The sequence below is a fragment of the Phoenix dactylifera genome, unplaced genomic scaffold, assembly GCF_009389715.1.
Source record: "Phoenix dactylifera cultivar Barhee BC4 unplaced genomic scaffold, palm_55x_up_171113_PBpolish2nd_filt_p 000119F, whole genome shotgun sequence".
Taxonomy (NCBI): domain Eukaryota; kingdom Viridiplantae; phylum Streptophyta; class Magnoliopsida; order Arecales; family Arecaceae; genus Phoenix; species Phoenix dactylifera.
In genome coordinates this window covers 240,478-526,394 of record NW_024067687.1, presented here as the reverse complement: position 1 = coordinate 526,394, position 285,917 = coordinate 240,478, and the positions used below count along the sequence as shown (strand labels likewise).

At 39.9% G+C, this 285,917-nt stretch overlaps 6 protein-coding genes, 2 non-coding genes and 1 pseudogene across 11 annotated transcripts; 6 read left to right on the top strand and 3 right to left on the bottom strand.

The window, feature by feature from the left end:
• The first annotated feature begins 39,989 nt into the window (after nt 1-39,989).
• Nucleotides 39,990-40,898, top strand: LOC120104829. Its single transcript, XM_039116666.1, has one exon. It carries the CDS (start codon nt 39,990-39,992, stop codon nt 40,896-40,898), a length of 909 nt encoding a protein of 302 aa, XP_038972594.1.
• Nucleotides 40,899-51,473: 10,575 nt separating this feature from the next.
• Nucleotides 51,474-64,611, top strand: LOC120104828. Its single transcript, XM_039116665.1, has 5 exons — nt 51,474-51,759; nt 51,853-52,361; nt 63,141-63,425; nt 63,822-63,923; nt 64,099-64,611. The coding sequence occupies exons 1-5, from the start codon at nt 51,474-51,476 to the stop codon at nt 64,609-64,611; spliced, it is 1,695 nt and encodes a 564-aa protein (XP_038972593.1).
• A 22,251-nt stretch (nt 64,612-86,862) lies between these two features.
• On the top strand, nt 86,863-100,898 carry LOC120104833 (cysteine-rich PDZ-binding protein). The gene is made up of 4 exons (XM_039116671.1): nt 86,863-87,069; nt 87,180-87,297; nt 99,974-100,065; nt 100,506-100,898. The coding sequence occupies exons 1-4, from the start codon at nt 87,054-87,056 to the stop codon at nt 100,568-100,570; spliced, it is 291 nt and encodes a 96-aa protein (XP_038972599.1). The 5' UTR covers nt 86,863-87,053; the 3' UTR covers nt 100,571-100,898.
• Nucleotides 100,899-104,097: 3,199 nt separating this feature from the next.
• LOC103724163 lies at nt 104,098-160,488 on the top strand. The gene is made up of 6 exons (XM_039116670.1): nt 104,098-104,287; nt 114,305-114,432; nt 125,855-126,024; nt 143,572-143,649; nt 158,835-158,979; nt 159,877-160,488. The coding sequence occupies exons 1-6, from the start codon at nt 104,176-104,178 to the stop codon at nt 160,285-160,287; spliced, it is 1,044 nt and encodes a 347-aa protein (XP_038972598.1). The 5' UTR covers nt 104,098-104,175; the 3' UTR covers nt 160,288-160,488.
• Nucleotides 160,489-177,311: 16,823 nt separating this feature from the next.
• On the bottom strand, nt 177,312-219,055 carry LOC103724162 (NADH dehydrogenase [ubiquinone] 1 alpha subcomplex assembly factor 2). Of its 4 annotated transcripts, none has more exons than XM_026800394.2 (8): nt 218,799-219,051; nt 211,782-211,838; nt 211,530-211,582; nt 200,196-200,247; nt 194,662-194,763; nt 186,979-187,050; nt 186,501-186,549; nt 177,312-177,810 (listed from the first exon to the last, which is right to left on the bottom strand). In XM_026800394.2, exons 1-8 carry the CDS (start codon nt 218,908-218,910, stop codon nt 177,747-177,749), a joined length of 561 nt encoding a protein of 186 aa, XP_026656195.2. In that variant the 5' UTR covers nt 218,911-219,051; the 3' UTR covers nt 177,312-177,746. The 4 variants fall into 4 exon arrangements, with proteins under 4 accessions (XP_026656195.2, XP_008813556.2, XP_038972596.1 ...); XM_008815334.3 differs by having other exon boundaries at nt 194,662-194,730; nt 218,799-219,048; XM_039116668.1 differs by lacking the exon at nt 194,662-194,763 and having other exon boundaries at nt 218,799-219,050.
• A 33,597-nt stretch (nt 219,056-252,652) lies between these two features.
• Nucleotides 252,653-253,606, bottom strand: LOC120104827. Its single transcript, XM_039116664.1, has 4 exons — nt 253,513-253,606; nt 253,158-253,351; nt 252,879-253,000; nt 252,653-252,788 (listed from the first exon to the last, which is right to left on the bottom strand). Exons 1-4 carry the CDS (start codon nt 253,568-253,570, stop codon nt 252,653-252,655), a joined length of 510 nt encoding a protein of 169 aa, XP_038972592.1. The 5' UTR covers nt 253,571-253,606.
• An 8,398-nt stretch (nt 253,607-262,004) lies between these two features.
• LOC120104837 lies at nt 262,005-262,110 on the top strand. The gene has a single exon (XR_005507194.1). It is a non-coding gene; the product is annotated as a small nucleolar RNA R71 (small nucleolar RNA).
• A 16,427-nt stretch (nt 262,111-278,537) lies between these two features.
• LOC120104836 lies at nt 278,538-278,646 on the bottom strand. Its single transcript, XR_005507193.1, has one exon. It is a non-coding gene; the product is annotated as a small nucleolar RNA R71 (small nucleolar RNA).
• A 1,030-nt stretch (nt 278,647-279,676) lies between these two features.
• Nucleotides 279,677-283,354, top strand: LOC120104830 (annotated as a pseudogene).
• The last annotated feature ends 2,563 nt before the right edge of the window (nt 283,355-285,917 follow it).

The following is a 285,917-nucleotide window of genomic DNA, read 5'->3' as shown; positions in this document are numbered from 1 at the left end:
AGGCTGTGGAGGTCGACAGAAGGTCACGATATATCTCTGAGGTGGTGAGGTGGAGATCGATTTGCTTGGATGGCGATGGCTCCAACACCAATTGTTCTTGGAAAGGTCCTTGGATCGTGCTCGGGCCTTTGCTCCGACGATGGATCTAACTTGAAATAAAAAGGATGAAGAAGCGGTAGGGAACCCTACAATGTCTAAGTCAAATATTCTTAGGGAATAGTGGAGATGTTGTGAGAGTAATAGAGCAAGCTTTGATTGGTCGATCTACCACGTCGGTTGTAGTCGCATCCGAGGCATATCAATATCCATAAGTGTATTTCAAAAATATCATACTTCAACTCATCAGCCATTCTATGACCATATCTATAAGATTAAAAATAGTCAAAGCGCCAATATATAACCTCCACTGGTAGGGTATCGATGTGCCAACATATAACCTTTACTGACAGATTATCGATGTGCTAACATATAACTTTCTGTGGTAGGGTCTCAATGTGCCAATGTATAACTCCTACTAGCAGGGTACGATGTACCAACGTCTACTACCAAGGTATTAATATTCTAATATATAACCTTCACTAGCAGAGTATTGATGACATAGTCAAGTTGCGAGTTCAAATCTAAAATGTATTAAGGATCTATCTACAAAATAAGATGTCATATTCTAGTCAAAATAGGTGTTCTATAAGATCAATAAATGACGCCTGATTATCAATAAACAATATGCATAATACTTTGTAACAAAGACATTTACGAATTAGAAATTTTATTTGTCATTCAAAACACACCAAAAAATTCATAAATTATATACAAAGCGACTCATAATTTATTTAATATCAAAAACTTGTATTAATTAATTGAAATATTTAGAAAAGGTGGATCATTGTATACCTTATGCAAACAACCAATGGACGAATCCAATATCCAAAACCTAATATCCAAAATTGTATTTTATAAAAATATTGCTATGGAAAATATAAAATAAAATCCTTAGTCTTGACATCCACTTTATACGAGTAAGGCTAATAACTAGAGAATATTGTAATGGAAATTCGGAATATCATGAATCATGAGGAAAACGTATAAGAAGAATAGAGCTTATTTGGTGACAGCATTCGATGGCATGGGTTGATCCGATCGGGGTTACCCTACTAGTCAAATCTGGAATAAGAATCAGTCTAAGACATAGATAACTGGTGCAACCTATAATCGATTACTACAGATGTAGATTGATTTTATAATAATTAATTATGATGCGATTGATTGAACACTTCAAGAAATACTTATCATCCCAAAAGATCATCATAGACGTATGCGAACGCAAAGCAGAACACGATAGATATCTTATTAATGAAGCCTAATCAATAAAATATAACTAGTGCAACAAACAGAAAATAACCATAACAGAACAATAAAACAAATACTACCAATAAACTCGGATTTCAAGGGTGTGATAGATGGCAATGATGGTAATAATGATGGATGGAGATAATGATTGATGGACGAAGAAATGAGGGCTAGGCAAAAGATGGTGATTGAACTAGTCGGATAATTACCTCTGCAAGTTTGGTCCCTTCAATTTAATAAGAGTCTTTAGGCTGCGCTCCACCAAGGTATCGAGGTGAAGGATGACGGGATTAAGAAGGTGGCTCCAAGAAGAAATAGGTCAAGAAACAGGATGAAAGTGGAAGAAAAAAGGTCTCTTAGGGCTTCGCCCATGGTGGCACTCACCTTTGTACGGTTTCTTCTTTTCTTCTTTTTTTTAGATGTTGTCCTCCCTTTTTATAGGCCGAGTCCGTGAATAGTAACCCAGTCGGGTTACTCTTCTGTGAATAGTAACGAATCAGGTTACTATTTCGTGAACAGTAGCGAGTCGGGTTACTGTTCACGTGAATAGTATTTTTTTCTTTTCTTTTTTTTTCTTTGTGCTGTTTTTTGCAGATTTCTGCGTATTTCTGCAGACTTATGTTGTATCTTTTTTTTTTCTCTTCTAACTTTCTTGCCCCCTTCTTCCATACATTCAACATGCACAATTCCATTCCAAGACTATCATTCATCCTACTATGTTCCTAGAGATGGGTGATGCCCGTGGGCATTGAAGAAAGGCCAAGGCTTAAGCAATTAAGTGTAGTGGTTTAGGGTTGGGTTAGGCTTCCTATCACACCTAGGTAGACCCTTTGTACTTGGTAGTCCTAGTACATGACTCGATTGAAAATCCAAGCTTAAACATGGTTTTGGATGGAAAATACAAAAACAACACAAACATAAACTATGTTCAAGATGGAGCTCTGAGACTACATCAGTGCCCACCAACTAGGAAGAACTTGACTCCTGACGAGTAGGCCTCCTGTATGTGCTGCAACAAATCTGGTCTCTGGCGCCTCAACTCGTCCTCGCTGATCCATGAACTGTTTGACATAGGTCTTCCTTACCAGCGCAAAAAGAATTTGCGGTACTGCCCATGCCTAATGTCTACTGCTCGCACGTCAAGAATATCCTTAATACCCTCATGGAAACTGGACTCTGAGCTGGTGCTGGGTAGATCTAGAATTGCAACCGCCTCTGGTGGATCTCCATGGAACTGGTATAGGTTAGCGATGTTGAAAATTGAAGAAGTGTGGATGTTGTCTAGAAGCTCCAATAAATAGGCATTCTTCTCCAGCTTTCGGCGTATGCGGAATGGACTATACTTTCGTGGGCTGAGCTTGCTATAACCGCCCAATAAAAATCTCTCTCTTCTGGAATAGGCCATCACCAGATCGTCCTCCGCAAAGTGAACCTCCCTGCGATGACGGTCAGCATTGTCCTTATACCGGCACTGGAGTCAAGCAAGCACTGATGGACTTCTTGTTGGATGTGACAGACCTGCTCAATATTGTCCTCTATTTCGGCACTTATCCGACCATGACAGGGAATGGAAGCATGATCAAGTATGTGTGGAATAGAAAAACCATAGATGATTTCAAATAGAGACTTACCAGCAGTATGATTTATAGAACTGTTTTATGCAAATTTAGCCGGTGCTAATATCAAATTCCATTGAGTAGGATGCTCACTAACCAAACATCTAAGCATGTTACCGATTGTACGGTTCACTACCTCTGTCTGACCATCTGTTTGGGAGTGATAAGCACTGCTGAAGTTTAGTTTTGTTCCTAATTTCCTCCAAAGAGTTTTCCAAAAATAACTAGTGAATTTTGTGTCCCTATCAGATGCGAATGATCTTGGAATACCACATGCAGTCTAACAATTTTTTTAAAAAATAAATTTGCTATATGAGATGCACTAGATATTTTTCTACATGGAATGAAAAGTGTCATTTTTTAAAATCGGTCGACACAACAATAATCGAATCAACCTTCCTAGCGGTCATGGGTAGTCCTACAATGAAGTCCATGGTGACATCCTCCCAAGGGCAACTAGGGATAGGCAACGGGAGGTGTACAAGCCTGTATTCAGGACCTTTCCCTTTTCATGCTGACAATGTTGACATTTTTGCACGTATCTAATGATGTCATTTCTCATTTTAGGCTAGAAATACCTCTCAACTAGGAGTCCTAAGTGCGACTCTGTCCATCATGAGCAGCTAACCGTCCATGAAATTTTTGAATCAAACTCTTGCGCAATTCATCTCCACATATGCACAAGCATGATCCTCTAAATAGCTTTTCATTTGATATCATCTAGACTATTATTGAGACTGAATTTGACCTTTTTTTTTTAATATCATTGGGGGGCTCCAGCCGACTCGAGTAAAACCCGAGTCGACTCGCGCTCGAGTCGTCTTGCGCAAACAAGCGAGACGTTTTGGGGACGGATCGATGGCTTTTTAACCTAGCCAAGTTGTCTCCTATTTCACTATTTCAACTATTTCAAAAACCCTAGCTCCTTCTCTCACTTCCATTTTCACTCCATTCGAGTCTTTCCCCAAGTTCTTGACCTGCATTGGGTATTCATGGCCTCTAGGAGAGTCTCCACCTTTCGTGGGAAGCGACCTCTCGTCGCAAGCGGATCGGAACGAAGGTCTAAGGCGAGGAATGAGCCGGCTTGTGAAGAGCCGGTTGCTCCTCCTCCTCGGCCTATCATCTCCATTTCTTGTGCGGGGAGAACCGTAACCACAGGGAGAAAGGTGGATTTTCCCTTCCAAGAGAGAGAGGGGGATTTTCTATAGGAGAAAAATTGAAAGCCCTAGGTTGGGAGAAATTTTGCTCTTTAGACTTTGCCTACCTACTCGAGCTTGATGAGGGAATTCTTTAGTTCGGTTGGTAGAGGTTCAGGTGGATTAGTTAGCACTGTTAGGAATGTTAGAATAACCCTAGCAGAAGAATATTTGGGCAACCTACTAGGTCTCCCTAAAGAGGGACAAGCCCCTACTACCCATTCTGATAGAGAGGGAGCCCTCAGACTTATTTTAGGTAGGGACATAGTAAACCCCTTGGAAGAAGTCTATGCAAACCAATTATCAGTAGAAATGAGACTTCTCCTAAGCATAATAAGTAGGGTCCTCTTCCCAAAAAGTGGTAGATTCGATTTTATTTCGGAGAGGAACTTAGTTCTAATGCATAGTGTTATCGAGTGTATTCCACTTAACTTGTCTAGGATGATGATGTCCTACATAGGAGAAGCTGCTACTAAGTCTAAGTTAAGTTTGCCTTATGGGATGGTCTTCACCCTGATTTTTAGAGAGTTCGGTGTACCCATTTCTGAAGAAGAACCACCTAGATATCTTAGGCGCACCGACTACTACAGTGACAAAAACTTACTTAGAATGGGCTTTCATAAGGTAGATGGTTAGCGGGTCAAGAAGTCTGACCATGGAGAGGAGACCTCACCCACTAGAGCCCCACCTTCTTCTCCTCCTACCCATGCACCCACTATATCCCCGCAGAGCCATCCTCACTACCCTTCTCTATACCAGCTCCATCTTCTACTGTTCAGCCCACTCCACCTGTCCTGACCGACGACCAGGTGCAGAGGATAGCCTCTGCACTGGCCGATGAGTTAGCCTCTCAAGGCCAATCAAGTGGAGTGAGTCGCAAGGAGATATCTAGATTGAGCTCCTCGATCGACGACCTCTCCGTCTGACTGCTGATCTTGGAGCGCAGTCTGGCTCGACAGCTTCGACCCCTGGTGGCTGGCGATGATAGCAGAGCAGCTTTCAGTGGTGGAGGTCTCGGGCCTAGCAGACATATCATCCTTCGCTTGAGAGGCTGCCTCACTCAAGGGGAGGATAGAGATGACCGCCACCTATCTCTAGGCGTCCTTGAACGACTTCTACCGGTTTTAAGGACGACACTATCTGGACATAGTAGCCTCCCTGGAGCGCGTGATCAGGAGGATGGATGAGCGGCATAGCATAGCTACTCAATCATCGGCACGACCCTCCACATCTAGATCTGCTTGACATTCTGAGCATTGTTTTTGATGTATCTTTCTCTATATGATTTTGTATATAATGTACTCACTTGTGTACTCCTTTTGTACTTCGATACTCACTTTTGTACTCACTCTTATATAACAAATGCAATCAACTTTTTGATGAAATGAAATGAAAACATTTCTATTTTCTATGCAATTATTGTGTATATTGATTTGGAATGAAAATTACTCCCTGACTGCTCAATAACTTACTTTTTGCTAATGACAAAAAGGGGGAGAAGAATAAAGAATATAGCAAAGTAAAAGCAAACAAGACGTACTTGAAAATTTCTAAAGAAAAGAACATAACAAAGTAAAAGCAAAACAATTGAAGAAAAGAAATGTTATACAATTCCAAATGAAAGCGGGAGTTTAAAGAATAAAAGCTTATTGAGTACACCTTTCATAAATCAAATGCATAAATTTTAATTATGAACATTTCTATCTGATTTTGTTTTGTCATCTATGAATTCTGAACTACTACTTTGTATGTGCAAATTTACTTGCATATACTCAGTATTTTGTCATCATCAAAAAGGAAGAGATTGTTGATCAATTGTGTTTGATCCTCTATTTAATTTTGATGAGCCCAAAACACTTGAGTATATTTCTTATTGTACTAATGTTCTTAAATGAGTGTTTTAGGAGAAATTACAAAAAAACTTAAGAAGAATTCATTAGAAAAAGGTTCAAAGGAATTAAGATAAGTTGAACACTTAAAATGAACATTAGCTGCCATTGAATAGTCCACGAGACATCTCTCACTGTGGATGAGACGTCTCTGGCACTTAGAAAATGAACAGGCACATCCTCGAGTCGACTCATGACTGAGATGAGTCGACTCCCACTATAGAACAGAAGACTGTATCAAACATGCCAATAAGCGAGACGTCTCCAGTTGAGCACGAGTCGTCTTGCGAAGTGAAAAACGTGCCAATATGCGAGTCGACTCCAGTCTGTTACGAGCCGACTCCCCATAGAAAGACAGAAACCCAGTGTCACGACTCCTCGAATCGGGGCTGGACCGGACGCGGATCAAGGTATAAACCAGATCGGGTCACTGGATGGGTTCAAGGTCTGACCGTGCTCTCTGGAGATTTGAACAACTTGGAGACCAAATCTGGGCCCTAGGATCACCTAGGGAAACGTGTGCAAGATCTAGGAGGAATACCCAAGAGCATGGGGCCGTGGGCGCGTGCTCCAAGGCGTGTATTGGCAAGAATACATGGTGGTTCATCATTAGGAGGAAAGCTGCTGCAACGAGGCTGATTCAGTGTTGTGGGCTTATCTCGAACATGGATTGAATCTGAAAAATTGGGATACATGAAAATGTGTGCCACTGATGGAGAAACGTTTTAACACATTTTCATAACTGAAAGACGTATGGTTAGAAAACATGGATGTAACGTTGTTTTCACGCGTTCTCAAGTTGAGGGGCATTTCGGAAACTCTACAGAAGTCCGTTCAAAGTGGGATAGGTGTCATCTGGAATGATTTTTCGTCCAAAATCTAACTAATCCAGTTTCGTGGTAATCTGAGTTCGGTTGGGGCACGAACTTGGCCGTTTCATCTGATTGCACAGAATCCTGTGGGAATGGAGGTTTTCCTATCTTATTTAGGATTCATCCTTATTTTGTACATGGGAAGTGGAGTTCGTGAGGGACTTGTACTTGGAGGTTGCTCCTCCTCTATAAGAGGACCCTCAAAGGGGAGGGGTTGGTATCGGATAGAGCTCGAGAGACCAGGAGAGCTTATTGTAATCAGTTGAGTGGTTATTCGAAAAAGTTCTCTTTCCCTGTATTTCTTCCTCTCGACTTCAAAATGAGACAAGCCAATGGTTCGATTGATGGAGCTATTGTAGGCAAATTCGGCGTTTGGCAAAATCAGATCCCATGATGTCACATGATCACGAACCAAGCAGTGAAGTAGATTTTCAAGGCTTCGATTCACCACTTCGGTTTGAGGGTGGTCAGTACTGGAATAGGAGAGACATGTGCCAAGCTTTTCCCGCAATGTCTTTCAAAAGTAATGACAAACTTGACATCACGATCTAAAACTATTGTCTTGGGTAGCCCATGCAAACAAACTACCTCCCTCAAGAATAAAGCAGCCACTCAAGATGCATCATAGGTTTTCGAACAAGGCACAAAGTGCGCCATCTTGGAAAACCTATCGACAATAACAAAGATAGAGTCATGGCCGCATATTGTCATTGGAAGCCCTAACACGAAGTCCATGCTAAGATCCACCCATGGAGAACTCGGAAGGGGCAGAGGAGAGTAGAGCTGGCGTTGGTTTTCGATCCTTTGGCCAACTGACAGGTACGATAAAGTTTGATGACGCAGGCGACATCCTTGCATAGGGTCGCCAGAAGAAGCGGTCCTCCACCATGGCAATTGTTTTGTCACGTCCAAAGTGACCAGCAAGCCCTCCTCCATGGATCTCTCTGATGATGTGATCGCGAAGAAAGGTTTTAGGGACACAAAGCCTTGTGCCTCAAAACAAATAACTGTCATGTAGCGAATAATCTAAGTGCTGCCGCTGCTACCAATTTTCTGCAGAAAATTCTGAGAAGATAGTCTGAAAATATGGATTTGAATCATACAACATTTTGAGCTCTTCAAACCCCATAACCTCTGCATTCAAATGGGTTAGAAGATGGGCTTTTCGGCTTAATGCATCGGCCGCAGGATTCTCCACACCGGATTGATGTTTCAGTACAAAAGAAAATATATGCAGCACATCAACCCATCGTGCATGTCTTGCGTTGAGCTTCTCTTGTGAATTAATGTATTTCAGCGAATCATGGTTGGTGTCGAGGACAAACTCTCGACGAAGAAGATAGTGCTTCCAATGCTTGGAGTTTGAATAACAGCATAAAACTCAATGTCATAAATATGGTTCCTCTTTTTGGCGTCATTGAGTTTCTCGCTGAAAAATGCAACTGGATGTCCTTCTTGACTTAGAACACCCCCAATGCCGATGTGGGAGGCATCACATGCGTGCGACCTCGAAGGGCTGATCAAAGTTGGGAAGACGAAGAATAGGGGCTTGAGTCAATCTTTCCTTGATCTCTTCAAATGCCTTGGTAGCTACAGGTGACCAATGAAACAAACCAGCCTTCATGCAGTTGGTGATTGGGGCCATGATGCTGCTGAAATTTCTGATGAAGCACCTATAGAAAGTTGACTTTCTCTGACAATTTCCTTTTGCACCAGCTCATCCACTTGCCTTTGGATTTCCTTTGTTTCTTCGGGATTAGCTCTATATGCAGGTCTGTTTGGAATGGTAGAACCGGGCAAGAAGTCTATTTGATGCTCAATGCCTCTTAAGGGTGGTAGTCCATTAGGAATCTCTTTTGGAAATACGTCCTCAAATTCCTGCAATAAAGTCACAACAACACTAGGCAAGGAGGGGTTAAGGTCGTTAGTAGAAAGATAAACATCCTTGTACATAAGTACAAGTAGTTGCTGTCTTGAGAACATAACACTCTTAACCTCATTTTTTTCCAGCAAACACACTCATTTTTTTACTTTTCTTTTTTTTTTTGAATACTTTTCTCTCTGCTCTCAATCTCACTCCTTTCATTTGCATTTTTCCTCTCGGACTCACCTTCTCTCTTTTTACACTCTCTCGCTATCCGAATCTGATCTTCATAAGCTTGCAAAGGTTTGAGAGGGGTTAGGACTATAGTGCGGTTGTTCATCACAAAAGAATAATGGTTTTTGTATCCATTGTGTGTAACCTTCCTATCAAACTGCCATGGTCATCCAAGAAAAAGAATCTCATATGTGTATTTGCCAATTGAAAATGAAACGAGCACTTGCTTGTTTACCCTCACTTCTCCACATTCATTTAACCATTGCAACTTGTATGGATTAGGATGCTTCATGGTGGGTAACTCCAGCTTATCTACTAACAAAGTACTAGCAACATTAGTGCAGCTTCCACTATCAATAATCATGGTACATACCTTTCCCTTCACATGACATCCAGTATGGAAAATATGTTCACGTTGCTCCTTATCACCATCATCCTTAGGCTGGATGCTTAGTGCTCTTCTTGTCACCAACATATCTCCATGTACAGGTTCTTCAATGTCAATATCACTATAATTTTCTAAGGGTGGCATCTCATCCTCACTTGAACTAGCACTTTCAATGTCACCGTTCTCCAACATAATCATAATCCTCTTGTTTGGGCATTGGGAAGCAATATGCCCAAATCCTTGGCACCTAAAACACTTAACATTTCGTGATTTAGAAGAAGTATTAGTTTCGGTTTTACCTTTTGAAATAGCAACCGAATCCTTTGGCTTTGCATCTTCTTTTGTTTTTGAGGCAGATTTGTTATCCTTCCAATTAGACTTCCATGTGGAACTAGAAGCCAAACCCGATTTGGATTCTTTGGACTTGATTTGCTTTTCTATTTTGATGGCCTTGTGCAACAGCTCCTCCATCTCCACATAGTGTTGCAATTCAACTACATCAGCAACCTCTTTGTTTAAGCCTCCAATAAATCTTGCCATGGTAGCCTCTCAATACCAAATGACAAGAACCCACCAGGAGACCTGCCCTAGGAACCCTTGAATCAATTTGCTATACTTGCCCTGAGATCGCTAGAAAACAAGTTGTAGGAGATCAGATTAGAACTCTAAGGCAACTAAGTCCTTAAAACCCTAATCCTTGAAGACGCCACAAAGGTTGATCACTCCCTTTGATAAGTCAGAATTTTGTATTCTAATCCAAGAACACAAGAGAGCATAGCAAAGCTTGCCAACACTTTAATTCATTCATGATCATCCTCTATATTAGCTTTAATCATTGCCATCTCCATTTCTTTGTAATAGTCTTCCACACTCATGGAGCCTTGAACCAGCCCTTGTAACTTTCTATGTAAATCTCTATAGTAGTGGCGAGGTACGAATCTCTTGCGCATCACCAATTTCATTTCTTCCCATGACCGAATTGGCCTTTCTCCAATCCTTCGCCGACTAATCATCAATTGATCCCACCATATGCTTGCATAATCTGTGAACTCAACTGCTGCCAATTTCACCTTTTTCTCATTTGAATAGTTGTGACAATCAAACACATGTTCAACTTTTCTCTCCCATTCCAAGTAAAGTTCGGGATCATTCTTTTCTTGAAAGATAGGAATCTTCATCTTGATGCTGCCCAGATTATTATCTTTTGAATCATCGGCCTTCTTCCCCCTTCTAGAGTTAGATTCATAATCTAAATCTTCTTCATCATCTTCAAACATCCGCCCCCTCAAAGGTTTGATTCTGCTTGGTGATTCCAAATCATCCATTCGTGCACCAAGCTTAGTAAGTTGATCAGCAATGGCTTTCATCCATAACTTCATATCAACATCTGGTTGTTCACTACCTCCACTACTTATCTTTGTATGCTGCAATCAAAAGATTAGTATAAATAGAATAGGTCCTCACACACTCCTCTCTCGGGTGGACACTCTTTTATGGCTTTTTCTTGATGATGATCTCACCCAAGAGCCTTTTACCACTCAAGCCAGCCCTCTTTATGTTCTTAAAAGAATCAAAATCAACAAATCACAAAGAGCGATCAGATGGATGGTGGCAAATCTCCAAAAAATCAGAATTTAAAGGACTTAGATGAGGCAAATGGTACTCACAAGAAAAATTGTCTTAAAGGATCAAGAACATAAGAAGACTTCAAAAGGAAGTAAAGGATATGTAATAGAAACAACTAGAAAGCAAGGAGAAATAAGAACAAGCTAAGCAGCCTTGTAATACGTAAAACGGTCTTGTAACAAGTGAAACAACCTTGCAACAAGGGGTCTTCAGCTTTGTAACAAGTGAAACAACCTTGTAATTAATGCCCCTTAATCAATAACCTTCTTTCTCTTTTTTTTTTACGTTTTTTTTTTCGTTTTTTTTTGGAATCAAACTAAGTAACAGAAGATTAAAGAACAAAACAGATTAGAGGAAACAAGAAACACAAGGAACTGAAAAGAACAGAAATAAGAGAACGAACAAAGAAACTTAAAAAAATAAAATAAGAACAAAGGAACAAAGATGATAAAGGATAAGTAACCTGATTTCTAAAACCAAAGCTCTGATACCAAATGACAAGAACCCACCAGGAGACCTGCCCTAGGAACCCTTGAATCAATTTGCTATACTTGCCCCGAGATCGCTAGAAAACAAGTTGTAGGAGATCAGATTAGAACTCTAAGGCAACTAAGTCCTTAAAACCCTAATCCTTGAAGACGCCACAAAGGTTGATCACTCCCTTTGATAAGTCAGAATTTTGTATTCTAATCCAAGAACACAAGAGAGCATAGCAAAGCTTGCCAACACTTAATTCATTCATGATCATCCTTTGGTTACATATGGCAGCCTTTATATAGGCTTCAAACTAAGGTATTGGAAAGGACATCATCCCCTTTCCAAGACAATAAGTAAAAAACGTTTTCCAAGTCACAACTTCCAAGTTACAACTTCAAATAATAAATGACACAACTTTCAAGGTTCCTAACTACAAAGTACATGAATAACTTAGGAAAAACGAGTTGACAAGTCAAAACTTCATGTACAAGTACAAGTAATTAGGAACACAACAAGACTCAAGCCCAAAAGTACCCATGAAATGGGCCTAAATAGCATCTCCACCTGGATCAGCCTTGTTTAATGGCTCCAAGCTTTGTTCTTCAGCGTTTACTATGTAAAGATAAGTGATCAATCTTGGTGAAGCCTTAGAGTCTTCTAGAGCAGCCTCCTTCTCTTGAATTTTCATGACTAGTCCATATAAAGCTTCTTTCATTTGTTTTGCCCTTGCTCTAGTCATTGGACCTCCAATTCCTTGTAATGGATCTTTGGAATTAGCTTGAACCATTCGGCCAGCCCCTTGATCTCTATCATTCCCTCCCTCGAAAGGATTCGTCCTCGAATCACCTACATCAAATAAGGATAAATCAGCAACATTAAAAGTAGCACTAATATTTGATATGATCCAGCTCAAGAACTTTGACAAGGACAAAGAAGATGCTCAAGATGATGTGGAGATTCCAATTGGGCCAATCACAAGAGCTCGGGCCAAGAAACTTCAAGAAGCTGTCCAAACTTTATTAACTCAAGCCCAAGAAGAAGGTTCTAGTCCACATGAAGATTTGGACTTGAAGATGGTTAATATGTGGCAAGTCCATTTCGACAATATCCAGCCCAATTAATTATTTAAACATGGAAAAGAAGAGTCTAATCCTTTCAAATTCGGACTCCTCTTTATGGTGCATTTATCATAGGCTTTTGGAAGGCTGAAGGACATTTTTGAGGCTTGCAAATAAAGGATGAACCTAGTCAAAATGGTTGGGAGTTTTGCTGCAACTTTCCAAGGTTAATTAATTGCTGCCAAGACTTTAAGTAGTATTCCTTTCATCTTCACCAACTTTCATTTAATGTTTTTCTAGTTGGTTCAATGCACCCAAGGCTTGTTTTGCCTATAAATACTTGGTGTTTTTACTTGTAATCAAGAAATTCCGAAATATAATCTTTTTGTGAGAATTTTCTCTCTATTGTTCTTGTGTAGAACTTACGGTAGTTTCAAGTACAACCACTTGAACATCCAACCCTTGATAATATTGGTTTCTGACTCTCTATAGTCACGGAATTAATATTCCTAATCCTTTGATAATATAGGTTTCTTGCTCTTTATAGCAACGGGGTCTATATTTCTTTCCTTTTAATCTTTTTTGGACGATCTGGGAATTGATTTTCCAAACTATTGTTGTTGGGTCTCACGACAGGTTCGTTGAGGTTTGCATTATTTGATATCAGAACCAAGGTTTCCAATCAGGTTACCTATCCCTTATTTGCTTTTATATTCTATCATTTATATTTTTTTCATCCTTTTGCATCGTTTGATATCATTTCATCCATAACTATTTCATTTCTATTCTCTACCATTTCTTTTTGTGCTTCATCTTTGTTGATATTGCTGTTGGTTCTATTATTGAAAGGAAAACATAAAAAGAGGAGACTGAGGTTGTAAAACACAAAAAAAAAAGAAAGAAAAAAAAAGACAAAAAAAAGGAGATCAAAAGGAGTTAGAAGGTTAAATGTTTTGAAAGAAGAGAAGGAGGAGAAGTTTGCCTTTTATTATCATCTATTTCTCATATTTCATCTCTATATATCCATCATTCAACTTTTCATATCCATTTGCTTTCTTTTCATATTCTTTGCTTTTCTTTTCATATCCATATCTTCTCATCATTTATGTTCTTAACCTCTTCACACTTGTTGCTTCCATATTGACTCCACTCAAAAATCTGTATTTTTAAGTGTGTTGGTTTTTCATTTGCTTTGCTTCGAAATTTACCTTAGTTTTCTCAAGAACTTTTAAGAGAAAATTGAGTGGTAAAAGGCAAGAGTGTGTGAGATCATTAGAGGGAAAAAACCAAATCATTGTGTGCAAATATGAGTGATTGAGTGAAATATATTTGAGTGAAACACGTGAGGGAGTGGTCAGGTTCTTTTCATTTTTACAACATGTCTCAAGGCGAAAGTGAGGAAGCACCAATAGACACCAAATTGAACATTCAAGCTCTGCAACAACAATTCCAGCGGATGAATGCCCAACTTGAAGAAATCCGAGAACGATTAGATCATAATGACCAACAAGTGAATCAAATACAGCAAGGCACTATGCCACGAGGGAGAAGGCAAAACAGACGTCCCTCCATTCCTCCAGCTGATCATGTTGATACTTATGAAGGTGAAAATGAAGAATTTGATGATGAAACTTCCCTAGCTTCCATACGAAGACAAAGAGATCATAAACCAAGACGACATCGCCAGCACATGCATCAAAATAGAGATGTTGTCGATCGCAACACAGGTTGTTTGATTAAACTTTCTCTCCCACTTTTTCAAGGTAAAAATGATCCTGATGCTTACATTGAATGGGAAAGAAAAGTGAAACTTGTTTTCGATTGTCATAACTATTCGGAGGAAAAGAAAGTTAAGCTTGCAGCTATTTTTTTACTAACTATGCAATTGTTTGGTGGGACCAATTGGTTCTAAGTCAAAAAAGAAACCGAGAGATTCCAATTGACAATTAGGATGACATGAAAGCTGCCATGAGGAGAAGGTTTATTCCTTCACACTATTATAGAGACTTACATTTGAAGTTGCAAAGTCTTAAACAGGGAACAAAATCTATTAAAGAATACCATAAGGAGATGGAAATAACCATGATTCGTGCCAATGTTGAAGAAGATAGAGAGGCAACAATGGCTAGATTCATTTGTGGTCTCAACCGTGAGATTGCGAATGTTATGGAACTACAACATTATGTGAAAATTGAAGATGTGGTCCACATGGCTATAAAAGTTGAGAGGCAACTTAAAAGAGGAGGAAGATCATCATCCAAGCATGAAGCTGCTGGTTCATCTAATTGTAAGTCCAAATGGAGTTCTACTCCAAAACAAGAAGAAAAGCCTACTTCTAGGCCTAAAGAAGAAAAAACTATACAATCTGAAAAAGGTACTTCTTCCAACCAAACTTAAAAAAATCATGATATTAAATGCTTCCGATGTCAAGGCTTTGGTCATATTTCTTCTCAATGCCCAAACAAGAGAACCATGATCTTGCTAGATAATGGGGATATTGTTTCTGAAGAAGAAAATGATAAAGAGTCTATGCCACAACTTGAAGATGCTAGTGATATAGAACAGGTTGTTGTTGGTCAAGCCTTAGTTGTTCTTAGAGCCCTCCATGTTCAAGCTCAAACAGACAATGATGAACAACAACGTGAGAATATCTTTTACACTTGCTGCCATGTCAAATAAAGAGTTTGTGGTTTGATAATTGATGGTGGAAGTTGTGTGAATGTGGCAAGCAAGCTGATGGTGGACAAGCTAGGGTTGAAGACTCAAAAGCACCCTCATCCATATCGACTTCAATGGCTTAATGATAATGGAGAATTAAAAGTCACAAAACAGGTACTTCTATCTTTTTTCCATTGGAAGATATTCTGATGAAGTCCTTTGTGATGTGGTTCCAATGCAAGCAAGTCACATATTGCTTGGAAGACCTTGGCAATTTGATAGGCATATCCTCCATGATGGTTACAAAAATAAGTACAGCTTTACCAAGAATGGCAGAAACATCACTTTGGCTCCTTTACCCCCTCATCAAGTTCTTGAAGAGCAAAATCAAATCAAGAAATCTGCAGCAACCAGTGCTAAACAAAGTAAGGATGAAAATGAGAATTCAAAAGAAATTGTGAGTAAAGAATCTGATAAGAAAAGTGAGAAAAAGAAAGAGAAAAAAAAGTGAATATATACAAAAGAAAGAGAGATTAAGATAGCTATGGTTTCACATAAGCCAATGATGTTGATCTTGTATAAGGAAGCTTACCTCTCAACAACTAACCTTGATGATTCTTTGCCTAGTACTGCCATATCTCTTTTACAGAAATTTCAAAATATTTTTCCAGAAGAGATGCCACCAGGATTGCCACCAATTAGAGGCATTGAACATCAAATTGACCTAGTTCCGGGTGCCCAAATTCCAAATAGACCAGCTTATAGATGCAGCCCCGAAGAAGCAAAAGAATTGCAAAGACAAGTTGAAGAGCTGATGAACAAAGGTCATGTTAGAGAGAGCATGAGCCCATGTGCTGTTCCAGTTTTGCTAGTTCCCAAGAAAGATGGAACTTGGAGAATGTGCATTGATTGCCATACTATCAACAAAATAATGGTAAAGTATCGTTATCCTATTCCCCGTCTTGATGACATGCTTGATGAACTCCATGGTTCCACTATCTTTTCTAAAATTGATTTGAAATCTGGATATCATCAAATTCGAATGAAAGAGGGAGATGAGTGGAAAACTGCTTTTAAAACAAAACATGGACTTTATGAGTGGTTAGTTATGCCCTTTGGATTAACTAATGCACCCAGCACTTTTATGTGCTTAATGAATCATGTCTTGCGTAAGTTTATTGAAAAATTTGTAGTTGTCTACTTTGATGACATATTGATTTACAACAAGAACTTGCATGAACACTTAGGGCATTTAAAGAATATTTTACTTGAGCTAAGAAAAGAGCAATTGTATGCTAACTTTAAGAAGTGTACATTTTGTTTGGACAAAGTTGTGTTTCCTGGCTTTGTTGTAAGTACTAGAGGTGTAGAAGTTGATGAAGAGAAGGTAAAGGCGATCAAAGAATGGCCTACACCAACTACCATCACCGAAGTTAGAAGCTTCCATGGCTTGGCGGGATTCTACCGAAGGTTTGTTCCAAACTTTAGCACTATAGCTGCTCCATTGACGGAAATCATCAAGAAAAGTGTTGAATTCAAATGGGGTGAAGCACAAGAGAAAGCATTCAACACCTTGAAAGAAAAGCTAAGTTCTGCCCCTTTATTACTTTTACCAGATTTCTCTAAAACTTTTGAAATTGAATGTGATGCTTCTGGTATTGGTATAGGTGCTGTCCTAATACAAGATAAGAGACCCTTGGCTTACTTTAGTGAGAAGTTGAGTGGAGCTGCCTTGAACTACTCCACCTATGATAAAGAACTCTATGTATTGGTGAGAGCATTAGAGACGTGGCAACACTACCTATGGTCAAAGGAGTTTGTTATTCACACCGATCATGAATCTTTGAAGCATTTGAAGAGCCAAGGTAAGCTTAATCGAAGGCATGCTCGTTGGGTTGAGTTTATATGTTCCCATATGTTGTCCAATGCAAGCAAGGTAATAATAATATTGTTGTTGATGCTTTATCAAGAAGGTATATTCTTCTATCTACTCTTTCAGCAAAGTTTTTGGGGTTTGAACATATCAAGGAGTTGTACCCACAAGATTCTGAGTTTTCAACAGTTTTTGAAGCTTGTGAAACAAAACCTTTTGAAAAATTTTACAAGCAAGATGGGTACTTATTTTAGGAAAATAAACTTTGCATTCCGAAGTGTTCTTTACGTGAGCTTCGAAGTGTTCTTTACGTGAGCTTCTTGTCAGGGAGTCTCATGAGGGAGGATTAATGGGACATTTTGGTATTTTTAAAACTCTGGAAATTTTGAAAGAACATTTCTTTTGGCCTCACATGAAAAGAGATGTTGACAGAATTTGCAACAGATGTGTCACTTGCAAAAAGGCCAAATCAAGAGTGAAACCTCATGGATTATATAAAGCTTTACCTATTCCTAGTCACCCTTGGACTGATGTTTTTATGGATTTTGTTTTAGGTTTACCTAGAACTAGAAGGGGAAAAGTTTCAATTTTTGTTGTTGTAGACCGATTTTCTAAAATGGCACATTTTATCCCTTGTCATAAAACTGATGATGCCGTTCATATTGCTGAATTGTTTTTTAGGGAAGTTGTTCGTCTTCATGGACTCCCTAAGACAATTGTTAGTGATAGGGATGTTAAGTTTCTTAGTCATTTCTGATGAGTTTTGTGGGGTAAGTTGGGAACAACTTTGTTATTTTCTACTACTTGTCACCCTCAAACAGATGGTCAAACAGAGGTTGTGAATCGGACTTTAGGTACTTTGTTGCGTGCTATAATTAAAAAGAATTTGAAGACTTGGGAAGATTGCATTCCTTTTATTGAATTTGCTTATAATAGAACTGTGCATTCTTCTACTTCTTATTCACCATTTGAAGTTGTTTATGGTTTTAACCCATTAACTCCATTGGATTTACTTCCTTTACCTGTTAACAAGATTACCAGTTTAGATGGGAAGAAGAAAGCTGAAAAGGTGAAGAAAATCCATGAAGAAGCATGCCAAAATATCCTTAAACGAAATGAGCAAGCTGCTGCCCATGCCAATAAAGGAAGAAAGGAAGTCATTTTTCAACCAGGAGACTTGGTTTAGGTACATTTTCGCAAAGAGAGATTCCCTAGCCAACGAAAATCAAAGCTCAATCCACATGGGAATGGTCCTTATGAAGTACTGGAAAAGATCAATGACAATGCTTACAAGATTGATCTTAAAGGTGAGTTTGATATTAGTTCTACCTTTAATGTTTCTGATCTTTCTCCCTTTTATGCAGATCTTGATTCGAGGACGAATCCTTTTCAAGAAGGGGGGAATATGATCCAGCTCAAGGACTTTGAAAAGGACAAAGAAGATGCTCAAGATGATGTGGAGATTCCAATTGGGCCAATCACAAGAGCTCGGGCCAAGAAACTTCAAGAAGCTGTCCAAACTTTATTAACTCAAGCCCAAGGAGAAGGTTCTAGTCCACATGAAGATTTGGACTTGAAAATGGTTAATATTAATTATTTAAACATGGAAAAGAAGAGTCTAATCCTTTCAAATTCGGACTGCTCTTTATGGTGCATTTATCATAGGCTTTTGGAAGGCTGAAGGACATTTTTGAGGCTTGCAAATGAAGGATGAACCTAGTCAAAATGGTTGGGAGTTTTGCTGCAACTTCCCAAGGTTAATTAATTGCTGCCAAGACTTTAAGTAGTATTCCTTTCATCTTCACCAATTTTCATTTAATATTTTTCTAGTTGGTTCAATGCACCCAAGGCTTGTTTTGCCCATAAATATTTGGTGTTTTCACTTGTAATTAAGGAATTCCGAAATATAATCTTTTTGTGAGAATTTTCTCTCTATTGTTCTTGTGTAGAACTTACGGTAGTTTCAAGTACAACCACTTGAACCTCCAACCCTTGATAATATTGGTTTCTGACTCTCTATAGTCACGGGGTCAATATTCCTAATCCTTTGATAATATAGGTTTCTTACTCTTTATAGCAACGGGGTCTATATTCCTTTCCTTTTAACCTTTTTTGGACGATCTGGGAATTGATTTTCCAAACTATTGTTGTTGGATCTCACGGCAGGTTCGTTGAGGTATGCATCAATATTACTATAGTTGCTTGGCAAATCCAGCTTGTAGGCATTGTCATTGATCCTCTCTAAGACTTGAAAAGTTCCATCTCCTCTAGGCTGTAGTTTGGATTTTCATTGTGTTGGAAACCGTTCTTTCCTCATATGCACCTAGACCCAATCACCAGGTTCAAAAACAATCTTTACACGTCCTTTGTTGGCTTGCTTAGCATATTGCTCATTCTTCTTTTCAATGTTAGCCCGAACCTTGGCATGTAAATCCTTCACAAATTCTGCCTTTTGCTTTCCATCAAGATTAGCACGTTCTTTAGTAGGCAAAGATAGAATATCCAAGGGAGTTAAGGGATTAAAGCCATATACAACTTCAAAAGGTGAAAATGAAGTAGAAGAATGAACAGTTCTGTTGTATGCGAACTCAATGTGCGGTAAACATTTTTCCCATTGCCTTAAGTTCTTTTGAATGATAGTACGTAACAAAGTAGTGAGTGTCCTATTAACTACTTCAGTTTGTTCATCCATTTGAGGATGTGCAATAGTAGAAAATAAGAGTTTAATTTCTAATTTATTCCACAAGGTGCGCCAAAAATGACTTAGGAACTTCACATCTCTATCACTAACAATTGTCTTAGGCAAACCATGCAAACGAACTATGTCTTTAAAGAACAAGTCAGCAATATGTGTTTCATCATTGGTTTTAGAACATGCAATGAAATGAGCCATTTTGCTAAATCTATCAACAACAACAAATATGCTGTCCTTTCCACTTTGAGACCTTGGTAATCCTAAAACAAAATCCATAGAAATATCAATCCAAGGTTGGTTAGGCACGGGTAAAGGTGTATACATGCCATGTGGTAAAACATTAGATTTCGCTTGTCTACATGTAATGCATTTATCATAAATAGCTTGCACATCATACTTCATGTTAGGCCAATAAAAATGCTCATGCAAGATATCTAAAGTCTTTTGCACACCAAAATGTCCCATCAAACCACCCCCATGAGTTTCTCTGACAAGCAATTCACGAATAGAACAAATAGGCACACACAACTGATTTTTCTTAAATAGAAATTCATGCCTATAATACTTACCAGATGCACTCTTTTCGCATGTATTCCATGTTTGGCAGAAATCAGAATCATTGGCATACAAGTCCTTAATCAATTCAAAACCAAGTAACTTAGTTTGCAAGGTAGTAAGTAAAGCATACCTTCGAGACAACGCGTCAGCAACGATATTTTCTTTTCCATGTTTGTACTTGATAAAATAAGGAAATGTTTCTATGAACTCCAGCCACTTAGCATGTCTCTTATTAAGCTTACCCTGGGATTTCAAGAACTTCAAGCTCTCATGATCAGAATGAATGATGAATTCCCTCGGCCACAAGTAATGCTGCCATGTTTGAAGAGTTCTCACTAATGCATAAAGCTCTTTGTCATATGTTGGATAATTCAAGGCTGCCCCACTTAGCTTTTCACTAAAATAAGCAATTGGTTTGGAATCTTGCATCAAAACAGCTCCTATTCCAATTCCGGATGCATCAGATTCAACTTCAAAAGCTTTATCAAAGTTATGCAAACTTAACAAAGGTGCATTAGTTAGCTTATCTTTCAAATCAGTGAAAGCTTGTTCACGCTGATCATTCCACTTAAAAACAACATTCTTTTTAACAAGTTCATTTAAAGGTGCAGCAATAGAACTGAAATGTTTAACAAACTTTCGATAAAAACTTGCTAAACCATGAAAACTTCTTGCCTCGTTCGCATTCTTAGGTGTAGGCCAGTCCCTGATTGCCTTCACCTTCTCCTCATCCATGCTAATACCTTGAGAACTAACAACAAAACTAAGAAATATAACAGATTCCATGCAAAATGTACACTTCTTAAGATTAGCATATAATTGGTGTTCTCAATTTGCTAAAAACAGCATGCAAATGCTGTTCATGTTCATCCAAGTTCTTACTATAGACTAAAATATCATCAAAGTAAACTACCACAAATTGACCTATGAAAGCATGCAAAACATGATTCATCAGTCTCATGAAAGTACTAGGTGCATTAGTTAAACCAAAAGGCATCACTAACCACTCATACAATCCATATTTAGTTTTGAATGCTGTCTTCCATTCATCTCCCTCTTTCATACGAATTTGATATATTCCGTTCTGCTGGGTTGCCACTACATACTGCTAGGTGTCACTGGTGGATTGTGAGACTCACGGACATTTATCTGATGATTGATAAATCCTGATGAGTAGAATTAAAATCATTTCAGTCTACTGAAAGGAGTTTCAGTGATATTAAGATGGGGATCTCAATATATCTCACTACCAGACAGAATAGAACCTACGGAATCACACACATTAGAGAATTTGATTAGTCAGATTGTCGTAATTGTGATTTAGAATATCTTTTGGTGTCAATTATCAATATGATTGGTGATTGAATTAACCCAGTAAGTGTTAGTGAGTTAAAGGAAGAAGAATTGAGTGGAATTGATTGCAATTGGATTGCAATTGGGCTGATTTGATGAGCCAAATCAAATTGTGTTCGACCCAAATTGAGTTGGGCTCATGATTGGGTCAACCTTGATTAGATAAAGGTATATTTTTGGAAATATACCTTAAGTCGTGTTCACACCATGCTGACTCTAAAGTCTATATGGCATTATAGGATAAAGATGCCTTAAGTCGTGTTCACACCATGCGGACTCCAAAGTCCACATGGCGCAGGATCATGCATGGCACCTCCCCTCCTTCTCCTAATTCGATTAAGATTTGGCCATGGGACACATGGCATGCATCCAAGGGTGGGCGACATGAAGAGAATTCTAATCCTCTTGATCAAGGCACCATGGACACTTGGCATTAATCCAAGGATGGACTAATCCCTAAACATTTAGTATAAGTAGGAGGGAGGGGAGGCGGGTGAAGGATGATTGGAGTTCTTCCTCTCCACGCCTGAGGCCTCTTCCTCTCTTTCTTCCTCTCCCATGGCAGCAAGGAAATTTCCTTTCCTCCTCCTCTTCCAACGCAAGCAAGCAAGGTAGAAGAAGAAATAGTTTCATCTTCAAGGAGCAAGGATTGGTTGTTGTTCTTCTTCCTTTCTTCTAGGACAATCAAGAGAGATCTCTGCAAGGAGCTAGCACCTCGGTGAGATCCTATTCTCTGATTTTCAGATTCTCGTGTGGATACTTATAGAGGCTATACACGTGTGCGGCTACAAGGAGAACCTATACAACAATCATCAGATTGCGGCGAGCTTCTACCCGCACAAAGGTGAAGATGAGATCTTTACTTCTGATTTTTGTTTTTGATTTTTGTGATCAAGTTTTAATCTTAATCTCCTCTCCCCTATGGATTCAAAGAGATCTTCTGGATTACTAAATCCAGAATTTTCTTTGAATTCAACGACCCGTGGCAAGATTATGTGATGAACGACGCCCCGTGCTGATGATGGATGCAAGGAAGATGTAAGAAAGATAACTACATCTTCTTTGAAAGAGTCTCACCTTCGCTCAAGAACTCGTGTTGGCATGAAGGAGAAGGAGTCTCATGATGTGACTCATCAAGAGGAACAAGCTGACTCAAGTATATCAAGTGATCCTTTGCACATTCCAAGTGGGTCTATTACAAGGTCCCAGGCTAAAAGACTTAGAGAAGCTCTGATTGGACTTGTTCAAAACATATGGGTTAGGCAAGCTTCGAGTGGATCTACAGATATAAAGCTAGGCTTGAGCAATTCACAAGAAGTCATCAATATCATTCAAGTAGAATATGGAAGCTGTTGATGACACTTGGGCCAAATCTACCGTAAATGAAGAAGTCTTGCTGAATTTCATACATGGCTGATTCATTTGAACCTGGACTTCATTAATTTGAGCTCAACATGGTGTTTTTATCTTCATATAGGCTGCATGAATTTATAAAGACTTTTCATCATTTGAAAGTTCTCATTAGTTGCTTTGTCTTTTCCATAATTGGAGGGATGTTCCAAGGTAGTTAATTAATACTTTGTGTTTTGCATGCTTGGAAGGGTGTTCCAAGGTAGTTAATTAATGTTTTGTGTTTTCCATGCTTGGAGGGGTGTTCCAAGACTAGTATTTATATTTGAGGTCATGTAGAGAATGAAAAACGATGAGTTTGTTCTAAATTTTAGATTTGAGAGAAGCTTTCTCTTATGTTCTTCATTGAACTGCCTAAACCTATCAAGGATTGATCAACTTTGTGGCGTTTCAGCACTTTGGGTCCTTGTTTCATCAAATTCAAGGGTACTAGGGGATCATCCAAAAATCTGGTTTTTGCTTTCTTGGGGTTAGAATACCATCTTGTTCGTGGGTTCTAAGGATCGAATCCTTATGGGTTTGCATCATTTGGTATTAGAACTTCGGCCCTAAAATCAGGTTACTATACTATATTTTCATCTGTTCATCATACTCTTTCGTCTATTTTCTTCTTAAACATCAAGTGAGTCAATTTCTGTTTTCTCATTTGAATTCCTGAGCGTCTGGCATAAAAAAAAGTATATATATCCAGATTCAAAAAAAAATAAAGGAATTTGCCATTGTAATCGCAAGCACAAGTGATATTGAATTTGATTGTTCCTTTGGGGATCGATTGCCTTCTGATTAAAGTTCTTGATTTTGTCCCTTAAAGTAAAGTGTTAAATTGAATTTTGCAAGGTTGAATAAATCTTTGTTTGAGTTGAACAGTTCCTTAAAGAGCTACAAGAGAAAGCTAAGAGTGGAGAGATATCTTTTGAGGGTAACTACGTGAGGGAGTGTTTAAGGTTTATTTTTGCTAACATTTTCTTGCAGCTTTAACAATATCTCATGGGGATGAAGCCACATCTACCCAGGGAGATACACAAAATATGGCATTTATGATAAATGCTATGCAACAACAATTTGAATGTTTAAATATGGTTTTCAGTGAATTTAGGGACAGGATGGGCAAGACATGGTGATTGCAAATTTACAAGGAGGGCAGCCTAATAAAAATCCTAAACCTAGAAGACCTGCAAGGTGAGAACCTGTACTTGTGGATGAATTTGATGATGAAGCAGGAAGTGGGAATGAGGAGGATTATGAGTCTGATTTTGAATTGGGTAGAAATAAGCCTAGAGGAGCCAGGCATGGAAGGGTTTATAGAAGAAATGGCCCCATGGGTAGAGATGAGGTAGACAGGAACCTTGGGAGCATCAAAATGAAGATACCTTCTTTTCAAGGTAGGAATGACCCTGAAGCTTATTTGGAGTGGGAGAAAAAGGTGGAATTGATTTTTGATTGTCATAACTACTCAGAAGAAAAGAAGGTGAAATTGGCAGAATTGAGCTTACTAATTATGCAGTCATATTGTCACGGCACCTCGAATCGGGGCTGTACCTGACGTGGATCAAGGTCTGACCAAGTTTTTTGGAGATTTGGGCAACTTGGAGACCAAATCTTGGCCCTAGAATCACCTAGGAAAACGTGTGCAAGATCTAGGAGGAATACCCAAGAGCATGAGGCCGGAGGCACATGCTCCAAGGCGTGTATTGGCAAGATTACATGCTGGTTCATTATTAGGAGGAAAGCTGCTGCAACGAGTCTGATTCAATGTTGAAGGCTTATCTCGAAGCATGGACTGAATCCAGGAAATTGGGATGCATAGAAATGTGTGCCACTGATGGAGGTACGTGGCATAAGTCTCTAGAAGGCAAGGGACACGTTTTAACATGTTTTCATAACTGAAAGATGGTTGGTTAGAAAACATGGTTGTAACGATGTTTCCACGCATTCTCATGTTGAGGGGCATTTCGAAAACTCTACACAAGTCCGTTTAAAGTGGGAAAGGTGCCATCTGGAAGAAATTTTCGTTCTGAATCCAACGAATCCAGTTTTGTTGTAATTCGAGTTCGGTTGGGGCACAAACTTGGCAGTTTCATCTAATTGCGTAGAATCCTATGGGAATGGGGGTTTTCCTATCTTATCTAGGATTCATCCTTATCTTGTACCTGGGAAGTTGAGTTCGCGAGAGACTTGTAATTGGAGGTTGCTCCTCTATAAGAGGACCCTCAAAGGAGAGGGATTGGCATCGGGTAGAGCTCGAGAGACTAGAAAGATCAGGAGAGCTTATTGTAATCGGTTGAGTGGTTATTCAATAAAGTTCTCTTTCCCTGTATTTCTCTCTCCCCTTTGTGGTATTTTCTAGTGTTGTGCTTCGCTGCATTATTGTTGTTAGTCGTAACCTAAGTCATAGAGACTAGGTTCCCACGCCAGGTGGCTGATCGGTTATCTTCGATAGACCGAGCCAAACGTTGTTGGGATCCGCTCTGTAATCCCTTCATACATGACACTTGGTATCAGAGCCATACCAGAAACGAAGGAGACAACCTCTACAGTAACTTCAATGGTGGGAATGGCGAACGCATCATCCTCGACCGTGGATCCCAATCCAGCCTCAGGAGGAGGTACGGCGATGGGTGGAGCACATCTAGTTGATGATTCCCTACATGGGTTACGTATTGCATCTCCAGTTATCTCTGCCGACAATCAATTACGGAGGTGCGAGGCCCAAATAGTTGAGGTTGAAGGGCGGATGAAGGACCTTGAGGGCAGGGACGCAACCCTCCAAGGTGAGATCGCTGCTCAGCTAAACCAGATTTCCTTCGATATGGAGCGGCACTATAAGGAAGTGCTGCGGCATAACGAGGAGTTGGAGATCATGGTGAAGGCTCTCCAAAATCACGTGGTTGATCTTTTAAAGGAGAGTACCACCACAGGCATATCCTCTTATCTATTGACAATGGAGGTCGCAAGAGAGGCTACGCGCCCCCTGCACAAGCTTGATGTTCCCAAGCCACAAGAGTTCTGTGGACGACGGTCCGCGAAGGAGGTGGATAACTTCCTTTTCACCGTGTAACAATACCTGCAGGTTACCGGCGTGAGGGAGGAAGCCATGAAGGTGAGCATGGCGGCCATGTTCTTGAGGGACATGGCGATGTTCAAGGGACATGGCGATGCTTTGGTGGCGGCATCGGGCTGATGATGTGAAGTGAGGGACTGTTCCGATCACCACTTGGGCATAGTTCCAAACTGAACTTTGGAAGCAATTCTTCCCCGCGTTCGCTAAGGATGATGCTCGAGCACGACTACAGCAACTCACGCAAAAGGGTGATGTACGTGAGTATGTGCGAGAGTTCAGCGAATTGTTGTTGGAGGTACCAGACCTCAGCAATGATGACTCTCTCTTCACCTTCCTTGACGGGCTCAAACCGCTGGCCAAGATGGAATTATAGCAAAGAGGAGTCCAGAGTTTGAACGAGGCGATAGCTCAAGCGGAGGCTCTTATCAAGTTCAAGACTCAACCTACAGCTCCCAAAGCCCAAGCATTGAAACAGGGCAAAGGTGGGGGAGAGAAATCAGGTTACAAGGGACGTGCAAAAGGCTCGAATCGGGGCTCCTCGAGTGGAGGGGCTTCCCAAGCAAAGGGCAAAGGGGTGGCGCAAGGTACCAGCACTATCTCATGCTCTATTTGCAATGGACCGCACAAGGTGAAGGACTGTCCATTGAGGGGCAAGATAGCATCTATGGCGGTGGAGGAGAAGCAAGAGACCGACCAAAGGATGGGCTCACTCAGTCTCAACGCCCTGAAGGCCAAGGGCCCACGAGGCCTGCTCTATTCACCTATCAGCATTGGTGGTCACATCTTCCAGGCACTCATTGATACGGATGCCACTGACTTCTTCGTGAACTTAGCTACGGCAAAGAGGCTCAATCTAAAGATTGAACCTGATGAACACACATTCAAGGCGGTCAACTCCGTAGAGGTAGCTACAAGCGGAACGTCGAAGGATGTTGAGATCCAATTCGGCGCATGGACCGGATGGGTGATAGCAGTGGCTGCCCCGATCGACGACTATGAGGTGGTCATCGGTATGTCATTGTGACACGTACGAAGGGATTTCAAAGCGAATCCCAACAACGTGCAGCTCGGTCTATCGAAGATAACCGATCAGCCTTCCTGGCGTGGGTACCTAGTCTCTATGACTTAGGTCATGCCTAACAACAATAATGCAGCGAAACACAACACCAGAAAATACCACGAAGGAGAAGGAGAAATATAGGGGAAGAGAACTTTATTGAATAACCACTCAACTGATTACAATAATCTCTCCTGGCCTCTCCAGCTCTACCGGATCCCAATCCCTCCCCTTTGAGGGTCCTCTTATAGAGGAGCAACCTCCATTTACAAGTCCCTCACGAACTCAACTTCCCATGCACAAGATAAGGATGAATTCTAGATAAGATAGGAAATCCCTGATTCCCGCAGGGTTCTGTGCAATCAGATAAAACAGCCAAATTCGTGCCTCAAATGAACTTGGATTACTATGAAACTAGATTTGTTGGATTCGGAATGAAAAACCCTTCTAGATGGCACCTTTTTCACTTTGAACAGACTTCTGTAGAGTTCCCAAAATGCCCCTCAAAGTGAAAGCGCGTGGAAACAGCGTTACAGCTAACCATACACGTTTTCAGTTATAAAAACGTGTTAAAACGTTTCCCTTGCCTTCTGGAGACTTATGCCATGTTCCTCCATCAGTGGCACACATTTCCATGCATCCCAATTTTCCGAATTCAGTCCATGCTTCGAGATAAGCATACAACGCTGAATCAGTCTCGTTGTAGCAGCTTTCCTCCTAATGATGAACCAGCATGTATTCTCAACAATACATGCCTTAGAGCACGTGCCCACGGCCCCATGCTCTTGGGTATTCCTCCTACATCTTGCACACATTTCCGTAGGTGATCATAGGGCCCAGATTTAGTCTCCAAGTTGCCCAAATCTCTGGAGAGCACCGTCAGACCTCAAACCCGTCCAGCGACCTGATCTGGTTTATACATTGATCCGCGTCCGGTCCAGCCCCGATTCGAGGAGCCGTGACACCCTCCCCCACCTAAGCCGAAGTCGCCCCTGACGACGCTAGGCGGTACTCATTGATGATGTCCTCGAACTGCCATAGTTCGTCACCATATTCCCAGCTTGCTTCTGAATCTGATAGTCCTTTCCATCGGACTAAGTATTGCACACGGTTACCCTTTTTCCTGTTTGCCTTGATTTCAGAAACCTTCTTGGTGTAATGAACTCGTACAGCTACTGGAGCTCGCCTGCTTTGAGCCTGAGAAGGGTCAGTTGTGTCCTCTTTGAACGGTTTCAACAGGGACACGTGGAACACCGGGTGCACTTTAAGCTTGGAAGGCAGCGACAATCGGTATGCTGTCTCTCCAATTCGATGTGTGATGATGAAGGAACCTTCATACCTCCTCACAAGTACTTTGTGGTAGCCCGACTTCAATTTCATGTGATGGTAAAGCTTCACCAATACCCGATCACCAACCTGAAATTCAGCTGCCCGCCGCTTTATGTCAGCCGACTTCTTCATCCTTTTGGTCGCCTTCCAAAAGGATACCTGAACAAAATCTGTATCCTCCTTCAGATCCCTCACGAACCTGTAGGCGGTCGGACTACGTCCCATGTAGTCCGCTACGATACTTTCCGGAGTATCTGGTGAAAGCCCTGTAATCACCTCGAATGGTGATTTACCTGTCGACTCCGATCGCTGTAAGTTGTAGCTGAATTGGGCTTGGTCCAAGAGTCGCACCCAATCCCGCTGGTTGGCACTCACATAGTGCCTCAAATACATCTCCAATAATGCATTGGCTCACTCTGTTTGGCCATCGGTCTGAGGGTGGAAGGCCGTGGACATCTTCAGCTCCGTTCAGAAATAACTCCGTCCAGAACCTCCTTGTGAAGCGAGCATCGCGATCAGAAATGATACTCCGCGGTATCCCCCAATATTTCACCACATATGTGAAGAACAACCACGCCACGTCCTCCGCATGACAAGTAGTAGGTGCTGCAATGAAGACTCCGTACTTTGAGAAGCGATCCACCACTACCAAGATAGAGTTATTCCCATCCACCAGAGGTAGCCCGATGATGAAGTCCATGGAGACACACTCCCACGGACGCTCTGGTATAGGTAATGGCTCCAACAACCCCGCAGGCCGTCGATGTTCAACCTTGTCTTGTTGGCATAGCAGACAAGTGCGAACATACTCCTCGATGTCATCCCGCATCTTCGGCCAATAGTAGTTATGTTCTATGAGAGCTTAGGTCCGATGCACCTCCTGATGTCCCGCCCACATAGAATCATGGTGTTCTCGCAACACCTCGCACCTCAGCCCTCCACCTGAAGGCACATAGACACGTCGCCCTCGTGTCAAAATCAGCCCTCCTTCGATCCAAGAACGGCGCGCCTTGCCGTCTTTGATGAGTTCACCCATGGAAGTGGCCCATTGATCCTTCTCCATCTCGATCTTGACCCTCTCCATTAGGTTACTTGCTGGTCCGGAAAAGGAAGAGACTGCAGCCAGCTGTGTCTTCCTACTCAAAGCATCAGGGACTGAATTAGTTCGGCCCGGCTTGTACTCGATGTCGAAATCGAATTCAGCCAGAAACTGCTGCCATCTCACCTGCTTGGGGGTGAGTTTTGGTTGGGTCTGAAAGTAGCTTGTGGCCACGTTATCCGTGCGCACCACAAACTTAGATCCGAGGAGGTAATGACGCCAGGTTCGAAGACAGTGCACAATCGCTGTCATCTCCTTTTCATGAGCCGTATACCTGCGCTCGGTGTCGTTCAACTTCCGACTCTCGTAGGCCACTGGGTGCCCTTCCTGCATGAGCACCCCTCCAATGGCAAAATCTGATGCATCGGTGTGGACTTCAAAAGAAATAGAAAAGTCCGGTAGCACGAGGACCGGCTCCACTGTGACCGCCTGCTTGTGACGATCAAATGCCTCCTGACATTAGTTTGACCATCGCCATGGTCGATCCTTCTTTAACAAATCCGTCAGTGAGGCGCATAACTTCGAATATCCGGTGATGAACCTCCTATAGTAATTTGCCAAGCCAAGAAAAGAGCATGTAGGTACCTCCCACTCGGCTATGGCTGAAATTTTTGAGGGATCCATCATGAGCCTGCCATCCCCAATGATGTGCCCGAGGAACGGTACCCTCTGCTGCGCAAACACACACTTCCCCCTCTTCAGAAAGAGTTGGTGCTGCCGTAGGATAGAGAAGACTTGAAGTTCCAAGTATATTACCACGAGAGTCCGGCTGTACACAACAATGTCATCCAAGTATATTACCACGAATTTATCGATGAAGTCATGGAGTGCACGCTACATCAAAGCACAGAAAGTTGCTGGTGCGTTGGTGAGGCTGAAAGGCATGACAAGGTACTTGAAGTTCCCGTACCTTGTCACACATGCAGTCTTCTCAATGTCCTCCTCCGCCACGCGAACCTGATAGTACCCGCTATGAAGATCCAACTTGGAAATCCATCGTGCCTTGCCAAGTTGATCGAACAAATCATCAATCCGAGGAATGGAGTACTTGTTCTTCACCGTGAGCTTGTTGAGGGCCCTGTAGTCGATGCAGAGTCTCAACGAACCATCGTGCTTCTTCTGAAAAAATACCGGTGCTCCATACGGACTCTTCGAAGGTCGAATGAACCCGCTGTCCACCAACTCCGTTAGCTGCCTCCTCAGCTCCTGGAGTTCAGGTGGGGCCATCCTATATGGTGCTTGAGCTGGTAGACGTGCTCCATGCACCAAATCAATCCGATGATTGATTTTTGGCGGCAATTGCTTGGGTAACTCGGGGGGCATCACATCCCCGAATTCAGTGAGAACACCCTCGATGGGCGCTGGAATCTCCTCTCCTTCCAGTAGTTCTTCCTCCTGAAGGGACGCAATATATGTTGGAAGTCGCCTTCTTAGCCCCTTAGCAAGTTGCATCGCTGATAGGACTCGCTGCAGAGTCCCTTTAACTCGCTTTCTTGGAACTACGCAAGCTCCACTCGGATTCAAGACCACCACCACATCTGAATCCGGCTTTATCATGGCTTGTAGCTGGATAAGCAAAGACATGCCGATGACCACCCGTAGTCGTCGATCGGGGCGACCACCGCTGTCACCCGTCTGGTCCATGCGCCGAATTGGATCTCAACATCCTTCAACGTTCCGCTGGTAGCCACTTCTGCGGAGTTGACCGCCTTGAACGTGTGTTCATCATGTTCAATCTTTAGATTTAACCTCTTTGCCGTAGCTAGGTCCACGAAGAAGTCAGTGGCACCCGTATCACTGAGTGCCTGGAAGATGTGACCACCAATGCAGATAGGTGCATAGAGCAGATCTCGTGGCCCCTTGGCCTTCAGGGCATTGAGACTGAGCGAGCCCATCCTTTGGTCGGTCTCCTGCTTCTCCTCCACCGCCATAGATGCTATCTTGCCCCTCAATGGACAATCCTTCACCTTGTGCGGTCCATTGCAAATATAGCATGAGATAGTGCTGGTACCTTGCGCCACCCCTTTGCCCTTCGCTTGGGAAGCCCCTCCACTCGAGGAGCTCGGATTCGAGCCTTTTGTACCTCCTTTGTGACCTAATTTTGCTCCCCCACCTTTGCCCTGTTTCGATGCTTGGGCTTTGGAAGCTGTGGGTTGAGTCTTGAACTCGATGAGAGCCTCCGCTTGAGCTATTGCCTCGTTCAAACTCTAGACTCCTCTTCGCTGCAATTCCATCTTGGCCCACGGTTTGAGCCCGTCAAGGAAAGTGAAGAGAGAGTCCTCGTTGCTAAGGTCTGGTGCCTCCAATAACAATTCGCTGAACTCTCGCACATACTCACACACATCGCCCTTTTGCGTGAGTCGCCGTAGTCATGCTCGAGCATCATCCTTAGCGAACGCGGGAAAGAATTCCTTTCGAAGTTCAGTTTGGAACTGTACCCAAGTGGTGATTGGAACAGCCCCTTGATTCTGCGCAACCAGATAAAACAGCCAAGTTCATGCCTCAAACGAATTCGGATTACCATAAAACTGGATTCGTTGGATTCGAGACGAAAAACCTTTCCAGATAGCACCTTTTCTACTTTAAACGGACTTCTGTAGAGTTTCCGAAATGCCCCTCAAAGTGAAAGTGCGTGGAAACAGCGTTACAGCCACGTCTTCTAACCATACACGTTTTCAGTTATAAAAATGTGTTAAAACGTGTCCCTTGCCTTCTGAAGACTTATGCCATGTTCCTCCATCAGTGGCACACATTTCCATGCATCCCAATTTTCCGAATTCAGTCCATGCTTCGAGATAAGCCCACAACGCTGAATCTGTCTCGTTGCAGCAGCTTACCTCCTAATGATGAACCAGCATGTATTCTCAACAATACATTTCTTGGAGCATGTGCCTACGGCCCCATGCTCTTGGGTATTCCTCCTACATCTTACACACATTTCCCTAGGTGATCCAAGGGCCCAAATTTGGTCTCCAAGTTGCCCAAATCTCTAGAGAGCACCGTCAGACCTCGAACCCGTCTAGCAACCTGATCTGGTTTATACCTTGATCCGCGTCCAGTCCAGCCCCGATTTGAGGAGCCGTGACATTTGCTTACCCAGCTACAAGCCATGGTAAAAATGGATTCAGATGTGGTGGTGGTCTTGAATTCGAGTGGAGCTTGCGTAGTTCCGGGGAAGCGAATTAAAGGGACTCCGCAGCGAGTCCTATCGGCGATGCAACTTGCTAAGGTGCTGAGAAGGGGACTTCCAACATATATTGTGTCCCTTCAGGGGGAAGACCTACCGAAAGGAGAGGAGATTCCAGCACCCATCAAGGGTGTTCTCATTGAATTCGAGGATGTGATGCCCCTCGAGTTACCCAAGCAATTGCCGCCAAAAAGAGAAATCGATCATCGGATTGATTTGGTGCATGGAGCACGTCCACCAGCTCAAGCACCATATAGAATGGCCCCACCTGAACTGCAGGAGCTGAGGAGGCAACTAACGGAGTTGGTGGACAGCAGGTTCATTTGACCTTCGAAGAGTCCGTATGGAGCACCGGTACTTTTTCAGAAGAAGCATGATAGTTCGTTGAGACTCTGCATCGACTACAGGGCCCTCAACAAGCTCACGGTGAAGAACAAGTACCCCATTCCACGGATTGATGATTTGTTCAATCAACTTGGTACGACAAAATGGATTTCCAAGTTGGATCTTTGCAATGGATACTATCAGGTCCGCGTGGCGGAGGAGGACATTGAGAAGACTGCATGCGTGACAAGGTACAGGAGCTTCGAGTACCTTGTCATGCCTTTTGGCCTCACCAACGCACCAGCAACTTTCTATGCTTTGATGCAGCGTGTACTTCACGACTTCATTGATAAATTCGTGGTAGTATGCTTGGATGATATTGTTGTGTACGGTCGGACATTGGATGAGCATGTGACGCACCTGAGGCAAGTCTTCTCCACCTTACGGCAGCACCAGCTCTTTGTGAAAAGGGAGAATTGTGTGTTTGTGCAACGGAGGGTGCCGTTCCTCGGGCACATCATTGGGGATGGAAGGCTCATGTGGATCCCTCGAAAATTTCAGCCATAGCCGAGCGGGAGGTACCTACACGAGTTGCATACTTACGCTCTTCTCTTGGCTTGGCAAATTACTATAGGAGGTTCATCACCGGATATTTGAAGTTATGCTCCCCACTGACGGATTTGTTAAAGAAGGATCGACCATGGTGGTGGTCAAATCAATGTCAAGAGGCGTTTGATCGTCTCAAGCAGGCGGTCATGGTGGAGCCGGTCCTCATGCTACCAGACTTTTCCATTTCTTTTGAAGTCCACACTGACGCATCGAATTTTGCCATTGGAGGGGTGCTCATGCAGGAAGGGCACCCATTGGCCTACGAGAGTCAGAAGTTGAGCGACACCGAGCGCAGGTATACAGTTCATGAAAAAGAGATGACAGCGATTGTGCACTTTCTTCGAACCTGGCGTCATTACCTACTCGGATCTAAGTTTGTGGTGCGCATGGATAACGTGGCTATAAGCTACTTTCAGACCCAGCCAAAGCTCAACCCCCAAGCAGGCGAGATGGCAGCAATTTCTCGCTGAATTCGATTTCGACATCGAGTACAAGCCAGGCCAAACTAATTCGGTCCCTGATGCCTTGAGTAGGAAGGTACAGTTGGCTGTGGTTTCTTCCTTTTCGGATCAGCAAGTAACCTAATGGAGAGGGTCAAGACCGAGATGGAGAAGGATCCATGGGCCACTTCCATGGGTGAACTCATCAAAGATGTCAAGGCGCGCCGCTTCTGGACCGAAGGAGGGCTGATTTTGACATGAGGGCAACGTGTCTATGTGCCTTCAGGTGGAGGGCTTAGGTGTGAGGTGTTGCGAGAACACCATGATTCTATGTGGGCGGGACACCAGGGGGTACATCGGACCCAAGCTCTCATAGAACATAACTACTATTGGCCGAAGATGCGGGATGACATCGAGGAGTATGTTCGCACTTGTCTACTATGCCAGCAAGACAAGGTTGAACATCGACGGCCTACGGGGTTGTTGGAACCATTACCTATACCAGAGCATCCGTGGGAGAGTGTCTCCATGGACTTCATCATCGGACTACCTTCGGTGGATGGGAACAGCTCTATCATGGTCGTGATAGATCGCTTCTCGAAGTACGGGATCTTCATTCCAGCACCTACTACTTGTCATACGGAGGACGTGGCGCGGTTGTTCTTCACATATGTGGTGAAATATTGGGGGATACCGCGGAGTATCGTTTCTGATCGCGATGCTCGCTTCACGGGGAGGTTCTAGATGGAGTTATTTCGGATACTCGGAACGGAGCTGAAGATATCCACGGCTTTCCACCCTCAGACCGACGGCCAAACAGAGCGAACCAATGCATTATTGGAGATGTATTTGAGGCACTATGTGAGTGCCAACCAGCGGGATTGGGTGTGACTCTTGGACCAAGCCCAATTCAGCTACAACTTACAATGATCGAAGTCGACGGGTAAATCACCGTTTGAGGTGATTACAGGGCTGCAACCAGACACTCCGGGAAGTATCGTAGTGGACTACATGGGACGTAATCCAACCGCCTACAGGTTCGTGAGGGATCTGAAGGAGGATACAGTTTGGTTCAGGTCTCCTTATTGAAGGTGATCAAACGGATGAAGAAGTGGGCTGACATAAAGCGGCGGGCAACTGAATTTCAGGTTGGTGGTCGGGTATTGGTGAAGCTTTACCATCACATGAAATTGAAGTCGGGCTACAACAAAGCAGTATGAAGGTCCCTTCATCATCACATATCGAATTGGAGAGACAGCGTACCGATTGTCGCTGCCTTCCAAGCTGAAAGTGCACCCGGCATTCCACGTGTTCCTGTTGAAATCATTCAAAGTGGACACAACTGACGCTTCTCGGGCGCAAAGCGGGCGAGCTCCAGTGGCCGTACGAGTTCATTCCACCAAGAAGGTTTCTGAAATCAAGGTGGACAAGAAAAAAGGTAACCGTGTGCAATACTTAGTCCGATGGAAAGGACTATCAGATTCAGAAGCAAGCTGGGAGTACGGTGACGAACTATGGCAGTTCGAGGACATCATCAATGAGTACCGCCAAGCCTCGTCAGGGGCGACTTCGGCTTAGGTGGGGGAGGGTGTCACGGCACCTCGAATCGGGGCTGGACCAGATGCGGATCAAGGTATAAACCAGATCGGGTCACTGGACGGGTTCAAGGTCTGACCGTGCTTTCTGGAGATTTGGGCAACTTGGAGATCAAATCTTGGCCCTAGGATCACCAGGGAAATGTGTGCAAGATCTAGGAGGAATACCCAAGAGCATGGGGCTAGGGGCACGTGCTCCATGGCGTGTATTGGCAAGAAGGGTTAAGGTATGGAAGAAGGTCGGGTTAAGGTGCTACCACCTCCTAGCATTGTTGAAGAAGGGTGTGAGGTATGGAAGGCTACTCTCATTGGCTACTTTGTTGGAAATAAGCTCCCATTTCCAATTGTGAATTCGATTGCTCATAAGATATGGGGTAGTTCGGGATTGAAAGAGGTTCTAGCTTCTGAAAGTGGCTTCTTCTTCTTCAAGTTTGATAGCGTTGAGCATGCATGCAACATCCTAGACAAGGCTCCTTGGCATATGGCGAATAGGCCGCTAGTGCTTAAAAGGTGGCAACCTAACTTGAAGTTGGCCAAAGAAGATATGCGGAATAACCCGGTGTGGGTTCGGCTTTACAAAGTGCCACTTGAATATTGGACTGTTCAAGGCTTAAGCTTTGTGGGTAGCACTGTTGGGATTCCTTTGCATGCGGATTACATCACCCTTGCAAGGAAGCTGACTTAGTTTTGTTCGGATTTATGTGGAGATTGATGCTTCTGAGGATCTCATTAAGGAATTTGATTTGCAATGCCCTAATGGGGAGCAAATATGTGTTGTTGTTGACTTTGAGTGGCTGCCTCATAAATGTGGACATTGTGGAGTGTTTAGCCATTCGAATGGCACTTGCCCTAAGGTGGCCAAGAAGAAAACAAAGCAAGTTTTCTATTCTTTGTTCTCGTAACGGCACCTCTTCCCCTTTATATCATCATAGAAAGCAGTTTGCGTTGAAATTCATCCTACTTTTTGTTCTCAAAGGCGGGCGCTTAGGGTACAGCTGCGTGAAAACTTCTAATCTTCGCCCATCAATTTAGACCGGCCAGGTTCCTAAGATCGCTGGTGGTGACAAAGTGGTGCCTAAGGCCCACTACTAGTGAAGGTGACTGGCAAGAAGTTACAAGGCGTAAAAAAAGAAAGTCACCGGTGGAATGTGGGGTACCTTCAACTTCTCATTGTGAGAATAAAGGGTTGACAGCACCTTGTGGGCATGAATTGGAAGCAACACCATCTAATGCAATTGTTTTACATTCACCTAGCTCGGAGAGGATGGATGAGAAGTCCACGCTTCCATTCATTGCTTTTGAGGACCTTCAGGATAATGTGGAATTTGAAGAGGGAGAGTGTTATTTTTCTGAAAATGATGTTGAAGAGCATACACCCAAAATGGATGAAGCTACTCCACAACCGCTAGCTATTTGTGCTGATGGTGCTACTACTCCTATGGCTAATCAATATTAAGGCAAAGGACTCGCTTGAAAAAAAGAAGATGAAAGGATCAGGTGGCAAGGACAAGAAAGGGTGGAAATACTACTCCCCGAGGGGGGGTAAATGGAGGTAATCCTTTATGGAGCTTGATTTCTCTCTCTTTTCTTAGTTTTAATGATTATTGGCTGTTGGAATGTTAGGGGTTTGAATGACCCTTTCAAGCATTTAGAAGTGCAGCAACTTATTCGAAAGGAAAGACTGTCACTTTGTGGTTTGGTGGAAACTAAAGTTAAAGAGAGAAAAAAGAAAAGGTGGCGAACACCATCTTTCGAAATTGGGGTTTACTGTGCAACTATAATGCTTCTTCTCATGGACGGATTTGGATTGGTTGGAATCCTCAGAAGATGGATGTGGTTCTTATAAATTCATCCGACCAAGGGATGCATGTGCATGTTAGGGATCTTGCTAAGGATTCCTCTTTCATTGTCTCGATTGTGTATGGTGATAATTGCCCTATTAAGCGGAGTGAATTGTGGGCTGATTTAGTTTCTCGCAGTGTGGGATGGGAATCTTCTCCATGGGTGTTCATGGGGGACTTCAATGCTATAAAGTCACAAGAGGAGATGGTTGGGGGCTCTCGTAGTTGGCCTTCTTGGCAGAATAACCTTGCTACTTGTTTATTACAATCTGGCCTAAGTGATTTATGACAGAATGGCTGTCTCTTCACGTGGTCTAATCGGCAGGACAAGGCTCCTATTATGAAGAAGCTAGATCGGGTCCTTGCCAATTTGACATGGGAGCGTGACTTTTCAGGCTCTGAAGCTTACTTTCTTCCCTCCGGTGTTTCGGATCATTCTCCAATGGCTTGCTGCCTTACCTTCGTGAAAAACACCATTTAATTTCTTTGATCTTTGGGCTGAGCATCCGCAATTTGGGCTATAGATGTAAAAGGAAGTCCGATGTATCAACTATGCCATAAGTTGAAGCATTTGAAAGGGTAGTTGAAAAAGTTCAATAAGGAGTTCTTTGCAAATTTTCCTCGGCGAGTCGTGCGAGCTAAAGAGGCTTTGGAGGAGGTACAACGTATGATTCAGCGTCATCCCCTTGACTTGACTTTTCACACCGAGGAGTCAAGGCTCATTAAGGATTATTTGGAGTTGAGCAGAGCGGAAGAAACTTTTTTGAAGCAAAAGGCTGGGGTTCAGTGGCTAAATTTGGGAGACAAGAATTCGAGGTTCTTCTTCCAATCTATGAAGCTTTTTCAGAGTCGTAGCAAGATCACATCTATTTCTAATGATGATGGGGCTCAGGTGGGGACTCCGGGTGAGGTCAGTGACACCATTGTGCAGTTCTTTCAGAATCTTCTAGGTTCTCATGAGGTTGCGGGTGTTGATGAGGACATGCTTCAGCGAGTCCTTCCAAAGCGGCTCACTGAGATTCAGAGGGTGGATTTAGATCGATCTGTTTCGGATGACGAAATAAAGATGGTGATGTTCTGTTTGAAGGACAACAAGGCTCCCGGCCCGGATGGTTTTAGTGCTGGCTTCTTTAAGAAGGCTTGGAATATAGTTGGGGCTGATGTCATAGTGGCTATCCAATTTTTTTTTTCTCCTCCGGGCATCTTCTGAAACAAGTAAATGCTACAACACTTTCTTTGATTCCTAAGGTTCAAAACCAAGGTAAAGGACTTTAGACCAATTTCTTGTTGTAACACTGTTTACAACTGTATTGCAAAGCTCATAGTAAATAGGGTGAAGGTGGTACTTCCGGGATTGGTGGGACCATTCCAAAAGGCCTTTGTTGCGTGTCGACGTATTAGTGATAATATTATCCTCTGCCAAGAGTTAATGCGGAACTATCATCGCTCTGATGGCTCTTCTTGATGTGCTCGTAAGGTGGATCTAATGAAGGCATATGACTCCGTTCGGTGGGATTTTTTACTGGCTGTATTACGTGTTATGGGGTTTTCGGATAGAGTTGATAGATGGATTGCGGAGTGTATCTCCACTACTCGCTTCTCCATCTCTGTTAATGGCGAACTTCATGGATTCTTCCCTGGGGGTCGGGGCTTGCGACAAGGGGATCCTATGTCACCTTATCTTTTTGTCCTAGCCATGGAAGTCTTTTCGGGTCTGATGGCTAATATGGTAAGGGACTGTGGTTTCAAGTATCATTGGCGTTGTGAAAAGAAAAAGATCTCTCACTTGTGCTTTGCAGATGATCTTATGATTTTCTATAAAGTGGATTTGGCTTCTGTGTCTTTGATCGGTGGTTGTCTTCAACAATTTCGAGACTTCTCTGGACTTGTACCAAATCCAGATAAGAGCAGCATGTTCATTTGTGGAGTGCCTTTCAAGCTTCGAGTGCAGCTTTTGGATATCCTCGAGTATAATGAAGGAGTGCTTCCTTATTGGTCCACTTATAATGACTAAGTTAAAGGCTAGTGATTGTAAGGTGTTGGTAGACCGGATTATTGCCAAAACCAAGAGTTGGACTTGCCGTGCTCTCTCCTTTGCAAATAGATTACAACTCATCAAATCTATTTTGTTTTCCATCCAAGTTTATTGGTCCTCCTTATTCATCTTGCCCAAATCAATTATTAAGAAGGTGGAATCCACTTTACGCTCTTTCCTTTAGAAGGGTTGTGAGTTTAGCACTAGAGGTGCGAAGGTAGCATGGGACAATATTTGTTTGCCTAAGGAGGAAGGGGGTTTGGGCAATAAGAACATGGTGACTTGGAATAGGGCAGCCATGACCAAACACTTATGGGCTCTCTGTAATGATGACGGTAACTCTCTTTGGTCTTCTTGGGTTCGCTCTTATCTTTTGCGAGGCAGAAGTATTTGGGAGATCAAATGCCCCAGGGATTGCTCTTGGAGTTGGCGGAAGATTCTTAGTCTTCGCAGCCTTGTCCGATGGAAGATGAGATATCGAGTGGGTTATGGGAGTAGTATTTTACTTTGGTTTGACCATTGGCATCCCCTTGGTCTTCTTATTGAGGTGTTTGGGGAAAGGTTTATCTATGATTCTAGCCTTAGGCAGAATGCCAAGGTGGAGGCTATTATTGACGACCAGGAGTGGCACTGGCTTATCTCTCGCTCCCCTGCATGGCTTGAGCTCATTAGTAGTACTCCTACTTCATTCTGGCCAGATGGCAGAAGGCCGAATGTCTTGCAGTGGATTGATGCTCCGAAGGGTTCCTTCTCTGTTCGTGGTGTTTGGGAGTCGTTGCGCCCGCGTCATAGAAGAGTAGACTGGTGGAAGCTTGTTTGGCATAGCCAAGCTATTCCAAGGATGTCCTTTATTCTTTGGTTAGCCATCCTGGATGCCTTGTATACTCAAGCTAAGCTTATACGCTTTGGCATTATTCAGGTCGCTCAATGTGTTTTGTGTGGGGGTGGGCATAAGGATGTGGATCATATATTTTTTGAGTGCCCATTCTCTCAGCGCATCTGGTCCATTCTTTGTGCCAAGTGTAGTATTCCGTGGGCCTCGCATAGATGGATGGATACGATCTCTTGGTTTTCTCACATGGATGATCGTTCACTCTTGGGTCGAACTACAAAGGTTATGGTGGCAGCTGCGGACTACTACATTTGGAGGGAACGTAATACTCGTTTGCATGGTGATGGCCCTACAAAGCTTGTAAGAACAAAATGATGAGAGTGTCAAAAGATATCATCAGAGAATCCCCATGAACTGTGAAGCCATCTATTAGCAGGAGATGGAATCACACCCCGTGTAGTTAGTTATTGTGGCTAGAGGGGTATGCCCTCCTAGCCTTTGATTTCTGGGGTATGCCCCTGTGCATTTGTACGTCATTTCTTCAATTTGGATATATACACACACGTACCTTTATCCAAAAAAGAAGATAGAGAAGCTACAATTGCTCGGTTTCTGGTCGGGTTAAACAGAGATATATATAGCCAATGTAGTGGAGTTTCAGCATTATGTGGAGTTAGAAGATATGGTGCATATGGCAATAAAGGTGGAAGGGCAGTTAAAACGCAAGGGGGCAGCAAAGTATACTTCGGGTTCTGGTTCATCTTGGAGGTCGAATTGGAAGAAGGATGACAGAGTTGTTCCTACGGAAATACTCAAGGGTACAAATGATGCTTCCACCAAAAACAAAGGTAAATCTGACTCCCAACCCTCTTGAAATAGAGAAATAAAATGTTTCAAGTGCTTGGGAACATGACATATTGTTTCACAATGTCCCAACAAAAGGACCATGCACATGTATGACAATGGGGACGTGCTGACCGGCAGTGAGAGTGATGAATTAATCCCTTCACTTGAGGATGCTAGTGATGATGGGGTTGAATATCCAGTGGAGGGAGAGTCACTTGTGGCCAGACGTGCCTTGAATTCCCAAGTTAAAAAAGATGACATGGAGCAGCAAAGGGAGAACATCTTCCATACTCGTTGTCACATAAACAATAAAGTATGCAGTATGATTATAGATGGGAGAAGTTGCACAAATGTTGCAAGCACTACATTAATTGAGAAATTACACTTGTCTACCATTAAAGACCCTAGACCTCACAAGTTGTGGTGGTTGAATGAATGCGGGGAAGTTAAGGTTAACAAGCAAGTTTTGATTGTCTTTTCAATTGGTAGATATAGTGATGAAGTGCTGTGTGATGTAGTTCCTATGCATGCTGGTCATATACTTTTGGGGAGACCTTGGCAATTTGATAGAAAGGTGATACATGATAGGTTTAAGAATAGGTACTCATTTGTAAAAGATAACCAAAAGGTTACTCTTGTACCATTAACTCCAAAACAGGTCTATGAAGACCAATTGAAGTTGAAGAGAGAAAGTGAGGTAGAGAGTTCAAAACGAAAAGAGAGTGAAAATGCTAGCAAGGCTGAGAATTCAAAAAGAACAGAACGAAGTGGCGCAAAAAAAAGAAAGACCACAAGAGAGAAAAAAAAAAGAAAGAGAGGAGAGAAAAAAAAAGGAAAAGGTGGGTTTTTATGCAAAAGCGAGTGATGTGAAAGTTGCTTGTCTTGCTAAACAGCCTTTGTTTGTACTTGTGTACAAAGAGGCTTGTTTTGTTGCTAATGACCTTAACTCTTCTCTTTCTAGTGTTGCTGTTTCTTTGTTGCAGGAATTTGAGGATGTGTTTCCTGAGGATGTTCCTAATAGGTTACCTCCCATTAGAGGCATAGAACATCAGATTGATCTCATTCCTGGAGCTGCTATTCCGAACCGTCCAGCCTATAGAAGTAATCCGGAGGAGACAAAGGAACTTCCGAGGCAAGTTGAAGAGCTCATGGCTAAGGAATATGTTAGAGAGAGTTTGAGTCCTTGCGCAGTTTCTGTACTTCTTGTTCCTAAAAAAGATGGTTCATGGGGGATGTGCATTGATTGCAGAGCTGTGAATAACATAACAGTAAAGTGTCGCCATCCTATACCTAGGTTAGATGATATGCTAGATGAGTTGCATGGATCTAGTATGTTCACTAAAATCGATTTGAAGTCTGGATATCATCAAATTAGGATGAGGGAAGGAGATGAGTGGAAAACTGCATTCAAAACTAAGCATGGACTTTATGAATGGTTAGTAATGCCGTTTGGACTCACTAATGCACCGAGCACTTTTATGAGGTTAATGAATCATGTTTTGCATGCATTCATTGGAAAGTTTGTTGTGGTATACTTTGATGAAATTTTAGTATACAATAGAGATTTTGGTGAACATATACGTCATTTACGATGTGACTTGATGTGCTAAGGAAAGAAAAACTGTGTGCTAACCATAAAAAGTGTAGTTTTTGCATGGACAAGGTTATTTTTCTTGGTTTTGTTGTAAGTGCACGAGGAATAGAGGTTGATGACGAGAAGGGAAGGGCAATTAAAGAGTGGCCAACACCTAAGAGCATAACCGAGGTAAGAAGTTTTCATGGTTTAGCTAGTTTTTATAGGCGTTTTGTCAAGGATTTTAGCACACTTGCTGCACCTCTCACTAAAGTCATTAAAAAATCTGTTCGTTTTAAATGGGGCAATGAACAGGAGCATGCATTTATTGTTATTAAAGATCCGTTCTGCATCTGTGTTAGCGTTACCTAACTTTGATAAAATTTTTGAAATTGAGTGTGATGCCTCGGGAGTTGGTATAGGAACTGTTTTGATGCAGGAGATGTGGCCTATTGCTTATTTCAGTGAAAAGCTAAACGGGGCAGCCTTGAACTATCCAACATACGACAAGGAGCTTTTTGCACTTGTGAGGGCGTTAGAGACTTGGCAACACTATCTTTGGCCAAAAATAATTTGTCATTCACACAGATCATGAATCTTTGAAGCATCTTAAGGGTTAAGGAAAGTTGAACAAAAGGCATGCTCGACGGCTGGAATTTATTGAAACCTTTCTGTACTTCATCAAATACAAGCAAGGTAAGGAGAATATAGTTGCAGACGCCTTATCCCAAAGGTATGTTCTTTTTACTTCTCTAAATGCAAGGTTGCATGGTTTTGAGTATGTCAAGGAATTGTATACCAACGATCATGACTTTGCTGATGTGTTTGTTGCTTGTGAAAAGGAAGAAATTGGTAAATTTTATAGAGTTGTGTGTGCCTCAATGCTCTATGCGTGAATTGCTTGTCAAAGAATCACATGGGGGATGGTTAATGGGGCACTTTGGCGTCAAAAAGACCTTAGCAGTCTTGCTTGAACATTTCTTTTGGCCTAGGATGCGACGTGATGTAGAATGAATCTGTGACAGATGTCTCACTTGTAAGAAGGCTAAATTCAGGATCTTACCCTATGGGCTTTATACGCCTTTGCCTGTACCTAGTGAACCATGGGTAGACATCTCAATGGACTACACTCTGGGGCTGCCTAGATCAAAGACAGGTAAGGATTCAATATTTGTGGTAGTTGATAGGTTTTCAAAAATGGCTCATTTTATTTCTTGCCATAAAACTGATGATGCCACCTATATTGCTGATTTGTTCTTCTAGGAAATTATGAGACTTCACGGTGTCCCTAAAAGTATTGTTTCTGATAGGGATGTAAAGTTTCTTAGTTACTTTTGGAAGGTCTTGTGGGGAAAGCTTGGTACTAAGTTGTTATTTTCTATAGCTTATCATCCACAGACTGATGGTCAAACTGAGGTCATTAATCGAATTTTAACTCAATTGCTGCAGACTGTTATTCAAAAGAATTTGAAGAGTTGGAAAGATTTTGTTTGCCTTTCATCTACTGTATATTCACCTTTTGAGATAGTTTATGGTTTTAATCCACTAACTCCTTTGGATTTGCTATCTTTGCCTATTGATGCAAGAGTTAGCCTTGATGGGAAGAAGAAAGCTCAATGGTGAAGCAACTTCATGAACGTGTTAAGCAGCACATTGAGAAGAAAAATGAGCAATATGAATCTAAGGCTAACAAAGGATGAAAGCAGGTTATTTTTGAGCCAGGTGATTGGGTGTGGGTGCATATGAGAAAGGAGAGGTTTCTAGCACAAAGTGCAAACTGAATCCCAGAGGGGATGGTCTATTTCAAGTTCTTGAGAAGATCGATGACAATGCTTACAAGATAGATCTCCTAGGTGAGTATAACATTAGTGCTACATTCAATGTTGCTGATCTTTCTCCCTTTGATATAGGTGATGATTTGAGGACGAATCCTTTTGAGGAAAATGGGAATGATGCGACTCATCAAGAGAAACAAGCTGAGTCAAGTATATCAAGTGATCCTTTGCACATTCTAAGTGGGCCTATTACAAGGTCCCAGGCTAAAAGACTTAGAGAAGCTCTGATTGGGCTTGTTCTAAACATATAGGCTAGGCAAGCTTCGAGTGGATCTATAGATATAAAGCTAGGCTTGAACAATTCACAAGAGGCCATCAATGTCATTCAAGTAGAAGATTGGAGCTCTTGATGACACTTGGGCCAAATCTACCGTAAATGAAGAAGTCTTGCTGAATTTCATATATGGGTGGATTCATTTGAATCCGGACTTCATTAATTTGAGCTCAACATGGTGTTTTTATCTTCATTTAATGGGCTGCATGAATTTATGAAGACTTCTCATCATTTGAAACTTCTCATTAGTTGCTTTGTCTTTTCCATGCTTGGAGGGATGTTTCAAGGTAGTTAATTAATGTTTTGTGTTTTTCATGCTTGGAGGGGTGTTCCAAGGTAGTTAATTAATGCTTTATTTTTTCCATGCTTGGAGGGGTGTTCCAAGACTAGTATTTATATTTGAGGTCATGTAGAGAATGAAAAACGATGAGTTTGTTCTGAATTTCATATTTGAGAGAAGTTTTCTCTTATTTTCTTCATTAAACAGCCTAAACTTATCAAGGATTGATCAACCTTGTGGCGTTCCGGCACTTTGGGTCCTTATTTCATTATATTCAAGGGTTCTAGTGGATCATCCAAAAATCTGGTTTTTTTTTCTTGGGGTTAGAATACCATCTTGTTCGTGGGTTCTAAGGATCTAATCCTTGTGGGTTCGCATCATCTCACCTTTCCAGCTTCTACCGATAAAGAACCTCGGCATCTCACCAAGGGTTTCCTAGGCGTCTCACCTAGGAAGAAGGAAACTTTGGAGTCTAACCAAAGAAGGAAGAAGAAGCCTCTCAATCTCCAGAGCAATTGAAAACCAAAATTAATACTCTAATTTTATTCTTCAACCTCCCCTTTATATAGAGTAAGAGATTGGCAAAGTAAGGACTCTTACAGCTAGAATTTTAGGACTCCAACTAAACATTGACTCTTTTAAATTAAATCAATTATTTGACGAAATCAACTAACGAAATCAACTGACGAAATCAGCTGACGAAATCAGCTGACCAAATCTACTAAACCAGCTAAGACTCCCAAATAACTAGGATTCTTTAAAGATACATGGACTAAGAGTCCAAATCAGCTAGGACTCTTTCAAAGGACATATGGACTCTGAACAAAACTCCAAATAATCTAGGACTCCTCATGATGCATGGAAGAGAGTCCAAATCAACTAGAACTCTTCTCAAAACGCCACATGGGTCAAATAGACAACTCCTAATCACTCAAGGATTCCTCAGCGCCATGGGCTCAATGTGGTTTTATGGTTTTGGGACCCAAACTCCAATTGACACAACATAACCAAACCGGAGGACTCAATATCTATATGACTTGACATGGCCAAACACACAAAAAGGACACAATGCAATTGGATGTTGAAACACTCGAACCCCATATAACTAGGCGTTGAAAATATTAGACCCACTGTAATTTGGACACACCCAAGCAACAATCCAAACTCGACGTACATCCATCATGACTCGGGCTCGTGCTCCTGCATCAATTCTTTCCGGCTGAAAAGAACTCAACTCTATCGAGTTGGGCCTGAAAAGCTCATGCAAATCAAGTGGTCGAGGAAGACTCCTAGGCAGACGATAAGTGAAACAAAGTTGTATGGAAAAGCTCCGTGTGTGCTGATCCACTGTGCACCCTAATGTGGTTGCATGCGCACAGCTGGTGCACGCGAGGCTAATGTGGACGGACTGATGTGGACTACCAACTGAAGGGGCATGCTTATATGAGCTAATGCGTACCGTAATCTAAAACTCCTTTGATCGAAAAACCTGAAGATCTTATTGAAGATGCCGCTAATGCTCCTTTCGGCTTTTACTAAAAATCAGATTATTCACCTCAAAATCTGATGGCATCTCTTCTGAAATTTGAAAACAAGCGAACACGGTTCCATCTTCATGTTTGATCTTCGCTGAACTTTTCGAACTATCTTTCTTGGGCAATTCTTTTGGAGTTACATCAGAAAAATCAACAAAAGTAGGCTCAAATTCAGCTAGTTTCACCTTTGAAAATTGTTCTTCCGCGTTGTATTTCGCCTTGTCCTCAACCTCAGTGGGCTTAGGAGAGACTTTAGGCGAAGAGGAAGGGATCTCAATGGTAGGGATATCATCAGACGATGATTCTGAATTTTCAAGACTAGCACCAAGATCTTCATCGAAATTCTGCCGATCTTTAGTGGGACAAATGTCAGCGAGGTACCCTCGGCCATCGCACTTGGAGCAATCGATTTTGCCTCTTCTTTGCGGCATGCAGCTCAATGTTTTATCACTGAATTTTATTATTCCTCGCTCCAGATATGCACTCTTATTTGCAAAAAATTTAGCTCTTATGGATGGAGAAATACCATGAGAAGGAGTGCCTTTGTTGCGGCTTTCTGAAGGTCGTCGCCCAACTTGTGGTTTGACATGGCTACGGCATCGTAGTTCTGCCTCTACAACATCCATCTTCCATGCTAGGGCAGCCATTTGATTTTGAACTTCATCTATCAGATCATCTTGTTGTCGTTCGATGTTGTAGGGATAGTATTGATTGTCATAGTCGGAATTATCATAGCAGGCATCATAATAGTAGGAATGGCCTCGTCTTGTACTCATGTGGATTGATTTGCTCTGATACCAACTGATGCAGTCGGAGGTGGGATGGTAGCTCTGATACCAATTTACGCAGAACGGAGGTGGGATGGTTGCTCTGATACCAATTGACATAGTCGGGAATGGGGTTTAATGGTGGACTAGGCCGGAAGGGCTGATCTTTGCTCTCTCTTTTTATTTTTCTCAAGTGGCGGTTAGGGTCTTCATTGATGGAAGAATGAAGGAAGAAGAAGATGATGATGATGAAGAGATTGAATTTCTATGGATGGCAGCCAAGTTAAGGAAATGGCAAATAATTGGACTAGGACTAGAGTTAGGGCGTGCTGATGATGGATGCAAGGAAGATGTAAGGAAGATAACTAGGTCTTGATTGAAAGAGTCTCACCTTTGCTCAAGAACCCGTGTTGGAATGGAGGAGGAGTCTCACCTTTCCAGTTTTTACCGATGAAGAACCTCGGGGTCTCACCAAGGGTTTCCAAGGTGTCTCACCTAGGAAGAAGGAACCTTTGGAGTCTCACCAAAGAAGAAAGAAGAAGCCTCTCAATCTCAAGAGTAATTGAAAATCAAAATTAATTCTCCAATTTTGTTCGTCAACCTCCGCTTTATATAGAGTAAGAGATTGGGAATGTGAGGACTCTTACAACTAGAATTTTAGGACTCTAACTAAACATAGACTCTTTTAAATCAAATCAATCATTTGACAAAATCAACTAACGAAATCGGTTGACAAAATCAACGGACGAAATCAACTGACCAAATCTACTAAACCAACTAAGACTCCCAAATAACTGGGACTCTTGAAAGACATATGCACTAAGAGTCCAAATCAGCTAGGACTCCTTCAAACGACACATGAACTCAATGAACAAAACTCCAAATAATCTAGGACTCCTCATAACGCATGGAAGAGAGTCCAAATCAACTAGGACTCTTTCCCAAACGCCACATGGACCACATAAACAACTCGTAATAACTCAAGGACACGTCAACGTCGTGGACTCAATGTGATTTTATGGCGTTGGGACCCAAACTCCAATTGACTCAACATAACCAAACTGAAGAACTCAATCTCAATATGACTCAACACGTTCAAACAAACAAAAAGGACACAATGCAATTCGACGTTGAAACACTCAAACCCAATGTAACTAGGTGCTAAAAATATTAGAGCTAGTGTTATTCGGGCACACCCAAGCAAGGATCCAAACTCGACGTAAGTCCATCATGACTTGGGCTCGTGCTCCTACATCAATTCTTTTCTGCTAAGAAGAATCCGACTCGATGGAGTTGGGGCTGAAAAGCTCATGCAAATCAAGCAGTCGAGGAGGACCCCTAGGCAGTCGATAAGTGAAACAAAGCAGCATAGAAAAGCTCCATGTGTGCTGATCCACTGCGCACCCTGATGTGGGTTCATGCGCACGGTTGGTGCATGCAATGCAGATGTGGACGGACTGATGCAGGCTGCCAACTGAAGGTGTATGCTAATATGAGCTAATGCGTACCGTAATATAAAACTGCTCTGATCAAAGAACCTGAAGATCTTGTTGAAGATCTTGATGATGAAGAGATTGGGTTCTATGGATGGCAGCCAAGTTAAGGAAATGGCAAATAATTGGACTAGGACTAGAGTTAGGGCGTGCTGATGATGGATGCAAGGAAGATATAAGGAAGATAACTAGGTCTTGATTGAAAGAGTTTCACCTTCGCTCAAGAACCCATGTTGGCATGAAGGAGAAGGAGTCTCACCTTTCTAGCTTCTATCGATGAAGAATCTCGGCGTCTCACCAAGGGTTTGTAAGGCGTATCACCTGGGAAGAAGGAACCTCTAGGGTCTCACCAAAGAAGGAAGAAGAAGTGATGCGACTCATCAAGAGGAACAAGCTGAGTCAAGTATACCAAGTGATCCTTTGCACATTCTAAGTGGGCCTATTACAAGGTCCCAGGCTAAAAGACTTAGAGAAGCTCTGATTGGGCTTGTTCTAAACATATGGGTAGGCAAGCTTCGAGTGGATCTACAAATATAAAGTTGGGCATGAGCAATTCACAAGAAGATTCACAACAAGTCATCAATGTCATTCAAGTAGAAGATGGGAGTTGTTGATGACACTTGGGCCAAATCTACCATAAATGAAGAAGTCTTGCTGAATATCATACATGGGCTGATTCATTTGAACCTGGACTTTATTAATTTGAGCTCAACTTTGTGTTTTTATCTTCATTTAGTTGCTTTATCTTTTCCATGCTTGGAGGGATGTTCCAAGGTAGTTAATTAATGCTTTGTGTTTCCCATACTTGGAGGGATGTTCCAAGGTAGTTAATTAATGCTTTGTGTTTTCCATGCTTTGAGGGTGTTCCAAGACTAGTATCTATATTTGAGGTCATGTAGAGAATGAAAAGACAATGAGTTTGTTCTGAATTTCAGATTTGAGAGAAGCTTTCTCTTATGTTCTTTATTGAACTGCCTAAACTTGTCAAGGATTGATCAACCTTGTGGCGTTTCAGCACTTTGGGTCCTTGTTTCATCATATTCAAGGGTTCTAGTGGATCATCCAAATCTGATTTTAGCTTTCTTGAGGTTGTTAGAATACCATCTTGTTCGTGGGTTCTAAGGATCTAATCCTTGTGGGTTCGCATCATTTGGTATCAAAGCTTCGGCCCTAAAATCAGGTTACTATCCTTTATTTTCATCTGTTCATCATACTCTTTCGTGTATTTTCTTCTTAAACATCAAGTGAGTAAATTCATCTTGCTTCTATATTTATCCATCTGCTCCAATTTTTGTTTTTTCATTTGAATTCCTAAGCATCTGGCAAAAAAAAAAAAAGTATATATATCCAGATTCAAAAAAAAGAAAAAAAAAGAAAGGAATTTGCCATTGTAATCGCAGGCCCAAGTGATATTGAATTTGATTGTTCCTTTGGGGATCGATTGCTTCCTGATTAAAGTTCTTGATTTTGTCCCTTAAAGTTAAGTGTTGAATTGAATTTTGCAAGGTTGAGTAAATCTTTGTTTGAGTTGATCAGTTCCTTAAAGAGCTACAAGAGAAAACTAAGAGTGGAGAGATATCTTTTGAGGGTAACTACTTGAGGGAGTGTCTAAAGTTTATTTTCACTAACATTTTCTTGCAGCTTTAACAATGTCTCATGGGGATGAAGCCACATCTAATCAGGGAGATACACAAAATATGGCATTGATGATAAATGCCATGCAACAACAGTTTGAACGTTTACATGTGGTTTTCGGTGAATTCAGGGATAGGATGGATAGGCAAGACATGGTGATTGCAAATTTACAAGGAGGGCAGCCTAATAAAAATCCTAATCCTAGAAGACCTGCAAGGCGAGAACCTATACCTGTGGATGAATTTGATGATGAATATGAAGCAGGAAGTAGAATGAGGAGGATTATGAGTCTGATTGTGAAATGGGTAGAAACTGGCCTAGAGGAGCTAGGCATGGAAGGGGTTATAGAAGAAATGGCCCTAAGGGCAGAGATGAGGTAGACAGGGACCTTGGGAGCATCAAAATGAAGATACCTTCTTTCCAAGGAAGAAATGACCCTGAAGCTCATTTGGAGTGGGAGGAAAAGGTGGAATTGATTTTTGATTGTCATAACTACTCAGAAGAAAAGAAGGTGAAGTTGGCAGCAATTGAGTTTACTAATTATGCAATCATATGGTGGGATCAATTGGTGTCAAATCGGAGGAGGAATCATGAGTGACCTGTAGAAACTTAGAGGGAAATGAAGGCCTTAATGAGGAAAAGGTTTATACCTAGTCATTATTACAGGGACATTTATCAAAAATTATAGAGCTTTACACAAGGTTCAAAAAGTATGGAGGATTACCATAAAGAAATGGAGGTTGCTATGATAAGGGCTAATATCGAAGAAGATAGAGAAGCTACGATGGCTCGGTTTCTGGCTGGGTTAAACAGGGATATAGCCAATGTAGTGGAGCTTCAGCACTATGTGGAGTTAGAAGATATGGTGCATATGGCAACGAAGGTGGAAAGGCAGTTAAAATGCAAGGGGGCAGCAAAGTATACTTCGGGTTCTGGTTCATCTTGGAAGTCGAATTGGAAGAAGGATGACAAAGTTGTTCCTACGGAAACACTCAAGGGTACAAATGATGCTTCCACCAAAAACAAAAGTAAATCTGACTCCCAACCCTCTAGAAATAGAGATATAAAATGTTTCTAGTGCTTCGGAATAGGACATATTGCTTCACAATGTCCAAACAAAAGGACCATGCACACGTATGACAATGGGGACGTGCTGACCGACAGTGAGAGTGATGAATTAATGCCTTCACTTGAGGATGCTAGTGATGATGGGGTTGAATATCCAGTGGAGGGAGAGTCACTTGTGGCCAGACGTGCCTTGAATTCCCAAGTTAAAGGAGATGACATGGAGCAGCAAAGGGAGAACATCTTCCATACTCGTTGTCATATAAACAATAAGGTATCCAACATGATTATAGATGGGGGAAGTTGCACAAACGTTGCAAGCACCACATTAGTTGAGAAATTACACTTGTCTACCATTAAACACCCTAGACCTTACAAGTTGCAGTGGTTGAATGAATGTGGGGAAGTTAAGGTTAACAAGCAAGTTTTGATTGCTTTTTCAATTGGTAGATATAGTGATGAAGTGCTGTGTGATGTAGTCCCATTGCATGCTGGTCATATACTTTTGGGGAGACCTTGGGAATGTGATAGAAAGGTGATACATGATGGGTTTAAGAATAGGTACTCATTTTGTTGCCCAAGGTGACAAGCCAAGAGGGGGGGGGGGGTGAATTGGTTTCTTCTAAATTTTGGTGTTTTAAAAGTTTTCTTAATTAAGTGCGGTGGATGCCTTCTTAAATTATTTGAATGAGTTAAACTAGAACAAAGATGGAAGATATTGCAAGAATAAACGTAAGCACATGCACAACACAAACACAACAATATATAGTGGTTCGGTGCTCTCCTTAGCACCTACGTCCACTCCCCAAGCGACCCCTTGGGAATTCACTATAATCCCGCGGATTACAGTTGGATTGTTTTCCGGGCTCACAATCCAAAACCTTTGTTGGTTTTACGGGCTCACCAACGAACCTTTACACTTTGGTTTTCCGGGCTCACCAACGAACCTTTGTTGGTTTTACGGGCTCACCAACGAACCTTTATACTTTGGTTTTTCGGGCTCACCAAAAACCTATCCCGTTGGTTTTGCGGGCTAACCAACCAACCTTTACAAATAGTTTGACAAACAAAAAGAAAGATTCAAACTCCTAAATGAGCAAATGTAACAATATTAACTACAAAGAAGAGTTAGAAAATATTTATCGCTTTGAAGTGGCTTCTCTCTTCTTTGTCAAGGATGCTTCACTCTTCAAGGGAGGATGGAGCTCTTGATGACTCTTTGAATCTGCTCAACCTCTTTCTTTGATTCTTGAATGAAGCTCTTGAATGAAGAAGATTAGAGCACTTTTGTTTTCTTGTGTACTCTTTGATATTCCTTGTAAAAGTTATTCTATCTGATGAATAGTGCCCCTTTAAATAGCTTCCCACATCCTTTGGACAAGCCCCAATGGTCAGAGTTCAAAAACTAGCCGTTACTCACCTTGGGAAGGACAAAAAGTACATCTGCAGAACTAGCCGTTATGCTTCAGCCCGTGTTTGGGTCGGCTCAACCTGTCCTTGGGTCGACCCAACTTTCACTTGGGTCGACTCAAACATTCCTTGGGTCGACCCTCTCAGAAAACACAGAAACTTGAAATTCAGCCTTCCTTCCCTTGGGTCGACCCAACCTTTCTTTGGGTCGACTCAAACCTTGGGTCAGCTCAAACTTTTCTTGGGTCGACTCAAACCTTGGGTCAGCTCAAATTTTTCTTGGGTCGACCCAACTTTCAGAAAATTCAGAATCTTGAATTTCAGCCTTTCTTCACTTGGGTCGACTCAACCTTTCTTTGGGTCAACTCAAGGTTTACTTGGGTCGACTCAACTTCTTCTTGGGTCGACCCTCTCAGTAAATCCAGAGAACCATTTTCTGAGTTGTTTGAGGATCTTGATGTTTGGGTCGACTCATGCTTTCCTTGGGTCGACCCAACTCACTGTTCATCTGTGCCATTTTTGCAGAAGTGTGCCAAATGATTTCTTGATGTGCCGGGGTCGACCTAATCATCCTTTGGGTCGACTCAATCCACACTTTGCTGCATCTCAAGGTTAGATTCATTCATATAAACAATGAAATGTATCTATATCAATTTATACAAATATACTGAGAGTAATGAACTTATAAATGAAGTATCGATTTAACTTATAACATACTCTTGTTAAATGCTTGTTAATCATCAAAATAACACTATCATTCTCAATCTCCCCCTTTTTGATGATTACAAAATAAAGAGTATGAGCCTATTGATACTTATCTTAAAATCAGTTTTTGAAAAGGGCTTAACTTGCTGAATTTCAGCTTTTCATATATAAGAGTGAAGTCTCCCCCTATATTATTTAAATGTTGCCAATTTGACTTTTTGAGTTACTCCCCCTTTCATTTATAATTCATTAAAGATGAAACTCCAAAAATTTGAGATAAAACATGAGTTTCAGATTATGTATCGAGGTGTGAAAGGTGCGTGCCAAATTCTGAAATTATGTGTGCCAAATTCTGAAATTTGATATAAATTTTTGAGTTGATCATTTTCATTGTTGCAAATTGCTCCCCCTTGGATGTATATGCTTTCCTATATGATTTTCAATTTGTTTTACAAATTATTTCTCTTTCTTTCTTTACTTCTCCTCTTATTACTCTTTCTTTACTTCTCCCCCTTTTTGTTACTCTATTTACTCTAAAGATATCTTTACTTCTCCCCTATTACTCTTTCTTTACTTCTCCCCCTTTTTGTTATCATCAAATAGGTACATGGGAAAAGATGCAATAAATACCAAACTTCAAACTTCATTGATCAAAATAGGAACATTTTAGTATATCAAAAGCAAAAGCAAATACAATATTCCTCAATCAAAGTTTAAAGATGCATGATAACCACCAAATACATATGAGAACTAGATACATATCCTAGTCTCTAAACAAGATTGTGAGACTCTCTCGGATCGCTTGGCTACGGCTCTCTCGGGTCCCATTTCTCCAAGATCTTGAAGTAATCTACTGTTTGGAGATGATTGGAGAAGATTTGAGAGTGGAAAATAGGGTTTTCGGAAGAGGACAAAGGGTAAACAGTGCCCTAGATAGCTCACGGGTCCCCCTTTTAACAGTGGGATCCCGACGTTGGGTCGACTCAAGAAACTTCTTGGGTCGACTCAACGTTGGGTCGACCCTATTCTGGGTTGGGTTGACCCAAGTGCAGAATTTTTCTTTTCTCTTCCTTTTTGCTTCTAAAAATTTTTCTTGCTTCCAATCCTTATAAATTCTTTCTGGAACAATGATACATGAGTAAGGAATCTATAGATAACAAGTTTGACTCATGTTTCATGGATTTTTAGAAATTGGAGGAATGTATCATGAAACTACTTGCTCCCTTTTATATTTCTTCAATAAAAAGGATCACATATACCTAATTCTCTCCTTAGCGTGCAGAATCTATCTTCACTCAAGGGTTTTGTGAATATGTCGGCTAATTGTTTTTCAGTGCATATATGCTCAATACATATGTTTCCATTTTGCACATGATCCCTAATAAAATCATATCTTATTTCTATGTGTTTGGCTTTAGGAATGAGATATTTAGGATATAAGCCAGAAGTGATCTCTAAATGTAGATTCCAAAGATAGTTTTGAAATCAAGTGTAGATGGAATCTTTTTCAAGTTATTTCAAGGAGTATCAAGAATAATATTCAAAGAAAGGCACGGATGAAAATCCAACATTTTTTTTTAATATATTAAGTATATAGCAAAATGAGAGCAATCTAATTAATTTTCAGAGTATAGTATAAGATCAAATAAAGATCAAACCTTATATACTTGAAAAACATAAGATTATGTTGAATCCTTAATTCTTAATGACTTTAAAGTTCTTTCATGATATAAAAGTATTGGGGCATAGATACCAAAACATGAATTTATGCAGTGTAGGATACATAAAATTCAAGGCTTTGAAAGTTTTTTTAGAGCTCTCTTAAGGACTTTCTTTTACTCCTTTAAAGATCATAACATCAAAATCAATTAAAATGAATTGGCTCAGGATTGAAACACTAAGGTGCAAGCCAATAAGAACTCATAAGTAGATTCCAAGATAAATTTTTGATACTAGGACAGACGGAATCCTTGTCAATTAATTTTCAGAAATAAATGATTTACCGATGAATACAGATGGAAATCCAACTTTCAAAAGATATTCAATGAAGCACAAAGTTTAATACCACTTTACATTTAGTATTCTTTGTCTCATCTTTAGATGCGAATTTATACGATTAAGTTCTATATGATCTCTCCCTCTGAAATTTTCTTTCTCCCCCTTAATTAATCATTCCATTTGATAGTTTTAGAATTTGAAGATAATGTTCAATAAAATTGTCAATCTCGAAAATATATTTTCTATAAGTTTCAGCTTATTTTCATAAGACTCAAGGTTTGAGATAAGACAACCTTTATAGAGCTCATCTCAAGGTATAAACTTGTTATATAATTAAAGCAAGTCTTGCAATATAAGGAGGTTCATCAAAATCAATCCATAAAATTCAAGGTATGCATCAAATTAAAGTAACTTTAGGATAAGATACTGAATATCTAAAGCTCTCCCTTAAAAGATGCATTCTTCTTTAATTATTCTTATCTTTTGTTGAATTTCAGATTTTAATGATAAACGTGAATAAAACTGAAACTTTATGATATCAAGAATGTAGAGTGATCTAGAATTATTCAAAATTTATAGCAACTACTCTTTTTAATCTTTTAAGAACAAGTTATGCTTCCTCTTAATCTTTGAGAAAATGTACTGAAATATTAATCAGAAAATAATTCATTTGAAGCTCAAATTCTTTCAAAAGCATTTACATTTTTTTTTCTTTTAAGAATCATTTGAGTGAGCTGAAATATTTCTAAACTTAAGATCATTCACTCTTTTAATAAAATATATATACATATATATTTTGATAGAAGTCTTTAATAATGTAGGAGAAGAAAAAAAAACATATAGATGATCATTGAAGTATATATATTTATAGAACTCAATTTCTTAATCAAAGTTTTTCAGCAATGTATATATGAAGCACAATAAATCTTTTCAATATCAAAATAAAATCACATATTTAAAAATATTTGTTTGCAATCAAGATCATCGAAAGACACATCATTCAGACCAATATTAGTACACTTTGAAGATAAGAAATGATATGTTTCAGATGCGTATCGGGGCAAGCAATCAAGGCATCAGAATTATTCTATTTTTCTTAAGCTGTAGTTTTATCTAGAAATTCATATTGAGTTTAAGCTTTTATACAAAATCAGATTCTGAATTTCATAAAGATTCTCAAGGAGGCTTTCAAGGTTGTAATTTGAGATATGTATCTTCTCATTTGTTGCTCATCTTAAACTATTAAGATTGAAAACACATATTTCAAAAATATTAGAGCACATCCAGAATCTTTGTAATTCATATTGAATTTTGGTACAAATTGGAGGACATTATGTACTAATGTTAGGCAAGTTGAAAGATAAATTATAATCAATTCATTCTGCCTAATTTGCAAATTCAGATTATCCTTTTTTTTTGGAAGATATTCATTAAAATAAAAGTATCCTTTTCTTCTTCTTTTTATAAATATATTCAACTTTCAGATTTCAAAGGTGATCATGAACGACAAATCTAAAATTTCTTTCAAAAATATTTTTAGAAAAATTCTTTATGTAATTTTTCAAACATTCAAGCATTGGAACCGATTTAATAAGAAATTTTATTTTTGATCAAGAGAGTACAAGAGAAATCCAACATATCATTGATGAGTATAGAATACAAGTAAAAACAATTTTCATTAGGCTTTGAGGCACAAGTTATTTCGAAGTCAAAGGTGAAGCAAAAACTTGTATACAAAGTTAAAGCCTATTCCAAATTATGAGTGTCATAAAAAAAAATAAATTTGCTATTGGTAGAAACATGTTTCAATCAAATTATTCAAGCATGAAGCATTTCAAACTGAACATTGAAAACATATAATTCAAGGTATGCAAAACATAACAAGCATGTCATGGATCAAAATCAATTCTTTTCAAATAAAATTTCCTTTATTTAAATACAATTTAGCACTGATTTTATCTTTAAGGTGTGTTTTCAAGTGATTGAAACTTCATTTGATTTTTCACAACCTTCTTATATATTTTTATTTATTTATCATTCATTCCCCAAATTTTTTAATTTCTTTCTTTAACCATTCAATGAACATTTTGATTATCTTCATTTATTTTTCGGTTTTACTTTTCTATGCTCTATATTCTATTTGCTCCCTATCCGGTGGAGTTGGAAGGGGCACGAGGTACTACCACTAGCCTCCCTCTTGTGCCGTCCCTAATATGCCCTACACCGAATAGTTGGGTCAAATAGTGCCGGGTACTACCACTAGCCTCCCCATTGGCACCATCCCTATAATGAGCAATGTAGAAATGTTAAACTGTTCTCTTTAGCAACAAGATATTCACTCCAAACTCTCTCTATTTAAATATAATTAATTACGGATTTTATCCCTTCCAAAAGAATGTTCACACAAGTCTCACAAATATGCTGAATATATTATGCTTGCGCTGCTTTTACTTAAGATTGGAGTATTTACTTAGCTTTTACTTCTTCTGAGCAATGTTCATTTTCTTTTTCCTTTATCTCTCTCTCTTTTTGTTATTTTCAAGTAGTTACATGAAAGAGCAGAATAAAGAATTAATCTAATATGCTGCATATAAATATATATCATGCAAACAGCATTTTCATTATGCCCAATGATTCATAGCTTATCACAAGTTATTTTGAATTAGAAACTTGAGGCATAAACTTGTGTATTTCATGGTTATGCATTATACAGGCAAAAGTGAACTTCAATTTAATCATACCATGAAACAATTATCATTAGCATGAGAATGAAGCATGATATCAAGAAGATTAGCAATTAAATGTTTAATCATGCTACCATATAATTTCAGACTATTAATTTTGCTCAACTAACTCACAAGAGAAGGGTTTAGATTACCAATGCATTTAGCATTCTTCAAGCCAAATATCTTTTAGATTCTTTACATCCTTGGCTGAAGAAAATCTCTCTTTTTTTTGTTTGCAAGGGGATGTTTATTGTATCTTTCATCGAGGTGTCCTTCAAGTTGAAATTTCTTGCTCATAAATCCTGTATCATTAGCTAAATCTTTTTCTTTTCTTGAAGGCAATTCATTAGGTTCTCTAGGATACAAAAATATTCATACAACATATTTCTTAACTAGATGACTCAACATGAGACATGATAATAATTGAATTTGAGTCACTTTACTCAACAGATTGCCTAAATATAAGCAAGCACAAGTCACTTGAACTAAAGAGATAACTTCATTAAGTAAAATGGTTCAAGAACAAGCATATGAGGCAATAGAAGGATTCATCAAGGTCAAATCAAATTTTTTTTTTTTATTTTCAGAATTAATTTAGCTTAGATTCTATTTGCTTAAGATAATTATCAATAAGATATACAAGTTGAGTTTTAATCAAATTATCTTAAACAGTTGTTTCTATCAAAAATTTTGATTATGATTTAGTTTTCAACACTAATAATCATGTTTCAGGGAGTTGAGCAATCTTCTTTTAGAGCAATTAGGATTTTATTTTGACTTATGAGTGATAGTTTAAAAGAATTAATATTCATGCTTTAAAAGATTTTTATGATCAAGTTAAGCATGACATGTTACAATTAATCAGTAGAATTTGAGATAATTTTAGAGAAAGATATTAATCATGGATACAATGATTATGCTCAATGAAGTTTTAACATGAAGGCATGAAATCAGCATCAATCATTTATACTAGAGAGAAAATTTAGATTTTGAAAACTTGAAGGAGAAAGTTATACATATTCATTCATTGTTTTCTTATCATCATGCAAGCACTAGAAAATTTCATGCTAAGATCGTGTAGATAAGATTTGTCATACATACAAGGCATTTAATAAATATTCAATAGCCTAACTGAATTTATAAAGTTAAGCATATCAAGACATAAAATGACAATTTAAATTACATTCACAAATGATGAAATAAAATTTATTTATAAGTCACGTGCCATGGCACCCAATTAAGAGTTTCACATGAGTTTCAAGGGCTGCTTTGACACATTTGCAAGATAATCTCATTTTTCATTTTAGGTACCCAAGCTTGCTTGGGTCTTTGGGAGTTAGTGCATATAGTTCCTTTTGGAATCCAAATCTGTTTAATTGTAATAATTTTATCATTTGATTTGCTTGTATTGAAACAATAGGTAAAGTTTTTATGCCTATTCTTTTCATATTTGAAACAAGTTATCTTATTTGATGGTTTGCTTGGTGAATTAATTACCTTTTTATTTAGGGGTTTATTGTTAAGTAAAGAAGTCCAGTCAAGTTTTGATTTATCAAAATCAGCATGTTGGCTTTCAAACATTGTTTTTAATCTTTCTGAACTTACAGTGAATTTGTTAATAAAAGATTTCAGTTGGTTAACCTTTTTACTTAAGTTTTGATTTTCTTTAATTAAATTCTGTTTTTTCTGAATTAATTCTTCTGAATTTAACCTTAAATGTTCATTCTCAAAATTTAATTTGTCTTTCATTTCAACGGTAGAATTTCTTTCTTCTGACATTTTCAGATTTAGCTTTTTATTCTTTAAACTAAGCTTCTTATTCTTTAAATTAAGCTTCTTGTATTCTAAGTATAAATCAGAAAAAGCATCATGAAGTTCATCAAATGTAAAATCAGATTGAGCTTCAGTATGTACTTGATTTTTGAATGAGAAATCACTTTGTGTTCGAGTACATACCTCATCTTCATATGCTACAAAGCTTAGATTTTCAGTTTCAGTTTGATACTCTTCTTCTTCGGAACTAGTTTCAAATTCACTAGAAACGTTAGTGCATTCATATTTAACTTCAAGCATATTCCATATTTCCTTAGCAGTTATGCAAAAAGATATGCTATTAAGTTCACTATCATCCAATGCACAATATAGAATATTCATGGCTTTTGCATTTTGCTGAGCCATTTTCTTATCATGATTAGCATTTGTATGTAGCCCATTGACTATGATACACCATAAATCGTAGTCATGTGCTTGAATGAAAATACGCATGCGTGCTTTCCAATGTGTGTAGTTTATACCATTAAATAGTGGAGGTCTATCAATTAATTGTCCCTCACTCATAGAATATCCCACTTGGGTTGTCATGATCTTTAACTCTTGATTGTGAGATCAATGAGTACTATTAGAGCACCTTGCTCTGATACCACTTGTTGCCCAAGGTGACAAGCCAAGAGGGGGGGGGGGGGTGAATTGGTTTCTTCTAAATTTTGGTGTTTTAAAAGTTTTCTTAATTAAATGCGGTGGATGCCTTCTTAAATTATTTGAATGAGTTAAACTAGAACAAAGATGGAAGATATTGCAAGAATAAATGCAAGCACATGCACAACACAAACACAACAATATATAGTGGTTCGGTGCTCTCCTTAGCACCTACGTCCACTCCCCAAGCGACCCCTTGGGAATTCACTATAATCCCGCGGATTACAGTTGGATTGTTTTCCGGGCTCACAATCCAAAAACCTTTGTTGGTTTTACGGGCTCACCAACGAACCTTTACACTTTGGTTTTCCGGGTTCACCAAAAACCTTTGTTGGTTTTACGGGCTCACCAACGAACCTTTGTTGGTTTTACGGGCTCACCAACGAACCTTTACACTTTGGTTTTCCGGGCTCACCAAAAACCTATCCCGTTGGTTTTGCGGGCTAACCAACCAACCTTTACAAATAGTTTGACAAACAAAAAGAAAGATTCAAACTCCTAAATGAGCAAATGTAACAATATTAACTACAAAGAAGAGTTAGAAAATATTTATCGCTTTGAAGTGGCTTCTCTCTTCTTTGTCAAGGATGCTTCACTCTTCAAGGGAGGATGGAGCTCTTGATGACTCTTTGAATCTGCTCAACCTCTTTCTTTGATTCTTGAATGAAGCTCTTGAATGAAGAAGATTAGGGCACTTTTGTTTTCTTGTGTACTCTTTGATATTCCTTGCAAAAGTTATTCTATCTGATGAATAGTGCCCCTTTAAATAGCTTCCCACATCCTTTGGACAAGCCCCAATGGTCAGAGTTCAAAAACTAGCCGTTACTCACCTTAGAAAGGACAAAAAGTACATCTGCAGAACTAGCCGTTATGCTTCAGCCCGTGTTTGGGTCGGCTCAACCTGTCCTTGGGTCGACCCAACTTTCACTTGGGTCGACTCAAACATTCCTTAGGTCGACCCTCTCAGAAAACACAGAAACTTGAAATTCAGCCTTCCTTCCCTTGGGTCGACCCAACCTTTCTTTGGGTCGACTCAAACCTTGGGTCAGCTCAAACTTTTCTTGGGTCGACTCAAACCTTGGGTCAGCTCAAATTTTTCTTGGGTCGACCCAACTTTCAGAAAATTCAGAATCTTGAATTTCAGCCTTTCTTCACTTGGGTCGACTCAACCTTTCTTTGGGTCAACTCAAGGTTTACTTGGGTCGACTCAACTTCTTCTTGGGTCGACCCTCTCAGTAAATCCAGAGAACCATTTTCTGAGTTGTTTGAGGATCTTGATGTTTGGGTCGACTCATGCTTTCCTTGGGTCGACCCAACTCACTGTTCATCTGTGCCATTTTTGCAGAAGTGTGCCAAATGATTTCTTGATGTGCCGGGGTCGACCTAATCATCCTTTGGGTCGACTCAATCCACACTTTGCTGCATCTCAAGGTTAGATTCATTCATATAAACAATGAAATGTATCTATATCAATTTATACAAATATACTGAGAGTAATGAACTTATAAATGAAGTATCGATTTAACTTATAACATACTCTTGTTAAATGCTTGTTAATCATCAAAATAACACTATCATTCTCACATTTGTAAAAGATAACCAAAAGATTACTCTTGTACAATTAACTCCAATACAGGTCTATGAAGACCAATTGAAGTTGAAGAGAGAAAGTGAGGTAGAGAGTTCAAAAAGGAAAGAGAGTGAAAATACTAGTAAGACTGAGAATTCAAAAAAAGAAATTCAAAAAGAAAAGAACGAAGTGGCCGAAAAAAAAAGAAAGGCCACAAGAGAGAAAAGAAAAAGAAAGAGAGGAGAGAAAAGAAAGAGAAAAAGAGGAGAGAAAATAAAAGGGAAAGGTGAGTTTTTATGCAAAAGAGAGTGATGTGAAAGTTGCTTATCTTGCTAAACAGCCTTTGTTTGTACTTGTGTACAAAGAGGCTTGTTTTGTTGCTAATGACCTTAATCCTTCTCTTCCTAGTGTTGTTGCTTCTTTGTTGCAGGGATTTGAGGATGTGTTTCCTGAGGATGTTTCTAGAGGGTTACCTCCCATTAGAGGCATAGAACATCAGATTGATCTCATTCCTGGAGCTGCCATTCCGAACCATCCGGCCTATAGAAGTAATTTGGAGGAGACAAAGGAACTTCAGAGGCAAGTTGAAGAGCTCATGGCAAAGGGATATGTTAAAGAGAGTTTGAGTTCTTGCATAGTTCCTGTACTTTTTGTTCCTAAAAAAGATGGTTCATGGAGGATGTGCATTGATTGCAGAGCTGTGAACAACATAACGGTAAAGTATTGCCATCCTATTCCTAGGTTAGATGATATGCTAGATAAGTTGCATGGATCTAGTATGTTCACTAAAATCGATTTTAAGTCTGGATATCATCAAATTAGGATGAGGGAAGGAGATGAGTGGAAAACTGCATTCAAAACTAAGCATGGACTTTATGAATGGTTAGTAATCCTGTTTGGACTCACTAATGCACCAAGCACTTTTATGAGGTTAATGAATCATGTTTTGCGTGCATTCTTTGGAAAGTTTGTTGTGGTATACTTTGATGACATTTTTGTATACAGTAGAGATCTTGATGAATATATACATCATTTACGATGTGTACTTGATGTGCTAAGGAAAGAAAAACTGTATGCTAACCATACAAAGTGTAGTTTTTGCATGGACAAGGTTATTTTTCTTGGTTTTGTTGTAAGTGCACGAGGAATAGGGGTTGATGACGAGAAGGTAAGGGCAATTAAAGAGTGGCCAACACCTAAGAGCATAACTGAGGTAAGAAGTTTTCATGGTTTAGCTAGTTTTTATAGGCATTTTGTCAAGGATTTTAACACACTTGCTGCACCTCTCACTGAAGTCATTAAAAAATCTGTTTGTTTTAAATGGGGCAATGAATAGGAGCATGCATTTAATGTTATTAAAGATAGGTTATGTTCTGCATCTGTATTAGCGTTACCTTAACTTTGATAAAATTTTTGAAATTGAGTGTGGTGCCTCGGGAGTTGGTATAGGAGCTGTTTTGATGCAGGAGATGCGGCCTATTGCTTATTTCAGTGAAAAGTTAAACGGGGCAGCCTTGAACTACCTAACATACGACAAGGAGCTTTATGCACTTGTGAGGGCGTTAGAGACTTGGCAATACTATCTTTGGCCCAAAGAATTTTTCATTCACACAGATCATGAATCTTTGAAGCATCTTAAGGGTCAAGAAAAGTTGAACAAAAGACATGCTCGATGGCTGGAATTTATTGAAACCTTTCCGTACGTCTTCAAATACAAGCAAGGTAAGGAGAATATAGTTGCAGAAGCCTTATCCCGAAGGTATGTTCTTCTTACTTCTCTAAATGCAAGGTTGCTTGGTTTTGAGTATGTCAAGGAATTGTATGCCAATGATCATAACTTTACTGATGTGTTTGTTGCTTGTGAAAAGGGAGCATTTGGTAAATTTTATAGAGTTGAATAGGTATTTGTTCAAGAAAAATAAGTTGTTTGTGCTTCAATGCTCTATGCATGAATTGCTTGTCAAAGAATCACATGGGGGAGGGTTAATGGGGCACTTTGGTGTCAAAAAGACCTTAGCAGTCTTGCTTGAACATTTCTTTTGGCCTAAGATACGACATGATGTAGAACGAATCTGTGATAGATGTATTACTTGTAAGAAGGCTAAATCGAGGGTCTTACCACATAGGCTTTAACCATGGGTAGACATCTCAATGGACTTCATTCTAGGGCTGCCTAGATCAAAGAAAGGTAAGGATTCAATATTTGTGGTAGTTGATAGATTTTCTAAAATGGCTCATTTTATTCCTTGCCATAAAACTGATGATGCCACTCATATTGCTGATTTGTTCTTCAAGGAAATTGTGAGACTTCACGGTGTCCCTAAAAGTATTGTTTCTGATGGGGATGTAAAGTTTTTTAGTTCCTTTTGGAAGGTTTTGTGGGGAAAGCTTGGTACTAAGTTATTATTTTCTGCAGCTTATCATCCACAGACTGACGGTCAAACTGAGGTCGTTAATCAAACTTTAACTCAATTGCTTTAGACTGTTATTCAAAAGAATTTGAAGAGTTGGGAAGATTGTTTGCCTTTCACTGAGTTTGCATATAATAGAACTGTGCATTCATCTATGTCATATTCACCTTTTGAGATAGTTTAAGGTTTTAATCCACTAACTCCTTTGGATTTGCTACTTTTACCAATTGATGCAAGAGTTAGCCTTGATGGGAAGAAGAAAGCTGAAATGGTGAAGCAACTTCATGAACATGTTAAACAGCACATTGAGAAGAAAAATAAGCAATATGCATCTAAGGCTAACAAAGGATGAAAGCAGGTTGTTTTTGAGCCAGGTGATTGGGTGTGGGTGCATATGAGAAAGGAGAGGTTTCCAGCACAAAGGAAGTGCAAACTGAATCCTAGAGGGGATGGTCCATTTCAAGTTCTTGAGAAGATCAATGACAATGCTTACAAGATAGATCTTCCAAGTGAATATAACATTAGTGCTACATTCAATGTTGCTGATCTTTCTCCCTTTGATGTAGGTGATGATTCGAGGACGAATCCTTTTGAGGAAAGGGGGAATGATGCAACTCATCAAGAGGAACATGCTGAGTCAAGTATATCAAGTGATCCTTTGCACATTCCAAGTGGGCCTATTACAAGGTCCCAGGCTAAAAGACTTAGAGAAGCTCTGATTGGGCTTGTTCTAAACATATGGGCTAGGCAAGCTTCGAGTGGATCTACAGATATAAAGTTGGGCTTGAGCAATTCACAAGAAGATTCACACCAAGTCATCAATGTGATTCAAGTAGAAGATGGGAGCTGTTGATGACACTTGGGCGAAATCTACCATAAATGAAGAAGTATTGCTGAATATCATACATGGGCTGATTCATTTGAACCTGAACTTCATTAATTTGAGCTCAACATGGTATTTTTATCTTCATTTAACGGGCTGCACGAATTTATGAAGACTTTTCATCATTTGAAACTTCTCATTAGTTGCTTTGTTTTTCCCATGCTTGGAGGTATGTTCCATGGTAGTTAATTAATGCTTTGTGTTTCCCATGCTTGGAGGGATGTTCCAAGATAGTTAATTAATGCTTTGTGTTTCCCATGCTTGGAGGGGTGTTCCAAGACTAGTATCTATATTTGAGGTCATGTAGAGAATGAAAAGACAATGAGTTTGTTCTAAATTTCAGATTTGAGAGAAGCTTTCTCTTATGTTCTTTATTGAACTGCCTAAACTTATCAAGGATTGATCAACCTTTTGGTGTTTCAGCACTTTGGGTCCTTGTTTCATCATATTCAAGGGTTCTAGTGGACATCCAAATCTGGTTTTAGCTTTCTTGGGGTTGTTAGAATACCATCTTGTTTGTGGGTTCTAAAGATCTAATCCTTGTGGGTTCGCATGAAGAAGCCTCTCAATCTCAAGAGCAAATGAAAATGTGCAGAAGAGGAAGAAGGAGAAGAGGAAGATTGAGGAGGAAGAGAGTAACACGGGTGTGTAAGGAGAGTCCTTTTCGAACAGAGGAGCCAAAAAGAAATATTGTCTATGGCGATGAATGCCTATTTATGGCATTTTGTCATTCTCCCTAAGTTTTGGATTTTTGTAATTGCTTAAAAAGCATTCCAAATGTGCCTATATAAAGGCATGCCCTATGGTTTGTTTTTAGAGAGTATTTAATTCGAGTTTGAGTGAACTAAGCAATTAAGCCTTTCGTTTGTTTTTATTTCTTTTGGGTGTTCTGTATCTCTAGGCTATTCTTTTGGGGATTTTGGGTTTACCACTATTATCCAATTTTTGGTTGGTGTTGGAGTGTTCGTTGTTGTCTTTTCCCTCTATTTTTTTTGGCATCACATTTGGTATCAGAGCATCCCAGGTTATCATAGCTACTTGAGGTCGTGGTCGAAGAGGGCAAGAAGTTGAAGGACCAAACCACGAGCGGGATCTTCATGATGCTGCAAATGAAGAACTGCTGAGAGAGGTGTAGCGGCTTCAACAAAATTTCGTGCATCTTCAAACTTTGAGACATAATATCCCAAATCCTGAATCAGAGGAAGAAGATTCACATGGTGAGGAAGAGGAGACCAATCTGTTTCATCATGATCATAGCCCAACATCGAATTGTTCCCAAAGGTGTCGCGTGTTTCAATAAGAGTTCGACATCAAAGTTGATATTCTGGATTTTGAAGAAAGGGCACATCCTAAGGAGTTCATTGATTGGTTGCATATGGTGGAGCATATCTTTGAATATAATAATGTACCAGAAGATCGCAAGGCGAAAATTGTAGCCATTAAGTTGAAGAAACATGCCTCTATCTGGTGGGAGCATCTTAAGAAGCAAAGGGCACGTAAAAGGGGTGCTGTCATCGGCGGCATCGGAATCGGATAAAGAGCGTTTCGTGATTTCGTGAGAAGGGAAAAAACAAATTGTGACATGAGAAAAGATGAGAAAGGAGTTGAGACAGAAATTTCTTCCAGATAATTCTAGGCAAGATGCTTTTCTCAAATTTCATAATTTTAAGCATAACGAATTATCTGGAAGATTATGCTGCTGAGTTTGAGTATCTCATGTTGCGGTGTGATGCTGAGGAGCCCGAGGAGCAAACCATAGCCCATTATCTTGGCGGGTTACGTGGTGAAATTTATGATGTGACAATTGCAACCTTATTGACTTTTAACGACGTGTGCAAGCTTGCAGCTAAGGTTGAGAAGCAATTGAAGGAGCATCGTAAGGGAGTTTTTCACTCTATAAGTCGTGACACTCCTTTTAATTGGGGGAGTGCTGGACCATTCAAGGTTAATTCCACCAAGGCATTCTTGTCAAAAATTCCTTCTAAAGCAGAAAATCCAAGAGCTGGTTCTAGTCGTTCCCTACCTCCTACTTGTCGTTGATGCTTCAAATGTCAAGATATAGGTCATATTGCATCTGATTGTCCTAACCATAAAATTATTTTTCTTGTGGAGGAATGTCATGTACGAAGGGATTTCAGAGTGGATCCCAACAACGTACGGCTCGGTCTACCGAAGATAACCGATCAGCCTTCCTGGTATGGAAACCTAGTCTCTATGACTTAGGTCACGCCTAACAACAATAATGCAGCGAAGCACAACACCAGAAAATACCACGAAGGAAATACAGGAGAAGAGAACTTTATTGAATAACCACTCAACTGATTACAATAAGCTCTCCTGGTCTCTCTGGTCTCTCCAGCTCTACCCGATACCAATCCCTCCCCTTTGAGGGTCCTCTTATAGAGGAGCAACCTCCAATTACAAGTCCCTTATGAACTCAACTTTCCATGTACAAGATAAGGATGAATTCTAGATAAGATAGGAAAACTCCGATTCCCGCAGGATTCTGCGCAATCAGCTGAAACTGCCAAGTTCATGCCCCAACCGAATTCGGATTACAATGAAACTAGATTTGTTAGATTCAGAACGAAAAATCCTTCCATATGGCACCTTTCGCACTTTGAACGGATTTCTGTAAAGTTTCCGAAATGCCCCTCAACGTGAGAACGTGTGGAAACAGCGTTACAGTCACGTTTTCTAACCATCTATCTTTCAGTTAGAAAACGTGTTAAAAACGTGTCCCTTGCCTTCTGGAGACTTATGCCACGTACCTCCATCAGTGGCACACATATCTATGCATCCCAATTTTCCGGATTCAGCACATGCTTCGAGATAAGCCCTCAAAACTGAATCAGACTCGTTGCAGCAGCTTTCCTCCTAATGATGAACTAGCATGTATTCTTGCCAATACACACCTTGGAGCACGTGCCCCGGGCCCCATGCTCTTGGGTATTCCTCCTAGATCTTTCACACGTTTCTCTAGGTGATCCTAGGGCCTAGATTTGGTCTCCAAGTTCCCCAAATCTCTAGAAAGCACGGTCAGACCTCAAACTCGTCCAGCGACCCGATCTATTTTATACCTTGATCCGCGTCCAGTCCAGCCCTGATTCGAGGTGCCGTGACAGGAAGATGAAGGTGAAGCCAAAGATTTGGGTGAACCAACATATGATGAGGAGGTAGGAGAAGAGGAAATGGTTTATGATGATCAAGGAGAATCTTTGGTTGTTTGTAGAAGCTTGAGTGCAGCACATGTAGAAGATGACGAGTGGCTTCGCAACAACATCTTCCATACACGATGCACTTCTCATGGCAAAGTCTGTGATGTGATCATTGATGGGGGGAGCTGTGAGAATGTCGCGGTAGCAACAATGTTGGAGAAATTGAAGCTCAAAACAAAAGATGATCCCCAACCATACAAGCTTTCTTGGCTTCGCAAGGGTAATGAGGTAAAGGTTCACAAGCATTGCCTTGTTGCATTTTTTATTGGCAAGAAATATTCTGATGAGTTTCTTTGTGATGTTATACCCATGGATGCTTGTCACACTTGGTCGTCTATGGCAATATGATAGAAAGGTGATACATGATGGGTTCAAAAATACGTATTCCTTTTTGAAGGATGTGGTGATGATTGTGTTAGGGTCTACTAAGATAGAGAGCAGTCCCAGGCCTTCTAAAGGAGAGGGAAATAACCTTTTCTCCAAAACTGAAGTTGAAAAGGCCATAGTGGAATCTTGTAGAACCTATGCCTTTGTTGTTCTAGAGGAGAATGAGGGGGAGCATGAGTTGCCTCCTATCATGAATACTTTGCTCCATGAATTTTCTAACATTGTTCCTGATGAAATTCCATCTGGACTACCACCTATGAGTGACATACAACATTGCATTGATTTCAAACCCGGTGCTAGTCTCCCAAACAAGGCAGCATATAGGAAGAATCATAAGGAGCAAGAAGAGTTAAAAAGGCAAGTAGACGAGTTGATTGCTAAGGGGAAAGCATGAGCCCTTGTGCGGTTCTAGCTCTTCTTGTGCCTAAAAAGGATGGTTCTTGGCGTATGTGCATTGACAGTAGAGCAGTAAACAAGATCACAATCAAGTACTGGTGATGCAGTCGGGGTGGGAAGGTTGTTGGATTTTGGTAGATGATGACTGAAATTGGTTGGACCCAAAGCTAATTTTGGGTTAGGACGTGGGAGGAAGGGATTAGGCCTGCGATTTAGATCTGAAACATAAAGGACTTTGTGGTGATTTGGGCGTCAAAGGATTAGGGCTATTGCGTGAAGAAGGTAGCGGATGGAAGTAGAATCAATGGAAGCCGCTGCGATTTTGATGGTAACAAGATAACTATGGGCTGAATAGAAGAGTCTTACCTCTATCCTAAACCCAAGGATTTTCTGGTGTCTCACCAAGGAAGAAAGGAACCTTTGGAGTCTCACCAAAGGGGGAAGAAGAAGCCTCTCACCTCTAAATCGCAAGAGCAATTGAAAACCAAATTAATTCTGCCTTTATTTTTAACATCCACCCTTTAAATAAACGGGGCATTGGCACAAAATAGGAAATTAATCTTATGGCAGAACTCAGATTAAAACTCATAACTAAACTTAAATACTAAAGGCTAAAGGACTCCTAACCAAAGTAGGATTTGACCAATTCAAGGGACCAAGTAAGACTCCTAATCAAAGTAGGAGTGGACCAAGTCCTCTTTTCACACTACATGATGTGGACCTCTTGATGCCAATTGAAAATCAATTACATGGACTCAAACCCAACTTCATGCGCATGCCCTAAGGATTGTGCGCCTTGCTCCTGCATCAATTCCCCCTGCTAAAGAAAAACTCGACTCCGTCGAGTTACAAGCCTAATAGAACTCATAAAAATCTAGGTTCAATCGTTAAACCTCTTCGGTCTCCAACCACGAGCAATCGGAAAGGGGCCTGTTCTTCCACTTCACCAGAAATTTTTGATAATCTCCTTGGCATGTCGACACAATCTGATCATCGAGGATATCTTTGAGATCTTCTTTTGGGGCCGATCTTCGAGGAAGGGAAGGTACTAGAGGTGTGTCTTCAATTTCTTCATAATAACCCTCATAAAGCTGCAAATCTTCAATATTGACAATCGGGCCGATTTGAAGATCATCAAGTAAGTCCAGCACATAAGCATTAGGATCCAATCGCTTCAATACCTTGAATGGTCCTGCTCGTCGAGAATGAATCTTCTGATATTGTTTTTGGGGAAAACGTTCAGCTTTTAATCTCATAAGCACAAGATCACCGGCCTGAAATTCCAAGGGACGACGCATTGCATTTGTTTGTTGCTTGTAGAGCTCGGTGTTGATGGTGATTCGGCGTCGAACCTCGGCATGTATGTTTTGAATATGTTGTGAAAAGTCTTCTCCGCTTTTGCTGATTGAAGTAGAAGCTTGAGGAAGAGGAAGAAGATCAATCGGTTGGCGCAGTTTCAGCCCTAGAACAACTTCAAAAGGAGGCAAACCAATGGTTCAGTTGATGGAGCTATTATAGGCAAATTCGGCGTTCGGCAAAATCAGATCCTATGATGTCACATGATCATGAACCGAGCAGCGAAGTAGATTTCCAAGGCTCCGATTCACCACTTCGATTTGCCTATTGGTTTGAGGGTGGTAGATGCTAGAATAAGAGAGACGTGTGCCAAGCTTTACCCACAATGTCTTCCAAAAGTAACTGGCAAACTTGACATCACGATCTGAAACTTGTTAACCCTAAAGGATGGATTTTGATGATCACAAAAATAATTGAGTTAAATAAGTACTCTAATGATGTTGGCTTAAATGTGAAGGTTTAAATTTCAAGATGAAAATTGTACCTACAAACTCCAAAGAATCAAGAAAAATAAAATCAAGAACCTTAAAAATTCTGTCTGTAAACTGAGTGAGCCAACCCTTTTGTTTAAGGAGTAGACCCGCGTATAGTTCAAGAAAAATAGAGAAGAATCACTGCTTGAGACCAATTAGATGAGCTGACCCTTGTGTTTAAGGAGTCAACCTAATATCTACATGAGTCGACCCCCGACATTGAAGAGTCGACCCTTGAGGCCAGCACAAGAAATTTATATGAACTAAAGGAATGAGCCGACCCTTTTTCTTAAGGAGGCGACCTATTATCTACATGAGTCGACCCATTGTTGAGTTGACCATTTGAAGCTAGCACAGGAATTTTGTATGGATTAAGGGAAAGAGCCGACTCTTGTGCTTAGTGAGCCATCTCCTTCAGTACATGAGATGACCCCTGATCTTGGAGAGACGACCCTTGTTACCCCGACAGCTTCAACAACTACTTTCAACAGTATTTTTGCTGGGTGCCAATGGATAGTTTTTTGCTTTAACAGCTAGTTTGTACTTCCTGGTCAGTATGAAACCCATAAATTCAAAGAAGCGCCAAGAGAAATAAAAAGACGAAAGAGAGGAACAAGAGAGAAAATCTAAAATAAAGAACCCAAGCTTCCAATGATCAAATCCTTACAAGAGAGCCATAAAAGGGAATATCCATTCTGTAGCCAACGAAAATTAGTTGCTGCTGTGCTATCAAGACTTTCAGCTGTAGCCAACGACCATCTTCAAAGCTTCTGATCCTCATTTATTATCTCATTTACTTTGAGTACTTAGTTACAGCATTCATTTCTTTGCTTTAACTCAACTGTAACAATATCAACTATTTCTGAAATTGATAAAGGTTCTTCCAAATCTGAATTGGAAGTTAATGATCAAGGAATTCAATAAGGGTTAAGGTTTTGGTTGGTGAGCCTGTGAAAACCAACTAAATTGTCTATGATTCTGAAAAACAAACAGGTTAAGGTTTTGATTCGTGAACCTATGAAAATCGACTGAGTTCATTGTAATCCCAGAAAAACAACGAGTTGTGTTGTGAGCTCGAAAAACAGCCGCACTGTAATCAGAAAGGTCATATACTGAAATTCTCAAGAGTCCTGGGGAATGAATGTAGGTGTGGGTTGCACCGAAACACTAAAATTTTTTTGTGTTTGTGTGTGTGCTTGTCTCCTTATATCTCTAGTTCTGCCATCACTCATTCTTTGCATCAGCGCCTTTAGCTTTCAAATTAAAATTATAGTTTATCCATTGCATTTGGTTAAAAAGTTTTAAAACCCAGTTTACCCCCCCTCTTGGGCTGCATATCTGGGCAACAAGTGGTATTAGAGCTCGGTACTCAACTTTTTCTTTGATCTAACCATCAAGAGTTAAAGATCATGGCAGCACTGTAAGGAGCCTTTATTGCCGAAGGACAATCAACAAATAGACCACCACTCTTCAATGGCACAAACTACACTTATTGCAAAGCACGCATGCGCATATTCATCCAAGCACTCAACTATGATCTATGGAATATCATAGTCAATGGGCCGCATACACCAACGAAAATTATTGATAGCATCTCACTACACAAACCTGAAGGGGAATGGGATGATCATGATAAGAAAATGGCTCAACTGAATGCGAAAGCCATAAATGTTTTATATTGTTCATTAGATGCAAATGAATGTAATCGCTTATCCATCTGCATATCTACAAAAGAAATATGGGATAGGCTGGAAGTTAACATGAAGGCACTAACCAAGTTAAAGAATCTAAAATTAACATGTTAGTGCATAAATATGAACTATTTAAAATGGAACCCAGTGAGTCTATATATGAAATGTTTACTAAATTCACTGATATTATTAATGGTCTGAAAAGCCTTGGCAAATCTTATACTAATAGTGATCTTCAACGCAAAGTTCTCAAGTCACTTCCAAGAGCTTGGGAAGCAAAAGTCACTGCCATCCAAAAAGCCAAGGACCTCAACGCACTCCCGCTGGAAGAACTCTTGGGCTCATTGATGACTCACGAGCTTTCTATGAAACAGAGCCTAGAAGAGAATGAGTCAAAGAAGCGCAGAACCATTGCTCTAAAGTCAACTCAAGCTGAAGATGAAAGCGAGAGTTATGGACCTGAAGACATCGCCTTGATCACAAGAAGATTTAGAAAATTTTTCAGAAAGAAGAAATCTGGCTTTAGGAAAATGCTAGTGATCAAGGGAGAGCAAAGTAGAGAGAAAGAAAAAGAGCAGCAGGTGACCTGTTATAAGTGTAAGAAATCGGGTCACTTTAGAACCGAATGCCCTTTGCTTAAGAAGGCTCCTAGAAGGCATAAGAAGAAGGCCATGATGGCCACTTGGAGTGACAGTGATAAAACAAGCTCAGAAGAAGAAGAGCAACAACAAGAAACTACAAATCTATGCTTTATGGCACATATTCAAAGGAAAGAGCGTAAAGTGGATTCCACCTTCTTAATAATTGATTTGGGCAAGATGAATAAGGAGGACCAATAAACTTGGATGGAAAACAAAATAGATTTGATTAGTTGTAATCTACCTGCAAAGGAGAGAGCACGCAAGTCCAACTCTTGGTTTTGGCAATAATCCCGTCCACCAACACCTTACAATCAGTAGCCTTTAACTTAGTCGTTATAAGTGGCACACCAAGATACCTAATCGGAAGAACTCCTTCATTATACCCGAGGATATCCAAAAGCTACACTCGAAGCTCGGAAGGCACTCCACAAATGAACATGCTGCTCTTATCTGGATTTGGTATAAGTTCAGAGAAGTTTCGAAATTGCTGAAGACAATCACCGATCAAAGACATAGAAGCCAAATCTGCTTTACAGAAAATCATAAGGTCATCTGCAAAGCACATGTGAGAGATCTTTTCCTTTTCACAACGCCAATGGTACTTGAAACCACTGTTTTCTTAGAGTTATTGAAGACAATGCTAGGCAACAAGGAAATAAACTCCTCGGGTCACTGCAGTAGATAAAAGAAGAGAACTCTCAGTTGACTGCATCCCTCTCTGCTTTGGATTCCAAAATCAGCAAGTTTTGGGGGGACGAAGAAGCCAATCAACCTGGACCATCCTCTTAGCCTAGATCTTTTAACCTAGACTGATACCTTCTCCTATCAGAACTTGAAACTCTTTGTTCAAATGTTTTTCACATCCTTTGGTCTTTCATTTTTGACAATTACCTTCACTTAATATGCAAACATCTTTTGTAAATTGCTTGGTTATCAATGAAATGACCGTTCATTTTCACTAAGCTATGTCTTCACGGCATTCTTTATGTTCAAATTTGTATGTTTTGGTTGTCTCTAAAGCTCTAGTACATTCACAAATCAAAAGGCTCTGATACATTTACAAATTAAAATACTCTGATGCATTACCAATTCTAAAATAATAATGCTCCGAAATCTTGGCATTGATACTTGCTCTAATTACTGCACTGATACTTGTACTAATACTCTAATGACAAATCTGAATCTTCTATTCAGTTATTTTCTTTAACTCTTAATGCTTAATTAATGATCTGAAAGTAGAACATTTTCTAACCCCTCACCCATTTGCTGATGACAAAAAGGGAGAGAAGTAAAAGAATTTCAAAAAGGAGAGAAGAAAAAGAATTGTCTTGGAGAAATAATGGTATCAAGAATTTTATTGGAGAAAATTGATAAAAACCATTAGAATCAAATGACAAAAGATAGGGGGAGAACTAAAAAGAAAAGAAACTAAGACCCCTACTTAACTAAAACTCTTATAATAAAAAGGGGGAGAAGCATAATTTATTTTCTCATATTAAATTTACATATTGAAGGTTTTAAGATTCAATAATGCACATGTTCTGAATTTTCTGAATGTCTTTTTGTTTTACTCTAAACTTTATTGCAAAAAGTGCTATGAATATTGTTGCAAAAAAATTTTAGACACAATAGTTTTGTCATCATCAAAAAGGAAGAGATTGTTAACCCTAAAGGATGAACTTTGAAGGTCACAAAACAATTAAGTTAAATGTGCACTCTAATTATGTTGGCTTAAATGTGAATGTTTAAATTTCAAGAAGAAAAGGATACTTACAACCTCCAAAGAATTTAAAAAAAAAACAAAATCAAAGGTCCCTAAAAATTCTGTATGTTATTTGAATGAGTCAACCCATGCAGTAAATGAGTCGACCCCTGTATAGTTCAAGAAAAATAGAGAAGAATTGCCGCCTAAGACAAGTTAGATGAGCTGACCCTTATGTTTAAAGAGTTGACCCATTATCTGAATGAGTCGACAACCCCTGCAGAAAATGAGTCGACCCCTGTGTAGTTCAAGAAAGACAGAGAAGAATCGCCACTTGAGACAAAATAGATGAGCCAACCCTTGTGCTTAAAGAGTCGAGCCATTATCTACATGAGTCGACCCCCGATATTGAAGAGTCGACCCTTTGAGGCCAACGTAGAAATTTTGTATGAACTAAAGGAATGAGCCGACCCTTATGCCTAAAGACTCGACCCATTATCTAAATGAGTCGACCCCCGATATTGAAGAGTCAACCCTTTGAGGCCAACGCAGGAATTTGAGTATGAACTGAAGGAATGAGCCGACCCTTGTGCTTAGTGAGTCATCCCTTTCAATACATGGGACGACCCCTGAATTTGGAGGGACGACCCCTATTGTCCCGACTGTTCCAACGGCTACTTTCGACGAAATTTTCTTAGGTCTCAACAGCTAGTTGATGCTTCCCGAACAGCATGAAGCCTATAAATTCAAAGGAGCGCCAAGGAAAGCAGGAGAGGAACAAGAGAGAAAATCCAAAAATCAAATCCAAGCTTCAAAAGATCAAATCCTCACAAAAGAGCTTTCAAAGAGAAAAATCATTTTGTGAGGAAATCCGTTGGAGATATTCAACAAGACTTGCTGCTGTACAATCAAGACATTCAGCTGCAGCCAACAACCATCTTTAAAGCTTCACATCCACATTTATTATTTCATATATTTTGAAGCTTTGTTTACTTTGTTACATCATTCATTACTTAGCTTTAACTCCGCTGTAACATTTTTATTTGTTCTAAAACTAATAAAGGTTCTTCCAAACCTGAATTGAAAGTTGTTGAATCAGGAGATTCAACAAGGATAAAGATTTTGGTCTGTGATCTGGTGAAAACCGACTAGATTGTTTGTGATCTCGAAAAACAAATGGATAAAAATTTTGGTTGGTGATCCTGTGAAAACCGACTAGATTCGAGTGATCCCCAAAAAACAACGAGTTGGGTTGTGAACTCGGAAAACAACCACACTGTAATTAAGGAGGTTATAGTGAAATTCTCAAGAGTCTTGGAGAGTGGAGGTAGGTGTGAGTTACACTGAACCACTATAAATTCTCTGTATTTGTGTGTGCTTGTCTCTTTCTACTTCTGCCTTTTAAATTTTGCCCTCATTCATTCATTGGTTCAGCACTTGTATCTTTCAAATTGAAATTATCATTAATCCGTTGCATTTAGTTAAAAAAATTTTATAACCCAATTCACCCCCTTCCTCTTGGGCTGCATATCTGGGCAACAGGATGAGATCATGGAGCCCTCTGAAATTCCTCCTAAATCCACTGAGGTTGAAGAAGAGGAGGAAGGCAACGAAGAAGAGGAACCTACAATGGAGCTAGAAGGCTTAAATCTGCCCATTTGCATTGTTCGCAGGATCCTTACGGGTAGCAAACAAGAGAAGGACGTGGAAGTAGATTGGAGATGCACCAACATCTTCTACACCCGTGTCGAGTACAACAACAAGGCCATGAACCTCATCATCAACAACGGGAGCAACATGAACATCATCTCAAACGACTTGTTGAAAAGAATGAAGCTGAAATTGGAACCGCATCCTAGGCTGTACTGGATAAGTTAGATCGATGACACCTCCATCCCCGTAAAGCAAAGGTGCCAGTTAGCTTCTCACTAGGCAAGGACTTTCATGATGATGTGTGGTGCGACGTTCTGCCTATGAAGGTGTGCCACATCCTTCTAGGAAGACCTTAGTTGTACGATCAATGGGTGAAGTATGACGGACATTCCCATTGTTATTCCTTGATGTATGCCCATAAGAAAATTGTTCTGAAGCCACTTCGGATTGCTGAATTTAAGCCTGAAAATTTAGTAATCCAAAGGGTGTTGTCTATGCGGTGAGTCGAGAAAATCAGCTATAAAGATGAAGACACTTTCACATTGGTTGCGGCGGAGGATGGATCTAAAATTTTAGAAGCAAAACTATCTGATCTCAAGAAGAGTAAATTGATTTTTCGGAGAAACCAAGAGAAGAACAAACAACGACCAGCCGATCCACATGCGATGCCACACTTAAAGCACGTGTGCAAGGCTGCAACTAAGCGTCGTAGCCGCATGCAGCACCATCTCCCGGCGTGCGCCTGGACTCACATCCCGCATGCACCGAACCCGCATCCCATACGCATCAGACCCGCACCCATGCATGCACCAAATGGCGAATCCCATCCGAAACAAAATTCTTCAAATCAGCCCCAACTCGATGGAGTCGAGTTCTTCTCAGCAAGCGAGAATTGATACAGGAGCATGGCGCATGGATTCAAGGAGTCCTTATGTGGTTATGAGTCCTTGTGTAACTAGGAGTCTAGTTAATTTGGGTCTTAAATTGAGTTGTAATTTTGTTAATTTGAATCTCCTATTGAGTCCATGTAATTGTTTGCCAAGTGGCACCTAATTGAGTCCTTGTATTGGAATTCCAAGTGGAATTATTCTAGGGACCACGCTATAGGTTGAATGGGTCAAAGCCAAGTGGATTTCCACATGCCATGAGGAAGCAAACCTTGACTTGGTCAAAGGTTATCCAAGTGCCAAGTGTCTCCACATATGGAAGGCTTAGGATTGAGGATTTATTTTGACTTGGTCAAATCCTACTTTAGTTAGGAGTTTAGTCATAAGACTTAATTTGAGTTTTGTCATAAGATTAATTTCCTATTTTGTTCCAATGCCCATCTATTTAAAGGGTGGACGTTGAAGAATAAAGGCAGAAATCTTTTGGCTGGCAGTTGCTTGAGTTTGAGGAGGCGAGAGGCTTCTATTCTTCCTCGTTGGTGAGATGCCAAGGAACCCTACTTCTTCCTAGGTGAGACGCCAGGAAACCTCTTGGGTTTTGAATGTAAGTGAGACTCTTCTATTCAGCCCATAGTTATCTTAGTTCTTAGTTATTTCTATTGCCGTTGTTACTTGTCATTGCTACCATATTCCCATCGTTGCATTCATCTGCCTCCATCAGAAAATTTCATAAGTTTTAGATCACAAACATAGGCCATAGACCCTTCATAACACGTCCTCATAGCATATATAACCTAGTCATCTCATTAGGGATTTTCATTGGAAGAATTTTGCTGCAAGTTTTAGTCCGCACCACAGCCTTTCCCTTCCCCTATGCCATCACAAATAAAACTGGGACTTGGTCCACACGGCATGAAGGAGTTTCCATTGGACAAGGTCTCTTGCTTGCGGTTGATTGCCTTCTTTTTAGGCCTCATCATCACGTCAAGAGTGGAGTCCAATTAGGTAAGAAACTTATTTAGTCAGTTGTTGAATGAATCTTGGAAGAGTGGTTCACATGCTATATGAGATCCTAATAAAATTAGGATTGATCTCATACAGCAAGGAGGTTTCCCACTTGGATTAGTTCTCTTGCTTGCGGTGGGATTCCTCAATTCTAGGGATCCATCCGTACGCCTAGAGTACAATCTAATTTTGGATAGGTCTCAATAGGTAATGATGCAGAACGGAGGTGGGTACTGCTGAATTTTTGTGAAAGATGGCTGAAATTGGTTGAACCCAAAGGTGATTTGAGTTAGGACGTGGTAATAAAGGATTCAAGGCCTACGTTTGAGGTCTAAAACCTAAGAGAATTTATGATGAATGACGGATTGAAACAATAACAATAAAAGTGCTGCGAGTTGAAGGTAATGGAGATAACTATGGGCTGAATATAAGAGTCTCACCTATGCCCAAAATCCAAAGAGTTTTTCCGGCATCTCACCAAGGAAGAAGAAGAGCCTTTGGAGTCTCACCAAAGGAAAGAAGAAGAAGCCTCTCGCCTCTAGATCACAAGCAATTTGCAAACCAAAATATTCTACCTTTATTCTTCAACGTTCACCCTTTAAATAGATAGGGCGTTGGAATAAAATAGAAAATTAATCTTATGACAAAACTCAGATTAAGACTCATGACTAAACTTGTAACTAAGGTAGGATTTGACCAAGTTAAGGGACCAAGTAGGATTTGACCAAGTCAAGGGATCAAATAAGACTCCTAATCAAAGTAGGAGTGGACCAAGTCATTTTTTTTACTACATGACGTGGACCCCTTGATGCCACTTGACAATTAATTACATAGACTCAATTAAAAGACTCAATTCAGCAAACTACAACTCGATTAAGGACTTGATTGACAAAATGAACCAAAAATCAAACCCAACTTCATACGCATGCCCTAAGAATTGGGCGCTTTGCTCCTGCATCAATTCCCTCCTGCTGAAGAAAAACTCGACTCCGTCGAGTTACGGGCCTGATAGAACTCATAAAGATCCAGGTTCAATCGTTGAACCTCTTCGGTCTTCAACCACGAGCAATCGAAAAAAGGCATGTTCTTCTACTTTATCAGAAATTTTTGAAAACCTCCTCGGCGTGTCGACACAATTTGATCGTCGAGGATATCTTCGATCTCTTCTTTTGGGGTTGATCTTCGAGAAAGAAAAGGTACTAGAGGCGTGTCTTCAACTTCAGCATAATGTCCTTCATAAAGCTGCAAATCTTCAACATTGACAATGGGGGGCTGATTTGAAGATCATCAGGTAATTCCGGCACATAAGCATTAGGACCCAATCCCTTCAATATCTTGAATGGTCCCGTTCATCGAGGATGAAGCTTCTGATATTATTTTTGGGGAAAACGTTCAGCTTTTAATCTCATAAGAATAAGATCACGAACTTGAAATTCCAAGGGACGATGCTTTGCATCTGCTTGTTGCTTGTAGAGCTTGGTGTTGATGACAATTAGGTGTCGAACCTCAATATGTATGTTCTGAATATGGTGTGAAAAGTCTTCTCCACTTTTACTGATTCGAGTAGAAGCTTGAGGAAGAGGAAGAAGATCAATCGGTTGGCGCGGTTTCAGCCCTAGAACGACTTCAAAAGGAGACAAGCCAATGGTTCGGTTGATGGAGCTGTTGTAGGCGAATTCGGCATTTGGTAAAATCAGATCCCATGATGTCACATGATCATGAACCAAGCAACGAAGTAGATTTCCAAGGCTCTGATTCACCACTTCGGTTGCCTATCGGTTTGAGGGTGGTAAGCACTGGAATAAGAGAGATGTGTTCCAAGCTTTGCCCACGATGTCTTCCAAAAGTAACTGACAAACTTGACATTACGATCTGAAACTATTATCTTGGATAGCCCATGCAAACAAACTACCTCCCTCAACAATAAAGCAGCCACTCGGCATCATAGGTTTTCGAACAAGGCACGAAGTGCGCCATGTTTGAAAACCTATCAACAATAACAAAGATAGAGTCATGGCCGCGTACCATCTTTGGAAGCCCTAGCACGAAGTCCATGCTAAGATCCTCCCATGAAGAACTCGAAAGGGGCGAAGGAGAGTAGAGGTCGGCGTTGGTCCTCGATCTTTTGGCCAACTGACTGGTACGATAAAGTTTGATGATGCAGGTGACATCCTTGCGTAGGGTCGGCCAGAAGAAGCGGTCCTCCACCATGGCAATTGTTTTATCACGCCCAAAGTGACCAGCAAGCCCTCCTCCATGGATCTCTCTGATGATGTGATCGTGAAGAGAGGTTTCGGAGACACAAAGCCTTGTACCTCGAAACAAATAACCATCATGTAGCGAATAATCCAAGTGTTGCCGCTGCTGCTGATTTTTTGCAGAAAATTCTAAGAAGATAGGCTGAAAATATGGATCTGAATCATACAACTTTTTGAGTTCTTCAAACCCCATAACCTCTGCATTCAAAGGGTTAGAAGATGGGTCTTTCGGCTTAATGCATCAGCCACATGATTCTCCACATCGGATTTATGTTTCAGTACAAAAGAAAATTACTGTAGCATATCAACCGATCGTGCATGTCTTGCGTTGAGCTTCTTTTGTGAATTAATGTATTTCAGCAAACCATGGTCGGTGTAGAGGACAAACTCTCGATGAAGAAGATAATGCTTCCAATGCTTGAGAGTTTGAACAACAGCATAAAACTCAATGTCATAAGTAGAGTACCTCTTTTTAGCATCATTGAGCTTCTCGCTGAAAAATGCAACTAGATGTCCTTATTGACTTAGAACACCCCCAATGCCGATGTAGGAGGCATCACACACAACCTCAAAGAGCTGATCAAAGTTGGGAAAACGAAGAGCAGGGGCTTGAGTCAATCTTTTCTTGATCTCTTCAAACGCCTTCATAGCTACAGGTGACCAATGAAACAAACCAGCCTTCATGTAGTTGGTGATTGGCACCATGATGATGCTGAAATTTCGGATGAAGCGCCTATAGAAAGTTGCGAGGCCGTGGAAGCTCCGGACGTCATGGTGTTGGCCACTCTTAGATGGCTCGAATCTTCTCCGGATCTGTTGCAACACCTTGATCTAAAATTATGAATCCTAAGAAAGAAACTAAAGTTTCAGCAAAAGGACATTTTTTTAGATTGACATAAAGCTTCTCTGAACGAAGAACTTGAAGGACTTGTCGAAGATGCTGCTGATGCTCCTCTCGGTTGTGACTGAAGATCAGAATATCGTTGAAATATATAACCACAAATTTGCCAATAAAAGGTTTTAGTACTTGTGTCATTACGCGCATAAAAGTGCTAGGCGCGTTGGATAGGCCAAACGGCATGACCATCCACTCATAAAGACCATCGTTGGTCTTAAAAGTGGTCTTCCACTCATCTCTGGGTCTGATCCAGATCTAGTGGTAGCCACTTCTTAAATCCAACTTGGAAAAAATAGAGAAACCATGCAACAAATCAAGCATATCATCCAATCGGAGAATAGGGAATCGATACTTGACCATTATTTTGTTGAAGGCTCGGCTGTCCACGCACATGCGCCAAGTTCCATCTTTCTTCGGTGTGAGTAAGGCAGGGATGGCACACGGGCTAAGGCTCTCTTTGATGAAGCCTTTTTCCAAAAGCTCTTGGACTTGTCGTTGTAGCTCTTCATGCTCCTTTGGATTCAGCCGGTAAGCAGGAAGGTTGGGAAGACTTAAACCCGATATCAAATCAATGGCATGCTGAATGTCTCGAAGGGGTGGAAGTTCCTTGGGAAGTTCCTCAGGTATTATATCAAAAAAATTATTTAAAATATATCTGAAATTAGATGGAACAGTTTCTAAATTTTCAGACCCAACCTCTATAGAAACTAGTGCATACACTACCCCAATATCACGGCTGATTTCTTCAAATCGCTGCATAGACAAGATCCTTTGGTTTACCAAAGTTTCAGGTTTGAAATCAGAGATCTTAAGGGGCTTTAATACAAATTTCTTTTTGCCCAAATATAAAGAATAACAATTTATATGACCATCATATTTCACCGGTCGATCGAATAACCATGGGCGGCATAAAGGATGTGACACGCCTTCATAGGCAACACATCGCAGCAAACTTCATCATGAAACTCTTTGCCCAAAGAAAAGAAAACCAAACAACGTTGTTTGACGGGGATAGAGGAGTCATTGATCCTGATGAGGCCGAGGGCATCCTCCGAACCCCAGAAGCTTAGTCCGCACACAAGCTTAGGCAGCGAAGGCAGTCGCTTCTCCTGTCCGCTTTGAAGGGGTTTCATAGTCTCTTCCCAACGCATGGTTTTGCCCCGCAAAAGGGCCTCTACAGGTAGAGATACATGCTGAGTGCGCTTTCATATCCCAGTCGGTAGAGCTCCCCCCTTGGAATTGTCCGCTTTGGGGTTCGGTCACGTGGGTTAATACGCTAGCGTGCCATCACCCCTCACGGCTTTATCCCTCTTCAGGGGGCGCCTCTAAAGAGAAAGGGGTTGCCTCCCTCCATTTAAGGAACAGACCTCTCCGCTACCTATCCGATGTGGAACTAAGTTCGGACTTTTTAATCCCACAACATAGCCCCCCCAGCGGAGGAGTCTGTGCCGGAGTCAAGGGCTTTCAACGAAAGCACCATTGATAAGGCCGAGGGTATCCTCCGAACCCCAGAAGCTTAGTCCGCACACAAGCTTAGGTAGCGGAAGCGACTGCTTCTCCTTAGAGATATTGTCCATTTTGAAGGGAGTTTCATAGTCTCTTTCCAACGCACGATTTTGTCCCGCAAAAGGCGCCTCTACAGGTAGAGATACATGCTGAGTACGCTTTTATAGCTCAGTCGGTAGAGCTCTCCCGCTTGGTATTGTCCGCTTTGGGGTTTGGTCACGTGGGTTAATACGCTCGCGTGCTGTCACCCCTCATGGCTTTGTCCCTCTTCAGAGGGCGCCTCTAAAGAGAAAGGGGTTGCCCCTCTCCATTTAAGGAACAGACCTCTCCGCTACCTATCCGATGTAGGACTAAGTTCGGACCCTTTATTCCTACAATAAATCCAACTTACTCGGTAAGGCTTAGGATGAGGTTCCGATTTCAGCTTCAACCTTTTTAGCAAGTCGTTGGAGACGATGTTCATGTAGCTTCCATTGTCAATAATGAGGTCCATGGCCTTATTATTATGCTCCACTCGAGTATGGAAGATGTTAGTATGTCTCCAATCCTCCCCCTCGTCCTCCTCTTGTCTAGAACCTGTAAGAATTCGATGAACAACACAAAAGGGCAGATCTGAACCTTCGAGTTCCTCCACTCGTTCCTCATCGTCAGTGGCATTTTTCTCATCATTAGGATCAGTGGATTGAGGGAGAATTTCAAAGCGCTCCCTGAATTCATCCTCCTCACAAATTAAAGCGAAGCGCTGGTCCTTTGTAGGACAAACAATTGCAAAGTATCCGCGACCACCGCACTTGTAGCATTCGGAGTGATTTCCTCTTGGTGGCATGGGGCTTTTGGCTTTGTCACCGGGCTTCGAAGCTCCCCGCTCTACGTTAGGACCCCGGTTGTAGAAGTTTTATAATGTGTAAGTACCTCGAGAGAAAGGGGTGCTTTTGTTGCTGCATTCTGGAGGTCGCTGCCCAACGGGAGTAGAAGTAGGACGCCTCTGCTACTGCTGTGCCTCCACACGAAGGGCAAGCTGAAATGCTTCCTCCATGCTGAAGATACGAGTCGTCAACAACTCCCTTCGTATGTCCTCCCTCAGCCCGAATCGGTACCGAGCCAAAGTTTGACGTTCCGACTCCATGATGTTGTTGCGGATCATCAACTCGTTGAAGTGGGCGGTGTAGTCCTCCACGGTAGAACCCCCTTGTCGAAGTTTCAGCAACTCCTCAAAGAGAGTCTCCTCATAATCAAAGGGAAGAAACTTCTCTCTTAACTTGGGTTTCATCTCCCCCCAATCGGTGATGGGAGGTTGATGAAGTCGGTGAAGCCTATCCTCCATGCTGTGCCGCCAAACTCGGGCTTGACCCTTGAGTTTCATCTTCACAAAACGAACTTTTCGTTCAGTGGACATGTTGTACCACTCGAAGTAATCTTCGAGCGATAGCAACCAATTCTGAAAGTTATTTGGATCAAGGTTGCCACTGTAATCAGAAACATCAACATGTACCCATTTGGACCCATCGTCGAAGTCGTTGTGTTCCCGGTGTTGATGCTGCCCATATTGGTTCCCGTGGTGCATTCCCATGTGAGGATTTGCTGGTGCCGATACTCGGGGGCCTCTAGGTGGGTGTTGGGGTGGGAGATCCCTAAGAAAAGGATCATCAGCAGCAGGGTTACCTGGATCTGAACTTTCAGCATCACCATGGATGCCATGATCATCCTCGGAGTTGTTCTGCCCGTGGAAGGTGTGCGTCCAAAGGACCTCCAACTTTCGGTTCAGGGAAGCTAGTTGTTGGAGGACTTCGGCTATGTCCCCTTCTGGTTGTTTATCATTGTTGTAGGGGCGTCCACTCCAGGTACTCATGATGAAACAAAAAGAATTTTTGATAGGTGATGGATGATTGGTGTGGGCGGCTGTTTGGGGATATGCAGAATTTCAGAATTCTAGTCGAAGTAGAACTCTAGGATGGCGTGGATTATGAAGGGAATTAAGAGTGCTAAAGTGTTAGAACTCCTTAAATCTAATGGCGTGATGATTTGTGATTATGAAGGGAAGAAAACAGATGATTGGGGCGTGAAACTATGGGTTAAAGGTTATTCTATAATGCGGCTGAAATTGCAGAATCCTATTTGGAAGAGGACTCTTAAATGGCGTGATGAATTTGCTGATTGTTGATGGGGGGCATGATGAAATTGCAGAGGAATAGATGGCTATAAAATTGAGGTAGAAATACGCTTTGGTATAAGACTTTTGCTCTGATACCAATTGACGCAGAACGAAGGTGGGTGCTGCTGAATTTTTGTGGAAGATGGCTGAAATTGGTTAAGCCCAAAGATTATTTGAGTTAGGACGTGATAATAAAGGATTCAAGGCCTACGTTTGAGGTCTAAAACTTAAGGGGATTTATGATGAATGACGGATTGAAACAATAACAATAAAAGTGCTACGAGTTGAAGGTAATGGAGATAACTATGGGCTGAATATAAGAGTCTCACCTATACCCAAAACCTAAGGATTTTTTCTGGCATCTCACCAAGAAAGAAGAAGAGCCTTTGGAGTCTCACTAAAGGGGAAGAAGAAGAAGCCTCTCGCCTTTAGATCACAAGCAATTTGTAAGTTAAAATATTCTGTTTTTATTCTTCAACGTCCACCCTTTAAATAGATAGGGCGTTGGAATAAAATAAAAAATTAATCTTATAATAAAACTAAGATTATATGATTTTTGATTTCGATCGGGCTGAGTCATATTCCAGTGGGTCTAGTTGGGTCTAATTGGCTCGGCTCCATCCGTTGGCCGGAAGCAACACCATAGGTGCTGCATTTGGCAGGAAGTAGTAACACCCTAGGTGCTGCATGCACCGCGGTGCAGCGTATACCCTTTTCTCTCTCGCTCTCTTCTTCCCTTCGCCTCCACGGTCGCTTGGGGTTTCTTTTCCTTCTGCAACCTTCTCCCTTCTCCTAGCGGGGAAACATCACTGCCGAGAGACAAATAATGGTGTGCGAGAAGTGTAAGCATTTTCTCCTCTAATTCTTCTCGAAGTGGTAGCGGTTCAGTTTCTTTCGTTTCTTTCTTTTCACACAATCCCTCCGCCGTATCTTATTCTCTTCCTCCCTCCAGGCGAGAAGAAATTGTCGAAGGTGATCGTGCCCGACAAGTGGAAGGAGGGCGCCAGCAATACCACCGAAAGCGGCGGCCGTAAGATCAACGAGAACAAACTCCTGTCCAAAAAGCACAGGTTCTTCTTTTCTTCTTTCGTCGAAGTTACTTTTCTTTTTTTCTCCCCAGATCCCCTTTTCTTGTTCTGTTCGGTCGTTTTGTGGTTATTGTTATTTATTTGTTGTTTCTTTTTGAAATACAGTGAGATCCATTCAATTGTTTGTTTGGATGTGGTTTTTATTGGCTTCTGATTCTTCAAACTGAATTCAAGAGTAGTGGGCACTGAGCATCCCTCATATATGTTAATCAAATGATAAATGAAGAGATGAGGATTGGGCATTCATACAAGAGGTTATTGCTGTCTTTCTCTTGAATGAACCCTAAAAATACCCATTTTTTGGATGACCTCTCTCTCTCTCTGTGCGTGCCTGCGTGTCCTCTTCTCCATATATGTGTGTCTTTAGTTCCTAATTAGTATTACTAATTTCTCTTGGCAGAAGTGACAGAGCATTATGCTCTTCAACCAAGTCCTATTCTCTAGTTTCTAGGCCGTACTGAACTACCACCGAACAGGCCTTTACTATTGTAGCTTGCTTTAATCCTATAAGTTGGCTCCTTCCATGTGGTGCCCTTTGGTGTAGCCATTTTATCTTGGGAGTCCATTCCATTGGTCACCCAAGCAAGATATATGCTTGGCTCTAATACCAATTACAATTCTGAAAACAATGCACAATAAGTATATGAGTCTTTGTGTTGGAGTTGTTGTTTTATACATTAGGGTTTCGAATTGAGGGAAACTTTGTGGGAGGTAAGATTCAATTCTAATTAATGAACCCACTGATTGATGGATAATCAAAGAACCATGAGGTCTGTTTGGTGGATCATTCATCTTTAGGTGATCTGGTGCTTCATGGGTAACCACATTTCCTTATCTTGCATTTTGACTCCACCAGATTTTTACTAGTTGGGCCAGGTAGATAGCAAAATAAGCTGTTACAACAGATCAGTTGTTGGATAAGAGGTTGACACATTGCATGTCAAACTCCAAAATATCAGTCTTTTCTTCAATGTTATGGATGGTGAGATTGTGGGAAAATTGAGTTTAGGTGCCACTTTCTCCTAGTTTGAAACATGATTGGCTATAGATCCAAGCTATGAAGCACGGAGATGGATATTAGATGTGGCCACAGCATGATACAAATAAGCCAATATGACAAATTTTGAAAAAGTAGGATACGCTACAACTAGGATACATCAAGGAATATATATATGTATGTGTATATATATGTATCTATACATATATTCATATATATATATATATGTTTGTATGTATAAAATACATATATATTCATACATACATATAAATGCATGGGTATGGATAGAAAATGGCATACATAAAGCATAATGGGTTCAAAATAACAAATTCCATACCAAGGTCCGCAATCTTGGTACTGGGTACCGTATTGGTACCTTATCGATTCTGTATGGTACGTTACACTTTTAACCGAAATAGTTTTCTAATTATTTTTCTTAATTTTTATCTCGGTACGCTTTCATACAAGTCAGTATGTTTCAGTACGGACCAGTATGCACCTCAGTACGCCTCGGTTCACCTCGATACGATGCGGTATGCCTCGGTACGGGCAGTGTGGGCGGTGCAGGGCTTGTACCGACTTGAAGTTAAGTTTCGTACCGGTTATCGGATGGTACAATAGACCATGCTCCATACTTTATACAATAACTTTAACTTTACAAGCTCATCGGCTAGTCATTATTTCATAATCCATACTCCGTACTTCATGTTTTAAAGTAATATCGTATATTACAAAATCTACCCTCCCCCCATTTTTGGAGATATTGGGGAAGTATATAAGGTGCATTTAAAAAGTATTTGGAGCATTTCTTAATTTTGAAAATTAGATTACTTAACATAAGTATTAGAAACATAATTGAGACGTACATGATGAGTATCAGCATCTGATATGGACATGATATGGATATGGCAGCCTACTCGCTCATGGCCCCCTGCCTCGCTAGTCTCCCCATTTGGCTTAGTCCCACTCAGGGTAAACCCCTGCTGCTCTCCCAATGCGTAGGTTAGAGAGCCGAATCGGAAAACCCCGTGTGGGCCCCCTAGGCCTCATGTGTGCCCCACACACCTGGCTCACTCGGCATGCCCGGCTGCATAAAGAGGTTCTGGCCTAGGGGCAGGGAGGTCCCCAACCCCGGGTCCAGCCTCAGGCCAGGTGGGTTATACCCGAAAGGCCCAGCTAGCGCCCCCGTGGGCCTGACCGGAGTTGGCCTGCAAGGGGTCCCGCTGGCCATCCACTCCCCCTGGCCCAGCATGGCCTGGGTCTACGGCGGCCTGGGCCTGGCGCGGCCTGCACGGACTGGGCCGACGGGCTCGACGCATCCTTGGGCCGCCCATCGCGATGCGGTCGGCCGGCCCCTGGCGGGCCTGCTGGCCCCGCGTCAAGGTCACACGGGGCGTCTGGGCCCCAGTCTCGGTGCCTCTCAACGGGCCGAGGCCTGCACTACTAGCCCGGGCCTCGTTGCTCCGCCTCGTACCCAGATACACGAGCGGCCCAGGAACCCTGGGCCGCTTGATGGATCGGACGTGGGTTGCGCCCACCCCACTAGGCCCTAGGTCAGTCCGCAAGGGGACCGGGCTGGCTCCCGGCCCACGTCCAACATTGGGCCCAGGAGCCTCCTGTTCGGCCAGGCCCTCGAGTGACTCGTCGATCGAGTCAACTCGGAGGCTCCCGAAGGGGAGTCTGGGGTTCAGCCCCCCTTTCACCGGCCGGCGGGTTCTTCGGTGGCGACTGGCTGCGCGCGACCTTCGCCGGCTTTTGCCAGCCGTCGAGGTCCGGCGGGGACACTGGCGAGGTTGGGCGTGTCACCGGAGAGGGCGGCCGAGTCGAAGACGACTCGGGCACGGGTTCGGGCACGGTCGTCTTCTTCGGCCGCGGCGGTTGGTTCTCCCTCGGGAGCTTGAGCCGTGTCGCCACCATCCAAGGGCCAAATCGCCACCATCCAAGGGCCATAGATTGGCCCTTGGCCCTCCTCCCCGCAAAAGAAGTCTTATCAATAAGGTCAGAAAAAAGGGATGCGTGATGTGCGCTTGAGGATTGCTAATGGTCTTAAACCATTGCATTGCTACTGGTTTTGGTCTGTTCATATGCGTGAGAGATTTGTGGGCAGGTTGGTTATGATTGATCACACTTTGACATAGTACAATCCAATTCATATCTTGATTGAATTTTACTTAGTGAATTTAGTTTTAGTTGATATCAAGATATACGTGACAAAGCGTTTAATACCTATATATGTGTGATTAGGCTAAAAAGTGAATAAAAAATTCTTTTGTTGCTCCATTTTTTCAATTTAGCTTTATGAATCCTCTTTATGTAATCTTTCTATAAAGGTTTATTTTTGCTGTTATTGGATGTTTTTCCAAATTCTTGCTCACAACCTCTATCATGCAATCCTGTACTCATGATTTGATCTTCTCTCCTTCTAGGATCTCCTCGCATCTTCAGTGTGTACACCAATACCTTTTCAATGAATTTTACGACTTCGTCTTCAATTGTTGCAACTCCTAAATATCTCTGTTCTTTGCTCACTCTTCATCATAGCATTACTACAAATCCATATCAAAATTCTCATATCTATTGCATTCTTTTTTTTTCTCTCAGACCATTGATCAGAATTGTTGGTCATTTGCTTGAACTTTGTTTGCTAGAGGTCCTTTTTTTTTTTTTGGTACATCGGCGCCTCACACGAACCGGGTGTGAGTCAGCCCATAAGGTCAGAGAGAAGGAGAAAATACTCGAAGCTGGCACCGCGGCGTGAGTATCCCAAACAAAGACCCCGGAGTGGTTCGCCGCAAAGGATGCCACCCAGTCCACTGTACTGTTAACCTCTCGGAAGACATGGGTAGCTCGGTGAGAGATGCACTCCCCTAAGAATTTGCGAATGTCATGTATCAGTCGCAACCCGCCTGCATCACAGCCCGACTCCTAGTCATGTTGGCTAGAGGTCTTTTAGCTAATGTATGCTTTCAGGTAATATTGCCCATGCTCTCTCGAATGAGTAGCTATTTTTGCAGGCGTTGTGTTGAACTTTCCAATTGAACAACCATTTTTACCCAAAGAGGTCGGCATGCCTTGAAATTAAGATTGTTACACCACATCTTATCCATGTGTCATCAATCGAATCAGTAACAAAACATCCCTTATGGACTTTGAGATAGATGTTCTTCATCCATGTGACCTTGTACGGATCTATGCTTTGGCTTGCTCTTTAGCTTAAACTTATTGATACTATCTTCAAAAATGATATTTGTGCAACTACTGGAGTCAATACTAAAAGTGCAAAGATGCCCAATGCACTGGATTTAGATATTGAAAAGGTTTCTTTCCAATCTTCAATGTCTATTTCACTTCGAGTAGTGCAAAGTCTAAGAACAGAGCGATGCAAGGAAGATACCGCCTCATACCAAGCATACCATACTATATAAGTATCGAATTGAGACTTGGGATTTGGGGCGCACTGAGTCTTTGTATGTCGAACTAACCCCCGTACCGAGCATATGGATATTGTATTAGCACGATACTGATGCAGGATCCAGTACTGAGATGGCGAACCTCAGATGCAACTTTCCTTCTAGATAGCTATGTTTTAGGCTCTACTTAATATATGTTGCCTTATGTTTTTTTATATGTGTATCTACTTAGTAAGACTTTTTTTATTGGTGAAATTGTGAGCTGATTTAGGCATTAGGCTTAAAGTGATCAAATTCGATGCTTCCAAGCTGAATGCTCAATGCCTAAGTGAAATCAATAATTTCTCAAGTTAATGATTCACAAAGGATTTGCCTACCTCCTTGCTTTTTAGGCCAATGCCCAAATTGACATGATTTTTGTTTGTTAGAAAGGTCTGCTTGCCAACATAAACCCATAACAAAAGGCAAAGATGTTGTTTATCTAGAGTTTGAAGAAAGTGATGAATGGAGCAAATGTAACTACATAGAAGAAGACAAGGTTCATCACTTTGTTGTTTTTAGATGTCTCCTAATTAATTATAGGTAGCATCTACAATTGGCAGTTAAGCACCATTTTTGAACAAGAATCCAATCAGTCACCAACTCTGTGCGGTGTACTTAATGACTTTGACATTTGCATAACGTGGTCTTTGAAGATGGTCCTAGTAAGTTGAAATTGAAGAGCACCTAGATCCCTAGATCCCTACAAGGTCGCATGAGTGAGGAGCACCGCTCTCTAGGTCTGTAAGAGATGTTTGATCACTGGCAGGCTTGTGTTTTTATTTTAATAATATTTGCAAGGTCTTCTTCTGCTGTGGTGAATGTTCGCGAAGCTAACAATAGTCATGACATCATCTTATAATTCTAATTTCATCACTCTGTGAATATTTCTGGAGAATGTCGGAGAAATTTCATTCAAGAAAAAATATTTCACTCAAAAAAAATTATTCAAAAAAAAAGATGGAGGAAACTTTTCTTTAGATTTAGTTGTTACTATGGGTATATTACACACACTGGCGGCCATGGTCTGCCGTACCGGTCCGTACTGGCCGGTACGTACCGGTCCGGCCTGGGACCGGTATCGGATCAGCGTGGAATTCGGTACCGGTGGTTTATTGTTGGAGAACCGGTACGGACCGGTTTGGACCGATACATGATCGGTTCGGACCGGTACGTGACCGGTACGGGACCGATTTGTACCGGTCCGGGCCGCCACCGGTACGCCGACCGATACCGGTACAGCGGACCTTGCTGGCGGCCCAACCTTTGTTTGTAGGCTGTATTACTGAAGCATCTCTTTTTGAATCTCTATATCATGTTCTTTAAAATATGACAACTTAATAGATAGTCCTTTTTCATAATTAATATACATAATATAATTCATACATATGCTTCTTGTTTCTTTAATGCCCTAATCTGCTTCCCTGCTTTTGCATCTGCTTCTAATTCTGGTAACTTTGCGCCAAATGTGATGTTGCTAGAATTTGGTATTGTTAGGATCAAATTTCTATGTTGGATTGTTTTGGGGAAAGTTGGGATCCATATAGAATTTCAAAGTATGTTGCTGATGTACTTGAGTTAGGTAAAGAATTGAGGGATCTTTTTTGGGTTTTTTTTTTGTTGGCGGCGGTTGGGGGGGGGGGGGTGTTAAGGGAGTGTACTACTGATTGCCTATTGGTGGATAGAACACTGTAAGCATGGATAAGAAGAAATCATGTAGACTTAATTGATATGAAAAAATTCAAAATATCTACTCCATGCTTCTTTAGAGAGATCGATAATCAAAGCTTTGAATATGGATTTTGAATGTGGTTTAAGAGTGACAAGCTTGCTTTGTTGAAGTTGTGGTTAATTTGGCTGGATGTGCAAGTATAAACACAAAACTTTTCCAGAGTAACAGTGGGAGAAAGAGCAGTGACTTCTTTGAGATTTTATGCTTGATGAAGGTAAGGTCCAAGAGTTTGAAAATAGCATCCATTTTATGTTGATTGTCAATAGTAAAAGAGCTAGTAGGTATGAAACTGACAGAGCTGGATTGAATGAAGATAGATAAGGAATGGACAGATTTAGACATGCAGGAAATGGAGGCGAAAGTTGCTTTGTTGAAATTGGTTAAGTGAAGGGCATCAGCAGCTGATACATTCTTTGTTGTTCCAGCAAAAGTTTAGTATTTCTTTGATAATATTTTTAGCATGGCAATTCTGTAGAGCCACGAGTGCTTTTAAAGCTCTTAGTATGTTTACAAACTTAAGACTGCAAATTAGCTTGTTAAATGGTGCCTAACAAGAGTTAAACAGGTATTGGTCAAAAGTTTAGCTCTTGTCTGGATGTTTGGGCAAAAATTTCCATAGTATCGAAAAAATGTCAAAACAGAGTGATGCTACAAAAGAAAACCAAGAAAAAAATTAACCACGGTATTTTTCTGGTATTTGTTGTTTGGCTCTTGCTGGAAAATCTATAGAAAAGAAAATATTGCAAGTAAAATTAGCAGAAAATTGGACTATAATGTAGTGTAATTTAAACATTTACCTCCTAACCAGTCTTTCAATTTAAGTTTTTGGCCAACTCCAAAGTGATTCCAATTTGATTCACTCCCATGTGGGGCAGTGACCTGCTACAGGAGTCTAAATTATGGATTTACACTTGAGTTTCATAACTAATTTGTGAAGCGTTGAATTAGGTTTGATTAGGTTGCACGTACAGGCAAAATCTAAATTGGGACAGGTACAGATTAATCATAGGTCTACCCTACCAACTTGTGCCTGTAGCTGTAAACTATCATAGGAAAGTAAAATTTTCAACTCAATGAATAATTTATTATATTATAATAGAATATATATTATCTGGTCATATTAAATCAATATTACAATATTTTGTCTCTTTGATAATAACATTTTACATAATGAAGAAGATGAGCCTCATCCTTTCCAATAGAATCAGATACAAAGACCACAGAAGAGAGAAGAAAATGCGTTTCATAAGAAGTTATATATCATATGCTTGTAAGTCATAAATCCTCTTCTTTTCTATCTTCTTTTCTGATTCTTGTAAGTTAACCATCCAACATCTCTAGAAAAAATAAAAAGCCGTGGATGATGAGTCAATGGATCAGAGGATGCTTGGGAAATAATTAATAAAGGAAGAAATTAGGTATCAAAAAAGAAAATAGAAGAAAGGAAAAAAAGAGGACTTGCAACAAGAAATAACCTGAATGGAAAAGGGTGGTGATAAGAAAACAATGCAGGGCCCACTTGTTGCCATTTTTTGTACTGCTTTATCTCCTCCCTTCGCACCATTTGTAGAAAAAATATTTTTTATTCTACAAACAGCATATTAGATTAAAATGCTATGAAATTCAATCCAAGCACATGAAATACGTTCAGGAATATCATTGGAACCATCATACTTGCTGACCATCAATGAACTGATTGAATTAACCAACCAACATTGGCCTTAGTCACTTGTATTGAACAGAGGAAAAAGCTTCTGTGCTGCTTGTACTAAATAACAAGTGTGATCCCCCTAAACAATAAAATGTGTTGACATGAGGAGGAACATATTTACAGTTATATCATTTGCAATCAGCTGAACCTTGAGACATTCCTGAAACCAATCATATACCATATTGAAATAGGCAATCCAAAGGAATTCTCTGGTAATAAGGAAGTATTAGAAAGAAATAGACTTAAAAACAACATACTTGGGAAGAAAAAGAAAGAAAAATGTATAAGAAAGAAAGATAGAAGAGCTGCAACAATGCAACAATGATATTTTAGCAGCAGGCCTGTTCCGATCTCCAGTCAGAAATTGTGATCTTTACAACAATTAGCACCCTTCGAAGATTGAACTGATACCATTACTCCTTCTCATCTTCTCCCTTTTCTAATCTTATTTTTGACCATTCCTCTTCTTCATCTTTCGTTTCCAATCTTATTCCAAATGTTAATCCAAACTCAACCAAGGAGACTATCCAAACTCAACCAAGGAGACTTTTATCTGGGATGGAGGTGGAAGTATTAACAGTTATAGCAAATAAAAGGCCGGAGGGGACTGGTTTGATGAGGATGTGAGAAAAAAAACTAAATGAAAGAAAAAGCGATAAGGTTGTTTTTTTATTTTTTTTTCTTTGGGTGATAGTTTGGGAGAAAGAAAGGAGGTTTTGCCGTGTTTTGAGATGAGATGGCATGCTGTTCTTCTTCAGAGAAGTGGAGTATGGACATCACTTTCAAAACATGGGAAACAGAGAAGCCAAAATGAGTACATTTCTATTTCCCCAGGGAATCTCCGTTTTTCTTTGGTATCTTTGAGGATTGTTCCCTTATGGTTTATTCCCTTGAAATTGTCATAATCCCATGGTTTCATGGGATTAAGTACATCCAAACATGCCCTCAGAAGTTGTCTTCTCATTTTGAAAGTAGTTGCATGGTTATTGAGAAAGCAAGAAAAGTATGTGTGATATGGCAATAAAACTATTATGTTGTTTTGTTTTGTTGGCATAATTGTTGACAAAGTTGTAGTATCTTATTCTTGATAATTTGAAACACTTAATGTTGTACGACCACCCTAAGTGGTTGAATGTTAACTTATCCTCTTCAATAGGTAATGTACTAGAAATAGAAACCTGTGTACAACCCGACTGAAGTTTCTTGCTACACTTGACTTTTATTTTCTACTCTTGACTTTTCGAGTCTTTCTTTTCCTAGGAGTACATGATGTGAATGGATGCAGAAAGAATAAATGTGGACTGGGTTCTGGTAGTGGGATGCATGTTGGGGATATGAGGAGTCTAGCTTGAATGAATTTTCTTTTGGGTAACCTTATTTCCTTTTTTTATTGGATCACCTTTTTTTTTTTTTGGTAAAAATTGGATCACCCTTTTAAAGTTTTGCATTTGGGCTCTCTGGATTTGTAGGTTCGCCCTTAAATCTCCTCATCATCTTACACTAGAAACTAGAAAGTATGATCATTCCCCACCATCCCTCCGAAGAAAAATTTCACTTTCTTAGCTAAAGAAGTGAAGCCTTTTGCTAGTGCGTGCATCTCCTAAAGCCTTTGTCTGATCATATGAGTTCAATAATGCTTATCATGCCAAACGGTGAGTTTTCTCTGTAAAGTCCCCATGAAGTCTTATGCTATCTCTAACCAAAATTGCTTATGTTCTCCCTCTTGGAAGGGCCAAGAGACACAGATAGGGTCCAGAAGCACTATATTATGACACTAACTTTTGCAATGGCATTGCTTTAGGTGTACTAAAATTCTAAGATAGGAGCATGCTTCCCATTTTAATTCTTTTTTTGTAGACTCTTAGCATGGAGTTCTTTAGTAGCATGTAGCTTAGTGTAAAGAAAATAGCTTGTTGAAGGTTTATCTCTTCAACCCAATTTCCCATTTCTAATATGAAGATATCATGCTCTTCTTCCAGGGAGGCAGGCAATATATGTGAAACAACTTGCTTTATTTGATTTGTACGTTGTGTAAACCAAGGCAATTATTTTGTACTTATGTTTATGAATGACTTGAAAGGACACCTAGCTATGTTACCCAGACCTTTCAACTTCACCAAGGGTTCCTGCAGCCAGCACTTAAGCATGGATATGGGTTCACAAGAGAATTTTTAAAGAGTAAAAGGATTGGGGACATAGATATGCACCTGTAACATAGATGCCTGAGAGCTTGACTTTTGGGATCATTAGAGTGGAACTTTAGAATCTTTGTTTTTGTAAGGTAATAGTGATATGTGGGAATGAAAATCTTTGAATTTTTTGTACAACATGTTTTGATAATAGTGCTAAATGACCAACATGATGTTCTTTGAGTCAGCTTCATTATTCATCTTTTATCGTTAACAGATATTCATGTGTCAAAATCTAAGAACAACTAAACATATTTGGAAGTTTTTGACATTTTGTAGCACCAATAGTTGTGAAAGTATGCTACTTTTATGTCATATGGTGGTTCAACTAAAGATCAGCCTTTAAATGAAATATATCTTTAAAGACTGCTCACTTGTGCGTTTTCCAGACAAACATCTGCTTGCAATTTGCTAAAATATTGCTAGTGGACGGACATTCCAAGAACTTTTATCCCTTGAAAACAACATTCTTTTGGCTTGGTGATGTAACAGATTCAGGTTAAGCGAAAAAACAGAAAAGAGTGAAAAGGATAAAATATTGGAGAACAAAGAATGAGAGGAAAAAAAAAGGAAGAGAAGGGGAGAAAGGAGATGGTGTGAGAAAGAAGAATAGAGGGAGAAGGATGCCGCTACAGTACTGACATTTTGCATCATCAGATTTGTTGAAACTAGGGAGCCAGCTATTGGCTACTTATTTGAGCTTTAGTAAGGCCCAATAAGCCAAAATGTATGGCAGCCCCAATAACATATGACAAAAAAGATTGAAAACATGATAAATATTCCTAAAGGTGGAGCATAGAAATCAATCATGCCAGGCTTAATGATGATGTTCTTCAAGTTATCTTGCCTAAGAGCCTTCTTGTGTACATCTACAAATTAAGAATTTGATCATACATGAGGTTCGAAAATTTCTTTAGTAACAATTTTCTTTCGAGCAAAATGAAGATCTATATAAATATATTTGGTCCTTTTGTCAAAAATTGGATTGCTAGGATTGTAGGTCGAGGAATGGAAATTCCAATCTCAATAAGCAGGATATGAAACCATATCAACTAACAAGTAGCTAATGCAATTGCCCTATATTCTGCTTCTGCACTAGATGTAGCAGCCACCGACTGCTTTTTGCTTTTCCAAGTAACTAGTCTCCCCCCACAAATGTACATATCTTGAAGTACCTCTTCTATCATAGAGAGAACCTGCCCAACCAGCATTCTTATATCCCCAAAATTTTAGGTGGCCTTGATCCCTGTTTGAAGTTCCTTCACCAGGCATGCATTTTAGATATCTCATAGTTCGATATACTGCTTCAAGATGAGGAACACAAGGATTACGCATAAGTTGACTAACGGCACCAACAAAATGAGTGATATCAGGTCTCGTAATAGTCAAGTACATCCAACAAGTATTCTGTACATTTCTGGATCAGTCTGTTGCTCAACACAACCGTATAACCTTATGTACAACCTTTAGTTCTGACCATGGGGCTAGCTGGCCTACGACATTGTTCTAATGTATGACTGACCTTCTTGACACACTGTCTCTCCTGGAGATCTAGATGAGGCCATGAATATTGCATAGCTGGAAATGTGTTCAATGCAAATACTGTTATTCATCTCCTGTTGAGTTCTTGGGAGTGCATCAATGTAATTGAGATGATTTCAGCCTAACCATGGCTTTTACCTGTGAACAAGATGAGCACAAATGCTGTAGGCACCTTGCATCTTACCTGAAAGAACGTACCCTCCAAATGATGCAGCCAGTGTTGACTGCAACCCACAAAATAAACCAGAAGTAACTATCAAGGAGGGAAGACCTTATGAAAAATCAGATATCAATATGCCAATGTCTACTGTGCATTTATGCACTATTATGTATGATTCTGTGATATCATATCAACTAAAAATGGTGGGATATGAAGTGATATCAATAGATACAGGATTGTCATGTAAATGCCAAAATATTGGAATAGCTTCTCTCTCAAGTTCCTTGACATGGTACATATGTCTTGTGAAAGTCGTATATCAATAGCTAGACATTGATTTAGACAGACATTTGTTTGAGATGATTCTTTCTTGGTGACATCAGAACTCTTTAGACTGCTTAACTGACATTCCATAAGAGAATCAGTTACATTATATCTGTCTTCATAGTTTCATTGCTCTTGACTTGTCACTGGAAATAATGACATGCCTCATATAAAGCAGTAATGCCTAATGAACAACGAGGTCTTGGAGATAATACTGTTATCACTTAGAATTGTGGTCTTTTGAACTTGCATTGTTGAATTTATACACCTGCAGTGTAGGTTTTATAAAACAGACACCGTTATCCTTTTATCATTTTTCCATGGTTTTAAAATCTTTTTTATTCTGGACAGTTACTCTGAATTCTTTGAGATTCAAATATCAGTGGTTTTGCTTAGTTTTTATTATCCTTTTATAATTAATTATAGTTATTGAACAACCAGCACTTTGTCATTATTATATCTGAAAATATTGTGAGTTGTCTGTGGTTGCTGTTTCTGATTGGTTAATAGTATCTCTCATGCTATATTCTAATTATTTGTCCTCTTATTTGCAGATGGACCCCTTATGGAAATGCCAAGTGCATCATTTGCAAACAGCAAGTACATCAAGATGCCAAATACTGCCATACCTGTGCTTACTCTAAAGGCAAGAAGTTTGATGTTATCGTTTCCATATTTTTCTTTTCTGGGTTGGAACCTTTTTGTTTTTAGTTTTTTTTTGCATTGAGAATCTTTTGCATTACTATAACAGAACACCTATATCCGGTAGCTTGGTACTCCATGGAGTTCAATCTGTACTATGCCAGTTGCAGACTCTGACTTTAGCTCAAAGCCAAAATTGATCGCATGTTTCAAACAATTTGAGCAGTCTTCTTGTAGTTGATCTCCTTTGTGCTTACAGGTTTCTTTGTCAATAAGAACATTTGATTAATTTGAACTCTTGACAAAAAAGTTAGGCCTTTTTCATGGATAACTGTTCAATAGGCACTAACAGACTCAATTACGAAAATTTTACCAGCATAGCTAGTTCAATTTTTTGCCCACAATATATCATGACATGCTTCTAACCCCTTTTTTGCCTCTTAGGGGTCTGTGCTATGTGCGGGAAGCAAGTGCTGGATACAAAGTTTTACAAGCAAAGCAATGTGTGAAGCTGGTGGCATAATACTACTGTTGTGAGGCTCTCTGAATTTGACCTCACAATATGTGCTTCAAATTATTTCAGGCAAGACAAGTGGAACTAGTGTGTCTCTAGCAGGTCTGATATTTTAATACTGCTGCATGGAAAAGTGGAGACTCCATTCTGTATGCACAGCTAGATCTGTTGTTTCAATTGACAGAAATTTAACTGTACCTTTTTTTATTAATTTCTCTAAGAACTGGTTCGCACGTGCTGATAATTTCATCTGTATAGGCTTGTAGCTATCCATATTCCTTTTGTAGTTTTGCAGACCCACTAAAATTTATTATGCTCGCTCTCTCTCTCTCTCTCGCTCGCTCTCTCTCTCTCTCTCTCACACACCCATACACGCATGCATGCACACGCACGTGCACACATGCCTGCACATGCGGTCGCAATTTAAGGGATGGGTGCAGTAGCTGAAAGGAGATATTACTTATCAGATCTTGTCATCTTGATGCATGGAGATGAAGCATGGATGATCGTTATTAAACAAGTTTATCCTGCTTTTAGTTGCTAGAGATGTTTCAGAACCCTTTTGAAATTTTTGTGGGAAAATGTTTTTTCTTGCTTTTGGATTTTTAAAGGAAACGCTTTACTACTGCAAAGGGAGTAGCCCCACAATGCCTACAGGAAGGTTCCCAAGGCCCTAATGTTGGTTTCTTTGAACTTTACATTTGAATTATGTTTTGGGGGTTTTGAAGTAAGTCATCACTATCCGCATGTAAGTGCAGTGTTCTGGCGTGGAATGCATGGATGCCTTGGTCCTCCTGGAAGCTCTGTTTCTTTTACCATTTCAATCTTTTAAGAGCAATCCTGCAGTAATCACTCACAAAAGGCAGTGTCTATCACCTAATATCTTTGCTTCTTAGTGACTTGCTGAGTGATACTTTTGATTTAAGCATTTTTGATCTTTTAATCATGAAGCCACATGGCAGGGATCACTGCAATAAATGGTGGATTAATTGCAGAATGCTGAGTTCCCAACCCATCGTTGATGGACTCAAGGTGCTTGTGTGCGCATGGCACATGCCGCATAGCATTTTCTTTCAATCAATAGAATATTTGTTACATATTTTTCCTGTTTAGTACTGGAGAGCTTCTGATATATGTTGCATTTGATCATTCTGAATTTAATTTACCTGGCCATTCCTTCCCTAGGACTTATCTTTTATGGAAATGGCAAGTCATTTTAAGGAATTTATTACTTAGTTCGGACTTGCTAAGTGTTAAATTGGGACAATACAAAATTGGTTCCACCGGGGAGGTGCATGTCCTCTCTTGTGGTAAGGAAAACTGTTCTGATTAGCGATTCTATAAAAATTGAGTCATTCAAGTTCACTATTTTGTATGCTGAAAAATGGTATGATAGGCATTATCAAACATTTTAGAGGTACTTTCCATTTAAGATGGTTCTATATTCTTCTGTGCCACTAAAATCTGGTCTCTCTTCTTTCTTCTACATTTTGACTGACTGGTCATACTATTTGGGTTCTAGTACCCTCCTTTGTTGCATTTTGTCGAAGAATCATTGTATTTTGAGGGAAAGTCATGGTAGCAGTCCATGCATCTCTTCAGAGCAAACACAAACCTTAATTTCATTAGAGAAATTTTTGTTACTAAGCTTATATGGATAGTTGTGTTGATTTCTAGGGCTGTCTGAGATGCTAGCTACTTTAGTGATTCCTTAAGCTAAGAAATGTTATGGCCATATATATATATATTGGGGTTGGGGGAGGGGGGTTGTTGGGGGGTGGGAGTTTGCACAACATGCAAGAAGAGTTGTATATTAATGAACCTCTTATGGGGCTGTGGCCTCCCAGCATCGACGTAGCACCGCTTCTGAATACACCAATCTTTTTTCTTGTTATTTATTGGCATCATGGTGGCCATTTTCTGTGCATCTTGAGTCCTGCACCATGACTCCAAAAAATTATTTTGGGAAAACCATTGATGTAGAGCGGTAACAAGGATATCCTCATAGCAAAGGTCAAGGGAAATTTTGATCAATTCATCGAATTCTTTGTATCAACTCTTCAAGAAGCAGTAAGAGCAAGTCGTGCAAATCAGGAATTTCATCAACTTAAAGTTGGTTGTTATTGAAGAAAGATTCACAAACAAAAAAGGGAAAAGAGTATTTGATGATGCATTTGCATGGTAGAATCATGATGATAAATGAAGACCTATGTATGATGTCATGTTGGTGGTGGTTTTGGTGGTTTCAATTGCAACATTAAAACATGTTATTTTAAATGTTCGTGCACAACTAGAAGGTCTAAGGACAAACTTTTGTTGACAAGCTTGTGATGAAGGGAGGTACAATGCTTTCAATCTTCTTTAGATTGGAATCGAACAAGGATTATTAATTTCTAGCACGAATTTGATTTTTGAGAGAAGTCCAAATCTATTAGGGATTGGCTATCTCATTTTTCCTATTTTCTTTTTAAATATCGTAACAGTCTACTTACATTAGGAGTCACTGTTCATCTATTTTATTTTCACTTACTCTTCATTGCTGAGCAGTTTTAAGTCTACAATATAAAGTGCCCTGCAAACCATGAATGCAATTAATTTAGGGAAATTTGCCGAAAGCTTTTGGAGGTTTTTATCTTCTTATTTGTTACTTTGTTTATATCTTCTACTTTTTTTCTTTCTTTTGCTCAAAATGCTATCGATAGAAGGCAATGTAAGGCTAAGGGCACAACTAAGGGAGGTTTAGCACCCCCTAGGACTATCATAACATAATGGTCATGCCGCTAGTTCCAATTAGGTTGGTCATAGTGGATGTGAATGCGTATTCAATAGGCATTAGCTAGCTTTTCCCTACAAGTTTTCCTTAAATAATGTTTCAGACCAAGTCCACAAAAACAAGAAGTTGAAAATTAATGGAGTGTTATTCTATTAAATTCCCATATTAACAATCATTATTAATTAATTACACAAATATATCAAATATAAACAAATAATATAAGAAAAATAAAAAAAATTCTGGTTGGATGGGACTTGGCCGGGCTTTAATCGCCAAGCCTGAGTCGATTCCTTTGATGAGACAAGCCTAGTTTCCAGCTCGGCTTCGCTTGCTGTGTCTAAACCTTCGGCCTCAATCAACGTAAAACCTTTTGGGCTGGACCAAATCCAAGATTGGTTGGGCTTAAAGTTAATCATGGGCTGAGTTTGGGTATAAACAATGGTCAAATTTGACATACCTAATATTGGATTAAAAATAAATAAAATTTAGGACTACGGAAGTCCGATTAAAAATAAATAGAGTTTAGGCTTAAAGCTTCGCTGATGATCAGCTTTAATTGGGCTATAAAGAATGTCTACATTCTACACATGGCTGTCCCAGCTGGCTAAACTAACAATATCCCGATGTACCAAAAATGAAATAAAAAAAACTAAGAGTCATTTCTGACCTGCTTTCCTTAAACTCCAAATGACACCGGTTCGGCTACCGGTCCAGATACTGAACCACACTCATATCGTAATTGATTCGATCCGACTTGTGTATTTTTTCCCTTCTTCCCGTCCGCCGTTTCTTCTTCGCTGTTCTCTCCTTTCTGTTCTCGTCCTCAGATGGAAAAGGGGAAGTCGTTGGCCACCGAAATAACGCCGTCCTTCAAAAATCTCCAACTCAATCCACGCCCGAAGGCCGTCTCTTCTTCTCCTCTACCTCAAAAATCGTTCCGTAAGCCTCCCAAATTCCTCTTAATTTGTTCTTTTTCGGTTAATTTTTTTTCCTGCTATAGTTAGCTTTGCCGCAAATTTTTTCCCTCTTTTTTTCGTGTGGTTATCAGTTAGCTGGCGAGTTTATTGTAGATTAATGTGTTTTCTCGTTTGGAATTAGTTCTATTAGATTTCATGACGTGGTTGTTGTGGGGAATTCGACTATTGATCCAAAATCTACTTAATTTGCATCCAAAATCTTGGTTGTGTGTATATTTGATTATTGAATTGGGCACTGGGTCTTGAGGACCTGTTGTTTTCTCTGATAATCTTGTCATCGTTATTATTTATGATACAGGGTCTGAGAACTTACACTTGTGCCTTTTGATTTCTGTGATTATTACGGAGTCCTTTGGGGGGTGAATATTACTTATTAAAGAAAGAGGAAGAATATGCAGACATATTTGCATAGATAACCTTTCCCAGCTGCAATCCTCCTCGGGCCACTTTAAGGGTCGGAATCTGCTTGTGCAAGTGTTGTCTGATTGTCCTTTTGCGTGTACCATTCCTGGCTTAATAACCATGTCTGTAATATTTTAATGAATCTATATCAGGCTAACTCTTATCTATCTCGATCAACATCCATCCCAGAATATAGAAAAAGAAAAAAAAGGCCCCCACGCTCACATGCATAAATAAAGAAAGACAAACCACTGCCCTCTTCATTTGCATCCAGAGGATTCCTAAGATCCAGACTCTTTGTTACTGGGTCTGTTTTCAGAATATTATGCTTGATGATATCCATCATAAAGTGTATTATTTTTACATGCTCTGGATTTTTCTTGTCCAGGGAGAGTTTATTGTCCTTCAGTTGTTTTACTTATGATTTTTTCCCAATTTATTGATGCATCAACCAAAAAAAATGAACAAAAGGCAATTTCTTCACAAATGGCTTACCTTTTAGGTTTACTGATTTCTGAGATGCTGCCATTCATTCAGAATAGGTGAAAAGTGAATTTCCTTCAAAGCCTTTATATTATAAGCATGTGAACAAGAGGAATGATACTTGGTGATGATATAAAACGTATAGATCATTATCTCTTTTTTCTTTTTTTTGGTATTCTGTACAGTCATAAGTTCTGTTGATCTAGACTGAAACACATGTTTCGTTGTTTTTCTATTTTCTTTGTCCATCTACTATTCATCTACATCAAATTTGTTTTTTTTCATATGACACTAATGAAGTCATTTTGTCCTTGGACAGCCACAAAATGTAAACATTTTTCATGTAGGACAGCAAACAGGCCGTTATGGAATTGGTTCAATGTTTCAAATGACTAGGAAAGCAAGATATATTGTGGGCTAAAAATTTGCTAGGGTGCAGACAATAATAGAAAATATATATTAACGTTGATCTACTATTGCATCTACAAGATAAGCTACCAAAGTTACCTGGGAGTGACTCAAAAAAAATCTTTGCCTTAATATGATGCCTCCTCCATGCTAGGTATCCATGCTCTTGGGAAGGCTGGAGTCAAGGTATGTCGATGTGGCTTAGATAGGTAAATAAGGCAGCAGCAGAGGTAAATGGAACACAAAAAAAGGATAAAAGAATTGAAGGGAAGAGAGAGAGAGAGCGAGGGAGGGTTCTGGCTCACATAGAACTCAAGAAGGCATCACACCATGTCAGTCTCACACTAAAACAAAATCAAAAAAATTTCTTTATTCTTTTGTTTATGCCTACAGAAGTGAGGTACAAGCCTATACATAGAATAAAAGTGATAGAGATAATACTTAGCTGATAAGAATGATTAGTTCTTACTTCTTATGCTTATTTTTATCCTAACTAAAGCTTGAATCCTCTTTTGTTAGTTACAAAGATAAAGGTAATCACAACTAACTAGATAAAGATTAAAATTTCAAATTTAAGAATCAAATTCAAATAAATCTAAACTACCATCAAGCCTAGACTATCATCATACTTGTGACGAAAATAATCTTCAACATGGATGATCAAATGATCGGATGATGCAAATCAATCGTGGCTTCATCACATGCTATTAAACCATAGGACCAAGGGTTGGACCATTAGACGATGTTTTCTTCACACCTAAACTTGAAATCTGCCATCCGAATCTCCATTAACTCTCTCGGCTTGTGGGAATTCACTTCCAGTGAATGAAGGCTTTGTTGTTTCTCATGTAGGTCTGGGTTAAGCTTCCTGAGTTCTGCTTCTATAATTCATGTTGCATCTAAATCTTGACCACCATGCCATATCACAAGGAATTTCCAGTATCATCCCATGCTTGTAGAAATGATCCAGTCATCAATGATTTCTTCTATCTTTTCTCTCGTCTTGAAAGTAGAAGGAAAGTGTGGTAGGTGGTGAACTAAGAGAAGAAAAGGGAATAAGAATGTCTTGGGTAGAAGAATTAGCAGGTCTATGGGTTTGTGGGGAAGAAGGTACATGTGTAGCAAATGGGTCAAGATTTCCTTTGTAGAGCACTAGTTCTTCAATATTATACATTTATAGCCATTACTAATGCCCATATTTGGTGGAAGATCCAAAACATAATCATTAGTCTTAATCCTTTGTACATTTTAAAATGGTTCCATACTCCTTGTCTGCAATTTCTTGTTGGATCCTTATGGGAACCTTTCATGCCCAATTCTTACCTTCATCATATCTCCCTCCTAAAACTCTTGGTAACTATGGTGCACATTTACAAAAGACTTTAACATTGATTGCTAATAGATATTTTCCATCTAATTTCTCCATGAAGTCATGAATGTATTAAGCAAAGGATTCGGCAAGTTCAGAGGGTCAAGACTTAGGAGGCAATGGAACAAGATTAATGGGTTTTCTGGGATGATAACTAGTGACTACCTCAAGTGGCCCATGACTGATGGAATAATTGACTGAACTATTGTAGGCAAATATGGCCATGGGTAGGATCTCATCCCAAGCATCAACATGCTCAGAATTAGATACCTAAGCAAATTTCCTAGACTCTTTGATGGCAATCAGGAGCATTGCGTGACATCCTCAATCAAAGGCGTGCGTGGAGCCCAATCAGAGGCGTGCATGAAGCCAACCTGAAGCCAGCATGGAGCCCAATCAAGGGCGTGCGTGAAGCCCAACCAAGGACGTGCGTGGAGCCAGCATGGAGCCCAATTAGGGGCGTCCGTGAAGCCCAACCAGGGGCGTGCATGAGCCCAATCCAGGGGCGTGCGTGAAGCCACATTGAGTACAGAATTTTTTTGCCGTGAAGTTAGAAGAGTCCTCTTTGTTTTGTTTTGTTTGATTGACTCATTCAAAGGTTTGAATTGTTAGTACATCCTTTGTTGACCCATTCAAAGTCGGAAATTAAGATGGATGGGAACTAGGGGCGTGCGTGAACCCACCCAGGGCATGTGCAAACCAACTCTTAGAGTCACGAGAGTCCTTTTATTTTACTTTGTTTGTTTGACTTATTCAAAGTGAGTGTTAGTGAGTCCTTGTTTAAAGGAGTTTGATTTATTTCAAACTTCTTATCTCTAGCGGATAAGAGCTGGTTGCTTTTGTTTGTTTCTGATCTCCTACACTATAAAAGGAGGAATGATGAATAAATCGGCAGATTAGAGTTGAAAATTTTTGAGTTGAATCTCTTATTCTTCTTGGAGTGTGACGCTCCCTTTTTCTGGTGAGACGCCAAGCCTTGGAAAGAGTTTGAGTGATGTGGAACTCTTCACCCATTCTCGCGCCCAACCCTTTGAGAGTTTGAGTGGAAGTGGGACTCTTCCACCCATTCTCTTATTTATCCTAGCCTTCCCATGCCATTCTATTTGAGAGTTCTAGTGAGTGTAGGACTCTTTCCACTCTCACGCCAACATCTCTTTCCATTCTCATGCCAACATTTCTTTCCACTCTCAAGCCAACATTTCTTTCCACTCTCACGCCAACATCTCTTTCCATTCTCATGCTATCCTACCCTAGAGTTTGAGTGCCATTAGGACTCTTCCATCTAGCCATGCCACATTCATTTAATCGTGCCACATCAAGCCTAATCGCGCCTCATTTAATCTAGCCACGCCTCACCCAACATAGCCAAGTCCTCATTCAATCTAACTATGCTCTCACCCAATCTAGTCAAGCCCTCACTCAATTAACAACGCCTCCTTCTCTCTCTCTCACATTTCAGCATGCCCTTCCCTTCCAAGCCACATCCACACCAAAGAGAAAAAAGAAAAAAAAAAGAGAGAACTTGTGACGCCCTCCACCATCTCCACCTTCATCTTTCTCCTTCCCACACACTGCATCACTCTTGTTGACTACTTTCAGTTGATTGCCTGTCTGGGGATGATTATAGAAGAAAATTGGAGCTTGGTTCCTAATATTTTACATGTCTTCCAAAATAACTATTGAATTTCACATCATGGTCAGATGTCATGCTTTTGGGTCCTATGCATTGCCCTACCCATGGTATGGTGAACCGGCTGGTTCAGTGTGTACCAAACCGGTCCGGTTCAGCGTTAAAAATTGGTACTGCCCGTACCGGCCGATATCGGCCTTGTAGCGGTCCCGTATTAGCCCCATACCGATCTCGTACTGATAGGCCAATTTTTTTTGGCTTTCGGATGCGTGAACAATTGTATCGATTCGGTACTGGTTCGAATCGGTCTGGTGGCCGACCGGTACGCCTACCGATACCGGTTCGGCGATCCTTGGTCCTACTGAATATTTTTGCAGTGCGGGAAACATCGGCTTTTTTTTAGGAATTAAAATATGCCATTTAGAACACATGTCCACTATCAGAAATAATGAATCATGTCCATGGCAGTCCTAGCAAGGCCAATAATGAAATCCATGCTTATGTTTTGCCAAGGTATTAGAGGACTGGCAAAGATATATATAGACTTGACGTATGCATACTCCTGAGGTGTCACAGGAAACTTCGGAGGCCTTTGAAAAATCTGGAATATAGGAGATTCAGTCAACCTCTTTTAATTTAGATGAAGGCCCTCACAGCAGCCTTTAACCATAATTTACCTTTCCTAATGCAGTCAATGATGGGAACCATGATGGTACTAAAACTTGAATAAATCTGCAACAAAAGGCAGCTAATCCATGAAATCTCCTTATCTCATGAACATTTGAAGGTTTAGGCCCATCAATGATAGCCTTGACCTTCTCGGGGTTGGTTGTAACTTTGAGAAAATAATACAAGAGCTCATAAATGATCATTCTTTAGAGTTACATAGAGCTTCTCTTGCCTAAGAACTTGAAACATCTTCCTCAAATGAATAAGATGTTCAGCTTTGCTGTTGCTGTAAATGAATATATCATCAAAATAGACTGCTAGAAATTGCTTGATGGATGGCTTGAGCACCTAAGTCACAACATACAAGAAAGTACTAGGTGCATCGGTCAACCCAAAAGGCATAACCAACCACTCATAAAGACCATCTCTTTGGTCTTACAGGTGGTTTTCTACTCATCACAAAGTCTAATGTAGATGGTACCTACTCCTAAGATCAATATTAGAAAACCACTTAGACCCTACCACCATGTCAAACATGTCACCATATCTAGGTATAGGAAACCTATACTTGATGGTCATCTTATTAATGGTCTGGCTATCCGCACACATGCTAGCTACCATCTTTTTGTGGAGTTAAAAGAGTAGGTACAGTCCATGGACTTAGGCTTTCCCTGATAAGCCTTTATGCAAGAGATCATCTATTTGTCTCTCCAACTCAGCATGCTCTTTTGGATTCATCCTGTAACATAGCAAATTTTGTAATGATGATCTAGGCACGAGGTCAATGGCGTGGAGATGTCCCCCCATGTTTACCACCCGTCGGGTAGAAAAGGGACCTCTCCTGAACGTAAGCATTCCCTGTATCAGTCTAGCACTCTAGTCTTTATGGCACAATTGTATTTCCTGCATCTTCTCCAGATCGATAGCCGGCATCGGAGGAAGGGGTGGGAGAGGTAGCGGTTTGATGCATCGAACTAGTGGGCTCAGCATCTGATAAAGCACCGGCAGCGAGAACTATACCGGTTTTCAAGACCGGAGCTATCAACCACTTCCATTGCGAGGAAGAGCCCCGAAACAGGACCTAAGCAAAGGAGTGCCATTAGAGGGTCGACGTTTGCGGAGCAGTAGTCCATGGCTAGCTGATATATCACGGTTTCACCATCAGAGGAAGGAGATGGAAAGAAAGGGCGAAGTACTTGCTTCCCCCCTTCGCCTCGCCATGCCACTTCTCAGGGATAACATCACTAAACTCACTAACCTCTTTGAAGTTTCTCTTACATTCTTCTTGTGAATCTTTCTCTTAGACACCAATGCAAACATTACCTTGTGCTCTTTAACTTTGTTGAAAAGTTGTTTTTGATTGAGCACATGGAGCAGCCTTTTCTGTTCAGCTGCTAAAGATGTAAAACCCCTCTACTGATCCTTGCTCACTTGGTTGGGAAGGATTGAGCTTGATATTTTACCATCATGCATAAATATATAGCTTTATTTTTTGATTTCAGTTCAAAAAAATTCAAAAAAAAAAATAATGGTTCTCCTTGGAACGATAGGGTATGGATCTATATCATACCATGCTGGTCACCGATCGATATGGATCCTAATGTTAGTTCGGCGAACCTTGGTTCAATGTTTTAAATGGCTAGGACAATAGAAAAGATTGTGGACTAGAAACTAGCTAGATTGCAAAAAATAATAGAAAATATATATTAACATTGATGCACTATTGCTTCTGTAAGATAAGGTACCAAATCTACCTTGGAGTGACCCAAAAAAATCTTTTACTTAACAATATGATACCACCTCCAAGCTAGCTGTCCTTGAACATAAAAGGCTAGATATTGCGCCATTTCTCCATTGTTTTGCTTCACCCCCTGATCTGATTTGGTGCTCTTAGGAGGGTTGGTATGATGATATTGTGGATGTGGCTTGGATAGGTAAATAGGATGGCTATGTATAGCTTAGGCTGTGCTTGGCATCATTGTTACTTTTCTTTTTTAAAAAAAATTGGAACAAGAATTCTATTTCTATTTTCTTTTTCAAATTTCTGACAATAGAAAATATGTTTGGTCCACTCTTTTTTCTTTTCTTTTTTTTAACAACGAGGGTTTGTGATGTGGCCGGCGATGAGGGTGAGGGAGGGGGGATGGGGCCGATGATAAGGCCAAGGATGAGAAAGAGCTTGACATTCGGTGGAGAGGCAACCAAGGGAGAGGGAGTGGTGATGGGGTTGGCGACATGATCGAGGACGAGGGGTAGCTCGACATCAGCCGGAGAGGTGGCCAATGAGGCCTGGGGAGCCAGCTTAGTCGGGTAGGGCGATGGGGTTGAGGGCGAGATTGGGTGGAAGAAGGGTCGGGAGGAGAGGGGTGAAAACCCACTTTTAAAAAATGTTTTAAAAAAAACAGAATAACTAAACATGTTTTCTGTATCGGATTCCGTATTTTTGTTTTTATTTAAAAAAGAAATAGGAAAAAGGTACCAAATAGGGCCCTCGTATTTCAGGTTTGAAGGTAAATGTTTAAGGTAGTATAGAGGAAGGATGAGAAAGGGGTTTGCTACAGATTCAGCCATCAATGGGCGGAGATGAAACCTGCAGCAACTAAGGCATTAGGAAGTAGGCTTCTGGGTGGCTGTGGAATTATAATGAAAATATGGCAGCAACAGAGGTAAATGAAACCAAAAAAAAAGAAAAAAGAAACTAAAGGGAAGATGGAGAAGGGGAGAGAGAGTGTGTTCTATCTCAGAGAACCAAGTAAGGCATCACACCATATTATTCTCACAGTAAGAGGAAACTAGAGATATTTCTTCTTGCCATATGTTCATGCCTACATAATTGAGATACAAGCCTTTATATAGAAGTAAAGATATAAAGATAATACTTATTTGATGAGAATGTTTAGTTCTTATTTTTTATCTCGACTCTAACAAAAGCTCTAAGCCTCATCTCTTGGTTACAAAGGTAAAGGTAATCACAACTAAGTAGATTAAGATTAAGTTAAAATTTAAAATTTTGAAAAAAATCAAAATCAAATAAATCTAAACGATCACCGCTCCTAACATCCATCAATCCTTTGGCAAAAACAATCTGCAGCATGGATGATCATATAATTGAACAATGTGGATCAATCCTGGCAGCATGACATGCTATCAAACCACAAGATTGAGGGTTGGGCAATCAAATGATGTTTCCTTTGTGCATAAGCTTGAAATCCAAATCTCCATCAACTTTATCTTAGTGAACTAGAATGTTGGTGTAGCCTGATCGATTAGAAGTAGTCAAATCAAGTGATTGGTGCACATGGATCAGAAGGACTTTTTCATTCTTAGAGAGGTTTAGATAAGTGATAGAGACTAAAACATGGTGAGATCTGTAGAAAGCTAGAGTTATGGAGATTGACATAATTTAGGTGAGATGACACATCAGCTAAGGGTAAGTGAGTGAGAGTCCAGTAAGGAGCCGGTTCCAAGAGTGAAACAAAGAAAGGGAGATGAGATGAGGCATCCTACCATTCTCAACGATGCTTATCATTCTTTCTTGGTTTTCCCCCTTTTTTCTCTTTATCTTTTTCATAGTACTGTTGCTGTCTTTGGCTTCTATCTTCTCATGATTCTCTGATCTTCATCTTCTTTGAAAATGACTTTTATCTTCATTTTCCTTATTGGCCTGGACATTGTTATTTTCTGGAATTTATTTTATTCATCAGTTTTGTTAGTATATTGTATGAGCATCAACTAAAATTGATGGATATTGTTTGATTTGCTACTATGTGCAGGCAAATCTTCATTATTGGTCAGATCCATTGTTTCTTGTGTTAAGCCATGATTTTTTTTGCGGGCGGGCTTAAATTTCTCAACAGCAACCAGTTGGTTGTCAAACTATTCTAAATCTAATACAAGGTCTTGGAAACTCTAGTAACTTAGAGCAAATTTTTTTTTTTTTCAAATTAATTAGTTTCGTGCATGCAGAATTTTCAACATAACAGTATTTTGTATTCTTCATATCTGCATGAAACTCATAATAGGCATTTAAGACTCCAATTTGAGACCTCCAAGCAATATATCTAGGCTTTAGAAGATTGAGCAATATCTAATGATTTTTGGTTGATTCTATTGTAATAAATCAACATAACGAAGAGGAAATTTGAGCTAGTACTAGTGTAAAGAATAAAGATAATAAGGTTATGGACATCAGAGGACCTGAATAAGAATGAAGTGAAGGTAAGGAGGGAAAAGGAAAAGAAAAGGTATAAAAGGAATGAAGTAATATTGATCAGCCTCAAATTTTCTATTTCCAACATCAAATAATGTCTCCAATACAAGCATTGCAAATTTATGAAACCCTGACTTATCTTTTTATTCTTTCAAAAATACTTCTAGAAAGAGGGCCAACTCTTTTATGTAATGCCGAAAGTGGGAGATAAGGTCTGATGCCCTTTCTCCTTCTCCTTTTCCTCTTTTCCTCTTCAACCAAGCCCTAGCATTTCTAACCTCAGTAAGCTAGCTGATGTGAAATTGAATTTTAGTCATGGTTCGTTGCAAGCTAATCCAAGCTCTCTAAAGACCCTTGAGGTGTTTTAGTCTCACTCATTGAAGATAAAATAACTGAATCAATAATATATTTTCGGCAGCACTGCTGACATCTGCTAGCATTCTTGTATATCATATTTTGTAAACTGAATCAGCAAGATCCTAGTCTTAATATTCTATTTAACATTTTTTTTTCTCTAATGCATGGTCATTGCATTTGATAAAAATAAATTTGACTAATTGTTTGCCTGGCGTACCACATATATTATTTGGATAATTTGATGAAATAACTCTGTGATTCTCGTGAATCAGATATTTCGCCATGTGATTCACAACATGATTGGCTATTTAGTTACTTAAAAGTAGATATATTCCTATCCAAACAACTCTGTCAATAGTTGTAGTTGAAGACCTGTATTCTTCTTATCTATTCTTCTTCACATTATTGTGATATCTTTATTTATGGTAACTTGCTGAAGTACCGATTTCAGCTTTACCATTGAAGAAATCTAAGCCTAGAAGGTTAGTCAGCTTATGTCTTGGATTCCTTGGGCAACATCTTGAGGACATCATCACAGATATATCAGAGATTGCCACAGGATTCCCACCTGATATTAAGGTACTTCATGAAATAATGAATTCAAGTCTCAATATCCAGACTTTTGGACTACGTCATATTTTGTTTTGTTTCTGTAAAATAACTCTTATTGTTTCTGCATTAGCTGCACTAAAAGCTATTGTAGATTTGTACTCTCATAACCTTTTGTTGAGGTATTTTTAACTTATTGTGGTGATTATTGTACTAACCTTTTCATTCTAAGGGTACCGATTATCTTATTGAAAGCAGAATTTGTCTTGGAAGGTGAATTGAGGCATCTCTGTAATCTGGTGCATCTTTATTTAAGTACTCAAAGCTTGGCTAGATTGATGCTTTTTTTCTTTAATGTATTAATTCAAGAAAAATAGTAAGTAATGACTTGTGCCATGAGCTGTACACTGCACTTAGGCATGCATGTGCAAGTTGCATGTTCAATCTTTATAGTGTATTATCCATCTAATACTATAATAGACTATGCAAAAGACATCTGTGAATTTCACTTTATCATGGGTATGCGGTACAAGAGACTGCTTCAATCTCTTTAGCCCTTACTCTCTTGAACACAAGTAGAATGTACAGTTAAGAATTATTGTAGATATGGTTTGCCGTACCGGTCCGTGCCGGTACGGCCTCGGATCGGTACCGGATCAGTGTGGAATCCGGTACTGTTAGCTTATCGTTGGAGAGCCGGTATGAGACCAGTACGGAACTGGTACGGACCGGTATGGGATCAACGTGTATCAGCGTTGAATTCGGAACCGGTACGGGACCGGTACTGTACCGGTCTGGGCTGCCACCGGTACGCCGACCGGTACTGGTACGGCGGACCTTGATTATAGAAATGGTAAGCATTTAGGTTATTCCACTGAATAGATGCATCAAGGAGAAAGGATGATGTAACAGAAGTAATATTGGCCTAATGGCAGGATGTCAACGGGATAGGGATTGTCAAATGTACTCATCAAAATGATGAGCTGATATAATGCTTGGAAAAAAGTAAAAAGCGGTTTAAGCATTTGAGAAGAATACATGCTATATGATGCATGAAAGTAACCAGGTGTAATGCTAGAAACAACTGAAGTGTGCCAGTAAATTGAGACAGTGCTGGTAGGTTAAAACTAGGAGGTACTGTTGTCCAATCCTTGAGTGCATCTTAGCCTTTAATTAAACAATGGGGCAAGCAAGGGCATTGCCAACAATTTCCAATGGATTTATAGAATAAATAAGAGCTTAATTAGACTTAGGTAATCACTCATTTCTATATTTACTTAGAAGTAGGGGATAAGAGAAGGTTGGGGGGGGGGCAATGGGTTCAGTTGGGTTGGCTTCAGTTCAGGTTGATCAGGGTTTGGGTCAAAAAAATAAACCCATGCGCAACACATGGATTTAAATAAACCCATACCTACCCACCAACCCATTCAACTTTTCACTTACTAATCATATATGTATATAAGATGAAAAAAAGCAAATCATGGTGTACAAAGATCACGGATAACAAAATCAAATTTATCCTCAAATATATCATCGAAATCACAGTAAATTTAGGAATTTGGGATACATGAAGTCAATAAACTAATCAAGGATAAAAGTAGCTGAAATGCAACTGCACATCCCAAAGCCTGGTGGCTCATTTTGTTTGTTACTCTTTATAGCCTACATCGTTTCAGTGTACCAAACCACATAGAGAAAAAAGAGAACTATCAACTATGCCGAGTTTAGGAGCTGGGTGGTTCTCAACTGGTTCAATCATTAACCATCAGGTTCAAGGGGGCAGGGGGGCTAAAACTGAAGCCACCGGTTATAATCAGGTTGATTCTGGCTTGACTTGGAATTGACCTACCTCTAGAAAAAATCCCGAAACCTGTTTATTCTGGACAGGTTTTGGGAGGGAGGGGGGGTGGGGGGTGTTTGCTTGTGCGAGAGTTTGCCACTTGCAAGGGTAAATGTTTGCAAGAGATATATTGCGATAACTAGGGTTGTCAAAGGCATGCTTAAGATGTGCCTAGCCACAAGGTGCAGGCGAAGCTACCCTGAGCTCCTACCTTGTAGTGAGGCAGAATCCTCTTAGACAGGTGCATAAAAAGCCTCAAAGCTGCACTTTGAGGCTTAAGTTGCAAAGAAGTGCGCTTTCTTAAATAAAGCTGATCTCTTGACTGGATCCACGGGAATAAATCTCAGCAATTTATCAAAGCTCCGCATTGAAAAGTCGAGGAAATATGGTTGATTTGGTAAGGGAAAAAGGGGAAAAGAGGAACTCCAAGGGGCTTACTGGAGCTCTAGGGTTTGGTGCGGCAGGCTTCTCCTCTCTCCTATGTGGCAGCATCAAGCCATCAACCAGGTAATCTTCTTTTGGTTTTCTTTGGACAAGGGCATCCACGCTACTGAATGTTGCTAAGATCATGATTGTAGTGAATTGTAGAGTGAGTTAGATAGGATTGGATCGTGCATCGAGTCACAGATTGTGAAATTTTCTGATTTATTCAATGTATAAAATATAAAAATTGAAATATGAGTCAAATGCAAAATATATATGAAGAATAAAGAGCCATCCATACAAGAAGTCTGTGTGAAACAAGGGGCTAAAGTCCTCCCTTTTTGTGTTTCCTCCTCCTCCTCCTCCCTCCTCATTTTTTGTTTATTTTCTTTCCTATTCTTTGTGTTCTTTGTGTTTTCCATCTTGTTTGGATAGGGCATGCCTGGTTCTAGATGCATCAATGGACCCTGCGACTGTGGGGGAGCAAAGTCCTTTTATTTCCTTCTTCATCTTTTTCTTTTGTTGCTGCTGCTGCTGCTGCTCTTCATCATCACCTTCTCCTTCTTCTTCTTCTTCTTCTTCTTCTTCATCAGCTGTTGCTGCAGCTGAAGTTGCAGTTATGTCTCTGTCCATCTGAAACAAGCGGAGGAACATGCCATGTCCGCCCTATGTGTAACGACTGTAATTTATAGATTTGTAATTTTGTGCCTACTTCGTGAAGGCATGCATCTTGCGTTGCACCTTACATATAGGCTCCAAGATACCTTGGCACCTTAGTGCAAGGGATGATGTTTGGTGGGTATAGCATCAGTCAAAGTTAAGAAGGCTCAATGGACTGAAAAATATTTTGTTAACTTGCCATAAATCCTTTAAAGATTGGGCCAAATTCCAAGATAAGGAAAATCTGGGCAAGAAAGGGGTTCGCCATGAAACATATTTGACTAGTTGGCAGGTGTAATCATCTACCTTTTTATTTGCGGTTAAGCTCACACAACGAAGAAGCAACGCCCCAAAATTCCCCTAGACTTTTAAGAGTCTAGAAGAATAAGTAGGGAGGAATTAGGTAAACTCGTATTTACTATAAAAGCATTGGTTGCTTGAAATCTTAAATGGGGTAAGCAGGGTGAGTTGAACTTGCCTAATGTTGAAGTCATGGGTCCGAATCATGTGATACAATGCACAATCTCCCTTCAACCCTTTGAGCGAAATGTGGCAAAAGGAAGGAAAATCTATGTATCTATCATCATAATCAAGTCATCAACCAACTGCAAGGAATGTTAACAAAGAATGTTGGAGCATCAAAATCAAGGTCCGCAATCTTGGTATTGGGTATCGTATCGGTATCTTATTGATTCGGTACGATACGGTATATACCTCTATATCGAAATAGTTCTCTAACTATTTTCTCAATTTTTATCTCGGTACATTTTGGTATGGACCTGTACACACCTTGGTATGCCTCGGTACATATGGTACGACTCGGTACATGTGGTAAGCCTTAGTATGGGGCGGTATGCCTCGGTATGGGCGCTACGGGGCTTGTACCAACTTGAAGGTATGTTTTGTACCACTTTTCTTTCGGTATGGTATGGTACGCAACATACTGGGCGGTACAGGGCAGTACGATAGACCATGATCAAAATTATCTGACAATCCAAATTTAATATCTTAAGTTCGTAGTTATTTTATCTTTTAATAAGTTTTAGTCATTAGGTTACTTAGTGCTTAAGTAACTTAGATATCAAGTTACTTGGCCCCCAAGTTAAAGTTACTTGTCCATCAAGTCGCTTGGCCTACAACCCCAAGTACTTGTTTTGTTTTTAATATTTCGGTAGACCCAACTCTCGGCCGTAGCTGGGCATGGAATTGGAGGCACTACCTTTGCAAGTTCGGCGCCTACTGGAGAGGCACATCGGGGCGTCTTGGAGGAACCCACATCCCTACCACCTCGGCGGACCTTCGACCACCCCATCAGGTTGAAGGATGAATCCAGGCCCATCAACGTTCCACCATACCGGTACGCACATTGCCAAAAAAATGAAATTAAAAGGCAGGTGGACACCATGTCAAAACAAGGGCTAATCCGCCAAAGTTCAAGTGTTTTTCTTTACCAGTCCTGTTGGTGAGGAAGAAAGATGGGATGTGGTGCTTCTGCACCAACTACCGGGCCTTAAACGAGGCAACTATCAAGAATCGGTTTCCTATCCTGACCGTGGACGAAATGCTCGATGAGTTGCATGGAGCAAAGTATTCACATGGTTGGATCTGACGGTCAGGTACCATCAGATACGGATGCGGGAAGAAGTCGTCCACAAGACAGCCTTCCATATCCACTCAGGGCACTACAAATACTTAGTCATGCCGTTCGGCCTGTGCAATGCACCTTCAACTTTCCAAGCGGCTATGAACGAAGTGTTTCGATCATATCTACGAAGGTTCGTGATAGTTTTCTTCGATGATATTTTGGTCTATTCTAGAACTATGGATGTTGCAGCACCTGAAACGAGTCCTACAAATCTTGGAAGAGCACCACTTTTATATCAAGCCTTCGAAGTGTGCCTTCGTCTAAGAAGAATTGAAGTAACTTGGGCACATTGTCTCTAGAGATGGTGTGCAAGTTGATCAAAGGAAGATCGAGGCCATGACCGACTGGCCTCTACTGAAGGACATCTCAGCCTTAAGGGGATTACTGGGGTTGACTGGATACTACCGGCAGTTCGTGCAACACTATGGGCTGATCGCAAAGCCGCTGACCAACATGTTAAAGATGGGCGAGTTCCAATGGTCTGATGTAGCAAGAGAGGCCTTTGATAACCTTAAGAGGGCCATTGTCACGCTCTCGACCCGAAATCACGAGTCGGGGGTCGCGCCAACCGCCGCACACCCATAGGAAACTCTCCCCACGAGCATGCAAACATCTTAACCAAACATCTCAATTATATAAATCTAAAATAATTTAACTGAATAAATGCAATCTTATTCCATCGACTAACTCAAGTCATAAGGTCTCACAGTTCTAAATACGCAGCGGAACAATAATTTACCAACATGCAAAAACCTAGTTCTTAAAATAACAAAACCTTGCAATGTCCTGCAATCATAATAAATGTCCAAGATAATAGATCAACGTAAATAACCCTAATCTAAGATAACTTGTGCCACAATCCTTCTAGTCGCTCTCCCATTTTGGAACCCTAATAGACTAGTTCTCGAAATCTGTAAAACAACAAGAAATTGTATAATGAGCTAAATAGCCCAGTAGGTAATGAACACTCTAGCTAGATAAATAAGCAATAATATGTAGAAAATAAATATATATGCAGTTCCAAAGTACAAGTCAAATATTTCTTAAATTTTTAAGATTCTTTTCACGGTTTCGAGATTCTTTCACATATTCAATTCATCTTGTCGATCCTGGACTATGATCACATGTTTTCTATGGCAGGGTCATCAACATCGACTAATCTTCTTGCGGTGAGTCCTTCAGGACAGTCAATTGCCAACGTATCTGTTCCTATTGGCGGGGTCCTCAACATAACCAGGTTGAAGTTCAATTAGTTCTCTATTTCATATTTCAGTCATGAAGACATGTAGTGTCAAAACCAAATGTTGTTCATATCTTAATTTATTTCAATTTACCAGATTCAACTCAGCCAGGAACTATGACCACATGTTCCCTGTGGTAGGGTCATATCACCGACTAATCTTCTTGTGGTACCAACGTATTAGCCCCCATTGGCAGGGTCCTCAACATAGCCCGATTGCGAGTCTGAATCTATTTCATGTTATTATCTTTTCTCACATTATATTCATTGTTCCAAACCGAATGGTACAATGTTAGAGCAATCAAACACAATCCAAATCAGAAGCAAATACGTTCAATCAGAGTCATACAATATTCTAAAAATATATATATAACCCATGCATCAAATTCGTAATCATGAATAATTCGATTCGTAAAATATATATAGTTTGCCGATAAATCTAGTAAAGAGGTTACATTACTTATCTTGCGAACGCGATCCACAACAAATCCAATTAATTCCGCAAATTCCTCGCAGAACCTAATATTCAAAAATCATATTCTTCTTTTAAAATTCATCACAATATTTGTATACAAAAACTTAAATTTTAATATACTTCCATGGCTGACCCTGCAGAAGTGCCTAGCACTCCAAGTTCGGGTTTATACTCGTAAACCACCCCCTCTCTTTATTATTATTATTATTATTTTTTCTTTTCTTTTATTTTCTTTTTTCTTTTTCCTTCTTTTCTTTTTCTTCTTCCTTCTTTTCTCTCCCGACTCCCCTCTTCTCCTTTGGCGCAACAGGGGATCCGTGACCCCCCCGCCTCCTTTCTTCTCGGTCGAACCTAAGGGCGGCCGCGGTGGCCGGCCCCGACGGTGGTATGAGGTGACGGAGCAAATCCAGCCACCCCCAGCGGCTGGCGGCGGCGGCGGCGGCGAACATGCCGGCGGCTAGAGCTCACATGTCGAAGCCGTTTTGGACCCAAATCCGGCGATTGGCCGGCTCCAAACCACAACACATCATGGCCAAGCACTGAGAGAAGAGGAGAGGAAGGCTGAGGACTCTTGCCTCCGCCCCGACGTAGATCCGACGCCTCTCTTCCTCTCCGGCGGCAAAGGAAGAAGAAGGCCACCCAACGGCCCTCTCTCTCTCTTTCGGCGGCAACACGAAGAAGAAGAAGCTCCGACCCGAGGGGAACTCGGGCACGACGGCTCTACCTCGGGTGGCCTCAATGGAAGGAGGAAGAAGCCCTAAAAATAGTGCTTCCTTCTTCGGGATGAATTCCTTCCATCCCGCTGCCTCATGTGCAGGAGGAAGAAGCCCTTAAAACAGGGCTTCCTTCTTCTTCGGGATGGATTCCTTCCATCCCGCTGCCTCACGTGCTTGGGACTGGGCCGGTCAAGTGGACCGGGCCCAATTCCAGGGTCTCACAGCCATGATGCAGACCCAGGTGTTAGCCCTACCAGGCTTCAACAAAACTTTTGAAGTATATACCGATGCAAGCAGCGAAGGTATTGGGGCTGTTCTGGTGCAGGAGAAGAGACCGTTGGCCTATATCTCCAAGGCTTTGGGGCCAAGGAAGAGGGCTTGGAGTACCTATGCAAGGGAGTTACTGGCTGTAGTTCATGCAGTGAAGGCATGGAGGCCCTACCTCTTATGCAGGCACTTTACCATCATCACAGACCAGCAGACATTGCAGCATCTCCTACACCAAAAAATTGTAACACCTTAGCAGTAGAAGTTCCTTGTCAAGCTGCTGGGATTTGAGTACGATATAGTATACCAGCTAGGCAAAAAGAACAAAATTGTAGATGCACTATCCCAAAAACAAAGCAACCAAGTTCTATAGGTCGCAGAAGAAGATGGACAGCAGACTTGTGCTGCTATCAGCGGGGCAGATTGGCGGATTTGGAGCCAAATCCGCAAAGCCACTAAGTTAGATGCTCGAGCCCAGGAGATCCAAGAGAAAATTGAAGCATCTACGGGTGGTGTTGCCAACTTCCAGCTAAAGGACGGACTGATCTATTACAATGGTAATATTTATGTTCCTGACGTCCCTAATTAGAGAAAGAGCATCTTAGACCACTTTTATAACAGTAAGGAAGGGGGTCATTTGGTTTGGCTTCTCACCTATTTGCGTGTGAAGCATTTTTTCTTTTGGAAAAGACTGAAGCAACAAGTCAAAACTTTGGTGGCCGAATGTGACACATGCCAAAGGATCAAATATGACCCAAGAGCACCCTCGGGACTGTTGCAACCACTTCCCATACCGAGCCTTATTTGAGAGGATTTGTCCATGACTTCGTAGAGGGATTGCCGGTAAGCAAGGGCTACGAAGTGATCATGGTAGTGGTGGATCGGCTGAGTAAGTATGCACATTTTATTCCCCTCAAACATCCTTACACAGCCAAATCCGTAGCCAAAGCATTCGTGGAGATGGTGGTGCGGCTATATGGAGTGCCGAGGAGCATCCTCACGGACTGAGACAAGATCTTCATGAGTACCTTTTGGAAGGAACTGTTCATACTGCAAGAAAGCAAGCTGAAATACAGTTCCTCATACCACTCGCAGACAGATGGACAAACGGAGGTCACCAACAGGACTCTAGAGCAGTATTTGCGCTGCTTTTGTCATGAGCAACAGACAAGATGGCAAGATTACCTTACATGGGTTGAATTCTGGTACAACACTTCCCATCACTCTTCTATTAAAATGAGTCCTTTTGAGTTAGTTTATGGGAGGCCTCCTCCACTGTTAACTTCTTATGAGAGAGGCACGGCCAAAAGCAATGAGGTCGAGAAGGAATTGATGGCAAGGGACGAAGTCCTTGCAAATATTAGAAGGGAGCTTCGGAAGGTGCAGGAGAGAATGAAAAGATACTACTACCAAGGTCGAAGAGATGTCTTCGGGCCAGGCTAGTATGTCTTCCTGAAGCTAAAGCCTTTTAAACAAAAATCACTCAAGAACAGGTTCAGCCACAAGCTATCGCAAAGATTTTACGGGCCATTCAAGATAATGGAACGTATTGGAGAAGTTGCCTACCGATTGGAGCTACCAGCCACATCCCTACTCCATCCAGTCTTTCATGTATCATGGCTGAAAGAAAAAGTAGGTAACCCGACTTTAATTAAGCAGGAACTACCGTCCTTTGATGAGGAGTGCCGATTGCTTCTTCAACCAATCGAGGCCCTCGAGTACCGCATACGGCGAAGCGGACGAGTTCGCCAGAAAGTATGGCAAGTCCTTATTCAATGGGGCAGATTGCTAAGGGAGGATGCTACTTGGGCGGACTACGATGAGGTAGTCCAGAGGTATCCGAATTTCATCCTTGAGGACAAGAATGTTCTTAAAGGGAGGGGGATTGATGGAAACCTCCGCGAACAGCGCCGCGATAGCACCAAGTTCGGCAAGGTCTGGGCAACATTTGGGGACCAGATCGGGCAACTAATGAGCCTAGAGGCCGGCCTGGCCATAGCCGTCCAAACGAATCAAAGGCAAACAAGCGCACACACAAGCCATGACCAATGCCTGTGCACGGAATTGGCACCAACAACAGCGTGCAGGACCAGCCCGCGCGCTAGAATACACCCCATCAGCTCAGCGGGCGCTAGATCGCACAAAACCGTTTGCGCGCACGCAGCATCGCGCGCCAGGTCGCGCACAGAGGCGGACCGCACCAGCCAAACAAGGCAACGATCGAGCACGCAACCCACAAGCTTCTGCGCGCCCATCCAGCCGCATGCGCACACGCGCGCACACTTATCTAGTTCGTGGGCCAGCGGCCAACGCATCTGCGCTTGCGGGCCTGGCATACTTTGGTCAAGCATGGCAAGCATATCCGCGGTAGCAGCCTTCCCTACTACTCTAGCGGGGCATCCGACCAAAGGCCACCCCGAGGGTTCCAAAGTACGGAGGGGCATTGCAAACGGGGCGACAACAGCTTACAGGCTGCGATAGAAGATTTTCCTACTGCCTTAATGGGGCATCCGGCCAAAGGCCACCCCGAGGGTTCCAAAGTACTGAGGGGCATTGCAAGCGAGGCGACAACAGTGCAGAGGCCCCGGCAACAAGTTTTTCTACTACCTAGCGGGGCATCCGGCCTAAGGCCACCCCGAGGGACCCAAAGTATTGCAGGGCATTGCAAACGGGGCTGGCCCGTATGCGCATTCCGGGGTGCACGGAAGGCGCATCCCGGCCATCTGCGTGCGCGACCTTGCATGTGCTCGTAGTTTTCCTTCAAGCCAGAACGCGCCCGTATATCCGACCGTGCGTAGGTCCCGACAGCCGCGCGAGCTAGGCCGGGTAGCAGAAGACTTGCGCGCGCCATCCTCGTGATCGAACCAGCCAAACATAGCCAAATGCGGCCAATCATAGCCAACCATGGCAAAACCAATCCAACCGCAGCCATCCGCGGCCAAATGCGCCTAGCAGCCTGCATTCGGAATTCAAACATGGGCGTCCAGCAACTACATCCCAGCAACTGCATTCAGCCTTACAGCCTATAAATAGCCTTAGAGGGGCTATTGTGCAGGATATTCCAAAGGGTCAAGTAATCTGTGTAAAATCCTCTTGTGAGGGTTGGCCTTAGGGCTTGGGCTAGGGAGAGCCACATCAAATTCTCACTAGATTGAGCTAGCAAGAGGATTTTCTCCTCTGTTAGATTAGGCTATTAGGGGTTCCCTCCGAATCCTTAGAAGATTAGGCTAGTGCGAGTGCCTTGTTATGCCCACTAGATTTATTTGTCTGCATTTGTATTTTGTTCATTCACATTCAAGTTTGAATCAAAAGCCACTTTGCTTTCATTTTTCATCCAAGTGAATGATCCAACCAAACCGAGCATATGAATTTGCTGCCACTTCCAATTCCTACGAGTAGAACCTTGGTGCTACCTTCCAATCGGTCCACGACAGCATTGTAACCTGGCATGAAGCCAAGAAGCAATGGAAGGCAATGGTGTGGGGCTTGGGGACTGTGAGCCCCCATCAGAGAGATGTCAACACTAAACTTGGAATTTAATAGATGCATATATGTTGTATGTCTAATTTTTAATATAAATATTTTGTATTTTCAATTTTATACTTAGTTAATTTAATACATTATATAGTCACACCATCCTTTAGGCATGTAACATTAAAAATTAAAGTATATTACATTTAAACATAAAAGAGGAGCTCACAAAACTTTATTTCCACTCAAACTAAATAAAGGAATCTTAAAAATCTTGAAAATAAAAAATAAAAAAGTTTTTTGGTGTATCGGGATGGTTTGGTATGGTACAACATTGGTCTCCTACCAGTATGTAGTTCGGTGTCATGACTGTGAACCTTCATTGGCATTTTATTTGCATCTCAAAATAGGATATATAATGTTCGTAAATAAGCTATCTAATTTACATGAATCTTTAAGATTCTTGTTATCATGTTCTAGGTTCACATGTCAATTGACTTGCACAATGACACCACCAAGTTGATATCTCTTGTTGCGTAATATCTACTATGACAGTATTCCTGAATTTCCCTTACATGTATGTTTCAGTTATGGGACTGTAATGTAGCCAAGATGACTGGGTTATAATGTGCAAAATGCAATTAATGCAATTGATGCAATTGAGCCCTGCAATTTAATATTACATATAAACTCTGAGCTTGCAATTGGCCTGCAGTTGGCAATGGTGGCTATTGCAAGGAGGAGAAAATTGTTGAATGATGATCGCCTCATTGTATTTGCTGAACATTCTTGGGAGATCCTAGATATCTCTGGATCTGATATCACTGATTTTGGTCTGGCAACAGTGGCAAAGATTTGTACTAATTTGCAAGCTGTTGATGTTAGGTATGTTGTTGGAATGGCTATTCAGTTATTGAAGTTAGCTTAAACAGTTTGCAGCTTTTTCAGTTGGTCTAGGATTTTCGTATGGTTTATATATTTAACGCTGTTGAAACTATTATCATTTTTAGTTGTTCTAGGATTTTTCAATGCTCTACATATTTAATGCAGTTGAACTTCTCGAAAACCAACTCTTTCTAAATACTTAAAGTAAACGTGAGATTCTTTTGCTTCTGAAACTAGAATCCAAAAAAAAGAAAAAAAAAAGAACGGAAGAATCTGTATTTCTTTGAATTATGATAGCCCACAAAGGGTGCCAATTTTAGCTCTCGATTCAAAACAAATTATTGGAGGCATGCTAGGAATTTTAGAAAAATAATCATGAAATGCAGGGATGATAAACAAAGGACCATAAATCGAGAAGCAAAAGATATAAAAACCAACTTCAAGAAATCATAGGGCTGGGTATTCTATTAGTTCTGAAAAATTTTACCAAGTCTTTCTATTAAGGTTAAAAAAGCATCAGACGTTGGTCGGTTTCATACCTCATAATGTGTGTACAATATGGGATATCAAGAGGACTATTCAAATTCATATCCTCATTTGTTATAAGCAAACACACATGAATTGTAAAGTAGTAATATCCTTTATTTTATTTGTCATATTTTTGGATTGAAAGGATGAGAAGTATCCATATTTCTTTAGGCAAATGCAGAGTAAAATTAGATATTTACAGTATTAATTATTTGTTCCAAAGAGTATAATAAATGAGTTAGATATGATAATTATGATGGAAAAATCAACCAAATCTATAAAACTTTGGATTTTAAATAAACAAATAACTATGTAACTGAAGTTTAAATATAAATAGACTATGAAGATGAAAAGAACCTTCGTTAAGATGTGTTAGTATCCATGTCCTGCTATGTGGGTATCTGTAATGGTAACTGTATGATACATCTGCATCAACGTTGGGGTTTGAGAAAAATTTCAAAAAAATATTTATATCCTAGGACGGTATACATATGAATATCAATATTTACAAATTTTGAGTAGAGAAGTGGAGAGGAAGAGGGTGGTGTCAATTCTTGAACCCATTTCAACCGACGCAAGGCATGTTGATCATGGAAATGGATATGAGCATATTCTGCATATCCATATCTTCCAAGCACCAACAACAGTAAAAGAGATTCCAGATGTATTTAACCTTTATTCTGTTAACTTTGTTTTTTTCTTCTTTTGCATTGTTTTGGTGCTCAAGAGTTTATAAAAAAAAAGGCTATCTTTTCAGATTTCGCAACTCTTATAGTTATATTTTGAAAAAGAGGCTCAAAGATATGTCAGCATTTTCGTAGCATTGAAGACACCAAGAATCATTAATTGGGATTATACAAAATCATGGACAATATCATTGATCTATTGTGTCTATGAAGAAAATATGAAGAAATAATGAAATGAATAAAGGTCGGTATACAATCTTATATGATATAGATACTGAAAAATGCAAATGTTTGATGAAGAGCTCCCAAGGATTGGTACTGTTATATAGCATGGGATAATTAGCAAGTGCGAGGAACCAATATATTGTATCTAAAATGATTTATTAGACATTTTGATCGCCTTGTAACATACCTGAATAGATAATAGCATTGGGATTTGGGACCATTGTACTAAACTTGCTGACCCAGACTAAGCTGCACTGATGGCCAGGTCATGACTTTTTGGTTCAACCGCCGAAGATTAAAAAGCTTCCCCCTTTTTAGCTTCCATATCCCACCTAAAATCTTTACCTTGGATGGGCGAGTATGATTTGCTCAAGGTAGTTTGAGTGTTTGAATTGCCTGGGTCAACGAGCTGCACAGTTTGTTAGCAATCATGGGTTTCTATTTTGACCGAGCAGAATACTATCTTGGGTGAATGGTCAGACAAATTTACTTGGTCAACTCTTCTAGCTTTTTAACATTTGTTGGCACTTGAGAAAAGATTAGTATGCTAAAGTGCTAAACAATTGGGTTAGCACTTCTTGAAAATCAACAAAATTTTTGATTCTCAACATCTTAGAACAATCTCGCTATATCTTACAATTTTTGATAATAAATGATTATTTTTCAAAACCTTGTTTTGGATCAAATCAAATGATAAGTTGTAATTAAAGGAAGATTTATGTGGATAAAATTTTTAGAAATCAAGAGGACGTGACAAGAGTATAATTAAAATCGGTGGCAAGTAGATTGACTTTTATATCTTGGATTTATTATCCAAAAGAATGGAAAGATGGATGAAGACATTGGTAATAATTATGATGGAGGAAATAAACTAAAATATGGAAAGAATAAAATAAAAGAGGTGATGATGTGCCTACTGGTTATTATGCTATCAATTCAAGCCATGGCAACTTATTACATTTTCTAAGATGGAAATTAGGTTTATAATGAGGTTTTAAATCTTGTGGGATGGGGGTGTCCCGATTTTTCCACGAAAAGGGATGTGCCGCATCCTGCTTCATCCTGATAGCTATCTCGATCAAGGTACGTCGTACCAATACCTGTAGGCATACTGGTCGCCTATCGGACTGGTACGATTGATGGAGGACCACTGCAGGTAGGATAGGGAAGGAAGTGGAAGAAGAAAAGAGGAAGAAGAAAGGAAGGCTAATTTTATTCAATTCTTCAATACCCTAATTTTTGAGAGGGGTGGTCTTTATATAGGCCTTACATCAGGTCAATCAGTTGACTACGTACCAAATTTAGGCCCTTATAAATTGGACCTTACATCACATCAATTAAGCACTTACATTGGACCATTAAACCAACTGATCACACCCAAAATTGGACCTTTATAATTAGGTCTTACATTGATCAATTGATCTAATTACTTAACTCAACAACTAACCAAATCGACTCAAGCAATAACAAAAGCAACTAATAATGCAATAAATTAGAAATGACGCAGACTCGAATGGACCCAATCCGGAGCCTGACTCAAACTGGTGGCTCAAGATCATCTCCTAGCCATAATGATGTCAATCCCTGGTGCGAACGTGAGTGAATGGCTCTGATGGCTCTATCATCTAAATGAACGGCTCTGATGTCCCGATCAACTCCTAGGTGGGAAAAACTCGACCTCGTCGAGTGCAGGTTTGGCCGGCTGTCGTACTGGTCCAGAAGGTCAGGGTCAAGGCGTTGCAACTTAGCTCTGGAAATTCATGTCACGTCAGACTCTGGTTGGCCTTTCTACCGAACAAGGTAACGTTGGTATCCACCGTTCTTGGTTGACATAACCTGCTCATCTAATATATGTTCTATTTGTTCTCTGTGTGGATGAAATTTTGTAGGTGGCAGCTCAACAACAGGTAATGGGTCAGGGTTATCATCAGAGGAAGATGTATCAACAAAGGCGTCAGAAGGGATAACTGCTGTCTCTTTATAGGAAATTAAACCTTCGATATTAAATGTCGCACTAATCCCATAGTCATCAGGAAGATCTACAAATATGCATTCAAATTAATTTTCTTTAGGACTTTGAAAGGACTCGCACTTCGAGCTTGCAGTTTTTTGAACATTCCGGAAGAAAGTCGTTCAGGCCTAATTCTTACCATGACATAATCTCCTACACTTAGCTCTTGATAACGTTTATGCGAATCAGCAAGACATTTATATTTTAAATTATTAGAGTAAATGTGTTTGCTGATCTTTTGATGCAATGAATCTAGATGCAATGCAAATGACCGTGCAGACTCAGACACTCTATGCTGATGAGACATGGAGATCAGGTCTATAGGCTACCTAGGTTTGTAATCATGCACTACTTCAAATGGACTTATGCCTATGGACTTGTTGACCGAATTGTTATATACAAACTCAGCTGTCAGTAACACTAAATCTCAGGTCCTAGCATGTTCACCTACCAGACATCTCAACAGGTTTTCAAGGCTACGGTTGATATCTTCAGTCTGGCCATCGGTTTGAGGATGGTAGGCAGAGAAAAATTTCAGTTTAGTGCCCATCATGTGCCAAAAGGTCCAAAAGTAACTCATGAATTTAATGTCCCTATCAAACACAATAGATTTATGAAGGCCATCGAGTCTAACGACCTCATCAAAATAAAGTTGGCAATTCTAGAGGCATCGGAAGTTTTAGAGCAGGGGAGAAAGTGAGCCATTTTTAAGAAACGGTCCACGACCACAAAAATGGAATCGTGCCTGATGGAAGTACGAGAAAGTCCTAACACGAAATTCATATTGACATCTTGCTATGGACACTCAGGAACAGATAGTGGAGTGTACAGACCAGTATTCTGTTTATGTGGTTAGCTAGGTGACAGGTACGACCATGGTCTGCTGAATCGGTCGGAACCGACCGGTTCAGTCTATACCTTACCGGTACCGATCTCCACCGGTATGGTACAGCGATGGAATTCGGTTTCTTGCCCGTACCGGTGTGGTTCGCACCGATACAAGCCCAAACCCGTGCGAGCCGCACCGGTTTGCACCGATACTCATGGAGAAGGGGAGAGGAGAGAGGAAAAGAAGACCTCTCGCGCTACCGGGCCTCTTTTTTCCTTCCGAGCACCTCGCGGGGAAGAAGTGCTCCTTTGCTTGCGGGAGAAGGGGGAAAGAGGAGAAGAGAGGAGAGAGGGAAGAAGAGAGGAGGAGCTCGAGAAGAAGAGGAAGAAAAAGAAAAGAAAAAAAAGAGAGGCCGTGGGGAGCGCGCCCGCACGTGGGGCAGTGCGCCCGCGCGCGGGGACGCAGGCGCGAGTGGGAAAACACGTCCTTGACTCGTGCCCGTGCCCATTTCATGCGGTGGGAATCGCGCACGGTTCCCCGTGGGCTCGCCGTGTGGGGCAGCGAGCCCACGTGCTGCCCCGCGTGGCCAGTTTGAATGCGGCAGAGTAATGCCACTCTGCAGCATAACGCGTCCGTGCGTTTTTTCAGAACCATTCGGTGCTGGTTCCGAACCGGTACCAATCTTTACTTCGGTTTGGTCGATTTGTCCAACCTTGGGTACGACACTGACTGGCAATTTTAGCCACGTCTCTCTTGAGACTTAGCCAAAAGAAACGACTCCACCATTTCAACGGTCTTGTCTGGCCCAAAATGTCCAGAAAGTCTCCAGCGTGTATTTTTTATACTAAGAAATCTCTCACTGAGGTTCAAGGGATACACAGTCGATTGGATCGAAGGAGAATTACTTTGCAAAAAGAAATCGTTCTGCTCTCGATCCACTCCGTTACGCACGGTCAAGTATATGTCCCTAAAGTCAGGACAAGAGACATACTGTTCCTTGATCCTTTCAAAGCCTATTACTTTCGTGCTCGTCAGAGATAGGAGGAAGATTCGTCGACTGAGCGCGTTAGCAACTTTGTTCTCAACTCCAGCCTTGTGCTTCAAGACAAAGGTATAAGCTTAGAGAAACTCGACTCATTGGCCGTATCTATGGTTCGATTTTTTTTAGAAGTTGAGATATTTTAAAGCCTCGTGGTCCGAATATAAGATAAACTCTCACAGTAGCAAATAGTGTCGCCAATGTCGCAAGGCTTGCACGGCATAGAATTCTTGTCATAGGTGGAGTAACATAACCTACTGTCATTTATTTTGTCACTGAAGAATGCGACAGAGTAACTTTCTTGGCTTAACACGCCACCTATGCCAACTCCAGAGGCATCAACTGCAACCTCAAACACCTTCGTGAAATCAGAGAGGCGCAAGACGGAGCTTCTGTCATGCTTTTCTTAATTTCGTTAAACACTTGGGATGCAGATTTTGTCTAGGTAAAGTCTCCTTTCTTTATGCAATCTGTGATAGGAGACATTATCGAACTAAAACTCCTAATGAAGCGGCGGTAGAAAGTGGCTAACTCATGGAAACTACGTACTTCCGATAGAGACTTGGGCTCGGGCCAATCTATTATCGTGCTTACCTTCTCAGGATCAGCAGAGACACCCTTAGACGACACAATGAACCCTAAGAAAGTGACATGATCGGTTAGAAAGGCACACTTCTTGGGATTTGCAAAGAAACTTTTTTTTCTAAGGACATCACAAACTTGCCTTAGATGTGTGAGATGGAGCTCCCGAGTTCGACTGTATATGAGGATGTCGTCAAAGTACACAACAACAAATTTGTTCAAGAAAGGTCATATTTGAGTCATCACCCTCGAAAAAGTACTGGGAGCGTTGGTTAATCCGAATGGCATGACTAACCATTCGTAGAGTGCATCTTTTGTTTTGAAGGCAGTCTTTCATTCATCCCCAGGACGAATCCGAATCTGGTGGTACCCACTTTTCAGATCGATCTTGGAAAATATTGTGGCACCAGACAGAATCTAAGAGGTCGTCCAAGAAGTATTGGCCGAGCTTGACTTGGCCAAGCTTGTCTTAGCCGAGCTTGACTTGGCCGAGCTTGTGTTGGCCAAGCTTGACCAAGGGTGACGGGGCTTTGGCCAAGGCTCGGCCATGAGTGAATGGGCTATGACCAAGGCTCGGCCAACCCTCCAAGCAATGGAGTTGGCCCGAGTCTTGCTCTTGCTCTTGGCATGATCCTCCTTCGGCTTCTTCCGGGCCCGAACTTCTCCTTGGTGGTGGGATCCGACGGCGGTGTTTGCGGGGGTCCTCAACACGAGGTCTGGCACGTGGGCGGATCTCACGCGATGCCGATGTCGTGGATGAACCTCATCCATAACCATCAGCTGCTCCCTTGCCCTGCCACCACAACGGTGTGGCTAAGCTAGGTTCTCAACATTCCTTCTCCCTTGGAAGGTATCCTTGTCCTCAAGGATAAAGCGTGAGTATTGCTGGACCCCTACATCATAGTCCTCCCATGTGTCTTCACCCTTAGGCTTCCTACCCCACAAGATCAGCCCATGCCGTGTCCTCCTCCTCTTCCTATGCTGCCTCCCATGAAAGGGATACTTCACATGGATGCGGCACCCCAAATGACCACCATCATTGCTGTTGTAGAAGTGCCCATACCCATACCTCATGCAGAAAATCAGATCACCCCTCAAACTGTATGGTGCAAGTCCCTCATCATATGCCTCTACCCTCTCCCAATTCTGCTGTGCCTGGTCACCAAAACTTGCCGCCTCTCAGTGTCTCGATGGTGCATCAGCACCCTTGTCTTCCGTGCTCGGTTGGTAGACAAGTTTGAGCTCATAACCGAGTAACATCTCCTTGAATTTCTGCGGCCCCGGACTCACAATCTTTTCCAACATATTGGCCTCACAAGGCCTCTTCTCTCTGCTGTTCATGGCCATCCATTTCCTTTTCCTCCCATCCAGCTCGAACTCTATGGTCATCGACTCATAATCTTGCACTACTCTTCCCAAACCCCATAGCCATGCATGTCCCAACACCACCTCGAGTCCAACAAGCTGTAAAATATGCAGATCCACTCTGAATCCTACCCCTTGAACATTCATTTGAACTCTTCTCACAATCTCTTCACATTTCATCCTTTCACCACTTGCAATCCTTACCTCAAATAAATCCACTGCTGAACCCTTCAATCCTAACTTTTGAACTATCCCAAAATTGATGAAGTTATGGGAAGCTCCATTGTCAACTAGCAAGGTAACTTTGTGCTTGCCGACCCATGCCATAAGTCTCATTGTAGTAGGCCTTTGCACCCCTGACATGGCATGCAAGTACAATTCTGCTTCATCACTTTCAGCACCATGCTTGGCCACTTCTCTATGCTCAGAATTTTCACAGCATGCATCAGAATTTTCAGTCCTCTCCTCCTCTTCCTCGCTGCAAACATCTAGCAAATACGCTTGGCCACTTCTACATTGGTGTCCCTTGCCCCTTTGTTGATACAAACTTGCAGCTCCTCTCGGGACAACTTCTTCACTTCATTAGCTCGGCCTTTGCTGCTGCCATCAGCCCCTTCCTTGCCCTTCCAAGTGGTATTTGGTGGCAAGGATTCATCTTTCTTGCTGCTGGAATCTGCCTTGAACACATGCTTCTCCGAGCGGTAGCCTTCTTCCAAAATTTCTGCCATCCTCATTGCTTCTTGCAAGCTGACCGGTTGTTTGAGTTTCAACTCTCTTGCCAACCCTTGCTTTAGCCCATCAATGAAAGTGCCTAGAAGAGCTTCCTCCGACCACCCACTAACCATTATTTGGAGCTGTCGGAACTCATCAATATAAGTCTGTACTCTTCCCTCTTGCTTCAATTTGGCCAATTGCCTATGGTGGTTTACTATCGGTGAAGGACCTCATTGTGACATGAATTCCTTCTCAAAGGCTGACCACCCTAGCCTTCTTTCTTCCTTCTCATAAATGGTTTTAAGCCATCTCCACCAGCGGCTTGCTCTTCCTTCCAAGTGAAAACTAGCCAATGTCACCCGATCCCCCGTTGGAATCTCATACACATAGAAGTATAGTGCAGCCTTATCCATCCACTCGTAGGGGTCTTCCCCGCTGAATTTTGGAAACTCTATCTTTGGCTTGCCTTTCTCTCGAGGCCTTGAACCCCTAGTATCATACTCCCCATAGCCATCTCCCATCCGGCCTCTCCTCCCATCCATGGAACCTCTTCGGCTAATAGGTCCTGGAGCATGGAAGGGCTCTTCTTCGGGCTCACTATCTCCCTCACCATGGTTACCCCACCTTGTCCTTGGCCGATCCTCCTCTAGCCATCTCTCCACTACAACCCCTCGGGTTCTACTCTTCCTCCTCTCTTCATGTTTCTCCCATGACCATACTCTCCATGGTGGTTAGCATGAATGCTTGCCACATCACTCTCCTTCTCATCCCTCACTTGGCCCTGCCTGGCATGCGACCAATGCTCTTCTTCATTGATCCTCCTATACTCTCTCTTTCTTTCTCTTTCCCCCAATCTCCTTTCTAATCTCTCCAAATTCCCATTGGTTTCCCTCCTCATTTAAGCCAAGGTATTGGAGAGATTTTCCAATGCCCGGCTGAGTTGCGTTGAGCTCCCCTCTAGAGCCTCAAGCCGCTGCTGTTGAGTGTTGGAATTGGCCCCCGACTCCATGGCTTCCAATGCACCTTTGGTCCCTTCTGCTGCTGTCTCAGACCTAACTTCAAACACCTTTGGCTCGGCTGCCCAAAATACTGTCCACTGCACCCAAAATTTTCCTGTTGTTGCCAACCACTGCAAACTTTGTTTTCCAGCTCTTGCACTTGTGTCCGCCCACTGTTGTGACCTCTTCCGACCTGTGGTCGTCACCCAACGGATGAACCGACCCACCTCAGCAGCAAAAACAGCCCCTTCAAGCCTCCAACTCGGTCTCTAACAGTCCACACATTCACAAAAGCAATTGTATAGTATGCAGAAACTTAAACTCCTCACTATCCCAAACAATAACTCTCCAATGCACCCACCCACACTCACAACAGCATGTATGGATGCTTGCAGGAATTTAAAACTTTCCAAACTAAAATACGCTCAGTATTTACAGCTCTTAACCCACCCAAATCCAAATCTGAAATTTCTGGGTTTATAGGTGTTACCTCTTGGAAGAGATCTTCCAATGAAGGTCTCAATGAAAGCACCAATGTTGGAGGGCGGCTTTCAGCCCCAAGCCACCACACCAATCTCCTTGCCTTGCACCTCTTGCGGATGCTTCAAAGCAAGGTCCGCCGTACTGGTACCGGTTGGAGTACTGGTGGCCGGCCAGACCTGTACGGTACCGGTCCGGTTCGGTACATACCGGCCGGTACGCGGTGGTTTCAAAAACCACAGGGCGAGGCGCTGTGGTTCTAAAAAAAAAATCGTACCGGTGCGAACCAAGTGGTATCGGCCGGTACGGGCTCCATACCGTCCGGTTTCGACCGGTACGGAGCCCGTACCGGCCGGTTCGGCTAAAAAATCGGAAAATATCGGTTTTCTTGTGGTTCCGGTACCGGTCTAGGACCGGACTGGTACGTACCGGCCCGTACCGGCCGGTAGGGCCGGTACGGCATTCCATGCTTCAAAGTGTACGGATGCGGGCCAACCTCTAAGTGGCCAAGGGAATCAAGATAAGGGGCGGGTCTACTGGCTGCAGCTTGGCCCGTCCCTTGGCTTGAAGAAGAACAATCAACACAAGAGATGATGTAGAGGAAAGTTTGTTGGATTGTTTCTATTCCCAAAATGAAGTTACAAGAATAATCTAACGAGAACTATGATCGACTCTTGCTAGCCCAATCTAGTGAGGATTGATTTATCCTACACTAGCCCAAGTCCTAGACAATGATCTAAGGACCGAAAGAATGAGGCAAAGCCTCCCCAAAGCCTTGGCGGTTGAACAAGATGAATACTCTCCAAAAAGATGCCTTAATCTTCCTCCCAACATTTTTTATATGCCCCCCTTACAACCCTAAGAAGGGCCAATTACATAGTTGCCCTTGGAAGGCCCTGGGCGGACGGATCAAGTGGCTAAGGTGTCGACATGGCTGTCGTGGCCGAGCTTGTCTTGGCCGAGCTTGACCAAGGGTGATGGGGCTTTGGCCAAGGCTCGGCCAACCCTCCAAGCAAAGGAGTTGGCCCGAGCCTTGCTCTTTGCTCTTGCTCTTGCTCTTGGCATGATCCTCCTTCGGCTTCTTTTGGGCCCAGACTTCTCCTTGGTGGTGGGATCCGATGGCGGTGTTTGCGGGGGTCCTCAACACGAGTTCTGGCACGCGGGCGGATCCTACACGATGCCGATGTCATGGATGAATCTCGTCCATAACCATCAACTGCTCCCTTGTCCTGCCACCACAGCGATGTGGCTGAGCTGGGTCCTCAACAGAATGCCACAGTGGCATTAAATGGCTGGCATAGGGCACGGTTCCGAGTCCGAGTGCGGGGAATTGCGCACGAGCGAGGTTTCCAGCTCACATCCGCTCACGGTTCCCCGCATGCGCCCAGCAGACGCGAATGCCATAGAGGCATTAAATGCCACTCTGTGGCATTAAATGTCCAGCGCGGGCGCAGAGAAACCAGTTCCGAGCTTGTATCTTTGCGAACCGGTCCGGTTTGCACCGGTACTAAGCTTATACTGGTCGGTTCCGGCCCCTTTGGATTGGAACTGTTTTCCACGCTTGAACCAGACCGGTTTGGTATGGGCTGAACCGGCTGGTACGGGCCTATTCAACATTCCATGATCTCGGTAGTTTTTTGTAACTTTTCTTAGAGATTTTATTGTTTTATATTTTTTAAATGTACATGGACTTTAAAAAAATGCCTTTAGTGTAAATTAGTCTTATTAGAAGCTACACAAATATATTTATATCTACTTTCTTGTATTTATTGATTTTTGTTACTAAAATTTTAATACTAATCTTGCATGTACTTTAAAATTTTAAAATATTGAATATATGTTGCTAAAACAGAATATTCTCTAAGGTCATATGTTGTGCATTTCTACTTATATTTATTTTTTTTCTTGATTTGGGGTCTGGGCTGATGCCTACGACCTTACTAGCTCAAAGCAAGTACAAGTATATGGATACAGCAAGACTAAAAAATTATAAAATTGAAGCACCCAAGCAAAAGAAATATAAATAAAAAATGTAATATAAATAAAAAAATATAAATATTATATGTATGTATCTATGTATATTATATATACATTTATATTTGAGTAAAAAATTATTGTCAGAGTTGGCGATTGAATTTGTATGGACTGAGGTGCACAAAATTTTAAATTCTCTTTTAACCAATCAAATAGAGCAGGAATTTAAGCAAGAGGGGGGCCATGCTTGAGAAAGGACCATGCACACTAAAACTCAAAATAATGGAAAATTTTTGTGTGGGGGCCTTAACTCCCTTGATGATGACATAGCTCCATTCCTATGGCGGGCCAAGATTTGATTGGTTTTTGTAGTGGATTGAGCATTGTTTGAGGATTTTTGCAATTAATTTAAAATGCTTGTTTTGAGATTAAATTCAAATATGAATGGAGAAAATAATAGTAAAAGAAAATGTGATCATGATTCTAGAGTAGACAAGTGTGTCAAAGTTTTGTAATTGTTTATGTCATTAAGGAAACATAGAAGAAATCTTTAGAATGGTTCAAAGCAAGGTCTGCCGAATTGGTATGCTAAAGCAATGTCCATTGAACCAGTACCGAGACCTGTATCGATCGACGCTCGGTTCGGTACGGTACCGTACCGACACAGTATGCAGTGGCATGCCAGTTCCGAACTGGCACACCAATTTTTTTTTCAATATTTTTTATGTTTGATTTATTGGTAATCAATTTTTTTCAACTTTTGCAATGATTTTAAGTATAATTTGATGTTTTCTAATGTTTTTTGATGTTTCTAAGATCCCAATACATGTAAATGATGCTTCTTGATGTCTTAGAGTGATGCAAAACATAAAATAATTAGTGAAATACAAATATACAATGATATAATCAATTACATATATTTAAAGTACAACAAACATACTGATATTTAAAATTTCGTTGAGTGGCGATGCCTGTCGTAGATATCTAGATCATTAGCATAATGAGGAGGCACATCAGCCCACTCCTCTAACAAGCGGCATTATAGTTTTGTACGCTAATCCTATAAGGAACGTACTCTAGGTTATAACCACTCTCGAATCTCTCACTAAAGCTCTGGCTCTGAGAGGTATTCTTTTGCTGATAATACGACTGTGGAGGAGTCCATCCGAATATGCCGATAGCGACCCGTAAGATACTTTGGGCTGCATAAGATAGTAGCTACTGGAGGATGATGCCACCATATCTGTCCTTATCCGTATAGATCATAAGCTACATGTGGATGCGGGTAATAGGATCTAATATACGACTTGGAACCTGATACGTTTATGGATCCTATTTTACGTGCAAGGTCATCTGTAGCTGCATCGTGTCCTCCAAAATGACCTCGAGGAGCCTGTCTCCTATATGCAAATCCTACTGCCACTGATCATCCAGATTTGCCTGATTGATATACTGGATCTATGCCTCCTCATCATCTCAAGCGGATGCTTTCTCTAGCTCTCTGGAGTGATGAAAGGTCGCTCTGCTACTCGGCGATCCAACTCCATCTTCTTGGCAACTCTCTCCTTCGCTGCTCTGAAATCAGTGAGGTACTTTATCAAATGTCGGATCTCCTATGGGCATTTTTGGCATTGATCTGTTGGGATAAACATCAGCGAGGTGTTGCTTTAACCTGGTTACTCCCTGAAATTTTATATTCACCAGTTGCACCTTTAATGGTGTCGAGCCGAGAGCATTTGCCCATGATTCCAACTAATATCATGCTTGAAATCTTTTTTGCTTGATAGTTTCATTCATATAGGTTTATCAAGCATGTCAGTTTATTAATTATTTAGAAATAGTAAAATTTTATTAGCTTAAAAGAAATATTTTTACTTCAAAAAATATTTTTGACTTATCTAATACATAGTACTAATTTTGCATATTTTTTAATTTATTTATATATTTTAATAATTTTTCAATTTTTAAATATGTTTAAATATCATAAATTAAAAAAATATGTTTTCTATTTAAGAAAATACTTTTGAATTATATAATATGTATTACTAAATTTTCATGATTTTTTGTATTAATTATATGTTTTTAATTATTTTTAAAATTAAAAAATAATTTTTAAATATAAATATTTTAGAAAATTAATTTGAACTCAGATCTATGTAGAATCCTACCATTGATACTACATATATTTTTCTAAGCTTGTGGGCATGTATTAAAGGCTACTTCTCAATTTTTTTAAATTTAGGCTGTGCATGATCGCATCTAAATTTGAATAAATGAACACTAAATTTAGATGGAGAGTAGCTTGCATGCCCCTAAATAAGCTTCTGATTTTACAATCATTTTTGAATTTTATTTTATTCTTTTAATTTTTAATGCAAAAATATATTTTTAATTTTAAAATTATATAATTTGAAAATTAAAAATTTTAGTAGGATTGTGTAGATCATCTATAGATCTACAACATATTATAAAGTTTTTGATTTTGGCATGATCTCTCCATATATTGAAAATTTTAGGGCATTTTCTACTTTGAAAAAAAAGAAGAAAATGAGGTAGGAGAGGGGAAACATACTTTATTTTGTGTTGGATCCTCCTTGAATCGTCTTGAATCATAATTTTGGCCAGAGGGTTTGAAGAAGACTTCAACGGAAGGCCTGAGAAAATTCTTAGGTCTTCCCAACCTAACAAATATAAAAAAAGAAGAGAGGGAGAACCATACCCGAACTGGTCCAAATCGGTGCGGATCGTCCAGTTCGCACCGGTTTCGAGCTGTCGATTCGCATCGGTTTGAACCAGTTTGGGCCCAGTTCAGACCAGTTTCGATCGGTTCGGGTTCGGTATCTAGCCCCACAGTCGAACTGACTTGGTTCCGCACCGTGTCGGCTCAGTATGAGGAAAACCGGGCGGTTCGGCCCGATTCGGCAGACATTGGTTCAAAGTAGTGGTAGGTAGTTGCTTTCTATCACTATATTTCTTACATATGCCCCCAAATGAAGAGGTTATATATTTAAAATATTAAGGTGCACCATCGAACTAAGAAACTGCTTGATCTAATTGGAGAGAAGGAAGAATTCTCTCAACTTGCTGAACTCGAATTCTCAAAAATTTAAAAAAATATAAAAAAATTGGAAAGTAGGGTTTACATCTTTTTTTCTTTCATTGATGATCATACAATCAAAGTTTATAATAATAGCGAGGTCTGCCTTTCACAATTCTGGTCAAACTCCTCTTCTAGTTCTAATAGGACTAAATTTCCAAAAATAAAATTTTTTAAAAATAATTATGATAAAAACTAAATTTTACAGGAGGTAGATCTCGACTTCTATATCAATTTTACTTTCTGTTGCTCTATCTAATTCTTCGCGGATTGGGAGATATGCTCGGTCAAAGCCTTCCCCTCTAAAAAGAAAACTTTTAATTTAACCAACCTATTTTGGGGTCAAAAATGATGGAATTTCGGTCCGTTTCAACTCTATAGGGCTTGCTGGTCACTTTGGGCGTGACAAAACAATTGCCATGGTGGAGGACTGCTTCTTCTGGCCGACCCTACGCAAGGATGTCACCCGCATCATCAAACTTTGTCGTACCTATCAGTTGGCCAAAGGATCGAAGACCAACGCCGGTTTTACTCTCCTTTGCCCCTTCCGAGTTCTCCATGGGAGGATCTTAGCATGGACTTCATGCTAGGGCTTCCAAAGACGGTACACAGCCATAACTCTATCTTTGTTATTGTTGATAGGTTTTCAAAGATGGCGCACTTTGTGCCTTGTTCGAAAACTTATAATGCATCTCGAGTGGCTGCTTTATTCTTGAGGGAGGTAGTTCGTTTGCATGGGCTACCCAAGACAATAGTTTTAGATCGTGATGTCAAGTTTGTCAGTTACTTTTGGAAGACATTATGGGCAAAGCTTGGCACACGTCTCTCTTATTCCAGCGCTTACCACCCTCAAACTGATGGGCAAACCGAAGTGGTGAATCAGAGCCTTGGAAATCTACTTCGCTGCTTGGTTCGTGATCATGTGACATCATGGGATCTGATTTTGCCGAACGCCGAATTCGCCTACAACAGCTCCATCAACCGAACCATTGGCTTGTCTCCTTTTGATGTCGTTCTAGGGCTGAAATTGCGCCAACCGATTGATCTTCTTCCTCTTCCTCAAGCTTCTACTCGAATCAACGAAAGCGGAGAAGACTTTTCACACCATATTCAGAACATACATGCTGAGGTTCGACGCCGAATTGCCATCAACACCGAGCTCTACAAGCAACGAGCAGATGCAAAGCGTCGTCCATTGGAATTTCAGGTTGGTGATCTTGTTCTTATGAGATTAAAAGCTAAACGTTTCTCCCAAAAACAATATCAGAAGCTTCATCCTCGACGAACGGGACCATTCAAGATATTGAAGCGACTGGGTCCTAATGCTTATGTGCTGGAATTACCTGATGATCTTTAAATTAGCCCCATTGTCAATGTTGAAGAGTTGCAGCTTTATGAAGGACATTATGCTGAAGTTGAAGACACGCCTCTCGTACCTTCCCTTCCTCGAAGATCAACCCCAAAAGAAGAGATCAAAGGTATGCTCAACGATCAGATTGTGTCGACACGCCGAGGAGGTTATCAAAAATTTTTGGTAAAGTGGAAGAACAGGCCCCTTTCTGATTGCTCGTGGTTGAAGACCGAAGAGGTTCAACGATTGAACCCAGATCTTTATGAGTTCTATCAGGCCCGTAACTCAACGGAGTCGAGTTTTTCTTCAGCAAGAGGGAATTGATGCAAGAGCAAGGCGCCCAATCCTTAAGGCATGCGCATGAAGTTGGGTTTGATTTTTGGTTCGTTTTGTCAATCAAGTCCTTAATTGAGTTGTAGTTTGCTGAATTGAGTATTTTAATTGAGTCTATATAATTGATTGTCAAGTGGCATCAAAAGGTCCACGTCATGTAGTGAAAAAGCGGACTTGGTCCACTCCTACTTTGATTAGGAGTCTTATTTGATCCCTTGACTTGGTCAAATCCTACTTGGTCTCTTGACTTGGTCAAATCCTACCTTAGTTACGAGTTTAGTCATGAGTCTTAATCTGAGTTTTATCATAAGATTAATTTCTTATTTTGTTCCAACGCCCCACTATTTAAAAGGTGGACGTTGAAGAATAAAGGGAGAATATTTTGGCTTGCAAATTGCTTGTGATCTAGAGGCTTGAGGCTTCTTCTTCTTCTCCTTTGGTGAGACTTCAAAGGCTCTTCTTCTTCCTTGGTGAGACGCCAGAATAACTCTTTGGGTTTTGGGTATAGGTGAGACTCTTATATTCAGCCCATAGTTATCTCCATTACCTTTAACTCGCAGCACTTTTATTGTTATTGTTTCAATCCGTCATTCATCATAAATCTCCTTAGGTTTTAGACCTCAAACGTAGGCCTTGAATCCTTTATTACCACGTTCTAACTCAAATTACCTTTGGGTTCAACCAATTTCAGCCATCTTCCACAAAAATTCAGCAGCACCCACCTCCGTTCTGTGTCATTACTCCTGGTAAGTTTGATCATAGTTTTTTTGACATTTTAGCATGATAATGAAATAGAACATCCAGTATGATTTTTCCTTTTATAGTCTAACATAAAATCTCAAGGGGATTTGTAAGGGAAGGGATCGTGACAATTTACTCTTTGCTATGGAAAATTAGGCATTGTTTTCTACACCCAACCTGCATGGTGATGATCGAGTAATAATGAGTCAATGGATAAAGGATTCATGAAATTTATGCTGAGGAAATCTTCCAATGATAGTTACGAATCAGTTAAGTTGAATATGGATATCAGGCTACTTATGGAGTTTTCTGTACGATAATGGTTGTTATGGAGATCTGGTTCTTGCCCGACTCTCTTTAGCACTTGCAACAAACAGAAAGCTAAGCTTCTTAATCTATAAATAGAGATTTTTATCCTGGAAGAAATCATACAGGTCCTTTTTATCGTGCTTACTATATTTAAATTATATTAATTACCATTCTGAGCTCTTTTCTTGTTCTCCTGTCATATTATCTTGAGTTTCATCTGCTTCAAGCATAATCTTTTTGGTGTTTCGTTAAAGTTTGTTGTATAATGCCTGATTTCATGTGCAGCCGGTGCGATAAGATTACTGCTGCGGGTGTCTCGGAGCTCATTTGTCATTGCCAGTCCTTGGAAATACTAAGATGCGGGTATGCATTGTTTACATACAATATTTGCTGTTGCATGGTGGCTAATAATTTTCTTACTGGACTTTTATGGAATTGTCAAGATGTGGCTGCCACAAGTACAATATTAAACTTTGAATATGAATAACCATGTACTCAGCAATTGCATCAGACCATTCACTTTTTGAGCTTCATGCTTTTAGACTTGTGATCAAATTTGGAGGCGGTAAGCTTTCTGGTGATATCATTGGGATGTCATGGGCCAGGATGCCATGTTTTATTTAATTGGGTTGGGCTGCTGGTTGGCCTTATCAAAAATTTGGATTTGCGAAGCCCAACTCCAAACTATTAACAGCCTGACCATCATAAATATGAGGAACTTTAGTCATATGTTAAATTCTTTTTAGTTCATGCTTATCGTAGTCGTTTAAGTTGCTGCTTTTCCACAGCTTGGCTGTTACTCATTCTGTCTGTGCATTTGCAATCTAAAATCTGCAATAGCTTCAAGCAAGTTACAACTCCATAATGTATAACAGTTGTACTGTGGCAATAATTATGATTCTGATGTCACACATTTATTTCACATCTTCTATCTTATGTCCTCATGATTCATATGTAAACAGTATCTTTAATTTTATGTTTTGTTTAGGAGAGGAACACATACCTTAAAGTAATCTTAGTCTACAAGCTTTATGCAACTAAAAGAGAGTCGGCTTTATGTATTGAGTATTGATCTGATCTGATGAAGGTTTAGAACATTTGATGACCTTTTTAGTTGTGTTCCTGGTCTGATCAGCTTGGGAAAGAGAGGTCTTCAACTAGACCTGGAAGACAAGTTGGCGGAAGCTAAGCTCATTTTGTAGGTTATTCAGTTTGCAGGTCATGCAATCAGAGATCAGCTTTAAGTATTATAGTGCTCATTTTTTTAAGGCACAATGATATCACGCTGAGATTGCCCAGATCAATGATATAGCCACTTCAGAATTGCCTTCCAAGTCCATATAGATTTGTGGCGCCTCTAATTTTATGCATCTGATATCAACTGTAAAATTATAATCTATTTGTTTGTGTTTGATATCAGTATTCTTAGTACTTTGCATCCCTCTGAACATATTTTAAAATCTGTATTGATTGATATTTAATCATTTGGGTTTACTAGCACTGGAATGGTCAATTTCCAAAACAAAAACTCAGCGTCAGTTCAGGTCTCATATGCAAGACTTGAACTAATTCTATAGATGGTTCTAGTCAGTGCTGCTTCCTAGCACCATTCACTCCCTGCTGAGAGAACCAGTCCCCCATGGCATTTGGGGACTGGTGTGGTACATGGTTCATGTGGGTGACAGGTGGGGCCCCATGTACTGCCCTGCCAATCCCACACATGATAGGAGTGGGGAATGGAGTAGTGCAGTGAAAATTTTTTCCTAATTTTTTTTTGATTGAAACCCACACATCTCGTGTTATTAGAAACACTTAGGTGTAATTTGAAGACTTCAGCTTCTGATTAATTTTACAATAACCAATTGAAATTTGGTGATTTTGATGATCTCATAAATTAGGGATTGATGCACCCATGTTTCTTTTCTAATATTTATGCTCATTCTGAAAAAGTGAGATGAACACAAAAGGGTTGCGACCCAAGAATTCAAAGTGTGCTTAAGGAATATTTTGCTATTTAATTTACATGGGTTTTAAATGCTATCGGATAAGGCTATTGGATTACTATCATCTATTTATGAAGCTCCTCTTTTAAATAGAGTTGTAGTCAAGGTTCGCGGTACCGATGGTACCGACGTACCGGTCGGCTCCGGTAACGGTACGGTACCGGTGCCGAACCGAGCCGAACCGATACCGTACCGATGGGGCACATTCGGCCTGGTTTCGACCCCATCGTCGTTTTTTTTTTTTGGAGTTCTTTCACTTTTGGATATTTTTTTGATGTTTTTATGTTTAGGTTTAAGGTTAAAAGTAGATGATGCAACTTATTACTTCCAAATGATTCAAATAATGAGATGAAGAACATAAAATATTTTCAAATTAAGATACAATCAATTACATACATTTAAAGCACTCTCGAATATCTAAAATCGGGTTGAGTGGCACTTTGAAAAGTGCCCCAGTGCGGCACTTTTGAAAGTGCCAGCCTCTGGCCAGCGCTGTGGCATTTTCAAAGTGCCACAGCGCTGGCACTATTTTTCAGAAGCAAACCGGTGCGAACCGGCTCGAGCTCCTACCGGTGCGAACCGAGCGGTTCGCACCGGTTCACACATGTACCGGTGCGAACCGAGCCGGTTCGCACCGGTACGAGGCTCAAACCAAACGGTTCCGACCCATATTGGGTCGGAACCGTTTTATACCCCTGTACCGGACCGGTGCGGCTCGGTACCGGTCCGGTACGGGCTGAACCGACCGGTACAGGTCGGTTCAGCAGACCTTGGTTGTAGTATTGTGGGCAAGGACAATCACCATTTTGGCCACGTTATTATCTTGGAATAAAGCACTACTATCCACATTCGCATGATGCTTTAAGAATTAAGTGTAATAGTTGTTCTCAAACACTTTCCAAGTTGGAAAGCTATTATTCTTATTGTTTCAGGAATTGTGTAGTGGATTGAGTGCACCTTGAAGGCACCTCAAAGCATAAAGATGGAGTGTGAAGTAGGGCCAACCAACGTCCTTTTCAAAAAGCACTACAAAAGTAGGTTTATTGATACACACTATTTAACCCTCACTTCTAAGTGTATGGGCTTAGTTTAGTCCTTTTGTTAGGTTATATAATCTTCTTTTAGGATTAGTTTGTAAAGGTGATGGATTTGTAGGGATAAGTAGTTTTTATCCAGGCAGGTACAATTAATACTAGGGACAAAGCGGTATGATGCTTAATTTCTATTTGGAATAAGTGCTTCTATATCTGTAATGATTAGTTTTAATATTGTGCTATTTGAATGCCAAGGATAAGACAAAACTGTCTGCATGTTGTTTGAGGATTAGCAAAGGATTTTTTCTGAATTGGACATATTTGGCCTTGCTATTCTCATTACTGTTTAGTCCTTTGTTTATGAAATATGTGGGATAAGCTGTTAATGAAGGATAAAAATTGATGAGGGTTGGAAGTGTAAAATTGGCTGTCTTATGACATGATGTGCGAAAACTATTTGTGCCATGTGTGCTTTAGTGGGATATATGAGTAAAATTGTGACAGAATTTGGATGCGAAGTGTAGTGCACGGCTGCATGTGGGCTTTGGTGGGAAGGTTAAATGTGGAAAAAATGGCTGTCCCATGTGGCAAAATGAACCATGTAAAGTCATGTTTTAGCACATGTAAGAAAGAGGTGAGTTGAGACACAAATTTTCTGAATGTTTGGGCCAAGCGTGCTGAATGATGCAAGGCCACGCATGAACTAGCTATAAGAGAGGTTATGCTAGGGAAAACTGGCTGATTGTTGGGTGGAAAAATGTGTTGAATAATATGAGGCAATACATGACTTGTTATAGGAGAGGTCAAGAGGGAGAAAAGTGTCCAGGTGTTGTGACCAGCAGTATGTGCTTAACCTTATAAAACCACTAGTGAGCTAGGGTGAGGATGATAGTGTTATTTTGATGATTAACACAACCATTGAGGGAATATCTAATTAAATACTACAAGTTAATTTGATAAATCATTACTGAGTTCGACACTCTCGGTACATTAAAAGAATGAGATCAAGATGTATTTCAATGATTAATAATGAGATAAAATTAACGATAGAAAAGAGATAGTGAATTCTAAATTCTAATTCGGCAAAATTTCAAGTGAAACGTACTCTTAAGGGGACAATAGTATTTTTCATTGTTAAGAGTATGTAGCAATACCATGGCATACATTCAAAATTGCTTGAAGTATATTTCATTGATTATACGGATGAATCTAACCTTAAGTTGCAGTAAAGTGTGGAATGAGTCGACCCCAAGATTGATGGAGTCGACCCCGGCACATCATGGAACCATCAGGCACACTTCTGCAAAAATGGCACGGATGAACAGTAGTTGAGTCGACCCCAAGCTTGCTTGAGTCGACCCCATCTTCAAGCCTCAAGAAAACAAGTCTCTGGAATCTCTGAGTGGGTCGACCCCAATGTAACTTGAGTCGACCCCACCTTGAGTCGACCCCAACTGAACATGAGTCGACCCCAAGGCTGTCATTCCAAAACTGGGTCTCTGGAATCCCTGAGAGGGTCGACCTCAATGGAACTTGAGTCGACCCAAAAAGAGTTGAGTCGACCCCAGTGAAAAACAGCTGAAATATAAGGTTCTGTATTTCCTGAGAGGGTCGACCCCAATGGAACTTGAGTCGACCCCACTGAACCTTGAGTCGACCCAAAAAGAGTTGAGTCGATCTCATTGAAAAACGGCGGAAATGTAAGGTTCTGTGTTTCCTGAGAGGGCCGACCCCAATGTAGCATGAGTCGATCCCAGTGAAAGTTGAGTCGACCCCAAGTCTGATGAACAGTGGTTTGAGTCGACCCCAGGAAAGGTTGGGTCGACCCGAGCACGACTGACAGCATAACGGCTAGTTGTGCAGAAGTGCTTTTTGGACTCCCAACGGCTATAAACGGCTAGTTTCTTCAATCCAACGGTCAGGAATGTCTATTTGGAGGTTGGAGAAGTATTTAAGAGGGAGTATTCATCAAAGGAAGCAACCTTTTGAAAATCATCAAGTGCATTCAAGAGAAAATCCTAGCAAGGCAAGCTTCATTCAATTGCTTCATTCAAAGAGCCAAAAGAAAGTGGTTGAGCAGATTCCAAGAGATATTAAGAGCTCCACCAACCCTTGAAGAGTGAAGCAATCTTGACAAAGAAGAGAAGAGCCTTATTAAAGCGATAACTATATTCTAAACTCTTCTTTGTAGCTCATAATTGTTTTATTTACTCATTTAGGAGCTTTAGATCCTTGTTCTTTATTCTTATTGTAAGGTTTGTTGGTAAGCCCGTAAAACCAACGTAGGCTGTTGGTAAGCCCGTAAAACCAACGTAGGCTGTTGGTAAGCCCGTAAAACCAACAGTTAGGTTGTTGGTGATCCCGGAAAATCAATTGTAAAGGTTTTGGATTGTGAGCCCGAAAAACAATCCTACTGTAATCCGAGGGGTTATAGTAAAATTCTCAAGGGGACGCTTGGGGAGTGGACGTAGGTGCCTTGGGGTGCACCGAACCACTATATATCGTTGTGTTTGTGTTGTGCTTGTTCTTATGCTTATTCTTGCATTATCTTTCATCTTTACTCTAGTTTAATTCATTCAAGTAATTTAAGAAAGCATCCACCGCACTTAACTAAGAAAACATTTAAAACACCAAAAATTTAGAAAAACCCAATTCACCCTCCCTTTTGGATTGTCACCTTGGGCAACAAGTGGTATCAGAGCAGGTGCTTTATAATTTCTTGCCTTTTTTGATTTTGACCTAACCGTCAAAGAGCCAAAGATCATGATAACTCAAATAGATAGTTCCCTAGGAGATGGATAATTAATTGATCGACCTCCGTTATTTAATGGTATAAACTACACACATTGGAAAGTACGTATGCGCATTTTCATTCAAGCATATGACTATGATTTATGGAGTATCATAGTCAACGGGCTACACACAAACACTAATCATGATAAGAAAATGGCTCAGCAAAATGCAAAAGCCATGAATATTCTATATTGTGCATTAGATGATAGTGAACTTAATAGCATATCTTTTTGCATAACTGCTAAGAAAATCTGGAATATGCTTGAAGGTAAATATGAATGCACTAACATTTTTAGTGAATCTGAAACTAGCTCTGAAGAAGAAGAACAGCAAACTGAAATTAAAAATCTATGCTTTATGGCACATGAAGATAAGGTATGTATTGGAACACAAAGTGATTTCTCATTCCAAGATGAAGTACATGCTGAAACTCAATCTGATTTTACATTTGATGAACTTCATGATGCTTTTTCTGATCTATACTTAGAACATAAGAAGCTTAGTTTAAAGAATAAAAAGCTAAATCAGAAAAATCTCTCTTGCTGAAAGCTATGATATAATTCAGAAAAATAATAAATTGCTTTCAGAAGACAATGAAAGGTTAACTAAAGAAGTTAACAAATTTAAGCCTATAGTTGAAAAATTTACTATCAGCTCTGAAAAGCTGAACTTAATGATAAATAATCAAAGAGCTGAATTTGAAAAGGCTGGATTAGGATATCAATCTTGGTACACACAAAAATTTCTTAATGACATATGTGTTAAATACTCCACTATCTATCCTAAAACAGATTCTAATTTATCTGATGAACCTAATGAACAAAAACAGAAAATTAAAAATCCATCATCTACTTATGTTAAATCTATGTTTGTTAAATTTAATAAGAGTATGTAGAAATACATTCCTTGTAATCCTAAAACCTGCAAACTAATAAACAAAATGGCTATTAAGAGAATATGGGTTCCAAAAGAAACAATTATAGCTAATCTGCAAGGACCCAAAAGAGCTTGGGTTTCTAAGTTGAAAACCTGATCATTTTTAGCAAATGTGTCTAGCTACCCAAGATTCCAATATCTGGACAACGGGTTCTCTAGACACGTGTTAAAGAATGGAACTTAAAATGTAATTAAGAAGAGTGACTAAAATGGAAGAAATAATGAAATTAGTAATCCTTGCATCCTCTCATATTTAAATTGTAGCTAGTATTAATCATTTTTGTGATATAAGTGATACTTTTGGTATGAAAAGAAAATATATCCAAATCACTCCATCTTCCTATATTATGCTTCAGTAATTGATGGATAATTTGCTCAATCAATACTCTTAGAATAACTCTTTGAATTCTCTATATGCTTGATTGAGAGTTCTTATCCATGGCATTATCTTCTATTGATCATAAACATAAGAATGTCTACTTGGTATATTTTTAAAATATATGCATTAAGAATACCAAGATTAAAGAGACTAGTTTTGGCATATAAAATCAACTCATACTAGTATGGACTTAATCTCAAAAGATCTTGTCATTGGTTCACTTAGATTAATTTTTGCAAGGTCAAAGTTTGCTATGTATGTCATCTAGAAAAACAAACTAGAATCATTTCTAAATCTGAAAACATTGTTTTCACCTTTTAGCCTTTGAAAATTCTCCATAAGAACTTATTTGGATCTCTAGGATTGTGAACCTAGGAGATAAGCTTTCTGATTTTGTAATTGTGGATAATTTCTCAAAGCTAACATTGGTTTTGTTCTTGGCACTTAAATTGAAATATTTTCTGCATTAGCACAAACTTACAAAAGGTTTCGAATGAAAAAGGTTTGCAAACTGTGAAAGTATCATGGCACAGTTTTGAAAACCAATTTGTTAATAAGGTTTGCACAGAAAACGGTATTGAATACAATTGTTTTTGCACCAAGAATACTATTGCATATAGGGGTTATAAAAATATAAAAATAGAACCTTTGTTGTGTAAAGACAATGCTTTGTGATAGCAGTTGATTAATGTTATCATCACAGCTTGTCATATTATAAGGTTTCTATTAAATCTATTTTTGAAGAAAACCCCATGTGAACTCATCAAAAACATAAAATCAAATGGTGCATACCTTCATGTTTTTCAGTTATACATGTTATGTTCTCAAGAATGAAATATATGCCAAATCTGATAAAACAAGTGTTTCTTTGGATATTACTCTTTAAGCAATGCATATAGAATATTCAATGAAAAGATACTAGTTGTAGAAATATCAATTCATATTATTCTTATTAAAACTAGATCTTTTATTGAGAATATTGTTTGTCATTTTGCTTCTATTTAAAAGACATTAAGAAGAATGAACAAGATGATAATTGGTTAAGTTAAACTAAATCATTTTGAAAGGGATAAAATTTGAAATCTTATTGAAGAATATAAAAACTTTTTATATTTGGAACAAAATTGAGTTTTTCAGAAAAACACTTAATTAAGAAGAATTGGTGATTACTAAAAGAATTAATCAGAAAAGATGAAATAGATCTTGATGAAATCTCTGCATGATTAGAAGTCAAAGATAACCATTTTCATTTGTTTGTTTTATGAGACTTATATTTTGTCAAATGAATGTGTAGAATGAACTTCTGTGTGGTTATATCATTAAAATTTTTATGTAAAAATAACCATCTATATTTGAAAAATATTTATTACAAACATGATAAAACACTATTTGATTTAAAACAAGCACTAAGAGCATGATATGAAAGATTAAGTAACTTTTTGATAGAAAGTAATAGTGATAAAACTATGTATCAAAAAAAAATTTCTGATATCATAATTGCTCAATTATATATTGATGACATTATTTGTGGTGCTACTAATGAAGCTTTATGTAAAGCTTTTACTAAGCTCATGCAGGGTGAGTTCGAAATGAGTAAAATGGATGAACTAACCTTTCCTCTCGAACTCCAAATTAAGACAAATAAGAAAGGGGATCTTCATTGGCCAAAGTAAGTTCATAAGAATATTCTTACAGAAGTTTGGCATGAAGAAAGGTATATCTATGACCCCATATTGTAGAGTTTAAAAATGATGAGCAATGTAATTTTATTGTTTGAAGCTGTATTACTATATCATACAGCTTGTAGGCCAAATTGTATACTCATTTTGTGCTTATATGCAAAGATATTAAACTAATTCTAATGAATCACATTTAATTGATATCAAAAGACTCATAAAAATCTGTTAAGATAATAAAACTAAGTACTCCAATCTTAAGTAAAAGAAAAATAAGCATAATATATTCAGCACATTTGTAAGAATTATGTGAGCATTCCTTTGGAAGGGATAAAATCTGTAATAAACTATATTTAAACAGGAAGAGTTTGGAGTGAATATCTTGTTGTTGAAGAGAACGATTTATCTTTCTATATTGCTCATCATAGGGATGGTGCCAATGGGGAGGCTAGTGGTAGTACCCGACACTATTTGACCCAACTATTCGGTGTAGGGTATATTAAGGACGACACAAGAGGGAGGCTAGTGGTAGTACCTCGTGCCCTTTCCAACTTCACCGGATAGGGAGCAAATAGAATATAGAGCATAAAAAAGTAAAACCGAAAAATGAATGAAGATAATCAAAATGTTCATTGAGTAGTTAAAGAAAGAAATTAAAAAAAAATTTGGGGAATGAATGACAAATAAATGAAAATGTATAAGAAGGTTATGAAAAACCAAATGAAGTTTTAATCACTTGAAAACACACCGTAAGGATAAAATCAGTGCTAAATTGTATTTAAATAAGAAAATTTTATTTGAAAAGAATTGATTTTGATCCTTGACATACTTGTTCTTAATACTTTAATGTATGCATACTATGTTTTGCATGTGGCATGGTGTTTTGAATTGTGAGTTTTCAATATTCAGATAAATTGAGGATCTTATTCAAATACAATTTGTAATGCTATATGCCTAGATAATTTAATTAAAACATGTTTCTACCAACAACAACATCATTTTATTTTAGTAAATATCTGCTAAAAAAAAATAAAACAAAAGAACAATCTGAATTGCAAATTAGGCAGAATGAATTAATTCTGATTTATCTTTCATCTTGCCTAACATTGGCACATAATGTTCTGATACATGTTAAATGTTCTCCAATTTGTACCAAAACTCAATATTAAAAATAAAGATTCTGAATGTGCTCTGATGTGCTTGAAATATGTATTTTCAGTGTTAATGACTTAAGATGAGTTACAATGTAGAAGATACATATCTCAAATTATGAATTTTGAAAGCCTCCTTGAAAATTCTTATGAAATTCAGAATATGACCTAGTATAAAAGTTTAAACTCCATATAAAATGCTTATATCTTTACATTTTTGTAATTTTCATTATATGCTTCAAAGATTGCATCATGCTGGAGAATAATTTACTATGATTCTTAGATAAAAACTACAGCTTAAGAAAAATAGAATTAATTTTGATATCTTGGTTGTTTGCTCCGATACGCATCTGAAACATATCATTTTTTTTCTTATAAGTGTACTGAAATTGGTCTAAATGATGTGTTTTTCAATGATCTTGATTGCGAACAAATGTTTCTAAACATATGATGTTATTTTGATATTAAAAAGATTTATCATGCTTCATATATACATTGCTGAAAAATTATGACTAAGAAATTAATATTTTGAATATACACTTCTGCATAATTAAATGCTTCTATCATTAAAAAGAAAAGCTATTTTTAAGAAGAGAGTTAATGATCCTAAAGCTTAAAATATTTCAACTCACTTCAATAATTCTTATAGGAAAGAAAATGTAATTACTTTTGAAAGAAATTTGAGCTTCAAAAGAATTATTTTCTGATTAATATTTCCATACATATTCAAAAAAAATAAGAGGTAATATAATTTATTCTTGAAATATTAAAAAGAGTGATTGCTATAAATTTTGAAAAATTCTGGATCACTCTATATTCTTGATATTATTAAAAAAAAAGGTTTGAAAGAAAATGCATCTTTTGAGGGGGAGCTTTAAATACTCAATCTCTTTATTGAAAATTATCTTCAAACTCTAAACTCTCAAATGGAATGATTAATTAAGGGGGAGAGAAAATTTCAGAGGGAGAGATCATATAGAACTTAATCGTGTAAATTCACAACTAAAGATGAGAAAAAGAATACTAAATGTAAAGTGGTATTAAACTTTGTGCTTCATTGAATATCTTTTGAAAGTTGAATTTTCATCTATATTCATCGGTAAATCATTTGTTTCTGAAAATTAATTGAAAAGAATTCCATCTATCTTAGCATCGAAAATTTATCTTCGAATATACTTATGAGTTCTTATTGGGTTGCACTTTAGTGTTTCAATCCTGAACCAATTCATTTTAATTGATTTTGATGCTATGATCTTTAAAGGAGTAAAATAAAGTCTTTAAAAGAGCTCTAAAAGAACTTTCAAAGCCTTGAATTTTATGTATCCTATATTGCATAAATTCATGTTTTGGTATCTATGCCCCAATACTTTTATATCATGAAAGAACTTTGAAGTCATTAAGAATTAAGGATTCAACATAATCTTATGTTTTTCGAGTATATAAGTTTTGATCTTTATCTGCTCTTATACTATACTTTGAAAATTAATTAGATTGCTCTCATCTTGCTATATACTTAATATATTAAAAAAAAAGAGGTGTTGAATTTTCATTCGTGCCTTTTTTGAATATTATTCTTGATACTCCTTGAAATAACTTGAAAAAGATTCCATCTACACTTGATTTGAAAACTATCTTTGGAATCTACATTTAGAGATCTCTTTTGGCTCACATCTTAAATGTCTCATTTTTAAAGCCAAACTTTTTATCCTTGATTTTGATGTGATCCAATCATAATTTTAAAACTATCTTAATTAGCTCTGATCTATACTTATTATCTTGTCCTGACAGTATTGCCTTGAGTTAATTCATATTCTTGCAATAATTTGGCATGCAATGAATGAAATATTGTCTTGTGCTTAATATTTTATTATTTTGCAATCTTTTTGATATTGTCAAAAAGAAAAAGAAATATTTGCTCATAATGCTTTATGTTTTGAATTGAATATCAATCAGCTTAGATTGAAATATGTTGATTATGTTAAAGCTGATTAACTCTAAAGCATTATCATGAAGTATGTTCTTAAAGTATCTCCCAGACTTTGTATTTGTTTTGACTTATATTTGCTCTTTGTGGTAGTTTATATTTCTTCTCTAAAACATAGTGCTTTTGGCATAGACAATGTTTCTCTTGAGTTATGATCTTTGTGATTGTCATTACAATGCTATCCATTTCATTGTTATTCATTCTTTTTGATGATAACAAAAAGGGGGAGAAAATATAAGGGAGAAACTAGAAGCAAATTCTATAAGAAAAACAGTAGAGGGGAGAAAATATAATAGGGGAGAAAATATAAAAGGTATATATTGCATACTTAAGGGAGAGACATATATTATACACTTAAGGGGAAGACATTTGATAAAGAGAAAATCAGAATTTGGCACATACCTCTTATACCTCGATACATAACTTGAAACTCTTGCTTTATCTCAAATTTTTGAAGTTTCATCTTTAACCAAATATAAAAGAAAATGGGAGAAAATCAAAAGTTTAAATTGACAATTTTGGATGAAAAAGGGGAAGACTTCACTCTCAAATTTGAAAAGCTGAAATTCAGCAACTTGAGCTCTTCTAAAACTAATTTTAAGATAAGTATCAATATGCTCATACTCAATATTTTGTAATCATCAAAAAGGGGGAGATTGAGGATGATAGTGTTATTTTGATGATTAACACAACCATTGAGGGAATATCTAAGTAAATACTACAAGTTAATTTGATACATCATTACTGAGTTCGACACTCTCGGTACATTAAAAGAATGAGATCAAGATGTATTTTAATGATTAATAATGAGATAAAATTAGCGATAGAAAAGAGATAGTGAATTCTAAATTCTAATTCGGCAAAGTTTCAAGTGAAACGTACTCTTAAGGGGACAATAGTATTTTTCATTGTTAAGAGTATGTAGCAATACCATGGCATACATTCAAAATTGTTTGAAGTATATTTCATTAATTATACGGATGAATCTAACCTTAAGTTGCAGCAAAGTGTGGAATGAGTCGACCCCAAGATTGATGGAGTCGACCCCGGCACATCATGGAACCATCAGGCATACTTCTGCAAAAATGGCACGGATGAACAGTAGTTGAGTCGACCCCAAGCTTGCTTGAGTCAACCCCATCTTCAAGCCTCAAGAAAACAAGTCTCTGGAATCTCTGAGAGGGTCGACCCCAATGTAACTTGAGTCGACCCCACCTTGAGTCGACCCCAACTGAACATGAGTCGACCCCAAGGCTGTGTCATTCCAAAACTGGGTCTCTGGAATCCCTGAGAGGGTCGACCCCAATGGAACTTGAGTCGACCCCACTGAACCTTGAGTCGACCCAAAAAGAGTTGAGTCGACCCCAGTGAAAAACGGCTGAAACATAAGGTTCTGTGTTTCCTGAGAGGATCGACCCCAATGGAACTTGAGTCGACCCCACTGAACCTTGAGTCGACCCAAAAGAGTTGAGTCGACCCCAGTGAAAAACGGCTGAAATGTAAGATTCTGTGTTTCCTGAGAGGACCGACCCCAATGTAGCATGAGTCGACCCCAGTGAAAGTTGGGTCGACCCTAGTGAAAGTTGAGTCGACCCCAAGTCTGATGAACAGTGGTTTGAGTCGACCCTAGGAAAGGTTGGGTCGACCCGAGCACGACTGACAGCATAACGGCTAGTTGTGCAGAAGTGCTTTTTGGACTCTCAACGGCTATAAACGGCTAGTTTCTTCAATCCAATGGTCAGGAAGGTCTATTTGGAGATTGGAGAAGTATTTAAGAGGGAGTATTCATCAAAGGAAGCAACCTTTTAAAAATCATCAAGTGCATTCAAGAGAAAATCCTAGCAAGGCAAGCTTCATTCAATTGCTTCATTCAAAGAGCCAAAAGAAAGTGGTTGAGCAGATTCCAAGAGATATTAAGAGCTCCACCAACCCTTGAAGAGTGAAGCAATCTTGACAAAGAAGAGAAGAGCCTTATTAAAGCGATAACTATATTCTAAACTCTTCTTTGTAGCTCATAATTGTTTTATTTGCTCATTTAGGAGCTTTAGATCCTTGTTCTTTATTCTTATTGTAAGGTTTGTTGGTAAGCCAGTAAAACCAACGTAAGTTGTTGGTAAGCCCGTAAAACCAACGTAGGTTGTTGGTAAGCCCGTAAAACCAACAGTTAGGTTGTTGGTGATCCCGGAAAATCAATTGTAAAGGTTTTGGATTGTGAGCCCGAAAAACAATCCTACTGTAATCCGAGGGGTTATAGTAAAATTCTCAAGGGGACGCTTGGGGAGTGGACGTAGGTGCCTTGGGGTGCACCGAACCACTATATATCGTTGTGTTTGTGTTGTGCTTGTTCTTATGCTTATTCTTGCATTATCTTTCATCTTTACTCTAGTTTAATTCATTCAAGTAATTTAAGAAAGCATCCACTGCACTTAACTAAGAAAACATTTAAAGCACCAAAAATTTAGAAAAACCCAATTCACCCCCCCTCTTGGATTGTCACCTTGGGCAACATAGGGCGTTAGATGGTGGAAGTCATGACTAAGTCTTGGGTGTGAACTTTGGTTTAACCATCTATGACCATGATTTAAATACGGTGGGAGAAGATATATGAGAAAATGGGCAAATTTCTAGATTATACTACATAACAATGGAGGGCTTGATTTCGCACTTTGGTACTAGTAGGATTTAGATGAAGGTAAGTCTTGGAGGACCCATGCTAGCTGTGACAAAGGAAAGCCTATTGGAATAAAGGAAAACAAATGGGTTTAGGGTAGGGCTCAAACCTAAAGTTCTGGTGTTTTCAGTTAAAAGTGAGCTGGAAAATATTGTTCTTAGATGAATAGATAATGTAAGGCTATGATCTAACTTAGGGTTTAGTTGTTAAGGGTTTATGTGATTGGATAACCAAAATCAAGTGTTTGCTGGGTTTCTAGGGAAAATCTGGTTTTCTTTTAATGATACAAAGAAGATCTATGAGAAGAGCAACTGAAACAAAGAAAAGAGAAAAACAATAAGAATAAAAAGTAAGAAAAGCAGAAATAGATGTGAGAAACAAAAAAGAACTAAAAATAAGCATAGCTTATTATTAAAAGAACAAATCAAAGATAAAAGATGATGCCTAGGCTCCTGAGATCCTGGGGTTGGCTCCTGAAATTTTTGGATCGGCTCCTGAAAACTTGGGGTCGGCTTCTAAAGTCTTGGGATCGGCTCTTGAAGTATCTGAAAATGACCGTCTTCTTTTTTTGACTTTTGGCTTTCTGGGGTTAACTCCTGGGGTTCTAGGGTCGACTCTTCTACTACAAAAGCTTCCGAAACACTTCAAATACTTCTCTAACTTTAAGATTTGTTCTTCTAGATTTTTTCATGCTTCTCTAACCTTTCAAACTCACCGAGCTCCCTAAAAAACAAATTTTCTACTCTACAAAATCATTAGTATCATACTCAAATGTTTTGTACTCATCAGATCCATTGGGTCAACAATTTTTTTAAGTCCCCTATGATATGCTGCTTTATGGATTGTGGCAGCATTGATTTTGATTATGTATTAAAATTATTTAAACAGGATATGAACAAAGATTAAATGCGGTGATTGCAGAGGAAGCCCAAGGAGTGATTTTATGGCTCGTAGATGCTTGAGTCTCTTGAAACCCAAGTTAAATGATGTTGAAGAAGATTCATGGGAAGAATTAGATAGCATGGACATTTGCAGTGGTGCACAATCATTGCGTTGGCTTGTATGGGTATGTTGTCATTTCTTTTTAAGTAGCAAGTATGCAGTCATTTTTAACAAGCAGCTGTGATGCTTTTTTCATTGCTAATTTCTTCTTCTCTTGGAAACAGTTTCTTCTAATGACTTTAATTGGGGCATAGGAGTGATAGGTATAATAGTTCCATTAGGTTTTAAATATCTTGTGCTTTAAAGCAATAGAAAATTTCACTATTTGCAATGTATTGGAAGTCCATTCTCTGATATATAATTACCATAATGCGAAGATGCAAGCATCAGCTGATAGGTTTAGGTCTGCTAATGATAGTAACAATTAACAATTTATTATCATATTCAAAGCATTAACTTAGTTTTTTTTGGAATTGAAAGAAAATCCTATTGCATTTCAATTTTTTGTGTCTTGTTATGGTTTCCAATGGCTGATAAGTGCATTTATTGAACAATCTCCATATTGCATCATATACTTACGACATATTAATGGAATTGTTAACTGTAACCATAATTAATATGCCTTGTCCCGAAAACAGTTCAGAACTTTGGATTAATTCTCCTGCATTTTCATATACTGTGTAATCAATAGCACCTTGGTTATCCTTCTTCCCCCTGTCAACTTGAATCTATGTTTTTATCAGGCTTCCTAATGTCAACTTGGTTAATGTCTTTTGAATCTTGTTTTTATCTATGTTTTTATCACCTTGGTAAAATATGATGACCTCTGAAATGTTCCTTTAAGTATTTTGACCCACCAAATCAGATTGTCTAGAAGGGTCCTTTCACTTTGAATCTTAACCAAGATAATACCGATGAAGATGGATTTACAGTACTATTATGCTAATCTTATTATGAACAAAGATATGCTTCTTTTATTACCACCTTGTGTATTTGACTCCATCCCTACTGTTTTTTGTAGCCTAAGATAGATGAGGATTCAAAAATGAGCTTGGCCACTGAATGCCCTCGAATCATCATTAACCCAGTTCCATCACCCATTGGCTTCCGTGGGCTACAAGTTCCAGCTGAAGCATCAGCCAGTGTAGCTCTTGATCATTCTATAGTTGAGGACATTGATCCCAAAACGTGGGCTGTTTCAGGTGCTGCCAGGAGGTCCATTGATCCCCCTTCTCTAGATGACACCCCTGAACTACCCATGGCAGAGAGGTTCAGGCTTGCATATCTAGAGAGGGATGCAAGATTGACTCCCAAGAGAGCAAAAAATGCAAGACAACACAGACGACGTGCAGAGAGGGATTATTTGATGAGTAGCACGAATGCGAAGTCCATTGCCCTAGCATCCCAGGCTAGTAAATTCTTGCACAATTGAGGCTGATATACGACCAGTATCTATACTATTCTGATTCCAAAAGTTCATGTATATTGATTGAGTTGAATTTTATGATGAGTGACCACAATTGACCATTTCACAAGTCCACTGTTCTGGTTTTCTTTTTCTTTTCTTTTTACTTTGTTTACATGCCTAGATTTATGCTATATAAGAAGATCGAGTCTATATTTTTTTATCATACTTCCCCGCAGCTCTTATATGGGTTCATATTTTGAGCTTTTCTGGTGTCCCCATAGTCCTTTGACTTTGGGATCCATCATGTATAAAGGTGCTAGCTATTTTATTTTCCCACAACTCTTATGTTGATAGTTTCCAAGTCATGAATCTCCCCACCTTGTTTACCGTTCTGTCATTGCAGTTGGAAGGAAGACTCCATTGAAGACTTGACATCTGATGAAAGGATGGTTTTTCATCTTTCTCATGTGCTGTGAGAAGTTAGCTTGGTACTAAACTCTGCCAATGCCCTACCAATCGAGTTCCTTAGGTAACAGAAAACCTTGATGAGTTGAAATTAGCATTGCCAAAAGCTTGAAGAAACCTTAGGGGGCTATTTGCTAGCAGCTAAACACTATCTGTGCATAGAACCGAATAGGTTATGCCTCCCCAAATCATTTTATACTCTTTTGTTGACATGGGAATTCCATATTTACCTTGAATAGTCTCATGTTTATTCATATTGGTAATTTCTAACACATGTTTAGTTCATGCCCTTCATATCTATTGTCAATTATATTGTATGCAATTTATAATATTATATATTATATACAATTTGTGGCATACGAGAAATATTTCTGTATTTGTTGCACCTAATAACAAGGAAAATATGTTTAAAGTACCAAATTTGTACTGTATCTTGCATATAATAAAATATAGGCATATAATAATATTCCTAGTATACAAATAGAATATGCTTCTAAGATGGACTTTATTCCTCTTGAGGGAAGAGAACATCTATTTCTCTTGATTCCAAAATTTTTTATGGAACATCACATCCAAATTGAAGTTTCACAACTTTTACTATGATCTATACCGTGAATATTTAGAAATCAAACATGACATTTTGATGGTCTCTAATCTATGCACTATATGGACACAGAAATGAACAATTATAATAATATAAGACTACGTTTTGCTATGATTTAGGATAATTTTTGATTTTTAATATATATATTTTAATATGTATGATCTATTAGGTGAATATACTAGCATAATAGAAACCGTCCATTTTTTTTTTTTGTTCCCATGAGGCATAAAAAATATGATGTTTTTAAAAATAATTTTTAGTGATATAAATTATGATTGATGGTGTAGATTTTGAATTTGTTTGTTCCATTAATTACTTAAGAGTCCAAAGGAGTAATCCTCTTGAGAGTAGCAAATTCCATCTCTATTATTAACACATTTTATATTTATATTAATTAAAATTCTATTCAGCAAAATTATTTTATAGTATTTTCATTAAAGCATATTATCTTACATTATATAATGATATTACATTATATACTTCATATTAATTGCAAAATGGTTAATATTATAATATTGAATATACTATAATGAGCCTAGGGTAGCTTTCCATTTTAAAACAAAATCAATAGTTGCTCTAATTTTATTTCTTATGTTAGAAAACCAGACATGCAATATCTCAGGCTATTCTATTTATGAATAAGACTTTAAGAACAAATAAAACCTGGCATAAATTACTAAAACAATTATGCTCTCTGAAATACTTGCTATCTTTCTAACACTCCATCCAGACAAGGCTTTAGTATCACTTTGGAGATTATATCTTAAAGCATCACTTAGAGGTTTTAATGGAACTAATGTGAAGGGGGGAGAAATCCATCTATTTAAGAAAAAAGAGCAATAGAGAAAACAAGTGCTAATCAATCAGATAAACGATGCATTAAAAAAATTAAAGATGGATTGATCAAGTAGAGAAAGAAGAGGTTTTTTGTTGGGGAAAATGGAACATGGAAAACAAATGGTTGAAATACAAACACAAACGGTATGAATAGCTGAGCAAAGCTTTATATTGCTAATGTCAACTAGCTTTTGGAATCATAGTCCAATCTGTGATAGTTTGTGTACTAGATTTCGGAGCTATAGGAGAACTAGGAACAGAGAGCTTCTCATTTTTCTGCATTTGGAATTATGGTCTTAAAAGTGCTAGTTTTAAGAATTAAGTGATTGCCCTTCTTCAACATGCACATGCATTTTCACATGCACGCTATTGTGTGCTTAGGTGGATCCGCAAATCCATCCAGCTACTTTCAAAATCAACAATTGACTATCCAAATTTAGGATCTAAACCATTGAATATAATCTACACTATAAAAAGACCAGAGGCATATACTTTGATGGCCTCTAACGCAATCATCATACAAGTGTTAAAATTGATGGTTTTAATAGCATGTCTTATTATTATCCAATCATTACAACTCGGTGAATTTAAGTCTATCTATATGCCCTATTATGTACTTTACTAGTATAATTGATACTATTTATTTTAGTACTTTACTAGTATAATTGATACTACTTACAACCAAAATATATGACATTTGGTCTCTAGTTATTTATTATAATGTAGATCATGTTAAATAATTTGGATCTTGAATCATAAGATTGGTGACCGATTTTGATCCACTTGAGTATGTATATATGTATATGTGTGCATGTACGTGTGTGTATGATGCAAGCATGCATTAATGCATGCATATATTTTTGTATATATATATATATATGTATGTATTTATGTTTGTGTATATGTGGGTATGTCTCTATGTATATATTTATGTGGGTACATATTTATATAGTAATGTATGTGTTTATGCATATATGTATGTGTGTGCATCTATGTATATCTGCATGTACGTATGAGTATATGCATGTATCAAATTGTACATGCATGTATGTGTCTATCTATGAATCGAGAAGAAGTTTGGGTCTTGAGGCGTGTATACAATACTATCTTTAATATTTGCGCCCATTATAAAAATTTGCTCCTGTGTTCCTGGAAAATCACCTCTAGGATACAACACAATCACTTGAAAGTTGCAGAGAGTAATTTAGAAGATTTCCCTATAAAAATTCTTTAAAAATTCAATGTATGATCCTCTGAACAATGATTTGTCACTAGCTCAACAAAAGCCACAGGAAAATGTCAAAAAGAGAAAAGCTCTCTAAAGAAATCACCTCCTAGGGAAACCTCTCACCCGGGTCATCTCAATCTTAAAGCCTAAAAACTCCTTCATCACCATCCAGGCCACCGATCAAAGACTCTCCATATCCCTACATATCCAAACCCGAAGAAAAGCTCTTTCCTCTGGATTCACATGATTTAAACCTTACTATCAAAAACTTTTAAAATACCCATCAGAAGGAAGTTCTATATACCCTATCTAAGGTGTACTCTCAGTGAATTTAGCCTCATGAGGTTTTGTGCGAAAAAAGGACTACCATGGACACTTAAATGGCAATTTGACATAAAGAAAGACCAATTTCCACTGTTCTTCATTCAGAAAACTTATGTCAAAAAGATGAACCTGTAATAACTAGTAGAATAGAACTAGCCCAGTCCACTTGACTAGCCCAGATGAAAAGTTTCAGCCCCCCCCAAAAAAAAATTGGCGTATGTGCAAGGAGGGAAAAGGACTCCCGATGGGAGTCTTCTTCCTTCCAAATTCATCGGATGGAATCCGACCTTAGGGTGGATTTATGATTTCTATTGCAATCGATAACTATTTAGAGCTAACTTCACAATCGGCCACAGGAGAGAGTAACAAACCTCCGATTAAAATTCACCGTCGAGTTTTCTTTGGCTCCCTCGCTGAACGGCTGCCATCTACATCGTCGCTATGGCTCCCAATCGCCGCCGGAAGCCAAGTAAGGACCCATCCTCCCTCGATCTACTCTTTCTTTTGGGGTCCTTGGAACCCTAATTTTGGTCGATGATCACTAGATTTCGGCTAAAAAAAGTAAAGTTGTTTCCCTAATTTTTAGTAAACTAGCCTTCTTTGGTTTTCTGGTTGTTTTTGTTGCCGACATAAGTTGTCCGGGTCTCCCTCTGGTTCTCTACAGTGGCTTGTGCCCTTGGCTAAAGTTTCAGCTACCGAGATGCCTTAATTTCCATGATTTAAAGGCTTGAAACTCTATTTTTGGGTTGGTTTTGCATCGTTGGTCTCCTGTAGCCACCAACTGCCGACGGCCAATTTGCTAGTCGTGGGTCCACAGACCCCTAGTCCCCCACCAACAGCCATCCTCTTCTTCTCTTTCTTAGTTAGAGAGAGAAGCTTTGTTCTCACATTCTCGCTCTCCTTTTTCTATCTTCCCTCTTCTTTCTCTCTCTTCCCTCTTCTTTCTTCCTCTTTCTTCTCTCTCCACCTATACTTCTCTCTACCTGAACTTTCTTTCTCTACATGGACTTTTTTTCTCTACTCTCTCTAGAGTTGTTAGATCTGATAAGAGACTCTTCTCAGTGATTTTGGATCGACCTTGGTGAAGAGAATCCTGATCTATGGTTGTCACATGACATGTCACTCCCACCTTGGCCCTTGCCTGACACTGTTAGATTTGGTCACCTCTGATTTCTACCAAACTGTTTTCACCCTAGCTCAACCATGATTAAATAAATTTTACAATTAGATCGACAGGAGTATTGGGCACTTCCGCTTGGTCAGCCTTATGAGGCTATTGGAATTTAGATTTTTTTTAGAATAATCATGATAAAATTTTGATGAGAATATAATTTTTAAATATTAGGCACTAAGAGAGATTTTTAAAATTGATTGGAGATGGAATTTGGTTTTTCTCGTAAGGAAAGTGATGTTTCACTTTATGATAATGTATAATCTTGTTATGGAATATGATTGATTCATTTTGATATAGTATCATTTCTGATATTTTTATCGAATTGAAATATGGAACCCTATAATGATTTTGAATTTTCGACCTGACTATCTTAAAAACCCCACAAATTGGGTCTAATCTAATATATTGAGAATTGATTAGTCCTGAAGGTTATGTTGCATGAAGATACACGATATATTGCAATCAGATACGTGGTCCTAAAGAACTTTGCTGCAAGATGATGCACAACACACCACAAGAAGGTGGACAGTGTTATGACCTTGCCATAAAGAAAATATGGTCATAATTTAAAGATGAACTGAATATTTGAAAGAATTGAAATGTTTGAACAAAAATTTAAATTTCAAGAAAGACTTAATTTGCATGAAAATACTGCATATATGCTTATTTTCTATAAATTATTATTTTTAAAAATATTTTATTTAATTAATTAAAGTAATCGTTGCTTACTGGGTTGTCTATCTTATTATATGATTTCTTATTGTTTTTACATATTCGGAGAACTATGACATACTAAGTAGAATTACAAAGAGTTCTATTAGGATCCCATAACCTACACTAAGTAGAATTACAAGTAAGTCGCGATCTGAAAAGCAAGAATCTAACATACCAGAAATGGATCTTCAAATTGAAGTATACAGGACTATACTCAAGATGATTCAGAAATCTTTCTCAACCTCTTAATGACATATACAAATACATATATTATTAAAGCACTACAGCAGCCCTATCCACAGCACAGCCAAATGAATAGGAAAATTTTACCAAGATAATCTTCTTCACCAATAAGAGTAATGTACTATCCATCCCTCAAGCAAGAAGAAGACGAAGATATCGCCAATTTATCCGGCACTGAAGACTTCTCAGGATACAATAGCTATCTTAAAGGACACCTTTATTCGAAAGATCATCTCAATTATATTGAGCTTGAATCTCCGAAGCTAGATAATTTAATGGTGGGAAAAAAAAACACACACATACACCTGCAACTTGGGGATCCTATCAAACAACCGATAAAATTCCGACCGACAGGAAGTGACAACTCCACAAATTCCAAAATAGGAGCAATGGCTCTACAGAAAATCAGGACAAAACATAATCTCAGCACAGCAAGATTCCATGATGACAAGATGCGACCACCTAAGGCGACACTATATATGAAATTGGATGTAATGTCTACAGTAAAAAGTATAAAGTGTGATGCAGGAGCATCCTCCTCACGCCTTAGTCCATGAACATTGGGTCAAAGGAAATTGAGTCTGAGGTTGTTGAGTCCTTGTAATAAGTGAATTAATTCACAATGGTTTAGTGTCTTTGACGCCTAATTAGATTGAGTTCAAGGTGTCAAGTGGGTCATTGGTTAACTAGGAATAACCACATGTCAAGTGGATCGAGTCCCATGGGAGAGGAATCGATTTCATGCACAAGGAAGATTCCAATTGCTTGCAGCTGAAATCCTTTTCCTTCTCATGCAAAAAAAAAGGCTTCCACATGTGGATAAGCCCATTTGGTAAGTTGTTTAGGAGATCAATCAGAAGATTGAAGGTTTAAAAAGAGTCCTTATCTAGTTTAGAGTCCAACTAAATTCGGAATTGTAGTCTTTATCTTTTTCCAGCCTTCCTCTCTATATAAGGGAAAGGTTTGAAGAATAAAATTCAGAAAAAATTTGAGTTCGTTCAACATAGACCCTTTGTTTCGTGAAGAGAGATTCTTCCTCCTTGGTGTGATGCCAAGAGGCTGAAGGAAAGGGGTGAGACTCCTCTATTCCTCCCGCCGGGTTGATTTGGTTTTGGTGAGACTCCCACAACCATCTCTTCCTTATCTCCTTTTTAATTCAAGTTTCTTCTTGTTTAAATCCTTTGAAATCATCCCACCACCCTCTAACCTTTCTCCCACGCCTCCCACAATCCAAATCCCATCATCTTATCTCCAGATTTCATGCCCAGATCAAGCTCCACGAATCAGGCCGCCAGCGATTTTCAGGAAATTCTGAAAGAGTCGACTCCTCCCGACCTCGAGTCGACTCCACGTCGCCTCGAGTCGACTCCAGCTTCTTCGAGTCGACTCCAAAGTCAATCCAAGTCGACCTCCTGAGCTTCTCAGGTCGACCCGTCTGGAACAACCACGAGTCCGTTCCTTGATACGCCCAGCGAGTCGCCCCTTCAGCACTCGAGTCGACTCCAACTCCGCTCGAGTCGACCCCAAGGATCCTTGAGTCGACCTCCAGCTGGAAAATAGAAAACTCGTTCTCTGGATTCTTTGAGTAAGGTCGACCCCAACCTGTCACGAGTCGACCCCGATCTTCCTTGAGTCAACCCTAGTTTATCACGTGTCAACCCCAGGTCTGCTTACAGCAAGAAGGCCCTCTGCAGTCTCCTTCCGCCTTCTGCGTCAATTGGTATCAGAGCGAATCCTTGTCACCATGAGTACCAGAAGTGGTCGCTCATACAACAATGAACAACAACGTGCTGAGATGATGGCCGAGCTCATCTAGCAAATGGCGGCTATGAATCAAAAGATGGAAGTTGTTTGGGATCGTCTCTTTCCCGAGCAAAACAATCTTGAAGATAACTATGACGCTCCTGCGTATCCTGAAAATCCAGAAGTGCCATTTGGAGGAGACCCCGATGCTAAAGCATTTTCTCCTAGGCGTCTATCTCCCCAAAGACCACCAAGGGGTCAGCGGATGCCCCCTCCTCATATTCCCATATGGGGAATAATTTCAGGAACCCCTATGTTCATCAAAATCAGCGGGAGCGCAATGACATCGATGATGCCATGAAGCGGGTTCGTGTAGAAGTTGTTGATTACAGCGGAAGCATGGACCCAACCCACTTCCAAGATTGGCTGATGTCTCTCGAAGACTATTTCGAGTGGTTCAGCATGCCCGATGAGACCAAAGTGTGATTCGTCAAGATGAAGTTAAAAGGCCAAGCACGCATTTGGTGGCATAGCATTGAAGAGAAGCTTCACCGACTCCGATAGCCCCCTATCAACGATTGGGAGGAGATAAAACTTCGTCTGAAGGAGAAGTTTCTTTTCCTCGATTATGAGGAGATCCTCTTCGAAGAATTTCTAAGACTTTGTCAAGAAAGCTCTTCCGTAGAGGAATATACGGCCCGATTCCATGAGTTGATGATCCGCATCAACCTCACGGAGACAGAGCGACAATCCCTAACTCGGTACCGAGCCAGGCTGAGGGATGACATCAAAAGGGAGCTAATGACAACGCGCATCTTCATCCTAGAGGAGGTATACCAACTCGCCATTCGAGTTGAAATGCAACTGCGACAAAGACACCTTGCGTAAGCACCAGTTGCCCGACGGTTTTCGAGCACAACACCAACCGAGGAGTTCCTTTTCCTCGAGGTAACGCCCTTGTTTTCAGGTCTGAAGCCTCTGCTAATCGAAGCACGTATCAGGAAAGAGGTATTCCAGGGGCTAATGAAAAAGGTAAAGGTCCTATGCCACAATCTATGCCGCAAGGAAAGAATCCTGTTGAATGCTATAAGTGCGGCGGGCGAGGTCACTTCGCTGTTGTTTGTCCTACTCGAGACCAGTGTTTTGCATTGGTATGTGAAGAGGATGAGATCATAGGACCCTCTGAAGTTATTCCTCCCTCTCAGCCCGCTGATGAAGAGAAAAATGAAGGGAACGAAGAACCTGATGTAGAAGCTCCTGCGGTGGAACTAGAAGCTTCAGATCTACCTGTGTGCGTCGTACGGCGGGTTCTTGCGGGTTGCAAGCAGGAGGAGAACGTGGAGGAAGATTGGAAATAAACCAATATCTTCCACACTCGGGTCGAGCATTCCAATAAGTCTCTAAACCTCATCATCGAAAATGAAAGCTGCATGAACATCATTTCCGAATTAGTGCTGAAAAAGCTGAATCTGAAATCGGTGCCGCATCCCAAGCCGTATCGAGTAAGTTGGATCGAAGACTCCTCCATCCCTGTTAAACAAAGATGCTTGATCAGTTTTTCACTTGGTAAGGACTTCCGAGATGAAGTATGGTGCGATGTTTTGCCCATGAAGGCGTGCCATCTTCTTCTAAAAAGACCATGGTTGTATGACCGTAGTGTCGAGTATGACGGTCGATCCAATTGTTATTCTTTATATTGTGCCAACAAAAGAGTTGTGTTAAAACCTTTTCGGATCACTGATTTGACCTTTGAAAATCTAATAATCCAACGGGTTTTAACCAATTGAAAGTTTGAACTTGTAGCCGAGAGATTGGAGTAATGTATGCACTAGTGTCTAAGAAAGTTGGGGCTGAAATTTCAGAAGTTGTTCCTTCTGATTTCAAGTCTATATTGGATGATTTTTCTGATGTAACCCCTGAGGACCTTCCCAAGGAGCTTCCACCAATGAGGGACATCCAACATGCTATAGATTTGGTGCCCGATTCAAGCTTACTGAATCTTCCTGCATACCGGCTGAATCCAAGAGAACATGAGGAGCTTCAACGCCAAGTCCAAGAACTTTTGGACAAGGAATTCATCTGAGAGAGCCTCAGTCCATGTGCCGTCCCGGCTCTTCTTACTCCCAAGAAGGATGGTTCATGGAGGATGTGCTGGACAGCAGAGCAATCAACAAGATCACAGTGAAGTAGGTAGTTTCCCGATCCCGCGGCTTGACGACATGCTGGATCTATTGCATAGAGCCACCATCTTCTCCAAATTAGACCTTCAAAGTGGCTACCACCAGATCAAAATCAGACTTGGAGATGAGTGGAAGACGACATTTAAGACCAAGGATAGCCTCTATGAATGGATGGTCATGCCCTTTGGCCTCTCCAATGCGCCAAGTACTTTCATGCGGGTTATGAATCAAGTGCTGAAACCGTACATTGGGTGTTTTGTGGTTGTTTATTTTGATGATATTTTGATCTTCAGTGGTAGCCGTGTGGAGCATCAACAACATCTTCGCCAAGTGCTTCCACTCTCAGATCAGAAAAGCTATATGTCAACTTGAAGAAGTGCTTCTTTGCCGAGCCACAAGTTCCTTTCCTCGGGTTTATAATTTCAGCCAAGGGAGTTTCTGCCGATCTAGAAAAGGTTAAAGCCATTCGAGAGTGGTCTATACCCTGCAACATTCATGAAGTAAGAAGCTTCCATGGCTTGGCTTCCTTCTACCGTCGGTTCATAAGAAATTTCAGCAGCATAGTAGCACCAATCACCAATTGTATGAAGGCTGAAATTTTCGTTGGACGCCGACTGCCACTAGAGCTTTTGAAGACATCAAGAAGCGTCTAACCCAAGCCCCAATTCTTCGACTTCCAGACTTTGATCAGCTCTTCGAGGTCGCTTGTGATGCTTCTCACATCGGGATTGGTGGAGTTCTGAGCCAAGAAGGTCATCCCATTGCCTTCTACAGCGAAAAGCTCAGCGACGCCAAGCGAAGGTATTCCACTTATGATATTGAGTTTTATGCTGTGGTTCAAACTCTAAAACATTGGAAGCATTATCTCCTACATCGAGAATTTGTCATGTACACTGGTGTGGGCACCAGAATCCAGAAAAGACTCCAATCAATTAACTCAAGGTCACTGTGGCTTTGATCGAGTCCTGTAAATAAAATCAATAAGTCAGAAAGCAAGCCTCAATAAGTCAGAAAGCAAACCAAGTCAGGACATGTTGCATGTTTCTACCACCACCTTTGCACACCCTTGGAGCACCACCTCGGCATCCACATCAACATCAGCTGGCCACCTCACCACCACTCCAACCAATGGAAGGACGCCAACCAAGATGAAGTCAAGCATAAGGAGCCGACCACATCATCTCATCAAAGAAACCAATGCAACGTCATGCCACCTCAACACCATATCAGCAATCATCTCAACCAGACGCCACCTCAACACCACATCAGCAATCATCTCAACCAAGAGGATAATGCCAAATGGAAGAGTCAAAATCAAAAAAACCAATCACCATGCCACCTCATACAAGTTGACACGTCACCCAAATTCAAAGTCCAAGAGGTCGGCCACAATTTAAATACAAGAAAATTTCAAATGGGAGCCAACAACTTTTCAAATCCTCCCCCTTAAAGCCGTCCAACTTTCTTTCCTTATCTCTAGCAACCAAGCCTTCAAATGTGGAGCGCCATTCATTATGTGTTTAAATTTCAAATCATGAGGAAAGTCTATAAATACCTCCTCATGACATCTTGTAATTTCAGTTGATGAATGAATAAAAAGAGTTTCTTTCTTCCTTAGCAATTTTGCTTTGTCACCTTGAGAGAAGGTTGGGCGTGAGGCCCTTGTTCCAAGTTGGGCGTGAGGCCCTAAAGCCACTACCACATCCACCGCTGCCCTACCTCCTCTCGCCTCCCTTTTCTTTTGTGATTTCCATTCTCCTCTCATGCCAAAGTTCTAATCCTTGTTTCTTTGTAGGTCCTTAAAGTACTCTATGTCATTGGGTCAATTATCCTTCCACACCAATAGCAAAAGGGCCCTGTTGCAACGGAAGATGAAGCTTGGTCATCCAATCATCAACCTTCGAGAGTGAGATCAAGGATCCTCCTCCAGAAAAATTTCAGAAGTTCAATGTTTGGTAAACCTCAACTCTAGGTCTGATTTGTTGAAGGAAGTGTCCTAATCAAGTGGTTTCTCAACCACAACGGTCCATTCTTCTAAGTCCTAAATGAATTAGTACATGCGAGTAACTAGTCCTGAAATTACTATGCTCATGTTAATGTTTTCTTATCCCATATGTGACTGAATTTTCTGCTGCTATTAGGCTAGTTAATCAACATAACTTACTGACAATCCTTATGTTTAAATCCCTCACATTCATCCCGCATCATACACCTATCACGACTCTCTAAAGTACATCATTCACAAAAGAAGCTAAGTGCACGACATGCAAGATGGGTGGATGTACTGCAGCAATTTACTTTTGTATTGAAGCATAGATCGGGTGCAGAAAATCGAGTCGCTGATGCCCTTAGCCGGAAGACACATGTTCTCACCCTCTTGAATGCAGAAGTAACAGGCTTCAATGATCTGAATATCCTATATTCAACTAATGCATATTTTTAGCCTATCTACACCGAAATTTCAGCAGGAGATCACCGGCAGCATTCTGATTTTTTGATCCATGATGGTTTTCTCTTCCATGGCACACACCTATGTATTCCAGAAACCTCTCTTCGCGACCACATCATTCGGGAGGTTCATGGAGGAGGTCTTGCTGGTCACTTTGGGCGTGACAAGACCGTCGCTATGATGGAGGACAGGTTCTATTGGCCGACCTTGCGCAAGGATGTCCACCGAATCATCAAACATTGCCGAACTTGTCAAATAGCCAAGGGAACAAAATCCAATGCCGGCCTCTACTCCCCACTACCATTGCCGAGCTCACCATGGGAGGACCTCAGCATGGACTTCGTGCTTGGGTTGCCCAAGACGGTACGAGGACATGATTCTATTTTTGTCACTGTTGACAGGTTTTCAAAGATGTCGCACTTTGTGCCCTATGCAAAGACTTATGATACATCTCGAGTTGCTGATTTGTTCTTAAAAGAAGTGGTTCGTCTACATGGACTTCCGAAGACTATTGTATCTGATCGTGATGTCAAGTTCGTTAGCTATTTTTGGAAGATACTTTGGGCGAAGCTTGGCACCCGTCTTTCCTTCTCCCGCGCCTATCATCCCCAAACTGATGGGCAGACCGAGGTGGTCAACCGCAGTCTTGGGAACCTTCTTCGATGCTTGGTTCGGGATCTTGTGAAGTCATGGGATCTGATTTTACCTCATGCCGAGTTTGCTTATAACAATAGTGTCAACCGGACCACAAGATTGTCACCTTTCGAGATTGTTCTCAGGTTGAAGCCGCGATGGCCTATTGATCTTGTACCACTTTCCATCAACACAAGGACCAGTGGCGGTGGCGAAGACTTCGCTAAGCATATACAAGACATCCATGCAAAAGTTCGACGTCGTTTGATCACCAACACCGAGATTTACAAGCAACAAGCCGACTTGAAGCGACGTCCCCTAGAATTCAAAGGAGACCTTGTGATGATACGATTGAGTGTTGAATGCTTCCTTCGCAGAAATTTTCAGAAGCTTCATCCTCGTCGTGCCGGTCCCTTCAAGGTACTGAAATGAATGGGACCTAACGCATATGTGCTTGATTTGCCTGAAGACTTGCAGGTTCGTCCAATTTTCAATGTTGAAGACCTGCAGCTTTACGAAGGACACTATGCTGAAGATGAAGATGCTCCAGCTGTACCACAATCACTACCATGTCGATCAGTCCCTAAAGATACCATTGAAGACATTTTGGATGATTAAATTGTGTCCACACGTCGTGGAGGATATCAAAAATTTCTGGTTAAATGAAAAGGCAGACCAATTTCAGATTATTCATGGTTGAAGACGGAGGAAGTCCAACGGCTGAACCCGGATCTCTACGAGCTATACCAGTCACGAAACTCAACGGAGTCGAGTCTTTTCCCAGCCGGAGGGAATTGATGCAGGAGCATCCTCCTCACGCCTTAGTCCATGAACATTGGGTCAAAGGAAATTGAGTCCCAAGTTGTTGAGTCCTTGTAATAAGTGAATTAATTCACAATGGTTAAGTGTCTTTGACGCCTAATTAGATTGAGTTCAAGGTGTCAAGTGGGTCATTGGTTAACTAGGAATAACCACATGTCAAGTGGATCGAGTCCCATGGGAGAGGAATTGACTTCATGCGCAAGGAAGATTCTAATTGCTTGCGGCTGAAATCCTTTTCCTTCTCACGCCAAAAAAAAAGGCTTCCACATGTGGATAAGCCCATTTGGTAAGTTGTTTAGGAGATCAATCAGGAGATTGAAGGTTTAAAAAGAGTCCTTATCTGGTTTAGAGTCCAACTAAATTTGGAATTGTAGTCCTTATCTTTTCCCAGCCTCCCTCTCTACATAAGGGGAAGGTTTGAAGAATAAAATTCAGAAAAAAATTGAGTTCATTCAACATAGACCCTTTGTTTCGTGAAGAGAGATTCTTCCTCCTTGGTGTGATGCCAAGAAGCTGAAGGAAAGGGGTGAAACTCCTCTATTCCTCCCACTGAGTTGATTTGGTTTGGGTGAGACTCCCACAACCATCTCTTCCTTATCTCCTTTTTAATTCAAGTTTCTTCTTGTTTAAATCCTTTGAAATCATCCCACCACCCTCTAGCATTTCTCCCACGCCTCCCACAATCCAAATCCCATAATCTTATCTCCAGATTTCACGCCCAGATCAAGCTCCACGAAATCAGGCCGCCAGCAATTTTCAGGAAATTCTGAAAGAGTCGACTCCTCCCGACCTCGAGTCGACTTCAGCTTCTTTGAGTCGACTCCAAAGTCGATCCAAGTCGACCTCCCGAGCTTCTCAGGTCGACCCGTCTGGAACAACCACGAGTCCGTTCCTTGATACGCCCAGCGAGTTGACCCCTTCAGCACTCGAGTCGACTCTAACTCCGCTCGAGTCGATCCTAAGGATCCTTGAGTCGACCCCCAGCTGGAAAATAGAAAACCCATTCTTTGGATTCTCTGAGTAAGGTCGACCCCAACCTGTCACGAGTCGACCCCGATCTTCCTCGAGTCGATCCCAGTTTATCACAAGTCGACCCCAGGTCTGCTTACAGCAAGAAGGCCCTCTGTAGTCTCTTTCCGCCTTCTGCGTCAAAGTGATGTCTATAGTAAGATTCTCTCCGGACCATGATGTCTATAGTAAAAGGTTGAAGTGATGTCTACAGTAAGCTGTCTTGGGATTTCAAACCGTTTCAAGCTCTGAACTCCAAATAAATTTAAATCCGCGAAAGCTGCTACTCATCTACAAAATGGGAAGAAGAAAACCAGCCCAGGCATCCGCAGCTTCCACCTCCACTCCGTATTCTCTCCCCCTCTCACTTCCTCCACTCTCTCCTCTATCCACCAGCACTCCACTCAACCATTCCGTCTTTCGCTCCTCGTCTCAACCACCTCATCAACTCCGCACTAGCTCTCTCTCCATCCATCAATTCTCGACTCAACCACTCTCTCTCTCCACTTATCACTACTCTCTCTCTCCATCCAACTCTTCTCTACAACATCTCCATCCATCCGAACCATCATCACTCCTCTAACCCTTCTTCATCTCTCTTAATCCATACATCCTCCTCCTCTTTAAATATTTATGCTTAATTAAGTTTTGAGCGTCCTCCTCACAAAAGTCTACTGGTGTGTGTTAAAATGTAAAAAAGATCTGCGATCTTTGTAAGCATCGTTTGTACTTTCAATGATAAATATTTGCAGTTTACATTTTATTTTTACTTCCATGTTTATCATCGTCCTCTTATACTAAGCCGGAATACAAAACGGTAGCAAGGTACTGTAGCAAAATACTGTATCACCGCAAGTTAATCCACTTCTTCTGAGATAAATATTCATAGTTAATTTTATGTTTGTTTTTATGCTTGTTCTTAATTAATGCGTTTGACCTATTTGTCTGTAATTAGTACATTTGTCTAAGTCGCTAATTAGCAGCTAGTCTTATAAATAATCATGAGTTCGAGCGAATTGGTATATAATAGCTGAATATTCTTCGGAGCGTCTCAAGTGCGGGCATGCTATATACCTCGTCACTTGCATAAAGGCCTTTTAAAATATCTGCCAGAACGACGTAGCAATGAGGTTACAATATGCCCGCATCTGAGATGCTCCGAAAAATGTTCAGCTATTATGTACCAATTTGGTTGAACTCTGTCCTAATTTTCTACTGAGTCATTCGCTCAATTGACATTCATTCTTCTGCCTATGAATCAGGTTCAAGTTCGGTCAATTACGTCAAAACCAAACATAATTCAAGCTTATTTTATGTTAAACTGAAACTATTTGGATTGATTGACAAACTCAACACTTATCTCCTGGTACCTTTTACCTTTAACATCCAGGTCTGTCTCTTGACATACCAAATCTTGAATGTCGTAAATTGAAGCATTATGTATCATAGGGTCACATATACGATACTACTCGCACAGACAAAACAATACATTCATCAGTTCAAGTTTCATTTTAACCAAAAGGATGTCTCAGTCATTATTATGTCTGCCTAAATTTTCTAAATAATCCTTTTAAATATTATCAAGCATCCAAACTAATATTTCACAGAAAAAGCATTCGGACTAATGACTTAAAAACAGATGTTAGAACCATGTTTAGTACATTAGCCGAGGTTCAATATCTTGATTCCCATAACATTGGCCCAGATCTAACCATATAGACCTTCCTGATTTTTTCATGACTTTCTTGCCCATGATAAATCTCATGTTGCCCATCGGATAGCAAGACGAACTGAGATCTCACTGGATTTAAGAACCTTATTGTAGACTGAGTCACAAGCACCATAAGAGGAAAGAAGGATAAACGAGAAAATTGGAAACAGAATACAATATCAGTCATCTTGACATCTATCAGGAGAACTTATCACTGGCAACCAATCAACTGTGGAAGAAAAGTATCCATGTGTCAATCTGGAAACGGCTTCAGGCCTCTTCCGGACTGCACCTCTGCATCTCTAATTTGAATACCGAAATGAAGCAGCTGGTAGAGGGCTGTGTCCACTCACCTTAATAGATTTTGAAGATTTTGGATTGATTCTGGTAGGAAGACAGTGAATTGAAGAGAGATACATCCCATGGCAACAGTTGCATATCAACAGCATACTACTACCTAAACTAACTGCACAAATGGTATGTCTCTGACATATAATGCCGCTGTAGATGGAGTTCCTTTGAGTTTCTTTTCCCCTTTCTCTCTTTGAGATAAGTGACGATGATATAGAGGTTGTACAACTAAAGTTTTGCAGATTGTCAGCTTCAAACCAGTACGAACACTTAACTTCCATGATATGTATCACATTAAAAAACTGGTGCTTTCCATAAAAAAAAAGTTCCTAAGTGTGCTCAAGCTGAGTACATTTATATATCAGCTGATATAGTTTCAACAGATGATTGGAGACATGACTGCTCAGAATTGCTCGTTTAAGAACATAGTAGGAAAAGTCTCCTCGCTTCTTACCAGATACATAACAAATCCTGTTCTTTGACTGATGCAGAAAGCACGGAAAGGTTACACTCTTCAGTTGAGTTCTTTAGTTTAACAGACAACTACGCAAATATAAGCTACTTCATATGAAATATACCTTCTGTAAATGATACTCGCAAACAATCAAATTTACACACTCCAGTTCTCCATTAATATAATGAGCAGGCCTGTTTACATCATAAGTCACATCCCATGCAGAAGAATGGAAGACTAAATAATTTTTAGCAATCATACATGTCATCATGAAATTGAAACAGATTTCAGAAAGACCCTAGCCCTACAAAAATGGAGGGCAAATGTCCAAATCTACAAACTTGACATCTTGTGATGTATGGTTCTCAGCATTATATCATAAATGGCATCCCAAGCAACGGAACAGATCAAAAAATATTTTCAGAGAAAGGAGTGGATCTGCAGTGTATCGAGATCCATCATTCACAATGAAATGCTCAATACCCATTGCCAGATTAGTTTAAAATTACTGGCAAGGCAGCTAAGCTCATATGAGAATGGTTTTCATGTTGGCGGTTGCCATGTCCCTGGTTTGAATGATTCTCCAGATCCTGTTGGTTCTGAGGACCTGAAATTAGGTTTCAATAAACAAATCCATTATTATCAGCACCTTTCTCCATATTCCAGTTTAGCTGGAAAAATTTTGCTTTAAGTCGTCATTCTGTAAGTGCATAAACCCAAATGCATACTGCGACACTGATCTTAAGTTCTAACACAGTTTCTCCTGTTAATATTACTTCACAGGCAACTATAATAAAACAAATGATAATAGAAAACATATGGCCTGGAATAAAGACCATTTGAAATTCACTTTTCTAAAGAAACAATGTAGCGATTCTAAATGCTCCTCTTTGATAGAAGATAGGAGACCGCAATAGCTATTCTGGAACTGCTAGAAAATAGAATTGGATTGCCTGTCTCAATACACACTTTTCATCGTGGGTCTTTCATATTATAACTTATATAGATGTGCCCTCAAAATCCTTGCAAGATGTTAATCAGGTTCTTATAAACTGAGATAATCTTTTTACCAGCTCCTTCGTATCCCTTTATGCACGTTACAATGTCAAAGGCCTCTTAGAACAATGTGAAATCAGAGTGTAAGCTGAACAATCTGATTTAGAGTATTTCCAATATGATACATGATGGAAACTGGAATTTGAAATCTGATGTGCAGCAAAAATTTAAGAAAAAAGTTAAAATAGATAGAGTATTTCCAATATAAATATTGTTACATGATGGAAACTGGAATTTGAAATCTGACGTGTATCAAGATAATAAAACATATAATTGGTTGCTAAAGGTTGCTAGCTTAAAGGTGAGAGTAATGGAGGAAGAAAATTTGGCTGGAATCTCAACATAAAATTTACAATCAAAAATGATTTCCTAGGAAATGAAGAATGCAACAGGAACCCAATCCAAAAGACATAATACTTCACCATAAGGGAAAGAAAAAACTAATAACAAAATGTAACCTGTTATCCGAAACCCAATTTGGGAACCAACTAATATGCCTCCAGGTTGTAAAACTATAGGAGGTAAATTTGGAGGAAGAAAATTTGGCTGGAATCTCAACATAAAATTTACAATCAAAAATGATTTCCTAGGAAATGAAGAATGCAACAGGAACCCAATCCAAAAGACATAATACTTCACCATAAGGGAAAGAAAAAACTAATAACAAAATGTAACCTGTTATCCGAAACCCAACTTGGGAACCAACTAATATGCCTCCAGGTTGTAAAACTATAGGAGGTAAATGAATTTTGAAAAGAAATTAAGTTCCAATGGATTGGTGGGAAAATACAAAGTTAGCTTAGTTGCAAAGTGTTTTCCACAAAACCAGGTGTAGATCATTTTGATTATGCCCTATTGCTAGAATTACCACCATAATTCTTATTTCTTAGGCCTCGATTAACAAATTAATAATTCTTCAAATGCATGCAAAACATCATTCTTAAAAAGCAATTTAGATGAAGAAATATATATGAACCAACCAGAAGGATTTTATTTCCAGTAAAGAAAACAAAGTTTGCAAATTAATTAGATCTTGAGATGGCCAAAAACAAGCACCAAAGAAATGGCTTGCGAAATTTAATAATACTGCCCCATCTTATGGCTTTAAAATATAGAAAATTGATAAATATGTTCAGGGTAAAGTAGTTGGTGACCAAATAGTGACTTTATGTTTGTCTCTATATGACATTCCAATCATTGGGACAAAGCTTGAAGGGATAAACATGGTTAAATCCTTTCTATCTCAAAGTTTAACAAGCAAAATTTCAGTAAGGCAGACTAAACACTAAACACTAAATTTTTAAGAACTCTTCAAGAGATTATCATGTCATAAACTAATTACATAGAGAAACTACTAAAGAAATTCTTCAATTGTTTCAATTGCAAACCAGTGTCTACTCCTTATGATCCAAGAATTCAATTTAAAGAAGAAAAAAAGTGGACCTGCTTCACAAGCAAAGTTCACACAAATAAGTGGATCACTATCACTAGGAATTCTAACAAATTATATGCTGATCTTGCATATGATGTAAATAGATAAGTAGGTACACAACTAATCCCAATAATCGACATTGGAATGCATTGAAAGGGTGCTAAAATATCTTTAAGAAGTTATATCTTATGGCTTGTATTTTACACCATATCCTGGTGCCTGGAAGGATAAAATAATGCTAATTAGATTAGTGACATACTAGACTACAACTAGATTTGTATTCCTCTAGCAGGTGATGCCATTTCTTGGCACTCTACCGAAAAACTGTGATACATAGCAGCACTATAGAATCTGAAATTATTGTAACTACATGTCTAGGAGTTGAGTGGCTAAAAGATTCATTGCTTGATATGCTATTAATTGAAACACCAATACCTCCAATACCTTTGCAGCAATTGATAAATGCAATTAAAGAGTGCAAATATGAAAATGAATCATTATATATAAGATATCAATTATAGATCATGCTATTGCAGTCAATTATGTGAGATCCCAAAAGGATTTGGCTGATCCATTTTTCTAAAAATCAGCTGCTAGGGCTGCTATAGTGGTTCCAATAAGAAACTAGTATGCTAAATACTATCTAGCAGTGCTATATTGACACTTGGTATGAAGTGGCTAAAATAATGGTTTAAAACCCGCTATGGTGGCTACGTGTTCAAAGTGGGTGATTCATTTCATAGTGGACTAGACTGGTTTCTAATTGGACCGGCCCAACAATCAGCCAATCCAATAGGTTGTATAAAGTGTGGGCCAATCTAGTTCTTTCTTGCCCTAGCCAAATGAAGCATGGGAGCAAAGAGAAGAAAGAGAAGTGAGGAAGAAGGCGACCCTCTCCACCCTTCCTCTCACCCCTCCTACACTTCCTTATGAATGCTCTGCAACTGGTACACCATGAACACTGAAGAGAAGAGTTTATTGTCTATTAATGACAATATTTGTATGGTAACTTGTATTATATGATGGTGAATATCTTTCTTCTATGGTTGATGTTATGTGATTGTGGACATCGTTATCTTATAACTGATACTATGTGATTATATGAGCATTTTTATCTTATGATGGTGAATGATGCTATTATGTTGAGTGAATGATGATATGAGATTATAGATCTTTATATTACATGGATATTGATATGAGATTATGATGCTAGATGGATGATATTTTGCAGCTTTATCCTTGATTTTTTCATCTTTTATTGGCATGAAATTGAAGTATTGATATTTTATACTCAGAAAAATTGAAATATTATAGCAGCCCATTTTGGACACAGTTCCTGCATGCCTTCCATTCATTATCCATTATGAAACTCCCCAGCCACCACAAGCACACAACCTACCATTTGATACATTAGGCTGCTCAGCTTACAAAGGGATTGTCTAGAATAGTGGTTATAGAATTATTGAGGGGGATGGTTTGAAGCCTCCAATACAGTCAACAACAGTAGCAACCCAATATTTAAATAGTTCGATAAGTCTAGGAGCACCAACATTATTATGAGCTATCCCTAAGGTGATAGCGCTCATAAAATGCAAGGGAAAGAGTTTCTAAACTCTGAATGAAGCCAAGATCCAAATGCAAGGTACTACCTTGCAAGTAACCTTCGAGGATTCGCCTATATGTGAATAGTGAAACCGCGACGATGGGAAGTGGATTATTCTCCAAGACATAAAAAGCAGGAATAGTATACCAAAACATGACCTTAAAAGCATTAACCCACAATGAACCCTTGAACTGTGCTATATTGTTTGGAACATATAGAATTACGAGCAACGAGCCTTGTTTCAAGGTGTAGTTCACCATGGCTTCATGGATGGATATAGTTATCACTAAGTAAAGTTTCAACCTGGAAGGTACCTTCACCTATTGCATTGTACAAGGCGCCCAACTAAGTCATTTATAAGAATTAAAATTTTAGACCATGTAGGGAAATGTTAAATTCATGTTACTTGCTGATTTAAAATTTCAGATATGATTTCACTTTTGATCTCTATTCAATTGGTTGGGCTTTGCATTTAACGTTTATTATATTCCCTTGCTCTTAGGCCTTTGATGAATCTATTGCCTCTTCACCTACCTTGAATTAAATGCGAGTGGTTGTGAGATGGCAGCTGCGCCCCTTTACCCTCTTCTCATTAGAAAGATGTGTTACTAAGCGTATTAAATGGGCAGCAGATTCTGAAAACTACATTAAAATCCAGCATCCAGCTGATGGCGGACCACTGCAGGGGAAAGAGGGAAAGAGGAAGAAGAAGGGAAGGAGGAGGAAGAAGAGGTTATAGAGACGCAGAAAGAAGAGGTTATAGGGACGCAGAAAGAAAAGAAAAGGAGGAAGAAGAGAAGAAGAAGAAGAAAAAGGAGGCGGCTAGGGTTTTTTTATTCAACCATCAATTTCCCTAATTCATGAGCGGGGTGGCCCTTATATAGGCCTTACATCATGAATTGACCAAGTCAAACAATTAACAACTAATCAAACTTGGACCCTTCAATTAATTGACTAAGTCAAGTAATTGATTACATACCAAATTAAACTTTACTAACATTAGACTATTAAACCAATTGATCACACCCAAAATTAGACCTTTATAATTACGTCTTACATTGATCAATTGATCCAATTACTTGACTCAACAACCAAATCGACTCCAAAATAACAGAAACACAACTAAATCAACTCAAACAAAAGCAACTAATAACGCAATAAAAGAAACATGATGTAGATTCGAATGAACTCAATCCAGGGCCAGCCACAATGATGCCAATCTCTGATGCAAACGCGAGCGAGTGGCTCTGAAGGCGCGATCATCGGAATGAAGGGCTCTGATGTCCCTATCAACTCCTTCCAGGTGGAAAAAACTCGACCCCATCGAGTGTAGGTCTGGCAGGCTGTCGTACTGCTCTAGAAGATCAGGGTCAAGGTGCTGCAACTCGGCTCTAGAAATCCACGTTACGTCAGACTTTGGTCAGCCTTTCCACTGAACAAGGTAACGTTGGTATCCACCATTCCTAGTTGACATAATTGCTCATCTAATATATGTTCTTTTTGTTCTTTGCATGCATAAAATCTTGGAGGCGGCGGCTCAACAGCAGATAACAGGTCAGGATGATCAATAAGGGCAGGTGTGTCAACAAAGGGGTCAGAATGAATGATTGTTGTCTTTTTGTAGGAGATTGAATCTTTAATATTAAATGTCGCACTAATCCCATAGTCATTAGGAAAATCCACAACATATGCATTCAAATTAATTTTCTTTAGGACTTTGAACGAACTCGCACTACGAGTTTGCAATTTCTTGAACATTCCGGAAGGAAGTTGTTCAGACCTAATTCTTACCATAACATAGTCTCTTACGCTTAGCTCTTGATAACGTTTGTGCGAATCAGCAAAAAATTTATATTTTAAGTTATTAGAGTGAATGTGTTTGCTGATCTGTAGATGCGATGCAAATGACCGTGCAGACTCAAACACTCTATGCGGATGAATCATGAGGATCAGGTCTACGGTGGCAGGGTGCTCAAAGTTGGACTCCACATTGTTAACTTGAGCCATACGGGTAATCGGCTCTCGACATCTTTCACTACCTCTTTCGACGTAGTGATGTAGAGTGGTTTGTTTGTACTTAGGTCAATAGTTTTTCTTTGGAAATCATTCTAGACAAGTTCTAATCCGGTGGGTTCGTCTTCAAAGTCGTCTACATAGTCTTCTACGTTTAGTTCATAGACTTCTTCAACATATTCGGCCTCTTGGCTTTCAGCTTCTGGTTCAATAATCAGGTAGGCCTTAGTGGAACATTAGGACGCTATGTGGCCGAATTGTTGACACCTAGAACATTGGGTTAGATTTCTAGGGGTATGGGGAAGAACTATAGGTGGTGCGGCCAAACCAATTTCAAACTGGCCTGCAATAGGAATTGGCAGTTTAGGGGTCCTACAGTTTCGCAAGAACTCACAGATCTCTTGTCTGATTTCTTTTTTTCAGCTTGTATGGCAGCGAACTAGTCCTTGATGAATTTCAGAACTTCGGAGTCCATGGTAGCTAAGGAGACTTTAGGTTGATCGACTTAATACTCCTTATCACTACGGGTTGACATGCAATGATAACACTATATATGATGATATGAAATGCAATGTCAATACTGAACCCTAGCAAATATAATGATTTCAACCGATACTAAAAGATGATGCAGGACAACCTAACAATGCAGCCTACTATGATTCAGAAATCAGCAAGCTTTCACAAAAGTAACTTAAAATTTAAATATTGCTGATTTTACTTCAGTTATTTCGGAGTTAAAGTATAAGATTAACCAATTGAAGAAATTAGGTTGCAATCAAGTATTACGGTTGTTCTGATCCTAAAGTAAATTAGTCGTTGACGTTGAGAAACGTTCTGTTGCTAGAGTGTGCTAATTTAATAACAAAGATTTAATGGGTAATAAGACGGGTTCAAAAGTGAGAGGTTCAATGTTCCGAATTTTGACAAGAATGTAAGTTTGCAAGAATATAGTTATCATGCAAGAGAACTAGAACATAATTACATTAACAAGCCTAAGAAAAGTAGAAACCTATCACCTATCGTGAAGCAGACGACCAGAATCGCTCGCTCGTGTGCTGGGGCAACGATCAAGGGCATGGTCACGGCAAGCAGGATTGTCAACTAGCGCAAATAGGGCTTGATCACAATAGCTCAGCGATTCCAATGTGAAAATGGGCCTATCGGGCCCAAAAATGGAAGAAGGGGTCGGCCGCATGGGCTTGGGCCGTGGAAAGAACTGGGGCGGATCAATGTGTGGGCGAGCCTGTGTGTTGGGCTCTAAATAGCGGCCTAGATGTGGTGACAGGCCTGCGGCCTGACGGGTGGGGGTTGAAGGCGAGCCTGAGGAACAAGTTAGGCCTGTGAGAAAGGGTGGGGAAGGAATTGTGGTGGGTCGGTGGGGTTGGGTGGATGTGACATGGGTGGGGGGTTGGATGAGTGTGACACGGGGTGGGGGTGAAGTGGGTTTGGGAACAGGGGAGATCTGAACAGGTGTGCCGAGAGAGGACGGGGGAAGGGGATGAGCCAGATGGGTGGGAGAGAAGGAAGAGGGTCTGATGGGAGATGGGAGGTGCTCCTCATGGCGGCGGTGTAGGCGGTGGCAGGAGAAAAGGGGGGGGTGAAGGCAAGTGGCGGAGATGGGAGGTGGTGCTCGCGGAGGCGAAATGGCGGGCGGGGATGGTGGCATGGCCGGCGGAGGCCGGTGGTCGGTGCTCCTCGTGGTAGAGGAGGCCAAGAGGGGGCGGCGGTGGGCATCGGCAAAGGCGAAGCAGCGCGGAGGCGGTACGACGCAGCGGCAAGGCGGCGATGCAGCACGGGAGGTGGGGTGGCAGCGGATCTTGATGGCGACGGGGGCGGCGAGGCCGGAGGGGCGACGGTCGCAGCGGCTAGGGTGGAGCGGCGCTTCACGGGCGGCGGCGACGGCGGGCGAACAGAGTTAGAAGATGAATAGAGGGAAGGGGTTTTTCTTTTTTTTCTTTTTTCTTTTCTTTTTTTTCACACACAAGTCACATGCGTTTTTTTTCTTTTTCTTTCTTTCTTGTTTTTTTTCTCCTTTTTTTTTAACTCGGATCCGGTTAGATTCGGATTTTCTTTGTGGGCATTGAAGGGGGGGAAGAATTACCTGCGGTGGTGGCCGATTCGGCGCTGCAGGGGGCAGGGGTTCAATGCAAAGGTCCCATGGTGTTTCTTCTTCTCCGAAACCGGCGCGCGGCAGCGGCGTGAGAACGATGGGGCGCTTGGGGAGGGGCTGTGGCATCTCTCCTCGGATCTGATGAAGGGCGGTGGCGACGGAGAGGGTCTCTCCTTTCTGTTCTTCGGGCACCGCTGGGAGAAAGCGGGTGTCATGCAGTCCGGCTCCTTCGTGGCTGAAGGGAGGGCAAGGCAAGATCTTCCTTTTCGTGCGCCGCCGAAGGGGAGGAAGACTCAGGGGTTTGGGTTTGGGTTTTGGTTTGGAAGAAGGAACGGGGAACCGCTCCTCAACCGAGGATGAAACGTCCCAAACCTTTTCAACCTGGGCCCCTCGTGTAGATCAGTGTCCATAGGACATATTGGACATATTGGTAAAAATATGATATAATTCTATTTTCAAGGCAAAATCTTTAAATATCTAAAAGTGGTAGGAATGTTGAAGGAAAAGAGTCATGAGGGAAATGGCATATCTTTAATGGTGAGATGAAGAGATTTGGCAAGGATGTTTGGTTTAAACAGATAACTCAACAATTGCTTTCTTTTCATTTTTTAAATATTAAATTGAATGCATTTGGTCCTCTAGACATTGTATGAGTTTCAATATATCTACCTAACATCAATATACAAATATGAACAGTGCTGCTTATTTGTTTGTATGTATGCTTCCATGTTTTAAAATATGCAATGAAGTATCTAACTGTACGTGTAAATTAACTAAAACCAAAAGTATACATATTATGATTACATGTGGCAAGAGATGGTAGGCAAGATAAATAAGCACATAAACAGTCTTGTTGATTGGAAAATCTAAATTCTGTAAAATATGATAATTCAATTAAAGTAAGCTATTATGTTAGTGGAGCTCTTTTGATGCCCACTAAATTAAGCATCTAATGATCATCTCCACAATTTCCACTTAGGTACTTCATATTTGAGAAATGACTGAAGCAATAATTAAAATTTTGCAGTTTTGAGATACAGGATCACATAGGAACCATAATTTTTCATTGCTTTAGAATTTTACCTGTCTTTGTTTTTGGTACCATCAATCTCATCAGATACTTCCTCAAATCCTGTACAATCAAAATATTAGTATAGAAAACCTTTACTAATAAATTAGAAGCTCCAGTTCATGGCCATTTCAAATGACAGAATATTCTCATTCCTTGTCATATCAAGAAATCAGCATTTCAGATCTTTGGTAACAAGTTACAATCAAATTAACAACAATTTAATTTTTGATATTCTAACTAGAAGAGTGACAATTTTTTGTTCCAATTCAGGAACAAACATGCATAATAAATCTAATCTATTGAAGGAAATAATATTTTGAGAGAAAAATTAAGGGAAATAATATAGGATGAAAAAAAAAGATTACCAGGCATGAATATAGCTCTGTACATTGTGTTACAATCATAATATGTTTATTAAATTATCATGTATCAACAAAGCCTATGGGAAAACAAATAAGCATTAAGTACAGTAAATAAGAAAGAGTCTACCTCTATTATGATCAAAGGAAGCACCAGGAAATTGCTGAATGAAACTTTTAAGGTCTAGAGATCCACCTTTACCTGCATTTCAATGGTCGAAAAAGATTGTAATGGATCAATTTTCATACATTGCACTAATTAACTTGAAACATTTTAGAACGGGAATATGATATGTTCATGGATCTGGAAGTTATTGACCATCAACATAGCCTCTTCTTAATATTGATGACATATAAATATACCTACATACATGCATGAATGCATGCATACAAGCATACGTACATACATATATACATATGTGATGTTGGAAAAGAGGCATACATACATACATACATATATATGTGATAATTCTCAACTCTGGATCTGGAAGTTATTGACCATCAACATAGCCTCTTCTTAATATTGATGACATATAAATATACCTACATACATGCATACATAAAAGCATACATGCATGAATGCATGCATACAAGCATACGTACATACATATATACATATGTGATGTTGGAAAAGAAGGCATACATACATACATACATATATATGTGATAATTCTCAACTCAAGAGTTCCGAAGCAAAGCATTGCTCTAATGAGAAGTTGGATCCCTATCTATTCCGGCAGGTTCAAGGAGTCAATGTCAGAAATCACAACAAAAATTGAGGCTAAAGCAGCTGCTTCAGTCAAGGTAAAGTGAATTGGGATTAATCATGGAATGCCGTACCGGCCCGTACCGGCCGGTACGTACCGGTCCGGTCCCGGAACGGATAAAAAACCGGTATATCCCGGTTTTTTATCCGAACCGGCCGGTACGGGTGCGAACCGGCCGGTTCGGGCCCGTACCGGCCGGTTCGGGCCCGTACCGGCCGGTTCGGGCCCGTACCGGCCGGTTCGGAGCCCGTACCGGCCGGTTCGGAGCCCGTACCGGCCGGTTCGCACCGGTACGATTTTTTTTTTTTTTAGAACCACAGCGCTGCGGGCTGTGGTTTTTGAAACCACCGCATACCGGCCGGTACGGTACCGGTACCGGCCGGTACGGACCGGACCGGACCGGTACCGTACCGGTCCGGCCGGCCACCGGTACGCCGACCGGTACCGGTACGGCGGACCTTGGGATTAATCTTCTTTGGAAAACTGATTCATTTGTAAAAATGGTTGCTGTGGTTGTTAAGCTAGAAGAAACTGTATCTATAAGCTCTAATATCATTAAACTCCCCTCAAGTGCGGTGTAACTCCCACAACACCTTGCTTCATCTCGAAGGAAGAGCCAGAGTTACACCGATTCGTGTATATAAGTTCTGGTTTTAAGCCACCATGTAATCATTTACTGCTTAATATAATTACTGGGTGGGTATACCTCCCATTTCATCACAAAAAAAAAAAAAAACATAGTAGACCAGTCAAACAACCTAAAACCATGCCTTTATTTGCAGCTGCTATCATAAGGATTTCTATGAAATATTATGATTCTTAGGCTTACAGATACATACAGCAAGAACTCAACATATGCCGAGGAAAAAAGTATGTATAAATTATGCATGCATGTACATAAGCATGCATGTATATTACCTATATATGTACCTGCATACCTAGTATATACAAATATACGTACTTAAGTACCTATGTACTTATGAATCTATGTACCTATGTACCTATTGTACATATGCATGCATGAATGTAGGTACGTATGAACATATGTATGTATGAATGAGTGGGTGTAACATCTAAGCAAGATTCTTTCTGTTGAAATATTGTGTTGTTAGCATCATTTCAACTGAAATGCCCTGGAGTATTCAATCTTTGGGTTTTATAAATGTTGGGTAAGATGAAAATTATGAGATCTCAATACCTTTGAAAGTTCTTCGCATTTAAAAGTTGCTGAATTCGCACTAAAGCTGCAACCAATTTTTTTATTCTTAAAGAATTTGAAGTTCTTAGTATTTTTATTGAACTCATATGGGAATAGTTTCATATTTACAAGTAATATCATAAATAAATAGATTACTTAAATGATAATATGTAAATAAGGCTGTCTTTGCTGGCCTTCTGGTTTGTTGTTTGTATCTCTAGTAGTCCACCTGCAAAGCCATAGACCTAACCGATCTAACGCTAGTGATCGAACTCATCAATATAGCCTACTTAACTGCCCAAACATTCTTATAAATATAGGCTAAGGTGGGAGGCTAGGGAGGTAAAGGAAAGAGTGTACAGGCATTTTCAGTGTGTGTGTGAGAGAGAGAGGAAGAATAAGATCAACAAAAAGGGAATCTTAAAAAAGCATCAATGCATTTCATTCACACGTTCGAATAAAAGTATTAGAATCAAAAGAGTAGTAAATTCATTGAGGTCATGAAAAGAAAATACATCTTCAAAATCTCCCACTCACAAAAACCAAGAGTATTAAACAAGGATGATTTCCTTGGCAGTATAAGTATCTTTACATCTCTCCTATTCAAGTTTAGATTTCATTTATAAGGAATTTCACCATGCCTTTTTTATTTAAGATTATATTTGCCTATTGTTTGTTTTTGAACCTAGATATTTTTTAAAGTTCTAAAACCTTGGTTGCATCAGAGGACATGACAATGAGAATAATAAGAAGCTCATTCGAATTATCAACAAGGGTATAGCTGAAATAGTTGCAACAGAAATGAGAATGCAAGGCAGTGTCACCTGGGCACGACAAAACTAGGAATTTTTTCATGTCTCCACACGGACATGACAAGACACGACACAACAAGCATTGACACGACAAGCATGGAATGCATGGAACACACCAGTGACATAGCTCTTTGGTCTGAAAGAGGGGGAGGGAGAGAGAGAAAGAGATAGAGAGAGCAGAGATGTAGCAAGAGCAAAAGAGAGAAGGGAGAGGTGGAGATGAGTGAGAACAAAAGATAGAAGGTGCACACCTTTCTTGCATGAAGGCAGCAAGGGCACAGGGCGAAGGAACAATTCGTGCGCCCAGAGGAGAGTGTTGGTGTCATTGGTAGGCTAGAGGGAGAGGGCCAGGCATGCCATCACCAATAGTAAGGCAATAATATTTGGATTTAGGTGTCTGATCACAATGCTATCTGATTTGAACATTAGAAGCTCTCTCTCTGCTTCCAATTAGATCTGAGATTTTCCTCCCATAAAGTCAAAAATGAAAGGGAAGGGTTCTAATATATCAAAGGAATATTTTGAAGTACAGTGGATACATCAAAAAATTGTGTAATGGATAATCTTTGAGAAGCATGTAAACAGTTTTCTATGCTGACTAGATACCTCACTTGCATGGGTGAAAGACCAGGACCACATAAAATTACATGGTGGATTAAACAAAGTTCACCCCATAGCATGGATAATGGGTTTACATGAAATTATGGCCCAAAATTGATAATTTATCTAGAATACAAATATTTTCAAACCCCAAATACATTTAAATATTATTATATGTATATGAATTAAAATATTAGCCATGTCCATGAGTCCCATTTTTTAAACTTGCCATGTTGGATACTTTAGTACATCTAGACACTTGCCACTTGTGTCTAGTAGCCAAGTAACACCAAGGGGTTTTAGCCAAGATTTTAACTTTCGGCGGGATGGAAACTATCCTGACCATCCCCCGTCCCTTTTTTGTGAGAAAATGGAACCAATGCTGGGTCAGGACCCCAAAACCCATCCACACGGAGAGAGAAGAAGAAAGAGGAAAAGAAGGAAGAAAATATGAAGAAAAGAAAAATGTGAAGTGAAAGAAAGAAAGGACGGGAGAAGAAAAAGAAAGAAAGGAAGGAAAGAAAGAAGAAAGGAAAGAGAAAGAAGAAGAAAAAGGAAAAAATAAAGGAAGGGATAAGAAAAAGAAAGAAGAAGAAAAGGTAAAGAAAGGAAGGTGGAAGAAAAGAAAGAAAAGAAGGAATGAAAGAAGAAAGAAAGAAAAGAAGAAGAAAGGGAGAGAGACGGAGGATATTTACTGAGACGTTTGACCGAGACCGCTGCCAGGATGGGGTGGGATAGCAAGGCATCCTATTCCTTGAAAAAACTGGGACACCCCCATCTCAAGGGATTTAAAACATTGGTTTTAGCATAGTGTGCCATACCAGTCCATACTGGTGCATATCGGGCATACCATGGTATGTTGTACCGACACTCGGTACGCCTATGCTAATGGTACGCCTGACGTACCGCGTATCGTACCGTACCAACACTTGGTACGCCTATGCTAGTGCGGCACCAGTACGGGGTTCAGTACCGGTATGGCGAACCTTGGGGCATACCTTATTATATTGGTATCAAACTGTTACGCAGTAGGGGGTGTACGGAGTATCGGTACATCAAGCCCATCCCATCCCGGGCATATCTACCGACACTACTCCAAGATGGTACCATTGTAGGGTAATTAGTGAACCCTTGTAGGAAAATACAAAACAACCAGTGATATCAAAGCTTTTTGAATTTAATATTTTGGTCACTTTGAAATATCTCTATACTTATTAGAAAATTTTAATTTTGGCATTTCAAGATATTTTTCTTTCTGATCCTTCACTTCAACATTCCAATGTTCTATTTGATTTATGCTTTATGATTTAAAAGTTATTTATTCTTCAATGGAACATTAAATTCTTTGATCATCACAGAGGTTTCCTTGCAAAGGTACGTAGCTCACTTCATCCATTGACTGTCCTTTTCAAGTGATTAGCGACAATTATAGTGCACCTTTTGTAGAAGAAGGCTTGGTGTTTTGAAGTTGCTTTTTTGGGTTGAGTGATATTTGAAGTAGCTTTGATGTGTTAAGTTCCTTGTACCTCTGAAGATATAATGTATTATATACTATACACTATACCGAAAGTTTTATAAGTAGATTTTGTTAAAGATTTATGGCCTGTGATGCATTTTTCATCATGATCAATCTGATCATATGATTTCTTCTAATAATGGTTCAAGTTTGATGTTGCTTTTGATCAACTATGATGACCACACCTCAGGGTTCTGAGGAGTTTGAGACTTGGTTTCATGAAGTACAGGCTACAAAGCAACACAAGATTACCCTAATGAAGCACATAGTTTTTTTTTAATAGACAAGCACATTGATAAAATACTTGGCACCAGAAATCTTGCTGAAAATAAAGCCAACTGGACTAGGATCCATATCAAGGCCTAGTAGACTACGAGGAACAATTGGAAGGAGACACGAGGTGAAGGAATTCAAAAGGCATGTCTAGCTATTCCTATGCTGAAAATCCTGCATGAGATATGTTGAATCAAATAGCAACAGCATATTAGTTTAATAAAAAGAATAAAAAGGTTTAATATATGATGATTAAACATTCAAAACTAACAAATGTAAGGTTGGGCATGATAAAATCATGAATGAAACAACAAACAGTTGATGTGAAGAAGTTTGAATGCTTAAGACAGCCTGAGCAGGTGAGTGATTTAAGAATGGAACCTTTTCTCTTTTCCTTTCCTAATTGCTAGGTGTTCCGCCCGTCTTACCTGAAATGATGACGCCTTAACTGAAACGAGAGTCTCACCCTCCATCAGGGCATCCCGAAATGCTTACGAGACAAACAACAAAAACGCGGGCAAAAGGAGTCCACGGGTCAGGATCCAACTGAAGAATGGGTGGGACCCTAAGAAAATATACACGCCATGCATAAAGAACTTACATTTAGCAGCAGTTAAATCTATATTCCATAAACATCTAATTTCATCGACTACGTTTTCTTCCAATTGATATGCAATAAGTGAAAATCAATTTTTATGTTTCTCGATGGTCTGACTTGTTAGACATTTCTGTCATCCTTGCTCAATGTTTTGGTCAAGCAGGCCACAATTATCTAATTAGATGCACAAACATAGAGGCTCTTGTGCCTGACTAAAGTAAGAAGCAATATAAATTAGAGAATAGCAAATATTGAACCTTAAGGTGCTAAACTGACTTCCCATTTCAGAAAATAATTATGCTAAGCAAAGTTAGACGAACCGACATACCGGTGAAAACCGGTACGGGTTTGGGACTGGTTTGGAACCAGTACTGAACCAGTTCTAAAAAATAAAAAAAAAGGGCGGACGCGCACAGACACGTTATGCTGCAGAATGACATTTAATGCCACTCTGCCGCATTAAAAGCGGCCATGCGGGGCAGCGAGCCCTGCCGCATTAAAAGCGGCCATGCGGGGCAGCGCGTGGGCTCGCTGCCCCGCACAGCAAGCCCGAGCGGGGAATCGCGCGCGCGGTTTCCCGCGCGTGGACCGCGCGCGGGCACGAGTCGGGGACGTGTTTCCCCACTCGCGCCCGTGTCCCCGTGCGCAGGCGCGCTCCCCGCGGCCTCTCTCTTTTTTTTCTTTTCTTTTTTTCCCTCCTTTTCTTCCCGAGCTCCTCCTCTCTTCTTCCCTCTCTCCTCCTCTCTTTCCCCCTTCTCCTACGAACGAAAGAGCTCTTCTTCCCTGTGAGGTGCTCGAGAGGAAGAAAGAGGGCCGGTAGCGCGAGAGGTCTTCTTCCCCTCTCTACTCCTCTCTTCTCCTCTCTTCCCCCTTCTTCCCCGCGAGTACCGATGCGAACCAGTGCGATAAGCACCGGTACAAGCCCGAACTAGTGCGGTTCGACCGGTACCGGGCTTGTACCGGTTCGAACAGCACCGGTACGGCAAGAAACCGAATTCCACCACTGTACCGTACCGATGGAGGCCGGTACCAATACGGTACAGGCTGAACCCGTCGGTTCCGACCAGTTTAGCATACCATGATGCTAAAGAACTAGCAGCCTAACCAATTAGAAAAACCTCTAGACACAAGCATGTATACTTACAGTCAAGTCCTAGGTCATGAATTTGGTTGGCTATATGAGTTTGGTCAGCTATAGTGGTAATGTGTTGGTAAGAATAGTCATCACCTCTTTATCTTCATAACTTCCAATTTCCCAATTTAATTCTCATCCCCTCTTTGGCCTCATAAACCAGCACTAAATTTCTACCATGCAGAAATATTACAGAGTGTAGATATTACAAATCACATCTCTAACAACTAAAAAACAAAAATAGAAAGAGAAAAAAATTCACAAAAGCCCATAAGGTTTACTATCATTGATTCTTCTCAACATAAAAATGATGTGGAATTACTTCCAGAGCTAGATTTTGATCTACAAATGTTGCAAGGTTTGAGATATCAACTTGTTGACTGAATGGCATTAGAATACTTGAGCATATATCAGCATTATATTCTTGGATAAACATATTCCTTTCAATCTTTTTCTTTTTGTGTTAAGATATAGGTTGAAAGATTACAGTTTTATGCCAAAAAAATTATAGATTCTTGTTATGCCTTTTTATCCCCATTAACAAGCATAGGAGTTGAAGCACGATATCATTTTTTGACCAACGAGAAATTCAAATAATTTGAGGTTACAAGACTCATGTTAGTAGAAGAACTGGAGTACAATATCTTTTTTGGACCATAGGTAACTCAATAATTTTCAAATGAGCTAAGAGAAGATCTATATGTTAAACAAGTTTCTTACATGCCATAAGAATCATATATAATGTTTCATATCAACATAAAGAAAATAAAAATTAGGGTGAGTGAGATGAAGGAAAGCATTTTATGAAAATTTACAATGAGATTGCAGCATGTAAAATGATAGGACTTTCTTCAACAGCAAAGCTATGAACTATTAAATGTATACTGCAGCTTAAAAAATTTTAAAAAAAAACTTACTAATGGTCTTGCATTGACGAATACCGCCAACAAGGGACTTTCTTTCATCTTCTTCTTTCTTCTTCAGAACTTTGATAATGAAGCAAATGTTAATTATGATACCTTATATATATAAAGGAATTTAAGAAGGCTTGTTCAATTCAAATGATGAGAGGTAATAAAAAATGAATAAATAAACAAATCTATATACTAGTCTATATGATTATTCAAGAATAATTTTTATGAGTGGATGCTATATAGCATAGGACATTGAGCCTAACAATATATCATCAAGAAATCTTGTAACTACAAGGTGATCAATGTATACGAAGCTATAGATGGATCTTATAATATATCAAATGACTTACATAATCAAACAAAGAATGAGATATTTCACATAGACACAAGACCAAGGTCTGCTGAACCGACCTGTACCGGTCGGTTCAGCCCGTACCGGACCGGTACCGAGCCGCACCGGTCCGGTACAGGGGTATAAAACGGTTCCGACCCAATATGGGTCGGAACCGTTTGGTTTGAGCCTCGTACCGGTGCGAACCTGGGTCGGAACCGTTTGGTTTGAGCCTCGTACCGGTGCGAACCGGCTCGGTTCGCACCGGTACATGTGTGAACCGGTGTGAACCGCTCGGTTCGCACCGGTATGAGCTCGAACCGGTGCGAACCGAGCCACCGGTTCGCTTCGGAAAAATAGTGCCAGTGCTGTGGCACTTTGAAAATGCCACAGCGCTGGCCAGAGGCTGGCACTTTCAAAAGTGCCACACTGGGGCACTTTTCAAAGTGCCACTCAACCCGATTTTAGATATTCGAGAGTGCTTTAAATATATGTAATTGATTGTATCTTAATTTGAAAATATTTTATGTTCTTCATCTCATTATTTGAAACATTTGGAAGTAATAAGTTACATCATCTACTTTTAACCTTAAACCTAAACATAAAAACATCAAAAAAAATCCAAAAGTGAAAGAACTCAAAAAAAAAAACGACGATGGGGTCGAAAGCAGGCCGAATGTGCCCCATCGGTACGGTATCGGTTCGGCTCGGTTCGGCACCGGTACCGTACCGTTACCGAAGCCGACCGGTACGTCGGTACCATCGGTACCGCGAACCTTGTACAAGACTATAGTTTATTGGCCTACCTATTTGGGTTATCATTGCAACATGAGTACTACAGATCTGGACCCAATCTACATCCATAGACTGACCTGAAAAACAATGAGTCTGGTTCTAGATCTACTAAGAAGATTCCAACCTGGACTCAATGCAACATAGAATATGGGTCTGATTCTTTATGAACATGACCAAACTCAGATGTGGACCAGGACCAGATTAGGAATTGATAGTTCACCTGATACATAATGTATAAGGTTCACCGAACCAGTCCAATACCCATACCGGTGACCGGCACAATATGGTACAGGTCTACACCATGTCGTTCCAAGGTGAACCATTATTATTTTTATTTTTTGAACTGAAGTCGGCAAGTGATTTAGTGAAGTCGGCAAACCATTTGCTGGCTTCAATTCAAAATTAGAAAAAGATAAATAGGATCCCCAATCAAAACGAAATAGGGGATCCCTGTTTTAAAATGAAATAGGAGGGGCTTCCAAGCCCCCTCTCCCTCACTCTCTCCCTCTCCCTCTCCCCCTCTCTCCTGCCTTCCCTCCCTTCCTCTCTCCTCCTTCCCTCCCTCTCTTTTCCCTCTCTCTCCTTCTCCCTCCCCCTCTATTTCAAACAGATGCAAGGAACCGTGCTGGTAACCAACTAGTTTGGTTCGGTACATCCTAAATAGGCCGATTCGGCACGGTTCAACAAATCATGATGTGTAGTTCTATCCCTTTGACATTTCAAATAGACTTTGCTGATTATACTTTGAAGCTATGTCAATCCTTTTTTTTTTTTTTGGCGGGCGGGGGGGAGGCAATGAAGGGAACTAATTTTACCAAATCACTGTACATGCCTAGGACCCAAGGCCTAATCTGTACATGATTCAAAGATTATCAAACTTGGGTAAGGCATTTGTCCTGACATAGTTTGACTAGACCAATGACCCCAATGGCCCTAAACCAATCCAATTTGTTGATGGGTGTAGTTTTAGTCAAAACATAGATGGAACCCACGATGGGCTCGAATCTGATCTAGATTTGGAGGTACTTGAAATCGATCTGGCCCAACAACATGCCTACATAGGGATGCACGCTAGGCTAGGACAGCCTATGGCCTGCTTAAACAAACCTGCATTTTATGTGGCTTCAGCCACTATCTTAATGGGTGGTTTTCTCAACAGGTATTTTCGCGGAGTTCAAGAAAAGGACTTTCAGGGTCACCTACTGATTGATTTTGGGCTGATCTGGGGGCTAGCTCGGCTACTGATAGAGGAAAAAGCAGGAAGGGTTTCCAGGTGGAGCCAATCATCACAAAGATTTGGGAGTTGGTCTTGATGCTGAGTTGCATGTTCAAGAAAAGGGAGTCTTTGGCTAGAGGTGGTCTCCACCTATCTCGCTAATTTTTAGCATGCCCATCTTGCCATGCATGTGGTGTTTGTTAGTTATGGAAATTTGGTGGGCCTCACACACTCAAGCTCTCAACATTGTTGGAATAGACAAAGAAACGACGGTGTAATAAGCCCTTGGAATTTTTCACTTACGGGCTCCTTACATAGTGAAATGGACCTCATATGCATATCTAATGACTTGGGGACATTTACACCATTCCCTTCTCTGAATACAAACATCTGACACCTTTTAGAAAGGCCCAAAGAAGCAATTCAAAATGACCTTTAGACTCTCAAGCATGGTATGCCGTACCGGTACGAAACGGACGGTACGAAGCGTACCATACCATACCGTACTGATTTGGTATGCGGCGTACCGTACCAGTACGAGTGACATACCGACACTCACTATGCCAAAAAAATTCGTACCGTACCGTACCGACACTATACTGGTGGCGCACAGGTACGGGGTCCAGTACCGAGGTGGCGAACCTTGCTCTCAAGGTCCAAACCATGCTTAGAAAATAGACTCCATACAAGTACTTAAACTTTAGAAGACTCCAATTACAACTAGTTCCAAGACTACTCTCCATGACAAGTAAAGTGAAATACAAAATACAGAAATTAAGCTTAGTTCACAGCAATATGGTAAATATACTGCATATATACACTATAAATATAATACTAAATTAATTGTCAAAGAAATTAAGATTACTGGTCATTTAGAAATTATTCTTTCAACTCCATATTGTACATACATTACCGACTCAGATTTCTAACTATAACATGATTGCAAAGGAGAATGATAGGATTCCTTATCCTTGATCTATTACAATAACAAAGCGGTAGAGCTTTTGGTGGATAATCCATCTTTATGTTATAATGAGTAAGATTTTGTTTCTTGCATGATCTAAACTTATCCTAATACCATGCTATGCTGAACCGACCAGTTCCGGTCGGTTCAGTCCGTATCGGACCGGTGCCGAGAGGCACCGGTTCGGTATGGCGTATAATTTCGGTTCCGACCCCTGTCGGCACCGGTTCGTTACGGCATATAATTTCGGTTCCGACCTAGAAGGGGCACGGTACAAGCCGGTACCAGTGCGAACCAGGCCGGTGCCAAACGCGGGCGCCCCGCGTGCGAGGAAGTGCGCCCGTGCGGTTTCCCGCGCTGGGAACCGCATCCGTATGGGCGCGCGGGGGCAACGCAGGTGCGCAGGGCAGCTCGCCCGCGCGGGACAATGCGCAGTATTTTTTTGGTCTTCATCGGTACAGTACCGGTTCGGTTCAGTATTGTATCGGTACCGACGCCCACCAGTATGTCGGTACAATCGGTACGACGGACCTTGCCTAATACTACACAAGAATTTGTCCCACTTTAGAGCCAGCATGCTACAATCTTTCTTTATAATTTTCCATAAATGTCCGTTGAAATTTGAATGCATTGCACTTTTGTGAAAAACATATTCAAACACATGAGCATCATTTTTAGGTTAAAAAATTCAACCAAGATTTGTCGTCTTAGTACCGGACCCCATACCGGTGACACACTAGCACTGTGTCGATACGGTGCAGTACTAGATACCGGTATCGAACCGGTATGGTACAATATGCCCCGTACCACTCATTTCGGGCCGGTATGCCCTATACTGCCCGTTTTGGACTGGTACGGCAAACCATAGATTAAACTTTTGCCCTTGACTAGCCCATGATCCTCATAGTCCCACATTCTTCATTCACTCCCGCCATAACATTTCACTCTTGAGTTATGCAAAATTACCTAAAGAAAAACAAAAGTTTCATGATATCCATATCAAGCAAGAACAATAATAGCCATTAGAAGTAGCCCTCAACATTTTTCAGGCAAGGTGATATCTACTTGAAAGGATGGCTTTTCTAATTCAGCAACTTCACAGCCATGTTTACCTTCAAGAACCTCAATATCCACATAAACTTCTTCAGGGATTGCTTCCTCTCCAATTATTTTCCCGGATAAATGATTCCTAGGAATTGACAGATTATCCCTTAATCTGACATATCCCAACCAAACAAACCCTTAGCTCTTTCCTACCCATGTTTCTCATCAATAAGCCTAAATTTTCTCTATTATAGATTACGCTAGCCAATTTTTCATTTATTCCTTTGTTTTTCTCTTGTTTATCTTAATGGTTTTTCAAATTATCTAAAACATGTCCACTGGAAAAAAGTAAGGTAGATCAATGATTTAATGGTATCACCATAAAACTCCTTCAAATCCCTAATGAAAGTTCAGTTTTCAAATCCTTATTCTTGGCCCAATTCATCCAGAATAAACAATCCAAAAGTTAGCCATTTTCTTAAAAAATCCAACAATCAGTCATTTTCTTAATTCATATCTATCCAAAACTCAAATTTAATCTTGAGTAGCAGACTATATTTTCAGCTTTGTAACTTAAGCCCTACAAAACCAAAGAAATTTTTATTCCTTTCCCTATCCTGCATCAGTTTGGTTGTCATGGCTTCTTGTCTTTGACTGTCCTGCAATAGATAAGATTTGGTAATATAGAGATGTGAAGAAGTGATGGAGACATACATTTCATACATACCAAGCTGACAGTGATTTAACATTTTCTGACAAACTTTGTTTTCCGTTTTTCTAAAATGTTCATCACAATGTAATTGCAGTTTGCCCATTGCTAGCTCTCATAGAATAACCATACATTCTGTCAACAGTATGGATCATAGATGCCACTAGAACCCTAGTTATTCATAATGTATTGAATAAACAATGAAAGGAACTATAGAGTGGATCTATATGATCCAATATAAACCACTCTACAAAGTGAAATCAATTCACAGTCCATTGATATACAGCAACAATTTTTACAACAAGAATAATTAGAATAATAATGATCAATAAATTCCAGCTAAGCTAGTCATGCTATCTGTTATCTCCAAAAAAAGGATGCTTTTTCACGATCCTATCACCAGAAAGTTGTCATATTTGAAAAACTACAGAGGAACATGATCAGAAGTAGATGATAATCAAGATCAGCAAATACATACATGCAACATTTTGTCTAACACGTTCACGCCTTGCCTCCAACTCAATCATCTCCTGAGTTGAATAAATTATATCAGAAGAAGAAATTTGATAGAGAAATCTCAACTAAGAGTAACTGTGACAAAATAAGGTATAATCCACTCAAGAATGAGACCTGCAGAAGATATAAGAAAGAAAAAACATAAAGATATGCACTCATAAAAATAGGAAAAAGCATATGTTATCAGTTAGTCATATATGTAGGGTAACATACATCACAAGCTACATGGTTTTCATTTCTTCATTGTAATTTTTTTTGATGCACATGGTTTCTGAAACAAAAAGATTTGCTAAAGTGTAACAGGATGGCATGTTATGAATGAAGAATTCAAGCTTTTTAGCCTAAAAGAAAATGTCAAGATGCAACAATTCATTCTCTTCAAATATTCTTTGTGGAGTTGGCAACACCATTATATTTTAAAACATCATTGTTGCCTTGTCATGAATGTAGACTGCAGAGTGCAGACAGCTCTATACTTGAATATACTTCATATTCAGATTTCTTATCCAATGATTTCAAGATCTAAGATTGATTTTGAGATGTAGATTTAACTTTTGAAAGCACTTGTACCTCCGGTCACCCTTTCGTTCACAGAGTGTACCCAGCATAGCTCTAATAACTTGCTGTGATTGGAACTGAAGTCACTTTTCCAGCTCCAAAAAATAGAAAACAGTAAACTTGTCTGTCTTTTTTTTTCTACATTTCTGAAAAGAATAACATGTTTCATGGTGAAGATGAACCATAATATAATTTTTTTTATTTATTAGAACTATAATTTATATAATTCCACATACATTATTCTATGTCCAATTTGCCATGCCTTACTTGTAATACCTGGCCCACGGCCCCAGCCTTCATCAGGCCCCTGTGAGGCGGTACCCTTCCCCAACCATAAGGATCCCCTATTTCTCACATGATCTGTAGCCAGGTCCCACCCCACTGCCCTCTCACGCCCTCTTTCTCTCGCATCCACCCAACACTGATACCTCTCTCTCTCTCTCTCACCCTCTCTGCAAGTGGGTGTGAAGGAAGAAGGCAAGAGGGTACCAAGCCTTCCCTCTTCCATCACCTCATCCTCCCATCTTTTTCCCTCTCTCCACTCTATTCTCCTCCCCTTCATAGTCGAGAACTGCCCCACAGCCTCCATTTCTCTCTCTCTCTCTCCCCTATTCGCTCTCCTCATGTGTGTGGAGAAAGCCGGTGAGAGGGTACCGTTCCCTCTGCCCCCCCCCCCCCCCTCATTCTCTTTATTTCTTTCCCACTCTATCCTTCTCTCTGTATTAATCTCACTTTTTCTCTAAGCTAAGCCCCAAAGGGGGGCCTTGCCATGCTGCATCCTGTCTCCCACACTATGGAGCATAGCGTGCTATGTTGGTACTTGATAAGTGCTAAATAATGCATAAACTAATATCTTATTCATAACACTTATCATTATTTTAATCCGCATATTTTGTAAATTTAACTAAAAAAATGTTACCTTCATCATTGCATTTTAATAAATTATTAAAGGTAATTCAAATTTTACTTATTTACTGATTGAGTCTAATGTATGCAGGTTGAGTCAAGTTCATTAGGAATTATTCCTGGACCTAAACCACATGCACCCCGCAAATCAAGACCCTCTGATTCAGTCACTTAACTCTTTTTCCACATGATCCAATTCTCCTATTTTAATAAAATCCCTTCAATTATTTGTTTCTCAGATTTCAAAGCATACCATCTTAGTTGCACGGATCCCAAAGCTTCTTCCCACGTCATCCATCCATCTCTCCTCAGCCTGGAGCCAGCTCATCCCACATTTCCGGATTTCCTTCTCAGCCGAATGCAGCCATCCCGCTCCACGTCCTCCTCCACGTTAATTCTCCCACGTCTAGCTTCGCGCGTCCATGGATAAAGAACAAGTCCTCCAGCTTATCTCCCCTGTCCTCGTAATCAACTTTGTCCCAAAGAACAGAGCCAGCAAAGTCCCAGCGTCATTGTCTCCCAGATTTCATCTGCATCGTCTGCGATTCAAGGATCATCTTCCGACCGAATCCAATGAAATCCAACGTCTTCCCATATTTCCTCTCATTGCACACCCTCTTCTTCCGGGTTCCAAGCCTATCCCGTGATCCTCTTCGTCCGTGAATCCCTCTCAACTTCACGTCCACGTCTTCTTCGCGTTCTTCCCAACAGAACAAACTCCATCCCGTATACAATCGACCATTCAAAGTCCACGATTCGGCCGTCCACATTTGACTTCAACCATTCCGTTTCTTCCTCCCAAGATAGAGCCAAGATCCCATCTTCTCCGGATTATTCTCACTCGCGATAGCCTCTTTCCTCTTCCGAACCAATCCAGCCGCTTGCATCCTTATCCTTTCTTCAAATCCCAGCAACCGTATGCTTTCATCCCAGCAAAATTCCAATATCCCTCCGGATTACGTTGATCCAATCTTCATCTCAGTTCACGGCTCTTCACTCCTTCCCAGCCGAATCAACCAACCTTCTCCGGATTCCACGTCCACGAACAGATCCCATGCTTCCCAGGCGACCGTTCCCAAGCCTCCCCTGCTTCCTTCCCGCAACCAATGCTCCACATCACAGCCGTAACCTCCTTCCAAACCAAATCCAGAACCTGTCCTAGCCTCCCTCCGGATCGCGTTCGTGATCTATGTTCATCCCACGACCGCATCAAATCCCCTGTTACGTGTATCTCCCGTTCACGATAGCCTTCATCCACCCACGCCTCCCCTGTTTCACGAGCTTCATCTCCCAGCCTTGCATCCTTATCTCTACTTCGGAACAGAGTTCCAGCATCCCGTTCGTGAGCCATATCCTCCCTAATCATCCGCGATTCAAGGGATCAGCTCCCAGTTCCGTTCCCAGCACCTCATCCACGGATGTAATCCATCTCTTCCTTATCCAAATCCCCTGCATTCTAGAGTTCATCTTCTCTGAAAATCAAGCAACCTGTGAGCCACTTCCTCCCAACCGAACTAGCTTTCCATCACCCACATCCAATATCCCACGGATCAGCTTCATCTTCCCGAGTTTCACGGCAACCAAATGCATCCCCCCTGCTTTGAAACAAGAGTATCATCTTTGTCTTCTTCCAAACCAATCTATGTTCCGGATTGATCTTCATCCAGTTTCCTCTTGCGATACATGCCATTCGGATCCACGAACAGAGCCCGAGTCTCCGGCACATCAAATCAGCTTCTTTCCAACGGCACCCACAGTCCAACTTCATCTCAGCCATGAGCATCATTCTCTGCATCGAAGGATCAAGCCAACTGATCAATGCAATCAAATCCCAACTCCTTCAGATTCCCAGCACCTTCAGCATCCGTGGATGATCTTCCGAGGCCATATCCCATGGTCTTCTTCCACGTTGGAGCGCATGCAACATCTTCCGAATCAAGCTAGCCTCTCCTCGGATCAACTCGAACCTCCACATCCTTATCCTTCCATTCGGAATAGCCAGAGAAGAGAAGAGAGAGAGGATGCCGAGTCTATAAAAGGAGGAGAGTTTTTCCTTGGGAAAGCATTCCTACTCTCCCCACCGGGGTGGATCTCTTCGCTGGAGTAGCGGAATCCCACAAGTTCCCACGGGAAGAAAAGAAATAAAAGGAGAAAGAGGAGTTTGGCTATTTTGGGAATATTTCAAAGGAGGAAGAGAAGGAAGGAATGGGAGCCTGCTACTGTGCTGCTGCTGCCGTCCACCACTGAATGGAAGCCTGATCTCCTCTCCAGGGCTGGATGCAGCCCTAACAAAGGGACACGGATTTTGTATTTTTTTTATTTTTCTTGGAATTGTATGAACCTAATTGATCTTATTGAATATCCTTTTATCTCATGTTTAATTTCTGTGATTTTAAATATGAAGTTTATACAACTATTCTTCATGATCATTGAAGTAAAAATAAGATAGTTCATGCTTAAGGAAGATGCGATGTGCTGCCACCTTAGATTAGGATAGACATTTCATGCCAACTAAAGATGGATTATGCCTAAATTACTTTTGTAAAATTTTATTCGAATGCTTATTAGGCTTGTAGCCAATTTGCATGTTAATCCAAGAATAAATTAAAATACAAATAACCCTTGTTCCGATGTTAGTGGTGAATTCCATGCCCTAGGTTCTCTCAAACTGATATCATTTTAATTGCATTTTTTATTAAATTCCTTAATTTAATTTTCTTCACAAATTCATCCTTTTAAATATTTTTATTTTTAAGAAAACAACTATACCCCAATCCCTGTGGATCGATACCCGTAATCACTATTCTACCAGATACGTGCTATTGCGTGGTCTTTAAAGTTGACTATCAGTACTGAGCACCAGACCGGCTTCCCAGCGGCACAGGTCAGTACAGGCCGGCGTCGTGCCCTGTCAGACCTGTACTAACATAATAGAGGAGGCGAGGGAGAGGGCGAACAGGAGAGAGGAAAAGAGAGAAGAGGAGAGAGGAAGGGAGGCCAACAGAGGATGGCAAAGGCTAGCGGAGGGCCGAAACAGGAGATCTGGTCGCGGCCTCCGCCTACTGCCCGGGTGTCGGCCTCCAACGACCCTCCGCTGGCCTCCGCCACCCTCCATCGGCCTCCCTCCCTCTCCCTCTCCCTCCCCCGCTCGCTTTCTCTTTTTCTCTTTCCTTCTCCTTCTCCCCCTCCGGCAACGGATTTCGTTTTCGTTGCCAGAACCGTCCTGGTCCGCTGCCGAGACGGCTCGGTATGACCAGAACCGCCCAATTTGGGATGGTTCCGCCAACCCTACTATGGAGGCATGGTTAGCAGCCTGGCTTTTAGAATAACAGCCGCTTCCCCATGTTGGAACAATCATTATTTCAAAAATTGGAGTTTTCAAAAATTTTAGAGATAATTTGAAAATATTAGCAGGGCACGTATTTGATATATATGTGATTTTTGGGTTATTAGGTCCCCAAGGAATCCAGTGAAATGATTAGGTTACTTAGTAGTTGGCATCAGCTAGGTAAGTAACATTCTACACTTTATAGTATTTTATTAAAAATATCTGAAAAATAACTCCTATCAAATATTGTGCAAACTATTATTATGACTCCAAATTTAATTGCATAAGAAATCTCCACAATTATATGAATCCAATTCTTCATCGTATTACTGTAAATTAGTTGCATGGTTTTCATCCATTATGTGCAATTTTGTTGTATTTCTATAATTGGATCAAGCAGGTAAAATTATATTTGTTGAATATTCTATTATAAAACCAAGTCGTATGTTTGTACAGCATTGTCAATTTTGCAATTGAATTTTTGAAAATTTTATCTATTTTATAAATGCTTGAATTGCCTTAGAAATTTTAAATATTCGAGAAAGAATACTTTGAATTCTATGTATATGTGTATTTCCTGACTTTGGGCATGGCTGCATTATGTGACTTATGCCGCAGGGGTTAAATACGGTCTCGCCCTACACTACAACGGTTAAATGGAGTATTGTGACCTAGTCACGTGGGTTAAATGCGGCCATAGTCTTTGATTGTAGAATTAACATGGAACTACTATTTGATACCCATGATTGAATATTTGAATCAAGGTTCGTCGTCTCGATACCAGACCCATACCATTGCACACTAGCACAATGTTGGTATGGTACGATATGGAATTTTTTTGGCATACCGAGTGTCGGTATGCCATCCGTACCAAATACCGGTACCAAACTAGTATGGTATGCTCCGTACCGCCCAATTCGGCTGGTACGGCGTACCATGATTTGAACGCAAATATAGTTTCAAAATATGAAATTGGATATTATATTTTACTCTAGCAAAAATGCATAATTTCTTTGTATGAATCATTGAGTTAAATTACTTTATATAGCTTGAATGAATTATATAAAGTGGATTGTTAATTTCTGAGCTATAAGGCTCATTATTTTGACGTATTTATTTTAAGATCTAAGAACTAAGGACTAGCCTAATAACAGCTTTTGGGGAGAGCGAGTAGAGGCAAGTCCGACTCCTAGTGGGCCAGCTTGTATTAAAGTGTTGTTTGAGAATTTTGTATAAATATACTAAATACTAGAAACAAGGTTTGCCAAACCAGTACCGAAGACAAAATACTAGAAACAAGGTTTGCCAAACCAGTACCGAAGATCGTACCAGGTGGTAACCGGTTCGATAAGGTACGAGTTCATGTCATACCATTCTAGGGCAAATCGGGGAAAGGGAGAAAGAGAGAAAGAAAGAGAGAGGGAGGGAGAGGAAGAGGTGAGAGAGGGAGGAGGCTTATCGGTGAATCTCCTCCCGGCGGCTTTTTGGATCTAGCAAAATAAGCGGACAACGAAGCAGTGTCAAAAAGGAGTGAGCAATCAGACAAAACGAAGGGTCATAAGCTAAACCCTAACCATGATCCTAGCTGAGCGAGCGAGAGAGAGGGGAGGGTTACTAGCTACAGCCGAAAGGGAGCGAGCAACGTACGGCAGTCAAGGCTCGCAAACCATCAAAACCCTCAAATGAGGGATGAGAGGTGCTCTTAAACCATCGTAAGCACCCAAGGGTGAGGCAGGTTATAGCCGAACTAATCCAACCCGCGGAACCATTTCTACTTGTCGTCGGTTTGGTTTGATACAAACCAAACCGTCTAGTTCATGTCAATTCGGCAATCACTGATTGGAAATTTAGAGTTGTACTCTATTTATAACTTTTGGTAATCCATAAGAATGTATATATTTTAACTTGAGAGTTTAGTTAGAGTTTAGTTGTTTTGATCATCATTATTACCTGTGCATGAACTATATTGTTATCAAATTATGTTAAATTCATTAACAAGTTAAAAAACTTACATACCTATAGGGCCAACCCCCACTTGTGCGAGTATTCAGTGATTGTCATACCCTTAAATTAACATTTAGGGATCGAGGGTGTGACAATTGAAGTCATATAAAAGCATAAATTTAATCTTTAGGGTTTAATCTAGATCTTAGGATATAACATAGGATGAATGTAGGTGAGTAGTTATTAGATGCTTAGATATGCTCCTGTATTACCTATTATTCCATAAGTCATTGCATATTCTTAAATTTTAGTAAATTTGAAACTCTATAATGAACTTCTATTATTGTTTTAGTGTAGGTTAAAATGGCACTCTAGTCTATTAAGAAGGTTGCCAATATTACTAATGACTCTCATACCGGAAAACCTTCAAATCAACAGGCTGATGACACTGGTCAGCAGAAGGGTGTCAGAACCTCTACTTGAGATACCTAGACTGAGCACCAGCAGCAGCCTGGGATGCTCCAATTTATGGATACTTAGTTAGTATGTTGCAGCAACAATAGCCACAATTCTAAGAACAACTAGAGCTGCATAAGTGGTTTCAACAACATTGTTGCAACAACAACAATTTCAACAATGGTTGTAGCAACTACTGCAACAATAGCAGCTATTGCAGCAAAAGTAACAACGACCACTGAGCATTGAGGCCCAGTCATTGCAACACAGGGTATCTCAGAACTTAAGAAAGTGATCCCATCAGCTTTCAGGGAACTACTGAACCCTTAGAGGTTGAAAACAGGTTGGGTGAGATAGAGAAGGCATTTGCAGTTGTGAAATGCTCAGAAGAAGATAAGGTAGTATACGCCTCCTATATGTTACAAGGAGAACCATCTGATTGGAGGAAAAATGGTGCAGCATAAGCATGCTCATGATACAAAGCCATTTACCTGGAAGAAGTTTTGTAAAGCTTTTTATGAAGAATTATTTCCTTCAAGCATTAAAAGACAGAAAGAATATGAATTTATAACTTTGATGCAAAAAGGTATGACAGTGGCCTAATATAAGGCGAAGTTCAGTGAACTTGCCAAATTTGCCTCTTCATTGGTGGAAGATGAAGAGAGTTGAGCACATAAGGTTCGAATGTGTTTAAGAGCAGAAATTAGAAAGTGTTTAGCATCATTCGAATTAAGCACCTATAGAGAAATAGTAAACAAGGCACTGATAATACAAAGAGAACTTAATCAAGGATAGAAAGAAAAGGAAAGCCAGAGGAAGAGGTACAGACCGGTAGTTTTACAGGTGGACAAAGTTCAAATTGGCAATCAAAGAAGCAAGGTACCTGGCATAACATGGCCAGAGAGCAGCAAAGGAGTTATGCCGGAATGGGAGGGGTCACACAGATAAGGATTTCCCTTGAACACTAGTCCTTGTTTCAGATGTGGATAGGCAAGTCGCAAAATAGCAGCATGTCCGATGACAACAAAGTCAGACCACCTCGACACCTCAAACATCTCAGCCAGACCAACCATCAGCAAGTAGAACCCCTCTACTAGACAGAATATAGGCAAAAAACAAAAACCTAGGACTCAAGGGCAAGTCAATGCTCTCACATGACAAGATGCTCCGGCCCCTAATATTGTGGTGGAAGGTACCTTTCCAATACTCAATACTTATACATACGCTTTGTTTGATCCTGGCACCAGCACTACTTTTATTGAAAAACATAATATACCACGTGAAGTTGTGAACCTTTAGAAATTGAGCTATCTGTTGAAACCCCGGTTGGTAATGTCCTGGCTGCTGCTTATGTTTGCAAGTCTTGTGTTATTAAAATAGGAGATAGAGAGTTGTTGGCAGATCTAATGGCATTTGAAATGAGATACTTTGATATTATACTAGAAATGGATTGGCTCGCTTCCTATCATGCCTCGATTAATTTTCACAAGAAGATTGTGAACTTCTAGCTTCCATATCTACCGGAGTTCAGTTTTGCAAAAAGTACAACAATTACCCCTTCACATGTGGTATCAGCCTTGCAGGCATCGTATGTTGTACCACCCTGAACCGCCTAGTTTGAGGCACACCAAGCCGTACTGGGGGCAGACCTGAACGATTCTGCCCCTTAGTTCAAGAAACCGGCGAGGCAGAGAGGGAAAAGGAAAAAGAGGAAGAGAGAGAAAGAGAGGGAGGGAGAGTGTGAGGGGGAGGGGGAAGAGTGGAGAAGGGAGGTGGAGGGAGGTGGAGGGAGCCCTCTGACTCCCTCTTTCGAATGAAACAAGTGTTGAGGGCCCTTTCTTATTTTTTGAAGCATTAAGTGAAGTCGGCAAGGCTTGCCTTTTTTATTTTTTGAAGGGTTAAGTGAAGTTGACAAGGCTTGCCGACTTCACTTAATGATTCAAAAAATAAAACAGTGGCCCTTTTTTTATTTTATGAACCTTTAAGTGAAGTCGGCAAGCCTTGTTAACTTCACTTAACCCTTCAAAAAATAAAAAAGGCACCTCTTGTCCCTATTTCATTCGAAACATGGGAACCAGAGGGCTCCCTCCACCTCCCTCCACCTCTCTCTCCTCTCTCGCTCTCACTATCTCTCCCTCTCTTCCTCCCTCTCCCTCCTTTCCTCTGTCTTTATCTTTTTCACCTCTTTCCTTCTCCCTCTCCCCATCCCTCGTTGGCTCTACAAGGCTCTTGTAACAGTACAAACCTGGTGCAGAACAGCACATACCATACCAAACCATGCCATCGGACAACCAGTATAGGTCCGCATAGCATACCTTGCTTGCAGGCCAGGTGAATGTTGAAGAAGGGATGTTGAGGTTATCTGGCTACTTTGAGGGATACTCAACAAAACAAAATTAAGAGACATCACTATTGTGTGCAAGTTTTCGGATGTTTATCTAGAGAACTTGCCAGGATTGCTAATAGATAGGAAGATTGAATTCTCCATTGATCTAGTACCAGGTATAGGGCTAATTTCTAAAGCTCTGTATAGCATGGCTCCTACTGAGTTGAAGGAGGTAAAAAGCAAGCTCTAGTCCTATTTGTAAAGAAGAAAGGAAATAAGTTATTTATGTAAAATAAAGCATAATGTAAGCAATAATGACTATAATAACACTATTTTTTGTGCCTACGAGAAACCTTAGATTCTTTTCAGGGTCGGTGGAACCATCTCGAATTGGGCGGTTCCGGTCATACCAAGCTGTCCCGGCAGCGGACCAGGATGGTTCCAGCAATGGAAATGAAACCCGTTGCTGGAAAGGAAGAAGGAGAAGGAAAGAGAGAAAAAAGAGCGAGCAGGGGAGGAAGGGAGAGAGGAGGGTGGCGGAGGCCGGCGCCCGGATAGGAGGCGGAGGCTGCCACCCGGGAAGGAGACAAAGATCGCGGCTAGGTCCCCTGTTTCATTTGAAACAGGGGTTAACCGCTTATTAATTTCGCGATTTTTAAGTGAAATCAGCCTCCGACGGCCCTCTGCCACCTTCCTCTCTCCCTTTCTCTCTCTTCCTTCTCTCTCTCTTTTCCTCTCTCCCATTCGTCCCTCTCCTTCGTCTTCTCTACTGTGTCGGTACTGACCTATGCCGCCGGGCAACCGGTCCAATGCCCGTTACCGGCACTGCAGACCATAATTTCTATCATAAAGTTTAACCTGAATGCAAAAAAAAAGTACAGAAAAACCCTAAGTTTGCATGCCTTGCAATAAAAGAAAAATTCTCGGCCTACAAAGTTCTATGGTCTTGAACAAAGTATGCCATACTGTACCGAATCGGACAATACGAGGCATACCATACCACACCGGTTTGGTACTAGTAATGCAATACGGGGGATGTACCGACACTCGGTATGTCGAACTGGCCGCCGTACTAGGCGTACCAACACAATAACAAAGTGGCACCGGTTAAGAGCCCGTTACCAAGATGGCATACCATAGTCTTAAACATTAACAAAGACCAAAGTAGAAGATAAATGTGGTAGAAAAGATAAGACTAAAGTGACATGGTGTTAGGTACAAATGTGATTTCTTTTAGAGATGAGTTCCATTCCTAAGTGATACTGACATGTCATCATGAAGATGTAGGGAGTGCTCTGCAAAGTACACCAAAGAAATTATTGACTTTTGGTGTTCAAGGCATATTGTCTTAAATGTGAAAATTTTTGAGTTAATTTCTTTGTCGATAAGGTTGACGAAAATTGTATCAAAGTGGGAAGAGATAGTATGAAAAAATAATGGGAGTGAAATCTTCAGAGTAAAGTATTTCTAAACTTCCAATATTTTAAAAGATTACGAAAATTTTGGTCTCAACATTTAGAATAGAGGAGCACCCACAAGGATGCAATTCTTCATGGTTTGTATTGCTAGTAATATCCTCAGTTTAGACAAATGTAAATGTTATAATTTATAACTAAAAATAAACGAAACTGGAGTTGTTCAAATTAATAGAATATAATGAGCCAAAAATTAATAAAAAAAGTAAAATGTTGCAACTAAAGAAACCGCCATTTGTCAAGATTCAAAAAATAATTTCAAAATTTATATTACTCAATGAGAGGAATTAAATACACTCTTGCCTCCGGAGTTGGAGCTTTCTTTCTTTGGCCATTCAACCAGCATATCCACTCAACTGCAACCATCAAAGATATCGGAGTTAAGTTTGCTAAGTGCAGGGTAATAGTGAAATAATTTCATATTGAAGTACATTGAACTTTTCTATAAATATATGTCCAATGCACTGTTCGACTTCACCCAATAACTCAACCCAACACCTAACCTCAGTTTAAAGAAGCATAAGAATATGATCAGAGAATTATTCCAAAACTAACCTGGAATGGAAGTGGGGTCCTCTTCACCTTTGAAAATCACCCATCTTTTCTCCTTCGCTAGCATTATTATGGAGGAGAAAAACAGAATTTAGTTTCCAACAGTAATGAGAAAAACAAAAGGGAATTGTGTGAGTAAATTCAAGTTGAAGCTACTTCTTTTTCACATACATTAATAATAGATGTCATAATTAAATTACATGTGATGACCTCATACAGAAATTGCACTATGCACTGGCTGCATTTCATTACAGCAAAGGGCATAACATAAGATCAACCAGTGGCTTCATATTGAAATACATTTCAAAATTCTTAGTTAACTTCTTTAAACCACAAGTAATACCAAAAGCTAAAACCAAAATATGACAATGGAACTTCATGTAATTAAACTCAAGATATAAGTGTGACTCTAAACAACAACACTGGTCGTACCGAAAGTCACGATTAAGGTTCGTCATCTCAATATCAGACCTCATACCAATGCCACCCTATTACAGAGTCGGTATGCAGTACGATACAATACAGTAAGACATACCGAAAGTTGATACCATACGAGACTGTGTACTGGTACGGTACAGTATGCCCGATATGGTAAGATACTGACGTAACTGACCGGTATGGCAAATCTTGGTCATAATGGAACTTCATCTAATTAAACTCCAGTTTTAAGTGTGACCCTAAACAAAAACACTAGTCTTATCCCAAGCCATCTATAAATTTCAAGTGTATTTTCTTTATACTTGAAGTTCATAAATGTAATGTTAATTGAGTAATCTTAGTGATGGAGATCCAAAATCATGTTAGATGCATTTAAGGCTGCAACTTATGGATTTTTCTTAGAACTAATTTTAGTTGTCAATTCTATGTATTTTCCTTTTATCTATACATGTTCTTAGTTATTGATGAAAAGGGCAATTTAAAATCAGTGGCTGAGATTAAAAGATTTCTGATTTTATTTGTTAGCTTGATGAGCAAGTTACTGTAGCAGTACCGTTAATGATACTGTTCAAGCTAGAGCACCTATGAACAGTAACCGGATGTTTTGAGGGTATTTGAAGGAGTCAAAAGTCCTATTAGGGTTTCTTTTGTTATAAATTGGGATCTTAATATTTTATGTAACAGAGTTGGATAATTGTTTAATGAAGAAAAGGATAACTCCTTCAGTTTTTTCTCTTGTGCTCCAAGAGTGACTCTAGTATTATCCTTCCTCTTCCCTTTAGCCTTTTTTTTCCTTCTCCTCTTCTCATTTTTTCTCTACACGTAATCAATGTTTTTTCTAATTGTTCTTCATCAAAAATACCTCCTTTATTGCCATTGATCTTTCATATCACACGCATCTCAGATTATTTCTTCTGGGAAATTCAAAAGAGCATATGATTTCAATTGTTCAATTGTAGAAAACCTTAAAAACACTGTCAAGGCCTAAAATCCTAAGCCCTAGGATAGATTACAGTCAACCATTGTTTATTTTATTTAAGAACGTAGTTTTCTGTTTCAATTTTATTGAAAACACAGGTCATAACCTGAAATTCCAGCAACATATAGATTTAGTCCTCTTCCTAAACCCTAATAAGTCCTCTTTCATAGACTATCCTAAATTCCAGCAACATATTTATATGACAGAACAAAACAATGCTAAACTCAAAATGGTGTTCTAGAAGGATACAATCGTTAAGTTTAACAGCCTATTACAATGCTAAAGGGTGTTTGACCCTAAGACCCATTTAAAGTCCATTCTAATATAAATATGTTTTTAAGGGACAGCTTAGAAACAAGTTCACACTCATTTCGTTTATCATAGTTTATCATAGAACTTGATATATAGGTTACACTAACGGGAAGCCATCTTTTGCCTAAAATGACCCTAAGACATAAAAATCCACCTCACTAGGTTCCCTCCCTAGTTTTGGCTTTTGACTTTGTGCTCATGTCACAACAAAAAGGACAACCCTAGCAGTGATCAGCAATGCACCTCCTTGATAATTGTTCCCAGACTTTAGTCCCAACAACAGGAACATAAAACCAGAAAATTAAGTGCACGCGACTCACTAGTATATCTTCTACATTTACTCCTACTCCAGTCCATCTTCTTATCTTTTTTTTTTTTGTGATTCTGTGGTCAACAATGGCGATACTTTCCAACAAAGCCCTAAAATCCTCAAGAAGACAAGGGTATGAACAGAAACTAATGAACTGTTGAAACTAAAAGGAGCTATGATAAGTAATTGTAACATGAGAGTTATTCAGTGATTTGACTTTTTCTGATTTTGTTGTCCTCAATGGTGATACTTTCCAGCAAAGCCCTAAAATCCTCAAGAAGACAAGGGTATGAATCAAGAGTTATTTTAACACAAGAGTTGACCCCCCCCTCTTGAGTTGTCTATCTGGGCAACAAGTGGTATCAGAGCCTAAACTCTTCTACCCTAAGAGTAAAAGATCAAAATGACAACCCCATTTGGATCTTCCCACATTGAGGGTCAGTCCACCCAAAGACCCCCATTCTTTAATGGATCCGACTACTCATATTGGAAGGCTAGGATGAGAATATTTATCCAAGCCCAAGACTATGAGATGTGGACCATTATATTAAATGGACCATACATCCCATCCATCTATGTAGAGGGTGTCACTGTACCCAAACTTGAAAAGGATTGGGATGACCATGACATGAGAAAGGCACAACTCAATGCCAAAGCAATGAATGTGCTTTACTGTGCATTAGATAGGAATGAAGTGACCCATGAGGGCACGAATGAAGCCCTAAAATCCTCAAGAAGACAATGAACATGACACGTAATTTTAACACAAGAGTTATTCAATGGTTCGCCTCGAATCACTCAGTTCGGGATGTACCAAACCGAACTGAGGCAAAGTGTGCCCGGTCCCCCCCCCCACCCCCCGCCCCAAATAAAATGGTAAAGGGCTCCAAACCAGTGTGAACCACTACAAATAAAGAAGTTTGCACCAGTTCGAGGTTGATTCAGCCCCCTCTCCCTTTAATCATTTAAAAGAGAGAATGTGAGATGCTCCTGAGCCTTCTCATGCCTCTTCTCTTCATTCTTCCCTCAAAAATCCCACAAAAATATTATAAAAAAAAAGAAAAACCCAATTTCAACAATCAAAGGCAAGTTACTCTCGGCCTAAATTGGTGTCAATTTATTCAAGTTTGGGCATGATCATGCACAAAAGCATAGGCCCAAATTTGAATTAAATTGAGAAATAAGTAGCCTTCCGTACATGCCCACGAGCTGAGAAAAATACATGCAGCATCCATGATAGGATGTTACATAAATCTAAAATCTTGATAGAGCGATGGCCACGTATTTTCTAAATCCATGTGCTGCACATTATATCAAACTCATATTGTTAGAGATTGGAAAGATTCATAAGATGCAACAGATAAAGGAGACAGCCCAATCCATCACCAGATTTATTTATAACTATATATAGGTCCTATCACTGATGGCGAAGTACTCAAGAGGGGAGATATTAAGACCACCTATCATACGATTTGCTACTAACTATATTGCACTTAATAGCCTCCTTGAGAGGAAAGCAAGCTTGTATTAGATGTTTGTCAGTGTCAAGCGGCAAAAGAGCAGATATGCAAGGGTCAGCACTAAGGGAGCCATATGGAGAGCTTGGTGATGATGCAAACTTTCTGGCAGCAGGCCAAAAAGATAGTAAAGGTTATCAAGCCATTATATAAAGTACTTTGGGCCACGGATAGTGAAAGGTTCCCCTAAATGAAATTCTTGTATCATATAATGGAGAGTACAAAGACTCAGATGAAGAAGGTAGATCCGAAGCATACCCGGTAGTATATCGATATTATGGAATAGCGGTGGGACTACTAGATAGGTAAGAAGTTGTATCTAGTAGGTAAGCAAGAATACTAAAAATCTAAAATATCAATTCATCAACTACTCCTATACTTGTAAATATTGTACTAAAACAATTAGCAAACTCTATTGACATCTTACTACCTGAACTCGAGGTTCTAGTATACTATACCTAGAAACGATAAGGATGAGGAACTTATGGCCACCATGCATAATGTGATCTAGAAAATGGAGCCTACTCTAGAATTCATGGCCTTATGTTTACAAGAGGTAAGTTAACTTAAGTGGCATGCGTGTAAGTTAACTTGTGTTTTCAATCATCAACATATTATAACATGTCTCTTTTCCACAGACGAAAGGGTATGACAGCTTTGGAGTCTCAACAACTATTGTAAGTAAGAAATCTATGAATCTAGGTATATTATATAATTACTAATATGATATTCTCTTGTTTGTAATTTTCTTTAATGCTTTTGCAGTTAAATGGTGGATTCATTTTGGTCTGTCAGCAAAAATTTTTGGTGGTTAGCCATCCAGATGGTCTCGTCGAGTAGTTATGAGCATAACTGGTCCATCTTTTTTCTCATTCACAGTAAGCAGAGGAACCGTCTATCATAGAAACGCCTCAAGCCCTCAACGACCTCGTATATGTCCACTATAATCTGAAGTTGAAGCTAAAGTGCATTCAAAAAAATATAGAGTTAAAATATACAGATCCGCTCCACACCACAATGATCTCCTCCTATAGGTACTCCCATACTAGGCTTCTAATAGCAACATTTCCTCTCTAGTGGTAGCAACATCGTCATGAATTGTTTATTTACAACTCATGCTCTCTCACACATTCATCATTCCTTAAAGCCTTCTTTTCTTTCCTTTTAATAATCTTGCAAATTGAGAAGTTATCTAAAAGTTTATGACATTGTTGCTGAACAATATTGTCGTTTATATTACAAAATTACTTTTAAGTAACTTTACTCCAAGCCATCATCAAATTAGAGCCAAGAACTATCACGCCCCCGCCTGCACGGGCACTTGAGGCACCCATTGCCCATGTGGGGGCCACATGAGGGGGGAACACGGGGCTTTCCTGTCAGATATTGTCCGATTTTGGGACTCGCACGCGCGTGCGCACGCCACTCAAACCCCTCTCCGGTTTTGTTTTCCACCCAAAATGCGTCTGCAAGATTTGGAGACACCCACCTCATATGCCCAGGCTCTGAAACGAGTCTACCCGATGTGGGATCTTTCATTCATCCACCCTCGAACTAGAGTCGTCCTCGGCTCTGATACCAAATGTCACACCCCCGCCTGTGCGGGGCATGTTACGCACCCAGTGCCTACGTGGGGGCCACATGAGGAGAGAACACGGGGCTTTCTTGCCAGATATTGCCGATTCCGGGGCCCGCGCGCGCCGCTCAAACTCCTCCCCGATTTTGTTTTCCACCCAAAATGTGTCTACAGGATTTGGAGACACCCGCCTTATATGCTCAGGCTCTGAAACGAGTCTTGGGATCTTTCAAGAACAGTATCTAAAAAAAATACTCAATTTTGACCAAAATGCTTCCAACCTCATGCATAAAACTTTGCTGCATGTTATTCTAAGTTGGTTGGCTGGTTCATCTTCTATTTATTTTCTTTCAGTGTCAATGTGTCTAAAAAGACCAATCCATGTAGTTTTTAAGACAATACCATCAGCACTTATGAAATACATTCATAAAAAAGAAACTGAATCAAAGATATTTGTCAATTTTTATCTCATTCACCTCCCACATCGTCCCAATTTTCTTGACTTCCCATCAGGCAAACTTATAAATTAACATCAATCCATTTCCATTTCAAATGAACACAAAACACAGCACTTCTTTTCTTCTTCTACTACTCTTTTTATCATTATATTTGAAATTTTGATTGGGCATGCTATATTTTTTCCCGTGTATAATTTTAAATTTTAAAGATTTCATTTTTGTATTTGTGTTCATGAATTGATAATTGATTGTTAAATGTTAGAATCATATATTCATTATTATCTATATGTATATTTATATTTTTGAATCTCGCTCGCAAAGCTACATGCCTTTTATGATTGCATCGCTTCCCGTCATATAGAATAAGATTGCAGACTATGAACAATGACCCAAGCTCTGTTGAGTACTTCAAGGAATACAAAGTCAAAGTCAACCACACCATAGAGAGGTAAATACCAGTGACACAACTAGAAGAAAGCAGATTCAGTGGAAATGACATGCAAATAAGGATAAGTTACCCACAAAACAGATAACAGTGAAAATAACATGCAGATAAGTTACCCAAACTGTATGTAAGACACAAACACAGTTGTTAAAAATAACATCCATTACATACAAAAAGTTATCACATTTGAATGTTTCGGGGCTTGATAACCGTTAACAATACTTCATACACAACTTCAAGTACTAAGATGATAACAATATATACATCCATTGTTTTCCAAGCCTTCCAAACACTACCATCAATCCTGAAAGCATTGGAAGAAACAAAACAAAAAGAAAAAATCCAAATTTTATCCAATGCTCTTGACAAAGATTCAAGGTCCAAAATTTCAAACACCACCATTGTGACAGAAACCATCAAAATTTACATAAGCAATATAGAAACCAAAATCATCCAACTTTTTCCCATAAGACTCGAGAGATAGAACCAAATAGAAATATCCAGATTATAAAAAAAAATCACTAAAGACTCAAAAACTGCACCTTTAGAGCTCGTCAATTCAAATTATGAACAAGCCATGTAGCGTTAATACCAATAGGAGGTGAGCTAAAGAATCCAAGACGAATCAGCGAAGACAGGACAGCAACATTATTTCAAGCCTTCCCAATTTTGTTCAATGCTCTCGATCAATAGAATCAACTATCAAAGCCAGATAAAGATTCACGATCGAAAATTTCAAACACCACCACTGTGTCCGAAACCATAAAAATTTACATGCCACAACAATTAAGCGACCAAAATCATCCAACATTTCTTCCCAAAAGATTCAACAAATAGAATCAAATAGCAATATCCAGGTTTTGTGGGGAAAAATCGCTAAACATTCAAAAAATCTCGTCTTTTGAGGAAGTTACACAAATGGTGGCGAACTAAAGAATCCAAAAAAACATGAGAGAAGAAGAGGAAAGAGAGAGAGGACGCTTACTGGCTCCATCGATCTCCTCCTTCCGAGTGAAGTAGCGATTGCCGACCTTGTCAACGCCCACCAGTGTACGGGAGCTGAAGAAACCCCGTAACTTGGATAGCATCTTCGACATCTCCCTCCCTTCAATCGATCGAACACCTACGCTTCATCGCCGTTTAGGATCGGCCGTATGAAGTGCGCAAACGAACGAAGTTTCGAGAATGTAGCGAGTTAGCGAAAAGGAAGATGGATCCGGACTCGCCAGTTACCCGTTTGTTAGGTTTTGGATGTGGTTGGGCCGCCCATAATGGGCTAGATCACTTAATATTCAAAAATAAAATAATATTTATGATAAGATAAGAAACTAATGGGTTGTTTCTTTTTTTCTCCTCTTTCTCTCATGTTTGAGTTTTTTCCTAACTCAATTCATGTCCGAAATACTGCCCGAGCAACTTTAAGTGTTTCAAAAGAGAGAAACATCAAGTAAAAACTTTCTTTCATCCTATTCTTGCACCAAAAGGATTTGCACTGTGGATTTTGTGGGTTCTACGGCCGAAAGTGCATTTCAGAAGAGAAAATATACATGGTTCAACCTCTTCAAGATCTTAAAAGTTTCATTTTACTTTCAAGGTAATTCATAAAATGTGGATATAATATTTATATGGAATTCAAAAAAAATGGACACGTTTTCCACTCTTTTCTTCTGGAGCAAATAAGATTCATTAGTTTGAAGAAGAGATGTAGCTAAGTTTTTAGGTGGTTGTTGTTTACAATTACCTTTAGGGGGAATTTGGTATGAGATGATCATCCCAAGACCAAGAATAATATGGATAGAGGTGATGGGATCATCATATTGATTACATCACGGTAATCCTACGTTGCAGTCATTCTCAATCATCTCCACTTCTTAAATCACCATCTAACCTAGTGATGAGATATTTATCCTTAAGGTTGGGTATTGATGAGAGCACAAAAGTGCGATCTACATACCACCTAAATTAGTGTTATTGCTAACTGATAATGATAAATTCACCGGTTTAATATTATATTTTTTTTTGGTACAGGTTATTACAAATTAAAGTTTAAATGCGCATTTGGTATAAATTGCGCAGGCCCAAACCTACCATGACCTGGTCGAGCACATTTGCCCCCGAGTGATTTCCCACATTGTGCTAGCCATCCCACGGTTCATCATCAGCATCACGTCTTCAACACGTTGCGATGTCCCAGCATCCGCGCCGTCCATCGGATCACCTTCCAAATCAGCCCCGCATCCAAAGACTCTGCAATCTCCCTGCATCGCACAGCCCTCCTCCAGATCAACATCCCATCCTCCCGTAGCCCAAAGAAGGAAACCCACGTCATTCTCCCAGCCTGTTCCGCGAACGCCCGTGCGACTCCTTCCGACTGTAAGCATCCAGCCAAATTCTTCCGGATTTGAATCTCCCAGCGCCCATCAAGCCATGATCGGCTCCTCCCAGCTTCTCCAGTGACCCCAGCCTCCTTCGCACGATCCGTTCGTCCGCGTCACTGCCAGCAGCCTGTGAAGCAGCCCAAGTTCCCGTCTGTATTCATCATCCACGGATCCACGCCTCCCAGCACCGACCGGCCGCCCGTTTCAAAGATCCACAGCTTCATTCCGTGCGGAAACAAGGGAGAAGAAAGGATCCCACGCCCGCTTCTAATCCGGCGTCCACAAAGTTTCAGAATTCCGCATCTCTTCCAGATTTGAAATCCCAAGCGTCCAAGCTCCATGGATCATGCCGGCCGGTCCAGCTTCCTCCGCATCCAAGCACCCGCGGCGCTCTTTATCTGGATCCACCTCCTGAGATCCCGCGCCCGTTTCTCCTCCTCTCCATGCGAAATCAGGGGATCCATCGGCTGGCCAAAAAGGTGGGGGCGATCTTTAAAAGAGGAGGAGGAGAAGAGGAAAAAAGGGGGGAGCTCTATTTTCGGAAGGAGGTGCTCGGTTGGGTTTGAGGCCAAAGAAACAGGGGAGGAAGCTCTGTTTTGGGGAAGAAATAAGAAAAAAAAGAGAGAGTATTTTAGTTTTCTGTTTGAGTTTAGTTTTTTTTATTTATGAGAGCAATGTTTTTCTTTAGTTTGAGTTTATGAGAACAATGTATTTTTTTAGTTTTATTTTAATTGAAAGTTTTAATTGAGAAGTTATGTTTTGAGTTTCAGAGCATGTTGTTCTTATTTTTAGTTTTATTTTAGATTTTATTTTGAGTTTTAATTTTTGAGAGTTTATTTGGGTAGAAAGTTGTATTTATTCTGCAATTTTAATTTCTGTTCTGCAATACATTAAATCTTCTTTCATGCAATCTATATTCCAGTCTGCAATTTTCCTAGCACTATTTTCATCCATTTTATGCCAAAGTTTTTCTTTGATTAGTTCAATATATAAATACTTTTCAAATTTAAATACCTGTCTTTTTGTCAATTTTAAGTAGAAAATATTCTCTGGTAGCCTAAAGAATCATTCAAACATTCTCGAAGTAATGTTTTTCTTTTATCATTCAAAAATCGATTTCGAATCCGAGTGAACGTTTTAATTTTTATGCAACTCCAATCGCCTCCCTGTGGATCGACCTCTTACGACCACTATTCTTCGAGTAGAACAGGTAAGAGTAAAATTAATTTAAAACTTTGTTTGTTGGTTCTAACAACGATCTGAGCCAAATAGCAAACTCTCTAGGGGATAGGAAGAAAGGTGAACTACCTAGTCAACCAGTGCCTAACCCTAGTAGACAACAAAATCAAGGTCAGAGAGGTCAGTATCAAATCGATTCTAATGGAAATCCGACCTATGAAGTCTAGGCAATTACCACTTTAAGGTTTGGCAAGCAAGTAGACAATAAAGTCCAACTTCCTGAACATGAAAAAGAAAATAAAAATGAATCCGATAAGAACCCTATTCAGAAGAGGGGTCAAGATTAAATCAGAAAAAAAGGAAGAACCCATAAAAATATACAAACCTAAGGTTTCCTTTCCCAGTAGACTTCAAGACTCTAAGAAACTATCTAACTTTGATGAAATAATGAAAGTCTTTAAAACTGTTCAAATAAATATACCTTTTCTCGATGCCATACGACAAATTTTCTCCTATACAAAATTCTTGAAAGACCTCACCACGGTCAAAAGAAAAACCAGTATTCCTAGGCAAGCTGTTATGGCTGCACAAGCCTCATCTCTCATTCAACAGCAGATTGCCCCGAAATTCAAAGACCCTGGTTGCCCCACCATTGAAATAAAAATAGGAGAGACGATCATCCAGAGAGCCCTATTAGATTTAGGAGCCAGTGTGAACCTACTTACCTACTATATGTACCAAAAGTTAGGTTTGAGAGAATTAAAGCCCACAAATATTACCCTTTTCTTAGCAGATAGGACAGTGAAGTACCCCAAGGGGATTGTAGAGGATGTAATAGTGAAGGTAAACGAGTTTTACTATCTTGTGGACTTCGTTATCCTTGAGACCGATCCTGTAATACATCCAGACAGTCACACACCTATAATTTTAGGTAGACCTTTCTTAGTCACAGCAAATGCTGTGATAAATTGTCGAAATAGCATGCTGAAGTTATCTTTTGGCAACATGAAAGTCGAGCTTAATGTCTTCAACATAAGTAAACAACCACCAGACGATAAAGAAATCAATGAAGTTGACATGATTGAAAGTCTGGTCCAGGAGACTTTCTTACAAACTTATAGTAAGGACCCTTTAGAGGCTTACCTTGCCCATTCCGAGGAAGGGGTCAAGCATGCGCTCCCTAATTATGTTCCTTTTATGAGCATAGATCGTCATCAGCTGACTGTTCTTCCTCGGACTCTTCCAAAACCATTCTTAGATAATGGTTGAAAAAAATGAATCTACATTTTGTCTGGCTGTAGATATAAAACTTAGCGCTCTTGAGAGGCAACCCAACATGTAAATATTATATATAATAATAATAATAATAATAAATAATAATAACAAAAATAAATAATAATAATAATAAAATTTAATAAATTACTAACATGCAGGTTTGGGAATTTTTGCCCCAATTGTCAATTTGCCTACCCATATCAGGTAACTTCTCCTCTGTCCTATTACTGCTTTAAAATTTCTTTAACATTGAGGACAATATTAGATTTAGGTATAAGGGTGAGAATATTTTTGATTTCTCTAACTAAAAAAGATCATAAAAAAAGGGGGATTTCAAACTTTTAACTCAAATTCTAATATTTTTGGCTGTACAAACTAGGAATTGCTTTGACAATAGCTTTGAGTTAAGGAATATGATAGCAGTTCTAGCTTGAGTTTTCGTCCCACCTATCTTCTGCTAACATGATAGAAGACGATTTACCACCTACACGTAAGCACATGAATAGTGGGGTATGTAAACTTACAACTAATATGAATACTTTTAATCTTCTGGATAATTTAAAGTTATATGTGTGATGAACACCCTATTAAAAAAAAAATTTTAAAAAAAGAGAAGAAAATAAAACGAGTTTATTTTAAGTCTTCTCACTGAGTAACCGGGCCTCTTGCTTGGCAAGCAGCGAGTGTTCGAGTAAAAAGGTGAGGATGGCTGAGATTAAATTCTGAGTAATTAATTTGGCCTTGGAGCCTAGTTGACTTGAGTTATTAAGTCTGTTAGGGTGTCTTTACATATAGTACCCTGAGCCATCTGGATCGGGAGTCATTGGCCTAACACTCGCTACATAGGTTAACTAGAAAGCTTAATAAGGCTAGATATTGCACAAGTCATTCTTCTTAGCATTCTGTCTGAATAAAAGATAAATTTTGGATGTTCATTATCATTTAACTCTAGAAAGTCTTAGAAATTAGAGTGATCATGTTGGAAGTAAGTGAAAGCCACTCATTTATATGATACTATCTTTCACCTCACTACATTCTTGACTTGTTAGCAGATAGATGGGGAGTAATGAAACTTGAGTTAGAGTCTACTTAAATATGATAGCAATAAGTCTCTATTGTCCTTGGAATTCTAAGTTCATACAATAATACTTGCTCAAATTTCGAGTTAAACATTGAAAATCCCTGACTGATGAAGTTTGTGGGTACTTCACTGCAAACCCTCACGAGACAAAACTCGTCCACTAGGGTAACTTAGGAGTTTAAAGGCTTGTTGCACGTGCTAAGTGCAATCGTGATGCTCTACGAAAGTGGGTACATATCTTAGTTTTGTGTATTTAGCTTCAATTAAAAAAAAAAAGAAAGTCATAAGTTAGACTACATCTTTTTGTGCCCTCATTTTATCGTTTGCTTGTTAATTGCTAGAGACTAGTAATAAGCTAGTTGGGGGGTGTGATGAGAGCACAAAAGTGCGATCTACATATCACCTAAATTAGTGTTATTGCTAACTGATAATGATAAATTCACCGGTTTAATATTATATTTTCGTTTGGTATAGGTTATTACAAATTAAAGTTTAAATGCGCATTTGGTATAGATTGCGCAGGCCCAATCCTACCATGACCTGGTTGAGCACATTTGCCCCCGAGTGATTTTCCACATTGTGCTAGCCATCCCACGGTTCATCATCAGCATCACGTCTTCAACACGTTGCGTGTCCCAGCATCCGCGCCGCCCATCGGATCACCTTCCAAATCAGCCCCGCATCCAAAGACTCTGCAATCTCCCTGCATCGCATAGCCCTCCTCCAGATCAACATCCCATCCTCCCGTAGCCCAAAGAAGGAAACCCACGTCATTCTCCCAGCCTGTTCCGCGAGCCGCCCGTGCGACTCCTTCCGACTGTAAGCATCCAGCCAAATTCTTCCGGATTTGAATCTCCCAGCGCCCATCAAGCCATGATCGGCTCCTCCTAGCTTCTCCCGTGATCCCAGCCTCTTTCGCACGATCCGTTCGTCTGCGTCACTGCCAGTAGCCTGTGAAGCAGCCCAAGTTCCCGTCCGTATTCATCATCCACGGATCCGCGCCTCCCAGCACCGATTCCGGCCGCCCGTTTCAAAGATCCACAGCTTCATCCCGTGCGGAAACAAGGGAGAAGAAAGGATCCCACGCCCGCTTCTAATCCGGCATCCACAAAGCTTCCGGATTCCGCATCTCTTCCAGATTTGAAATCCCAAGCGTCCGAGCTCCATGGATCACGTCGGTCGGTCCAGCCTCCTCTGCATCCAAGCACCCGCGGCACTCTTCATCCGTATCCACCTCCCGAGATCCCGCGCCCATTTCTCCTCCTCTCCATGCGAAATCAGGGGATCCATCGGCTGGCCAAAGAGGTGGGGGCGATTTATAAAAGACGAGGAGGAAAGGTGGAAAAAAGGGGGAGCTCTGTTTTCGGAAGGAGGTGCTCGGTTGGGTTTGAGGTCAAAGAAACAGGGGAGGAAGCTGTATTTTGGGGAAGAAAAGAAAGAAAAAAAAGAGAGAGTATTTTAGTTTTCTGTTTGAGTTTTGTTTTTTTTATTTATGAGAGCAATGTTTTTCTTTAGTTTGAGTTTATGAGAGCAATGTATTTTTTTTAGTTTTATTTTAATTGAAAGTTTTAATTAAGAAGTTATGTTTTGAGTTTCAGAGCATGTTGTTCTTATTTTTAGTTTTATTTTAGGTTTTGTTTTGAGTTTTAATTTTTGAGAGTTTATTTGGGTAGAAAGTTGTATTTATTCTGCAATTTTAATTTCTGTTCTGCAATACATTAAATCTTCTTTCATGCAATCTATATTCCAGTCTGCAATTTTTCTAGCACTATTTTCATCCATTTTATGCCAAAGCTTTTCTTTGATTAGTGATGAGAGCACAAAAGTGCGACCTACATGTTACTAAAATTAGTGTTATTGTTAACCGATAATAATAAATTCACTAGATTAATATTATATTTGGATTTAACATAGATTAGTATAAATTATAGATAAAATACACATTGACTACAAATTTGACTTCAAATCGGGTCCGAGTCGGGTTCGGGTCCGAATCGGATCCATTTCTTTTGAGCCTTTGGAAAATAATTTTGGGCAAATCTAAATTGGCTATATCATAACTATAAGGTGCTGGGTGACCCATGACTTGAAAGAATTGCACTTGACCTCCAGCCAGGATAGATGACCCGTCTACAAGCCAAATTTCATATTATACTATTTTTTTTTATATGACTAATTGGACAGAACTTGGTGTCTCCCAGCTCCCATCTTACGAGGGAAAGGAAAATCCAAGCCACCGCGTCCGCGCCCCCCTCCGTGATCCAAGCGCCCGTCCGCGTTCATCCGGCGATCCCGCACGGCGTCCAGATCCTATTCCGGAATCCAAGCCACAGCATCCCCATTTCCTCCTCTCCCGCATTTCTTCCTTCCGCGATCCATCCCAGCCACCCGTGAAGGAGGAAACCAGCATCTCAGCCCGCCAGCCAGCCACACCTTCCGCTCCTTCCCAGCAACCAAAGAAGGAAGTCCTTCCGCGTGCCAGCCACCGTGCCAGCAACGCCCGGAATCCCATTATCCCGAAATCCCAGCATCCGAAGAAGGAAGCCCCAACCGAGATCCAATCTCCGGCGATCTCGCACCGCGTCTGCATCGCATCTCCTTCCGTTTGTGATCAAGGAACCGCATCTCACCGCTTCCCGAATCAGCATCCACCGCATCCGTGTCAATCTCCTCCACGGATCACGCCAAGATCGCTCCTCCTCCGCCTCGCAGCCGTCCATCTCACCGCATCCAGCCCTCCCAGCAGCCGTCCACGAAGCTTCCGCCCGTGATCACCGCATCCAGCTCCTCACAGCGCCCGGATCACGCCAAGATCGACTCCTCCCCGCGTCCTCACCGCGTCTGCCATCTCCCTTCCGCATCAGGCATCCGTCCGCGGCTATAAGAGGAGAAGGAGGAAGAAGAAGGGAGGTGTGCTCGGTTGGGGCTGGTCCAAGGAAGAAGAAGGCGCTCGGTTGTGGGCCAAAGAAACAGGGGAAGGGAAGCTCTGTTCCAAAGAAAAAAAAAAGAGTTTTGAGTTGTGCTCTGTTTTCAAACAGAGCACGTTGTTCTTCTTTTTCTTTTTACTTTTTTTGTTTTATTTTAATTAAGAGCAGTATTGTTTTTAATTTTAATTAAGAGTTTTATTTGTAATTCTTTCTGTTGCAATTTTACTGGAGAGTTTTATTTTAAGAGCTTTAGATTTGCAATTTTAATTTATGTTTTTCACATTCTATAATTTTTTTTCTTTTCATGCAATATATGAAATTCTCTCTCATGCAATCTAGGTTCTAGGCTTTAATCTTCTTAATCACTGTTTTCATCCATACCAACGTTTTCCTTTGAATAGTTAAATATTTCATGAAAATTTAAAAATGCTCTTTTTTTCTAAGTACATGTCTTCTAGTTAATTTCAATTAAAAATCATAATCCGGTAGACTAGAGAATCCATCAACATCTCCGAAATAATGTTTTCCTTTATCATTCAAAAATCGATTTCAAATCCGAGTGAACGTTCTAATTTTTATGCAACTCCAATCGCCTCCCTGTGGATCGACCTCTTACAACCGCTATTCTTCGAGTAGGAAAGGTAAGAGTAAAATTTAAATTTAACTTTTGTCCGTCGGTTCTAACAACGATCTGTCTAGCATATTTTTAGGTAGACAGGAATCGGACGAACAGAATTTTGGCGCCGTTGCCGGGGAGGCAAATCGAGAAGCAAGAACGATCACGAAGATCAATTTGGATTTTGGATGCCCGGAGTGAACGCACTCCGGTAGTAAGTTTTTATTTTTATTATTTTGATTATTTTCAGTTAATAATTTCGTAGTTATTAAATTCTAAAATTTGAAATTCGAAAAAAAAAATTAAAAAAAAAATAAAATATAAAAAAATATTTCAAAATTCAAAAATTCAAAAATTTAAATTCAAAATTTGAATTCTGAAATTCGAAATTTGAAATTTAAATTTAAATTTTAAAAAAAATATATATATAAAAAATTAAAAAAAAATTAAAAAAAATTTTAAAAAAAAAATCTATATTATTTTTGTTAGTAATTGATAAGGCGCAATCCCCCGAGGTGATCATACCTCTATTGGGACTCCTCACGGAGTAATCTCCAGAGCTTATTCAACGGGCATTCGGAGATTGACTGACGCATAAGAATTGTGTTTAGTTTACATTCAAGTTATTGCTATATATAAAAAAATAATAATAATAATAAAATAATAAATAAAAATAAAAAATTATATAAAAAAATAAAAATAAAAAAATTTATTGATTGCTCATTTAATCAATACAACCTAATGACATTGCATAAACTTTAAAAAAAAAAATATTGATTATTTGCTGCATTTAGTATTAAGCATTTGCATAAAGTAATTAAGGGCAAAACCCATTAAAAAGATAAGGTCGGGAAGTCATTACCTGTCCTTAGCCCAAAAATCACCACCTTGCATATTTATCCTAAGCCAAATTAAATTAAAATCAAATTAGACGTTGGCCTTAGGGTTTTCGAGCTCAATTAGGCTCTTGGAAAGAAGCGGCTGAAAGCCACTCCAGTGAGAATTTAGTAATTGGTGATGTCTAGGAAAGTTTTACAACAGTGAGAACTGTTACGGGTATTGTGGTATCGGTGTATCCCTTCTGGCACCACCGCACACCCCGGGACTTTCCTGGTCACTGGTTACTGGATCACTTAACTGGTAAGCTCAAGCTTAATCTGGAAGGGAGATTAGGAGCTGTCTAATCTAGAGAGAATTTCAGGAATTTTTTAACCTGATAAGTCTCTGTGCAACTAGATTTAAGAAGCTACTAAACCTCACTTAGCTCTAAGACTAATAGGGTCAAATTGTTGTGTGGTGTTGATTGTGGTCATCTTGGTCTAGCCCTTCTTCTTATCTTTTAGGATTTCGTTTAAAAAAATTGAGTCTAATTAAGTTGTGGAAAATGTATGCATGGTAGAAGGTCATTAAGGGATAAGTTAACCCCATTTGATCCTGAGATTGACAGAACTTTTCATCATAACCTGCAAACTGTAAACCAACCGTCGATCTCTACAATGGGTGAACATATTAGAACCCTGAATGAATTATTCGCTCCTGCATCCGCTAGTCCACCTACATGTATAGTATTGCCAATAAATAATGCAACCCAATTTGAAATTCGGGCTGCAACAATAAACATGTTACCCAAGTTTCATGGGTTCGAGAGTGAACAACCCTATATTCATCTAAACAAATTTTTGACAATATGTCAAACGTTTAGAAATCAAAACTTAGATGAAGAGGGTATTAAATTAAGGTTATTTCCCATGACTTTAGAGGATCGTGCTGCTGCATGGCTGTATTCCCTAGCTTCAAATTCCATCACATCATGGGAACAACTATCTAGGAAGTTCATGGCTAAGTTCTATCCTATGGTAAAGACTGAAAAAATTAAGGATGCCATCAGAACTTTTAGAGAAAAATCTGAGGAGGAATTTTCCCAAACTTGGGAACGGTTCCATGACTTGTTTGTCAAATGCCCACACCATGGGCTTGATAAGGCTGATCTAGTACATTTCTTTTACAAAGGACTACCTCCGGCACATAGAAACATGATTGAGTCCATGCACAAGGGTAGGTTCATGGACCAAACCCCGGATCAAGCCTATGAATTTCTTGTTGACTTAGCCGAGAACGCCCAAAATTGGAGTAGCTATGGTGAGGAAGTAATTAGAGATGAGTTTGGGTCTAGAAAACCAGGTAATTATGAAATGAAAGCAGACCCAGAACTCAAAAATGTCATGTCCAATCTGGTGGCTGGAATGAACAACTTGAGTAAAAAGTTTGATGCTTTCACTGTTTCCACTAGTTCGAGTTCATACAAAGAGTCAAATCCCGTCATGAAAGTGGATCACGAGTCATATAGTTTATGTGTTTTGTGTAACAGTCCTGAGCATCTAGTGGAGTGCTGCCCTAGTCTGCCTAACATAAAGACCGAGCAAGCAAATGCTCTAAATTCATATAGTGCCTTTAAGAAGCCCACTCCCAACTCGTTCAGCCCAGTTTACCACCCTGATAATAGGTTCCACCCAAATTTCTCATATAAGCAAAATGAACCTATTCAGCATCAAGGTGGTCCACCAGGTTTTCAGAACAACTTCCCCAGGATAGGTCCACCACAAATGAACCAACCTTTGGTTCCATCTGTACCGCCTTATAATGCCCCTATCCCACAGCAACCTTCACAATTAGAAACCATGATGGCTAATATGATGAAACAACAACAAGATTTTATCAAGCAACAACAACAGACCAATACAGCCCAAGCCCAGACAACCAATTCCATGCGCAAGCAATTGCAAAACTTGAGGTTAGTCTGAGCCAAATAGCTAACTCTCTAGGGGATAGGAAGAAAGGTGAACTACCTAGTCAACCAGTGCCTAACCCTAGTAGACAACAAAATCAAGGTCAGATAGGTCAGTATCAAATCAATTCTAATGGAAATCCGACCTATGAAGTCCAGGCAATTACCACTTTAAGGTCTGGCAAGCAAGTGGACAATAAAGTCCAACTTCCTGAAAATGAAAAAGAAAATAAATCTGAATCCGATAAGAACCCTATTCAGAAGAGGGGTCAAGAACAGGACAAACCGGAAAAAAGGGAAGAACCTATAGAAACATACAAACCCAAGGTTCCCTTTCCCAGTAGACTTCAGGACTCCAAGAAACAATCTAACTTTGATGAAATCATGGTAAGTCTTTAAAACTGTTCAAATAAATATACCTTTTCTCGATGCCATAAGACAAATTTCCTCCTATACAAAATTCTTGAAAGACCTCACCACGGTCAAAAGAAAAACAAGTATTCCTAGGCAAGCTGTTATGGCTGCACAAGCCTCATCTCTCATTCAACAACAGATTGCCCCAAAATTCAAAGACCCTGGTTGCCCAACTATTGAAATAAAAATAGGAGAGACGATCATCCAAAGAGCTCTATTAGATTTAGGAGCCAGTGTAAACCTACTTCCCTACTATGTGTACCAAAAATTAGGTTTGGGAGAATTAAAGCCTACAAATATTACCCTTTCCTTAGCAGATAGGACAGTGAAGTACCCCAAGGGGATTGTAGAGGATGTAATAGTGAAAGTAAATGAGTTTTACTATCCTGTGGACTTCGTTATCCTTGAGACTGAACCTGCAATACATCCAGACAGTCACACACCTATAATTTTAGGTAGACCTTTCTTAGCCACAGCAAATGCTGTGATCAACTGTCGAAATGGGATGCTGAAGTTATCTTTTGGCAACATGAAAGTCGAGCTTAATGTCTTTAATATAAGTAAACAACCACCAGACGACAAAGAAATCAATGAAGTTGACATGATTGAAAGTCTGGTTCAGGAGACTTTCTTACAAACTTATAATAAGGACCCTTTAGAAGCTTACCTTGCCCATTCTGAGGAAGTGGTCGAGCATGCACCCCCTAGTTCTGTTCCTCTTATAAGCATAGATCGTCACCAGCCAACTGTTCTTCCTTGGACTCTTCCAAAACCATTCTTAGATAATGGTTGAAAAAATAGAGATTTTGTCTGGCTGAAGACATAAAACTTAGCGCTCTTGGGAGGCAACCCAACATGTAAATATTTTCAAAAAAAAAAAAAAAATTGCAGGTTTGTGATTTTTGCCCCTATTGTCACTTTACCTACCCATATCAGGTAATTTCTCCTCTATCCTATTACTGTTTTAAATTTTCTTTCACATTGAGGACAATGTTAGATTTAGGTGTGGGGGAGAGAATATTTTTGATGCAATTAAAAAAATATTAAAATTTAAAAAAAATAATAATAAAAAAAAGGGGATTTCAAATTTTTAACTCAAAATCTAATCTTTTTGGCTGTATAAAGTAGGAATTGCTTTGACAATAGCTTTAAGTTAAGGAATATGATAGCAGTTTTAGCTTGAGTTGTCGTCCCACCTATCTTCTGCTAACATGATACAAGATGAGTTAGCACCTACACATAAGCACATGAATAGTGGGGTATGTAAACTTACGACTAATATGAATACTTTTAATCTTCGGGATAATTTAGAGTTATATGTGTGATGAACACCCTAACCTAACCCAAAAAAAAAAGAAAAAAAAAAGAAAAAAAAAAGAAGAGATAAAATAAAATAATGAGTTTAATTTAAGTCTCCTCACTGAGTAACCGGGCCTTTTGCCTGGCAAGCAGCGAGTGTTCGCGTAAAAAGGTGAGGACATTGAGATTAAACTCTGAGTGACTAATTTGGCCTTGAAGCCTAGTTAACTTGAGTTATTAAGCCTGTTAGGGTGTCTCTACACCTAGTGCCCTGAGCCATCTGGATCGGGAGTCATTGGCCTAACACTCGCTACATGGGTTAGCTAGAAAGCTTAATAAGGCTAGATATTGCACAAGTCATTCTTCTTAGCATTCAGTCTAAAAAAAAAAAAAAGGAATAAATAAATCCGGGGTGTTCATTACCATTTAACTCTAGAAAGTCTTGAAAATTGGAGTGATCATGTTGGAAGTAAGTGAAAGCCACTCATTTATATGATACTATCTTGCACCTCACTACATTCTTGACTTGTTAGCAGATAGATGGGGTGTAATGAAACTTGAGTTAGAGTCTGTTTAAATATGATAACAACAAGTCTCTATTGTCCTTGCAATTCTAGTTTCATACAGTAATACTTGTTCAAATTTTGAGTTAAAATTTGGAAATTCCTGACTGATGAAGTTTGTGGGTAACTTCACTGCAAACCCTCACGAGACAACACTCGTCCGCTAGGGTAACCTAGGGGTTTAACGGCTTGTTGCACATGCTAAGTGCAATCGTAATGCTCTACGAAAGTGAGTATTTATCTTAGGATATTTATATAATAAATAACACTTTTGCTCTCTCATTTTATCATTTTCGCACTGAATTGCTAGAGACTAGCAATAAGCTAGTTAGGGGGTGTGATGAGAGCACAAAAGTGCGACCTACATGTTACTAAAATTAGTGTTATTGTTAACCGATAATAATAAATTCACTAGATTAATATTATATTTGGATTTAACATAGATTAGTATAAATTATAGATAAAATGCACATTGACTACAAATTTGACTTCAAATCGGGTCCGAGTCGGGTTCGGGTCCGAATCGGATCCATTTCTTTTGAGCCTTTGGAAAATAATTTTGGGCAAATCTAAATTGGCTATATCATGACTATAAGGTGCTGGGTGACCCATGACTTGAAAGAATTGCACTTGACCTCCAGCCAGGATAGATGACCCGTCTACAAGCCAAATTTCATATTATACTATTTTTTTTATATGACTAATTGGACAGAACTTGGTGTCTCCCAGCTCCCATCTTACGAGGGAAAGGAAAATCCAAGCCACCGCGTCCGCGCCCCCCTCCGTGATCCAAGCGCCCGTCCGCGTTCATCCGGCGATCCCGCACGGCGTCCAGATCCTATTCCGGAATCCAAGCCACAGCATCCCCATTTCCTCCTCTCCCGCGTTTCTTCCTTCCGCGATCCATCCCAGCCACCCGTGAAGGAGGAAACCAGCATCTCAGCCCGCCAGCCAGCCACACCTTCCGCTCCTTCCCAGCAACCAAAGAAGGAAGTCCTTCCGCGTGCCAGCCACCGTGCCAGCAACGCCCGGAATCCCATTATCCCGAAATCCCAGCATCCGAAGAAGGAAGCCCCAACCGAGATCCAATCTCCGGCGATCTCGCACCGCGTCTGCATCGCATCTCCTTCCGTTTGTGATCAAGGAACCGCATCTCACCGCTTCCCGAATCAGCATCCACCGCATCCGTGTCAATCTCCTCCACGGATCACGCCAAGATCGCTCCTCCTCCGCCTCGCAGCCGTCCATCTCACCGCATCCAGCTCCTCCCAGCAGCCGTCCACGAAGCTTCCGCCCGTGATCACCGCATCCAGCTCCTCACAGCGCCCGGATCACGCCAAGATCGACTCCTCCCCGCGTCCTCACCGCGTCTGCCATCTCCCTTCCGCATCAGGCATCCGTCCGCGGCTATAAGAGGAGAAGGAGGAAGAAGAAGGGAGGTGTGCTCGGTTGGGGCTGGTCCAAGGAAGAAGAAGGCGCTCGGTTGTGGGCCAAAGAAACAGGGGAAGGGAAGCTCTGTTCCAAAGAAAAAAAAAAGAGTTTTGAGTTGTGCTCTGTTTTCAAACAGAGCACGTTGTTCTTCTTTTTCTTTTTACTTTTTTTGTTTTATTTTAATTAAGAGCAGTATTGTTTTTAATTTTAATTAAGAGTTTTATTTGTAATTCTTTCTGTTGCAATTTTACTGGAGAGTTTTATTTTAAGAGCTTTAGATTTGCAATTTTAATTTATGTTTTTCACATTCTATAATTTTTTTTCTTTTCATGCAATATATGAAATTCTCTCTCATGCAATCTAGGTTCTAGGCTTTAATCTTCTTAATCACTGTTTTCATCCATACCAACGTTTTTCTTTGAATAGTTAAATATTTCATGAAAATTTAAAAATGCTCTTTTTTTCTAAGTACATGTCTTCTAGTTAATTTCAATTAAAAATCATAATCCGGTGGACTAGAGAATCCATCAACATCTCCGAAATAATGTTTTCCTTTTATCATTCAAAAATCGATTTCAAATCCGAGTGAACGTTCTAATTTTTATGCAACTCCAATCGCCTCCCTGTGGATCGACCTCTTACAACCGCTATTCTTCGAGTAGGAAAGGTAAGAGTAAAATTTAAATTTAACTTTTGTCCGTCGGTTCTAACAACGATCTGTCTAGCATATTTTTAGGTAGACAGGAATCGGACGAACAATTAGTTCAATATATAAATGCCTTTCGAATTTAAATACCTGTCTTTTTATCAATTTCAAGTAGAAAACATTCTCTGGTAGCCCAAAGAATCATTCAAACATCCTCAAAGTTTTTTTCTTCTATCATTCAAAAATTGATTTCGAATTCGAGTGAACTTTTTAATTTTTATGCAACTCCAATCGCTTTCCTGTGGATCGACCTCTTACGACCACTATTCTTCGAGTAGAACAGGTAAGAGTAAAATTAATTTAAAACTTTGTTTGTCGGTTCTAACAATGATCTGTTTAGCATTTTTTAGGTAGACAGAAATTGGACAACAGGTATCCAAGATCATCCAAGACAGTGATTTTGGACTGAAATTTAAGAATAAAAATTGTTGGAAACCCGCCCATGCCGCTGATATTTCAAAAATTTCAGATGGCAGCGGAATCGGCATGCACGGGTTCGACGTTCATCGCATGAACGCTTGTTTCGAGACCTTTCGTAATTAGGTAAGAATTAAAACTTTTAGAACTAATAGGAAGATCAAATCTTCACCTTGCGCGGGTAGATGATCACCGCGAATCTGAATTCGTGGTTTTGGAAGAGGGTTCGTTTGAAGCCGTTCAAACGTCCGGCCTCTACGGGTATCCACACGAAGTAGAGAACCGATCAAAGCTTTCTTGTCTTCCCGGGGTGCTAGCTCCCTTGCAAAGACTCCTTTGATGGCTGATCTCTTCTCTTTCTTTCAACTCTTGAAAGTGCTTGAGAGGAGGAAGAAGAAGAAGGAACTCAAGGAAGAAGAACACAGCTTCTGCAGCCTTCTTTCTTTTCCCTGCGTTGGAAGAAGGATTGGAGGAAGAGGAAGACGCCAACGCTTGGACCTTGCTCTTCCTTTGCTTGCGGCTGAACCAAGAGAGGAGAGGGGAGGGTGGCGGCAGCAAGAGGAGGATGAAAAGCTCTCTTAGGGCGCCGGCCTCTAGTCCTCTTTAAAAAGGGATTGGAGCTCCTAACTTTTAGGAGTTCCAATGACAACCTACCAAATAAGAAGGGGGCGCCGGCCCTAGCTCCTCTCTTCTTGTCGCCCCAAGCATTTGGAGAGGGGCTGATGCCCCTCTTAGTTGGTTAACCTAATCCTCTTCCAAAGAGGATTAGGTGCCTCTCTCATGGTTTCATCCTAATCTAATTAGGATTGGCCAAATTGGGTTCAATCTATGCTAGTCCTAATCCAATTAGGACTTGAATGAACCATGACTCAATTGAACTCTTCAATCCTAATCCAATTAGGAGTCATGTTGATTCATTAGATTAATAATTAATTTAGACTTAAGAAATCCTAATCCAATTAGGATTTGTTTAATTTTAGTCCTAATCTAATTAGGACTCTATTTGAATCCGAAGTCCTAATCCAATTAGGATTTCTAGGAATCCTACTCCAAGTAGGAATCCAATTTTAATTCAAAACTCCTAATCTCATTAGGATTGAGGAATCCTATTCCAAGTAGGAATCCCAGTCCTAATCCAATTAGAACTCTAGGTATCCTATCCGAAGTAGGATTCTTGTTTCAAGTCCAATTAATTAATTCTCTTTGTTCTTCTTCAACTTCTTATCAATCAAATTGATTTCTTGTGATTCCTAATCACGATTTCAACCATCGGATCGGTCAATACTTCTAGTGTGTGTGACCCCATAGGTTCTATTCTGACTGGTAGTGAGATATATTGTGATCTCTATCACTATATCATTGAAAACTCCTTTCAATGGGTTGGAACGATTCCAACTCAACTCATTAGGGTTTATCGATCATCAAGATAATCCCTATGAGTCCCACCATCCACCAGTGACACCTAGCAGCATGTAGTGGCTACCCAGCAGAATGGAATGATGAACCTCTAGGTGCAGTTAACATGTGATACAGTCCTACTATCGTGGATTCCTACAGGATGGAGGTCATGGACAACTCGTCAAACCCCATCGTCTGTCATATGTCAAGATTTATTCGACTCGAGTTCGATAGTGAAAAACTCTTTCTCCACTGTGCATACTGCCCCGGCCGAGGTCTTACGAACTCAGTCTTATAAATCACATAGGATCTCTCCTTATCTATCAAGGTCGATAGATTCCATATAGGTGCATACCCTACTCCTACAGTGAACTTACTGCAGCCAATCTACACTGCATGGACCCATATGGCTAGAGACCATGTATGTGTGCAGTCAAACTACAATAACCTCACTGTGAGTAGCCGAAGCACCGCAGGTCAAAGGACCAGTCACACTACTGCAACATCAAGCAAGTCACTGACGAGTGGATAGACATCCAAGTGACTTCTTGTATTGGTCACGCTCAGTACCCTTGTTCTCTAACAAGCACCTGCACTATCACTTCAGTGTCCCTACACTGTGGACTCAAGTCTCGTCCATCCAGAAGGAGAGTGATCTGTGCACTGATCGGATCGATCACCGTCCTCGTGATGATCCTTTGATCAGGAGCATTTAGAAATTAATCATCAATGATACATGGCTCAAATTCTCAACTCTTGAGAATATGTATCATCATCTTATTAATTTCTTGGACGATTCATAGACACATAAACAATATGAATGAAAAAGATGCCTTTTATTTATTTAATAATAAATAGTCAAGTACAAAATTATGTCCCTAGAATTAATAATGTGTCAGCCAGATTGGCTTCTAGGGCATACATCTAACAATCTCCCACTTGCACTAAAGCCAATCAGTCATATATCTAAGCCCCATCTTCTCAAGGTGGGCTTCAGTCTTTTGCTGACTTAGCTGCTTAGTGAATGAGTCTGCCACGTTATCCGCGGAGTCTACTCTCTGCACCTCTACATATTTCTTCTCAACATAGTCGCGTATGAGATGGAAGCGCCGCTCTATATGCTTAGACTTCTGATGAGACCTTGGCTCCTTAGCAAGGGCTATGGCGCCATTATTATCGCAGTAGAGTGTTATGGCATCTGATGTCATCACGTCCAACTCTGCAATGAATTTCTTGAACCAGAAGCCTTCCTTAGCAGCTTCAGAGGCGGCGATGTATTCAGCTTCCATAGTAGAATCAGCAATGATCGGTTGTTTAGAACTCTTCCAATTCACCATACCACCATTGCACAAGAACACGTATCCAGATGTTGACTTTCTGTCATCGACATCAGTCATGAAGTCTGAATCTGTGTACCCTTCTACCTTTAACTCTGATGATCCTCCAAAAACCAAGAATAAATCTTTAGTTCTTCTCAAGTACTTAAGAATATTCTTCACAGCTGTCCAGTGTTCTTCACCTGGATTCGACTGATATCTGCTTGTGACACTCACAGCAAGAGCTATATCAGGTCGTGTACATAGCATGGCATACATGAGGCTTCCTATTGCCGATGCATAAGGAATCTTGCTCATGCGTTGAATCTCCTCAGATGTGTTGGGGCACATCTTCTTGGAGAGATGAATTCCATGCCTTAGGGGTAAGAGACCCCTCTTGGAGTTTTCCATGCTGAACCTCTTAAGCACCTCCTCTATGTACATTTTCTGTGACAGGCCAAGCATTCTTTTAGATCTATCTCTATAGACCTTTATTCCCAAAATATAGGATGCTTCCCCAAGGTCTTTCATGGAGAATTCTTTTGACAACCAGACCTTGACCGAGGTTAGCATGGGAATATCATTCCCAATCAGGAGAATGTCATCTACGTACAGTACGAGAAAAACGACAGCACTCCCACTAACCTTTTTGTAAACACACGGTTCCTCTTCGTTTTTGATGAAATCAAACGTTTTGATTGCGTCATCGAAACGAGTGTTCCAACTCCGAGATGCTTGCTTTAGTCCATAGATGGACCTTTGCAGCTTGCAGACCTTGTGATCTCCATCACTGGAAGTGAAACCCAAAGGCTGTTCCATATAGATATCTTCATCAAGATATCCATTCAGGAAAGCAGTTTTCACATCCATCTGCCAGATTTCATAATCATGAAATGCTGCAATGGCAAGCAATGTTCGGATGGATTTTAGCATGGCTACAGGTGAAAAGGTCTCCTGATAGTCAATGCCTTCGTGCTGACTATACCCTTTCGCCACAAGCCTTGCCTTATAGGTCTCTACCTCTCCATCCGAACCTATCTTCCTTTTGTAGATCCATTTGCATCCAATAGGTACAATACCTTCTGGTGGGTCTACTAAGGTCCAGACTTGGTTGGAATGCATGGAGTCTAACTCTGACTTCATAGCTTCCAACCATTTCTCAGAATCGACATCAGATATCGCCTCGTTGTAGGTTTTGGGATCCTGTATGTGATCCCTATCTCCCACTAGGAACATTTCCTCGGTATCCTCTTCTAGTATACCTAAGTATCTATCGGGAGGATGGGAGACCCTACTAGATCTACGAGGTGGTCGAGGGACATCGTGTACTGGCTCTGTATGAATGGGTTCTATAGGATCCATGACTCGTTGCTTTTCAGAGACTTTCTCTTCAAGCTCAATTTTCCTCCCACTGCCTCTATCAAGGATAAACTGATTTTCCAAGAAGATGGCATGACGGCTCACAAACACATTGTGATCCTCTGAGACGTAAAAATTGTATCCTAATGACTCTTTAGGATATCCTATAAAACGAGCACTTATGGTCCTAGCCTCTAACTTGTCCGCCTGTAGTCGCTTGACGTGGGCCGGACATCCCCAAATCTTGAGATGACCCAGACTTGGTTTCTTACCATGCCATATCTCATACGGTGTGGTAGGAACGGATTTAGAGGGAACTCTATTCAATAAATAAATCGCTGTGAGTAAGGCATCTCCCCAAAGGAACATAGGTAAATCAGTGAAGCTCATCATGGACCTGACCATATCCAATAGGGTCCGATTTCTCCTCTCTGACACCCCGTTGAGTTGAGGTGTACCCAGAGGTGTCCATTGTGAGACTATGCCGTTTTCTTTGAGATAGTCCCGGAATTCCCCACTAAGGTATTCTCCTCCCCGATCTGATCGAAGAGCCTTAAGAGGTTTTCCAGTTTGTTTTTCTACTTCATTCTTGAACTCTTTGAACTTTTCAAAAGATTCAGACTTTGTGTCTCATAAGATACACATACCCATACCGTGAATAATCATCGGTAAAGGTAATGAAGTAGGAATAACGTCCCCTGGCTAGCACATCGAATGGGCCACATACATCTGTATGTACTAGGGTAAGTATTTCAGTGGTCCTCTCCCCATGTTCTACAAAGGGCAGTCTAGCCATTTTTCCTTGAAGACAGGACTCGCAAACTGGATATGACTCGGAAGTCAATGAGCCTAAGAGCCCATCTTTATCCATTTTGTTCATTCTATCTTCTCCAATATGGCCAAGTCTGAGGTGCCACAAATATCTTTGGTTTATCTCATCCCTGGATCTTTTGGATCCTTTGGCACTCACATCTTGCTCGGTAACATTCACAGATACATCCATATGTAAATGATAGAGACTGTCAATCATAAAACCACGTGCGACTATTTTATTTCTCAAATAAATAGAACAGCAGTCTTTGTCAAATGTAAAAACATGACCTTCCTGTGCTAGACATGAAACAGAAATCAAATTTCTGCTAGCAACAGGTACATAATAGCAGTCTCTAAGTATTAAACTAAATCCAGACGGTAGTCGCAGATGGTAGGTGCCCACAGCCACAGCAGCAACTTTTGCCCCGTTGCCAACCCGAAGGGTTACCGCACCTTCTGCCAGCCTTCTACTTTCCTTTAGACCCTGCATGGTAGTGCACAAATGAGCACTAGAACCAGAATCTATAACCCAACTAGAAGTAGAAGAAACCGTTAGATTAGTTTCAATAATGAGCAAGTCTATACCTTCTGAAGGTGTGTCACCTTTCTTGTTCTTCAGGCTCTCGAGGTATGAAGGACAGTTTCTCTTCCAGTGGCCTTCGACATTGCAGTGGAAACATTTTCCTTTGTCGTTAGCCTTTTTCTTTTGAACTTCCTTCTTTGGCTTCTTGTCTTTCTTCTGCTTCTTTGTAGGCTTCTTTTTCTTCCAAGTAGACTTTCTCTTGGAACCAGAAGTCAACTCAGCAGCGAGGACATTGCCCCTTGAACCTTTCAAGGCTCCCTCAGCAGTTACCAACATGTTGATTAGTTCAGTCTTAGTGCATTCAATCTTATTCATGTGGTAGTTTACTATAAACTGACCAAATGAATCAGGAAGTGACTGTAGGATTAAATCCACTTGCAATTCCTTGTGCATGTCCATACCGAGCTTCTCAAGCTCCTCTAGGTCCTTGATCATGGTCAGACCGTGATCATGGACAGACTGCCCTTCGCGCATCTTCGCTTTGAAAAGCCTCTTGGATACTTCAAAACGAGCTGTGCGACTCTGCTCACCATACAACTCTTGTAGGTGTGCCAGTATGTCCCTAGCAGTCTTTATATTTTCATGCTGGCATTGGAGTTCATTAGACATAGATGCCATCATATAGCATTTTACTCTAATGTCATCGTCCAACCACTTTTTATGCATCTCACGCTGAACATCAGTGGGACGTGCTGGTAATGTGGGGATATCTGAATCGAGTATATAGCCTATCTTCTCACAGTCCAAAACTATTTTGAGATTTCTAAGCCAGTCCTTGTAATTGGTTCCGGTCAGTCGGTTGGTCTCAAGAATACGGGTCAAAGGGTTTGAAGCCGACATTGTATCTGCAGAGAGTAAAGATTCTAGTTAGACTTTTGTACTTGATCCTAATCTGTCCTAAGGTCTTTTAGAACAAATTGTGACTCCCACTATTTTCTCGAATTCCTCACACTCCCCTGGTAGGAAAACGGAAATCCCACACGACTAGGGTTTCTAGTGGGTACTGCGGTCCCACCGATTTACATGCCACCTCACCTAACAGTTATTGGTGACACATAGATGGATGAGTGTACAACTTTTGTACAATACTTCTCAAGCATGTTGCAGTGCAACTTGGTCTCTAAGCCATGAAGACCTCACCTAACAATTATTGGTCCCATTTCTTAGTTAAGTCAGGCCCACTGTATAACCGTAGGAATAAAGTCGTCATTGGGTCCTCACCTAACAGTTATTGGTGCCCAACCCCACCTTTACCCTACAACATCTCATGTCTATAGAGAGGTCCAGCCCCCCAATGCAACTTGACCACTGTATCCAGCCGAGACAAGTCAACATCAGAAAGGCCTTAGCAGCTCTACTACAGTGGAAGACCTATTGACTTAATATTGGTTAATCAGGTCTTAGTGTTTGCAACTTGAGCCTTTCATAAGAGGTAATCGAACAATTGGCCAGGTAAGCAGGTAGGAGGCTCCCCTTACTCAGAGAGTAAGGTCCTAATTAAGTAACCACCTTTCATGCTTTCCTAGACACCAATTAGATCAATTAATCTAATATGACTTGCTCATGTCGGTTCACTCTCGACTTGATTGAGGAGGTTTTGATTTAGGTCTCAATTGGATTTGCTACATCATATGTAGACCTATCTACCCGACTCTCATTCACATCACATGCAAACGGCGCATTGCAGGCAGTTATAATCGCGGCAATAATTAAAGCTAAACTTTAACTAGGTGATGATCATGGATTCTAATTAGGTCGTATTACAAGCACATGCACATCAATCGATCAAGTGGTCTTCAACTCTTGAATTGATTCCAAGCTTCCTTGATTCGATCCTTGATCAACTCTTGATCCCATCGCCATCAACCGCTTAGATCACCTTTCATCTCATGCCTTTGCTTCAACTTGATCGTTGATGTACATCACATCACAGAAATACAACCAGATGTAAAATAAAAATAAAAATAATTTACATCTCCTTTTAGGAGGCACGCAGGCCTCTCAAAACATCAAATAAGATGCATGCAAGCATCTGAAAAATTACATGACATCGCAGATCACATCGCAGGTCATTACATTTGATACCAAAAGGGGTTGAATCCTATGATCATCACCGTATGCTACAATTATAATTTCAGATCTGAAAACTAACTGATTATATCATGACATAGGTCGCTGATCATGCTAATCATGATTCTAAACTTTGTAATCCCATTAACAATGCAATTAGAATCATCTTTTTATCACATAAAAATCAGCATGTAAAAAAATCAGCACCCCTGAAAAAATCTGCATGCAGAATTTTTCAGCATGCATGATCATTTAATTTTCAGATCTAATATGCCTTTAGATATTTAATTCTTACCTTAATCTACGAAGCCTAGGCTCTGATACCACTGTTGGGAACCCGCCCATGCCGCTGATATTTCAAAAATTTCAGATGGCAGCGGAATCGGCATGCACGGGTTCGACGTTCATCGCATGAACGCTTGTTTCGAGACCTTTCGTAATTAGGTAAGAATTAAAACTTTTAGAACTAATAGGAAGATCAAATCTTCACCTTGCGCGGGTAGATGATCACCGCGAATCTGAATTCGTGGTTTTGGAAGAGGATTCGTTTGAAGCCGTTCAAACGTCCGGCCTCTACGGGTATCCACACGAAGTAGAGAACCGATCAAAGCTTTCTTGTCTTCCCGGGGTGCTAGCTCCCTTGCAAAGACTCCTTTGATGGCTGATCTCTTCTCTTTCTTTCAACTCTTGAAAGTGCTTGAGAGGAGGAAGAAGAAGAAGGAACTCAAGGAAGAAGAACACAGCTTCTGCAGCCTTCTTTCTTTTCCCTGCGTTGGAAGAAGGATTGGAGGAAGAGGAAGACGCCAACGCTTGGACCTTGCTCTTCCTTTGCTTGCGGCTGAACCAAGAGAGGAGAGGGGAGGGTGGCGGCAGCAAGAGGAGGATGAAAAGCTCTCTTAGGGCGCCGGCCTCTAGTCCTCTTTAAAAAGGGATTGGAGCTCCTAACTTTTAGGAGTTCCAATGACAACCTACCAAATAAGAAGGGGGCGCCGGCCCTAGCTCCTCTCTTCTTGTCGCCCCAAGCATTTGGAGAGGGGCTGATGCCCCTCTTAGTTGGTTAACCTAATCCTCTTCCAAAGAGGATTAGGTGCCTCTCTCATGGTTTCATCCTAATCTAATTAGGATTGGCCAAATTGGGTTCAATCTATGCTAGTCCTAATCCAATTAGGACTTGAATGAACCATGACTCAATTGAACTCTTCAATCCTAATCCAATTAGGAGTCATGTTGATTCATTAGATTAATAATTAATTTAGACTTAAGGAATCCTAATCCAATTAGGATTTGTTTAATTTTAGTCCTAATCTAATTAGGACTCTATTTGAATCCGAAGTCCTAATCCAATTAGGATTTCTAGGAATCCTACTCCAAGTAGGAATCCAATTTTAATTCAAAACTCCTAATCTCATTAGGATTGAGGAATCCTATTCCAAGTAGGAATCCCAGTCCTAATCCAATTAGAACTCTAGGTATCCTACCCGAAGTAGGATTCTTGTTTCAAGTCCAATTAATTAATTCCCTTTGTTCTTCTTCAACTTCTTATCAATCAAATTGATTTCTTGTGATTCCTAATCACGATTTCAACCATCGGATCGGTCAATACTTCTAGTGTGTGTGACCCCATAGGTTCTATTCTGACTGGTAGTGAGATATATTGTGATCTCTATCACTATATCATTGAAAACTCCTTTCAATGGGTTGGAACGATTCCAACTCAACTCATTAGGGTTTATCGATCATCAAGATAATCCCTATGAGTCCCACCATCCACCAGTGACACCTAGCAGCATGTAGTGGCTACCCAGCAGAATGGAATGATGAACCTCTAGGTGCAGTTAACATGTGATACAGTCCTACTATCGTGGATCCCTACAGGACGGAGGTCATGGACAACTCGTCAAACCCCATCGTCTGTCATATGTCAAGATTTATTCGACTCGAGTTCGATAGTGAAAAACTCTTTCTCCACTGTGCATACTGCCCCGGCCGAGGTCTTACGAACTCAGTCTTATAAATCACATAGGATCTCTCCTTATCTATCAAGGTCGATAGATTCCATATAGGTGCATACCCTACTCCTACAGTGAACTTACTGCAGCCAATCTACACTGCATGGACCCATATGGCTAGAGACCATGTATGTGTGCAGTCAAACTACAATAACCTCACTGTGAGTAGCCGAAGCACCGCAGGTCAAAGGACCAGTCACACTACTGCAACATCAAGCAAGTCACTGACGAGTGGATAGACATCCAAGTGACTTCTTGTATTGGTCACGCTCAGTACCCTTGTTCTCTAACAAGCACCTGCACTATCACTTCAGTGTCCCTACACTGTGGACTCAAGTCTCGTCCATCCAGAAGGAGAGTAATCTGTGCACTGATCGGATCGATCACCGTCCTCGTGATGATCCTTTGATCAGGAGCATTTAGAAATTAATCATCAATGATACATGGCTCAAATTCTCAACTCTTGAGAATATGTATCATCATCTTATTAATTTCTTGGACGATTCATAGACACATAAACAATATGAATGAAAAAGATGCCTTTTATTTATTTAATAATAAATAGTCAAGTACAAAATTATGTCCCTAGAATTAATAATGTGTCAGCCAGATTGGCTTCTAGGGCATACATCTAACAAAAATATCCCTCGGTCCAGCAAAAACAAAGATATATTATATCAATATTATAAATATTATATATATTTATTTATGATATATTATATCATAATATATTGTTGATCGTATTATTTTCATAGTATTATTCAATGATAAATTTAAATTATAATAAAAATATATTATTATACATTATATTTATATAATAAAAATATTTAATATATTAATTATATTTACCTAATCAAATAAATATTAGTATTAAAAATAATATATTATAAGTATAAATAAAAATATTAAATCTATAATAACCATTAATATATTTTTATAAGATTAATAGGTAATAGGATTAATAAATATATTTTTATGGAATAAATTAGGAATAGTTTTGGTATTATATGGTTAGTGATTATGAATTTTATAGAATACCAAATAGGCTGCTCGTGAATCTCCTGGGATATTTAATCACTGAAACATAGAATATTAAATGCGGTGATCTTAAATCATTGAGGATCGAATTACCTCGGGATAAGCATAACCAATGATCAAGGTCATTTTGGTGATCCTATTTCGATCACCAAATGCCACCTTAGAGCATATTTAGATGCATCAACTTTGTATCCCTGGATAACTTAAAATCGATAAGATTGTTGCCTTATGTTTGACTATTACTTGGCATATGCTATACACGTGCCTTTCTAAGAAAGGGAAGCGGAGAGAAATCAAAGTCTTTCTCTATCCAAACTTCCCCTCTCTTTTTACTGCGAGCAAGGCCCTACTCTACAAAAATCAAAAAAACAAAACAAAATGTAGCTTGGAATGGAAGATTAGAGTCTGGCTTTTTGTATTCGGTTCTTTTTTTTTCCACTTCTCCTAATGCATAATATATCGCAAGAGGGGAGATGAAAGGCCACATGAGATCAAAGATCAAAGAAACTTAAGAAGTTTGGCTTCAAGTGAACACGTGTATCTGATGTATTCTCCCAAAGAACGTTATTGAGATATCTATCACACCGTTTACCCAGAGAGGTTTCGACTTATGGTTTTTGGCTTTGTATATTTAGAGCGGGGGTTTGTACTGTTGAGTGTGTGTGAGAGAGAAAAAAAAGGAGGCTTCGCTCTTGATGTTCAATTTTATATGCCCTATATTGGGAACCCTAGTGGTCGCATGTATATATTTTTAAAAATTTTACAGCGGAAGCATAAATTAAACTATTTAATTCCTATGCATGCTGGAGATCATATCTCTACAACAAAAATAGATCCAGAATTTTAAATATTTATCCTAAACAAGTATGCATGATTCTATGTCTAACATGTAATCATGCAGAATTTCAGCAACCTAGTTGATTTCTAATCCTAATTTCTAATGAGATCAGATCTCATACATTTTGGCTTTGAGGACTTTGATGATGCCTTGATCACCTTCTGTAGCCACATACGCGTCCGACTGATCGGTTCTTTCAATTTCGAAAATAAACCATGCAATAGCACGTATCCTGTAGGATAGTGATTACGGATGTCGGTCCACAGGGATTGGAGAATAAGTTATTTTTCTTTAAAAATAAATCAAGAAAAAGAATCTGCAAACTTGATTTAACTAAATTAATCAATGAGTACGAATTAGAATTTATCAAAGTAAATAGATCTAGGGTTTGGAGTCCACCGCATAGCATTCCATCAGGGTCTGTGTTTTTAATTTTTTTTTTTTATCTTTTGGAGAGGCATGCAAATTGGCTACAAGCCTTTTAAAATAAGAGCATAAAGAGTTTTAAGAAGATCCATCTTAGGTATAGCATGAAGTGTCTACCTAATTATACTAACCTAGAGTGCAGAACACCTCATTTTCCTAGGCATAGATCATTTTAGACTACTTTAGCAAACATAAATCATAAAAAGCATGCTCAAAGTTTAAACATCATAAAAGAATTTTTCATTGATAATAAGAATTTAAACGAGCTCCAAAAAAAAATAAAAAAGTAAGAACCACAAATATCCTGTTACATTGCTAGGGCTTCATCCAGCCTTAGACTAGATGCTCAGCCGCGCATGGCTTCCGGACGACCTTCCATCTTCATATAAAAATCTTCCGCTCCCATTCAAATCCATCTATTCCCAAAATACACCAAATTTTTCTCTCCCCACACCCCCCCCCCCCCCCCCCCCCCCCCCCCCCCCTCCTTTCTCTTTTTTTTTTAATTCCTTTTTCTTCTTTCTCTGATTCGGTTCTCTTCTCTCTTCTCTTCACCGAAACAGAGCCTCCCCTCTGTTTTCTCCCCAAACTGAGCTCTTCCCCTCTTCCCCCCTCCAGCCGATGGCCACCCTCCTCCTTATATTCGTCCGGGGTGCTCATTCGGGAAGGGAGAAATGATCACGGGCTGCTGATTCCTAGGGCGTGATGCTGGAGGGCAGATCGCGGACGAAGAGGATGGAGGGCATCAAATGGCTGGATCTCGAGAGGAAGGCGTGATCCGTGGAGCGCCGGATTGGTTGCAGATGGCCGGATCAATGGAGCGGGCCGCTGGATCGACGGGATGTTGACGTGCGGATGGAAGAAGAGGAGATGAACGCAGGATCGACGGAATGGAGCTGGGAGGAGCCGATTACGGCTTAATGGGCGTGGCATGGACGCGGTGAAGGCTGAATCATAGGCTTTGAGATGGTGGAAGAAATGGATCACGAGCTCTCGGTGGAGGCCGGATCGCAGGAAGATGGGATTGGCTCCGGATGCGTCACGGGCGGAAGAAGGGCCGGAGGATCTGGTCGCGGGATCGTCGGGAGGATGCCGTGATGCTTGCAGGGAGGAAGAAGATAAACAGTGGAAGGAATTTGTTTTTTTTTAACAGTGTTCATTTGAACAGTGTTTTCACGGAACACTGTTCATATGAACAGTGTCATCTCGGAACACTGTTCATATGAACAGTGTTTTCAGCATTTGGGGAAAAAACTCTTTTTCTTGCTCTATTTTAACGTGAAAATGGGCATATATGGATTTAAAATAAAGATCTCACCCTTTCCTGCGCCTCGCCTTCGTGGTAGGCCGTTCTCGGCTAATGCCATTTCGAGGGCTAAACGAGACGAGCCCCAGACGAGAATCGCAGCTAATCCTTAATGCTCATCAGAGCAGGGATCTTCTTCATGTGAGCGACAATACCGTACACCATCATATCCCTCCTAGAACGAGGAGGAGGAGGAGCATCTTTCTTCGGTTTAACAGACTTGGGGGAAAGTTCTTCGGCAGGCTCGGCGTGATCACGACTGGCTGACTTACCGAACGGACTACATACACCGACTAGCCACTGAACGGACGGACACTTTGATCTTGATCGTGCAATCTAAGTCGCAATGAAGGACTATCGTCAATGCGGCTGGAGCCGCTAAATCCCACAGCAAGTATTCTCAGTCGGCGAAGGCTAGATCCCATGGTTGGAGTTTTACCTCTTTGAAGAAAGAGCGGACGTCACTCGTCTGTATCACATCGAGAAACATCCTATATAAGTCAGAAAAGCAAAATAGAGAAAAAAGTGGAGTTTTCAAGTCAAGCGAGAAAGCAAGTGGATCAGAAAATTATCTCGTGCTGGTAGCGAGAAGGAAGTAGGCAGATTGAGAGATTCTTTCTTTCCAGGCTCCGAGGCAGATGAAGAAAACCTATCTCTTTCCGCTTAGGTGCCGTCAGAGAACTCGTTAGTCAGTAAAGCCCACGGCAGGTGCTGCTCTTAGTAAAGCAAGCATTAGTAGTATCGAGCTCGGTACTCGGTTGAGGGCTAGTCTTGTATTTCGACGGTCTTTTATTACTTTGATTTTTTGATTCAAAACTGAAATTCGAGTTTTTATTGATTTGGTAAGATAAGAATGGTCTTCCTTATTCTCATGCTGTTCCTCATCCCCCCTATTTTGCTTAGTTTGGAAACATGATGCGGGGATGGAAATTTCTGAACCGTTGGATCACTTGGGGAGCCACGGACGGTGGGCAGTGCTTGGGTGCATGCATGTCAGTTGGGCATTGGGCTCGAACCCAGTGTTATTGAACTGAAACGTGTTGGCTGGTACGCTCGAAAGGCTAGGACATGTGAATTATTTACTTCTTACCATATTTTAAATTTATTTCAAAGATTGTTCTATTTTGTAGTAAAATAAGTAGTTATCCGTTTAAGAACATTGACAAGTGCTGAAAAAAAATATTAAATTATAAATTAATCCGCACTTATCACACCCCCAAACCTACATTTTGCTAGTCCTCGAGCAAAATAAAACTAGAAAAAAAATTCTAACTCACTTTCATAGGCATCGCGATTGCATTTACCATATGCAACAAGACTTTAAACCCCTAGGTTACCCTAGTGGACGAGTTATAGTCTCGTGAGAGTTTTCAGTAAAGATACCCACGAACTTTAATCTTAAAATAAGTCCCTTATTATTATTATTATTATTATTAAAATCTAATTTAAGATACATAAATGATAAGAGTTTCAAAGCACACACGGTTTTATTTACTAAGTCAGCCCAAATTCTAGGTTAGTATGCAATCTAAGTTGAAGTCATTAAGTTTTCGTTTAGGAAGTTGTAAGACTTATTTATACTGGAGTGTTCGGTGAAATCGGACCGTACATCAACTAAGAGTTCGGATCTCCAAAATATTGCTAAGATTAATAGTTTCCAAGGATTGGTCGAAGGGACTTACTCACTGATTCAAAATCATCTTATCTGCAGGATTTCGAGAGTTGTGGCTGTTTACTTTAGTACCTTACGGGCTTTATCTATAATATTCCAGTTTACTCGAATTTTTACAACGATGGCTTTCACACTATTGTCTTTTTCAAGGTCAATAGAGGAGTACTTTTTTTTTCAAGAAAGATATATAAATTATGCACTTTTACTCATGTGGTGATTTCTCCGTGTAACGAGCAATCAGTCGACAACTCTCACACCAGTTGGCATAAGGTGTCGGGCATCAAGACTTCCCTATGGACTTATGCTCGGAGTCCTCATCACAAGCCCACTTGATCTTTGACAATAGGTAGCCCTTTTCGATGTTTCTGACTAAATCTATTTTTATTGATGATTTTTTTTTTTTGGATTAGATAAGTATGATTCATCAGGGTCCAAGGTTGCTACCATACTCTCAACATAATGTCGAGCCTAGACTTTAGAAGAGTCGGCCAGTGTGTAGTGAAATTCCAATTAATTAGCTTACAACTCACTAAGAGAGACTTAATAAAAAGAACTCAATTTTGCATTACTTTCGACTAGTCATTGGGCTTTTTAGATTGTATATACCTTGTGTGTTTATTATTCTCGCATTAATGTATAGAAATTAGGTTTTAAAACCTCCCTTTTTTTTCTTTTTTTAATTATTATTTTATTATTATTATTATTTTTATAAGAATGAAAATGAACCCATTTTTTTTCTAAAAGTTTTTTTTCTTTTTTCATAAAAATCCAGATGAAGACCCCCAAACCTAAACCTGACATTGTAAAGTGAAAACGAAGCAAGAGATGCAAACAACACAAAAATGCTTAAAAATACTTAAAAATACCTCCAAATCTAAACCTAACATTGTCCTCAATGTTAAAGAAATCTAAGAGAATTGGGTTCTCCCAAGAAGCACTAAGTTTATTGTCTTCAGCCAGACATAGTGAGATAGTTTTTGCATCTCCTTCTATGAGGTCATCTATTTTGTCCATTATAAAACACTCAACTTCCCTCGCGGGTTGGTCGACCGCATTGAACACATTTAATTTTACCTTCATGTTCCCAAATGATATGTTCATTACCTCCGTTCTGCAATTGATGCACGCATTGGCTGTTGCTAAAAAGGGGCGCCCAAGGATCATGGAGATTTGTTTCTTAGGATTAGGTTCTTGTTCCATATCAAGGACGATGAAATCTACTGAAAAAGAGAATTTGTCTACCTTGACAAGAGCATCTTCAATTATTCCACGTGGTGTTTTTACAGATCGATCAGCCAATTGAAGGGATACCGAGGTTGGTTTTAACTCACCTAACCTAAGTTTCTCATAAACTGAATAAGGTAAAAGGTTGACACTCGCCCCTAGATCTAAGAGTGCTCGATCAATGAAATTATTTCCTAAGACACAAGAGATGGTGGGAGCACCAGGATCTTTGAATTTTGAAGGGGTGTTGTGTTGGAGAATAGAACTCACTTGCTCAGTTAGGAGGACCTTTCTAGGCACATGTGTCCTAGATTTTCGCTTTTAGGTACAAAGGTCTTTGAGAAATTTGGCATAGGAGGAAACTTGTCTAATAGCATCAAGAAGTGGAAGGTTGATTTTAACTTGTTTAAAAATCTCCATCATCTCCTCTAGTGAAGTTTCCTTTTTGTCAAAGGGAGAGGGTGAATTAAGAGCTTCAGAAAATGGGGCCTTTGGGGTGTGAGTTTTGGCAGAAGGTGGACTAGCTGAAGAAGAAGAAGAAGAAGGTTTTAGATTTTCATTTGACACATTTCTATCCTCTTCTTCACCTTTCTTGTTGTTGTCCTCCCCAATCTTATTGTCTACTACACGTCCACTCCTTAGGGTAGTCAAAGCATTGGCTTGTTCATGATGAATTGCATTTAGTTGATTTTCTTGAGTCATGTATTGTCCCCTAGGATTACTTAGTGGTTGGCTTGGAAACTTTTCTTCCTCTCGCTTGTTCAGTGCATTAGCTAGTTGCCCCATTTGGGATTCTAGCTTGGCGATGGATTGCGTGTGAGAGTGCACCAATTGTGTAATGATTTCCAAACCTTGAAGGGCGTTTAAAACACTACAAAAGAAGGAATAACTCCCGGCGCTTTTTTTTGTCTCTACCGACGCTTATAAGCGTCGGCGAATTCCCAGCCCACGCTTTGCAAAGCGTGGGTCAGACGTCGGGCAGGTGGGTGTGGGTCGGATTTAACCCGACGCGTCAAAAAAGCGTCGTTGGTCTATGCCGACGCTTTTAAGCGTCGTTCCTTTTATCAGCCTCCGACGCTTATAAGCGTCGGCGAGAAGGGTTGGTTACTATGGTTTTAGGCCGACGCTTAAAAGCGTCGTTAAAGGCGTGCCAGTTTACGTTCCTGTTGCTTTTTCCGACGCTTTTAAGCGTCGTTCCTTTTATCAGACTCCGACGCTTATAAGCGTCGGCGAGAAGGGTTGGTTACTATGGTTTTAGGCCGACGCTTAAAAGCGTCGTTAAATATCATATTATCAGCTATTGTCTTGCTTAGAAGTAAGATGGAGGTACCATTGTCAAACCATTCATCCTGCGCTTTAAATCATCTATTAAGATCATTATCCATTTCTCCATCAAAGCTTATGGATGTCATGAGTATCTGTTAATCTGTGTGTGAGAGAGAGAGACTTTAAATTCCAATCGCTCTCTCACATTTAAGAGATTTACTGAAATGTCATAGATAGCCACTTCAAGGTGCCAGCCAATATATCTCGTCAGATCATTTAGTATCACAGAAAATGTATTTTACTGTCACTTGTTAATGTGAAAATCACCAGGGCGACATAGTTTGATCTGCTTTTTGACCTTTCGTTACATCCATAGATCAAAATGGAATTTGGATGGTCTGAGAGGCTATGGACTTCACTGACGAGGAAGACCTTAACGTATCTCTTTGATCAGACCGTCCATGTCTGAGGTTCAAGCACTTGCTTTTCAGAATTCAAACCAGGAAACTGACCAATATCATGACCAGCAACATGTGGATCGAAGATACAAGGAATCCCTGGAGTGTTGGTTGGAAGAGCAGCACCCCTAAGAGAACCAAGCATATAATATCAATAAATCCTTAGCAATCTTATATAAAGTTTCCATGAACAACTGTGAGAAAAGAATGAAGCAGACCATAATTGGACTCGTGTATAAAATGGACACTGAAGTGATCCCTTAGACAGTCCAAGAGCAAATTCTACATCGTTAAGCAAGTCCTCCTTTACTTTTTCTGCTGTGACTTTAGGGATATTCTCCTGATGAACATGAAAATTTCCATTAGAAAACACCTATAACATTACCATGGGATTACAATTTCTCAAAAATTCGCAAAACACTAACAATGCAGGATTATGGATTTTTCCTTGCCATTAATTGTTGTAAAATAAAAGAAAAGATTAGTAAATTGTCAACCTGTGGCACTTTATTCCTTTTTCCATAAGCAGCCGTGCTGAAAAAAGTCCAACACTGAGGCATGTCACTGTGTAAAGGAAAAAGTTTGCTGGTGTTGTTGGCCATCCATGAAAGAGAATCAACACCCTTTACAAAAGCTCCTTCAAAGTCTGTAAAAGCTCCATTATGAGGAATTGAAAGTGGATCTTTAAATGCTGCAAGAAGTGCCCAGACAGCACTCAGTTCCAGTCTCTACAAACACCAAAATTAAGTTGAATCAGAAATATTTGTTTATTCAGTTTGAACGCCTGTTTAACCCTAATAGTTTGTAGTATCAGAATGCTTCCAGTAAGTTGTATCCTTAGAAGCTAAGTACCTTCATCTGTCTTGTTAGCAGTGGCAAGCCAGATGTCGAAAGCAATCGATTTGCACATTTTCCTGGTGATGAAGAACGAGAATGATCAACTATCCTAACATGCATAAAAAATATGAAACACAATTATAGTTAATAATAATTCGAAGAAGGGAAACAATCATATATCTAAATTAAGCAAGTCTACGTGGTCCAATGGTAGTCTGATATGGTTAATCTCAAACAAGCAAGCATTCAAACTTCTGCCATGAAGTAGAACAGTAGAAGCACAAAATTGCATCAAGGATTGTACATAAACATCAGTTCATAGCACATCGGAGGTGAAGACAATAATTTTTAAATACTCTGTGTACATTAAATTCTTACAAAACAATAGAAACAAATACACTGAATCACATATATAACAAAATACGAGTCACAAACAAGAACTTTGATTACATTCATATTATCATATTTGATTACATTGTACTTCAAAAACATTCTAAAAACATACAAGTCAAATTCCTAAGTACACAATCTACAATATGTATCAAGGGTCGGCATCATCATCTCTACAATATTGTCATTAAGCTCCACAGACCGGCGTCCTGTTAAGAGCTCAAGAAGGACAACCCCGAAGCTGTAGACATCACTCCTAGCTGTCAAGTGACCTGCTCATAGAATAAAATATGATTCAAAATGAACTCACAGCAATTAATTAGAAAAGCAAATGAATGGATGTTGCATTCCATTCTAACAATGAAGGGAAGCGGAAGAAGGCACATAGGTTTTGATAGATTCTACTTATCATGTTGCTCAAAAAAGATCTCATGATCATCATACAAGATTAATCAAAGGAATCTCCAAAATTTTAAAAACATACAAGTCAAATACCTAAGTACACAATCTACAATATGTATCAAGGGTCGGCATCATCATCTCTACGAGTAGATGAAGTATCATCAACCTACAAGAAAAAAAAATATTTTAGAAACTAAAAATACGAAAGTCATCACGCTCATACAAGAATACATTATAATTACATAAAATATTCAAATAGATTTAGTTATGTACCGGAGGAGCAAATCTCTACAAAAAGGATGAAATATGGTCAAGCTGGTCCTGCAAAGATTGTATCTTCAACTCTTGGCTTTGCTTCAACTCCGCCATATCAGTCATATGACTCTGCCTCATCTCCTCTATCCTTGTCTCATATGACTGCTTTATCTGTGCCATCTCTGTCTTCAAACTACAAACCTCTGCAGTGCTAGTACCTTGTCTGGCATCTTGGGTATATCGGCTCACTGCAGACAGCTGAGTGGGGGTAACTCCGATACCGTAACCCCTCACGCGACCATAACGTTCTGGGCCCATCAATTCTGCATAGACCTGAGCCTCGACGCGACTGGCCGCGTCGGATGATGATGACTCCCCGACGCGCTCTGAAATGAGATTTGTAGCTCTTTCCTATATCTCTCTCAAAAAAATAAACAGTCACATTAATAATTTAAAAGAAGTAAAATTAATTAAAAAATTATGATAAAATAAAAAATGAATACATAATACATACAACTATATCTCTCGACTCGTCCCGGACAAAGCTGCCATCTCGGTGAGTGTGGGTCATCTTATAAAACTCTACCTCACCAGGCTCCCTTCCATGCTCTACTATCTACACATACAGAAAGTATATGGGCAAACTATATATCATGATACGTGCTATATGTTAGTAGAGTTTCAAATAGTTTCAAAAGAACTTACGAATTCATTTCTACGTCTCGCATAACTCTTCGAACCTGAAGTATGAGGAACTGCTTGAGATGCTCGTGCAGCTCTACCAATATTAGAATATGTCTGCCAAAATAAAAGCACACAGTATAATATGATTCAATGTATATATTTGCAATCTATATTAATAATAAAGATAATAGAAGATATTGAAACATAATACGTGACCTGTCCTCTTTCAGAAAACCAGTAATGAACAAGCTCCCTCCACTGCTGAGGGTATACATCAGGAGGAGTCACACGAGCAACCTCCTCCTCTGTCATACCTTCGCGCTTGAAGTCCGTCTTCAATTTTGCTTTATATTCTTTCCATTTGCGATTGAGGGACTTTAGCACCCAATCATGGCTCTCTGGAGGGAGTACAAACTTACCCTACAACAAGATTCAGAATGTTATAATAATATTAAACATCTAAAATAAAATTATGATACTAAGCAAATTAATATACAGGAGGTGTCGAATTAAAAAGAATAAATTCAATTCATTACCTGTATAAGTCTAAGAAGCTCAACCTTATACGAAGGAAGCATGTCATTCCACTTCGTATAGTTGAGTGGACACAGCTGACCCTTGCGTGCAACCGATCCTAAAAAGCTTGATAGTAGACTTCCAGCTCTATTGATGGGCTGCCCCAATTCGTTGCATCGGATGATGATCTTCTCACCCGGAGGAAGCTTCCACACATCCTTTGCTTGAGTGGGTCCCCGTCTCGTCCTCACCGTCCCTTGTCCATCTATTAAAATTAACTAAAATATGTCTTAAAAAGTTGAAGACAAATATGAACATAAAATATGAACTTTAAATCGAATTACCCTGAATCCGGAGCTCATCCTCCGGGCAATCAGCAGGAGGCTCGCGCTGAGATCCTGACTCGTGCTGCTGATGCTCACATGGCTGCTGGGACTGCTGGGACTGCTCAGAAGTAGATCCCACCTGAGAATGCTGGAACTCCACATCTCTAAATCGTCTCCCTCGGGGCATATTGTTACCTGGTATGCACAAAAAAGAATCAATATTTGGTTAAATGATAAATTTATACTAAATAAAGTTCCATTGCCATGGAGGCATCATCATCTTGCTAGAAATTTTAATGTTTTCATGGTCGTAAACATATTATCTAGATAAATTATATCAAAGGAAAAAAAGGAACTCAGAAGAGAAGTAAACTGATGGCAGGTGTCATGTATTCATGAATTATAAATCATAATTATCAGAAAATATAGCTATATTACCACTGCCACTATACGACAATCTACTCCACTGACCTGCAATAATAGGTTGCTCTAACCATGTTTTTCACCTACTGACAGGCAGTGAATTGCATGACTGGTGCTTCAGAAATCGTTGACAACCTTCTATTATGAGTAAAGGAGTGGATCATCGGTCATGAGAGTACCATTCTAAATACCCCATGTGAAATTCACCATTGTTCGGTCCATTGAAACTATAATAGAAATATAACCAAGCGAGTAGCTTCTATATTTTGAATTAGCAATCAACACCCGGATGGCTTAAATTTGATCAACACCTTACATATCACTGAACTATACATTTACATCAGCATACTTGATAGTACTATTTAAAAAGGTGCTACAAAAGTTATTTTTTCTATTTGGCACGTAAGCATATGCTGTTTCTAACCCATACATTATATTTGAGCAAAACAAACCATCAAAACAGTACCATTCCAAGCATTTGTTTGAGAAACCAGGGCCACAAAAAGAAAGAACCTGGAGTTAACTCCTAGACCACCCCTAGACAACTATCAACCCCTAGTAAGGCTGCAAATGGGTCGGGTCGACCCGTGACCCGACCCGACCCGATCCGTGTAGACCCGACCCGACCCGAATTTTAGAACCCGCGGGTCCGGGTCGGTCCTAAAATTGGACCCGAATCATTTTCTGGGTCGGGTCTGGGTTTACCAAACGGACCCGACCCGACCCGAATGGACCCGAAGAGAGAGAGGAAAAGCAAAAGAAAGTCTTTTCTTTTTCTTTTTCTTTTTCTTTTTTTTTTTTTTGGCGTGGGTTGTGGTACTGTTGGTCAGTGTGGGAGGATAGCAAGTTAGCAACGTTCACATAATCCAAAGGAACGTCGGCCCGTCAGGATTCTCTCTCGATCTATTACACTGTTGAGACCTCTGGTGTCTCGGTAGCTGCCTTTTTTTTCCTTCTGTTTTTTGGTTTTTGTTTCTTTTAACTTTTGAAGGGAGAAAGTGAGGGAACACTGCAACTGAATATGGGTCATGTGCCAGTTTTCTGTAATGGAATTAGATTTTGGAAGAAGGTCTGGGATTTTTTTTGTCCTCGTGAGAGGGGAGCTGGGAGACACCGAGTTCCGTCCAATCAGTCATATAGATAAAAAATAGTGTGATATGAAATTTGGCTTGTAGACCGACTTAGTTAGCAAGTCATGGGTCATCTGTTCTGACTGGAGCTCAATTGCAAAGTCTTTCAAGTCATGGGTCACCCAGCACCTCATAATTATGATATGACCAAATTAGATTTGCCCAAATTTTTTCCCAAAAGCACAAAAAAATTGGACCCGATCGGACCCGGACCCGACCCGAATCAGACCCGGACCCGACCCGAACCCGACTCGGACCCGACCCGACCCAACCCGATCTTCAACCGGGTCGGGTCCGGGTCCAAAATTGGGACCCGAACAAAAAACCGGGTCGGATCGGGGTCACCTAGGACTCGACCCGACCCGACCCATTTGCACCCCTAACCCCTAGACCACCGAGGTTATTGTCTACAAGCCATTCTAATATGCTTAAAACCATTCTAATATGGATGTCCAATCCTTTCTCAAATAACAAAATTTAAATCCAACAGAAACACACGTAGAAAGAACAATACAAGAGCATAATGCATTACCTCGTTGCTTCAGGCCGGTCGGTCGACGCAGGTCTCCGGACAGGAGGGATACCGCTCGATCGAGTCTTGAGGCCTGCTCGGACGGCGCCGAAGAGGAGGGAGGAGGAGGAGAATACAGGGCACTCTGGGATCTTCTCAATCCATTCTAAGTTAGACAAGTCAAACTTTTCCACTCTATGATTTGAAAAAGCATCCTTAACGGGAAAACTACCACCAGAAAATGTATTTGAATTTCCATAAAAGGCGATAGACCATTCGATATTAAAAGGTTTTAACCTGTCGACTTTAGAAAGTTAAATAACCTTAACCTTAACAGTAAAAGAGTTGAATTCTAAGCTCTCCATGTTTTTTGTCCATGCAGAAATATGACTCAGGTTACTTAAGCTGTTCAGTTCAGAAAACCACCACTTATATGGGTTTTCAATGACGAAGCCTGAAAGCCTTCTAAACATCCTGCCTTGATGAATTTCTAAAATTTTATAGCAGTAACAAGCTCACTTGGTTCAATCAGACTGAGGTATACACACACTGAAGAGCAGAATCACAATATTGGCCCAAATGGTGAAATGGATCAAATATGTGACAGAAGCACAAGTGCACAGATTGGATATTACAAGTTATGAGAATTTAAATTTTAATATTACAATTTAATTGGTCAAGAAAAGATAACACGGAGATTCCATAGGATTTTTTTAAAAAAGGAAAAAAGATAAGAAAAAAATAAAAAGAAAAAAGATGTTGTGAACTACTTTGAAGCTTTGTTCCACCATAAAGACAAATTATTTACAATAGTACACAAACATTAATATTCTGTTACAATACCTCCACTTCTTAAACAAATAAATTAATATCCAAAACCTACCTTTTCTAAGGAACTTCTGCAATTTAAAACCCGGATTAACAATAAACTATATAAAAGCATTAGCATTGTATACATAAAATCTACTATGTTGTCGAATAATAAGAAAAATACAGGAAGAAAAGAAATAATTAACAATAAACTAGGAAACCAAACAATCCATATAGCGAAGGTAGACAGACACTCAAAGGGAAAGCAAAAAGCAGGAACAAAACTTTATATGGACCATCCAGCTATAAGTCATTGGGAAATCAATTCTAAAGCAAAAACCCACAATCTTTCAGGTTCCAACCTTATGAACTAGAAGATAAATCAATTCTATTCAACAAAAAACATTTCTCCAGGATAACAGATAACAAAATTTCAGGTCCTTTCGATTAACATAAACTTGCTGATGGAACCAAACCAGAAATACAAGCATCGCAAATTAAACAAAGAAATTACGGGAAAAAAACTTAGGAAAATCAATAATATTCACCGAAACCCTATCTGAATACTTCTGCCTGATCCTCGCGTCCTCAGCCTTTCTCTTAGCTGCAAACAGAAACCAGAGAATCCAGAGAAAAAACACATGCAATTATGCGTCATATAAAGGATTACTTTCACAATGATCAATTATTATACCTGCTGGTCTAGGATTTACTGTATCGTGTCCCTGCTGATACATTGACATAAATTAAAATTATGATGACTCAACATTGATAAATTTGGATGTCAAAACAGCCACTCAAAGCATGTATATTTTAGAATTCACGTACTATAAAGTATTAGAAAAGATAAGAAAGTTATGAAAATTTTAATCATTTACATAAAATAAAGATATATAAACCATAACAGTATTCATGTAACCAAGCACCATTTGAAATCAATAAGCTATATCAACTTTAGTTAGAAATAAAGATTTCAGAAACATCATGGACAATGGGGAAGAGAAACTTCTCAAACACCAGAAATTCAATGTAATCATTTACGTAAAATAAGATGCAGACTATGTGAAGATACATACTTTCTAAATGATTTACGAAGTTTCACACTACACCTTCGTGATAGCCTATAACATGAAGTTATAGGCTATCACGAAGGATAATCTAATGCATTAGTGCAATGTTACCTTGATTATTTATGTAAACATGATCAAATAATGCATGTGAATGCCTCTAGAAATATCACAACTGACAAATAAAATTGTCACAGACCCTTCCTAGAGAGCTTTCCATTATTAAGCATTGAAAATAGGGATCGCTCTATATACAAGTAACAAGATCAAGCACTATCAGAATGCATGAAAAGTTTTTGGACACAACATGGAAATTGGGAGTAATATTGGGGTAAAAATCATACCGCAGCAGCTTTGCTTGCACGAGATTTAATTTGATCAAAATACTCCTCATTTAAGGTCAAGTCATCATAGAATGCATCATAGTAGAAACCCTGCAAATGGACTAGATCAAATCATATGTTCACATAAACATGCCAAAGTCAGCTAAACATGAATGTGAGGTAGATTTCAATATTAATTTTTACCATCTTGAGATCGAAAGTTTATAAGCAAAAATTACGCATGCAGATACATCAATATGGTGCTCATAACTAAAGGCAAATTGAAGCATCCACCAGTAATACCATATAATAAAGTCAGTATCATTTGACTACCTCGGGCGAAGATGTAATCAGAGAGAAGGGACACATGAAGTGCTATAGAACCTTAAATTGCAATAGAAACATGACAGACTAGTTTTAGAAAATACCTCGGGCGGAGGCGGGGCGGAGGTGGGGCGGAGGCGGGCCTGGATCGATTGGGACTACCTCGAACAAATTAAAGAAGGAGAAAAACCCACGAACACCCGAACAACAGGAGGAGGAGAAGGAGGAGAACAAGCGAGACGAAATGAGAGGAGGGAGGAGGAGAAAACTACCTTGGGGTCGGTTAGTCGACACCGGAGAGGAGGGAGGTAGAAGTCGGACGGTCCGCGCCGGAGAGGAGGAAGATGGGGGCTAAGGCAGCGCCGGAGAGGAGGAAGATGGGGGCTAAGGCAGCGCCGGAGACGAGAAAGACGAAGGCTATAGGGCAGCGCCGGAGAGGAGAATGGGGGGCTCGGGAGAAGCTAGGGCAAGTATGGGGGCTCGGGTTCGGCCGCTGGGTTTAAGGGGGCGTCGGCGACGCTTATAAGCATCGTATTAGGCCGGAAAATACGACGACGCTAATAAGCGTCGTCTATTCCTAAGAATTGCCGACGCTAAATGAAAGCGTCGGCAAATGTATGAGCTGTGGAATTTTTACCGACGCTTCATCCTAGCGTCGGTAAAAAAGCGTCGGGAAAGGTCCAGTTTCCTGTAGTGAAACTTTCTCCTTAAAGGCTGTGTTTCTTTGGGGTGGAGGAGGAGTGTGTTGAAATTGAGTCGAGGGACGGTAGGGATGAATATTTTGTGGGGTTTGAAAATTCTGAGGGTTTTGAAAATTTTGGGAGTAGGGTTGGGCAGTATTCGAAGCTTGCTGCTTCCAAGAAAAGTTTGGATGATTCCGCCATCCCGGGTTATATGTATTGAAAAATGGGTCATTGCCCGGTCTGGGCTGTGTTTGAGCAGCATTGATGTGTTTTTGAATGAGTTCGGGAAATTGGGGCGCTGAGGGGCACTCATGAATAGGATGGGATGGGCTAGAACAGATAGTACACACTTGTGCTTGGGAAGAGTTAATGAAATGTCCTCCTATCATCAGTTGGTCAATCTTATGGGACAATGCATCTACCTTGCTAGACAGGTCATTAGAATGACTTATTTCACAAATGGTCCCTTTTCTTTGAGAATTCGGAGGTGCTTGACGAGAACAGGAAGCATGGTGGAGGGAGTTTTTATTAAGATTTTCAAATAATTGCCATGTTTCATGCTCATTTTGAAGCATAAAAGTCCCCCTGCATGTAGCATCGATTATCTGACGGTTTCGTTCAGTCAATCCGTCATAGAAACATTGCACTAGCTGCCATTTAGGTATTTGATGATGTGGGCATTTATGGATTAGGTCCCGAAATCTCTCCCAAGTTTCATGAAATTTTTCTCCCTCAGTTTGGAAGAAGCTCGTGATGGCATGTCTAAACTGGTTCGTTCTTCCTATGGAAAAGTATTTTTTAAGCAATTCTTGTTGCATTTGATCCCAGGAACGAATCGAATTGGCTTCTAAAGAATTCAGCCATTATTTGGCTCTATCTTTAAGGGAGAAGGGGAATAATTTAAGTTTCAGAGCATCATTAGTGAAGTTCTGAATCTTGACAGTGGTGCAAATCTCAAAAAATCATCTAAGTGTTTATATGGATCTTCGTTGGTGAGCCCATAAAAAGATGGGAGCATTTGGATCACATTAGACTTTATTTCATATTATACTACTACTACTTCAGGTAATCGAATGCAAGATGGGAAAGTGTAAATGGTGGGAGTAAAGTACTCTCTCAGGAGTTTGAGTTGTTCTTCAGCCCTCTTAGGAGGTGGGGATGATTCTAATGTTCTGATCTCAGCTCGAATATTCCTAAGGGTCCGTTCTATTTCAGGATCAAAAGGTAATAGGTCACGTACTCTAGAACGATTCCCTTGCATACACTAGTACTTGATTAGTCAAACATGCAATAAAAGAAAAACACATCAAATCCTTGTATTCGCCCTAAAATCACTAAACAGCTCCTACTGGTTTGAAGAGGGCACCTAAGCCTCCAATCCGGTCTAATGAACCAAGTTGACCAGGTAAGCTCCCAGGTAAGTGAAGGGGCCACGATGCGTTCGCAAAGGTTCCACTTAAAAACCACTTGCCTCGAACAGATGAACTGTCTCCCTTATAGGGACAAAGCTTGCCTAGACATCAACTGAGCCACAGAGCGAAATTGGTGCAACTTTTGGTGATCTTCGTCCTATTGAGCTCGAATGTCCCTAAGAGCCAACGTCTAATTGATTTTAATTAAGCTGACACTATATGAGATTAAGTTCACCTAAGTTGGCCAAGAGTCCGGTGATGAAATCCGACTCTTATCTTGTTGGGGTAATTGCCCTTACTAAGTGCAGGTTAATTGGTGTACGTGTATCAAGCATGCATTCACACTTTTGCTGAAATTAAAATCTAACAATCACCACAAAGTTTCAAGCTAATAATCAATTTAAACAAGAAAGGTTTAGAGGTTACCAAAGGGAATTTTCCCAGCAATTTTTTTTTTTTAGCAAACCTCTACAGCATTCCTTTTTTGCAGTCCCCTTTTTGATCGTCCCAGATTTTCTCTTTGATTCCTGATCAAATAATATCAAAAGAAAAATTAAAAATTAGTAAGAGAGAAAAAAAAGATAAGAAAAGTAACAACAATAGAAAATATTTTTATTTTATTTTAGATATATATATATTTTTGAAAGTTTTTTTTTAAATGAAAAGAAAAATAACTATGCTAGCAATCTCCGGCAATAACGCCAAAAATTGATCGGTTCTTTTAATTTCGAAAATAAACCATGCAATAGCACGTATCCTGTAGGATAGTAATTACGGGTGTCGGTCCACAGAGATTGGAGAATAAGTTATTTTTCTTTAAAAATAAATCAAGAAAAAGAATCTGCAAACTTGATTTAACTAAATTAATCTATGAGTACGAATTAGAATTTATCAAAGTAAATGGATCTAGGGTTTGGAGTCCACCGCATAGCATTGCATCAGGGTGTGTGTTCTTAATTTTTTTTTTTATCTTTTGGAGAGGCATGCAAATTGGCTATAAGCCTTTTAAAATAAGAGCATAAAGAGTTTTAGGAAGATCCATCTTAGGTATAGCATGAAGTGTCTACCTAATTATACTAACCTAGAGTGTAGAACACCTCATCTTCCTAGGCATAGATCATCTTAGACTACTTTAGCAAACATAAATCGTAAAAAGCATGCTCAAAGTTTAAACATCATAAAAAAAAATTTCATTGATAATAAGAATTTAAACGAGCTCCAAAAAAAATAAAAAAAGTAAGAACCACAAATGCCCTGTTACATTGCTAGGGCTTCATCCAACCCTAGACTAGATGCTCAGCCGCGCATGGCTTCCGGACGACCTTCCATCTTCATATAAAAATCTTCTGCTCCCATTCAAATCCCTCTATTCCCAAAATACACCAAAGTATTCTCTCTCCCCCACTCCTTTCTCTTTTTTTTTTATTTCTTTTTCTTCTTTCTCTGATTCGGTTCTCTTCTCTCTTCTCTTCACCGAAACAGAGCCTTCCCTCTATTTTCTTCCCAAACCGAGCTCTTCCCCTCTCCCCCCTCCAGCCGATGGCCACCCTCCTCCTTATATTCGTCCAGGGTGCTCATTCGGAAAGGGAGAAACGATCACAGGCTGCTGATTCCTGGGGTGTGATGCTGGAGGGCAGATCGCGGACGAAGAGGATGGAGGGCGTCAAATGGCTGGATCTCGGGAGGAGGGCGTGATCCGTGGAGCGCCAGATTGGTTGCAGATGGCCGGATCAATGGAGCGGGCCGCTGGATCGACGGGATGTTGACGTGCGGATGGAAGAAGAGGAGATGACCGCGAGATCGACGGAATGGAGCTGGGAGGAGCCGATTACGGCTTGATGGGCGTGGCATGGACGCGGTGAAGGCTAAATCACAGGCTTGGAGATGGTGGAAGAAATGGATCACGAGCTCTCGGTGGAGGCCGGATCGCAGGAAGATGGGATTGGCTTCGGATGCGTCACGGGCGGAAGAAGGGCCGGAGGATCTGGTCTCGGGATTATCGGGAGGACGCCGTGGACGGTCGTGATGCTTACAGGGAGGAAGAAGATAAACAGTGAAAGGAATTTGTTTTTTTTTTAACACTGTTCATAAGAACAATGTCATCTCGGAACACTGTTCATATGAACAGTGTCATCTCGGAACACTGTTCATATGAACAGTGTTTTCAGCATGTGGGAAAAAAACTCTTTTTCTTGCTCTATTTTAACGTGAAAATGGGCATATATGGATTTAAAACAAAGGTCTCCCCTATTTTGCTTAGTTTGGAAACATGATGCGGAGACGGAAATTTCTGAACTGTTAGATCACTTGGAGAGCCACGGACGGTGGACAGTGCTTGGGTGCATGCATGTCAGTTGGGCATTGGGCTCGAACCCAGTGTTATTGAACTGAAACGTGCTGGCTGGTATGCTCGGAAGGCGAGGACATGTGAATTATTTACTTCTTACCATATTTTAAATTTATTTCAAAGATTGTTCTATTTTGTAGTAAAATAAGTAGTTATCCGTTTAAGAACATTGACAAGTGCTGGAAAACGAATATTAAATTATAGATTAATCAGCACTTATCACCAACCTCTACGGTAGTCTACGCGAAGCTCTAGAAAGATCTTCCTCTGCGGGAGTGCTAGCTCGCACAGAGGTGCTGCAATGGCTGATCCTTTTTCCTTCAAAGCACTCAACCTTTGATTTTTCTTCGAAGGGACAAAGGATGGAGATGAAGGAGAGGAAGGAGAAGAGGGGAAGCGTCTGGTTTTAGAATTTTTTAGAACCTCTAGGTCTCTCAAAAAATTCTCACGCCCAAACCCTAGGTGTGAGGGTCCTTTTATAGCCAAAAGACCCCCACGCCTCACACCTAATTTAGCCAACAAATTTTGGCTGATAAAAATTCCTAAGAGGAGATGAATATGGCTGATAAAAATACTGTGAAATATGGCAGCTAAGAGGAGATGAATATCCCTCTTTTTGGTGTGCTTTGAATCCCTAAAAATTAGGGGTTCATGTGCCCCAACTTCAGCCACATGCCACCTCTTTTTGCGCCATACATCCCTACAAATTAGGGATTTCATCCTAATCTCTTTAGGAAGGTTTGAGGCGCCATATTTCTTCAAAAAATAGCCCCACACCTCCTCTTTCCGCTGGGAAATTCTCTTCAATAACCGGGTCACGACCGTGGCGTTGGGCAAAAAGCCGATGATTTCGACGAGGCCCTTCCCTTTAACCCGAACAGCCAGATTAATTTAAGTTGGCTAAAAATAAAGAGGAGAGACGCCGCTAATTTTAGGAATAAGGATGAGGTGTCTTTCCTCCCCAAGAAAGAAAGCTAGGATCTTCTTCTTATCAATTTTTGAATTTTTGAACCTACAATCCTTATCAAATAAGGACTTTTAATAGGCTTGGGTCAATTCCAATCTAATTTAGTCAAGTCCGATTAATTGGATCGAGCCTAATCAACTCGGATCGAACCCAATCTAATTAGGTCAAACCCTGATGTAGCCTAAATTGAATCTTATTCAATTTTGCTTAACCTAAGCTCAATCATTCAATCAATTGAGTTTATTAGCAATCTAATTGCTAATTAATCCTTCAATAATTCAATAATTATTTTACTGCAACTTTTGCTTAGAGTAATTTGTCAATCAAATTTACAGATGTACCCCTGGACGATTCTTAATCGTCGACCAGCCATTTGATCAACCTAGAAACTTCTATGCGTGTGACCCCATAGGTTCGAACCTAAGCCGGTAGCACAAGAACAACTTCCTATACTAATCGAAGTGACCATCTAGCAATGGTACCCGACGTCCGGATAGGCCGAATAATTGCAAAGCAATATTCTGGAATTCTTGGACTATGGTTACCGTATAATTAATCCTGATGACTCCAAATGCCTAGGATGACTTCAGAGTTTGGTCAACTTTTTATTCAGTGCATCCAAAAATATGTTTCAACTTTACAAATTTCATGACTCCTCACAAGGATTACCCTGGTCAAAGTTTTGCTAAATTGAACATAAGGGCATTATCTCCTGTCACCAGGAGGGGTCAATTACATCTTGACTCACACACTGACTTTGCAAGTACTTGACTGCACCCAGTAGCCTTCCATCACTGAATTAGAAATTCAGATAGTCCGATACCAAAGTACAATGAGTTGCTTGCAAGTTACCGTTGTGATATCAGGTCTGAGGGATACTTATACCCATATTTACTCGGAACATCTCTTGATAGCAGAGCGTTCCGGAACTGGTCACGTTCCGTGAAATGTACTCCTATAGTTCACCTATATGACATATCAGTGTCTCTACACTCCTTGGTTAAGAGGACAATCAACGTATATGGCACACAATGACCTATTCTTGATAATGCTATTGTCCTAGTGATAGCATATCGTTTGGTCACGAACTAGTTTAAGGACTCGTAGATAAATCCTTCTTTGTCGTTTAATAGAATCCTAAGGACTTCATTACATTACTTGAGTTCACGAAGATGCAAAATATGTAATGAAATATTGCCAAATAACTTTTATTAATTTCATTAATTCAAATATAATTCAATTATCAACATTGTTGCCCAAGGTGACAAGCCAAGAGGGGGGGGGGGTGAATTGGTTTCTTTTAAATTTAACTATCTTACTTGTGTTAAATGATGAGTTAGTGAACTTAAACAAATCACAATGCAAACAACAAGAAGTATAGTGGTTCGGTGCTCTCCTTAGCACCTACGTCCACTCCCCAAGCGACCCCTTGGGAATTCACTATAATCCCGCGGATTACAGTTGGATTGTTTTCCGGGCTCACAATCCAAAAACCTTTACACTTTGGTTTTCCGGGTTCACCAAAAACCTTTGTTGGTTTTACGGGCTCACCAACGAACCTTTGTTGATTTTACGGGCTCACCAATGAACCTTTACAATTGGTTTTCCGGGTTCACCAATCAACCTACTCCGTTGGTTTTCCGGGCTCACCAACCAACCTTTACAATTTGTTTAACAAATAAAAAAAGAAGATTTAAACTCCTAAATGAGCAAATGAAACAATATAAACTACAAAGAAGAGTTTAGAGAATATTTATCGCTTGATGTGACTTCTCTCTTCTTTGTCAAGGATGCTTCACTCTTCAAGGGTGAATGGAGCTCTTGATGACTCTTTGAATTTGCTCAACCACTTTCTTTTGATTCTTGAATGAAGCACTTGGATGAAGCTTGCCTTGCTAGGGTTCTCTCTTGAATGCACTTGATGTATTTTCCAAATCTTACTTCCTCTGATGAATACTCCCTCTTAAATACTTCTCCAACCTCCAAATAGTCCTTCCTGACCGTTGGATTGAAGAAACTAGCCGTTTATAGCCGTTGGGAGTCCAAAAAGCATTTCTGCACAACTAGCCGTTATGCTTCTGCCCGTGCTTGGGTCGACTCACACAGGGTTTGGGTCGACTCAAGCTTGGGTCGACTCAACATTTTTCTTGGGTCGACCCAAACCTTGGGTCAGCTCAACATTTTTCTTGGGTCGACCCAAACCTTGGGTCAGCTCAGAAAATTCAGAACCTTGAATTTCAGCCTTTCTTCACTTGGGTCGACTCAACCTTTCTTTGGGTCGACTCAAGCTTGGGTCGACTCAACTTCATCTTGGGTCGACCCTCTCAGTAAATCCAGAGAACCATTTTCTGAGTTGTTTGAGGATCTTGATGTTTGGGTCGACTCATGCTTTCCTTGGGTCGACCCAACTCACTGTTCATCTGTGCCATTTTTGCAGAAGTGTGCCAAATGAGTTCTTGATGTGCCGGGGTCGACCCAATCATCCTTTGGGTCGACTCAATCCATACTTTGCTGCATCTCAAGATTAGATTCATTCATATAAACAATGAAATGTATCTATATCAATTTATACAAAATATACTGAGAGTAATAGACTTATAAATGAAGTATCGATTTAGCTTATAACATACTCTAGATAATTGCTTGTTAATCATCAAAATAACACTATCATCCTCAATCTCCCCCTTTTTGATGATTACAAAATAAAGAGTATGAGCCTATTGATACTTATCTTAAATTCAGTTTTTGAAAGGGCTTAATTTGCTGAATTTCAGCTTTTCATATATAAGAGTGAATTCTCCCCCTATATCATTTAAATGTTGCCAATTTGACTTTTTGAATTAGTCCCCCTTTCATTTATAATTAATTAAAGATGAAACTCCAAAAATTTGAGATAAAACATGAGTTTCAGGTTATGTATCGAGGTGTGAAAGGTGCGTGCCAAATTCTGAAATTATGTGTGCCAAATTCTGAAATTTGATATAAATTTTTGAGTTGATCATTTTCATTGTTGCAAATTGCTCCCCCTTGGATGTATATGCTTTCCTATATGAATTTCAATTTGTTTTACAAATTATTTCTTTTTCTTTCTTTACTTCTCCTCTTTTTTTTTTGTTACTCTATTTACTCTATCTTTACTTCTCCTCTTATTACTCTATCTTTACTTTTTTTTTGTTACTCTATTTACTCTATCTTTACTTCTCCTCTTATTACTCTATCTTTACTTCTCCCCTATTACTCTTTCTTTACTTCTCCCCCTTTTTGTTATCATCAAATAGGTGCATGGGAAAAGACACAATAAATAACAAACATTCAAACTTCATTGATCAAAATAGAAACATTTTAGTATATCAAAAGCAAAAGCAAATACAATGTTCCTCAATCAAAGTTTAAAGATGCATGATAAACACAAAATACATATGAGAACTAGATACATATCCTAGGCTCTAAACAAGATCGTGAGACTCTCCCGGATCGCTTGGCTACGGCTCTCTTGGGTCCCATTTCTCCAAGATCTTGAAGTAATCTACTGTTTGGAGATGATTGGAGAAGATTTGAGAGTGGGGATAGGGTTTTCGGAAGAGGACAAAGGGTAAACAGTGCCCTAGATAGCTCACGGGTCCCGACGTTGGGTCGACTCAAGAATTTTCTTGGGTTGACTCAACGTTGGGTCGACCCTATTCTGGGTTGGGTCGACCCAAGTGCAGAATTTTTTCTTTTCTCTTCCTTTTTGCTTCTAAAAATTATCCTTGCTTCCAATCCTTATAAATTCTTTCTAGGACAATGATACATGAGTAGGAAATCTATAGATGACAAGTTTGACTCATGTTTCATGGGTTTTTAGAAATTGGAGGAATGTATCATGAGACTACTTGCTCCCTTTTATATTTCTTCAATAAAAAGGATCACATTTGCCTTATTCTCTCCTTAGCGTGCAGAATCTATCTTCACTCAAGGGTTTTGTAAATATGTCGGCTAATTGTTTTTCAGTGCATATAGGTTCAATACATACGTTTCCATTTTGCACATGATCCCTAATAAAATGATATCTTATTTCTATGTGTTTGGCTTTAGGAATGAGATATTTAGGATGTAAGCCAGAAGTGATCTCTAAATGTAGATTCCAAAGATAGTTTTGAAATCAAGTGTAGATGGAATCCTTTTCAAGTTATTTCAAGGAGTATCAAGAATAATATTCAAAGAAAGCACGAATGAAAATCCAATACCTTTTTTTTTTAATATATTAAGTATATAGCAACATGAGAGCAATCTAATTAATTTTTTTTTTTTTTGAGTATAGTATAAGAGCAGATAAAGATCAAAACTTATATACTCGAAAAACATAAGATTATGTTGAATCCTTAATTCTTAATGATTTCAAAGTTCTTTCATGATATAAAAATATTGGAGCATAGATACCAAAATATGAATTTATGCAATGTAGGATACATAAAATTCGGGACTTTGAAAGTTCTTTTATAGCTCTCTTAAAGACTTTCTTTTACTCCTTTAAAGATCATAGCATCAAAATCAATTAAAATGAATTGGCTCAGGATTGAAACACTAAAGTGCAAGCCAATAAGAGCTCATTAGTGGATTCCAAAGTAAATTTTCAATACTAAGACAACTGGAATCCTTTTCACTTAGTTTTCAAAACAAGTGATTTACCAATTAGGTACAGATGAAAATCCAACTTTCAAAAGATATTCAATGAAGCACAAAGTTTAATACCACTTTACATTTAGTATTCTTTCTCTCATCTTTAGTTGTGAATTTACATGATTAAGTTCTATATGATCTCTCCTTCTGAAATTTTCTTTCTCCCCCTTAATTAATCATTCCATTTGAGAGTTTTAGAATTTGAAGATAATGTTCAATAAAATTGTCAATCTCGAAAATATATTTTATTTTCATAAGACTCAAGGTTTGAGATAAGACAACCTTTATAGAACTCATCTCAAGGTATAAACTTATTATATAATTAAAGCAAGTCTTGCAATATAAGGAGGTTCATCAAAATCAATCCATAAAATTCAAAGTATGCATCAAATTAAGGTAACTTTAGGGTAAGATACTGAATATCTAAAGCTCCCCCTTAAAAGATGCATTCTTCTTTAATTATTCTTATCTTTTGTTGAATTTCAGATTTTAATGATAAATGTGAATAAAACTGAAACTTTATGATATCAAGAATGTAGAGTGATCTAGAATTATTCAAAATTTATAGCAATCACTCTTTTTAATCTTTTAAGAACAAGTTATGCTTTCTCTTAATCTTTGAGAAAATGTACTGAAATATTAATCAGAAAATGATTCATTTGAAGCTCAAATTCTTTCAAAAGCATTTACATTTTCTTTCTTTAAGAATCATTTGAGTGAGCTGAAATATTTCTAGACTTAAGATCATTCACTCTTTTAATAATATATATATACATATATATTTTGATGGAAGGTTTTAATAATGTAGGAGAGGAAAAAAAATATATAGATGATTATTGAAGTATATATATTTATAGAACTCAATTTTTTTAATCAAAGGTTTTCAGCACAATAATCTTTTCAATATCAAAATAAAATCATATATTAAAAATATTTGTTTGCAATCAAGATCATCGAAAGACACATCATTCAGACCAATATTAGTACACTTTGAAGATAAGAAATGATATGTTTCAGATGCGTATCGGGGCAAGCAATCAAGGCATCAGAATTATTCTATTTTTCTTAAGCTTTAGTTTTATCTAGAAATTCATATTGAGTTTAAGCTTTTATACAAAATCAGATTCTGAATTTCATAAAGATTCTCAAGGAGGCTTTCAAAGTTGTAATTTGAGATATGTATCTTCACATTGTAGCTCATCTTAAATCATTACGATTGAAAACACATATTTCAAACATATAAGAGCATATTCAGAATATTTGTATTTATGTTGAGTTTTGGTATGAATTTGAACATTATATACCAAAGTTAGGCAAGTTGAAGGATAAAACAAAATCAATTCATTTTGCCTAAATAGAGATATCCTTCTCTTCTCCTTTTTACAAATTTATTCAACTTTCAGATTTTAAAGATGATTGGAGCATTACAAAATATTGAGAACCCATAATTCAAGACATCATGCCATATGCAAAATATATTATGTGTTAAGTCATGCATTAAAATATTAAGAGCAAGCATGTCAATGATCAAAATCAATTCTTTTCAAATAAACTCCTCCTATTTAAATATAATCTTGCACTGATTTCATCCTTAAAGTGTGTTTTCAAGTGATTAAAAATTTGACTTGATTCTTCTTATATACTTTCATTTTTACTTTCTTATGCTCTATACTCTATTTGCTCCCTATCCGGTGGAGTTGGAAGGGGCACGAGGTACTACCACTAGCCTCCCTCTTGTGCCGTCCCTAATATACCCTACACCGAATAGTTGGGTCAAATAGTGCCGGGTACTACCACTAGCCTCCCCATTGGCACCATCCCTATGATGAGCAATATAGAAATGTTAAAATGTTCACTTCAAACTCTCCCTGTTTAAGTGTAATTTATTACGGATTTTATCTCTTCCAAAGGAATGTTCATATTAGTCTCACAAATGTGCCAAATATATTATGCTTGTTTTGCTTTTCCTAAAGATTGGAGTATTTGCCTTTACTTAGATTTTACTTCCCTTGAATAATTGTTCATTTTCTTTTCTTTATCTCCCTCTTTTTGTTATTCTCAAGTAATTTACATGAAAGAGCAGAATAAAGAATTAATCTAATATGCTGCATATAAATGTATATCATGCAAACAGCATTTTCATTATGCCCAATGATTCATAGCTTATCACAAGTTATTTTGAATTAGAGATTTGAGGCATAAACTTGTGTATTTCATGGTTATGCATTATATAGGAAAAAGTAAACTTCAATTTAATCACACCATGTAACAATCATCACTAGCATGAGAATGAAGCATGATATCAAGATGATCAGCAATTAAAGGTTTAATCATGCTACCATATAATTTCAGACTATTGATTTTGCTCAACTAACTCACAAGAGAAGAGTTTAGATTACCAGTGCATTTAGCATTCTTCAAGCCAAATACCTTTTAGATTCTTTACACCCTTGGCTGAAGAAAATCTTCCTTTTTTTTTGTTTCCAAGGGAATGTTTATTGTATCTTTCATCGAGGTGTCCTTCAAGTTGAAATTTCTTGCTCACAAATCCTGTATCATTAGCAAAATCTTTTTCTTTTCTTGAAGGCAATTCATTAGGTTCTCTAGGATACAAAAACATTCATACAACATATCTCTTAACTAGATGACTCAACATGAGACATGACAATAATTGAATTTGAGTCACTTTACTCAAGAGATTGCCTAAATATAAGCAAGCACAAGTCACTTGAACTAAAGAGATAACTTTATTAAATAATATGGTTCAAGGACACCCATGTGAGGCAATAAGAAGATTTATCAAAGTCAAACCAATTTCTTATTTTCAAAAGCAATTTAGCATAGATTCTATTTGCTTAAGATAATTATCAATAAGATATACCAGTTAAGTTTTAATCAAATTATCTTAAATAGTTGTTTCTATCAAAATTCAGATTGTTACATAGAATCAAAGTGATAAACTATATTCTCAATAAAAGATCTAGTTTTAATAAGAATAATATAAATTGATCTTTCTACAACTAGTATCTTTTCATTGAATATTCTATATGCATTGCTTAAAGAGTAATATCCAAAGAAATACTTGTTTTATCAGATTTGGCATATATTTCATTCTTGAGAACATAATATGTATAACTGAAAAACATGAAGGTATGCAACATTTGATTTTCTGTTTTTCATGAGTTCACATGGGGTTTTCTTTAAAAATAGATTTAATAGAAACCTTATAATATGACAAGCTGTGATGATAGTATTAATCAACTGCTATCACAAAGCATTGTCCTTACACAACAAAGGTTCTATTTTTTTTTTATATATTTTTATAACCCATATATGCAATAGTGTTCTTGGTGCAAGCACAATTGTATTCAATACCGTTTTATCAACAAATTGGTTTTCAAGGCTGTGCCATGAATTTTCACAGTTTGCAAACCTTTTTCATTTGAAACCTTTTGTAAGTTTGTGCCAAAGCAAAAAATATTTTAATTTAAGTGCCAAGAATAAAACCAACATTAGCTTTGAGAAATCATCCATAATTACAAAATTAGAGAGCTTATCTCCTAGGTTCACAATCCTAGAGATCCAAATAAGTTCTTATGGAGAATTTCCAACGGCTAAAAGGTGGAAACAATGTTTTCAAATTTAGAAATGATTCTAGTTTATTTTTCTAGATGACATACATAGCAAACTTTGACCTTGCAAAAATTAATCTAAGTGAACCAATGACAAGGTCTTTTGAGATTAAGTCCATACTAGTATGAGTTGATTTTATATGCCAAAAGTGGTTTCTTTAATCTTGGTATTCATAGTGCATATATTTAAAGGCATACCAAGTATACATTCTCATGTCTATGATCAATAAGATAATACCATTGATAAAAACTCTCAATCAAGCATATAGAGAATTCATAGAGTTATTCTTAATAAATTGATTAATCATTTAGCAACTTATCCAGCAGTAAGTAAGGCATACTATAAAATGAAGTGATTTGATTAAATTTTTTAAAAATATTACCTATATCACAAAATTGATTAATACCTCCAATTTATGTTTTAATTAGATACTAAGGCAAAGAGAATGATGAGATGCAAGGATTACTAATTTCATTATTCTTTTCATTTCAATTATTTTTCTAAAGTATATTTTAAGTTTCATTCTTTAATATATGTCTAGAGCACCCAATTTCTAAATTAGCATCTTTTGTTGGAGCCTTGAGTGCTAGACACACCTACAGAAAATATTCAGATTTTCAACTTAGGAACCCAAGCTCTTTTGGGTCCTTGTAGGTTAGCTATTATTGTTCCTTTTGGAACCCATATTTTCTTAATGGCTATTTTGTCCATAGGCTTGCAGATTTTAGGATTATAAGGAATGTATTTCTGCATACTCTTATTAAATTTAACAAACATCGATTTAATATAAGTAGATGATGGATTTTTAATTTTCTGTTTTTGTTCATTAGGTTCATCAGATAAATTAGAATCCGTTTTAGGATAGATAGTGGAGGATTTAACACATATATTGTTGCTGGGGGTCCAAACCAAGAACGATTGGCACAGCGGTGTGAACGGGGTTCCCTTGGAATTGCTTCGATTGCGCTCCGTGATGAGAGCACAAAAATGTGATCTACATACCACTTAAATTAGTCTTATTGTTAACAGATGATGATAATATCGTCGAGTTAAATTGTATTTTGTGTTTCGCATAGTCTTATCGTAAATCAGAGATAAAATGCACATTTGGTACAGGTTTGGTTCAGGAAGATGCTTAACCCAAGCTGTGCGCACCCAATCCCACCATATCCTAGTCGAACCCGCCATCATTTATCAAACTCACAATTATGGGCAGCAGCCAGGCCTGACCATATTAGAGCGACACTTGGCGACCATCCGCATGGAATGCACCAGAAACATCCAAAGCCCATCCTTCCGCATCAGTCTGCATCCCAAAACACCCAAAGCACCGCATCCTCTTCCTCTTGATTCTCCTGCGGAACCAGCGAGCAGCACCCCACATCATTTTCTTTCCCCGTAATCCCAAGCATCAGCGACCGTCCGGAGTCTCAGATCCACGGCGTCCGAGCTTCTCCCCCGCGAGCAATCTTCCGTGATCATCCTGCGATCACCTCCCAGCATCACGCGTCCGTGAACCGCGTCCAACCGCGTCCGCGTGCCAACCTCCAGCCCGAAATCCAGCCACGGATTGACACCCTCCGCCTCTGCAGCACCCGTTTCTTCCTTCTGCAGCGCCCCAGCAACGAATCCCTCTTCCGCGATCAACGTCCGAGATTCCTCTCCGTCCGCCCATCTTCACCGCGTGCGCTCAGGGGGGATCGGATACTATCTATAAAGCTCCCTCTAGGCTAAGAGAGGAGGGCATTCGGGGGGGAGGAAGGCTCCGATTTGAAGAAGGAAAGAAAAAGAGGAGCGGCCGGCCTCCGCGGTTGAGGGAAAAGAAAAGAAGGAAACAGGGTATGCCCTGTTTCCGAAAAGAAAAAGAAAAAAAAAAAGAATAAGAGAGGGAAAGGCTAGTGCTTTTGTAATGGGAGGCTAACACCTTTGGCAAAGGGTGATGGATGAACCCTTGTCATGTTGCTTTCATCAAGTACACTCTAAACTTTAATTCTAATTGTTTTATATCCATTGGTATGTTTTGGGTTCTTGCATATTTATTTATTAGATAGATCTTGCATGGTTTATATATATTGATGCATGAATTATTTCGATGCTTGATTTGTCGTAGACGTAACCGGCACGATAAATACTTGGATATTTAATTCATGTTTTCAGATTGTATACTCCATGATTAGAACTACTCTATCTTATTAATCTTTAATCAAGAATCACCGAGTTTATTTATTGAAAGTAATATTGTTAAGGAGGATTCCGGATCCCTAGCCTTCTCTATATTCTTGAACTTTGTTTAATTATCTATTAATCCTCTGCTTTTAAATTTTGAAAATCAACTGAAAATTACATCTACAAATTACGCTAATAATCTATAGATCGTTCCCTGAGGAATCGACCTCGGACTCCCGAGTTATATTACTTGTGCGATTCTCCTGCACTTGGAAGAGCAGTTTTACTTTTGCACCAAGTTTTTGGCGCCGTTGCCGGGGAACGGCTGAGTTATTAGTATAAATTTAGATTTAATTTTTACTTTAGTAGTTAGTACTTTTCTTTTGAAAAAAAAAAAAATTTGCATCTTTACTACTATTTTTAATTCCCTGCACAGTTTGCATCAAACTCTGATATCATATAAATTAGCCGTCTGATTTGACTCAAATTTGGTCAGCTAGTGCAAGACACATTGTTAGATAATCTGAACGGTCTGATTGACATTCTGACATTTTTAAGACCATCAGATTAATACGAAACCTTGCTGCTTTCTACTTTAAATTTTTTGCATTTATTTTTTTTTAGAATCAGAATTTTATTGTTATCATATCTCATTAACCCTTGTTGCTAATTGAAAATTAAAAAAAAAAAAAACTTTAAGAAAAGATCAAGGGTGATTATTTAATAAAAAAAAAGAGGGAAAACCTAAAATTTCAAATTTCAAATTTCAAATTTTAGAATTCAAATTTCAAATTTCAGACTTCAACTCATAAAATTTAAAAAAAAAAAAATAAATAATTTGCTTGATCACCTATTCAATGAAATTTAATGTCATGCCATAAAATATTTAAAAAAAATCTCTTGATTGTTGCATATAGTGTAAGGCATCAACATAAAATATTCTAAGGGCTGAACCTATTTAAAAAGATAAGGTCGGGATTTCATCACTCGTCCTTAGCCCAAAAATCACCCCAGTGCATAAATGTCCCAAGCTTAACTAAAATCAACTAGACGTTGGCCCCTAAGGACATTCGAGCTCAATAGGACGAAGACCACCGAAAGTTGCACCAATTTTGCTCTGTGGCTTAGTTGATGTCTAGGCAAGCTTTGTCCCTATAAGGGAGACAGTTCATCTGTTCGAGGCAAGTGGATTTTAAGTGGGACCTTTGCGAACGCATCGTGACCCCTCCACTTACCTGGGAGCTTACCTGGTCAACTAGGTTCATTAGACCGGATTGGAAGCTTAGGTGTCCTCTTCAAACCAGTTAGGAGCTGTCTAGAAATTTAAGAAAAACATTAGAAATTGAGGTGTAATGTTTTGTTGCATGATTGATTGAGAATAGATTTTTGAATTAAGGTGTCGTTTTAGGATATCTTTAGTTGGTACTTATATTTATTTATTTATTTTTTTTTAAAAAAAAAGAAAGAAAAAAAAAAGAGGGAATTATTTTGCATGCTAAAGTGGAATAGGGACGACACCGGTCGATTAAGTCGTACAACTTTAGATCATCCCTTAGGACATACCTCTGAAATTCCTTCGCAATATCTCACACCTTGTGAGATGGCTGATTTAAATGAAGATGCGGGGAGTCACCACAATCGAGAACGAGAACCCCATGTTATGACTCTAAGACAATACCTACAACCAGCTAGGACTAGTCAGCCTTCATGCATAATTTTTCCTGATAATGTAGGACATTTTGATATCAAACCCGGGGTAATTCAATTGCTGCCCAAGTTTCATGGGTTAGAGTCCGAAAGTCCGTATCTTCATTTAAAGGATTTTGAAGAATTGAGCATTACATTTAGAGTGCCAAATGTCACCGAGGATGTCCTCAAGTTGACATTGTTTCCTTTCTCTCTAAAGGATAAGGCCAAAACATGGCTAAACTCTTTGCGACCTAGATCAATAAGAAATTGGCAAGATATGCAGAGAGAATTTTTAAAGAAGTTCTTCCCCACACAAAGGACCAACTTTTTGAAAAGACATATCAGCAATTTCCAACAAAAAGATAATGAAACATTTTATGAATGTTGGGAAAGATTTAAAGACCTTCTTCTCTCATGCCCTCATCACGGATTCGAAACTTGGAGAACCATTAGCTTCTTTTATGAAGGTTTATCTCCACAGTTGAAACAGTTTGTAGAGACCATGTGCAATGGTAGATTTTTAGAAAAACAACCTGATGAGGCATGGGAGTATTTGGATTCCCTTGCTGAGACTGCCCAACTTTGGGATAACGGGGATAGAAACAACAAGTCTTTGCCTAAGCCTACTAGCTCTGTACAGGGAGGCCTTTACAACCTCAGAACTGAGGATGATCTTCATGCTAAAATGGCAGCCCTCACTAGGAAGGTAGAAAAAATTGAGCTTAGGAAGGTTGAGCCTGTCAAGACTATAGAGCTTAGAAACGAATGTTGTGGTATCTGCGATATGTCGGGTCATACCACTACAGATTGCCCCACCATACCGGCATTCAAAGAAGTCTTGCACGATCAAGCAAATGCTATGAACTCCTACCAAAAGCCTTATAACGATCCATACTCGAATACCTATAATCCTGGTTGGAAGAATCATCCAAATTTTAGATGGAGAAACGATCATCCTCAACAGTCACACCATTCAGCTCCTCCACCTGCACATCCTACTTATGCACCATCACCTTCTCAAAAGCCAAATATTGAGGATACCTTGCAATCCATACAAACTTTTCTACAAGGTCAAGCTAATATCAATGCTCAAAATACTCAAAATTTTGAAGACATAAGGAACCAATTGTCAATGTTGACTACCGTCCTAAGTACCCAAGAGAAGGGTAAGCTTCCAGCTCAACCCCAACCTAACCCACAAGTGCACGGTATTAATAATACGGCTCCCTCTAGTTCGCATACAGAACATGCAAAGAGCATCATGACTTTGCGTAACGGGAAAGTCATTGATCAAACCGTCCCATTGAGACCGCAGGTCACTTCTAATTCTGATGCTCCCAAAGTTGATGAAAGGGACAAAGAAGAAGTTGAGGTCCCAACTTCTACTAAGAAAGTTGAATGTCCTTTTCCTCCACCTTTTCCACAACGGTTAAAGCCGTTGCATAAGCTCGAACCTAATTCTGAAATTCTTGAGCTTTTTAAACAAGTAAAGATCAACATACCTCTTCTTGATGCAATCAAACAAGTACCCTCATATGCCAAATTTTTGAAGGACTTGTGTACTGTCAAACGCCGATTAAATGTTAAGAAGAAGGCATTTTTAACTGAAAATGTGAGTGCTATATTGCAGCCCAACATTCTCCCTAAATATAAAGATCCAGGTTGCCCAACCATCTCATGCATCATAGGTGACTTTAGGATAGAGCGAGCATTGTTAGATTTAGGGGCGAGTGTGAATTTATTGCCATATTCTGTATATGAGCAACTTGGTTTAGGTGAGTTGAAGCCAACCTCCGTCACTTTGCAATTAGCTGACAGGTCAGTTAAAATTTCAAGGGGGATTATCGAGGATGTATTAGTCCAAGTAGACAAGTTCTACTTTCCTGTCGATTTTATTGTATTGGACACACATCCGGCTTCGAACTCACAGTCTCAGATTCCGGTCATTTTAGGACGTCCATTCCTTGCAACTTCTAATGCATTGATTAATTGTAGGAATGGCGTCATGAAGCTTTCTTTTGGTAATATGACCTTAGAACTGAACATTTTTAATGTGTGCAAACAACCCAATGATTCTGAAGAGAGTAAAGAGGTTGATTGGGTTGAAACCATCGCAGAAGACTATTTGTTAGCTAAAGCAATTAACGACCCATCCAATGATAGCTTAATTGATTGGTGTCCTAATGGAACCGATGACGATGATTTGTCAGTCACACCTATTGTGGATAATCTGGATATCAAGATGGTCACTGGGTGGAGACCAAAAGTAGGAGAATTTGAGAAGTTGTCGCCGCAAGAGGTGAAAATAGTACCATCCCATGAACAAGCACCCAAGCTCGAATTAAAACCCTTACCAAAGGAACTTAAGTATGCCTTTCTTGGACTCAATGACACTTTTCCTGTAATTATCTCGTCTGAACTTGATCATATCCAAGAAAGAAAATTACTTGGTGTTCTAAAAAATCATAAGGGAGCCTTAGGGTGGTCTATTGCCGACTTGAAGGGAATTAGCCCCTTAATTTGCACGCACCGAATATATTTGGAGGACAATGCCAAAACCACAAGGCAAATGCAACGAAGGTTAAATCCTACGATGAGAGATGTGGTTAAGGCAGAAGTCCTCAAGTTGCTTGATGTGGGTATTATTTACCCAATTTCCGATAGCAAGTGGGTAAGCCCTACTCAAGTTGTTCCTAAGAAGTCGGGTTTGACGGTAGTAGAAAATGAACAAGGTGAACTAGTTCCAACTCGTGTCCCGACGAGTTGGCGCATGTGTGTTGACTACCGAAAGTTGAATTTAGTCACACGAAAGGATCACTTTCCTCTACCCTTCCTAGACCAAGTATTGGAGAGGGTTGCAGGGCATGATTTCTATTGTTTTCTTGATGGCTATTCGGGATATTATCAAATTGAAATTTTACCAGAAGATCAAGAGAAGACTACTTTCACTTGTCCTTTTGGCACATTTGCTTTCCGACGAATGCCATTTGGGTTGTGTAATGCACCCGCAACATTTCAAAGATGCATGCTCAGCATTTTTGAAGACATGAACGAAAAATTTTTGGAAGTGTTCATGGATGACTTCTCCATTTTTGGTGACTCATTTGATGATTGCTTGTCACATTTACAAGCAGTCTTAGCTCGATGTATAGAAAAGAATTTGATACTGAATTGGGAGAAATGCCACTTCATGGTGCCAAAAGGAATTGTCTTAGGACATATTGTTTCATCGAAGGGCATGGAAGTAGATAGAGCTAAGACTGATTTAATTGCTAAGCTACCTGCACCCAAGACGGTTAGAGATGTCAGATCATTTTTGGGTCATGCCGGATTTTATAGGAGGTTCATCAAGAACTTTAGTGTCGTAGCTCGACCATTATGTAATCTCCTATCCCTTGATACACCGTTCAATTGGACTGAAACTTGCCAAGATGCATTCGAGAAGTTAAAGTCTATGCTTAGCACTGCACCCATCGTTCGACCACCCGATTGGTCATTACCTTTTGAGATTATGTGCGACGCTAGCGACTATGCAATAGGAGCTGTCTTAGGACAACGCAAGGATAATAAGCCATATGTCATTTACTATGCAAGCAAAACCTTAAACGATGCTCAAATGAATTACACTACCACCGAGAAGGAATTGCTTGCAGTAGTATTTGCCTTAGATAAATTTCGCTCTTATATCCTTGGTGCTCCTATTGTTATCTTCACAGACCATGCAGCGTTAAAATATTTGTTGGATAAGAAAGAGGCCAAACCACGTTTAATACGATGGATACTTCTACTCCAAGAATTTGACATCACTATTAAAGATAAAAAGGGAGTAGAGAATGTGGTTGCTGACCATTTATCACGGCTAGTTTTTCATGATTCAGTGCCACAATTTTCCATCAAGGACTCATTCCCTGAAGAGCAGTTGTTTGCACTTTCTAGTATACCATGGTATGCAGATATTGTAAATTTTCTTGTTACAAGTCGGATGCCGGAGCATTGGGGGTCGACCGATAGAAAAATTTTCTTGCGCGAAGTAAAGAATTATTACTATGACGAACCCTATTTATTTAAATATTGCAATGATCAAATCTTTAGACGATGCATACCGGATCATGATATACAAAGCATACTCTCTTTCTGCCATACTGATGCTTGTGGTGGACACTTTGCCTCTAAGAAAACTGTTGCAAAGGTCTTGCAATGTGGTTTCTATTGGCCTACTATGTTCAAAGATGCCCACGAGTTCTGCAGAACATGTGATCCATGTCAACGTATTGGAAGTCTAACTCGTAGGCAAATGATGCCTCTTCAACCCATTACTATTATCGAAATTTTCGATTGTTGGGGCATCGATTTTATGGGCCCATTCCCACCATCTTTTAGATATGAGTACATTTTAGTCGGTGTCGAATATGTGTCCAAATGGGTAGAAGCTGTTGCTTGTAAGACCAATGATCACAAACCTGTCCTGAAGTTTTTACAAGAAAATATTTTTTCACGATTTGGGATGCCTAAAATCATAATTAGTGACGGTGGAAAACACTTTTGTAATAAGCCTTTCGAAACCTTATTGAAAAAATATGGTGTCACCCATAGAATTGCTACCCCATATCATCCGCAAACCAGTGGCCAGGTAGAGTTAGCCAATCGAGAGATCAAACATATTTTAGAGAAAACGGTGACCCCATCACGGAAAGATTGGTCCTTGAAACTATCAGATGCATTATGGGCTTATCGTACTGCATACAAAACCAATCTTGGCATGTCTCCCTACCGGCTAGTCTACGGAAAAGCGTGTCATTTGCCCGTAGAAATAGAACATAAATCATATTGGGCAATTAGAAAATTAAATTTTGATTTACAAGAGGCCGGTCTAGCTAGAAAATTGCAATTAAACGAGCTCAATGAGATTCGCAGAGATGCTTATGACAATGCTAAAATTTGCAAAGAACGAATGAAGATCTTACATGATAAATCAATTTAAAAAAAATCTTTTGAACCTTTGCAAAAAGTTCTGTTATATGATTTCCGCTTACATCTGTTTCCTGGTAAGTTGCGATCGAGATGGACAGGTCCTTACATTATAAAAACTGTTTTTCCACATGGGGCGGTTGAGATTGAGAATCCACAGGATGGTAGAATTTTTAAGGTAAATGGACATAGATTAAAACCTTTTCTTGAGAATTTTGCAGATGAAGAGGACTCCTTTTTCTTGGAGGAGCCTTCTTATGACTAAAGCATGATGGCAAAGGTATGTATATATTATTTAGAATTAAATTTTCTTTTATTTCTATTTTTCTTCTTATTTTGTAGGTCTTATTTTCTAGATATCAACAGCTCAAGGTATTCCTCTTCTCTCCAATATTATTTTCTCTACTGTCTCTCATATATAGTTTTCTTGTATCTATTACATTGAGGACAATGCAATGTTTAAGTTGGGGGGAGGAAAATATTTTGCAAAAAAAAAAAAAAAAAAAAACTTGCTTTTGCATTTAATTTATTCTATTACTTTCTTTTCTAAGCAAATGCACATGTATTTTCATATTGAGTTTGTGCAACTATTACGGCAAGGAACAGATGCATATTATGACTGATCAGAGACCTATTATTAGATCCCCGCACATGTATTTAATGATTATAGGAAGGCCTCAGGAGTTCACAGTTGTTTAATGCATTTTTATTAAGCCATATCTGTAAAAGAAGTACGAGTATCCTTGTCCGTACTAAAAGGTTCTTGATTTGGTTTTCACATAAAGATAGAGATTGAATACCCCGGCTAGATCATCTAAGTACCTTATGTTCCGACCTTGGTTGACCTATAGTCACGTTGCAGTCACATTATGTGGTCTAGTTTACCTTCTCTATTTTGAAAATAAATAAATAAATAAATAAATAATAATAATAATAATAAAATGAGGAGATGACAAGTCTAACCTCGTGGCGTAGTCTGGTTCGAGTAATTAAGCCCGAGGGGTGTTTCACCTAATGCCTTGAGCCAACTGGATCAGGAGTCATTGGCCGAAAACTCGCTACATGGACCTTGCTAGAGCCTAAAGGGGTTGGACTATTGTAATCACCATTGGTTAAAAAAAAAAAAAAAAAAGCATGAATAGGGTTGGTCGGGCTGAACCCAGTGACATGTGGTAATGGCTGGTTTGACTCCATTGTATTGGACCTTTGTGTACTTTGGATATTTAGTTGGGATTGATAGCTCCTTCTTTTTATGCGAACTATTCTTGACAATTTTAGACAACATGAGATACTCCGAAAATTTGATGGATCAGGCTCTAATAAACTGTAGTAAACACTTGTGAACTTGAGTAGTACACCTAAAATTCAAGCGGTACCATGTTGTGGTGGAGGTATTAGTACTCTGAGAAAGTCATACTATTTTATGCACACTACACTTTCATATTTCCCCTTGCTTTGATAGTTGCCATGCTTGAAAATATATATTAATTACATGGGTATTAGCTTAGAATTTAGGACCTCATGTCAGATCATTCATGATGTTTGTGGGTAACATCTCTACAAACCTTCACGAGACAACACTCGTCCACTAGGGTAACCTAGGGGTTTAACGGCTTGTTGCACGTGCTAAGTGCAATCGTGATGCCCTACGAAAGTGGGTACATATCTTAGTTTTATGTCTTTAGCTTTAATAAAAAGTCAAAGAACTGACCAACACTTTTTGTACTCTCATGTTATTATTTACTCTGAATCGCTAGAGACTAGCAATAAGCTAGTTGGGGGGTGTGATGAGAGCACAAAAATGTGATCTACATACCACTTAAATTAGTCTTATTGTTAACAGATGATGATAATATCGTCGAGTTAAATTGTATTTTGTGTTTCGCATAGTCTTATCGTAAATCAGAGATAAAATGCACATTTGGTACAGGTTTGGTTCAGGAAGATGCTTAACCCAAGCTGTGCGCACCCAATCCCACCATATCCTAGTCGAACCCGCCATCATTTATCAAACTCACAATTATGGGCAGCAGCCAGGCCTGACCATATTAGAGCGACACTTGGCGACCATCCACATGGAATGCACCAGAAACATCCAAAGCCCATCCTTCCGCATCAGTCTGCATCCCAAAACACCCAAAGCACCGCATCCTCTTCCTCTTGATTCTCCTGCGGAACCAGCGAGCAGCACCCCACATCATTTTCTTTCCCCGTAATCCCAAGCATCAGCGACCGTCCGGAGTCTCAGATCCACGGCGTCCGAGCTTCTCCCCCGCGAGCAATCTTCCGTGATCATCCTGCGATCACCTCCCAGCATCACGCGTCCGTGAACCGCGTCCAACCGCGTCCGCGTGCCAACCTCCAGCCCGAAATCCAGCCACGGATTGACACCCTCCGCCTCTGCAGCACCCGTTTCTTCCTTCTGCAGCGCCCCAGCAACGAATCCCTCTTCCGCGATCAACGTCCGAGATTCCTCTCCGTCCGCCCATCTTCACCGCGTGCGCTCAGGGGGGATCGGATACTATCTATAAAGCTCCCTCTAGGCTAAGAGAGGAGGGCATTCGGGGGGGAGGAAGGCTCCGATTTGAAGAAGGAAAGAAAAAGAGGAGCGGCCGGCCTCCGCGGTTGAGGGAAAAGAAAAGAAGGAAACAGGGTATGCCCTGTTTCCGAAAAGAAAAAGAAAAAAAAAAAAAGAATAAGAGAGGGAAAGGCTAGTGCTTTTGTAATGGGAGGCT

Excerpts from the sequence above, each read along its gene's own strand:
- LOC120104829 (XM_039116666.1), top strand. The coding sequence starts at position 39,990 with ATGACCAAACACTTATGGGCTCTCTGTAATGATGACGGTAACTCTCTT.
- LOC120104828 (XM_039116665.1), top strand. The coding sequence starts at position 51,474 with ATGGAGGATTACCATAAAGAAATGGAGGTTGCTATGATAAGGGCTAAT. Across the intron at positions 51,760-51,852 it reads TCCTACGGAAACACTCAAGG|GACATATTGCTTCACAATGT; the intron begins GTACAAATGATG and ends GCTTCGGAATAG. Across the intron at positions 52,362-63,140 it reads CTTGGGAATGTGATAGAAAG|GGATTTGAGGATGTGTTTCC; the intron begins GTGATACATGAT and ends TCTTTGTTGCAG.
- LOC120104833 (XM_039116671.1), top strand. Across the intron at positions 87,298-99,973 it reads CTCCTGTCCAAAAAGCACAG|ATGGACCCCTTATGGAAATG; the intron begins GTTCTTCTTTTC and ends TCTTATTTGCAG. Across the intron at positions 100,066-100,505 it reads TACCTGTGCTTACTCTAAAG|GGGTCTGTGCTATGTGCGGG; the intron begins GCAAGAAGTTTG and ends TTTGCCTCTTAG.
- LOC103724163 (XM_039116670.1), top strand. The coding sequence starts at position 104,176 with ATGGAAAAGGGGAAGTCGTTGGCCACCGAAATAACGCCGTCCTTCAAA. Across the intron at positions 126,025-143,571 it reads TTGCAAGCTGTTGATGTTAG|CCGGTGCGATAAGATTACTG; the intron begins GTATGTTGTTGG and ends TTTCATGTGCAG. Across the intron at positions 158,980-159,876 it reads CATTGCGTTGGCTTGTATGG|CCTAAGATAGATGAGGATTC; the intron begins GTATGTTGTCAT and ends TGTTTTTTGTAG.
- LOC103724162 (XM_026800394.2), bottom strand. The coding sequence starts at position 218,910 with ATGTCGAAGATGCTATCCAAGTTACGGGGTTTCTTCAGCTCCCGTACA. Across the intron at positions 186,550-186,978 it reads TTCCTTTGATCATAATAGAG|GATTTGAGGAAGTATCTGAT; the intron begins GTAGACTCTTTC and ends TTGATTGTACAG. Across the intron at positions 177,811-186,500 it reads GGTACCAAAAACAAAGACAG|GTCCTCAGAACCAACAGGAT; the intron begins GTAAAATTCTAA and ends ACCTAATTTCAG.
- LOC120104827 (XM_039116664.1), bottom strand. The coding sequence starts at position 253,570 with ATGTGCAAATCGATTGCTTTCGACATCTGGCTTGCCACTGCTAACAAG. Across the intron at positions 253,352-253,512 it reads TGCTAACAAGACAGATGAAG|CATTTAAAGATCCACTTTCA; the intron begins GTACTTAGCTTC and ends CACTTCTTGCAG. Across the intron at positions 252,789-252,878 it reads TATACACGAGTCCAATTATG|GGGTGCTGCTCTTCCAACCA; the intron begins GTCTGCTTCATT and ends TGGTTCTCTTAG.